The 278,476-nt window shown below is 47.6% G+C and overlaps 10 protein-coding genes and 1 long non-coding RNA gene across 15 annotated transcripts; 4 read left to right on the forward strand and 7 right to left on the reverse strand.

Moving 5' to 3' along the window:
• Nucleotides 1–735: 735 nt before the first annotated feature.
• LOC142388236 (uncharacterized) lies at nucleotides 736–18,246 on the reverse strand. 2 transcript variants are annotated; one of them, XM_075473286.1, is made up of 3 exons: nucleotides 18,053–18,246; nucleotides 6,365–6,998; nucleotides 736–3,430 (listed from the first exon to the last, which is right to left on the reverse strand). In XM_075473286.1, the coding sequence occupies exons 2-3, from the start codon at nucleotides 6,937–6,939 to the stop codon at nucleotides 2,575–2,577; spliced, it is 1,431 nt and encodes a 476-aa protein (XP_075329401.1). In that variant the 5' UTR covers nucleotides 6,940–6,998; nucleotides 18,053–18,246; the 3' UTR covers nucleotides 736–2,574. The 2 variants fall into 2 exon arrangements, with proteins under 2 accessions (XP_075329401.1, XP_075329393.1); XM_075473278.1 differs by lacking the exon at nucleotides 18,053–18,246 and adding an exon at nucleotides 14,023–14,129.
• A 3,100-nt stretch (nucleotides 18,247–21,346) lies between these two features.
• On the reverse strand, nucleotides 21,347–31,324 carry ncoa4 (nuclear receptor coactivator 4). 2 transcript variants are annotated; one of them, XM_075473298.1, is made up of 11 exons: nucleotides 31,172–31,324; nucleotides 29,215–29,341; nucleotides 26,728–26,868; nucleotides 25,032–25,123; nucleotides 24,760–24,868; nucleotides 24,499–24,576; nucleotides 24,290–24,412; nucleotides 23,545–24,210; nucleotides 23,217–23,474; nucleotides 22,195–22,287; nucleotides 21,347–22,094 (listed from the first exon to the last, which is right to left on the reverse strand). In XM_075473298.1, exons 1-11 carry the CDS (start codon nucleotides 31,207–31,209, stop codon nucleotides 22,089–22,091), a joined length of 1,731 nt encoding a protein of 576 aa, XP_075329413.1. In that variant the 5' UTR covers nucleotides 31,210–31,324; the 3' UTR covers nucleotides 21,347–22,088. The 2 variants fall into 2 exon arrangements, with proteins under 2 accessions (XP_075329413.1, XP_075329423.1); XM_075473308.1 differs by lacking the exon at nucleotides 31,172–31,324 and adding an exon at nucleotides 29,436–29,844.
• A 2,113-nt stretch (nucleotides 31,325–33,437) lies between these two features.
• On the forward strand, nucleotides 33,438–43,104 carry yipf3 (Yip1 domain family, member 3). 2 transcript variants are annotated; one of them, XM_075473322.1, is made up of 9 exons: nucleotides 33,438–33,652; nucleotides 36,786–36,989; nucleotides 37,708–37,814; nucleotides 37,888–37,933; nucleotides 39,425–39,517; nucleotides 39,606–39,737; nucleotides 39,813–39,926; nucleotides 40,000–40,123; nucleotides 42,749–43,104. In XM_075473322.1, the coding sequence occupies exons 1-9, from the start codon at nucleotides 33,587–33,589 to the stop codon at nucleotides 42,880–42,882; spliced, it is 1,020 nt and encodes a 339-aa protein (XP_075329437.1). In that variant the 5' UTR covers nucleotides 33,438–33,586; the 3' UTR covers nucleotides 42,883–43,104. The 2 variants fall into 2 exon arrangements, with proteins under 2 accessions (XP_075329437.1, XP_075329446.1); XM_075473331.1 differs by having other exon boundaries at nucleotides 39,428–39,517.
• Nucleotides 43,105–46,835: 3,731 nt separating this feature from the next.
• On the forward strand, nucleotides 46,836–56,630 carry dnph1 (2'-deoxynucleoside 5'-phosphate N-hydrolase 1). Its single transcript, XM_075483337.1, has 4 exons — nucleotides 46,836–47,067; nucleotides 51,364–51,438; nucleotides 51,522–51,632; nucleotides 56,451–56,630. The coding sequence occupies exons 1-4, from the start codon at nucleotides 46,851–46,853 to the stop codon at nucleotides 56,594–56,596; spliced, it is 549 nt and encodes a 182-aa protein (XP_075339452.1). The 5' UTR covers nucleotides 46,836–46,850; the 3' UTR covers nucleotides 56,597–56,630.
• Nucleotides 56,631–61,854: 5,224 nt separating this feature from the next.
• LOC142399016 (uncharacterized) lies at nucleotides 61,855–62,797 on the reverse strand. The gene is made up of 2 exons (XR_012772837.1): nucleotides 62,193–62,797; nucleotides 61,855–62,094 (listed from the first exon to the last, which is right to left on the reverse strand). It is a non-coding gene; the product is annotated as an uncharacterized LOC142399016 (long non-coding RNA).
• Nucleotides 62,798–69,265: 6,468 nt separating this feature from the next.
• Nucleotides 69,266–119,227, reverse strand: tjap1 (tight junction associated protein 1 (peripheral)). Of its 2 annotated transcripts, XM_075473343.1 has the most exons (12): nucleotides 118,888–119,227; nucleotides 111,924–112,016; nucleotides 111,732–111,780; nucleotides 105,885–106,051; nucleotides 79,082–79,110; nucleotides 78,747–78,908; nucleotides 77,286–77,352; nucleotides 76,205–76,234; nucleotides 74,248–74,355; nucleotides 73,954–74,037; nucleotides 71,682–72,353; nucleotides 69,266–71,437 (listed from the first exon to the last, which is right to left on the reverse strand). In XM_075473343.1, exons 3-12 carry the CDS (start codon nucleotides 111,760–111,762, stop codon nucleotides 70,793–70,795), a joined length of 1,995 nt encoding a protein of 664 aa, XP_075329458.1. In that variant the 5' UTR covers nucleotides 111,763–111,780; nucleotides 111,924–112,016; nucleotides 118,888–119,227; the 3' UTR covers nucleotides 69,266–70,792. The 2 variants fall into 2 exon arrangements, with proteins under 2 accessions (XP_075329458.1, XP_075329467.1); XM_075473352.1 differs by lacking the exon at nucleotides 76,205–76,234.
• A 59,507-nt stretch (nucleotides 119,228–178,734) lies between these two features.
• On the forward strand, nucleotides 178,735–189,031 carry dlk2 (delta-like 2 homolog (Drosophila)). Its single transcript, XM_075483358.1, has 5 exons — nucleotides 178,735–178,969; nucleotides 179,936–179,993; nucleotides 180,205–180,335; nucleotides 185,022–185,163; nucleotides 186,366–189,031. Exons 1-5 carry the CDS (start codon nucleotides 178,888–178,890, stop codon nucleotides 187,138–187,140), a joined length of 1,188 nt encoding a protein of 395 aa, XP_075339473.1. The 5' UTR covers nucleotides 178,735–178,887; the 3' UTR covers nucleotides 187,141–189,031.
• Nucleotides 189,032–191,834: 2,803 nt separating this feature from the next.
• On the reverse strand, nucleotides 191,835–210,732 carry lrrc73 (leucine rich repeat containing 73). Its single transcript, XM_075473866.1, has 7 exons — nucleotides 210,428–210,732; nucleotides 196,024–196,333; nucleotides 195,788–195,948; nucleotides 194,921–195,043; nucleotides 194,714–194,814; nucleotides 194,004–194,229; nucleotides 191,835–192,155 (listed from the first exon to the last, which is right to left on the reverse strand). The coding sequence occupies exons 2-7, from the start codon at nucleotides 196,293–196,295 to the stop codon at nucleotides 192,085–192,087; spliced, it is 954 nt and encodes a 317-aa protein (XP_075329981.1). The 5' UTR covers nucleotides 196,296–196,333; nucleotides 210,428–210,732; the 3' UTR covers nucleotides 191,835–192,084.
• Nucleotides 210,733–212,162: 1,430 nt separating this feature from the next.
• On the forward strand, nucleotides 212,163–214,560 carry mea1 (male-enhanced antigen 1). The gene is made up of 4 exons (XM_075473889.1): nucleotides 212,163–212,287; nucleotides 212,941–213,287; nucleotides 213,357–213,465; nucleotides 214,040–214,560. The coding sequence occupies exons 2-4, from the start codon at nucleotides 212,958–212,960 to the stop codon at nucleotides 214,201–214,203; spliced, it is 603 nt and encodes a 200-aa protein (XP_075330004.1). The 5' UTR covers nucleotides 212,163–212,287; nucleotides 212,941–212,957; the 3' UTR covers nucleotides 214,204–214,560.
• A 5,070-nt stretch (nucleotides 214,561–219,630) lies between these two features.
• On the reverse strand, nucleotides 219,631–240,174 carry ppp2r5d (protein phosphatase 2, regulatory subunit B', delta). Its single transcript, XM_075473684.1, has 17 exons — nucleotides 240,065–240,174; nucleotides 236,733–236,819; nucleotides 236,428–236,605; nucleotides 233,729–233,928; nucleotides 232,846–232,956; nucleotides 232,600–232,692; nucleotides 232,388–232,518; nucleotides 231,949–232,008; nucleotides 223,862–223,970; nucleotides 223,723–223,776; nucleotides 222,881–223,051; nucleotides 222,678–222,805; nucleotides 222,472–222,573; nucleotides 220,900–220,972; nucleotides 220,599–220,646; nucleotides 220,360–220,470; nucleotides 219,631–220,134 (listed from the first exon to the last, which is right to left on the reverse strand). The coding sequence occupies exons 1-17, from the start codon at nucleotides 240,089–240,091 to the stop codon at nucleotides 219,997–219,999; spliced, it is 1,821 nt and encodes a 606-aa protein (XP_075329799.1). The 5' UTR covers nucleotides 240,092–240,174; the 3' UTR covers nucleotides 219,631–219,996.
• Nucleotides 240,175–260,299: 20,125 nt separating this feature from the next.
• On the reverse strand, nucleotides 260,300–277,227 carry znf318 (zinc finger protein 318). Its single transcript, XM_075473479.1, has 11 exons — nucleotides 276,741–277,227; nucleotides 275,786–275,883; nucleotides 274,207–274,684; nucleotides 272,907–274,125; nucleotides 270,869–270,963; nucleotides 270,642–270,741; nucleotides 269,005–269,315; nucleotides 266,431–266,607; nucleotides 266,241–266,334; nucleotides 264,799–264,917; nucleotides 260,300–263,792 (listed from the first exon to the last, which is right to left on the reverse strand). The coding sequence occupies exons 1-11, from the start codon at nucleotides 276,996–276,998 to the stop codon at nucleotides 260,712–260,714; spliced, it is 6,030 nt and encodes a 2,009-aa protein (XP_075329594.1). The 5' UTR covers nucleotides 276,999–277,227; the 3' UTR covers nucleotides 260,300–260,711.
• Nucleotides 277,228–278,476: the final 1,249 nt, after the last annotated feature.

Raw genomic sequence — 278,476 nt, forward strand, 5'->3', positions numbered from 1 at the left:
TTCTTGTGATCTGAAGGTCTTTTGCCTCCCGATGTGGAACACACTGATTGTAAGTCGCTTTGGATAAAAGCTTCTGCAGAATGACTGTAATGTGATGTAATGTAATGTGTTGATTATTGGGTTATTAATAAACTGAGCAGGGTCAGTATATGTGTGCTGTACATCTCATACAGAGACAGTTCAGCATGCTTTATGTAAACACATTATAACACAAAGTAAGCCTCGCACATAGCCAGGCTATGGAAGCCTTCGTGGAACGACTTGAGGCTTAATTGGGAGATGGCGTTAGTTTAAGCGAGGCTTTCCTGATACAGCCGGGCTTTCTTTAGCTACTTTCGTGGAACACCCCTCTGGACTTTGAACACAAACGACTTTTTTTTCTACCTGTGTGATGAGTCAGAATAGAGGAATTAGCTGCTTTAAGGAGTAGTTCCATAGATTTTTGTTCCATTTTTAACTTTTAGTTTTAGTTCCAACATGAGACTGAAATGCTGGATTCAGAGAATACGTTGCTGTCATCAGCATAGAAACGTACCGGCGGGACGTAGACCCGTTCAGAAAATAAAATGTGGGCTGAAGTTGGATCTTTGAGGAACACCTGTGATCATGGTGAGTAGTTTTCTACAGAAACACAGCCATGTGTTACGGCTGCTGTTTGCTGCCCTCTGGTGGACACATGCGCTACCATCACGTGCACTGACATCACGTGCACTGACAAACAGACAGAGACTCAAACTTCTTTTAGTCTTTATTACAAAACGCAAGACAAACATGTCAACGGGTTCATTTCTATTGGAAACACAACACAATGACGAACGACCTTCTACCTGCGGTGTGAAGCTGGGCCGGCGCCACCGACACGGCGTGGACCTAAACCGTGGACAGAACCAGAACAGCAGCGGTGAGGAACAACAGGAACCTGAACATGAGGGGGCTTCTTATCTTCTACGGGATTGGCCGCCGCTCAGACGTCATCACACACCACAAACGGGTCACCGCTAACACGAACTCAAAGAGGGGGCGGGGCTTTGATGATCCTTGGTTTGATCCTGGTCCACGCTTTACCTGCGTCCACGTGGCGTCCTCTCCACCCGGACGTCCCTGAACCCTCCGGGACAAAGCGGCGGCGGAGTTCGTCGTCTTCGGATGACGACGCGCCTTCAGGCCACGCCTCTCTGACCTCTGAGCCAATCACAGCAGCTCTGACTTTAAAAGGCTGGTGAATGTATGCGGCGGTGTTGCTATGGTAACAAGGCAGCCGGCGGGGCTCTGTTTTTTTTTTTTTTTAAATATTTTCTTCTTTGTGACATTTAAATAGCGTTTATATTCATATATTACAACATCGCTCCAAATTCATAAATAAGTGCAGTTTCCCCGGCAACCGGTCAACCTATCAGAACCCGGTGCTTAAAAGAACTTCAACCAATCAAATCACTCCAAGGAACTGAAACAGGAAGAAGGGAGAAACAAAGGAGGCGGCGCCACGCCAAGATCAGTTCACCACGACAAAAACTGCGATCAATCAGCAAAATGATAATCAATAATCAATCGATAGTGTTTGGGTCGAAGTCTGCTTAATCAATAATGGAGGGTGATTATCAGTTATTGGTTCCAGCTGAACATCTGCAGGAAGATGTCAATACAGGAGACAGTTATTGATCTGCCCCCAGTTTATTCTGATCAATCAATAATTACTTTGGTTGATAAAAACATTTTTATTGTTTCAGATCGAAATAAACGATCACAACAAAGTATTGATTATCAATCAGCTGCTGATCGACTCAGCAGTCAGTCGAACGTCTGGGTCGTTTACATTTAGTCAACCTAAAAAGGAACAAGGTGGACTCCGTTTCCCATGATGCTCTGCTGTCCTGGCGCGGCCGCTGGGGGTGATCATGTGACACCTCACAGACAGGGGGTGGGGCAGGTGGTTACAATTTAAATCTAATCCCGTTCACAAGAGCAAGTAGCTAACTGTCAGTTCTGACCATATATGGATATGACTATATATGGAGATCCGAAAACATACGGCCATATTTGGAGTTCCTGCTGCTATCTACACCAGAGAATAACCAATCAGTTCCTGAAACCTGGACAACCAGAATCCAAAACTGGTCCAGAACATTTCTGAATTTGAACTTTTCACAGAACCGGTCCCAAACCACTCCAGAACCAGCTCAGAACAGGTCCAGAACCGGTCCCAAACCACTCCAGAACCAGCTCAGAACAGGTCCCAAACCACTCCAGAACCAGTCGGTGCCGATTCAGAACCAGTTCAGAACAGGTCCAGAACCGGTCCCAAACCACTCCAGAACCAGTCGGTGCCGATTAAGAACCAGCTCAGAACAGGTCCAGAACCGGTCCAGAACAGGTCCCAAACCACTCCAGAACCAGTCGGTGCCGATTCAGAACCAGCTCAGAACAGGTCCAGAACAGGTTCCAAACAGGTCCCAAACCACTCCAGAACCAGCTCAGAACAGGTCCGGAACAGGTCCAGAACCAGTCGGTGCCGATTCAGAACCAACTCAGAACAGGTCCAGAACCGGTCCGACCCCAGTCCAGAGATGGGCAGCGTCACTCGGAGTCGGACTCCAGCGGAGCGGTCTCGTCCAGCGTGGGCCTCTTCCGGCGCTTGGCGGCGGCGCGGACCCGCTGCTCCTCCTCCATGTGGGCCTTCTTGTGCCGCGAGAAGCTGGAGGAGTGCATGAAGGTCTTGTTGCACGCCGCGCACGTGTAGGTCTTGGTCTTGCCGTGGAGTCCGGCCTTGTGGTGTTGCAGCTTCCCCCGCCCACCGCCGTCCTCCGCCCTGTGGGTCTGCTGGTGCCGGGCCAGGCTGGAGGCGTGGCTGAAGTGCTTCCCGCATTGGCTGCATCCATGGCGCCCGACCCCGACGCCCTCCTCGTCATCCTCGGAGGCGACGGGGCCCCGCTTGCTGGCCCGGCCCCCGCGGCGGCGGCGGTTCTTCTTGCACAGGGTGTAGAAGTTGGGCTTGTCGCGGGAGCAGAGCTTCAGGCGGATCTTGAGGTCGGACGAAGTTTCGCCCAGGTTCTCCTTGCCCGGCGTGTAGCTGTCCAGCAGCTCCTTGACGTGGGTCACCTGATGCTTGGACAGCTGCGTGGACGTCCTGAAGCTCATGTCGCATTGCGGGCAGGCGTAGAACTTGTCGGCGCCTTGACTCTGGATGATGGCGGTCGCCATGTGCTGCTGCTGCTGCTGCCTCTTGGCCTTCTTGTTTTTGCTGCCGACCTTCAGCGAGTGGCGCAGGGCGGCCATGTTGGAGCCCAGGGCGGCGTCCTTGGGGATCCCTTTTCCCTTCTTGTGGATGAGACGGTGGCGCGACAGGCTGGAGCTGTGGTTGAACTCCTTCCCGCAGATGTTGCAGGGGTGGATCCGCCGCTTGCCGTGCAGCCGCAGGTGACTGCCCAGCATCCTGCAGGGCAAACAAACACAGAGTTACCCCTTCAGCCACCAGGTGCATCTCACCTGAAACCGTTCACACAATCTGACATCACAGACTCTCACAGGTAAATGTTTTAAGTCCCTGTCCCCGGCCATTTCCTCCAGCTCCTCTGGGGGGACCCCGAGGCGTTCCCAGGCCAGCCCAGAGACATAGTCTCTCCAACGTGTCCTGGGTCTTCCCCGGGGCCTCCTCCCAGTGGGACGGGCCTGGAACACCTCACCAGGGTTCATTTGGGGTTAGGCTCATTTCGGCCGCTTGTATTCGCGATCTCGTTCTTTCGGTCCCTACCCACAGCTCGTGACCATAGGTGAAGGTAGGATCTCGTTCTTTCGGTCACTACCCACAGCTCGTGACCATAGGTGAGGGTAGGAACTCTTTCTTTCGGTCCCTACCCACAGCTCGTGACCATAGGTGAGGGTAGGATCTCGTTCTTTCGGTCACTACCCACAGCTCGTGACCATAGGTGAGGGTAGGATCTCGTTCTTTCGGTCACTACCCACAGCTCGTGACCACAGGTGAGGGTAGGATCTCTTTCTTTCGGTCCCTACCCACAGCTCGTGACCACAGGTGAGGGTAGGATCTCGTTCTTTCGGTCACTACCCACAGCTCGTGACCATAGGTGAGGGTAGGATCTCGTTCTTTCGGTCACTACCCACAGCTCGTGGCCATAGGTGAGGGTAGGATCTCGTTCTTTCGGTCACTACCCACAGCTCGTGACCACAGGTGAGGGTAGGATCTCTTTCTTTCGGTCCCTACCCACAGCTCGTGACCACAGGTGAGGGTAGGATCTCGTTCTTTCGGTCACTACCCACAGCTCGTGACCATAGGTGAGGGTAGGAACTCGTTCTTTCGGTCCCTACCCACAGCTCGTGACCACAGGTGAGGGTAGGATCTCGTTCTTTCGGTCACTACCCACAGCTCGTGCCCACAGGTGAGGGTAGGATCTCGTTCTTTCGGTTCCTACCCACAGCTCGTGACCATAGGTGAGGGTAGGATCTCGTTCTTTCGGTCCCTACCCACAGCTCGTGACCACAGGTGAGGGTAGGATCTCGTTCTTTCGGTCACTACCCACAGCTCGTGACCATAGGTGAGGGTAGGAACGTAGACTAACCGGTAAATCGAGAGCTTGGCCTTTTGGCTCAGCTCCTTCTTCACCACGACGGGTCGGTGCAGAGCCCGCATCACTGCAGACGCCGCACCGATCCGCCTGTCAATCTCCTGCCCCATTCGTCCCTCACTCGTGAACAAGACCCCGAGATACTTGAACTCCTCCACTTGGGGAAGGACCTCATACCCGGAGAGGGCATTTCACCCTTTTCCGGCCGAGGACCATGGTCTCAGATTTGGAGGTAGGCAGTGTTTCCCACACATAGACTAATTTGTGGCGGTACGCCACAGATTCAACACCGGCCGCCACATATTGCGTTTCGTTATCAGTATTTATTTTAACGCTATTTAAAAAATACTCGTATTCGTTCAGCTGCATTTCCTTTCCCTGCTCTCCCTCCGTCTCTCTGTCAGTCACGCGTCTCTCTCGCATAGACTACTCACACACACAGCCCTTCCCCTCCGTGCACACCGCGTGTCTCCATCAGCGAGATCATCCCTGGAAGCGTGGAAGCTTGCTAGCTTCAGCGTCGCGTTAGATTAGCTCAACCGAAAGAGGACGGCTGGCGAAATTCACGAAAGGTTGGTATCACGTGCACCTTTATAAAATCACACATTAAAAAGTCCTATAAAAATATTTTATATTTTGAATACAATGTTGTCCCGTCCCGTCCCGTCCCGACCCATAGCAAACAAGTGATTACGCCTTCTTTATAAGGCGTAATCACTAGTCGCAAGTTTGCCGTAAAAAAATGTAGTTGGGTTGTCGAGGTCAAAACACTAGCAGCTGTGAATCAAATAAAGTAGTTTTTTTTTAAACTCTTACATTGAATGTTTACTGCTTCAATCCAGATGAGTATTGAAAAATATTTTCCGCAATTGAAAAAGAGACGTGCGTGTTGAGGATGATTATGAACAGAATCGGTGACAAAGGGCAGCCCTGACGGAGTCCAACCCTCACAGGAAACATGTCCGACTTACTGCCGGCAATGCGGACCAAACTCTGACACCGGTCATACAGAGACCGAACAGCCCATATCAAGGGGTCCGGCACTCCATACTCCCGGAGCACCCCCCACAAGAGTCCCCGAGGGACACGGTGGAACGCCTTCTCCAAGTCCACAAAACACATGTAGACCGGTTGGGCGAACTCCCATGCTCCCTCCAGGATCCTGCTGAGGGTATAGAGCTGGTCCGCTGGTCCACGGCCAGGACGAGAACCACACTGCACCTCCTGAATCCCCCTGTAGGTGGAACACACCCGCCGGTCCCCCTTTTTAAAGAGGGGGACCACCACCCCGATCTGCCAGTCCAGAGGCACTGCCCCCGATGTCCACGCGATGCTGCAGAGGCGTGTCAACCAAGACAGCATCCAGAGCCTTGAGGAACTCAGGACGGACCTCATCCACCCCCGGGGCCACCGAGGAGTTTTTTGACCACCTCGGCAACCTCAGCCCCAGAAATGGGAGGCCCCACGTCCGAGCTCCCCAACTCTGCTTCCTCATCTGAAGGCGTGTCGGTAGGATTGAGGAGGCCCTCGAAGTATTCCCCTCACCGACTCACGACATCCCTAGACGAGGTCAGCAGAGCCCTGCCCTCACTATACACGGTGTTGACGGTGCCCCGCTCCCCCCCGAATGGGTCGGTCCGACCAGTCGAACCGGACCAGATTAAACTGGGTCTGGGTGTGCGCCTTCACCGCAGCAACACGTGACCAAACACACGCTCTGCTGGCGCCGTGTTGCTGATCAGCTGATCCACCGGTACCTGAACACACAGGTACCCGAACACACACACCTGCTGCCTTTGAAGCTCATGCCGCAGTGGGGGCAGGTGTAGCGTGCGTCCTGGTGCGTGGGCTCCAGCGCCCTCTTGGCGGGCGGCGGCGCCCCGGTCTTGCCCGTGTGCGTCTGCTGGTGGCGGTACAGGCTGGAGGCGTGGCTGTAGCTCTTTCCGCAGTAGCTGCAGCGGAACTGGCGCTCGTCGGGCTCGTAGTCGGCCTGATCCGAGTCTGCCTCGTCCAGCTGGCTGCTCCCCGCCTCCACCAGTACTTCCTGCTCCTCCTCGGCGTCCTCGTCCTCCGAGTCGGAGTCCGTCTTGATCTCCACGCTCTGCTCCGTCACCTCACAGGGGTACACCTCCTCGTAGGGGGCGAAGAATGCCTCGTCCGTCTCGATCTTCAGCTGGTCGGCCGTCAGGTCCGACGGGTCGTCCGAGTCCTTCTTCACGCAGGAGATGGTGAACTTGGACCCGACCTCGGCCCACTTCACCACGTACTCGATGGGCTGCGTGTCCAGCTCCACCGTGATGAAGTCGGCGCCCAGCGCGTCCGACTCTGAGACCGCCAGCTCCGTCTCCGAGTCCTCCATCATGGGCTGCAGGAGAAGCCAGACAGAGGAGGCGAGGAGGGGTCAGAGGAAGAATGGCAGACCTGAGGGGCAGACGGATCAATACAGATCAATAACAGATCAATACGGATCAATAAAAGATGAATATGGATGAAAACGGAGCAATACGGATCAATAAAAGATGAATACGGATCAATATCAGATGAATACGGATCAATAACAGATGAATACGGATCAATAACAGATGAATATGGATCAATATGGAGCAATACGGATCAATAACAGATGAATACGGATCAATAAAAGATGAATACGGATCAAAACGGATCAATAAAAGATCAATAACAGATGAATACGGATCAATAACAGATGAATATGGATCAATATGGAGCAATACGGATCAATAACAGATGAATACGGATCAATAAAAGATGAATACGGATCAAAACGGATCAATAAAAGATGAATACCAAGACAGATCAATAACAGATGAATACAGATCAATAACAGATAAATAACCGATCAATACGGATCAATAAAAGATGAATACGGATCAAAACGGAGGAATACGGATCAATAACAGATCAACAACAGATCAATAACAGATGAATACGGATCACAACGGATCAATAACAGATGAATACGGATCAATAACAGATCAATAACAAATGAATACGGATCAATAACAGATGAATACGGATCAATCAATAAAAGATGAATACGGATCAAAACGGATCAATAACAGATCAATACGGATCAATTAAAGATGAATACAAATACAGATCAATAACAGATGAATACAGATCAATAACATAAATAACCGATCAATACGGATCAATTACAGATCAATAACATATAAATAACCGATCAATACGGATCAATAAAAGATGACTACAGATCAATAACAGATCAATACAGATGCTGTGCTGCATGTTGTTCCCCCTCTCTCTGTCCCCTGCTTCCTGTCTCTACCCTGTCCTGTCTAATAAAGGCACTGTGCTGCATGTTGTTCCCCCTCTCTCTGCCCCCTGCTTCCTGTCTCTACCCTGTCCTGTCTAATAAAGGCACTGTGCTGCATGTTGTTCCCCCTCTCTCTGCCCCCTGCTTCCTGTCTCTCTACCCTGTCCTGTCTAATAAAGGCCCTGTGCTGCATGTTGTTCCCCCTCTCTCTGCCCCTGCTTCCTGTCTCTCTACCCTGTCCTGTTTAATAAAGGCACTGTGCTGCATGTTGTTCCCCCTCTCTCTGCCCCCTGCTTCCTGTCTCTCTACCCTGTCCTGTCTAATAAAGGCACTGTGCTGCATGTTGTTCCCCCTCTCTCTGTCCCCTGCTTCCTGTCTCTACCCTGTCCTGTCTAATAAAGGCCCTGTGCTGCATGTTGTTCCCCCTCTCTCTGCCCCCTGCCTCTCTACCCTGTCCTGTCTAATAAAGGCCCTGTGCTGCATGTTGTTCCCCCTCTCTCTGCCCCCTGCTTCCTGTCTCTCTCTACCCTGTCCTGTCTAATAAAGGCACTGTGCTGCATGTTGTTCCCCCTCTCTCTGCCCCCTGCTTCCTGTCTCTCTACCCTGTCCTGTCTAATAAAGGCCATGTGCTGCATGTTGTTCCCCCTCTCTCTGCCCCCTGCTTCCTGTCTCTCTACCCTGTCCTGTCTAATAAAGGCCCTGTGCTGCATGTTGTTCCCCCTCTCTCTGCCCCCTGCTTCCTGTCTCTCTACCCTGTCCTGTTTAATAAAGGCACTGTGCTGCATGTTGTTCCCCCTCTCTCTGCCCCCTGCTTCCTGTCTCTCTACCCTGTCCAATAAAGGCACTGTGCTGCATGTTGTTCCCCCTCTCTCTGCCCCCTGCTTCCTGTCTCTCTACCCTGTCCAATAAAGGCACTGTGCTGCATGTTGTTCCCCCTCTCTCTGCCCCCTGCTTCCTGTCTCTCTACCCTGTCCTGTCTAATAAAGGCCCTGTGCTGCATGTTGTTCCCCCTCTCTCTGCCCCCTGCTTCCTGTCTCTCTACCCTGTCCTGTTTAATAAAGGCACTGTGCTGCATGTTGTTCCCCCTCTCTCTGCCCCCTGCTTCCTGTCTCTCTACCCTGTCCTGTCTAATAACGGCACTGTGCTGCATGTTGTTCCCCCTCTCTCTGCCCCCTGCTTCCTGTCTCTCTCTACCCTGTCCTGTCTAATAAAGGCACTGTGCTGCATGTTGTTCCCCCTCTCTCTGCCCCCTGCTTCCTGTCTCTACCCTGTCCTGTCTAATAAAGGCCATGTGCTGCATGTTGTTCCCCCTCTCTCTGCCCCCTGCTTCCTGTCTCTCTACCCTGTCCTGTCTAATAAAGGCCCTGTGCTGCATGTTGTTCCCCCTCTCTCTGCCCCCTGCTTCCTGTCTCTCTACCCTGTCCTGTCTAATAAAGGCCCTGTGCTGCATGTTGTTCCCCCTCTCTCTGCCCCCTGCTTCCTGTCTCTCTACCCTGTCCTGTTTAATAAAGGCACTGTGCTGCATGTTGTCCCCCCTCTCTCTGCCCCCTGCTTCCTGTCTCTCTACCCTGTCCAATAAAGGCACTGTGCTGCATGTTGTTCCCCCTCTCTCTGCCCCCTGCTTCCTGTCTCTACCCTGTCCTGTCTAATAAAGGCCCTGTGCTGCATGTTGTTCCCCCTCTCTGTCCCCTGCTTCCTGTCTCTACCCTGTCCTGTCTAATAAAGGCCCTGTGCTGCATGTTGTTCCCCCTCTCTCTGCCCCCTGCTTCCTGTCTCTCTACCCTGTCCTGTCTAATAAAGGCCCTGTGCTGCATGTTGTTCCCCCTCTCTCTGCCCCCTGCTTCCTGTCTCTCTACCCTGTCCTGTCTAATAAAGGCCCTGTGCTGCATGTTGTTCCCCCTCTCTCTGCCCCCTGCTTCCTGTCTCTCTACCCTGTCCTGTCTAATAAAGGCACTGTGCTGCATGTTGTTCCCCCTCTCTCTGCCCCCTGCTTCCTGTCTCTCTACCCTGTCCTGTCTAATAAAGGCACTGTGCTGCATGTTGTTCCCCCTCTCTCTGCCCCCTGCTTCCTGTCTCTCTACCCTGTCCTGTCTAATAAAGGCCCTGTGCTGCATGTTGTTCCCCCTCTCTCTGCCCCCTGCTTCCTGTCTCTCTACCCTGTCCTGTCTAATAAAGGCCCTGTGCTGCATGTTGTTCCCCCTCTCTCTGCCCCCTGCTTCCTGTCTCTCTACCCTGTCCTGTCTAATAAAGGCCCTGTGCTGCATGTTGTTCCCCTCTCTCTGCCCCCTGCTTCCTGTCTCTCTCTACCCTGTCCTGTCTAATAAAGGCCATGTGCTGCATGTTGTTCCCCCTCTCTCTGCCCCCTGCTTCCTGTCTCTCTACCCTGTCCTGTCTAATAAAGGCCCTGTGCTGCATGTTGTTCCCCTCTCTCTGCCCCCTGCTTCCTGTCTCTCTCTACCCTGTCCTGTCTAATAAAGGCCCTGTGCTGCATGTTGTTCCCCCTCTCTCTGCCCCCTGCTTCCTGTCTCTCTCTACCCTGTCCTGTCTAATAAAGGCCATGTGCTGCATGTTGTTCCCCCTCTCTCTGCCCCCTACTTCCTGTCTCTCTACACTGTCCTGTCTAATAAAGGCCATGTGCTGCATGTTGTTCCCCCTCTCTCTGCCCCCTGCTTCCTGTCTCTACCCTGTCCTGTCTAATAAAGGCTCTGTGCTGCATGTTGTTCCCCCTCTCTCTGTCCCCTGCTTCCTGTCTCTCTACCCTGTCCTGTCTAATAAAGGCCCTGTGCTGCATGTTGTTCCCCCTCTCTCTGCCCCCTGCTTCCTGTCTCTCTACCCTGTCCTGTCTAATAAAGGCTCTGTGCTGCATCTTGTTCCCCCTCTCTCTGCCCCCTGCTTCCTGTCTCTCTCTACCCTGTCCTGTCTAATAAAGGCCATGTGCTGCATGTTGTTCCCCCTCTCTCTGCCCCCTGCTTCCTGTCTCTCTCTACCCTGTCCTGTCTAATAAAGGCCCTGTGCTGCATGTTGTTCCCCCTCTCTCTGCCCCCTGCTTCCTGTCTCTCTACCCTGTCCTGTCTAATAAAGGCTCTGTGCTGCATCTTGTTCCCCCTCTCTCTGCCCCCTGCTTCCTGTCTCTCTCTACCCTGTCCTGTCTAATAAAGGCCATGTGCTGCATGTTGTTCCCCCTCTCTCTGCCCCCTGCTTCCTGTCTCTCTCTACCCTGTCCTGTCTAATAAAGGCCCTGTGCTGCATGTTGTTCCCCCTCTCTCTGCCCCCTGCTTCCTGTCTCTACCCTGTCCTGTCTAATAAAGGCCCTGTGCTGCATGTTGTTCCCCCTCTCTCTGCCCCCTGCTTCCTGTCTCTACACTCTCCTGTCTAATAAAGGCCCTGTGCTGCATGTTGTTCCCCCTCTCTCTGCCCCCTGCTTCCTGTCTCTCTACCCTGTCCTGTCTAATAAAGGCCCTGTGCTGCATGTTGTTCCCCCTCTCTCTGCCCCCTGCTTCCTGTCTCTCTCTACCCTGTCCTGTCTAATAAAGGCACTGTGCTGCATGTTGTTCCCCCTCTCTCTGCCCCCTGCTTCCTGTCTCTCTCTACCCTGTCCTGTCTAATAAAGGCACTGTGCTGCATGTTGTTCCCCTCTCTCTGCCCCCTGCTTCCTGTGTCTACCCTGTCCTGTCTAATAAAGGCACTGTGCTGCATGTTGTTCCCCCTCTCTCTGCCCCCTGCTTCCTGTCTCTCTCTACCCTGTCCTGTCTAATAAAGGCCATGTGCTGCATGTTGTTCCCCCTCTCTCTGCCCCCTGCTTCCTGTCTCTCTCTACCCTGTCCTGTCTAATAAAGGCCCTGTGCTGCATGTTGTCCCCCTCTCTCTGCCCCCTGCTTCCTGTGTCTACCCTGTCCTGTCTAATAAAGGCCCTGTGCTGCATGTTGTTCCCCCTCTCTCTGCCCCCTGCTTCCTGTGTCTACCCTGTCCTGTCTAATAAAGGCCCTGTGCTGCATGTTGTTCCCCCTCTCTCTGCCCCCTGCTTCCTGTCTAATAAAGGCACAAAAAACCCAAAATATTATAAAAAAAGAAAAAAGGTCACATCCTGGGAGGAGGAGCCTGCAGCTCGCTCTGTGATGTCATACATCAGAAAGGTAGCAGCTGATTGGACCTTTAAAGGTTCTGATCAGCAGGTTCTGGAACCCTCCCGGGCCCCAAGGGCGACCTACGCTGCCTGGTAGCGGAGGTAGCTGGAGAAGCTTCGCTTGAGAATTCGCTTTGGTAGCTTTGTTTGCTCGTGACGTCACATTTAGAACGTTCCATTTTTAAAGGCCCCGCGGCTGTGCAGCGGCCCCGCGGCTGTGCAGCGGCCCCGCGGCTGTGCAGCGGCCCCGCGGCTGTGCAGCACCCCCGCGAAAAAGAACAAATGAGGAAAGAGAGGGCAGGGACACGAATAAACGTGTTGTTATTTACAATTTGTTATACAAGATATACATCACATTACAAATTATGTAAAACTACATTAGGTACACCTGAGAAGAGCACCGAATAGCAGAGGCAGCTCTGAAAATAAAATAAATTCTAAATAAAATCCGAAATAAAATTTAAAGGTAGGGTAGGAGATCCTGGATTTTGAATCCAGCGAAGCTGCATTTTGAAAATACACAGGTCAAAAGTCCCAACCTCTTTCTTCAGACTTCCCCCCAAAGCCACACCTCTAGAGTACATGAACGCGCAATGCTTGTTCATGAGCACGAAAGTGCACGAGCGCTGTTCTGACAGCAAGCATCGATTGGTTTCGCTAACTTTTTCTCATGGCGGATTCACAGGTAAGAAAATACCTTTCAACATCATAATGAACCGTTTAATAATGCTAGGTGCTAGCCAAGCTGGCTCTAGTTTAGCTTCCTGCCAAGCTTCTGGGCGCGTAATTCGTTCACGAAGGGTACGCGCACGGGGGGGGAGGAGCAGATTGCAGTTTGAAAGACGCATCAGAATCCAATCATCGTTAGCAGTCCATCAGTATGATTGGATAGTGTTTTTCCTGGATTGTTCGTTCTAGAGGCCACTAAAACTTTTCATTTTTGTGTCAAAACTTTTAATTAATTGGTTGCAATGGGGGTGTGAAGAGTATTTCAAGCAATATGTAAAAAAAAATGCTCCAGAAAAAGAACCCCTACCCCGCCTTTAATTGCAGTGAGAAAGGTATGCGTGGGGTTACTACACTATTGTATTGAAGCACTCGACACGGCAATTGCAACAGTCTCAGGATTAAACTAGGAACCAAAGTTTACACGTCTGTTTCCGCGGACCCCTACAATCTGTGGATTGTCATTGGTTTTCGCCGAACATAGCTCATTACCATAATATTAGCTTGAGTTTAATCACTGGAATTCGCTCACCCTCCATAGAGAAATAATGCTGTCCGGCGCTCAGTTAGCGTAGCTCGCTCTCGGTGTACACGCAGCATAACTCTTCTCTCTTATTTATGACCCAACAGGCCTGCACTCAACCTGACGACACACGCCCTAATATAGGCAGCGCTGAGTGACGTCACTGCAGATGACAGATCCAGCTCACCTCTGACCTCTCGTCGCCTCGCGGCGTCACGTGACCGTCAGTGTGCTGATAACGCAGAATCAGCCGGGCTGCAGAACTCTCCGTTCCCGCCCGGAACCGACCAGGCGCGGCAAAATGATTCTTATTTTTACACCAATCACAGCATCGATTCGGCTTAAAATAACCCGAATAAGCCTTTATTTCACACCTAACGCCAACAGAACCCCAACAGAACCCCAACAGAACCCCGGTTCCCCTCCCGTGTTGGCGGTTACTTCTCACTGAGGAGCCCGCGGAGGAGGGCGGCTGCCACCGGGCTTCCGTAGTTAGACACTAAATTCGCTCTTATTTCGGTCCAAACCTCCGGAACCTGAAAGCCGAAAGAGTCAGAAGCTCAACATTTCCCCAGAAACGTGTGAAACCTGCGGGGGAAACGGCTTTCTCTTTGTCCCGCAGCGTGTTGGGGGAGAAACGGTGTTTTTCCGAGCGGGGTTCCGCGGCTCGGCCGGCCGGCTGTCAGTGATGAGGAAGCGGGCGGCCCCCCCACCCCGACCCAGAGCCAACGGCCAACCGGGGCGGCGCCAGCGGAACCGGGACGCTGTTACTCACCGAAAAACTGCGGCGGCGGAGCGGCTTTAACCGTCAAATTCACCGGTGGACACGGTCACAATAAACAGGAAGCAGCGGACGTGGACACAAAGCATTGTGGGAAAGGATTAAATGGTTGCGAACACCGGAAGTACCGCGGATTGTCCTTCAGAATAAGAGCGCGAAAAGGGGAAAAATATTAACGTTAACTAGGACGTCATTGTGATCGAAGTAAAACAATTCAATGAAAAAAAAATGAGAATAAAACTATCATTTACAATGTGAAAACAGAATAAAGACGAAGAAATAAATGAAATATATTCACTATTTAAACAAATGTTTCAATAAAAATGTAAATAAACATTTCAATAAATATACATAAATGTTAATAAATTTAAAAGAAATCAACAGAATCAAATTAACAGAAGCTGGAACTGGAATAATATCCAATAAAATAACAAAATAAATAATTATATTGAATTAAATCAGCAGCTTCCTGTTTATTATAAACCTCCAAGCAGAGGTAAACAACAACAACAACAACAACAACAGAGACTTCATCCAATAACACTGAGCGTTCCTGTCAGAACCAGAACCAGGCTGCACTCCTCCCATCTTTACCTGCTCTGTGACACCCAATCAGATCCCCAGGATGTGTCCCACATCTGGAACACCTGAACATTCACAACATCTGGACCCTCAAAAAGGTACATCTGTGTACCTTTGGACCAGTGACGTGCACAGGTAATGGCCCAAGTTGCCAGGGCAACCGCCCTTTTGCCGTCCTTGGCTGATGCTGCCCTTCTGAAGGAGGGGAAAAAATAATATAGGCAAATATGATTTCATATTTCAACATGATTTTCTGTATAATTCGTAATTTTGATTGAAGTTTCCTAAAATAAAGTCTTCAGAGTCAATCATTCAGATTCACCAGACACCTGGAGATTTAGGCAAAAGGGAGGGGAGCAGAGCGACTGCCCTGACGGCCTGAAAAGGTGAGCTTGAAATGTGTACACAGTGCCTAGGCTACAAGACATGATCACAATCAACTTCTCTAAAATCCAATGTCGAGTTTAGGACGTTTAGTGACCATAAATAATCTGACAGCCAGCTACTGTGCCACGTTTAGGTAGCAAAAAAAACCACCGACAGCCAGCTAGCTTGCAGTCAACGTTTTACAAACAATGCAGAAGTAGTTTTCCCCACCCTCTTCAAGCTCACCAAAATGTATGCCACTCTGCCAGTCTCCACAGCAACAGTGGAGAGGTCCTTCTCAAAGCTCAAGATTGTGAAAACCAGGCTTAGAAACCAGTGTGAGCAAGAACGGCTGTCCGACCTCCTTCTCCTTGCCATAGAGAAGGACATTGAAATTAACAAGCACGAGGTGCTGAAGATTTTTGTTGACATGGCTCCCAATAGGTGCCTCCTTTTTTTTACTTTTACACTGTTAGTGTTAAAGTACACTGCTACACTGCTAATACCTTACACTGTGTACCGCTACACGGTTACTGTTACACTGCTTAAAGGACAAGAGCGTTTTTTGACATTGGGCCCTTGATTTCACATTATAACATGATGTTCTACTCACCCCTGCTTGTTGTTGGTAATTTGGAGCTGTTCCGAAGATATTCGAGAGGCGTCTGGCTGTCTGAATGTTTGTCGTAAAGTGGGTGTTACTGACGTCATCATCATGCTACTACCACAGACAGCCCACAGACAAACACACAGGGACTTTACGACAAAAATTCAAAATTACAGTAACCCGGATTTTTTTAAGTAAGCGACGCACCTCCACGTTATCAGTGCTAGTGTAGAGTAATTAATAAATTATAAACAGCATAGTTTGTGCCTGTATAAGCTTGCCCATAGGAAACCGTTTCATGGCCGAATATCTCAAGAGAGCAGCCAGACGCCTCTCGAATATCTTCGGAACAGCTCCAAATTACCAACAACAAGCAGGGGTGAGTAGAACATCATGTTATAATGTGAAATCAAGGGCCCAATGTCAAAAAACCGATCTTATCCTTTAATATTTCAATAAAGACAGTGTGCTTATAGTGAAAAACCTGTGAGGTTGTTTTGTTGTTGCTGTTTTTTTTTTGGGGGGGGGGGGGGGGTTGCCCTTTCTTCAGGTTAGAGCAACTACCCTTCAAGATTCCTGTGCATGTCCCTGCTTTGGACCCTCAAAAAGGTACATCTGGGTACCTTTGGGTCCAATAATTAACCCGAGGGGGTACATTAGTATAGATTGTACCTCCTATATAGATAGGACTCATACTATACCCCTATTTCTGAGAGTGTAGGGAGGAGGAAGAGGAGGAGGAAGAGGAAGATGAGGAGGAAGAAGGTGAGGAAGAGGAGGAAGAAAAGAGGAAGAGGAAGATGAGGAAGAAGAAGATCAGGAAGATGAGGAGGAGGAGGATGAGGAAGATGAGGAGGAGGAAGAAGATCAGGAAGATGAGGAGGAGGAGGATGAGGAAGATGAGGAGGAGGAAGAAGATCAGGAAGATGAGGAGGAGGAGGATGAGGAAGATGAGGAGGAGGAAGAAGATCAGGAAGAGGAAGAACAAGAGGAGGAGGATGAGGAAGATGAGGAGGAAGAAGAAGATGAGGAGGATGAGGAGGAGGAGGAGGAGGAGGAAGATGAGGATGAGGACGAAGATGAGGAGGAAGATGAGGAGGATGATGATGAGGAAGAGGAGGATGAGGAGGATGAGGAAGATGAGGATGAGGAGGAAAATGATGAGGAGGAGGAGGAAGAAGAAGAGGAAGAAGAAGATGATGAGGAGGAGGAAGATGAGGAGGAGGAGGAGGATGAGGAGGAAGATGAGGAGGAGGAGGATGAGGAAGATGAGGAAGATGAGGAGGAGGAGGAGGATGAGGAGGAGGAAGATGAGGAGGAAAATGAGGAGGAGGAGGAGGAGGAAGAAGATGATGAGGAGGAGGAAGATGAGGAGGAAGATGAGGAGGATGAGGAGGAAGATGAGGAGGAGGAGGAGGATGAGGAAGATGAGGATGAGGAAGATGAGGAGGAAGATGAGGAGGAAGATGATGAGGAGGAGGAGGATGAGGAGGATGATGATGATGATGAGGAAGATGAGGATGAGGAGGAAAATGAGGAGGAGGAAGATGAGGAGGAGGAGGAGGAGGAAGATGAGGAAGAAGAGGAGGAGGAGGAGGAGGAGGAGGAGGAAGATGAGGAAGAAGAGGAGGAGGAGGAGGAAGATGAGGAAGAAGAGGAGGAGGAGGAGGAAGATGAGGAAGAGGAGGAGGAGGAGGAGGAAGATGAGGAAGAAGAGGAGGAGGAAGATGAGGAGGAGGAGGAGGAGGAGGAGGAGGAAGATGAGGAGGAGGAGGAGGAGGAGGAAGATGAGGAGGAGGAAGAAGAGGAGGAGGAAGATGAGGAGGAGGAGGAAGAAGAGGAGGAGGAAGATGAGGAGGAGGAGGAGGAAGATGAGGAAGAAGAGGAGGAGGAAGATGAGGAGGAGGAGGAGGAAGATGAGGAAGAAGAGGAGGAGGAGGAGGAAGATGAGGAAGAAGAGGAGGAGGAGGAGGAAGATGAGGAAGAGGAGGAGGAGGAGGAGGAAGATGAGGAAGAAGAGGAGGAGGAAGATGAGGAGGAGGAGGAGGAGGAAGATGAGGAGGAGGAGGAGGAGGAGGAAGATGAGGAGGAGGAGGAGGAGGAGGAGGAGGAGGAAGATGAGGAGGAGGAGGAGGAGGAAGATGAGGATGAGGAGGAGGAGGAGCGGTAAATATTCAGGCCTGCCGCATGTGTTCCGCCGTCGCTGCAGCGTTGCCGCTCCTCCCGGTACCGGAACCCTCCGCCCGGTACCGGAACCCTCGGCTTCTATCAGCCCATTTTGATTAATTTCCGGCCGGATGAAGCTGCTGAGGCTCCCGCTGAGGCTCCAGCCGCAGGTCGGTGCTCAGCGCGTTTCATCCGGACATCAACACTCATCATGCAACGCAACCGCACGCCCCGCCGCTAACGCGCTTCTCCCTCCGTTAGTTACCGTCAGATCACGGAGCTCATCAACACGCACACACTTACGGTTCAGTCCGGGGCGGGCCCGCTTCTCCGGGTTCGGGCCTGAACGCGGTTCTGAGGCGGCGGTCCGCCTCTCTGTCACATCCAAGCCGGAGAGCGGCAGCAGCCTGGCGGCTAACGACGCGGCAGCGGTGCGGAGCGGTGGGACGCGGCGCGTCTCCAGGCAGAGTGAATGAGCAGCTGCGGCACAGAGGCGGCTGGCGGCAGAAAGCCTGATCCGTACCCCCCCTGTGATTGGTTGAGGTCCTGCGCAGCCTCTCATTGATTGGCCCGAGGCCTGGACGCTGAAACACTGCTTCCAACTGTCGTGAAGTGTCGTAAAGCTGAAGTAAGAGTGACAATGGGCTTCTTAATGCGCGCCAAACAACAATGCTGTGAAACTTTTTAGTTTGTTTGAAAAATACGATTCATGACAAAAGCCCGAGCAAACTTTATTTTATTTTATTTATTTTACGGATGTTTTTCTCATGTTTTCTGTTCTAAATTCCTCCTTTAAATGTATAAGCCTATAGGATGATGTAAGCCGTGTATTTTGTACAGGATTGTGTTTAATGAAAATAAATTATAAATGAAAAAATAAATAAATAAAGTCGGAACAGAGAGAAAAAAAAGTGGCGCCAAACTTTATGTTTGAACGGTTTTAACTCTATTTGTACATTATAAAAAGAAGAATAAAAGCAGCCTTATGGTCGGCCTGTTAGACTCCCCGAGGAAAAAGTCACTCTTAGTTTGTTCTGCACCAAAGTAAAGTCACATGTTCATAACCTCCAAACGCTGGATCATACGGCAGGTAAAGTGCTGACTGGTTTCTGCTCTGACGGCTTCTTCTGAGACCGGGTCGGACTGACGGGTCCTGGTCTGGATCTGTTGGGTTCTCTAGGCTGTTCTGGTTTGGTTTGTGATATTTTGTTACCGTGTAAAGTGTAAATAAGAAGTAAAAAGAACATCTGAGGGGCAGAATAACAGCTTTATAACTGTTATTATTATTATTATTATTTAATAATTATAATTAATTAATTATTATTTATAACAGAAGCTGTATGACCGGGTTCTGATGGAAAAGGCCCGACCAGCTGACCTCGTTCACCTGGTTCCCATAGCAACGACCACAGACTGATGCGGATCCACCAGGAAGCTGCTGCCTGAGCCAATCACAGCTGACCTCGTTCCCATAGCAACGACCACAGACTGTGATGTGGACCCACCAGGAAGCTGCTGCCTGAGCCTAACACCACAGCCCTTTTACAGACAGCCGTTCCACTTCCTATTCGCCCCATTATAAAAAATTTGGCTGCAGTTCAGTTGATTTTCTCTGGGGGCGCTGGCGAGCGAGTGCAGAATGACCATTTTCCATAGGGCTGGCGCTAATAACTCAAAAAATGTCCCCGCTAGCGACTGAAACCTGAAAATATTACTGTGACTGTTAATATTTCTGACAGCGGGATGTAGATTTATATCAAAAGTACAATAACCTGGGAGTTATATCTTTCTGTTTTCTTACAGGTCTGGCATTTGCGAGTCAATCTCCGCTAGCATTTTGCTAACGGAATCTGATGAACGCACGGCAGATTACGACCGGCTGCTTTACGGCACTCGTCCACTGTGCCAGAGTGCTAACCTGGTGCTGCTAACAACAACCAAAGCTAAACCAGAGGCTAGTCAGAGAGTATGTAAAAGGGATGTGCTGAAATCTGTAACTATTTGAGCTAACACCTCTCTGCTAGCTCAGCGCTAGGACTGACCATGCCGTAAAGTGATGCCACATGCCTGACGTCACTCGTGAGGCAATACTGACAATAAATGTGTATTTTAAAAAGATCTAGCGAGTCTAAAAAAATCAAACCAAGTGCCGTTTGAAAGGATAATTTATCCTTCCTTTAGGAAAATGAAAATAAAAAAATATAAAAAATTCTATCCAAAGCAATGGCTGGATCTAATGTGGATTTCATAGTACCACCATAGAGTTCGGCGTGCTCTGCACTGCTTCGTTGGCGCCCCTAGAGTGCAGTACCACCCGGAAATAGCCGCCAGCTTTCCCTCTCCTCATAATAGAGACTCTCTGCTAACACACAGCTGGCAGAGGTCAAGGGTCACCCGGAACATCTGCCTGCTCCAACAGGCCCAGACCACCCCCCCCCCCGCTCTGAGTTCCTCTGGTTTCCACAGCAACAGCTGATGCTGCTCTGGGTCAGCTGACTTCAGGACCCTGCTGCAGTGCCTGGGAGACCCCGTCTGTGACAAACACCCTGTATCAGAGGGCTGCTGCCCTGCAGTGATGTCACAGTGATGTCACAGTTATCAGCAGCGTCCTGATGGTGTGTGGCCTCAGCAGCTGGTTCAGCAGGAAGTTTATCAGGCAAACTTTCAGAGAATCCAGAGTGTTTTCTGCTCAGACCGGTTACTTTGAACTGGTTCTGTGGTCCTGCAGTTTCACAGAAACCCCCCCTAGTTCATTTCCTTCCCATTTTAAAAGATATTCACTTTAAAGCTGCTCAGAACTGAACTAACTCTGGTTCTGCCTCAGATTCTGGGTTTATGTTCATGTTGGAACATGTTTCAGTGAATCTCTGCAGCTGTTACCATGGAAACATCTGCAGATATTCACTTTAAAGCTGCTCAGAACTGAACTAACTCTGGTTCTGCCTCAGATTCTGGGTTTATGTTCATGTTGGAACATGTTTCAGTGAATCTCTGCAGCTGTTACCATGGAAACATCTGCAGATATTCACTTTAAAGCTGCTCAGAACTGAACTAACTCTGGTTCTGCCTCAGATTCTGGGTTTATGTTCATGTTGAAACATGTTTCAGTGAATCTCTGCAGCTGTTACCATGGAAACATCTGCAGATATTCACTTTAAAGCTGCTCAGAACTGAACTAACTCTGGTTCTGACTCAGATTCTGGGTTTATGTTCATGTTGGAACATGTTTCAGTGAATCTCTGCAGCTGTTACCATGGAAACATCTGCAAATATTCACTTTAAAGCTGCTCAGAACTGAACTAACTCTGGTTCTGACTCAGATTCTGGGTTTATGTTCATGTTGGAACATGTTTCAGTGAATCTCTGCAGCTGTTACCATGGAAACATCTGCAGATATTCACTTTAAAGCTGCTCAGAACTGAACTAACTCTGGTTCTGCCTCAGATTCTGGGTTTATGTTCATGTTGGAACATAAATATAGAATATGAACTTTAGTTCTATATTAAACTGTTGCTTTTTCTCAGAGTGCTCTCGATGGCATTGAATTTTATTTTGTTCTGATGAGAAACTTCAGACACAGTGATGTCACAGATGCAGTGATGATGTCAGCATGTTTTATTACTGCAGAGAACAGCTGGAGGTAACTGATGACATCACAGCTCTAAACAGAAATCAGAACACAGCGTAAATAAAAAGCACCAATCACTGCTGAGCACCCAGTCACGTGACCAGACGACTCCTGCTCCGGAGGCAATCTGGGAAAGAGAGTTTCCTCTCAGACCGGCGGTGGGTTTCCCACCCTGAGCGGCGGCTGCCAGGACAGCTGACGGCCCAGAGCTGAAACCATGTGACCGTCTGACAGGAAGTGATGTCAGCAGAGGAAAAGATAAAACGTTAACTCAGATTAGATCAATTAAAATAAAAGCACACCATCTAAAACTAACCCCGCCCACTCAGACATAGCCCCGCCCCTTTCACCCCAACACATCCTGGCCACGCCCCCTCCACCCCCACATCATCAACATCTGAAGCACTTCCTGTGAGGCAGAGCCTGCTACTGGCTGAAGCCTTCTGCATCCATTATCCATCAGGTTATTGATCAGGCTATCGATCTGGTTCTGGTTGATGCTAATCAGTTCCATGGTTGCCACGTCTGTTTCCACGCAGTCCATTGACCGTCTGTTCTGGATCCTGATTGGATGAGAGAGGTGGGCGGCACCTCCGGGTGGTGATGTCACAGGAAGAAGAAGAAGAAGGCGAAGTTGGATTTATGCGATTATGTGCGATCATCAGCGATAAAGTGACCAGAAGAAGAAGAAGAAGAAGGTCTTCATCACCGTCACATCTGGAGGAAAGGGGGGCAGAGGTCAGACAGGAACTCACAGGTGTGTGCAGGTGTGTGTGTTTGTGTGCAGGTGTGTGTGTGTGGGTAACAGGTAACTCACCTGTACGGCAGCCCTGTGCAGCCACTTGTCTTTGTCTCCGCCCACCTTCATACAGGAGAACAGGTCGCACACTGTGGGCAGAACCAAGCGCTCCTGGACAGGAAGTTCACAGTTAGAACAGGAAGTGAGCTCCCAGCCGGACCGGTCAGTAGGGATGGGAATTGATAAGATTTTTACGATTCCAATTCCATTTTCTATTCTGCTTAACGATTCGGTTCTTTGTCGGTTCCCTTATCGATTCTCATTTGGAGAAAAAGGACAACAAACCGGTCGATTGGCATCAACTTTGTTTAGTTTAGAAGTAACACGAGTCATGACCTCACAAACCCAACAACGGTGAGGTCCACATTGGTCTATCCTGGCCTGGGTAATTTAACTCTTCCTGCTCTGGTGAAAGGAGAAGCTGGAGGTAGAGGTGAACTGGGGGTAGTACCACCAGCCTCTGGCTCTGAGCCAGTCAGGCTCTGTCTCTCATGATTTCATCTAAATGTAATGCCTGAGAAGGCATTCATTTAACCTTAACCGTTACTGACAGCAGCTTTTACAATCAGGCAAATGCTGCTAACATGATAGGCAGTGTTTGTTAGTTAGTGACCTGCAGTGTTAGTCGAGGACATGCTAACGTTGCTAACGTTGCTAAGTTCAGATTCACCAACGTTAGTCCGGAGCGGATCGAAAACGCGACATTCATTCATAGTTATTGCATGTTGGTAGTATTTCCTCCCTTTGGTGAAATATTCACTTTGCAAGTTGCCCTGTTGTCGTCTTTTTTAGGGATGTGTAACCAAACTTTCGAGCGTTTGTACCGCTTGGGCGCCATGTTTACTGTTGGCTGCGCCGGACTCGCCACCCAACGCTGCGTGGTGACGTCATTCCCGCCCACTGGGATCGATAAGGAATTGAAACACTGGGAACCGGTTCTCAACAAGAACCGGTTTTCGATTCCCATCCCTACCAGTCAGGATTAACTGGTCTGAACCGGACCGGTCTGGGTTACCTGGTCTGAACCGGACCGGTCTTACCTGGGCCTGGCTCCTCTTCTTCAGCAGCCACTTGTCCTCCTCCTCCTCGGCCGGGCGGGCCGGACCTCCTGAAGTCTTCTCAGGAAGCACCCAGAGGTCCAGATCCAGAGGACGCTGGAATGGAGACGAGAAGGAAGGCTGGAGCTGGGGGCTTTGGGCCGTCCTGCTGACGCTCTCCTCAGGAGCCGCCCAGCCGGACAGGGGGGCGGGGCTACAGGAGGAAGTGGGGTGGAGCCACGCCTCCAGGATGGCCTGCACCTGCACAGAAACCCCATGGTTACCCATCCATTCATGGATCATTGGAACAGAGCCCGACTCGGGTTCTTACCTTCTGCTCCTGCTCTCTGTGGAACGTGGTGGGCGGGGCCTTGGCCACGGGGACGCCGTTCTTGTCCCGCCCCTCCTGCTGCATCAGCCAGCGGCTCAGCGCCTCCTTCCCACAGTTGTCCTCGCACACGCAGTCAGCGTAGGCGGCGCAGGACTCGTTGGCTCGGCAGTTCTGCTGCACCGGCACCACCTTCTGAAGCCATGCCTCCAGAGCGGCGGGGGTGGCGGCGGCGGGGGAGGCGGGGCCGGATGTGGGCGGAGTCTTCAGGCACTTCAGCCGCCCCAGGTTCTCGATCTCCACGGCGCTGCTGGTCTGGCAGCAGGAGGAGCAGTCGGTGGCCGGAGGCCCCGCCCCCACCAGCCACTCGCTGGCCAACCAGCCGCCCTCGAACGGCTTCAGCACGCGGTGCCAGCGCTCCGCGTCCGACATCGTCTCCATGGCAACGGTGGGCGGAGTGACGAGCCAGTCGCTCAGCTCGACGTCTTCCTCGCACTCGGACGGAACGGCGAACTCCGACTCGTCGATCTTCTCGATGGAGAAGGAGGAGCTGCAGGTGCTGGCGGTCCGCTCCCTGCTGATTGGCTCCTGGAGAAGCCACGCCTCCAGATCTCTGAGCTGACCCCAGGCCCGCAGGAAGTCCATCGAGGCCAGGACCGGACAGGCAGTCTGGCACAGAGACAGAAAGTTACAGCTTCAGAGACGGTTCTGGTCCATCAGACCCGGTTCTGGTGAACTGAGGACTCACCTTGCTCTCCTTATGGGACATCAGCCAATCCTGGGGGTTCTTGCTGAACTCGTAACCAATAGGAGTGCTGCTAGCTGGACGGGTTTCCAGCAGCCAGTCACCCAGAACCGCCACCTCCATGTTCTGCAGAAACACACAGAACCAGTGAATCGGACCGGGACGATAACCCAGAACCAGACCACAGCAGCAGAGCTCAGCCTCCAACTCACCTGACTGCTGTCTGAGGCCGGAGAGGACACCTGGGCCCTCTGAGGGGCGGAGCTCTGACAGGACACGCCCTCCTCAAGCTGCAAACAGGAGAACACCTGGTCAGACACCTGGCGCCTGAACACCTGGCGCCTGAACACCTGGCGCCTGAACACCTGGCGCCTGAACACCTGGCGCCTGGTCAGGTGAGGGATGGATGAACACCTGGCCTGAACACCTGGCCAGGTGAGGGATGGATGAACACAGGGAAACAAGTGTGCTACCTGAGCGGTGACGCTGCCGAATGACGTGATGGCCTGCCTCAGGGAGCGCGTGTCGGCATGGAAACTCATCTCAGGTGTTTCTTCAGGTGTCAGGCTCAGAGAGGACAACCTGCCAACACAGGTGACAAAAACAAAAACAAAAACAAACACAAGTAGAGGTTAGAGCGCCACCTTCTCTCAGGTGTTCAGTACATCTGCAGGCGGTGAAGAGTTAGACTGTTCACCTACAGGTGTGTTCAGGTGAGTCTCTGAACAGGTGTTGGTGGACTTACTTCTCCATGCAGCTGGTCAGCTGGTTGCTCAGGTCGTTGCTGCTGTAGGAGTTCTGCATCTGATGGGCAATGATGTCAAACTGACCTCTGAGCTGCAACAGCAGGTAAAGAACAGGTTAAGAACAGGTAAAAAAAAAAAAGCAGGTAAACACCAGGCACACACCTGGGATACACCAGGCACACACCTGGGATACACCTGGGATACACCAGGCACACACCTGGGACACACCAGGCATACACAAGGGATACACCAGGCACACACCTGGGATACACCAGGCACACACCTGGGACACACCTGGGATACACCAGGCACACACCTGGGACACACCTGGGATACACCAGGCACACACCAGGCACACACCTGGGATACACCTGGGACACACCAGGCACACACCAGGCACACACCAGGCACACACCTGGGACACACCTGGGACACACCTGGGACACACCTGGGACACACCTGGGACACACCTGGCACACACCTGGCACACACCAGGCACACACCTGGGACACACCTGGCACACACCAGGCACACACCAGGCACACACCTGGGACACACCTGGGACACACCAGGGACACACCAGGCACACACCAGGCACACACCTGGGATACACCTGGGATACACCAGGCACACACCTGGGATACACCTGGGACACACCTGGGACACACCAGGCACACACCAGGCACACACCAGGGACACACCAGGGACACACACCAGGCACACACCAGGCACACACCAGGCACACACCAGGCACACACCAGGCACACACCAGGCACACACCAGGCACACACCAGGCACACACCAGGGATACACCAGGCACACACCAGGGACACACCAGGGACACACCAGGGACACACCAGGGATACACACCAGGCACACACCAGGCACACACCAGGCACACACCAGGCACACACCAGGCACACACCAGGCACACACCTGGGACACACCAGGCACACACCAGGCACACACCAGGCACACACCTGGGACACACCTGGGACACACCAGGCACACACCAGGCACACACCAGGCACACACCTGGGACACACCTGGGACACACCAGGCACACACCAGGCACACACCAGGCACACACCTGGGACACACCAGGCACACACCAGGCACACACCAGGCACACACCAGGCACACACCAGGCACACACCTGGGATACACCTGGGACACACCAGGCACACACCTGGGATACACCTGGGACACACCAGGCACACACCTGGGATACACCAGGGACACACCAGGCATACACCAGGGACACACCAGGCACACACCAGGCACACACCAGGCACACACCTGGGATACACCAGGCACACACCAGGCACACACCAGGCACACACCAGGCACACACCTGGGACACACCAGGCACACACCTGGGACACACCAGGCACACACCTGGGACACACCTGGGATACACCAGGCACACACCAGGCACACACCTGGCACACACCTGGCACACACCTGGCACACACCAGGCACACACCAGGCACACACCAGGCACACACCTGGGATACACCTGGGATACACCAGGCACACACCAGGGATACACCAGGGATACACCAGGCACACACCAGGGACACACCTGGGACACACCTGGGACACACCTGGGACACACCTGGGATACACCTGGGATACACCAGGCACACACCAGGCAAACAGCACTCATGTTGACCAGGACCAGGACTCAGTTACCCGGTGCAGCTGGTGCAGCTGCTGCTGCAGAGTCTCCGTCTTCACTTGTTCCAGCAGGTCGATCTGCCCCAGAAGCCACACCTCCCTGCAGCGCAGCGCCTCCTGTTGGCGGCTCACGCAGCTCTGAAGTTCCGAGCGCACCTGAGGGCGGAGACAGACAGATAAGAACCGTTGGGTTCCCTACGTTAGGAAACAAACCCTGCTCCTGTGTTTATAGCTATAAACACCTATAAACAGCTGGTAAACACCTTTAAACAGCTGGTAAACACCTTTAAACAGCTGGTAAACACCTTAAACAGCTGGTAAACACTTTTAAACAGCTGGTAAACACCTATAAACAGCTGGTAAACACCTATAAACAGCTGGTAAACACCTATAAACAGCTGTAGACACCTATAAACATTACGGTCATTTTGCAGACGCTTTTAACCAAAGCGACTTACAAAGAGTGCGTTCAACATCGGTAGGCAAAAGAACTTCAGGTCACAAGAAATCATAAGTGCATTTCCTTCCAAAACCAAACAGCTGAGAGCAAAACTAGTGCTAGAGTAAGTGCGATAAGTCAGGTACCTAGACAGATGGGAAGACAATTTAGGATTCAATATAAAAACAAGAAACTTGTGCTAAAGAATATAAAAAATTAAAATAAAATAAAGGACCAGACTCAGTGAATAATTCCCTACACTCCCTATTATATAGATCAGTGCTGACCAACATATCATTGGGGTCATCAGGTGGGCAGCTCCTTTCATCAGTGTTTCGTCTAGTTGGGCCCACGACACCTCCAGGAGACTAGACAATGACCACAGGCGTCCCAGAGTCACCCCCCTAATGCCAGCCAACACTGCCCCTCACACCACAACCACCATAAGCTACCTCAGCCTCTCACCAACTGCACACCAGTCACAGCGGGGTGGGGATGCAAACCCTGGTTCGGGTAGGGGAAGAAATAAAAGAGGTAAGAAAAGCAGGAATGGGATTCAAACCCTGGTTCGGGTAGGGGGTAATGAAAATATAGAGGGTGCCAGTGGTGGAGGAACAGCTGGTAAACACCTGCAGACAACTATAAACAGCTGGTAAACACCTTTAAACAGGTGGTAAACACCTATAAACAGCTGGTTTACACCTGTATACAGCTGGTAAACACCTGTAGACAACTATAAACAGCTGGTAAACACCTTTAAACAGGTGGTAAACACCTATAAACAGCTGTAGACACCTATAAACAACTGGTAAACACCTATAAACAGCTGGTTTACACCTGTATACAGCTGGTAAACACCTGCAGACACCTATAAACAGCTGGTAAACACCTATAAACAGCTGGTTTACACCTGTATACAGTTGGTAAACACCTGTAGACAACTATAAACAGCTGGTAAACACCTTTAAACAGGTGGTAAACACCTATAAACAGCTGTAGACACCTATAAACAACTGGTAAACAGGTGGTAAACACCTATAAACAGCTGGTTTACACCTGTAGACAGCTGGTAAACACCTGTAGACACCTATAAACAGCTGGTTAACACCTGTAGACAACTATAAACAGCTGGTAAACACCTATAAACACCTGTAGACACCCATCAACAGCTGGTAAACACCTGTAGACACCTATAAACAGCTGGTAGACACCTATAAACAGCTGGTAAACACCTATAAACACCCATCAACAGATGGTAAACACCTGTAGACAACTATAAACAGCTGTAGACACCGGTAAACAGCTGTAGACACCTATAAACAGCTGGTAGACACCTATAAACTGCTGGTAGACACCTATAAACAGCTGGTAAACACCTGTAGACAACTATAAACAGCTGGTAGACACCTGTAAACAGCTGGTAAACAGCTATAAACAGCTGGTTAACACCTATAAACAGCTGGTTAACACCTGTTGATAATGACGAGGCAAATAAACTCTCTGCTGTTTGAAGACAAACCGATCTTTACCTGCAGCTTATCTGAAAAACAGCAGAATCACCAACAGCGCAGAGTCCAGGTGAGAGCAGCTACTGAAACAGTCCCGTCTCCTCCACCCATATATACTGACACCTAACCCCACCCTGTTCTCTCCACCCAGTGTTTTCTGTGCCGACTCGCCCGGCCTCTGGTCAGGTTTCTCTGACTCAGCAGTGATCAGGACCTGTGGTGATGATGAGGATGATTTGGTCTCAGACTGGATGAAGCTCTGTCAGACAGAACAATGCGCAGCTGATCTGGGATCAGCCAATCAGAGGGCTGCGGTTCTTCATCTGTGGTGTCAGAAGTATTTCAGGTCGATGACCCAGCCGACACAAACAACTTGCACGTTGGTGCACGTTTCTGCTGAGCCCCTCAGTTTCTTATCAGCAGGCCCACCCCCATCAGACAGAACTTTGGACCAGTGATGTCACCGCCTGTGCACGTGACACCAGCGTGGACACGTGCACTGCGTTTGCCCTGTGTGCGTGTGTGTGTGTGTCTCTGCAGGATGAAGGCGCTGACCTCCCGGACGTTCTCCCTCAGCTGTTGCTCCGCCTTCAGCACGCCGCTGACGGCGTCCTCCAGCTGATCCTGGGCCTGCTGGCACTGCCTCAGCCCGCCCGCCGCTGTCGCCCCCGGAGACGCCATCCTGGGCCGGAAAGAGGAAGCAGAGAGAGCAGAGCGTCAAAACAAGACGTGATGAAAAAGAAAAAAAAAGAGTTCCACCTGTCAGAACCACATACTGGAGCAGACGCATCCTGTTAGCTTCAGTGATCAGGACAGGTGCAGAGAGAGAGGGGGAGCAACATGCAGCACAGGGCTGTCTGATCCGGGGCCAGCTGCAGCGAGGACCGGAGCCTCTGGGCGCTGGCTGTGACCACCACGCCACCGACCACACCGTCCTTTAGTTTAAAGCCCGCCTGAGCCTGTTTTGTTCAGGCCGGCTGACTCAGCAAACGTGCACGCCGTCTCTGGGAGCTGGTGGCTCACCATGACCACTGGGATTAAACCAGTCACGCCAGCAAACAAAACCCTCCTGAGCCCAAAGAGCTCAAAGAGTCCTCTGAGGACGGCGGTGAGTGGGCGTGGCCTCAGGGCGCGGCGGCTGCTGCTATCAGCTGTAAACAGCCGGTCAGCTGACGCTCAAAGAGCAGCTGATAACCCGACATGCTTCGGCCAAAAGTAACGCTCTGATGAAAATAAAACAGAAGCAGACAAACAGGAAGAGATAAAGTCAACAAAAACAAATGCATGCAGCTGGGATGGACATTTAGGAGCTAAAAGCCTTCAGACAAACTGTTCCAGCAGTCACATTTAGGAGCTAAAAGCCTTCAGATAAACTGTTCCTGCAGTCACATTTAGGAGCTAAAAGCCTTCAGACAAACTGTTCCTGCAGTCACATTTAGGAGCTAAAAGCCTTCAGATAAACTGTTCCAGCTCTGAGGTTCCTTTTAATGTGGCTCCCCATCAGCTGAGGGAGCTTCAGGGGGATAAACTTTATTGGTGTGGGCCTCCTCCTCTGGGTGAATCATTTAAAAAATGTGTCTGATAACAAAGCTTCTCTGACAGAAACCTGCAGATCAACATGGAAACCAGCTGTAGCTGAACACCTTTCTGCTGCCGCGGAATGAGGAAGCTCTGCGCAGGGTGTCCGCCATTACCGCCGGCCGGCACGCACGTACCACCGGGGGGGAGGGAGAGAGAGGCCAGGCCGGGGGAGGGTGCTGCGGCCAGGCCGGGGGACAACAACAAGGTCCTTCCTCCGATCAGTCCGCATATAACAACAATAACTGCTTCCTTATCAGTCACACAGCTGATTCATGTCAGTCATTAACGTGGAAGAACGTGACGTGCGTGTTTAGATGAGAGCAGTTTGTCCGACAGGCTGCACAATCTGAACTAAAACTGAACAGAAACCGAACAAAAACTGAACTAAAACTGAACACATTACCCGGATGTGTCCTCCAACACTCGGACAGGAGGAACAAAACAAAAAGATCTTTTTCCCTAAATGTGACTCTGCTCTGCGTGTTCAAAGTATGCCGATTAATAGGGTGGAATGTGGAAAAGTGGAATATGATGAAAAATGTGTTTGACAAAGTAAAACCGGATCGATGTGATGAAGAGGATTAAAAAAAACCGAGTTTTTTAAGGGAAATTTTGCTTTAGACGCCAACGCCGTTAAAATGGACACGTTGGGTTAACAAACACGATAAAAGACAAACGACAGAACGTGAAAAAGAGTTAAAATGATCGATTAAGTAATTTATTTATTTTTTACATTGTTTTATTCGATATAAACATGTAGAATCACCTATTTAAACAGATTAATGTCCTGAAACCCAGAGACCGCTGCCTTTAGCTGGTAGCTGTTAGCTGCTAACCGTTAGCCCCACTGACCTGCCGACTGAGCTAACAATGCTAACCGCGTTAGCTCAGGGGATCGATGAAGAAAAGAACCAGTTAGAACTCAACTCACCGCGTGCCTTTGATGTGGACTTTTGCTTTGGATGTCATAAATGAGTTGGGATGATTCGGTGATGCGTCAGGCTGACTACTGTCCGCTGAACGCCGGTCTCTCCCACCGGCAGCTAACCCAATGTCACGATTGCGTCACGGAAGGAAACTATATGTAAAACATAGAGAAGTGTCGCGAGAGTTGGACGCAACATCTCGCTGTAGTGAGAAGGAGCAATGGCTTCCCCCTGCTGGCGTAAAGAGGTAGTGCATTTACCAAATCAAATCAAATTTATTTATAGAGCACATTTCATGTACAAACAATTCAAAGTGCTTCACATAAAATAAAAGCATTGCAAACAGGGAGTGGAAGAAGCATTAAAATACATAAAAGAATATAAAGAGAAACAAATAAAATCATTTAAATGAATTTAAAAACAAAACCACAACACCACAAAGCATCTGAGAGACAAAGAAACAACAGAAGCATCAAACAGCACATGAGCGATTAAAAAAAGGAAATAAATGTGTCGTCAAAGAAATAGAGATCATTTATACGAGGATTCCAAAAACATTTGTAAATCACAGAGTTCTGTTTTGTTCCCACAGCCATAAGGCTTTTTAACAGTGACTGCTGAGTTCTCCTCAAATTTATATTTTATGTGAAGCACTTTGAATTGTTTGTACATGAAATGTGCTCTATAAATAAATTTGATTTGATTTGATTGATTGATTTTTATTTTTATTTTATTTTTTATTTATTTAGTAATTTATTATTATTATTAGTTAGTAGTAGTATTTTTTACTAGAAATGGTATTATTATTGTTGTTGTTAATACAATCATTGTAAATATTTAAAAAAAAATGTTGAGCTACTTGACTAATTTGAATTTCCCCCATTGGGGGATGAATAAAGTAATTTTCTATTCTATTTCTATTCTATTCTGTGACAATGGATATGTGACTGGAAAGTGTGGTGGTAAGATGCCACCTTTCATGTGGTCGACCCAAGTTTAAATTCCCTGCATGAAAGGTGCTACCTGTGTTAGGGGTCCTGAGGTAAGACCCCTAACCCTACCAGTGTAAGCTGCTTTGGATGAAAGCGTCGGCCAAATGCATGAACATAAACAATCCTGCAGCTTGAAACACTGAAACCAAAGTTCAAATGATCCAGAATTAAACAGGTAATAATAAACGTTGCAGTGTGTGAAAAAAGAAAATAAACGAATCTGATTTAAAGTAGTTTTTGTCACTGGTAACCACTCAGAACCACCAAAGACGCCACGGCCTGGTGGACCTTTGGACCACATCAGGTTCTTCTGAAACGAGTCAGAAGGTGTGGACGTGGTGGATCTCAGGGTTCAATACTGGGTCCACTTCTGTTTTCTTTGGGTATAATTGGAAAACACAAACTATCATCAGCTGACCCAGAGGTTTTAATGATGTCTTCCTCTCAGAGTCAAGCAGAACGGCTCCTCCCCTGATGAACCCTGATGATGGGTTCCCATGTGCAGAGCCTCGGTTCTGCAGGTTCTTCTGAGACATGTAGACAGAAACAACTTTTCATCAGCTCTCAGTGAAGATTAAACTCCAGATTGGATCAGTGCTGTTTATCTGTCAGAACTGACCCGGTGCCAGGTTTTGGACCAGCAGATTCGGGGCTGTTTTATGGGCTCCAGGATATCAGGTTCCCCTCCCAGTTCAGGTCTCAACAGGAAACATTTCTATCCCGGAGTTATTTTATACTTTGTCTGCCTCACTTTTCACTGTTAACGTGCTGCTGCACGTTGTTTGTGCCACAACAAATGTCAACTTGAGGAAATGCAAAGATGAAATGTAAAGAAGAACAGATGATAAAAAGGCTAAATCTTCTCACATGACATCAGGCATAAAAACACAGAAAACTCTGATTTCTCAGGTTCTGTTGGTGCTCAGATATTATATATATATAATATCTATATATATAGATATTATATTATATATGTTCTGGAAGGATCTGCCCAGAACAGTGTTCAGGAAAAGGCTTTCTGGTGTCAAACTGTTCAGATTCTGAAGGGAAAAACTAAACCTTAAACCTTATTTCTGTGTTTTTTAAAAAATAACTCCGATTTGTTTCTGACTTCTGAGAATAGAAAAAGATTTCTGGGCTTTGACAGGAACTCAGTTCTGATGGGTCTCTCTTTTCACTTTGTTTATATTTACAGCCTTTCGTTTAAATGGCTCCCCTGAACTCTCGCGATATGTTCAACCTCCACGTTGGCTCAGTGTATGACGTCAGTTAAGGAGGCGGAGTCAGCCGTCTGTAATGTCGTCTGCGGAAACGAAAACATCGGAGCGGAGCGGATCGTGTTTAAGGTTAAGGTCCATCCGTCAGTGAGCGGAACCAAACCTTCAGAACCTTCAGAACCTCCAGAACCTCCAGAACCAGAAGGGGAAAATGTCCGCGGGCCCCGGGAGCAGGAACGCGGAACCATGGGGAAGCTTCGACGATAACCTGATCCAGGTGAGCTAACCTGCTGCTAACTAACCCTGTTATCATCTTACTAACTAACCCTGTTACCATGTTGCTAACTAACCCTGTTATCATCTTACTAACTAACCCTGTTACCATCCTGCTAACTGACCAGTTAACTGACACTGTTACCATCCTGCCAACTGACCAGTTAACTAACACTGTTACCATCCTGCTAACTGACACTGATACCATCCTGCTAACTGACCAGTTAACTAACCCTGTTACCATCCTGCCAACTGACCAGTTAACTAACCCTGTTACCATCCTGCCAACTGACCAGTTAACTAACACTGTTACCATCCTGCCAACTGACCAGTTAACTAACACTGTTACCATCCTGCTAACTGACACTGATACCATCCTGCTAACTGACCAGTTAACTAACCCTGTTACCATCCTGTTAACTGACCAGTTAACTAACACTGTTACCATCCTGCCAACTGACCAGTTAACTAACACTGTTACCATCCTGCTAACTAACACTGTTACCATCCTGCTAACTAACCCTGTTACCATCCTGCTAACTGACCAGTTAACTAACACTGTTACCATCCTGCTAACTGACACTGATACCATCCTGCTAACTAACCCTGTTACCATCCTGCTAACTGACCAGTTAACTAACACTGTTACCATCCTGCTAACTAACACTGTTACCATCCTGCTAACTGACCAGTTAACTAACACTGTTACCATCCTGCTAACTAACACTGTTACCATCCTGCTAACTAACCCTGTTACCATCCTGCTAACTGACCAGTTAACTAACACTGTTACCATCCTGCTAACTGACACTGATACCATCCTGCTAACTGACCAGTTAACTAACACTGTTACCATCCTGCCAACTGACCAGTTAACTAACACTGTTACCAGCCTGCTAACTAACCCTGTTACCATCCTGCTAACTGACACTGTTACCATCCTGCTAACTGACACTGTTACCATCCTGCTAACTGACACTGTTATCATCCTGCTAACTGACACTGTTACCATCCTGCTAACTGACCGGTTAACTAACACTGTTACCATCCTGCTAACTGACCAGTTAACTAACCCTGTTACCATCCTGCTAACTGACCGGTTAAGTAACACTGTTACCATCCTTCTAACTGACTGGTTAACTAACACTGTTACCATCCTGCTAACTGACACTGTTACCATCCTGCTAACTGACCAGTTAACGAACACTGTTACCATCCTGCTAACTAACCCTGTTACCATCCTGCTAACTGACCGGTTAAGTAACACTGTTACCATCCTTCTAACTGACTGGTTAACTAACACTGTTACCATCCTGCTAACTGACACTGTTATCATCCTGCTAACTGACCGGTTAAGTAACACTGTTACCATCCTTCTAACTGACTGGTTAACTAACACTGTTACCATCCTGCTAACTGACACTGTTATCATCCTGCTAACTGACCAGTTAACTAACACTGTTACCATCCTGCTGACCTGCTAACTGACCGGTTAACTAACACTGTTACCATCCTGCTGACCTGCTAACTGACCGGTTAACTAACACTGTTACCATCCTGCTAACTGACACTGTTATCATCCTGCTAACTGACCAGTTAACTAACACTGTTACCATCCTGCTGACCTGCTAACTGACCGGTTAACTAACACTGTTACCATCCTGCTGACCTGCTGACTGACCGGTTAACTAACACTGTTACCATCCTGCTAACTGACACTGTTATCATCCTGCTAACTGACCAGTTAACTAACACTGTTACCATCCTGCTGACCCGCTAACTGACCGGTTAACTAACACTGTTACCATCCTGCTAACTGACACTGTTACCATCCTGCTAACTGACCGGTTAAGTAACACTGTTACCATCCTTCTAACTGACTGGTTAACTAACACTGTTACCATCCTGCTAACTGACACTGTTACCATCCTGCTAACTGACCGGTTAAGTAACACTGTTACCATCCTGCTAACTGACACTGTTATCATCCTGCTAACTGACCAGTTAACGAACGCTGTTACCATCCTGCTAACTAACCCTGTTACCATCCTGCTAACTGACCGGTTAAGTAACACTGTTACCATCCTTCTAACTGACCGGTTAACTAACACTGTTACCATCCTGCTAACTAACCCTGTTACCATCCTGCTAACTGACCGGTTAAGTAACACTGTTACCATCCTTCTAACTGACCGGTTAACTAACACTGTTACCATCCTGCTAACTAACCCTGTTACCATCCTGCTAACTGACCGGTTAAGTAACACTGTTACCATCCTTCTAACTGACCGGTTAACTAACACTGTTACCATCCTGCTAACTAACCCTGTTACCATCCTGCTAACTGACCGGTTAAGTAACACTGTTACCATCCTTCTAACTGACCGGTTAACTAACACTGTTACCATCCTGCTAACTAACCCTGTTACCATCCTGCTAACTGACCGGTTAACTAACACTGTTACCATCCTGCTAACTAACCCTGTTACCATCCTGCTAACTGACCGGTTAAGTAACACTGTTACCATCCTTCTAACTGACCGGTTAACGAACGCTGTTACCATCCTGCTAACTGACACTGTTATCATCCTGCTAACTGACCAGTTAACTAACACTGTTACCATCCTGCTGACCTGCTAACTGACCGGTTAACTAACACTGTTACCATCCTGCTGACCTGCTAACTGACCGGTTAACTAACACTGTTACCATCCTGCTGACCTGCTAACTGACCGGTTAACTAACACTGTTACCATCCTGCTGACCTGCTGACTGACCGGTTAACTGACCGGTTAACTAACACTGGTTAGCTGGTTCCAGTTCTGGTTCTGGTCCGTTTGTCATTAATCAGTCATGAGGCCATCAGCTGATTGACAGCTGGAACATCCCGTCTGTGTGTCCTGTGATTGGCTGATGGGCGTGGTCTGTGTGTCCTGTGATTGGCTGATGGGCGTGGTCTGTGTGTCCTGTGATTGGCTGATGGGCGTGGTCTGTGTGTCCTGTGATTGGCTGATGGGCGTGGTCTGTGTGTCCTGTGATTGGCTGATGGGCGTGGTCTGTGTGTCCTGTGATTGGCTGATGGGCGTGGTCTGTGTGTCCTGTGATTGGCTGATGGGCGTGGTCTGTGTGGTGCTCAGGGCGGGTCGGCCGTCATCGACATGGAGAACATGGACGACACGTCGGGCTCCAGCTTTGAGGACGTGGGCGAGATGCACCAGAGGCTGAAGGAGGAGGAGGAGGTGACCGCCGAGGCCGCCGCCGCCGCCGAGGACACCGAGGACGGCGAGTTCCTGGGGATGAAGGGACTGAAGGGCCAGCTGGGCCGCCAGGTGGCCGACGAGGTCAGTGGACCAATCAGAGGCCGCGTAGTTCTGCCTCACTCAGTCTGTCAGTCAGTCTGAACGGGTTTTAGCGGGACTGAGCACAAAAAAACTGACAACTTTAACATTTACGACGCTAATTTTCGGTAAATATTGACCCATAATGTGCATAGATCACTTCACCGACGATGTATTTTATCAACGTTATTATTACTATAGGCCTATATAGTATTTGCGTAATGTTTTAAAACCTAACAATCAAAACAACTTTACATAATGTTACCTGACAATAAAAAGTTAACAGACTTTAGTGAAATGATCACGTTAATTACCTCACGTTAGCCTCCGTTACCAAGCTTTCAGTTAGGTCCCTAAATCCATTCCATTTTTAACATCAACATCAATATTTCATGCTAACCAAATGTAAAAATAACGATGTCTAAGAGTATACTTCTGATAGTTAATGCTTAAAAGTGTAAAACACGTTTAAAATGCTGTTATTTTATTAACTTACCGGTAATTGTTCTTGACGAGCAATTGAGGTTAACGGAGCTGCGTCCCTCGTTTGGAACTATTGGCGTCTCGGTGACCCATGTGACTTCCGCATTCCTTTGTTCCTATAGACATCTGTGGGAGTGTCGCCACTCTCTTTTTACACCACTCTGCCATTACCACGCCGAGGAGGCGGAGTCTGCTCTGAGAGTGGTGTTCTGAAGCGTTTCCCCGCTTTCTTCTTCAGGTGTGGCAGGCCGGGAAGCGGCAGGCGTCCAGAGCCTTCAACCTGTACGCCAACATCGACATCCTGCGGCCGTACTTCGACGTGGAGCCGGTTCAGGTGCGCAGCAGGTAGGACACCCACTTCCTGTTCTTGTCAGCTGCTTCCTGCCGAGCCGGCGCTGACCTCTCTGTCTGCCCACAGGCTGATGGAGTCCCTCATACCCGTCCGCATGATCAACTTCCCCCAGGTACGCACCGCTCACCTGCACACCGACACGCTGAGACCAGCTCATCTGGGGGTCATGTGACCCGGGATTTCTGAGGTGAAAGTTAAAAGAACCGACGGGTCGTACCAAACAGAACTGGCGTCATCATGAACTCTGAGGGTTAAACATCATGTGATCCTTGGTTTGCAGGGTTCCCGCGGGGTCTTAAACAGTCTTAAAAGCATTGAATTTATGAATTTGGAAATAATACCTTAAAAAGACTTGAAAAAGTCTTGAGTTTTGATATCTGGGTCTTAAAATTTGTGCAGTAACTTCTCCGGGTCCGATCACATTGCTACAGCACTGACACAGACCACAGCAACAAGCCAAGCAGAAGCGTGAAAAATCAAGGCAAATCTCAGCAGAAAACAAGAAAGTTTAACTTACGCCGTTATGTTGTTTTTTAACATCTGCTTCCCATTTCCTGCTGGGATTATGGGGAAATGTAAATGTAATGAAGCGTGGCGCGAGAAAGAATCATTTTGTCACTGGTTAAAACCAGTGGACAATAATGTATACGAGGCTTTTTGCACAGTGTGCAAAAAGAGGATTCAGCTTGGTACCATGGGCTTGAAGGCTTTAGAGTCTCACGCCAAGTCCTCCAAGCAAATGAATAATATTGAAGCGAAGGATCAAACTCCTTCCATCGCCGGGGTGTTTCAACCGGCCAACGCTAGCCAGTTAGCTATTAATGTATCTGAGCTAGCAGATAACGTTAACCAGCCAACTGCTAGTACAGCCCCTCCAGTTACGACCGTCACCGCAACTAGAGTAGATCTGCGAACAGCTTTTGGGTCCACACCAACCATGAAAGCAGAGGTGTTGTGGACTCCTAACACAATCGCCAAACACCATTCATATAATGGAAACGGGGGTATTTCAGAGTTGTTTAAATGCATGTTCCCCGATTCCGACATCGCAGCCACAATTACTCGTGGTCCCGACAAAACGGCGTACATAGCCAAGTTTGGTTTAGCTGTGTATATTAGAGAGGAACTGGTGTTCAAGGTAAACAAATCACCGTTCGTTCTTATGTTCGATGAGAGCCTCAACGAAACGACAAATTTTTTAGTTGATTTTCATTATTTATAGTTCTCTCTGTTTGAGAAATAAATGAACAAATTAAAAAAAAAAAAAAAAAAAAAGTTTTTCTTTGCCGGTAGGTCTGTGAAATAGGCCGTGAAATGGGTATTATTTTTTTTTATAAATGGTCTTAAAAAGGTCTTAAAAAGACTTAAATTTGACTTGAAGAAACCTGTAGGAACCCTGGGTTTGGGTCCGACTGCTGGTTCTGGTTTTATCTGAACTCAGCAGCTTCCTGTGGGGTCGGGTTCTGTTCGGTTCAGTCCCAATCCGGTGTTCGGTTACCTCTGAGTCTTCTGACGTTATTCCAGAACCAGAATTCAGATCTCACTCTTGTACCCGTCAGAGCTGCAGATGATTGGATTTTAACCTCAACCTCCTGTTTGGCAGAAGATCGCCGGAGAGCTGTACGGCCCCCTGATGCTGGTCTTCACCCTGGTGGCCATCCTGCTGCACGGCATGAAGACATCCGGGACCGTCATCGTAAGAACACACACACTACCCGATAAATCCCAGTTGCAGTGAACTGTTCTGACCATGTGACCATGTGACCTCTGTGTCTGTGCCGCAGAGGGAGGGCACCCTGATGGGCACCGCCATCGGCACCTGCTTCGGTTACTGGCTCGGCGTCTCCTCCTTCATCTACTTCCTGGCGTACCTGGTCAACGCTCAGATCACCATGCTGCAGATGCTCTCCCTGCTGGTGAGTGCCGGTACTGCGCCCTGTGCTCGTGTCGCAGCGTAATGTTTGACATAATTTCCTGTTTCTTGTTGCCAGGGCTACGGACTGTTTGGGCACTGCGTGGTCCTCCTGGTCACCTACAACATCCACTTCCACTTCCTGTTCTACGGGCTGTGGTTGCTGCTTGGAGGACTGTCCACGCTGCGCATGGTAGGACCACATTTCCCATCAGGCCCTGCGCCGTGTCACTTCCTGTATGACTGAGCCGGTTTCTGCCCCTCAGGTGGCGGCCCTGCTGTCCCGGACCGTGGGTCAGACCCCCCGCCTGCTGCTCTGCGGGACCCTGTCGCTATTGCACATGAGCTTCCTGCTGTACCTGCACTTCAGCTACCACCGGATCCTGGAAGGTCAGAACCAGAACCAGAACTGAGCCAGAGCCAGAGCCAGAATCCAGAAAGAATCTCAGAGCCTTTGAACTGAGCCAGAACCTCAGAACCAGAACCTGAGTACAGACGCCTCGTAACCAATGTTCCCTCTAATTTTTCATGTGTCTGGGCATACACACAAGCTCCCTAAATCGTCCTTTGGCCATTGGAAGAGTCTTCCTTTGGCCATGGGAAGAGTCGTGCTTTGGCCATGGGAAGAGTCGTGCTTTGGCCATGGGAAGAGTCGTGCTTTGGCCATGGGAAGAGTCGTGCTTTGGCCATGGGAAGAGTCGTGCTTTGGCCATGGGAAGAGTCGTGCTTTGGCCATGGGAAGAGTCGTCCTTTGGCCATGGGAAGAGTCGTCCTTTGGCCATGGGAAGAGTCGTCCTTTGGCCATGGGAAGAGTCGTGCTTTGGCCATGGGAAGAGTCGTGCTTTGGCCATGGGAAGAGTCTTCCTTTGGCCATGGGAAGAGTCGTGCTTTGGCCATGGGAAGAGTCTTCCTTTGGCCATGGGAAGAGTCGTGCTTTGGCCATGGGAAGAGTCGTGCTTTGGCCATGGGAAGAGTCGTGCTTTGGCCATGGGAAGAGTCGTGCTTTGGCCATGGGAAGAGTCGTGCTTTGGCCATGGGAAGAGTCGTGCTTTGGCCATGGGAAGAGTCGTGCTTTGACCATGGGAAGAGTCTTCCTTTGGCCATGGGAAGAGTCGTGCTTTGGCCATGGGAAGAGTCGTCCTTTGGCCATGGGAAGAGTCGTCCTTTGGCCATGGGAAGAGTCGTCCTTTGGCCATGGGAAGAGTCGTCCTTTGGCCATGGGAAGAGTCGTCCTTTGGCCATGGGAAGAGTCGTGCTTTGGCCATGGGAAGAGTCGTCCTTTGGCCATGGGAAGAGTCGTCCTTTGGCCATGGGAAGAGTCGTCCTTTGGCCATGGGAAGAGTCGTCCTTTGGCCATGGGAAGAGTCGTCCTTTGGCCATGGGAAGAGTCGTCCTTTGGCCATTGGAAGAGTCGTCCTTTGGCCATGGGAAGAGTCGTCCTTTGGCCATGGGAAGAGTCGTGCTTTGGCCATGGGAAGAGTCGTGCTTTGGCCATGGGAAGAGTCGTGCTTTGGCCATGGGAAGAGTCGTGCTTTGGCCATGGGAAGAGTCTTCCTTTGGCCATGGGAAGAGTCGTGCTTTGGCCATGGGAAGAGTCTTCCTTTGGCCATGGGAAGAGTCGTGCTTTGGCCATGGGAAGAGTCGTGCTTTGGCCATGGGAAGAGTCGTGCTTTGACCATGGGAAGAGTCTTCCTTTGGCCATGGGAAGAGTCGTGCTTTGGCCATGGGAAGAGTCTTCCTTTGGCCATGGGAAGAGTCGTGCTTTGGCCATGGGAAGAGTCTTCCTTTGGCCATGGGAAGAGTCGTGCTTTGGCCATGGGAAGAGTCGTCCTTTGGCCATGGGAAGAGTCGTGCTTTGGCCATGGGAAGAGTCGTGCTTTGGCCATGGGAAGAGTCTTCCTTTGGCCATGGGAAGAGTCGTGCTTTGGCCATGGGAAGAGTCGTGCTTTGGCCATGGGAAGAGTCGTGCTTTGGCCATGGGAAGAGTCGTGCTTTGGCCATGGGAAGAGTCGTTTTGCATGTTTTGCAGAGTAGGCCTTTCTCACTCGAAAAAGAAGAAATCTCGCCCAGTTTCACCGCTTGTTCTTCTGTTTGCACATACCCAGACAGCCGTTCCATCCTAAAAGAACCGTATTTCTTTTTTACTTTGGCTTGGTGAGTGGATTTGTCGCTGGCGCTGCCCGTTCGTTTCGCCATGATAAGGGGTCTCTTAACTCCTAACTCCGCCGCACTGTTATTAGCTAGCTAACCTGCACTGTTGTTAGCTAGCTAACCTGCACGGCGCGTATGGGCAGGGCACATATGAAAGCACTATCAATGCTATGATTGGCTGCATAGCGTAAGTAAACCGTATCGTATCATTGGCTGAACACCTGTCACTCACTGCGTTACATTGAAAAATGGTACAGAAAAACACATTATTGTTCTAATTAATTATATTAGATTAGATTAGGTCTTGTATTAGATATTAATTAATACATTTATAGGGAATTTTATTTTATGTGCTGCATAGATTTTCTTGTGCGCTGAGAATGTGTGAGCAGCTCAGAGGGAACATCGCTCATAAAAGTCTGAACTGCAGAACACAAACACGGGGTCCTGTTCAGGTGGAATCAGTTTAATTCAGCATGACATCCTCACTCAGGTTAAGCGTTCTGATTGATCGGACTATCCTTCAGGCTGAAGACCTCTTCCAGAACCCTGTACCCTAACACAGAACCAGACAGCAAATGAACCAAAGGTAGCAGGTACAACCACAGACCAGAATCTAAACTAAATGAAACACAGGTGGAACCACATCAGAACCTGATACGCGACAGAACCAGAACCAGAAATTAGGACAACAAATCAGAACTGACCAGAACCTCAGAGACCATCCTGCCAGAACAAAGTACAGAGAACAACCTTCAGGAACTTGTTCTGAGATTTACTCTCCTGATACTGTGGACTCTCACTATACCAGAACCAGAACCAGAACCAGACCCAGAACCTGACAGCAGATCTTTTGTTTTTCAGGGCTGCTGGACTCTCTTGACGGACCCAACGTTGCCCCCATGCAGCGGGTGGCCCGAGACGTTCCAGAACTGATGCTGAATGGCACCGTGAGGAGCCTGGGGGTTCTGCTGGGGGGCCCAGTGAGGGCCCAGTGAGGAGCCTGGGGGTTCTGCTGGGGGGCCCAGTGAGGGCCCAGTGAGGAGCCTGGGGGTTCTGCTGGGGGGCCCAGTGAGGGCCCAGTGAGCAGCTGGACCAAACAAACATGGACTCCCAGCTCTGCGTAACGGTCTTCGTCACCTGTTTGTACATTTTTATTGGTCCTGATGTATTGATTGATTGATTGTATATATAAACAATAAATAAAAATCTTCATCGTCTTCCTCCCTGCAGAGCCTGGCAGACCTCGCTCAGGGCTCAGTTAGCCCCAGCAGAACATCAGTTCAACAGCTGAAGAACGTAAACGTATATCGTGTGCATAGTGGAAAAGTACAGAGACTAATATGCCTATAATGTCTAAGAACAAAGCCAATTTTAACAATTCCCCCCTTTTGGCATGATTTTATCAGAACAGAAACTCTTTCCTAGTCTGGTTAAGACCTTCCTCACTCAACTGATCAGAACTCTGCAAATTAGCACATTTCTTACAAGGAATTATATTATAAACAAATTATATGTAGAAAATAATTTCAATGCTTTAGCTAAACTTTCTATATCAGGAGTATTGATCATGATGCTAGGAACAGAAACCTCTCAATTTAGAAGACAGCCCCTGACGGGATATTCACTTATAAGATGAATTTATTTTGTGTTTTATTTCTTCGAATTAAATGATCTGGACACTTTCCCTATGTGAGACTATGGCTGTGTTCGAAACCGCCTACTTTTCCTACTAGTCATACTTTTTTAAGTTCCCGGATGTACACTAGATGCATACTAGATTCGCCGAAATGTTGAGTATTCATCATGAGGTTACTTGTCACACTCAAACTACCCAAGATGCAACGTAACGTGACGTCGCCCATCGCCATTTGAACGGTCAAATTCCGTTAACGGGACGAGAGCAGTCAAAACGGCATAACCGGAAGTGCGTTGCTCACAGCGGCTAGCTTTAGTAGCGCCGAATTTGTGGGAACAAAATTGTAAATAGCCGGTATTTTGTCAGATTTTCAACACGTTGGGGGTCTAAATGACTACTTTCTCGTCTGAAAATGTTTCAAATGTTGCTAAAGTTATATATTTACAGAGTTTATATCTTAAGCGAAATCAGCTTTTCAGGCTGGCTGATTTCGGCTCGGGCAGGAGTGAAGTGCACTGTGTGTAAACGCTCTGCATGCTGTCTGATCGATGAGTATGCCGTTTGCAAGTATGTAGTATGTAGTAGGCGGTTTCGAACCCAGCCTCTGTGTTTATACTTTACGTGTGACCATTCAATAAAACAAACAGACAGTAAATTTATACTTTGATTTTTTTTGTAAATAATTTTTTGGGGCTTTTTATGCCTTTATTATATAGGACAAGGAACAGAGACAGGAAGCAGAGAGAGGGGGAACAACATGCAGCAAAGAGCCGTCCGATGCGGGATTCGAACCGGGACCAGCTGCAGGAGAACTATAGCCTCTGTACATGGGGCGTCTGCTGTACCCACTACGCCACGGACTGCCCCTTATACTTTGATTTTTAATGATCAGAGAAAACTTAATTTAGCATGACCAATGTGCAGGAATTTCACATATATTCATACGAGAGGTTTTCTGCTCACTTCATGTTCGGGCGCCTCGAATTGTCTGAAAAAAGGGTTTCCCTTCGATCATCTCCGGCAGTCCTCCCTCAGACAGTCTCAGAGTCAGCCAATCCGGGTCACGGCACCAAACTGTTAGCTCGATTCTTTCATTGGAAGCTCAAGAACAAGCCGGAGGAATCTCAAGTTAAATAAAGTGTTTATTGGTGGTCACACGTGAAGTATAACAGCGCTGGGCTCTCGCAGGAAATCCGTCAGCCCGAGCCCCGATTTCCGGGTACATTTCGTATTTATGACTCATTTCACATAGGTTGGACTTACACTCGACCGAGTATGATTGGACATGAGCAGGTTCAACATGCTCCGCCATGTTCTCTGTCTCACTATGCCTGGATCATTTAAGGTCATATATCGTCTGCATAGTGGAAAAGTATCCAATCCAATCCAATTTTTATTTATAAAGCACTTTACAACAACCTCAGTTGACCAAAGGGCTGTACAAAAAATAAAAATAAAGAAATTAAAAGAATAAAATACAAGAATAAATTAAAAGGCATAAAACAGCCATATAATTTAAAACAATAATAACACTAAAAATAGTAATTTCACATTCAACATCTCACATCGTGTCAAAAGCCAAGGATAAGAGATGTGTTTTAAGATGGGATTTAAAAACAGACAGAGAGCTAAGTACAGAGACTATTTAATATGCACTTATAATGTCTAAGAACAAATCAAATGGTCATTAAATTGATGTAAAGTGCTTTATAGATAAAATATATTATTATTATTAACAAAGCCAATTTGAACACCTCCCTGAACAGTCTGGTTGGGTCTGCAGGCGAGTTTCAGATCGATACGAGTTCTTCACTTTCATCCTTAAATGATCGTAATGATGACATCATCATCGCAGGTGTTGATCTGAGAGGTCAAATTAAAAACTGGAACGATAGACGGAAACACCCGAGGCTCAGGTGGTGCAGTTTAGATGCTTTTATTTTGAAGGGGAACAGGAAGTTAATCACAGGAAGAACCGTCTGCCAGGTGAGCTCAAGGTCCAAATCAGAACCGACCCTCTCCTCTAAAACGGTCAAAACCGGGTCGAATGCAGTAGTAACTGAATGAGTGAAGAAGTCCAGACTCTTTGGACCGACCCGAACCACAGAACCACATCAGAACCCGCTGGGCTGCCCAATCACACCAGCAGAACTTCAGGACAAAAACACCCAACATGTTGGTGGTGGAAATGATTTCTGAGTATTCTGGATTAATTTGGAGACCTTTATTTTGTAAGCAACAGGAAGTGGTTCTGTGGTTCTTTGGTTTTCTTAAGTTCTAGAAGTTCTAGAAGAGGCTTGGTTACGCTGGTTCTCCAGCTCTCAGAACCCAAATCCAGCCGATCCTACAGAACTCTTCGGTTCTGGGTCCCGTATTCAGAGCAGATTTTGTTTCTAAATTAATTAATTGAACAAAGTTCTTGGACCAAGAACCCAGAACTTCTCCTAAAAGTGGAAACACATCCAGCCCGAGAACATCTAGCCATTCTATACATATCTATGTCTCGTCCGCGTTGCTGGTCAACGGAGTGGAACGTCCGCAGATGGCGGCCATCTTACCACAGGCAGCTCTCTCGCCGACCACATTGTGTTGATGGTGAAACATTCAAACATTCAAGACATGACTTGCTTAATTCTCAAACGTTTAGGTTATTATAAACATCAAAGTAGTAAGCTAATTATCACACTACAGACGAAGTCCATATTTATTTTTTAAATATAAACGTGAATATTTCACATTTATTTGCCCCATGACTCAACTTTATTTACCCCTTGGGATGACTCCCTCAGGGAAATTCAAGTCCCCAGTAGCTCCAAACACACACATAGGATCTCTATAAATCTAAAATGCAGTATAATGTAGAATAATTAATATAATATATAATTAAAATAGAATAATCTAAAACAAAGTGTAAAAAAGAATATAGGCTATACAAGATATACAAAGTAAAGAGAGTTAAATTAAGTAAGTTATAGCACTATGGTTGAGTTATTGCCCATAATGCACTACACTTGTGTTAATTACACATTGTATGCACATAGTCTGACCATAAATAGAAAAGATATTGCACAGCAGTGACGTGAATTATTGCACAGATGACGGAATAAATAAGATATCGCACAGTATTAGTATGTAAAGTACTGAATGTGGGTTTTTGAGTATCCCTCTGTCCGTGACCCCCCCGCCCCCATAGATCTGTATAGAATGCCATTCTACATATCTATGCCCGAGAACAGTAACTTCAGTTCGACACCGGAAGAGTTCCGGTCCAATGATTCCCCACAGCTCTACGTCACCGCCACGTCTCTGCTCAGGGCGACCCCGGATATGACGCAGACACCACGTGACCGCAGCCAGCGCGCGAAGCCTCGGCACAGCTCGGCACAGCTCGGCTCGGACAGAAGGAGGATGAAGGTTTATTTCTGCGGCAGCATCCGCGGCGGCAGAGACGACGTGCACGTGTACCAGAGGATCGTGCACAAGCTGCAGAGCTACGGGAGCGTGCTGACCGAGCACGTGAGCAGCGCGGAGCTGAGCGACGCAGGTCTGCACACCAGCACGCGCACCAGCACGCGCTCTGCTCGTGTCTTTTTTCCCTGTTTCTATCGTCAAATGTTTCGGTAGAAAATCCAAAAAGAAAACTGCACATTCAGCACATTTTCCTTTACTTTGAAAATAACCAAAGCGGAAAAGGATTTATTTATTTATCTTTAGGAACATTTTATCTCCACTAAAGGAAACGGACTGACAGGAAACCACATTTTACACTTTTTTAAAGAACTAAATCAATACAGCACCGACTTTAAAGGCTTTAAAAACCAACTTTATTTTGGAAAAAGTTTGATTTAAATATGTTTTTCTCTACAGTTTTATATGCACGATGTTTCTGTACTCTTTGTACATTTATACTTTTATATATATTTATATATTTTTTTTCTCCCCCTGGCTAAACAGTTTTGTTATGTATATAATTGTTAATAAAGTAAAAAAAAATAAAGTTCTGCTCGTGTCACATGGTCACAGCTGTTGAACCGGAAGTTAGAAGCAGGTTCCTGTTTTCTTTTTCTCAGAGCAGGGATTGGTCAGCAGAGCTCCACCTGCTCAGGTGAGGCTCAAATCTGAGCTGTGCAGGAAAAAAGCTTTACTTTGAAAAGACAACGATAACAACACAGGAAACCAGGATAAGGGATTAAAGCGATACTCCGGAGTAGATTCACCCTGGGGTCATTTGAACCGTGACATCCAGCCAAGTAGCCCACCCACAGTTTTTTCGATATTGGCTGAACATCAGCTGAGTTACCGAGTTATCCCGAATAGCTTCGTACAAGCGCTAACGGACCCTGGCAGTATCTCCAAAATTACCACACTAAACTCACATGCCATGACACCAAACTTCTACAGTAGTACAAATATGCATGGGCGGCTGTGGCTCAGGGGTTAGAGTCGGTCGTCCAATAACCGGAAGGTTGGCGGTTTGATTCCCACTCTCGCCACTCGGAAAAAAGATTGGTGGAACTGACAGCTGAGGGGTGTCAGTCCACCTCCTTGTCACGGCTGAGGTGCCCTTGAGCAAGGCACCGTACCCCCATGCTCCCCGGGTGCCTTCTGGCTGCTTCATGGCTGCCCACCGCTCCAGGTTGGCATCTGTCTCCAATTGTGTGACCCTGTGCATGTGTGTCAAACAGGTGCCAACCTGGATGGGTTAAAAGCAGAGGACAAATTTCGTGTGTACTTATGTATGCATGACAATAAATCAAGAAAAAAAAAATAAAAAAATAAAAAATATGGTCTGTACTCACCAAACGATGCATTTGGAAGTTTGAAAATAGTCCAGGAGTTTATTATTATCAACACAAGCCTGATAGCCATATAACAAAGTATATGCTATATTCTACATGATTTTTTATGAATTTTTATGTTGTAGAGTTGTGAAGTTATTTTATCAATGGAGAAACTGAGCAGCCTTGCTTTGTTGTCTACAGTAGTAGATCAACCCTCATCTTACTTTGAAGCTCCCGGATCAAGGAAGTGACGTCGACGCAGCTTTAGCAGCAGAGAAGCTATCAGGCTTGTGTTGATAATAATAAACTCCTGGACTATTTTCAAACTTCCAAATGCATCGTTTGGTGAGTACAGACCATATTTGTACTACTGTAGAAGTTTGGTGTCATGGCATGTGAGTTTAGTGTGGTAATTTTGGAGATACTGCCAGGATCCATTAACCCTTGTACGAAGCTATTCGGGATAACTCAGTAACTCAGCTGATGTTCAGCCAATATCAGAAAAACTGCGGGTGGGCTACTTGGCTGGATGTCACGGTTCAAATGACCCCAGGGTGAATCTACTCCGGAGTATCGCTTTAAGCCGGGACATGTTGGCTATCCTGGATCAACTTATCTGTGATCTGGTTGCACAAAAGTAGGATGAGGGAAGTGGGATATGTTCAGACCTAAGTTACCATGGAGATTTATTCTGTGAAGCTAGCCTGCTCCAGACCAGGCTAAGTTCCAGGATCTATTTAATCTCATTCCTTATCTCAGTCAGCGGTCGCCACAAAGGGAAACCAATATTTATTCCACTGCCTAGAACATATTGTTAAAACATTTAACTTTACCCACTATCATTATTGAAACATTTGTGATCATTAATTACAATCATTTTAGATAACTGATGATTTTAGATGAACCACTAGATAATTTAGTTTCCCACAGACTACACATAAAGTACATCACCATATAAATATAAATACACATTAGATAGTACCATGATGTTCCTTTATTGAACAAGGATGAATCAAAGCAAGTAAACCATCAGCTCCTTTAAAAACTGAAGTCACACAGTGCTCTACAAGACAAAAAGCACAGAATCAAAGCATGCAGTTTGAGACAAACTGTTTGGAAAAATGGGCTATACAAATAAAATTGCCTTGCCTATAAAGCACAAAAACCTAACAAAAATCCCTCTGCCATTGCAGGCCCAACTTAAATCAACATGAGTATTAATTAAAATAATTTAACACATATTGGTCTCTGACCAGCCGACCACAGTCGTCATCCGGGAAGATGGCAGGAATGTCCCAGTCTATGAGAGCTGGCACTCTGGGGGCCCTCTCCTTTCTCAGGCAGGCCACATTGTGGAGGACAGCACAGGCCACAATGATATCACATTGATATCACATGCCCTGTCTGGGCTGACTCTCAGGTGGGTCAGACACTGAAAGCGTGCCTTCAGTAGGCCAAATGTCATTTCGATCCGGGCCCTTGTTCTGGCATGGGCATGGTTGTATGCCAGTTGTGCCTCCAGAGGGTCTGCAAATGGAGTGAGCAGAAAAGGCTGGCAGGCATACCCTCTGTCACCCAGCAATACACCCAGGAATTCACCTGTGAATACAAAATGTTACCATCACAACCTCATAAGTAGTGACAGTCTTAACACAGCCATGATGTTAAAAGTGGTTATCAATAGAGGTTCTGTGGCTCACCTTGTGATGGGCGCCGATAGATCTCTGAGTTCCCAAACACTCGGGAGTCGTGGACCGAGCCGGGCCACTTTGCCACAACATTACTGATCACATAGTCAGCATTGCAGACCATCTGAAATGATAAGATGTTAAACCAATTAATGCACATTACAGGCAATGTGTGGGCAGGCACATTCTTAATAAAAAGTACACTTGTTCAGTATTTGTCAGGGGACTTACCATTCTGCAGGATGTTCTTATATTTCACTTTGACTTGCTGCCATGTCCGTTTCGGCCCTCATGTTAAATCTACACACGCACACACACACACACACACACACACACACACACACACACACAGTGAAACAGTGGAGGAGCATGGAGTTACATTTACATAGTTTCACTCACATGCAGTCAATTTCAACTTATTCATAATCAAAGTAGGCTACAAATATCTTTTCAAATATCGTCACCTTCCTAAAATAATCTCATAAGTCATTTTTTGAGGTTTTTCAGGAAACACAAAAAACTCCCCCCAAAAGTGAAATTATAGCATAAAATAATCATTTCAGTCAGTAAGTATGTATCAAAGGATGCGTGACATAAGAACACTTATTGTTTTTCATAAAAACTAAGATTAAATAAATGACTTTGGCATTTTTTGGACCACACCTTTGATGCCAAAATGTGACATGGGCGATTATTTTAGGAAGGTGACGATATGTTAATTAACATTTTATTTGGATTGTAGCCTAATTGTGATAGTTTCAGTGGAGTGGTGAGTGTGTATTTGTGCACTACTTACGCATTCAGGCGGTCAGCAATGGTTTCCCACGCTTGCTCCCTTTGTTTTTTAACTGTGGCAGTATTTCCTTTTCTTTTTATTTTCTCCGTCACCTCTTCATATGCTTCCATTAATAGTTCTTGCTCCGCTGGGGAGAAATACGCCGCCCTTGTTGCCATGGTGAATCAGTGAATCTATGATCGATCGTGGGGTCTATTTAAGCAAGCCGTGTGCAGCACTTATCCAGGATCGCTTTCACCTGGCTTAATGAATCCGTGTCTGCTCATCCTGGCTTGGCCTTTGTGCAACCAACTAAGCCCGGGCGCCATGTTTTGGATTCCCTGAACCTGGCTAAGTAACTCATCCTGGATGTCTAAATCCTACTTTTGTGCAACGGCCCCAGGTGTTCAGGTGTCCAAGCTCCGCCTCCTTACCTGTGGGTGGAGGTCACCTGTTCAGGTGGTCCTCAGGTCCAGGCCTGGTTCTGATGGTCCAGAACACAACCCGTTTCTGTAAATTAAATAATTGATTTTTTACTATTCAGGGGGTGGGGCCACTGTGTGATGTCACTGACCTGCTGCACTGTCATTGGACAGGAGAGGTGGGCGTGGTGGCGGGGGGAGACCAGGTGATCCATGACCGGGACGTGGACTGGCTGCGACAGTCAGATGGTGAGAGCTGTGTGCGATGATGTCTGTGTCTGCAGGCTCTGACCTCTGACTGACCTCTGACCTCTGACCCCTGGGTTTCTCAGTGGTCGTTGCCGAGGTGACGCAGCCGTCTCTGGGCGTCGGCTACGAGCTGGGCCGAGCAGTGGACATGAAGAAGAGGATCCTGTGTCTGTTCAGGCCGGCGTCCGGACGCAGTGAGCTCACTTCCTGTTTACTTCCTGTTTCCTCCCTGTTTACTTCCTGTTTACTTCCTGTTTCCTCCCTGTTTACTTCCTGTTTACTTCTGGTTTCCTCCCCGTTTCCTCCCGTTTCCTTCCCGTTTCCTTCCCGTTTCCTCCCGTTTCCTTCCCGTTTCCTCCCGTTTCCTTCCCGTTTCCTTCCCGTTTCCTCCCCATTTCCTCCCGTTTCCTTCCCGTTTCCTTCCCGTTTCCTCCCCGTTTCCTCCCGTTTCCTCCCCGTTTCCTCCCGTTTCCTCCCCGTTTCCTTCCCGTTTCCTTCCCGTTTCCTCCCCGTTTCCTTCCCGTTTCCTCCCCGTTTCCTCCCCGTTTCCTCCCCGTTTCCTTCCCGTTTCCTCCCGTTTCCTTCCCGTTTCCTCCCGTTTCCTTCCCGTTTCCTCCCCGTTTCCTTCCCGTTTCCTTCCCGTTTCCTTCCCGTTTCCTTCCCGTTTCCTCCCCGTTTCCTCCCGTTTCCTCCCCGTTTCCTTCCCGTTTCCTTCCCGTTTCCTTCCCGTTTCCTTCCCGTTTCCTTCCCGTTTCCTCCCGTTTCTTTCCCGTTTCCTTCCCGTTTCCTTCCCGTTTCCTCCCCGTTTCCTCCCGTTTCCTTCCCGTTTCCTCCCGTTTCCTTCCCGTTTCCTTCCCGTTTCCTTCCCGTTTCCTTCCCGTTTCCTCCCCGTTTCCTTCCCGTTTCCTTCCCGTTTCTTTCCCGTTTCCTTCCCGTTTCCTCCCCGTTTCCTTCCCGTTTCCTTCCCGTTTCCTCCCCGTTTCCTTCCCGTTTCCTTCCCGTTTCCTTCCCGTTTCCTCCCGTTTCCTCCCCGTTTCCTCCCGTTTCCTTCCCGTTTCCTCCCCGTTTCCTCCCGTTTCCTCCCGTTTCCTTCCCGTTTCCTCCCCGTTTCCTCCCGTTTCCTTCCCGTTTCTTCCCCGTTTCCTTCCCGTTTCCTTCCCGTTTCCTCCCGTTTCCTCCCGTTTCCTTCCCGTTTCCTTCCCGTTTCTTCCCCGTTTCCTTCCCGTTTCCTTCCCGTTTCTTCCCCGTTTCCTTCCCGTTTCCTTCCCGTTTCCTCCCGTTTCCTCCCGTTTCCTTCCCGTTTCCTTCCCGTTTCCTCCCGTTTCTTTCCCGTTTCCTTCCCGTTTCCTTCCCGTTTCCTCCCGTTTCCTTCCCGTTTCCTTCCCGTTTCCTTCCCGTTTCCTTCCCGTTTCCTCCCCGTTTCCTTCCCGTTTCCTTCCCGTTTCTTTCCCGTTTCCTTCCCGTTTCCTCCCCGTTTCCTCCCCGTTTCCTTCCCGTTTCCTCCCTGTTTCCTTCCCGTTTCCTTCCCGTTTCCTTCCCGTTTCCTCCCGTTTCCTCCCCGTTTCCTCCCGTTTCCTTCCCGTTTCCTCCCCGTTTCCTCCCGTTTCCTCCCGTTTCCTTCCCGTTTCCTCCCCGTTTCCTCCCGTTTCCTTCCCGTTTCTTCCCCGTTTCCTTCCCGTTTCCTTCCCGTTTCCTCCCGTTTCCTTCCCGTTTCCTTCCCGTTTCCTCCCCGTTTCCTTCCCGTTTCCTCCCCGTTTCCTCCCCGTTTCCTCCCGTTTCCTTCCCGTTTCCTCCCCGTTTCCTTCCCGTTTCCTCCCCGTTTCCTTCCCGTTTCCTCCCGTTTCCTTCCCGTTTCCTCCCCGTTTCCTCCCGTTTCCTTCCCGTTTCCTCCCCGTTTCCTCCCGTTTCCTTCCCGTTTCCTTCCCGTTTCCTTCCCGTTTCCTCCCGTTTCCTTCCCGTTTCCTTCCCGTTTCCTCCCCGTTTCCTTCCCGTTTCCTCCCCGTTTCCTTCCCGTTTCCTTCCCGTTTCCTCCCCGTTTCCTTCCCGTTTCCTTCCCGTTTCCTCCCCGTTTCCTCCCCGTTTCCTTCCCGTTTCCTTCCCGTTTCCTTCCCGTTTCCTTCCCGTTTCCTCCCGTTTCCTTCCCGTTTCCTTCCCGTTTCCTCCCCGTTTCCTCCCGTTTCCTCCCCGTTTCCTCCCGTTTCCTTCCCGTTTCCTCCCGTTTCTTTCCCGTTTCCTTCCCGTTTCCTTCCCGTTTCCTCCCCGTTTCCTTCCCGTTTCCTTCCCGTTTCCTTCCCGTTTCCTCCCCGTTTCCTTCCCGTTTCCTTCCCGTTTCCTCCCGTTTCTTTCCCGTTTCCTTCCCGTTTCCTCCCCGTTTCCTTCCCGTTTCCTTCCCGTTTCCTCCCTGTTTCCTTCCCGTTTCCTTCCCGTTTCCTTCCCGTTTCCTCCCGTTTCCTCCCCGTTTCCTCCCGTTTCCTTCCCGTTTCCTCCCCGTTTCCTCCCGTTTCCTTCCCGTTTCCTCCCCGTTTCCTCCCGTTTCCTCCCCGTTTCCTCCCCGTTTCCTTCCCGTTTCCTCCCCGTTTCCTTCCCGTTTCCTCCCCGTTTCCTTCCCGTTTCCTTCCCGTTTCCTCCCCGTTTCCTCCCGTTTCCTCCCCGTTTCCTCCCCGTTTCCTTCCCGTTTCCTTCCCGTTTCCTTCCCGTTTCCTCCCCGTTTCCTTCCCGTTTCCTCCCGTTTCCTTCCCGTTTCCTTCCCGTTTCCTCCCCGTTTCCTCCCGTTTCCTCCCCGTTTCCTCCCGTTTCCTTCCCGTTTCCTCCCGTTTCTTTCCCGTTTCCTTCCCGTTTCCTTCCCGTTTCCTTCCCGTTTCCTCCCCGTTTCCTCCCCGTTTCCTTCCCGTTTCCTTCCCGTTTCCTCCCCGTTTCCTTCCCGTTTCCTTCCCGTTTCCTCCCGTTTCTTTCCCGTTTCCTTCCCGTTTCCTCCCCGTTTCCTTCCCGTTTCCTTCCCGTTTCCTCCCCGTTTCCTTCCCGTTTCCTTCCCGTTTCCTTCCCGTTTCCTCCCGTTTCCTCCCCGTTTCCTCCCGTTTCCTCCCGTTTCCTTCCCGTTTCCTTCCCGTTTCCTCCCCGTTTCCTTCCCGTTTCCTCCCCGTTTCCTTCCCGTTTCCTCCCGTTTCCTTCCCGTTTCCTCCCCGTTTCCTCCCGTTTCCTCCCGTTTCCTTCCCGTTTCCTCCCGTTTCCTCCCCGTTTCCTCCCGTTTCCTTCCCGTTTCCTTCCCGTTTCCTTCCCGTTTCCTCCCCGTTTCCTCCCGTTTCCTTCCCGTTTCCTCCCCGTTTCCTCCCGTTTCCTTCCCGTTTCCTTCCCGTTTCCTCCCGTTTCCTTCCCGTTTCCTCCCGTTTCCTCCCGTTTCCCTCCCGTTTCCTTCCCGTTTCCTCCCGTTTCCTTCCCGTTTCCTCCCCGTTTCCTCCCCGTTTCCTTCCCGTTTCCTCCCCGTTTCCTTCCCGTTTCCTCCCCGTTTCCTTCCCGTTTCCTTCCCGTTTCCTCCCGTTTCCTTCCCGTTTCCTTCCCGTTTCCTCCCCGTTTCCTCCCGTTTCTCCCCGTTTTCTTCCCGTTTCCTTCCCGTTTCCTTCCCGTTTTCTTCCCGTTTCCTTCCCGTTTCCTCCCCGTTTCCTCCCCGTTTCCTTCCCGTTTCCTCCCCGTTTCCTTCCCGTTTCCTCCCCGTTTCCTCCCGTTTCTCCCCGTTTTCTTCCCGTTTCCTTCCCGTTTCCTCTCGTTTCCTTCCCGTTTTCTTCCCGTTTCCTTCCCGTTTCCTCTCGTTTCCTTCCCGTTTTCTTCCCGTTTCCTTCCCGTTTCCTTCCCGTTTCCTCCCGTTTCCTTCCCGTTTCCTTCCCGTTTACTTCCCGTTTCCTCCCCGTTTCCTTCCCGTTTCCTCCCGTTTCTCCCCGTTTCTTCCCGTTTCCTTCCCGTTTCCTCCCCGTTTCCTCCCGTTTCCTTCCCGTTTCCTCCCCGTTTCCTCCCGTTTCCTTCCCGTTTCCTTCCCGTTTCCTCCCCGTTTCCTCCCGTTTCCTTCCCGTTTCCTCCCCGTTTCCTCCCGTTTCCTTCCCGTTTCCTTCCCGTTTCCTCCCGTTTCCTTCCCGTTTCCTCCCGTTTCCTCCCGTTTCCCTCCCGTTTCCTTCCCGTTTCCTCCCGTTTCCTTCCCGTTTCCTCCCCGTTTCCTCCCCGTTTCCTTCCCGTTTCCTTCCCGTTTCCTCCCCGTTTCCTTCCCGTTTCCTCCCCGTTTCCTTCCCGTTTCCTTCCCGTTTCCTCCCGTTTCCTTCCCGTTTCCTTCCCGTTTCCTCCCCGTTTCCTCCCGTTTCTCCCCGTTTTCTTCCCGTTTCCTTCCCGTTTCCTTCCCGTTTTCTTCCCGTTTCCTTCCCGTTTCCTTCCCGTTTCCTCCCCGTTTCCTCCCCGTTTCCTTCCCGTTTCCTCCCCGTTTCCTTCCCGTTTCCTCCCCGTTTCCTCCCGTTTCTCCCCGTTTTCTTCCCGTTTCCTTCCCGTTTCCTCTCGTTTCCTTCCCGTTTTCTTCCCGTTTCCTTCCCGTTTCCTCTCGTTTCCTTCCCGTTTTCTTCCCGTTTCCTTCCCGTTTCCTTCCCGTTTCCTCCCGTTTCCTTCCCGTTTCCTTCCCGTTTACTTCCCGTTTCCTCCCCGTTTCCTTCCCGTTTCCTCCCGTTTCTCCCCGTTTCTTCCCGTTTCCTTCCCGTTTCCTTCCCGTTTCCTCCCCGTTTCCTCCCGTTTCCTTCCCGTTTCCTCCCCGTTTCCTCCCGTTTCCTTCCCGTTTCCTTCCCGTTTCCTCCCCGTTTACTTCTGGTTTCCTCCCGTTTACTTCCTGTTTACTTCCTGTTTACTTCCCTTTTCCTCCCCGTTTCCTTCCTGTTTCCTTCCTGTTTCCTTCCTGTTTCCTTCCCTTTTCCTTCCTGGTCTAACAGTGTGATGTCATGTTATTGATCTGATCGGTTGATTGATCGGCTTCCTGTCTCCGCCCGCAGCGCTGTCGGCCATGATCCGAGGAGCGGCGAACGGCGACCGGTTCGTGGTGACGGATTACCGGGAGGACGAGGTGGAGAAGGTTCTGGAAGAGTTCTTCAGCCCGAAGGAGGGTCCGACCAATCAGAACGCTTCACCTGTGTGGTGATGTCATGCTGAATTAAACTGATTCCACCTGACAAGGACCATGTGTTTCCATGACAACCAACAGTCACCTGCTCAGGACAGGCTTTTAATTTGAAGGGGAGCGTTTCCTGTTCCTGTGGAGGCCTGAACTCACAAACCAGCTGGTTAGGTTAAGGGTTAACCCTAACAGCTGGTTAGATTAAAGGTTAACCCCTGACTCTAAGGTTAAGGGTTAACCCTAACAGCTGGTTAGGTTAAAGGTTAACCCCTGACTCTAAGGTTAAGGGTTAACCCTAACAGCTGGTTAGGTTAAAGGTTAACCCCTGACCCCTAACAGCTGGTTAGGTTAAGGGTTAACCCCTGACCCCTAACCAGCTGGTTAGGTTAAGGGTTAACCCCTGACCCTAACAGCTGGTTAGGTTAAGGGTTAACCCCTGACCCCTAACAGCTGGTTAGGTTAAGGGTTAACCCCTGACCCAAACAGTTGGTTAGGTTAAGGGTTAACCCCTGACCCCTAACCAGCTGGTTAGGTTAAGGGTTAACCCCTGACCCAAACAGTTGGTTAGGTTAAGGGTTAACCCCTGACCCTAACAGCTGGTTAGGTTAAGGGTTAACCCCTGACCCTAACAGTTGGTTAGGTTAAGGGTTACCCCCTGACCCCTAACCAGCTGGTTAGGTTAAGGGTTAACCCCTGACCCAAACAGTTGGTTAGGTTAATGGTTAACCCCTGACCCTAACAGCTGGTTAGGTTAAGGGTTAACCCCTGACCCAAACAGTTGGTTAGGTTAAGGGTTAACCCCTGACCCCTAACAGCTGGTTAGGTTAAAGGTTAACCCCTGACCCCTAACAGCTGGTTAGGTTAAGGGTTAACCCCTGACTCTAACAGTTGGTTAGGTTAAGGGTTAACCCCTGACCCCTAACCAGCTGGTTAGGTTAAAGGTTAACCCCTGACCCCTAACAGCTGGTTAGGTTAAAGGTTAACCCCTGACCCTAACAGCTGGTTAGGTTAAGGGTTAACCCCTGACTCTAACAGTTGGTTAGGTTAAGGGTTAACTCTAACAGTTGGTTAGGTTAAGGGTTAACCCCTGACCCCTAACCAGCTGGTTAGGTTAAAGGTTAACCCCTGACCCCTAACAGCTGGTTAGGTTAAAGGTTAACCCCTGACCAGCTGGTTAGGTTAAGGGTTAACTCTAACAGTTGGTTAGGTTAAGGGTTAACTCTAACAGCTGGTTAGGTTAAAGGTTAACCCCTGACCCAAACAGCTGGTTAGGTTAAGGGTTAACCCCTGACTCTAACAGTTGGTTAGGTTAAGGGTTAACTCTAACAGTTGGTTAGGTTAAGGGTTAACCCCTGACCCCTAACCAGCTGGTTAGGTTAAAGGTTAACCCCTGACCAGCTGGTTAGGTTAAGGGTTAACCCCTGACCCTAACAGCTGGTTAGGTTAAGGGTTAACCCCTGACCCCTAACAGCTGGTTAGGTTAAGGGTTAACCCCTGACCCTAACAGCTGGTTTGTAAGTTACTAATTACTAATCAGGGCTAATCAAACAGCTGTTTGTGGTGATTTCATCACTTTGGTTTTCAGGATTATTAAGTTTTATAAAAATGGAAAATATAAGTTTTTTTCACTTTCACCACATCAGATCTGTTCAACATCTTCAGACTAACCATCGATATGAAGTTTTTCTGTAACGCTCGGGTTAAATTCCTGTGATGCACATCATGCTCGCTGCTCAGCGAGGATCATTGTTCCACCAGAGCGTGTAACACGCAGACAGAATATACGCAGACGCCTCATAGGCTGCTGCTGCCTGTTGGAGCTGACGGATCAGCGCGGCCGCCATCTTGGATAGGTCTCCAATGCCTCCACATTGTATATCCCCAACTATAATAATCATAACTCCCAGAGTTTGGTTGTTCATTTGAATTTATTTCTCTCTCTCACACCCCCATCAGGCTTGAAGAGCTCCCAGCAGAGCTTTGACGGCTCAGTTCCAACAAAACCCTCCCGTCTTATACCAACTTCCCTTTGCCTCCTCAGGCCTGTATCACTGGGAAACCTTCAACATATGAAGAGGAAACAAAAAGCAGCAAGAGACAGTAAGAGAGAGTATCAGTCCCCGCTGTAATAACGTTAGTTAGGATGAGATAATATTGGTAAAATAACCAAAGTTATTGTTCAGTCTTACCTGTGAAAGGTAATTCCAGCCATCTGGTATCGATACCGCGCCTGTTATTAAACCGTAAACTGCACATAGTTGCTCACTTTCCGTCGACTCCAGTTGATTGTGCTGCCCAGAGTGAGGAGACCCAGCCAATATGGCGGCGACGCTTTTACGTTCCAGCAAGCCGTGAGGCGTCTGCGTATACAGTGGAAACCGCTTATAGTGGTCACGGATATAGTAATCAACCACTTATATAGATCAAAAGGCTTGGGACGTAATCATTTCTATACAAATGCTGTTTAAATAATTTGTTTATAGTGATCAAGAAATCCGCTTATAATGTTCATTTTTGGCCATTTTATGAATGTAAACGTGCAAAAATAATTTTAAAACTACGTGCAGCTATTTTATTTTTTACTCCCTTGATTCCTTTCTGGACGTCTGCTTCTGCCTCGCTAGCTAACGTAACGAGTTGACACCGGGCAGCAAGCGTGCGAATCATGGCTGGAAAAAGGAAGTCATGGAGGAGCATGTGTCCGAGGATGGGTGCTGGAGAGCGGATTGAATGCGCGTGTGACCGCTGGAAGCTCCAGGCTGGTTCTTGTAAGATGGGAGGCCGGTGCTCATTCGATTTCTCCTACTTGTTGAGAATTGCTACTTTGTGGTTTTGCATGCGCCGAGCCGATTTTCTAAGTTTCGTTTTCACGCCAAGTAGCACAAATCGACAGAACACCGGCACGGAGGAGCATAGACCCGAGCAGGGGTGCTGAAAGGCAGATTGAATTCAAACTTTTTTTTCTGACTTGTAAGAAAAAAAATGCACCGGCGGGCGGCACAGCAGAGAATAAGTAACGTACTGTATTTGAGTTAGCCTACAGTATGTCTGCGCACTGCGCAGTACTGTAATTAAACTTGCATGATAATAAAATTCAGTAAATGCTGAAGCTATCCGTTTCATTTAATTTTTCTCATTGAAAAACAATACAAATGGCATTTAGATGATATTCTGCATAAAAAAATAAGTGAAATACCTGTACTGTAATACAACTTCGGTTTTAGTAATCAACCGCTTATAGTGTTCAAATTGGCAACGTGATCACTATAAGCGGTTTCCACTGTATTATGTCTATGGACGCCATCATCTACCTTCTGCACAGAGCACACTCATATGGACAAGGGGAAGGGTGCTGTGAGAATCATGTTCTGTGATTTTTCCAGTGCCTTTAACACCATCCAGCCCCTCAGACTGAGAGACAAGCTGGAGCAGATGGGTGTGAATGCCCACCTGGTGTCCTGGATTACGGACTACTTGACAGAGAGACCACAGTTTGTCAGGTTAAAAGCCTCTCTGACACTGTGGTCTGCAGCACTGGCGCTCCACAGGGGACTGTGCTCTCACCAGTCCTGTTCACCCCGTACACATCAGACTTCTCCTACAATACAGAGTCACGCCACATCCAGAAGTTTTCTGATGACTCTGCTATAGTGCGGTGTATCAGGGAGGGGCAGGAGGACGAGTACAGGAGCCTGGTGGATGACTTTGTGAAGTGGTGCAGACACAACCACCTCCAACTGAACACCACTAAAACCAAAGAGATGGTGGTGGATTTCAGGAGGTCTCAGCCTCCTCTGTCACCAGTCCTCATTGAGGGGGTCAGTGGAGGTGGTCAGCACCTACAAATACTTAGGAGTCCACATAGACAACAAACTGGACTGGTCCACCAACACAGCCATTTATAAGAAGGGTCAGAGCCGGCTCTACTTCCTGAGGAGACAGGTCCTTCAATGTCTGCAACAAACTGCTGTGCATGTTCTACCAGTCTGTTGTTGCCAGTGTCCTCTTTTATGCTGTGGTGTGCTGGGGAGGCAGCATAAAGAAGAGGGACGCGGGGCGGCTGGACAGGCTGGTGAGAGGCAGGAGCTGTCGCACTGAGCTGGACAGGCTGGTGAGAGGCAGGAGCTGTCGCACTGAGCTGGACAGGCTGGTGAGAGGCAGGAGCTGTCGCAGGCACTGAGCTGGACAGGCTGGTGAGAGGCAGGAGCTGTCGCACTGAGCTGGACAGGCTGGTGAGAGGCAGGAGCTGTCGCACTGAGCTGGACAGCCTCATCACACTGAGCAGGCTGCTGACCATCCTGGACAATGTTCACCACCCACTGCACAGAACTTTGGACAGTCAGAGGAGTGTTTTCAGTGACAGACTCCGGTCACTGGCGTGCTCATCGGACAGGCTGAGGGAGTCCTTTGTCCCCAGGGCCATTCAGCTGTTCAACGCCACACGCAAGGACAGGAGAAGCGAGATGGACCTCACTGTGTGAACCATCCAACACACCCTCCTCTATTTGCTATATTAGCCATTTGCACAGACTATCTTAATGCACTCTCCCATTTGCACTGCTCACACTTTATCATGGAAACACTTTGTTTTTGCACTATCTGCACATTCAGCACAAGCATCCCACTCCTCTTCTGGTACATTTTTTGTTCATTCCTTGTTTTGTGTATGTGAACTGTGATCTGTGATGTTAGTATGCTGTGTTGTCTGTGGTTGTGTGTTGTGTTGCACTTGTGTTGTTTTTTTGTATTCTGATTCGTAATCAGTGTATTGTGTATTCTGTATAAGCTACTGGATCCTTAAATTTCCCTCTGGATTAATAAAGTATCCATCTATCTATCTATCTATCCATCTATCTATCTATCTATCATTCGGAATTCAGTTGGCGCGATGGCGGAGGGGGCACCAGCACTAACCCTAACCCTAATCCTAGGGCTAACCACAGGGCTAAAGCCCTAACCCTAATCCTAGGGCTAACCAGAGGGCTAAAGCCCTAACCCTAATCCTAGGGCTAACCACAGGGCTAAAGCCCTAACCCTAATCCTAGGGCTAACCAGAGGGCTAAAGCCCTAACCCTAATCCTAGGGCTAACCACAGGGCTAAAGCCCTAACCCTAACAGCACTAAATGGGTTAGGGTGAATGGGCTTAGGGTATGGGCACCATGAACCCATTAGAACTGTGCAGCAGGGAAACCCTGCTGGTTTCCCTGGTTTTCTTACCTGTTCGGCGTATCCCATCATGCACCGGGGCACTCCTGCGGGGAATGAAACCCGGAGGCGGAGCTACGTTTAAAATATTTTTATTTGTTTAAAATATACATCGTTTACAAATTGAGAAAATAAAGTCATTAGTAGAGGTCTAACAGTCAGAGATTTCTCCCCAACAGGAAGTGAAACTAAGGACGAGGAAAGAGCGGTCCGACCGGGCCCGGGAACACCTGGGCCCAGGTGAGAGGTCGGCGCCCTCAGAGACAGCACCTTCAGGTGCAGCGAGGAGGCGGGGCTACAATCACCCCGGGAACACCTGGGAACACCTGGGCCCAGCTGAGAGGTCGGCGCCCTCAGAGACAGCACCTTCAGGTGGAGCGCGAGGAGGCGGGACCACAATCACCCCGGGAACACCTGGGCCCAGGTGAGAGGTCGGCGCCCTCAGAGACAGCACCTTCAGGTGGAGAGCGAGGAGGCGGGGCTACAATCACCCCGGGAACACCTGGGCCCAGGTGAGAGGTCGGCGCCCTCAGAGACAGCACCTTCAGGTGGAGAGCGAGGAGGCGGGGCTACAATCACCCCAACGTCCCGCTGAACAAAACAAACCGAACGCGTCCTCAGGTGAGGCCGCAGGGCGCCTTCAGCACCAACGAAGAAGAAGAGGAAGAAACCTCAACACTGCCACGGCTGAGCGTTTCCATGACGATGATGATCACATGACAACGTGAAAAATGTCTGAAGGTTTCTGAAGCTTCATCAGCCGACTGAGACGGTGACATCATCAGGACGCTCACCTGCAAACTGAACCAGAACCAGTCCAGAACCAGTCCAGAGCAAACGGAACCAGAACCGGTCCAGACAGACTAGTGATGCATGCTGGGAAGCGGAGCAGTCACTGGTTACTTCCTGCTCTAAGCTTAATAACTGCTGACCAATACTGATGAAAGTTTCCATTTAAACAGGAAGTGATCCAGTTATTGATGATCAATGAAGTCACAGGAAGAGGAAGAGGAAGAGGAAGAGGAAGAGGAGGAGGATGAAGGTGACCTTCCTCCAATTATACTGAAGAAGAAGAAGAGTCGTTAAAAATGCAGAAACCAGCTCTATTTATACCAGGAGCTGATGAAATATTAAACACAGACTCTGGTCTTTGTGGAGGACCCTCAGTTCCCCAGAGACCTGGTTCTGACCCGGTTCTGACCCGGTTCTGGGTTCTGCTTGGGACTTTCAACCGTTCAGGAAATGTTTCTGAGCTGTTAAAGGAGCATTTCACCGGTTTTATTCTCTGATAAAACAATCCTAAAGTTAGACTGTGATCTCAGTGGATCCATTTCACAGAACCAGCTGTGAATCCCTCAGGACCCTCCAGCCCACCAGGGGGCAGTAATCACCCTCTAAGCCGTTAGATAAATGTTGGTGTAGAAGTACAGAGTTAAAGCTGGTGCTGACCTGCATATTTTTTACACAAGTTTAACCTCAGAGACAGAAAATAACTTGTTTCTTTGAGTCTTTACGTGGTGTCTCTGAACTCTGGTTAATAAAGTTTAACTGGATGTGTTTCATGCTGCGGTCGTTATTCATTCCTCTTCCTGTTAAAGTCCGAATGGAGACAGATCAGTGCAGAACATCATGAGGATACTGTTTGACATGTAGCCTAACATGTAGCGCTAACCGCTAACCTGAGACCGTCTGAGCAGCGCTAACCTGAGACCGTCTGAGCAGCGCTAACCTGAGACCGTCTGAGCAGGGCTAACCTGAGACCGTCTGAGCAGCGCTAACCTGAGACCGTCTGAGCAGGGCTAACCTGAGACCGTCTGAGCAGGGCTAAGCTGAGACCGTCTGAGCAGCGCTAACCTGAGACCGTCTGAGCAGCGCTAACCTGAGACAGTCTGAGCAGCGCTAACCTGAGACAGTCTGAGCAGGGCTAACCTGAGACCGTCTGAGCAGGGCTAACCTGAGACCGTCTGAGCAGCGCTAACCTGAGACAGTCTGAGCAGGGCTAACCTGAGACAGTCTGAGCAGCGCTAACCTGAGACAGTCTGAGCAGCGCTAACCTGAGACCGTCTGAGCAGCGCTAACCTGAGACCGTCTGAGCAGGGCTAACCTGAGACCGTCTGAGCAGCGCTAACCTGAGACCGTCTGAGCAGGGCTAACCTGAGACCGTCTGAGCAGGGCTAAGCTGAGACCGTCTGAGCAGCGCTAACCTGAGACCGTCTGAGCAGCGCTAACCTGAGACAGTCTGAGCAGCGCTAACCTGAGACAGTCTGAGCAGGGCTAACCTGAGACCGTCTGAGCAGGGCTAACCTGAGACCGTCTGAGCAGCGCTAACCTGAGACAGTCTGAGCAGGGCTAACCTGAGACAGTCTGAGCAGCGCTAACCTGAGACAGTCTGAGCAGCGCTAACCTGAGACCGTCTGAGCAGGACTAACCTGAGACAGTCTGAGCAGCGCTAACCTGAGACCGTCTGAGCAGGGCTAACCTGAGACCGTCTGAGCAGCGCTAACCTGAGACCGTCTGAGCAGGGCTAACCTGAGACCGTCTGAGCAGGGCTAACCTGAGACCGTCTGAGCAGGACTAACCTGAGACCGTCTGAGCAGCGCTAACCTGAGACCGTCTGAGCAGGACTAACCTGAGACCGTCTGAGCAGGGCTAACCTGAGACCGTCTGAGCAGGGCTAACCTGAGACCGTCTGAGCAGGGCTAACCTGAGACCGTCTGAGCAGGACTAACCTGAGACCGTCTGAGCAGGGCTAACCTGAGACCGTCTGAGCAGGGCTAACCTGAGACCGTCTGAGCAGGGCTAACCTGAGACCGTCTGAGCAGCGCTAACCTGAGACCGTCTGAGCAGGGCTAACCTGAGACAGTCTGAGCAGGGCTAACCTGAGACCGTCTGAGCAGGACTAACCTGAGACCGTCTGAGCAGGGCTAAGCTGAGACCGTCTGAGCAGGGCTAACCTGAGACTGTTACTCCGTGTCCCATCATGCATCAGTGGTGCTCGCCAATTAAAAACTCAAAAAGAAACTCAAATGAAACAGATTCTCAGGCAGTGTGAACAAGTTCATGACAGAAACTACAAAAATGATTGATTACTTTTGATGAAGCTTCAGCAATCTGAGATACGACTAAAATATGTTCAAAAACAAAAACATAATAATCTTGGCCGCTCTGGGCTTCCATACGGTCACTAATTTAAGTGTTTCTGTGATCAGACTGAAGAGGAGCTCATCAATCAGTTAGTCAATCAATTTAACAGAAAGGAAAAGTGTGAAACGTCTCATTGATTCGGACAAAAACAAAACAAGTGATCAGTGATCGATTAGTTCAGAAACAATCAATAAGGAGAGCATACGTTTAAGCTTCCATCTATACAATTAACATTCAGTGATCAATAATCAAGACTTTCAAGGCTGATCAATACTCGGCCAGTGATCAGTAAGCACAAAGTGGAGTGAAGCTCGAACAGATGTCGGATTAATCAATCGATCGGTGGATCAATCACGGTGATCGGTGAGTCACAATCGGAGCTGTGAGGAGGCAGCAAGTCGACATTCAAACTCTCACATCAGAGAAGAAGAACAACAACATTTATATGGAGGCCCAGAGGTGTCAGAACTACTCTTCCGCTCCACCAGGAGGCGCTGCAGACAGCCAGCTCCTCCTGTCAGATTTATTGATCTGCTTTTTTTTTTTAATTGATCCTGGTGCATACCTGGTGTTTGCCCGGTGTATCCCTGGTGTAAACCCGGTATTTGCCCGGTATATGCCTGGTGGTTGCCCGGTGTATCCCTGGTGTATCTCTGGTGTATTCCCGGTGTTTGCCTGGTGTATCCCTGGTGTATCCCTGGTGTTTGCCCGGTATATGCCCGGTGTATCCCTGGTCTAAACCCGGTATTTGCCCGGTATATGCCTGGTGTTTGCCTGGTGTATCCCTGGTGTATCTCTGGTGTATCCCTGGTGTTTGCCCGGTATATGCCCGGTGTATCCCTGGTGTTTGCCTGGTATATACCTGGTGTGTCCCTGGTGTATCCCTGGTGTTTGCCTGGTTTTTGCCCGGTGTATACCTGGTGTTTGCCTGGTGTATCCCTGGTGTGTCCCTGGTGTATCCCTGGTGTTTGCCTGGTATATGCCCGGTGTATCCCTGGTGTTTGCCCGGTATATGCCCGGTGTATCCCTGGTGTTTGCCTGGTATATACCTGGTGTGTCCCTGGTGTATACCTGGTGTTTGCCTGGTGTATCCCTGGTCTAAACCCGGTATTTGCCCGGTATATGCCTGGTGTTTGCCTGGTGTATCTCTGGTGTATCCCTGGTGTTTGCCCGGTATATGCCCGGTGTATCCCTGGTGTTTGCCCGGTATATGCCCGGTGTATCCCTGGTGTTTGCCTGGTTTTTGCCCGGTGTATACCTGGTGTTTGCCTGGTGTATCCCTGGTCTAAACCCGGTATTTGCCCGGTATATGCCTGGTGTTTGCCTGGTGTATCCCTGGTGTAAACCCTGTATTTGCCCGGTATATGCCCGGTGTATGCCTGGTGTGTGCCTGGTGTATCCCTGGTGTTTGCCTGATATTTGCCTGATATTTGCCTGGTGTATCCTTGGTGTTTGCCCGGTATATGCCCGGTGTATCCCTGGTGTTTGCCCGGTATATGCCCGGTGTATCCCTGGTGTTTGCCTGGTATATACCTGGTGTGTCCCTGGTGTATCCCTGGTGTTTGCCTGGTTTTTGCCCGGTGTATCCCTGGTATTTGCCTGGTGTTTGCCCGGTGTATCCCTGGTCTAAACCCGGTATTTGCCCGGTATATGCCTGGTGTTTGCCTGGTGTATCCCTGGTGTAAACCCTGTATTTGCCCGGTATATGCCCGGTGTATGCCTGGTGTATCCCTGGTGTTTGCCTGGTGTATCCTTGGTGTTTACCCGGTGTATCCCTGGTATTTGCCTGGTGTTTGCCCGGTGTATCCCTGGTCTAAACCCGGTATTTGCCCGGTATATGCCCGGTGTATGCCTGGTGTATCCCTGGTGTTTGCCTGGTGTATCCTTGGTGTTTACCCGGTGTATGCCTGGTGTTTGCCTGGTGTTTACCCGGTGTTTGCCTGGTGTATGCCTGGTGTTTGCCTGGTGTATCCCTGATGTTTGCCTGGTATTTGCCTGGTATATCCCTAGTGTTTGCCCGGTGTATCCCTGGTGTATCCCTGGTGTTTGCCCGGTGTATCCCTGGTATTTGCCTGGTGTATACATGGTGTTTGCCTGGTATATCCCTGGTGTATGCGCAGTGCTTGCCTGGTGTATGCCTGGTGTGTGCCTGGTGTATGCGCGGTGTGTGCCTGGTGTTTGCCTGGTGTGTGCCTGGTGTATGCCTGGTGTATGCGCGGTGCTTGCCTGGTGTATGCCTGGTGTGTGCCTGGTGTATGCCTGGTGTATGCGCGGTGTATCCCTGGTGTGTGCCTGGTGTATCCCTGGTGTATGCGCAGTGCTTGCCTGGTGTATGCCTGGTGTGTGCCTGGTGTATGCCTGGTGTATGCGCGGTGTATCCCTGGTGTTTGCCTGGTGTATCCCTGGTGTATGCGCGGTGTATGCCTGGTGTTTGCCCGGTGTATCCCTGGTGTATGCGCAGTGCTTGCCTGGTGTATGCCTGGTGTATGCGCGGTGTATCCCTGGTGTTTGCCTGGTGTATGCGCGGTGCATCCCTGGTGTTTGCCCAGTGTTTGCCTGGTGTATGCGCAATGCTTGCCCAGTGTTTGCCTGGTGTATGCGCGGTGCATCCCTGGTGTTTGCCCGGTGTATACCTGGTGTTTGCCCGGTGTATCCCTGGTGTATCCCTGGTGTTTGCCTGGTGTATGCGCAATGCTTGCCCAGTGTTTGCCTGGTGTATGCGCGGTGCATCCCTGGTGTTTGCCCGGTGTATACCTGGTGTTTGCCCGGTGTATCCCTGGTGTTTGCCCGGTGTATACCTGGTGTTTGCCTGGTGTATGCGCGGTGCATCCCTGGTGTATCCCTGGTGTTTGCCTGGTGTATGCGCGGTGCATCCCTGGTGTATCCCTGGTGTTTGCCCGGTGTATACCTGGTGTTTGCCTGGTGTTTGCCCGGTGTTTTCCTGGTGTATCCCTGGTGTTTGCCTGGTGTATGCGCGGTGCATCCCTGGTGTATCCCTGGTGTTTGCCCGGTGTATCCTTGGTGTTTGCCCGGTGTTTGCCTGGTGTATCCTTGGTGTTTGCCTGGTGTTTGCCTGGTGTTTGCCCGGTGTTTTCCTGGTGTATCCCTGGTGTTTGCCCGGTGTATCCCTGGTGTTCGCCCGGTGTTTTCCTGGTGCATCCCTGGTGTTTGCCCGGTGTATCCCTGGTGTTTGCCTGGTGTTTGCCTGGTATATCCCTGGTATTTGCCTGGTGTATACATGGTGTTTGCCTGGTATATCCCTGGTGTATGCGCAGTGCTTGCCTGGTGTATGCCTGGTGTGTGCCTGGTGTATGCGCGGTGTGTGCCTGGTGTTTGCCTGGTGTGTGCCTGGTGTATGCCTGGTGTATGCCTGGTGTTTGCCCGGTGTATGCCTGGTGTTTGCCCGGTGTATCCCTGGTGTTTGCCCGGTGTATCCCTGGTGTATGCGCAGTGCTTGTCTGGTGTATGCCTGGTGTGTGCCTGGTGTTTGCCCGGTGTATGCCTGGTGTTTGCCCGGTGTATGCCTGGTGTTTGCCCGGTGTATCCCTGGTGTATGCGCAGTGCTTGCCTGGTGTATGCCTGGTGTATGCGCGGTGTATCCCTGGTGTTTGCCTGGTGTATGCGCGGTGCATCCCTGGTGTATGCGCAGTGCTTGCCTGGTGTATGCCTGGTGTATGCGCGGTGTATCCCTGGTGTATGCGCAGTGCTTGCCTGGTGTATGCCTGGTGTATGCGCGGTGCATCCCTGGTGTATGCGCAGTGCTTGCCTGGTGTATGCCTGGTGTATGCGCGGTGTATCCCTGGTGTTTGCCTGGTGTATGCGCGGTGCATCCCTGGTGTATGCGCAGTGCTTGCCTGGTGTATGCCTGGTGTATGCGCGGTGTATCCCTGGTGTTTGCCTGGTGTATGCGCGGTGCATCCCTGGTGTATCCCTGGTGTTTGCCCGGTGTATCCTTGGTGTTTGCCTGGTGTTTGCCCGGTGTATCCTTGGTGTTTGCCTGGTGTTTGCCTGGTGTTTGCCCGGTGTTTTCCTGGTGTATCCCTGGTGTTTGCCTGGTGTATGCGCGGTGCATCCCTGGTGTATCCCTGGTGTTTGCCCGGTGTATACCTGGTGTTTGCCCGGTGTATCCTTGGTGTTTGCCCGGTGTTTGCCTGGTGTTTGCCCGGTGTATCCTTGGTGTTTGCCCGGTGTTTGCCTGGTGTTTGCCCGGTGTATCCTTGGTGTTTGCCCGGTGTTTGCCTGGTGTTTGCCCGGTGTATCCTTGGTGTTTGCCCGGTGTATCCCTGGTGTTTGCCCGGTGTATACCTGGTGTTTGCCCGGTGTATCCTTGGTGTTTGCCCGGTGTTTGCCCGGTGTTTGCCTGGTGTATCCCTGGTGTTTGCCTGGTGTATCCTTGGTGTTTGCCTGGTGTATGCGCGGTGCATCCCTGGTGTATCCCTGGTGTTTGCCCGGTGTATCCCTGGTGTTTGCCCGGTGTATACCTGGTGCATCCCTGGTGTTTCCCCGGTGTATCCCTGGTGTTTGCCTGGTGTATCCTTGGTGTTTGCCTGGTGTATGCGCGGTGCATCCCTGGTGTATCCCTGGTGTTTGCCCGGTGTATCCCTGGTGTTTGCCCGGTGTATGCGCGGTGCATCCCTGGTGTATCCCTGGTGTTTGCCCGGTGTATACCTGGTGTTTGCCCGGTGTATCCTTGGTGTTTGCCTGGTGTATGCGCGGTGCATCCCTGGTGTATCCCTGGTGTTTTCCTGGTGTATCCCTGGTGTTTGCCTGGTGTATGCGCGGTGTGTGCCTGGTGTCAGATTTATTGATCTGTAGGAGTCAGAACTTCAGAACCGTCTGTTTCTGGCACCAATGGGCTTCCGTACTCAAACAAAAAAAAAATGCAAAACAAATCAATAAAATCCAAACACAGCTGTCTCATGACAACGGATCAATACTTCTGATTTCACAACAAAGGAAAAGAAACAAATCAACAAAGGTACATTCCAGATGAGGCCCCGCCCCCTGCAGTCGGTGGAGGGGGGGCGGAGGTGAGTCTGAATCCACAGCCAACCAATCAGCTGACTGGATGTCACATGACAGGAAGCAATGAGCAGAGACCTGAAAATAAAAGCCTTCAGCAGCCCGGGGTCACACTCACGAGCTCAGAGACAGGAAGTGACCGAGGCACGAGAGTCAGTGTGTGTGCACACGTGTGTGTGTGTGTGCGCACGTGTGTGCGCACGTGTGTGCGCACGTGTGTGCCCAGGTGTCTCCTTCAAAATGAAAGCCTCTGGGGTGGTCGGTGGGCTGAGCAGGCGCCCCACGTACAGAGGCTACAGTCGAGTTCGAGTCCTGCATCGGACGGCCCTTTGCTGCATGTTGTTCCCCCTCTCTCTGCCCCCTGCTTCCTGTCCATTAAAGATAAACAGCCCCAAAAAATAATAAAAAAATAAAATAAAAGCCTCCGTTCAGTAAATGAGAATAAAAAGGTTTTTGAGTTTGATTTTCTAATAAAACTCACACACTCTTTGATCTTTGTCCAGATTTTAGTTTCTAATCAAAACATTTTGGAAACCACAGAAGAAGAAGCAGGAACCCGAAGCCTTCACCACCTGAGTCCAGCTCCAGCTCACCTGTTAGCATCTTAGTTAGCATCACAGAGCCAGCGGTGCCGCTGCTCAGTAAGAACAGCTGAAGAAGAACGTGTTGGAATTCAAAGTAAAAGTAAACAAACATCAGCTGATCAACGTTTGAAAGACACGGGTCCCGGCGGCGTGCGGCAGAGTACGGTAAAGTATGGCTATATCCTGGATGGGCGTGGCCTGTTCCCAGTGACAGACGGCCCGGTCGCCGTGGGGACGGCCCGGTTGCCGTGAGGGACAGCCGGCTCAGTCCAGCAGCGTGCCTTGCTCCTGGGCCCGGGTCAGGCTGTCTTTGCGGTGCAGGTGGTGCACGCCCATCCTCTTCGGGCTCTTCTGAGGTCGCTGCGGCGCGGCGGCGGCGAGGGCGGGGTCAAAGTCCAGGAGGCGGGACGAGATGACGGGCAGATCGCAGGGGAGCATGTCTCGCTCTTCGGCCGAGCTCTCCTCTTCCTCCTCCTCCTCGTTCCTGCAGGCATCTGCGGCGCCGGGCGCCACGCAGCCCGCTGTGGCGCCGGCGGCGTCCTCCAGGTTCATGAGCAGACGCTCGCCCTCCTCCGCGTCCCCGCCGCCGCGGCGTCCCTTCCTGCCGGGCCGCGGCTCCGTGTCCGTGTCCGTGTCCAGGCTGGACCCGCGGCTCGGTGTCCAGCTGCGTGCGGATGAGCCCTCCTCGCCGTCCGAGTAGGCCGCCCGGTGGCGGTCTGAGGAGGAGGAGGCCCCGCCCCCTGCGGCCTGTCTCCGCCTCTGCAGCTCCTGAGCCATCTGGCTGCCGAACGCCGTTCGCTGCGTCAGAGCGCCCTCGCAGGATGGCGCCATCTTCTCCACGAACATCCGCTGCCAGTTAGCGAGCAGGTCTTCCTCCGAGCTGCCGGAGCTCGCCAGGACGCTGGGCGCCTGCGGGAGAGGGGGCGGGGCCACAAGGGTTAGTGACATCACAACACGCCTCGGATCAGTAAGTTCGGAAACATTTAAAGACAGAAAAACTGGCGTCCACCAGAGAGAGAGTCCTCCTGGAACTCCAGGACTCGTCCTCCTGGAACTCCAGGACTCGTCCTCCTGGAACTCCAGGACTCGTCCTCCTGGACCTCCAGGACTCGTCCTCCTGGAACTCCAGGACCTCCTGGACCCTGCATCTCACCTGCGGGGGGCTGCTGAAGGGGCTGGACTGGCTGGACAGCGGCTCACTGGCGGCGTCCCGCTGGGACGGCGGCGTGCGCTGGTGGGCGCCGCCGGAGCCGGAGGAGGGGGCGGGGCTTCCGGGCCCCGGCCGCTCGTCCTCGCTCTGCACCAGGCTCAGCGAGATGGCCTGCCGGGTGGCGTAGGTACAGTTGGGCAGCGGCGAGTTTTTGGGGATCTTGACTTTGTCGTCGGAGGAGAACTCGATGACCTTCCGGCCGGGGTAGAGCGGGTGGGGCGGTGGCGGCGCCGGGTACGGGTTCAGCTTCTCAAAGGACGGCGCCGCGCCCACCTCCTCGTCCAGGCTGCTCTGACTGCGGCAGGACCCGTTCTGCTGCGCCTCCGGGCCGCCCGCCGGCTCCCGGGCCTCCCGCGCCTCGGCACCGGCCGGGCCCGTCATGTCCACGTGCACGAAGACGTCCTCGGCCACCGGCCGGCCGCAGCTGCTGGACTGGGCGGAGTTCAGGACCAGCGGCTCGGGTTTCTCCAGCACGCGGGCAATGACGGAGGTGGGCACCACGTCGGCCGGCGTCAGGCTGAGCGTGTCCGGGTCCTGGGGCCCGTGGGCGGGGCCTCGCTCCGGGAGGCTGCTCTTCATGTGCTTGTTCAGCATGTCCTGAAGCTCGGAGGGCAGCTGAAACACACGTGCACATCAGAGGGGTGAGGACGCAGCACTTCCTGCTTCCTGTCAGGCTCCTTAAAGGGCCGGCGCACTTTATTTCAGCATCACACACACACACAGATGACATCACACACCCACACACACAGATGTAGTGGTGCAACGGATCATAATTGATCCGTGATCCGAATGGATTTCTCTCTACGGTTCGGTATGTACGTGGTCCGCGGATTGGTTGACGAAATAAATAAATAATAAATAAGGAGGCGTGTTTATGTGGAGGCCGCGCGCCTATTCAACCTAAAGGAGAAAAGCACAGTGGTAGCCATGGCTAGCGGAGGAGGAGAGGAACTTGGAAACCCCCCTGCATCATTTAAGTCGCATGTATGGGCACATTTTGGCTTCCCTGTCACATACAATGACGATGGACGAAGGGTGGTGGATAAAACAATTACGGTATGTCGGCATTGTGGCACGAGAAAGCCATATGAGAGTGGAACTACGTCCAGCATGGCAGCGCATTTGAAGCGCCATCATCCTGGCATGTTAGCTCCTGCGTCAGGCTCCAAGACGAGTGCTGCGCATCAACCACTAATCACAGCGACATTTAAACACCCTTTAGCAGCAGAATCTGACAGGGCCAAAGCTATAACAAATGTTATCGGAGTGTTTATAGCTGCAGACATGAGGCCATACTCTGTTGCGCAAAACAAGGGATTTAAACATCTGCTCAATGTGCTTGAGCCACATTATGAAATTCCCTTGCGCACCCACTTCAGTGAAAAGATCGTGCCAAGTCTGTATGAGCAGGAAAAGTTCAAAATTGTTACGGAATTGTCCCAGGCTACTTCTGTTGCGCTAACCACAGACGGGTGGACCTCCAGAGCAACAGAAAGCTATGCAACTGTGACCGCTCACTATATCACAGCGAACTGGGAGATGTGAAGCCCTGTGCTGCAGACACGTCGCCTCTATGAGTCACACAAGCTCCAATCTAGCGCAGGTAGAAGCCGTGGCAGAGTGGAAGATAAGAGACCCAATACAAATATCCCGGTCACAACAGATAATGCTGAAAATCAGATTAAGTTTAGGTCTGCTTTAGTTCTGCTCATTTCATTCTATTTGATGTGTGCATACATAGGTCAGTTTTTATTTAAACTCCATGTTTAGAAGGCTTCATGCCTTAAATTGCCCTTTGAGTTTTTTGTACACTGACCATTTAAAGGATGAAAGTGTCATGTCTTATATTGTACTTTAATTTGTGTTTATATTTTTCATTTTATTTAAGCATTGAATTGACATCTTGGGTTACATGTTTTATTTAGTGAACAAAAAAGGTTGCAATCAGTGTTCTACTAAATAAATGTAAAGCAAAGTTAAATTTTTGTCTAGTTTTTCTGCTGATCCGAAAAATGATCCGATCCGCGACTCAAAACCGTGATACGATCCGAACCGTCAGCTTTTTGATCCGTTGCACCACTACTCAGATGACATCACACACACAGATGACATCACACCAGCTGATGGTCACTCCCTGCAGTTACTATGATATAAACTCTGATAGTTTTATGAGGACCGAGTCCCCACAACATGGGTAAAACACGCAGGTACTCACGTCGGCGAACTTGTGGTTCCTGAAGTGCGATTTGTTGCATTTGAGCAGCTGAACGGCCAAGTTGCAGTCCTGCCTGTAGCGCTCCTACACACACACACACACACACACCGACCTGCATTTGTGCACGTGAGTCAGAGGGCAGGTTTGTGCCTGGCACAGTCTGAGCGTGCTCAGTGTGAACCAGCATGAATGAACATCTGCTCTGTGGCCTTTAAGCTCTAAAGCTGTTAAAATGGTTCAGTAACAATCAGCCTGAGTAAACAAAATGTTTGTTTGTTGGTTGGTTTTTCTCACGTTGAGCTCCTCCAGGTGGTCGATGGTGTTTTTGGCGTCCAGCAGTTTGTTGGTGAGCTCCACGATCTCCTGGTCCATCGTCTTTTTGTCCCTCTCCACCTTCCGCAGCTGTGGGCGGAGCAAAGACAACGTGTCAGACTGTCCGTCACAGCTGAGGAGCCAATCAGCAGCTGACAGGAGGCGGGGCTTCATTTCCAAATACATTCAGATCATGTGGGAACGAACCTGACTCTGATCACTCAGAAACATTTACAGACGACTTCTTACTACATCGATAAGTTCTCCGTACTTCACACTTCCTGATCCATCACAGTTCTCCCAGATCATTTGAATGCTGTAACAGTCAGCAGCGCCGCACAGATGCATTATGGGATGCAGTGGAGTGGCTGCAACTATAAAGAGATCGATCAGATCTGAGAGGATCTCGATCAAAGCGCTGAAGCTGAAATCTGATCAATAAAAAGCGGCTACAGCTGAAGCTTGCATGGCAGTAACATTAGCATGTCTGCTTCTCATCAGATCAGGGCGCTCTGCGGCAGTTAGCAACGCGCAAGTTAGCAACGCGCAAGTTAGCAACGCGCCACGCTACTACACATGTGCAGCTGCGAGTGCATCAGCGGCTCAGTTAAACTCCCCATGAAATGTCACATCTTTGCTCATGTGTCACATGTGTCTGCGACCTATCTGCCAGGTGCCAGCAACTCATTTGCCACATGCCAGCAACTCATCTGCCACACATCTGTACGTCTGCCACATGCCGGCAACTCATCTGCCACACATCTGTACGTCTGCCACATGCCAGCAACTCATCTGCCACACATCTGTACGTATGCCACATGCCGGCAACTCATCTGCCACACATCTGTACGTCTGCCACATGCCGGCAACTCATCTGCCACACATCTGTACGTCTGCCACATGCCGGCAACTCATCTGCCACATGCCAGCAACTCATCTGCCACACATCTGTACGTCTGCCACATGCCAGCAACTCATCTGCCACACATCTGTACGTATGCCACATGCCAGCAACTCATCTGCCACAGATCTGTACTTCTGCTACATGCCGGCAAATCATCTGCCATACATCTGTACGTCTGCCACACGCCGGCAACTCATCTGCCACAGATCTGTACTTCTGCTACATGCCGGCAAATCATCTGCACGTCTGCCACACGCCGGCAACTCATCTGCCACACATCTGTACGTCTGCCACACGCCGGCAACTCATCTGCCACACATCTGTACGTCTGCCACACGCCGGCAATTCATCTGCCACACGCCGGCAACTCATCTGCCACACATCTGTACGTCTGCCACACGCCGGCAACTCATCTGCCACACATCTGTACGTCTGCCACACGCCGGCAACTCATCTGCCACACATCTGTACGTCTGCCACACATCTGTACATCTGTCACACGCCTTTGATTTATCTGCCACATGGCAGCTACACATCTGCCACACGCCTTTGACTTATCTGCCACACGTCTTTGACTTATCTGCCACACGTCTTTGATTTATCTGCCACATGGCAGCGACACATCTGCCACACGTCTTTGATTTATCTGCCACATGGCAGCGACACATCTGCCACACGTCTTTGATTTATCTGCCACATGGCAGCGACACATGTCAAGCAGCACGCCATGAGGTCTGAGCAGCACGCCATGAGGTCTGAGCAGCACGCCATGAGGTCTGAGCAGCACGCCATGAGGTCTGAGCAGCACGCCATGTTTCAGCTTGTTTTTAATCTACAAAAGGTTTGTGTTGACACATGGAGCTGAGCCACAAACATATTTTACAGATGGAGGAGGAGCTGAAATGCAGCTGATGGCGTTTCAAACCCTGACTGCAACGACCTGGTGTTCAAACATTCAGACAGAAAACAGAAGAAGAAGAAGAAGAAAACTGAAGATGGAGGGATGAAGGTGGAGGAAGATGATTGAAACGCAACTGCATGAACCCATGTCTGACTGACGGCGGCCTGATGAAGGTGATGATGATGAAGATGAGTCCATCAGAGAGCAGCGTGAGGAAGGAAAGAAGAGATGAAGAAGGACAGTCAGACAAACAGGAAGTTGGAAAACAAGTCATTAGAACGAGTCATTCTGTTGTCACACTCGTCAGAACACCTGAGGTCCAGCTTCCTCTCACCTTTTCTGATTCAAGTCTTAACCAGAACCAAAAACCGGACAGAGAGACGCTTTGTGATCAGATGGACCGAACTGAAAACAGATGCCATCTCCAGTTTAACCACCAGGTGGCAGCACCTGTTTCCATCTGTGTGGACTACATCACAGTTGGATCAGCTGGCTCTCCTCAGGTGTTCTGAACGCACTGATCGAACAGTTCTGCTGGTAACAGTCTGATCTTAGATCCGCTTCAGTTTGATCTCATAAAGCTGTTAAACATGATGACTTTCACACGTTAAAGAAGAACCTGAAGGGTTCTGATGTCATAGACGCACAACCAATCACTGTTACCTGTTGATTCATTTATCAAGTTATTTATATTTGATGTTTCCTCAGATTAAGAGAAATAAAGTCTGTAACCAGGGTTCGGGCTGCAGCTCTATGAGCCGAACGGTTCTGTCTGCTTCTCTTTTCAACAGGTTAAATGTTGATGTTTGAGCTCAGAGTGATGTCATCGACCACAACAGCTTCCTGCAGCCACTCTGACCTCTGCGCCCATGGCAACCGTCCTGCTGTCAATCAGGACTTTTCCACAGTTTATCAATAAACAGCCTCAGAGTGCATGTTCATTAAGACATTGATCAGCTGTGGGCTGAGTGAAATCAATAAGCTCAACACACAGGACCCATTTATTATCAGTGAGGTCACTAACTCCACTAACCAATCAGGAGCTTCTTTACAGAGCTGTCAGGATGAGAGGCACGAGGCGATTGATCATGTGATCGATCAGCTCTGCCGGATGTATGTGTGTGTGACTGTACAGCAAAACTTAAACACAGTTTGTGATTGATCCCACACACTGCACGTAATCAATAGTTCAACGAGCCAATCAGTGAACTTTACCAGGGCGTGGAGCTTCTCCTCTAGGTCCTGATTGGCTCTCTGAGACGCCGTGTAGCTGTTCTGGAGTCTGGACAGAGACGGGTACACCACGAGTCACAGCATTAGCAAACGAGTCAAAGTCGAGTCACAGCATTAGCAAACGAGTCAAAGTCGAGTCACAGCATTAAAAAACGAGCCAACGTCGAGTCACAGCATTAGCAAACGAGTCAACGTCGAGTCACAGCTCATTAACGAGTCAAAGTCTAGTATCAGCTCATTAACAAACGAGTCAAAGTCGAGTCACAGCTCATTAAAGCGGCGCTATGCAACTTTCAGTAATACGGGGTTTGTTTACCATGCAATACACACCCCAAAGCTGTAGGGGGAGCTCCGTAGAAAATAAGGCGACAGTCTAGCCAGACTGTCGTAAACCCACCAGAGGCAATTTACGGTTTATTTTTCAGGACACTGGCAGAGAGTTGGGGTGTGTCTTATCAGGCTACCTGGCTCGGCCAGAGAGTCTCTAAAAGGGCTGTGGCTCGGCTCAGAGCCCTTTACGACCTGCTGTGAAGCAGTAGTTCTCGGCTCTCGTGTGTCGCGAGACTTCCAGAGGTAAACAAAGCACGCGGCGCCACAGGCAAAGTTGCAAGCGCTGTTTCGGTCTAGGGCCACCAGATGGAGATGGAAATGTCACCGTTTTCATCAGAACGGGTCAGCCAAGCAATCTGATGATTGCCAAGCAATTTTATGACCATGAAAAAGTTGCATTGTGCCGCTTTAGTCGAGTCACAGCATTACCAAACGGGTCAAAGTCGAGTCACAGCTCATTAACAAACGAGTCAGTCAGGTCACAGCATTAACAAACGAGTCAAAGTCGAGTCACAGCATTAGCAAACAAGTCAACGTCGAGTCACAGCATTTGCAAACAAGTCAACGTCGAGTCAGCTCATTAACAAACGAGTCAAAGTCGAGTCACAGCTCATTAACGAGTCAAAGTCTAGTATCAGCTCATTAACAAACGAGTCAAAGTCGAGTCACAGCTCATTAACAAACGAGTCAAAGTCGAGTCACAGCATTAGCAAACGAGTCAACGTCGAGTCACAGCTCATTAACGAGTCAAAGTCTAGTATCAGCTCATTAACAAACGAGTCAAAGTCGAGTCACAGCTTTAGCAAACGAGTCAACGTCGAGTCACAGCTCATTAACAAATGAGTCAAAGTCAAGTCACAGCATTAGCAAACGAGTCAACGTCGAGTCACAGCATTAGCAAACGAGTCAACGTCGAGTCACAGCATTAGCAAACAAGTCAAAGTTGAGTCACAGCTCATAAACAAACGAGTCAAAGTTGAGTCACAGCTCATTAACAAACGAGTCAAAGTTGAGTCACAGCTCATTAACAAACGAGTCAAAGTCGAGTCCTGGGAAACAAACGCTCTCTCTGCTTCTTCATCATCCTAATCCTCGCAGCTGAACACTCCTCACCTGCGGAACTTGTCCCTCATCTTGTCAAGGTCGTCACGGGTTCGGCTGAGCTCCGCCTCCATGTAATGGCGGCTGCCATCAAACTCCACCTCCATGGCCTCCATCTTGTGTGTAGAGAGGGAAAGGCGGCGCTGCAGGTCCTCATTCTGCTGCTGGAGGATTCTGGGTAACAGGAAGTGTTTTCGTTTAGTGGCTGAAGATGAAGGCCAGTCACCTAACGACACCCAGGTGTGATGACACCTGTTAAACCTTTAATCAGTTATTTTATTTAATCATTAAATACAATAACTTTTATTTAATGAGATTTGTCTGGATTCTACCAGCAGCAGACTCACCTGATCCTGTCAGGGTCTGATAACGCCTCCTGAAACAGAGCCAGAGCAGAGACAGAACAGAGTCAGAACAGAGTCAGAGCAGAGTCAGAGGAGTGTCAGAACAGAGTCAGAACAGAGTCAGAGCAGAGACAGAGCAGAGTCAGAACAGAGTCAGAGCAGAGTCAGAGGAGTGTCAGAACAGAGTCAGAACAGAGTCAGAGCAGAGACAGAGCAGAGTCAGAACAGAGTCAGAGCAGAGTCAGAGCAGAGTCAGAGCAGAGTCAGAACAGAGTCAGAACAGAGTCAGAGCAGAGTTAGAGCAGAGTCAGAACAGAGTCAGAGCAGAGTCAGAACAGAGTCAGAACAGAGTCAGAACAGAGTCAGAGCAGAGTCAGAACAGAGTCAGAACAGAGTCAGAACAGAGTCAGAACAGAGTCAGAGGAGTGTCAGAACAGAGTCAGAACAGAGTCAGAACAGAGTCAGAGCAGAGTCAGAACAGAGTCAGAACAGAGTCAGAACAGAGTCAGAGGAGTGTCAGAACAGAGTCAGAACAGAGTCAGAACAGAGTCAGAGCAGAGTCAGAACAGAGTCAGAACAGAGTCAGAGCAGAGTCAGAGCAGAGTCAGAGCAGAGTCAGAGCAGAGTCAGAACAGAGTCAGAGCAGAGTCAGAACAGAGTCAGAACAGAGTCAGAGCAGAGTCAGAACAGAGTCAGAGCAGAGTCAGAGCAGAGTCAGAGGAGTGTCAGAACAGAGTCAGAACAGAGTCAGAGCAGAGTTAGAGCAGAGTCAGAGCAGAGTCAGAGCAGAGTCAGAGGAGTGTCAGAACAGTGTCAGAACAGAGTCAGAACAGAGTCAGAACAGAGTTAGAGCAGAGTCAGAACAGAGTCAGAGGAGTGTCAGAACAGAGTCAGAACAGAGTCAGAACAGAGTTAGAGCAGAGTCAGAACAGAGTCAGAGCAGAGTCAGAACAGAGTCAGAACAGAGTCAGAACAGAGTCAGAACAGAGTCAGAGCAGAGTCAGAGCAGAGTCAGAACAGAGTCAGAACAGAGTCAGAGCAGAGTCAGAACAGAGTCAGAGCAGAGTCAGAGCAGAGTTAGAGCAGAGTCAGAACAGAGTCAGAACAGAGTCAGAACAGAGTCAGAGCAGAGTTAGAGCAGAGTTAGAGCAGAGTCAGAGCAGAGTTAGAGCAGAGTCAGAACAGAGTCAGAGCAGAGTTAGAGCAGAGTTAGAGCAGAGTCAGAGCAGAGTTAGAGCAGAGTTAGAGCAGAGTCAGAGCAGAGTCAGAGCAGAGTCAGAGGAGTGTCAGAACAGAGTCAGAACAGAGTCAGAGCAGAGTTAGAGCAGAGTCAGAGCAGAGTCAGAGGAGTGTCAGAACAGAGTCAGAACAGAGTCAGAGCAGAGTCAGAGGAGTGTCAGAACAGAGTCAGAACAGAGTCAGAACAGAGTCAGAGCAGAGTTAGAGCAGAGTCAGAACAGAGTCAGAGCAGAGTCAGAAGAGTGTCAGAACAGAGTCAGAGCAGAGTTAGAGCAGAGTCAGAGCAGAGTCAGAGGAGTGTCAGAACAGAGTCAGAGCAGAGTCAGAGGAGTGTCAGAACAGAGTCAGAGCAGAGTTAGAGCAGAGTCAGAGCAGAGTCAGAGCAGAGTCAGAGGAGTGTCAGAACAGAGTCAGAGACGAGTCAGAGCAGAGTCAGAGCAGAGTCAGAGCAGAGTTAGAGCAGAGTTAGAGCAGAGTCAGAGGAGTGTCAGAACAGAGTCAGAGCAGAGTTAGAGCAGAGTCAGAGCAGAGTCAGAGGAGTGTCAGAACAGAGTCAGAGCAGAGTTAGAGCAGAGTCAGAGCAGAGTCAGAGCAGAGTCAGAGGAGTGTCAGAACAGAGTCAGAGCAGAGTCAGAGGAGTGTCAGAGCAGAGTCAGAGCAGAGTCAGAGCAGAGTTAGAGCAGAGTCAGAGCAGAGTCAGAGGAGTGTCAGAACAGAGTCAGAGCAGAGTTAGAGCAGAGTCAGAGCAGAGTCAGAGCAGAGTCAGAGGAGTGTCAGAACAGAGTCAGAGCAGAGTCAGAGGAGTGTCAGAACAGAGTCAGAACAGAGTCAGAGCAGAGTTAGAGCAGAGTCAGAGCAGAGTCAGAGCAGAGTCAGAGGAGTGTCAGAACAGAGTCAGAACAGAGTCAGAGCAGAGTTAGAGCAGAGTCAAAACAGAGTCAGAACAGTCAGAGCAGAGTCAGAGATGAGTCAGAGATGAGTCAGAGACGAGTCAGAGACGAGTCAGAGCAGAGTCAGAGCAGAGTCAGAGCAGAGTTAGAGCAGAGTCAAAACAGAGTCAGAACAGTCAGAGCAGAGTCAGAGATGAGTCAGAGACGAGTCAGAGCAGAGTCAGAGCAGAGTCAGAGCAGAGTCAGAGCAGAGTCAAAGCAGAGTCAGAACAGAGTCAGAGCAGAGACAGAGCAGAGTCAGAGCAGAGTCAAAGCAGAGTCAGAACAGAGTCAGAGCAGAGACAGAGCAGAGTCAGAGCAGAGTCAGAAAAAAGTCAGAGCAGAGTCAGAGCAGAGTCAGAGCAGACTCAGAGCAGAGTCAGAGCAGAGTCAAAGCAGAGTCAAAGCAGAGTCAAAACAGAGACAGAGCAGAGTCAGAACAGAGTCAGAGCAGAGTCAGAGCAGAGTCAGAGCAGAGTCAGAACCTGCAGCTTCAGAGTGATCCATCCTGTTGATGAATAATCTGCAGCGTTTAACCTGGTCAGGAACACTTTAATTAAACTGGAGATGGTGAACCACTCGAGTAACAAACACTGAAGTCACATGACTTCACTAACTTCTGGCTTATGTCAACTCAACGAAGAACTCTGGAACAAAAACAAAAGAACAGTCGATAGCTCCAACAAGTTAAAAAAAAAATATATATATATATATACAAATTAATAAACATTCAGACCAAACCCAGCCTGAAACCAGTTCCAAACCCATTCTCAAACCAGTTCCTAACCCAGCCTGAAACCAGTTCCTAACCCAGCTCAAACCAGTTCCTAACCCAGCCTCAAACCAGTTCCTAACCCAGCCTCAAACCAGTTCCTAACCCAGCCTCAAACCAGTTCCTAACCAGCCTCAAACCAGTTCCTAACCCAGCCTCAAACCAGTTCCTAACCCAGCCTGAAACCAGTTACTAACCCAGCCTGAAACCAGTTACTAACCCAGCCTGAAACCAGTTCCTAACCCAGCCTGAAACCAGTTCCTAACCCAGCCTGAAACCAGTTCCTAACCCAGCCTGAAACCAGTTCCAAACCCAGCCTGAAACTTGATCTAAACCCAGCCTGAAACCAGTTCCAAACCCATTCTCAAACCAATTCCAAACCCAGCCTGAAACCGATTCCTAAACCAGCCTGAAACCAGTTCCTAACCCAGCCTGAAACCAGTTCATAACCCAGCTCAAACCAGTTCCTAATCCAGCCTCAAACCAGTTCCTAACCCAGCCTGAAACCAGTTCCTAACCCAGCCTGAAACCAATTCCTAACCCAGCCTACAACCAGTTCCTAACCCAGCCTGAAACCAGTTCCTAACCCAGCCTACAACCAGTTCCTAACCCAGCCTGAAACCAGTTCCAAACCCAGCCTGAAACCAGTTCCAAACCAATTCTCAAACCCAGTCTGAAACCAGTTCCTAACCCAGCCTGAAACCAGTTCCAAACCCAGCCTGAAACCAGTTCCAAACCCAGCCTGACACCAGTTCCTAACCCAGCCTGAAACCAGTTCGTAACCCAGCCTGAAACTTGATCTTAACCCGGCCTGAAACCAGTTCCAAACCCAGACTGAAACCAGTTCCAAACCCAGCCTGAGACCAGTTCGTAACCCAGCCTGTAACTTGATCTAAACCTAGCCTGAAACCAATTCCAAACCCAACCTGACACCGATTCCTAACCCAGTCTGAAACAAGTTCCTAACCCAGTCTGAAACCAGTTCCTAACCCAGCCTGAAACCAGTTCCTAACCCAGCCTGAAACCAGTTCCTAACCCAGCCTGAAACCAGTTCCAAACCCAGCCTGAAACCAGTTCCTAACCGAGCCTGAAACCAGTTCCAAACCCAGCCTGACACCAGTTCCTAACCCAGCCTGAAACTTGATCTAAACCCGGCCTGAAACCAGTTCCTAACCCAGCCTGAAACCAGTTCGTAACCCGCCTGAAACTTGATCTAAACCCGGCCTGAAACCAGTTCCAAACCCAGCCTGAAACCAGTTCCAAACCCAGCCTGAGACCAGTTCGTAACCCAGCCTGTAACCAGTTCCAAACCCAGCCTGAAACCAGTTCCAAACCCAGCCTGAAACTTGATCTAAACCCAGCCTGAAACCAGTTCCAAACCCAGCCTGAAAGCAGTTCCTAACCCAGCCTAAAACCAGTTCCTAACCCAGCCTAAAACCAGTTCCAAACCCAGCCTGAAACCAGTTCCAAACCCAGCCTGAAACCAGTTCGTAACCCAGCCTGAAACTTGATCAAAACCCAGCCTCAAACCAATTCCAAACCCAGCCTGAAACCGATTCCTAACCCAGCCTGAAATCGATTCCTAACCCAAACTGAAACCAGTTCCTAACCCAGTCTGAAACCAGTTCCTAAACCCGGCCTGAAACCAGTTCCAAACCCAGTCTGAAACCAGTTCCTAACCCAAACTGAAACCAGTTCCTAACCCAGTCTGAAACCAGTTCCTAACCCAGTCTGAAACCAGTTCCTAAACCCAGCCTGAAACCAGTTCCAAACCCAGCCTGAAAGCAGTTCCTAACCCAGCCTAAAACCAGTTCCTAACCCAGCCTAAAACCAGTTCCAAACCCAGCCTGAAACCAGTTCCAAACCCAGCCTGAAACCAGTTCCAAACCCAGCCTGAAACCAGTTCGTAACCCAGCCTGAAACTTGATCAAAACCCAGCCTCAAACCAATTCCAAACCCAGCCTGAAACCGATTCCTAACCCAGCCTCAAACCAATTCCTAACCCAGCCTGAAATCGATTCCTAACCCAAACTGAAACCAGTTCCTAACCCAGTCTGAAACCAGTTCCTAAACCCGGCCTGAAACCAGTTCCAAACCCAGTCTGAAACCAGTTCCTAACCCAAACTGAAACCAGTTCCTAACCCAGTCTGAAACCAGTTCCTAACCCAGTCTGAAACCAGTTCCTAAACCCAGCCTGAAACCAGTTCCAAACCCAGTCTGAAACCAGTTCCTAACCCAGCCTGAAACTTGATCTAAATCCAGCCTGAAACCATTTCCTAACCCAGCCTGAAACCAGATCCTAACCCAGCCTGAAACCAGTTCCAAACCCATTCTCAAACCCAGCCTGAAACCAGTTCCTAACCCAGCCTGAAACCAGTTCCAAACCCAGCCTGACACCAGTTCCTAACCCAGCCTGAAACTTGATCTAAACCCGGCCTGAAACCAGTTCGTAACCCAGCCTGAAACCAGTTCGTAACCCAGCCTGAAACTTGATCTAAACCCAGCCTGAAACCAGTTCCAAACCCAACCTGAAACCAGTTCCTAACCCAGCCTGAAACCAGTTCCTAACCCAGCCTGAAACCAGTTCCTAACCCAGCCTGAAACCATTTCCAAACCCAGTCTGAAACCAGTTCCTAACCCAGCCTGAAACCAGTTCCTAACCCAGCCTCAAACCAGTTCCTAACCCAGCCTGAAACCAGTTCCTAACCCAGCCTGAAACTTGATCTAAACCCAGCCTGAAACCAGTTCCTAAGCCAGCCTGAAACTTGATCTAAACCCAGCCTGAATCCAGTTCCTAAGCCAGCCTGAAACTTGATCTAAACCCAGCCTGAATCCAGTTCCTAACCCAGCCTGAAACCAGTTCCTAACCCAGCCTGAAACCAGTTCCTAACCCAGCCTGAAACCAGTTCCTAACCCAGCCTGAAACCAGTTCCTAACCCAGTCTGAAACCAGTTCCTAACCCAGCCTGAAACCAGTTCCAAACACAGTCTGAAACCAGTTCCTAACCCAGTCTCAAACCAGTTCCTAACCCAGTCTCAAACCAGTTCCTAACCCTGTCTGAAACCAGTTCCTAACCCAGCCTGAAACCAGTTGCAAACCCAGCCTGAAACCAGTTCCTAACCCAGCCTGAAACCAGTTCCTAACCCAGCCTGAAACCAGTTCCAAACCCAGCCTGAAACCAGTTCCTAACCCAGCCTGAAACCAGTTCCAAACCCAGCCTGAAACCAGTTCCTAACCCAGCCTGAAACATGATCTAAACCCAGTCTGAAACCAGTTCCTAACCCAGTCTGAAACCAGTTCTTAACCCAGCCTGAAACCAGTTCCTAACCCAGCCTGAAACTTGATCCAAACCCAGCCTGAAACCAGTTCCTAAGCCAGCCTGAAACTTGATCTAAACCCAGCCTGAATCCAGTTCCAAACCCAGCCTGAAACCAGTTCCTAACCCAGCCTGAATCCAGTTCCAAACCCAGCCTGAAACTTGATCTAAACCCAGCCTGAAACCAGTTCCTAACCCAGCCTGAAACTTGATCTAAACCCAGCCTGAAACCAATTCCAAACCCAGCCTGAAACCAGTTCCTAACCCAGCCTGAAACCAGTTCCTAACCCAGCCTGAAACTTGATCTAAACCCAGCCTGAAACCAGTTCCAAACCCAGCCTGAAACCAGTTCCTAACCCAGCCTGAAACCAGTTCCTAACCCAGCCTGAAACTTGATCTAAACCCGGCCTGAACCAGTTCCAAACCCGGCCTGAAACCAGTTTGTAACCCAGCCTGAAACTTGATCTAAACCCGGCCTGAAACCAGTTTGTAACCCAGCCTGAAACTTGATCTAAACCCAGCCTGAAACCAGTTCCTAACCCAGTCTGAAACCAGTTCCTAACCCAGCCTGAAACCAGTTCCTAACCCAGCCTGAAACTTGATCTAAACCCGGCCTGAAACCAGTTCCAAACCCAGCCTGAAACCAGTTCCTAACCCCGCCTGAAACCAGTTCCTAACCCAGTCTGAAACTTGATCTAAACCCGCCCTGAAACCAGTTCCAAACCCAGCCTGAAACTTGATCTAAACCCAGCCTGAAACCAGTTCCAAACCCAGCCTGAAACCAGTTCCAAACCCAGCCTGAAACTTGATCTAAATCCAGCCTGAAACCAGTTCCAAACCCAGCCTGAAAGCAGTTCCTAACCCAGCCTAAAACCAGTTCCTAACCCAGCCTAAAACCAGTTCCAAACCCAGCCTGAAACCAGTTCCAAACCCAGCCTGAAACCAGTTCGTAACCCAGCCTGAAACCAGTTCCTAACCCAGTCTGAAACCAGTTCCTAAACCCAGCCTGAAACCAGTTCCAAACCCAGCCTGACACCAGTTCCTAACCCAGCCTGAAACCAGTTCGTAACCCAGCCTGAAACTTGATCTTAACCCGGCCTGAAACCAGTTCCAAACCCAGACTGAAACCAGTTCCAAACCCAGCCTGAGACCAGTTCGTAACCCAGCCTGTAACTTGATCTAAACCTAGCCTGAAACCAATTCCAAACCCAACCTGACACCGATTCCTAACCCAGTCTGAAACAAGTTCCTAACCCAGTCTGAAACCAGTTCCTAACCCAGCCTGAAACCAGTTCCTAACCCAGCCTGAAACCAGTTCCTAACCCAGCCTGAAACCAGTTCCAAACCCAGCCTGAAACCAGTTCCTAACCGAGCCTGAAACCAGTTCCAAACCCAGCCTGACACCAGTTCCTAACCCAGCCTGAAACTTGATCTAAACCCGGCCTGAAACCAGTTCCTAACCCAGCCTGAAACCAGTTCGTAACCCGCCTGAAACTTGATCTAAACCCGGCCTGAAACCAGTTCCAAACCCAGCCTGAAACCAGTTCCAAACCTAGCCTGAGACCAGTTCGAAACCCAGCCTGAAGCCAGTTCCAAACCCAGCCTGAAGCCAGTTCCAAACCCAGCCTGAAAGCAGTTCCTAACCCAGCCTAAAACCAGTTCCAAACCCAGCCTGAAACCAGTTCCAAACCCAGCCTGAAACCAGTTCGTAACCCAGCCTGAAACTTGATTTAAACCCAGCCTCAAACCAATTCCAAACCCAGCCTGAAACCGATTCCTAACCCAGCCTCAAACCAATTCCTAACCCAGCCTGAAATCGATTCCTAATCCAAACTGAAACCAGTTCCTAACCCAAACTGAAACCAGTTCCTAACCCAGTCTGAAACCAGTTCCTAAACCCAGCCTGAAACCAGTTCCAAAACCAGTCTGAAACCAGTTCCTAACCCAAACTGAAACCAGTTCCTAACCCAGCCTGAAACTTGATCTAAATCCAGCCTGAAACCAGTTCCTAACCCAGCCTGAAACCAGATCCTAACCCAGCCTGAAACCAGTTCGTAACCCAGCCTGAAACTTGATCTAAACCCGGCCTGAAACCAGTTCCTAACCCAGCCTGAAACCAGTTCCTAACCCAGCCTGGAACTTGATCTAAATCCAGCCTGAAACCAGTTCCTAACCCAGCCTGAAACCAGTTCCTAACCCAGCCTGAAACCAGTTCCTAACCCAGCCTGAAACCAGTTCCTAACCCAGCCTGAAATCGATTCCTAACCCAAACTGAAACCAGTTCCTAACCCAGTCTGAAACCAGATCCTAAACCCAGCCTGAAACCAGTTCCAAACCCAGTCTGAAACCAGTTCCTAACCCAAACTGAAACCAGTTCCTAACCCAGTCTGAAACCAGTTCCTAAACCCAGCCTGAAACCAGTTCCAAACCCAGTCTGAAACCAGTTCCTAACCCAGCCTGAAACTTGATCTAAATCCAGCCTGAAACCAGTTCCTAACCCAGCCTGAAACCAGTTCCTAACCCAGTCTGAAACCAGTTCCTAACCCAGCCTGAAACTTGATCTAAACCCAGCCTGAAACCAATTCCTAACCCAGCCTGAAACCAGTTCCTAACCCAGCCTGAAACCAGTTCCTAACCCAGCCTGAAACCAGTTCCTAACCCAGCCTGAAACCAGTTCCAAACCCAGCCTGAAACCAGTTCCTAACCCAGCCTGAAACCAGTTCCTAACCCAACCCGAAACCAGTTCCTAACCCAGCCTGAAACTTGATCTAAACCCATTCTCAAACCAATCCCAAACCCAGCCTGAAATCGATTCCTCATCCAGTCTGAAACCAGTTCCTAACCCAGCCTGAAACCAGTTCCAAACCTAACCTGAAACCAGTTCCAAACCCAGCCTGAAACCAGTTCCTAACCCAGCCTCCAATCAGTTCCTAACCCAGCCTGAAACTTGATCTAAACCCGGCCTGAACCAGTTCCAAACCCGGCCTGAAACCAGTTTGTAACCCAGCCTGAAACTTGATCTAAACCCAGCCTGAAACCAGTTCCTAACCCAGCCTGAAACCAGTTTCAAACCCAGCCTGAAACCAGTTCCTAACCCAGCCTGAAACTTGATCTAAACCTGGCCTGAAACCAGTTCCAAACCCAGCCTGAAACCAGTTCCTAACTCCGCCTGAAACGAGTTCCTAACCCAGTCTGAAACTTGATCTAAACCCGCCCTGAAACCAGTTCCAAACCCAGCCTGAAACTTGATCTAAACCCAGCCTGAAGCCAGTTCCAAACCCAGCCTGAAGCCAGTTCCAAACCCAGCCTGAAAGCAGTTCCTAACCCAGCCTGAAAGCAGTTCCTAACCCAGCCTAAAACCAGTTCCAAACCCAGCCTGAAACTTGATCTAAACCCAGCCTGAAGCCAGTTCCAAACCCAGCCTGAAGCCAGTTCCAAACCCAGCCTGAAAGCAGTTCCTAACCCAGCCTAAAACCAGTTCCAAACCCAGCCTGAAACCAGTTCCTAACTCCGCCTGAAACGAGTTCCTAACCCAGTCTGAAACTTGATCTAAACCCGCCCTGAAACCAGTTCCAAACCCAGCCTGAAACTTGATCTAAACCCAGCCTGAAGCCAGTTCCAAACCCAGCCTGAAGCCAGTTCCAAACCCAGCCTGAAAGCAGTTCCTAACCCAGCCTAAAACCAGTTCCAAACCCAGCCTCAAACCAATTCCAAACCCAGCCTGAAACCGATTCCTAACCCAGCCTCAAACCAATTCCTAACCCAGCCTGAAATCGATTCCTAATCCAAACTGAAACCAGTTCCTAACCCAAACTGAAACCAGTTCCTAACCCAGTCTGAAACCAGTTCCTAAACCCAGCCTGAAACCAGTTCCAAACCCAGCCTGACACCAGTTCCTAACCCAGCCTGAAACCAGTTCGTAACCCAGCCTGAAACTTGATCTTAACCCGGCCTGAAACCAGTTCCAAACCCAGACTGAAACCAGTTCCAAACCCAGCCTGAGACCAGTTCGTAACCCAGCCTGTAACTTGATCTAAACCTAGCCTGAAACCAATTCCAAACCCAACCTGACACCGATTCCTAACCCAGTCTGAAACAAGTTCCTAACCCAGTCTGAAACCAGTTCCTAACCCAGCCTGAAACCAGTTCCTAACCCAGCCTGAAACCAGTTCCTAACCCAGCCTGAAACCAGTTCCAAACCCAGCCTGAAACCAGTTCCTAACCGAGCCTGAAACCAGTTCCAAACCCAGCCTGACACCAGTTCCTAACCCAGCCTGAAACTTGATCTAAACCCGGCCTGAAACCAGTTCCTAACCCAGCCTGAAACCAGTTCGTAACCCGCCTGAAACTTGATCTAAACCCGGCCTGAAACCAGTTCCAAACCCAGCCTGAAACCAGTTCCAAACCTAGCCTGAGACCAGTTCGAAACCCAGCCTGAAGCCAGTTCCAAACCCAGCCTGAAGCCAGTTCCAAACCCAGCCTGAAAGCAGTTCCTAACCCAGCCTAAAACCAGTTCCAAACCCAGCCTGAAACCAGTTCCAAACCCAGCCTGAAACCAGTTCGTAACCCAGCCTGAAACTTGATTTAAACCCAGCCTCAAACCAATTCCAAACCCAGCCTGAAACCGATTCCTAACCCAGCCTCAAACCAATTCCTAACCCAGCCTGAAATCGATTCCTAATCCAAACTGAAACCAGTTCCTAACCCAAACTGAAACCAGTTCCTAACCCAGTCTGAAACCAGTTCCTAAACCCAGCCTGAAACCAGTTCCAAAACCAGTCTGAAACCAGTTCCTAACCCAAACTGAAACCAGTTCCTAACCCAGCCTGAAACTTGATCTAAATCCAGCCTGAAACCAGTTCCTAACCCAGCCTGAAACCAGATCCTAACCCAGCCTGAAACCAGATCCTAACCCAGCCTGAAACCAGTTCGTAACCCAGCCTGAAACTTGATCTAAACCCGGCCTGAAACCAGTTCCTAACCCAGCCTGAAACCAGTTCCTAACCCAGCCTGGAACTTGATCTAAATCCAGCCTGAAACCAGTTCCTAACCCAGCCTGAAACCAGTTCCTAACCCAGCCTGAAACCAGTTCCTAACCCAGCCTGAAACCAGTTCCTAACCCAGCCTGAAATCGATTCCTAACCCAAACTGAAACCAGTTCCTAACCCAGTCTGAAACCAGATCCTAAACCCAGCCTGAAACCAGTTCCAAACCCAGTCTGAAACCAGTTCCTAACCCAAACTGAAACCAGTTCCTAACCCAGTCTGAAACCAGTTCCTAAACCCAGCCTGAAACCAGTTCCAAACCCAGTCTGAAACCAGTTCCTAACCCAGCCTGAAACTTGATCTAAATCCAGCCTGAAACCAGTTCCTAACCCAGCCTGAAACCAGTTCCTAACCCAGTCTGAAACCAGTTCCTAACCCAGCCTGAAACTTGATCTAAACCCAGCCTGAAACCAATTCCTAACCCAGCCTGAAACCAGTTCCTAACCCAGCCTGAAACCAGTTCCTAACCCAGCCTGAAACCAGTTCCTAACCCAGCCTGAAACCAGTTCCTAACCCAGCCTGAAACCAGTTCCAAACCCAGCCTGAAACCAGTTCCTAACCCAGCCTGAAACCAGTTCCTAACCCAACCCGAAACCAGTTCCTAACCCAGCCTGAAACTTGATCTAAACCCATTCTCAAACCAATCCCAAACCCAGCCTGAAATCGATTCCTCATCCAGTCTGAAACCAGTTCCTAACCCAGCCTGAAACCAGTTCCAAACCTAACCTGAAACCAGTTCCAAACCCAGCCTGAAACCAGTTCCTAACCCAGCCTCCAATCAGTTCCTAACCCAGCCTGAAACTTGATCTAAACCCGGCCTGAACCAGTTCCAAACCCGGCCTGAAACCAGTTTGTAACCCAGCCTGAAACTTGATCTAAACCCAGCCTGAAACCAGTTCCTAACCCAGCCTGAAACCAGTTCCAAACCTAACCTGAAACCAGTTCCAAACCCAGCCTGAAACCAGTTCCTAACCCAGCCTCCAATCAGTTCCTAACCCAGCCTGAAACTTGATCTAAACCCGGCCTGAACCAGTTCCAAACCCGGCCTGAAACCAGTTTGTAACCCAGCCTGAAACTTGATCTAAACCCAGCCTGAAACCAGTTCCTAACCCAGCCTGAAACCAGTTTCAAACCCAGCCTGAAACCAGTTCCTAACCCAGCCTGAAACTTGATCTAAACCTGGCCTGAAACCAGTTCCAAACCCAGCCTGAAACCAGTTCCTAACTCCGCCTGAAACGAGTTCCTAACCCAGTCTGAAACTTGATCTAAACCCGCCCTGAAACCAGTTCCAAACCCAGCCTGAAACTTGATCTAAACCCAGCCTGAAGCCAGTTCCAAACCCAGCCTGAAGCCAGTTCCAAACCCAGCCTGAAAGCAGTTCCTAACCCAGCCTGAAAGCAGTTCCTAACCCAGCCTAAAACCAGTTCCAAACCCAGCCTCAAACCAGTTCCAAACCCAGCCTGAAACTTGATCTAAACCCAGCCTGAAGCCAGTTCCAAACCCAGCCTGAAGCCAGTTCCAAACCCAGCCTGAAAGCAGTTCCTAACCCAGCCTAAAACCAGTTCCAAACCCAGCCTGAAACCAGTTCCTAACTCCGCCTGAAACGAGTTCCTAACCCAGTCTGAAACTTGATCTAAACCCGCCCTGAAACCAGTTCCAAACCCAGCCTGAAACTTGATCTAAACCCAGCCTGAAGCCAGTTCCAAACCCAGCCTGAAGCCAGTTCCAAACCCAGCCTGAAAGCAGTTCCTAACCCAGCCTAAAACCAGTTCCAAACCCAGCCTCAAACCAATTCCAAACCCAGCCTGAAACCGATTCCTAACCCAGCCTCAAACCAATTCCTAACCCAGCCTGAAATCGATTCCTAATCCAAACTGAAACCAGTTCCTAACCCAAACTGAAACCAGTTCCTAACCCAGTCTGAAACCAGTTCCTAAACCCAGCCTGAAACCAGTTCCAAACCCAGCCTGACACCAGTTCCTAACCCAGCCTGAAACCAGTTCGTAACCCAGCCTGAAACTTGATCTTAACCCGGCCTGAAACCAGTTCCAAACCCAGACTGAAACCAGTTCCAAACCCAGCCTGAGACCAGTTCGTAACCCAGCCTGTAACTTGATCTAAACCTAGCCTGAAACCAATTCCAAACCCAACCTGACACCGATTCCTAACCCAGTCTGAAACAAGTTCCTAACCCAGTCTGAAACCAGTTCCTAACCCAGCCTGAAACCAGTTCCTAACCCAGCCTGAAACCAGTTCCTAACCCAGCCTGAAACCAGTTCCAAACCCAGCCTGAAACCAGTTCCTAACCGAGCCTGAAACCAGTTCCAAACCCAGCCTGACACCAGTTCCTAACCCAGCCTGAAACTTGATCTAAACCCGGCCTGAAACCAGTTCCTAACCCAGCCTGAAACCAGTTCGTAACCCGCCTGAAACTTGATCTAAACCCGGCCTGAAACCAGTTCCAAACCCAGCCTGAAACCAGTTCCAAACCTAGCCTGAGACCAGTTCGAAACCCAGCCTGAAGCCAGTTCCAAACCCAGCCTGAAGCCAGTTCCAAACCCAGCCTGAAAGCAGTTCCTAACCCAGCCTAAAACCAGTTCCAAACCCAGCCTGAAACCAGTTCCAAACCCAGCCTGAAACCAGTTCGTAACCCAGCCTGAAACTTGATTTAAACCCAGCCTCAAACCAATTCCAAACCCAGCCTGAAACCGATTCCTAACCCAGCCTCAAACCAATTCCTAACCCAGCCTGAAATCGATTCCTAATCCAAACTGAAACCAGTTCCTAACCCAAACTGAAACCAGTTCCTAACCCAGTCTGAAACCAGTTCCTAAACCCAGCCTGAAACCAGTTCCAAAACCAGTCTGAAACCAGTTCCTAACCCAAACTGAAACCAGTTCCTAACCCAGCCTGAAACTTGATCTAAATCCAGCCTGAAACCAGTTCCTAACCCAGCCTGAAACCAGATCCTAACCCAGCCTGAAACCAGTTCGTAACCCAGCCTGAAACTTGATCTAAACCCGGCCTGAAACCAGTTCCTAACCCAGCCTGAAACCAGTTCCTAACCCAGCCTGGAACTTGATCTAAATCCAGCCTGAAACCAGTTCCTAACCCAGCCTGAAACCAGTTCCTAACCCAGCCTGAAACCAGTTCCTAACCCAGCCTGAAACCAGTTCCTAACCCAGCCTGAAATCGATTCCTAACCCAAACTGAAACCAGTTCCTAACCCAGTCTGAAACCAGATCCTAAACCCAGCCTGAAACCAGTTCCAAACCCAGTCTGAAACCAGTTCCTAACCCAAACTGAAACCAGTTCCTAACCCAGTCTGAAACCAGTTCCTAAACCCAGCCTGAAACCAGTTCCAAACCCAGTCTGAAACCAGTTCCTAACCCAGCCTGAAACTTGATCTAAATCCAGCCTGAAACCAGTTCCTAACCCAGCCTGAAACCAGTTCCTAACCCAGTCTGAAACCAGTTCCTAACCCAGCCTGAAACTTGATCTAAACCCAGCCTGAAACCAATTCCTAACCCAGCCTGAAACCAGTTCCTAACCCAGCCTGAAACCAGTTCCTAACCCAGCCTGAAACCAGTTCCTAACCCAGCCTGAAACCAGTTCCTAACCCAGCCTGAAACCAGTTCCAAACCCAGCCTGAAACCAGTTCCTAACCCAGCCTGAAACCAGTTCCTAACCCAACCCGAAACCAGTTCCTAACCCAGCCTGAAACTTGATCTAAACCCATTCTCAAACCAATCCCAAACCCAGCCTGAAATCGATTCCTCATCCAGTCTGAAACCAGTTCCTAACCCAGCCTGAAACCAGTTCCAAACCTAACCTGAAACCAGTTCCAAACCCAGCCTGAAACCAGTTCCTAACCCAGCCTGAAACCAGTTCCTAACCCAGCCTCCAATCAGTTCCTAACCCAGCCTGAAACTTGATCTAAACCCGGCCTGAACCAGTTCCAAACCCGGCCTGAAACCAGTTTGTAACCCAGCCTGAAACTTGATCTAAACCCAGCCTGAAACCAGTTCCTAACCCAGCCTGAAACCAGTTTCAAACCCAGCCTGAAACCAGTTCCTAACCCAGCCTGAAACTTGATCTAAACCTGGCCTGAAACCAGTTCCAAACCCAGCCTGAAACCAGTTCCTAACTCCGCCTGAAACGAGTTCCTAACCCAGTCTGAAACTTGATCTAAACCCGCCCTGAAACCAGTTCCAAACCCAGCCTGAAACTTGATCTAAACCCAGCCTGAAGCCAGTTCCAAACCCAGCCTGAAGCCAGTTCCAAACCCAGCCTGAAAGCAGTTCCTAACCCAGCCTGAAAGCAGTTCCTAACCCAGCCTAAAACCAGTTCCAAACCCAGCCTCAAACCAGTTCCAAACCCAGCCTGAAACTTGATCTAAACCCAGCCTGAAGCCAGTTCCAAACCCAGCCTGAAAGCAGTTCCTAACCCAGCCTAAAACCAGTTCCAAACCCAGCCTGAAACCAGTTCCTAACTCCGCCTGAAACGAGTTCCTAACCCAGTCTGAAACTTGATCTAAACCCGCCCTGAAACCAGTTCCAAACCCAGCCTGAAACTTGATCTAAACCCAGCCTGAAGCCAGTTCCAAACCCAGCCTGAAGCCAGTTCCAAACCCAGCCTGAAAGCAGTTCCTAACCCAGCCTAAAACCAGTTCCAAACCCAGCCTCAAACCAATTCCAAACCCAGCCTGAAACCGATTCCTAACCCAGCCTCAAACCAATTCCTAACCCAGCCTGAAATCGATTCCTAATCCAAACTGAAACCAGTTCCTAACCCAAACTGAAACCAGTTCCTAACCCAGTCTGAAACCAGTTCCTAAACCCAGCCTGAAACCAGTTCCAAAACCAGTCTGAAACCAGTTCCTAACCCAAACTGAAACCAGTTCCTAACCCAGCCTGAAACTTGATCTAAATCCAGCCTGAAACCAGTTCCTAACCCAGCCTGAAACCAGATCCTAACCCAGCCTGAAACCAGTTCGTAACCCAGCCTGAAACTTGATCTAAACCCGGCCTGAAACCAGTTCCTAACCCAGCCTGAAACCAGTTCCTAACCCAGTCTGAAACTTGATCTAAATCCAGCCTGAAACCAGTTCCTAACCCAGCCTGAAACCAGTTCCTAACCCAGCCTGAAACCAGTTCCTAACCCAGCCTGAAATCGATTCCTAACCCAAACTGAAACCAGTTCCTAACCCAGTCTGAAACCAGATCCTAAACCCAGCCTGAAACCAGTTCCAAACCCAGTCTGAAACCAGTTCCTAACCCAAACTGAAACCAGTTCCTAACCCAGTCTGAAACCAGTTCCTAAACCCAGCCTGAAACCAGTTCCAAACCCAGTCTGAAACCAGTTCCTAACCCAGCCTGAAACTTGATCTAAATCCAGCCTGAAACCAGTTCCTAACCCAGCCTGAAACCAGATCCTAACCCAGCCTGAAACCAGTTCGTAACCCAGCCTGAAACTTGATCTAAACCCGGCCTGAAACCAGTTCCTAACCCAGCCTGAAACCAGTTCCTAACCCAGCCTGAAACTTGATCTAAATCCAGCCTGAAACCAGTTCCTAACCCAGCCTGAAACCAGTTCCTAACCCAGCCTGAAACTAGTTCCTAACCCAGCCTGAAACCAGTTCCTAACCCAGTCTGAAACCAGTTCCTAACCCAGTCTGAAACCAGTTCCAAACCCAGCCTGAAACCAGTTCCAAACCCAGCCTGAAACTTGATCTAAAACCAATCCCAAACCCAGCCTGAAATCGATTCCTCATCCAGTCTGAAACCAGTTCCTAACCCAGCCTGAAACCAGTTCCAAACCCAACCTGAAACCAGTTCCAAACCCAGCCTGAAACCAGTTCCTAACCCAGCCTCCAATCAGTTCCTAACCCAGCCTGAAACCAGTTCCAAACCCAGCCTGAAACCAGTTCCTAACCCAGCCTGAAACCAGTTCCTAACCCAGCCTGAAACCAGTTCCTAACCCAGCCTGAAACTTGATCTAAACCCAGCCTGAAACCAATTCCTAACCCAGCCTGAAACCAGTTCCTAACCCAGCCTGAAACCAGTTCCTAACCCAGTCTGAAACCAGTTCCTAACCCAGTCTGAAACCAGTTCCTAACCCAGTCTGAAACCAGTTCCTAACCCAGCCTGAAACCAGTTCCTAACCCAACCCGAAACCAGTTCCTAACCCAACCTGAAACCAGTTCCTAACCCAGCCTGAAACCAGTTCGTAACCCAGCCTGTAACTTGATCTAAACCTAGCCTGAAACCAATTCCAAACCCAACCTGACACCGATTCCTAACCCAGTCTGAAACAAGTTCCTAACCCAGTCTGAAACCAGTTCCTAACCCAGCCTGAAACCAGTTCCTAACCCAGCCTGAAACCAGTTCCTAACCCAGCCTGAAACCAGTTCCAAACCCAGCCTGAAACCAGTTCCTAACCGAGCCTGAAACCAGTTCCAAACCCAGCCTGACACCAGTTCCTAACCCAGCCTGAAACTTGATCTAAACCCGGCCTGAAACCAGTTCCTAACCCAGCCTGAAACCAGTTCGTAACCCGCCTGAAACTTGATCTAAACCCGGCCTGAAACCAGTTCCAAACCCAGCCTGAAACCAGTTCCAAACCTAGCCTGAGACCAGTTCGAAACCCAGCCTGAAGCCAGTTCCAAACCCAGCCTGAAGCCAGTTCCAAACCCAGCCTGAAAGCAGTTCCTAACCCAGCCTAAAACCAGTTCCAAACCCAGCCTGAAACCAGTTCCAAACCCAGCCTGAAACCAGTTCGTAACCCAGCCTGAAACTTGATTTAAACCCAGCCTCAAACCAATTCCAAACCCAGCCTGAAACCGATTCCTAACCCAGCCTCAAACCAATTCCTAACCCAGCCTGAAATCGATTCCTAATCCAAACTGAAACCAGTTCCTAACCCAAACTGAAACCAGTTCCTAACCCAGTCTGAAACCAGTTCCTAAACCCAGCCTGAAACCAGTTCCAAAACCAGTCTGAAACCAGTTCCTAACCCAAACTGAAACCAGTTCCTAACCCAGCCTGAAACTTGATCTAAATCCAGCCTGAAACCAGTTCCTAACCCAGCCTGAAACCAGATCCTAACCCAGCCTGAAACCAGATCCTAACCCAGCCTGAAACCAGTTCGTAACCCAGCCTGAAACTTGATCTAAACCCGGCCTGAAACCAGTTCCTAACCCAGCCTGAAACCAGTTCCTAACCCAGCCTGGAACTTGATCTAAATCCAGCCTGAAACCAGTTCCTAACCCAGCCTGAAACCAGTTCCTAACCCAGCCTGAAACCAGTTCCTAACCCAGCCTGAAACCAGTTCCTAACCCAGCCTGAAATCGATTCCTAACCCAAACTGAAACCAGTTCCTAACCCAGTCTGAAACCAGATCCTAAACCCAGCCTGAAACCAGTTCCAAACCCAGTCTGAAACCAGTTCCTAACCCAAACTGAAACCAGTTCCTAACCCAGTCTGAAACCAGTTCCTAAACCCAGCCTGAAACCAGTTCCAAACCCAGTCTGAAACCAGTTCCTAACCCAGCCTGAAACTTGATCTAAATCCAGCCTGAAACCAGTTCCTAACCCAGCCTGAAACCAGTTCCTAACCCAGTCTGAAACCAGTTCCTAACCCAGCCTGAAACTTGATCTAAACCCAGCCTGAAACCAATTCCTAACCCAGCCTGAAACCAGTTCCTAACCCAGCCTGAAACCAGTTCCTAACCCAGCCTGAAACCAGTTCCTAACCCAGCCTGAAACCAGTTCCTAACCCAGCCTGAAACCAGTTCCAAACCCAGCCTGAAACCAGTTCCTAACCCAGCCTGAAACCAGTTCCTAACCCAACCCGAAACCAGTTCCTAACCCAGCCTGAAACTTGATCTAAACCCATTCTCAAACCAATCCCAAACCCAGCCTGAAATCGATTCCTCATCCAGTCTGAAACCAGTTCCTAACCCAGCCTGAAACCAGTTCCAAACCTAACCTGAAACCAGTTCCAAACCCAGCCTGAAACCAGTTCCTAACCCAGCCTCCAATCAGTTCCTAACCCAGCCTGAAACTTGATCTAAACCCGGCCTGAACCAGTTCCAAACCCGGCCTGAAACCAGTTTGTAACCCAGCCTGAAACTTGATCTAAACCCAGCCTGAAACCAGTTCCTAACCCAGCCTGAAACCAGTTCCAAACCTAACCTGAAACCAGTTCCAAACCCAGCCTGAAACCAGTTCCTAACCCAGCCTCCAATCAGTTCCTAACCCAGCCTGAAACTTGATCTAAACCCGGCCTGAACCAGTTCCAAACCCGGCCTGAAACCAGTTTGTAACCCAGCCTGAAACTTGATCTAAACCCAGCCTGAAACCAGTTCCTAACCCAGCCTGAAACCAGTTTCAAACCCAGCCTGAAACCAGTTCCTAACCCAGCCTGAAACTTGATCTAAACCTGGCCTGAAACCAGTTCCAAACCCAGCCTGAAACCAGTTCCTAACTCCGCCTGAAACGAGTTCCTAACCCAGTCTGAAACTTGATCTAAACCCGCCCTGAAACCAGTTCCAAACCCAGCCTGAAACTTGATCTAAACCCAGCCTGAAGCCAGTTCCAAACCCAGCCTGAAGCCAGTTCCAAACCCAGCCTGAAAGCAGTTCCTAACCCAGCCTGAAAGCAGTTCCTAACCCAGCCTAAAACCAGTTCCAAACCCAGCCTCAAACCAGTTCCAAACCCAGCCTGAAACTTGATCTAAACCCAGCCTGAAGCCAGTTCCAAACCCAGCCTGAAGCCAGTTCCAAACCCAGCCTGAAAGCAGTTCCTAACCCAGCCTAAAACCAGTTCCAAACCCAGCCTGAAACCAGTTCCTAACTCCGCCTGAAACGAGTTCCTAACCCAGTCTGAAACTTGATCTAAACCCGCCCTGAAACCAGTTCCAAACCCAGCCTGAAACTTGATCTAAACCCAGCCTGAAGCCAGTTCCAAACCCAGCCTGAAGCCAGTTCCAAACCCAGCCTGAAAGCAGTTCCTAACCCAGCCTAAAACCAGTTCCAAACCCAGCCTCAAACCAATTCCAAACCCAGCCTGAAACCGATTCCTAACCCAGCCTCAAACCAATTCCTAACCCAGCCTGAAATCGATTCCTAATCCAAACTGAAACCAGTTCCTAACCCAAACTGAAACCAGTTCCTAACCCAGTCTGAAACCAGTTCCTAAACCCAGCCTGAAACCAGTTCCAAACCCAGCCTGACACCAGTTCCTAACCCAGCCTGAAACCAGTTCGTAACCCAGCCTGAAACTTGATCTTAACCCGGCCTGAAACCAGTTCCAAACCCAGACTGAAACCAGTTCCAAACCCAGCCTGAGACCAGTTCGTAACCCAGCCTGTAACTTGATCTAAACCTAGCCTGAAACCAATTCCAAACCCAACCTGACACCGATTCCTAACCCAGTCTGAAACAAGTTCCTAACCCAGTCTGAAACCAGTTCCTAACCCAGCCTGAAACCAGTTCCTAACCCAGCCTGAAACCAGTTCCTAACCCAGCCTGAAACCAGTTCCAAACCCAGCCTGAAACCAGTTCCTAACCGAGCCTGAAACCAGTTCCAAACCCAGCCTGACACCAGTTCCTAACCCAGCCTGAAACTTGATCTAAACCCGGCCTGAAACCAGTTCCTAACCCAGCCTGAAACCAGTTCGTAACCCGCCTGAAACTTGATCTAAACCCGGCCTGAAACCAGTTCCAAACCCAGCCTGAAACCAGTTCCAAACCTAGCCTGAGACCAGTTCGAAACCCAGCCTGAAGCCAGTTCCAAACCCAGCCTGAAGCCAGTTCCAAACCCAGCCTGAAAGCAGTTCCTAACCCAGCCTAAAACCAGTTCCAAACCCAGCCTGAAACCAGTTCCAAACCCAGCCTGAAACCAGTTCGTAACCCAGCCTGAAACTTGATTTAAACCCAGCCTCAAACCAATTCCAAACCCAGCCTGAAACCGATTCCTAACCCAGCCTCAAACCAATTCCTAACCCAGCCTGAAATCGATTCCTAATCCAAACTGAAACCAGTTCCTAACCCAAACTGAAACCAGTTCCTAACCCAGTCTGAAACCAGTTCCTAAACCCAGCCTGAAACCAGTTCCAAAACCAGTCTGAAACCAGTTCCTAACCCAAACTGAAACCAGTTCCTAACCCAGCCTGAAACTTGATCTAAATCCAGCCTGAAACCAGTTCCTAACCCAGCCTGAAACCAGATCCTAACCCAGCCTGAAACCAGTTCGTAACCCAGCCTGAAACTTGATCTAAACCCGGCCTGAAACCAGTTCCTAACCCAGCCTGAAACCAGTTCCTAACCCAGCCTGGAACTTGATCTAAATCCAGCCTGAAACCAGTTCCTAACCCAGCCTGAAACCAGTTCCTAACCCAGCCTGAAACCAGTTCCTAACCCAGCCTGAAACCAGTTCCTAACCCAGCCTGAAATCGATTCCTAACCCAAACTGAAACCAGTTCCTAACCCAGTCTGAAACCAGATCCTAAACCCAGCCTGAAACCAGTTCCAAACCCAGTCTGAAACCAGTTCCTAACCCAAACTGAAACCAGTTCCTAACCCAGTCTGAAACCAGTTCCTAAACCCAGCCTGAAACCAGTTCCAAACCCAGTCTGAAACCAGTTCCTAACCCAGCCTGAAACTTGATCTAAATCCAGCCTGAAACCAGTTCCTAACCCAGCCTGAAACCAGTTCCTAACCCAGTCTGAAACCAGTTCCTAACCCAGCCTGAAACTTGATCTAAACCCAGCCTGAAACCAATTCCTAACCCAGCCTGAAACCAGTTCCTAACCCAGCCTGAAACCAGTTCCTAACCCAGCCTGAAACCAGTTCCTAACCCAGCCTGAAACCAGTTCCTAACCCAGCCTGAAACCAGTTCCAAACCCAGCCTGAAACCAGTTCCTAACCCAGCCTGAAACCAGTTCCTAACCCAACCCGAAACCAGTTCCTAACCCAGCCTGAAACTTGATCTAAACCCATTCTCAAACCAATCCCAAACCCAGCCTGAAATCGATTCCTCATCCAGTCTGAAACCAGTTCCTAACCCAGCCTGAAACCAGTTCCAAACCTAACCTGAAACCAGTTCCAAACCCAGCCTGAAACCAGTTCCTAACCCAGCCTGAAACCAGTTCCTAACCCAGCCTCCAATCAGTTCCTAACCCAGCCTGAAACTTGATCTAAACCCGGCCTGAACCAGTTCCAAACCCGGCCTGAAACCAGTTTGTAACCCAGCCTGAAACTTGATCTAAACCCAGCCTGAAACCAGTTCCTAACCCAGCCTGAAACCAGTTTCAAACCCAGCCTGAAACCAGTTCCTAACCCAGCCTGAAACTTGATCTAAACCTGGCCTGAAACCAGTTCCAAACCCAGCCTGAAACCAGTTCCTAACTCCGCCTGAAACGAGTTCCTAACCCAGTCTGAAACTTGATCTAAACCCGCCCTGAAACCAGTTCCAAACCCAGCCTGAAACTTGATCTAAACCCAGCCTGAAGCCAGTTCCAAACCCAGCCTGAAGCCAGTTCCAAACCCAGCCTGAAAGCAGTTCCTAACCCAGCCTGAAAGCAGTTCCTAACCCAGCCTAAAACCAGTTCCAAACCCAGCCTCAAACCAGTTCCAAACCCAGCCTGAAACTTGATCTAAACCCAGCCTGAAGCCAGTTCCAAACCCAGCCTGAAGCCAGTTCCAAACCCAGCCTGAAAGCAGTTCCTAACCCAGCCTAAAACCAGTTCCAAACCCAGCCTGAAACCAGTTCCTAACTCCGCCTGAAACGAGTTCCTAACCCAGTCTGAAACTTGATCTAAACCCGCCCTGAAACCAGTTCCAAACCCAGCCTGAAACTTGATCTAAACCCAGCCTGAAGCCAGTTCCAAACCCAGCCTGAAGCCAGTTCCAAACCCAGCCTGAAAGCAGTTCCTAACCCAGCCTAAAACCAGTTCCAAACCCAGCCTCAAACCAATTCCAAACCCAGCCTGAAACCGATTCCTAACCCAGCCTCAAACCAATTCCTAACCCAGCCTGAAATCGATTCCTAATCCAAACTGAAACCAGTTCCTAACCCAAACTGAAACCAGTTCCTAACCCAGTCTGAAACCAGTTCCTAAACCCAGCCTGAAACCAGTTCCAAAACCAGTCTGAAACCAGTTCCTAACCCAAACTGAAACCAGTTCCTAACCCAGCCTGAAACTTGATCTAAATCCAGCCTGAAACCAGTTCCTAACCCAGCCTGAAACCAGATCCTAACCCAGCCTGAAACCAGTTCGTAACCCAGCCTGAAACTTGATCTAAACCCGGCCTGAAACCAGTTCCTAACCCAGCCTGAAACCAGTTCCTAACCCAGTCTGAAACTTGATCTAAATCCAGCCTGAAACCAGTTCCTAACCCAGCCTGAAACCAGTTCCTAACCCAGCCTGAAACCAGTTCCTAACCCAGCCTGAAATCGATTCCTAACCCAAACTGAAACCAGTTCCTAACCCAGTCTGAAACCAGATCCTAAACCCAGCCTGAAACCAGTTCCAAACCCAGTCTGAAACCAGTTCCTAACCCAAACTGAAACCAGTTCCTAACCCAGTCTGAAACCAGTTCCTAAACCCAGCCTGAAACCAGTTCCAAACCCAGTCTGAAACCAGTTCCTAACCCAGCCTGAAACTTGATCTAAATCCAGCCTGAAACCAGTTCCTAACCCAGCCTGAAACCAGATCCTAACCCAGCCTGAAACCAGTTCGTAACCCAGCCTGAAACTTGATCTAAACCCGGCCTGAAACCAGTTCCTAACCCAGCCTGAAACCAGTTCCTAACCCAGCCTGAAACTTGATCTAAATCCAGCCTGAAACCAGTTCCTAACCCAGCCTGAAACCAGTTCCTAACCCAGCCTGAAACTAGTTCCTAACCCAGCCTGAAACCAGTTCCTAACCCAGTCTGAAACCAGTTCCTAACCCAGTCTGAAACCAGTTCCAAACCCAGCCTGAAACCAGTTCCAAACCCAGCCTGAAACTTGATCTAAAACCAATCCCAAACCCAGCCTGAAATCGATTCCTCATCCAGTCTGAAACCAGTTCCTAACCCAGCCTGAAACCAGTTCCAAACCCAACCTGAAACCAGTTCCAAACCCAACCTGAAACCAGTTCCTAACCCAGCCTCCAATCAGTTCCTAACCCAGCCTGAAACCAGTTCCAAACCCAGCCTGAAACCAGTTCCTAACCCAGCCTGAAACCAGTTCCTAACCCAGCCTGAAACCAGTTCCTAACCCAGCCTGAAACTTGATCTAAACCCAGCCTGAAACCAATTCCTAACCCAGCCTGAAACCAGTTCCTAACCCAGCCTGAAACCAGTTCCTAACCCAGTCTGAAACCAGTTCCTAACCCAGTCTGAAACCAGTTCCTAACCCAGTCTGAAACCAGTTCCTAACCCAGCCTGAAACCAGTTCCTAACCCAACCCGAAACCAGTTCCTAACCCAACCTGAAACCAGTTCCTAACCCAGCCTGAAACCAGTTCCTAACCCAGCCTGAAACCAGTTCCTAACCCAGTCTGAAACCAGTTCCTAACCCAGTCTGAAACCAGTTCCTAACCCAGCCTGTAACCAGTTCCTAACCCAGCCTGAAACTTGATCTAAACCCAGCCTGAAACCAGTTCCTAACCCAGCCTGAAACCGGTTCCTAAGCCAGCCTGAAACCAGTTCCTAACCCAGTCTGAAACCAGTTCCTAATCCCAGCCTGAAACCAGTTCCTAACCCAGCCTGAAACTTGATCTAAATCCAGCCTGAAACCAGTTCCTAACCCAGCCTGAAACCAGATCCTAACCCAGCCTGAAACCAGTTAGTAACCCAGCCTGAAACTTGATCTAAACCCGGCCTGAAATCAGTTCCTAACCCAGCCTGAAACCAGTTCCTAACCCAGCCTGAAACTTGATCTAAATCCAGCCTGAAACCAGTTCCTAACCCAGCCTGAAACCAGATCCTAACCCAGCCTGACACCAGATCCTAACCCAGCCTGAAACCAGTTCCTAACCCAGCCTGAAACCAGTTCCTAACCCAGCCTGAAACTTGATCTAAACCCAGCCTGAAACCAGTTCCTAACCCAGCCTGAAACTTGATCTAAACCCAGCCTGAAACCAGTTCCTAACCCAGCCTGAAACTTGATCTAAACCCAGCCTGAAACCAGTTCCTAACCCAGCCTGAAACTTGATCTAAACCCAGCCTGAAACCAGTTCCTAACCCAGCCTGAAACTTGATCTAAACCCGGCCTGAAACCAGTTCCTAACCCAGCCTGAAACTTGATCTAAACCCAGCCTGAAACCAGTTCCGTCCCATAGAACACAGATGAAAGCTTGTGTCTTCAGGTGGTTCACCATCTTTTTCTCGGTTAACACAAAAATGGCTGAAAAAGAACAATTCCTCCCCTGACCTACCTTGATTTGGGAGAACAGAGAAAGATTAGAAAGCGGGGGTTTGTATCTTGGACACTCTTTTGTGTCCTGAGCCTCCATCTTTACTCCTTTAGCCGCCTCCTCTTTAGGCCCCGCCTTCTGCGTGACATCATCAGGCCCCACCCCCTCCAGGGGCTGGCACCAGCTGTCCGGCCGCAGCAACGACGCCACCCAGTCGTTCCAGCGTCGAGTCCTGTCCGTGGACTCCGCCTGCTGGTTCCCCTGGGAGTGGCGGCGGTTCTCCAGGGGGGGGGTGGGGCTTCCCTGCTCGCTACCACGTGACCCGCTGAGCAGCATAAGGCGGGCGGGGCTAAGGACCCGGCTGGTGATCTCGTCCAGAAAGTTGGAGAAACGAACCTTATCCTCCAGAACCTGCATCTTCCAGTTCCAGTTGGTCCTGCACGGGGAGGGCGGCGCCGAGGACCGCAGCGAGGACCGCAGCGAGGACCGCAGCGAGGATGGCGCCCGCAGTTCTGCCCGGTCCAAGGAATGAGCCGGTAAGTGGCGTGCGCCATCCTCCAGCAGTTCAACAGACTTTGACTTTCTGATGATGTCATAGGTGTGGTCGAAGGCCGACGGCGCCGGCTGCTTCAGGATGCCCTTAGGGGGGGCGGGAGCCGGGAGCCGGCTGGCGCTGGCCTGCGTCTGGCTGTGGCGCTCTCCTCTGGGCGGACGGGCTGGGGAGCGTTTCCTCGTGGAGGCGGAGCTTCTGTGCGGTCCTCTGCTGCTGGAGCCCTTAGCAGCTTGGTGGGGTCTCGTCCCTTGGCGAGGATTTGACACGTAGCGGTCAGACGCAGTGACGCCCACCGGCATAGTCCTGGTCTGGTTGGTCCGGGTCGGGCGGTGGGCCGGGCTACTGAAGAGCAGCGGCGGCGGGATGCATAGCTCCAGGCTGGACAGGCTGGAGACGTCCAGCTCGCTGTCCGAGTGCGGCGGGGTCCGGGCGTCATGCCGCATTCGCTCATTATGCGGGCGCGGACAGCCGACGTACCCGGGGAGGCGGGTGTAGTGGGCGAGGAGCTGTGGGGGGTGTGGAGGTTTGTTTAGGGGACGTTTGTTTACCTGATTGATGTCGAGCTGCGGTGCAGGCGGCGGCGGCGCAGTGGGCAGGGCGTGGCGAGTCTCGCGGTGTTGAGGCGGAGCCTTTCGGTATGGCTTCCTGGCGGGGGCAGCGCTCGTCATCCTGGGCCCGCGTCCTACCTGTCCTGGTTCCGGTCGGTCGGTCGGTCCTGCCAGGAGAACACACGTTAGAGGAGTCAACAACGCCTGCCGCTCGCCCGACTGCTCGCCACAACGCCTCCACCACGACTGGCGCTGGCGAACGCGGTCACAGTGCCCTCCCATCCCACACTTTCCCTCTCTGTGTGCGCAGATCGATGTTCGGTCGCCCCGGATCAACATCAAACACGCCGTGTGTGCGTGGTGTCCTCAGGGAGTTATTGATCGCTCTGTTTCCAGAACAGGAAGTGCCATGCTATCGATTTGAGCGGTGCTAATGTTAGCCTGTCGGCCTGTTTATGTGAATGAAACAGGAGCTAACATGCTAACATGCTAACGGTCGGTCGGGAGGTTTTTGTTTACAGTCGATCAGCTGGCTGTGATGTCACTGAAGGAGCAGCTGTTAGCCGCCGTTAGCTTAGCATTAAGTCTCAGCACTTGGTCCAAACGGAACCACCTCACAGGTCAGTATGATGGGAGCAGCCTCTACTATGAAAATCTAACTTTTAGCGGTCATAGATCCAGGAGTCAGAACTCAGAGTTTGGTCCAAACGGCACCGAAAAAATGACGGTGGAACAAACTGCCAGTGGAGATTAAACTTTCACCAAATGGAGACATTTTTAAATCCAGGTTAAAAACATTTCTGTTCTCATGTGTCTATGCATGAAATCTGCACGATATCTTTGAACGTATCTGGACTGTTGCTTGTTTTTAAATTCATTTAAATTATTTTATTTGTTTCTCTTTATATCCTTTTATGTATTTTTAATGCTTCTTCCACTCCCTGCTGCAATGCTTTTATTTTATGTAAAGCACTTTGAATTGTTTGTACATGAAATGTGCTATATAAATAAATTTGATTTTGATTTGATGATGGTGTTCCAGGATCCAAACAGGACAGTTTCCTGATTCCTCTCATTTCAATTACTCCCCTCCATGTTAGATAATATTCTGTTTCATTTGGACTCAGTATCTGGGAACCTGGGGTCTGACGACAGTTTTAATCCAAAACTTTGGCTCAATCCTGACCTCATCTGAACACATTTACATCTCAAGTCTTTGATTTTTCCATCATGTGGATTTCTCAGTCATCCGAGGTTTGAATGCCATAAGATTTCTAGGTTTCTTTGCCAAGTGGACGACCAAATCTATAATTATTCCATAATGGAACACTTAAAACTTCAGTTAGAAATCTTAAAATTCATCTGATTGTTAAATAGTTTTGTAATGAAGCACAACATCTGAATCAGGGGGTTAAACAGCTTCCTGCTTCCCACTTTATCCCCATTGTTCCATATGAATGGAAAAGAGATTCTGAGTGCCGTCTTTGACATTATTTATGACATTTTTAACTCCAAAAAAGGGTCCAAATCTGACATGGGAATTACAACCATCAGGTGAACATCAGAATGAAACTGAGTGAGAACAGATTTGTGGTAAAGAACATTTGAAGATAATCCCGGTTGATTTTATGACCCAGAATGGTTTTGAATTCTTTTCAATCACAAGAAGGCACTTATGTGATGATGGAAGGTCCGATAATGTTTGAGTGGCACCTGGTGGCCATCAGAGATATTACACCTCCACCCAAACGGGCTCCGATGCAGCCATCTGACACCATCTGGGGCAGTTGGTTACCTCGGTGGAAACCTCTCACGGTTCTGTGGTTCTGATTACAAACCACCCAAAGGAAATAAAAAAGTCGACCATGAGTCGGTGTTTAATTTAAACAAAATGAACGGGAACATATAAGGCGGTGCACGAGAGGCCACACCCACCGTATGTTTATAGCATGGTTTTAAACTACAGTCCCCCCTTCTGCAGTTCTTCAGCTGATCACTTCCTGTTTTATCATGACCCGTCTGGTCCAAATGAACTGAAGGATTTACCAGAACGTCCCTGAAGTGAGGCCTACTGGGGCCTGTAACTGACCCGGTGTTAGGTGCGTTACAGTTGACGCGTCGCTCACAGCGGTGGCGGACCGTGACGTCAAAATGATGTTTCAGGCCTGGCGCTTGCCTTGAAAACGCGGCGCAGCGTGGTGTCGTCCGCCAGTCGATTTCTGTAACTTGGCGGCGCCAACAACGACAGACCGGATGGACCGATGTGAGACCGGCTCAGTCAGGAGGTGCGTTTGTACAGGCAGCTGTACGAAACTGCAGAGAAACAGCACAGGGAGCACGTAAACTCCCAAAACTGGTGCACAGAGATGGGCAGAACTTTGGGGAAAGAGTGAGAGTTGTGGAAGAATGTGTGGAAGAAGCTACGGGACAGATGCCTGAAGGCAAAGAAGAGGGCAGAGACTCTGTTGATGCCGGGGGCTTCAGACCTTCACCTCTTTTAACTGAATAAAAAAAATAATTAATTATCCAGATACTGCAGCAGCATCATTAATGACAGTGTTCCTGCTCTTCATCGTTTTCTTCTCCACTTTCTTCGTTGTAGAGTAGTTAGCTGTAACCTTAACGTAGCAGCGCCACCTCTGTGACGGAGAAAATTGCAACTACAGGCGCATTGACTTACGCCACCGTATATATTACCGGCACGAAATCGTGACGTCATCAACACCGCTCGCGCTAGCAGACGTGGCAACCATGCTAGAGCCTTAAGGTGCGTTCCACCCGGTGTTAGGTGCGTTCCATCCGGTGTTAGGTGCGTTAGGTGCGTTCCACCCGGTGTTAGGTGCGTTCCACCCGGTGTTAGGTGCGTTAGGTGCGTTCCACCCGGTGTTAGGTGCGTTAGGTGCGTTCCACCCGGTGTTAGGTGCGTTAGGTGCGTTCCACCCGGTGTTAGGTGCGTTAGGTGCGTTCCACCCGGTGTTAGGTGCGTTAGGTGCGTTCCACCCGGTGTTAGGTGCGTTAGGTGCGTTCCACCCGGTGTTAGGTGCGTTAGGTGCGTTCCACCCGGTGTTAGGTGCGTTAGGTGCGTTCCACCCGGTGTTAGGTGCGTTAGGTGCGTTCCACCCGGTGTTAGGTGCGTTCGGTGCGTTCCACCCGGTGTTAGGTGCGTTCGGTGTGTTAAGTGCGTTCCACCCGGTGTTAGGTGCGTTAGGTGCGTTCCACCCGGTGTTAGGTGTGTTGTGTTAGGTGCGTTCCACCCGGTGTTAGGTGTGTTGTGTTAGGTGCGTTCCACCCGGTGTTAGGTGTGTTGTGTTAGGTGCGTTAGGTGCGTTCCACCCGGTGTTAGGTGCGTTAGGTGCGTTCCACCCGGTGTTAGGTGCGTTGTGTTAGGTGCGTTCCACCCGTTGTTAGGTGTGTTGTGTTAGGTGCGTTAGGTGCGTTCCACCCGGTGTTAGGTGCGTTAGGTGCGTTCCACCCGGTGTTAGGTGCGTTAGGTGCGTTCCACCCGTTGTTAGGTGTGTTGTGTTAGGTGCGTTCCACCCGTTGTTAGGTGTGTTGTGTTAGGTGCGTTCCACCCGGTGTTAGGTGTGTTGTGTTAGGTGCGTTCCACCCGTTGTTAGGTGTGTTGTGTTAGGTGCGTTCCACCCGGTGTTAGGTGCGTTAGGTGCGTTCCACCCGGTGTTAGGTGCGTTAGGTGCGTTCCACCCGGTGTTAGGTGCGTTAGGTGCGTTCCACCCGTTGTTAGGTGTGTTGTGTTAGGTGCGTTCCACCCGTTGTTAGGTGTGTTGTGTTAGGTGCGTTCCACCCGGTGTTAGGTGTGTTGTGTTAGGTGCGTTCCACCCGTTGTTAGGTGTGTTGTGTTAGGTGCGTTCCACCCGGTGTTAGGTGCGTTAGGTGCGTTCCACCCGGTGTTAGGTGCGTTAGGTGCGTTCCACCCGGTGTTAGGTGCGTTAGGTGCGTTCCACCCGGTGTTAGGTGCGTTAGGTGCGTTCCACCCGGTGTTAGGTGCGTTAGGTGCGTTCCACCCGGTGTTAGGTGCGTTAGGTGCGTTCCACCCGGTGTTAGGTGCGTTGTGTTAGGTGCGTTCCACCCGGTGTTAGGTGCGTTGTGTTAGGTGCGTTCCACCCGGTGTTAGGTGCGTTGTGTTAGGTGCGTTCCACCCGGTGTTAGGTGCGTTGTGTTAGGTGCGTTCCACCCGGTGTTAGGTGCGTTGTGTTAGGTGCGTTCCACCCGGTGTTAGGTGCGTTCCACCCGTTGTTAGGTGTGTTGTGTTAGGTGCGTTAGGTGCGTTCCACCCGGTGTTAGGTGCGTTAGGTGCGTTCCACCCGGTGTTAGGTGCGTTGTGTTAGGTGCGTTCCACCCGTTGTTAGGTGCGTTCCACCCGGTGTTAGGTGTGTTAGGTGCGTTCCACCCGGTGTTAGGTGTGTTAGGTGCGTTCCACCCGGTGTTAGGTGTGTTAGGTGCGTTCCACCCGTTGTTAGGTGCGTTCCACCCGGTGTTAGGTGTGTTAGGTGCGTTCCACCCGGTGTTAGGTGTGTTAGGTGCGTTCCACCCGGTGTTAGGTGTGTTAGGTGCGTTCCACCCGGTGTTAGGTGTGTTAGGTGCGTTCCACCCGGTGTTAGGTGTGTTGTGTTAGGTGCGTTCCACCCGTTGTTAGGTGTGTTGTGTTAGGTGCGTTCCACCCGTTGTTAGGTGCGTTCCACCCGGTGTTAGGTGTGTTGTGTTAGGTGCGTTCCACCCGGTGTTAGGTGCGTTCCACCCGGTGTTAGGTGTGTTGTGTTAGGTGCGTTCCACCCGGTGTTAGGTGTGTTGTGTTAGGTGCGTTCCACCCGGTGTTAGGTGTGTTGTGTTAGGTGCGTTCCACCCGGTGTTAGGTGTGTTAGGTGCGTTCCACCCGGTGTTAGGTGCGTTAGGTGCGTTCCACCCGGTGTTAGGTGCGTTAGGTGCGTTCCACCCGGTGTTAGGTGCGTTAGGTGCGTTCCACCCGGTGTTAGGTGCGTTAGGTGCGTTCCACCCGGTGTTAGGTGTGTTAGGTGCGTTCCACCCGGTGTTAGGTGCGTTGTGTTAGGTGCGTTCCACCCGGTGTTAGGTGCGTTGTGTTAGGTGCGTTCCACCCGGTGTTAGGTGCGTTGTGTTAGGTGCGTTCCACCCGGTGTTAGGTGTGTTGTGTTAGGTGCGTTCCACCCGGTGTTAGGTGCGTTCCACCCGTTGTTAGGTGTGTTGTGTTAGGTGCGTTAGGTGCGTTCCACCCGGTGTTAGGTGCGTTAGGTGCGTTCCACCCGGTGTTAGGTGCGTTAGGTGCGTTCCACCCGGTGTTAGGTGCGTTAGGTGCGTTCCACCCGGTGTTAGGTGTGTTAGGTGCGTTCCACCCGGTGTTAGGTGCGTTGTGTTAGGTGCGTTCCACCCGGTGTTAGGTGTGTTGTGTTAGGTGCGTTCCACCCGTTGTTAGGTGTGTTGTGTTAGGTGCGTTCCACCCGTTGTTAGGTGTGTTGTGTTAGGTGCGTTCCACCCGGTGTTAGGTGCGTTCCACCCGGTGTTAGGTGTGTTCCACCCGGTGTTAGGTGTGTTCCACCCGGTGTTAGGTGTGTTAGGTGCGTTCCACCCGGTGTTAGGTGCGTTCCACCCGGTGTTAGGTGTGTTAGGTGTGTTCCACCCGGTGTTAGGTGCGTTCCACCCGGTGTTAGGTGCGTTAGGTGCGTTCCACCCGGTGTTAGGTGCGTTAGGTGCGTTCCACCCGGTGTTAGGTGCGTTAGGTGCGTTCCACCCGGTGTTAGGTGCGTTCCACCCGGTGTTAGGTGCGTTCCACCCGGTGTTAGGTGCGTTCCACCTGGTGTGGGTCAGGGTTTGTACCTGAATTGTGAGCGGCTCCTTCACACTTCATCCACTGATGTGATCAAATCTGAAAAACAGAAAAACCAACAGCGTTACATGAAGTAACAGCTGATCTATGAGGTCAGCATGTGACACACTGATCAAATGAATCCTGGATTCATCATCCTGCCATAAAAAGAAGACTTCTTTGACACAGCAGATCCTCCTCACCTCAAGGCTCTTCATCCTCTCTGCTGCCTCTGTCCGCTCTCAGTCAGCCCCGCCTCCCTCAGAAAGGTCATGTGACCTCACGCCTCCGATGACCTGAAACACGAGACGGACACACAAAGGTTGAGTCCATGAGGCTGTCACACATAGCCAACACAGAGGTGAAGGTTACAGGTGAAGCCCCGCCCCTAAATGTGACCATGGTCATAAAGGCGAAGAACCATTTATAAAGGTGAAGAACCATTTATGAAGGCGAAGAGTCATTTATAATGGCTAACAGTCAGAAATAAAGGTGAACTCGCCATTTATGAAGGCGAAGAACCATTTATAAAGGCAAACTCGCTATTTATTGTCATCAAAACATAGTCGTCATAAGCCAAGAACCTTTAAAATGTTTTCATCCCCTGGTTTCGTGCATGGAGCTGCTCACAGGTACGTCATGGGAAATAACTGACATGATCTGAACATGAAACCAGACGCACGTCACACCTGAGCACATGTTCACCTGAACTCATGTTCACCTGAGCCCACACACACACCTGAGCTCATGTTCACCTGAGCTCAGGTGGCGTCTGCAGACGGTTCTTTTGTTCTTCCAGGTTCTGGTTTCAGTGTAATCTGTTGGTTTCCTTAGCTAGAAAATTGTTTTTGAATTGGCTCTATATGAACGAATTGGATTATTTTATGAATAATTATGATTACAATTAATTGAATTCCAATTGGCTTGAATTGGACTTTATTATCCAATTGCCTTGAGATGACATTTGTTGTATTTGGCGCTATATAAATAAATTAATTGAATTTGTTTCAGCCATCAGAACAGATCAGATCAGACCGGAACAGGCCCAGACCTATTCCAGAAATCAATTCTGATACGAGGTCAATCCCAGATGTATCAGAAGGTTATTGATCATAGTGATCAGCTTTTTGTCTGATCAGACATGAATCATAGATGGAACAACGTGAACGAAAGTGGAAGTCTTGATAACTTTCAATCAGGCTTCAGACATCATCACAGCACTGAAACAGCTCTGGTCAAAGTGTTAAACGACATCAGGTTGAATACTGATTCTGGTAATGTTTCAGTCCTGGTTCTGTTGGACCTCAGCGCTGCGTTTGATACTGTAGATCACAGAATCCTGTTGCACAGGCTGGAAAACTGGGTTGGACTTTCTGGAGCGGTCCTTAACCGGTTCAGGTCCTACTTAGAAGGCCGGAGTTATTTTGTTACAATTGACAGCTATGAATCTGAGCGAGTGACCATGACTTGTGGAGTCCCCCAGGGGTCAATTCTTGGACCTCTTCTGTTTAACTTGTATATGCTCCCTTTGGGTCAGATATTGCAGAACTTTAACATCAATTATCACAGTTATGCAGACGATACAACTTTATGTGTCTCTGTCACCATGGCGACTGCAGCCCAGCAGACGTACTGTGTCACACTGGAAAAAATGCCCCTCCTTGTGACAGATTTGTTCTGTAAAGTTCTCCTGTCGGTTCTGGGTTCTTAGTTGTGACAGTTTTATTCTGGAAGGTTCTGCTGTTGGTTCTGGGTTCTTGGTTGTGACAGTTTTATTCTGGAAGGCTCTGCTGTCGGTTCTGGGTTCTTCGTTGTGACAGTTTTGTTCTGTAAAGTTCTGCTGTCGGTTACCAAAAAAACAACAAATAAAAGATGTTTTTGCTTGAAATAAGCAAAAAAAAAAAAATCTGCCAATGGAACTAGTGAAAATCGGCTTGTCAAGATTTCTTGAAATAAAATGTGATATTTAGGACTTTTGAGTTAAAAGTGATCTTGAAATTAGCTTAAAAACCTCTTCAAATGAAAAAAAAAGCTTTTTTAATGTGAAATATGACTCAAAACAATATGTTTTCAAGACTTTTTCACTTAAGAAGATATTCAAAATGTATAACAAGTCCCTATATCTGGCTGAAATGGTACTTGTTAGGCAGTTGTGTCTTATATTAGACCCTCCAGAAAAACGCGGGCTAAAATCCTTGATCTTGCGGGCTAAAATCCTGGATTTTGCGATTGAATATGCGGGGTTTTTTAATGATTTTATGCCGTGAAATTGCGAGAAGTTGCGGAAACTTGCGAATTATGCAAAAAGTTGTGAATTATGCAAAGTTGCAAAATATGCTGCTACTGAATGAAAAAGAGTCATTTTAAAGACCTCCTATGATAAACAAGCATACTGGAACCAAGTTACTTCACAGAAGGTTTTTTTATTTTAACAACTTGAGCAGTTTCACAATACATACACACGCACACGCGCGCGCACACACACACACACACACACACACACTTCTCGGTCTCATTCTGTTTCATTTATTCTTTAATTGGCCAATTTCAAGCTTGTACGCTACTCTCCTGGTTTCTGGTAGCCCTCACAAGGGTTTTGGAGGCTGATGCCTCGGTGAACGTCAGCTGTCCGGCTTTGGCTTTCCTTTCCGCAGCTGCAGAAAGCATTTTCAAATGTTTCGCGCTGGTAAAGTGGCACGTCACCGATGATTTTCTTTTATGCTCCAACACACAGTTGCACGGGGTGCAGAATAGTTTCCCCCCGCTTTCGTGCAAGGCATCGGGGTACTGGTTTGCCCGGCCTTTGGCAGTAATATGCGTCGGTAGGTGAGATCGATTAGCTTTTTTCATTTTGTCTCTCGTTAATTTTCGACATTTTCTCTTCCCAACTTTATGCAGAAAAGTGCGGAGATTGTGAAATCAAGCGAGTCCTGCATATTTCGCATATTTTGCGCGGAAAATGTGATTATTGCGGTGAATATGTGGCTTTTTTGAAAAATATTGACCCCCGCATAACCAGCGGTATTTTGCTGATTTTGCAATAAAATCAGCGATAGCAAAATCGCGTTTTTCTGGAGGGTCTATTATATTAAGTGTAATGAGATACTCAATGAGACAAATATACTTGGTAAGATTTAGATTTTTTCCAGTGTATATGCTCCCTTTGGGTCAGATATTGCAGAACTTTAACATCAATTATCACAGTTATGCAGATGATACACAACTTTATGTGTCTCTGTCACCATGGCGACTGCAGCCCAGCAGACGTACTGTGTCAGTGTCTGGAGGAAGTAAACACCTGGGCCCTCATTTATCAAGCGTTCTTAGGAACAGATCTGTGCGTAAAGCATGCGTGCGATCGTTCCTGAGCAAAGTGTGGGATTTATGAACATGTACTTGAACTTAGAAATGTGCCTAAATCTACGCACAGCTTTGACCATGCTTACGCACATTGCCTAGTGGTAGAATTACGAAACTGCAAATGGTGTTGATCGCTGCACAGGGGAATATTACAATGTTCATTCAATTGTTGCATTACAGTATGTCTGACGGCATTTGGGTCCGCGTAGCCTCTGCAATTCCAAAGCACGGTGCATTAGACCTACCTGGCGTTCATTGCATTTCATTCAGAGTGTAACAATAATTGTTTCACCAGAAGACCTGACAATAATCAGCCTAGTTTAATTGATATGGGTATAAAAGGCACACGTAGGACATGCCATTCAGAACGCAACATGGCCCATCTTGCATTGCTTGAGGATCTGGAAAACCGTGCGCTACAGAGGGAGCACGTGTTTAGGGAGCGTGCAGATTTATTGGCAGAAAGTAGTGAGTGGCTTCTAAGCAGGTGCTGTCCACTCTGGGCTTTTTTGGCTACAGGTACGTTTCAGCGCGAGGTAGGAGATCGATGCGGCATTTCTCAGCCGTCCATGAGCCGAATTCTGCCCACAGTGTTGGATGCGATTATTTCTTTGGCCCCGACTTACATTCGCTTCCCTTATGGGGGTCCACGCCAGGCAGACATTAAGCGAGGGTTTTATGGTATCGCGCAGTTCCCCAACGTCATAGGAGCAATAGACTGCACTCACGTCGCACTAAAAGCACCATCACAGCACGAATACAACCTCGTGAATTGGAAGGGGAAGCACTCCATTAATGTACAGCTTATATGCGACAGTGATATGCTGCTTCTCAATGTCGTTGCCCGATGGCCAGGGGGGACGCACGATTCCTTTATTTTGCAGAACAGCTCCGTGGGCCTTCGTTTACAAGAAGGAGCTGTTGAAGATGGATGGCTTATTGGTGAGTGTTGCGCAGCATGTTTGCAACATTGGTTATATGTATGGTCAGTGTTCGAACTACGGGGGGACTCGGGGGATCCGAGACCCCCTGAAACTGACATGAGACCCCCCGAAAACATGATTTGGGAAATGTTGGGGGGGGTCTCTAAAATATTGGCAAAATGTGATTTCCCCTGATGAGTTATGATTGCAGACGCGATGCGTGTGGGGGTGTGGAGCCTGTGTGCGTAATTGGCATAAAGCTGTGCTGTCCGCCGCGTATGATTCTGTATTGCTTCTCATGTGTTTTCTAGATCCGCGCTCTGAGTCAAGCGCAAGCAAGCAAGCAAGTTCCGGTGGCTTTTAAAGGGAATGTTGGTGCCATATATGGTTCCTTGGGGGCGTTCCATGATGCAAATTAGTCTGATCGTGCCCGTGCAAGGTGAACTGGCAGGTGTGGTATTTATCATTGCAGATTACCTACCGGTGTGCGTACGACCTGTCTAAGAACGTTTGATGAATGCTGATTTTTTTGTACTTGGGCACATTCTAAATTTCACTCATACGACAGGATTTAGAAGGGATTCTACGCACTAATGATGAATGAGGGCCCTGGATGAGAGAGAATTTTCTACAATTAAATGAAGACCAAAGATCATTCTGTTTGGCAGCAAAGAGAAGAGGGTCAGCGTTGGTAAATATCTTGAGACTCGGGACCTTACAATCACTGAGCGAGTTGGTAACCTTGGAGTGTTGATAGACTCAGATCTGACTTTCAGCAGCCACATCAAAGCTGTCACCAAGGCAGCTTTTTACCATCTCAGAAACATCAACAGAATTAAAGGTTTCCAGGAGAAACTCATCCATGCATTCATCTCCAGCAGACTCCATCACTGTAACGCTCTTTTAACTGGACTTCCCACAAAGAGCATTAAACATCTGCAGCTCATCCAGAACGCTGCTGCTGGAGTTTTAACCCGGACTAAGAGATCTGAACACATCACAGCAGCTTTAAAATCTTTACTCTGGCTTCCAGTCAGTCACAGAATAGATTTTAAAAGCCTGACGGTTTACAATCTGTGATCTGTTCAGAGAATATAAAGCCAGCAGAGCTCTTAGATCCAAGGACTCAGGTCAGCTGGTCCAGTCCAGAGTCCAGACTAAACATGGAGAAGCAGCATTTAGCTGTTATGCTGCAAACAAGTGGAACAAACTGCCAGTGGAGATTAAACTTTCACCAAATGGAGACATTTTAAATCCAGGTTAAAAACATTTCTGTTCTCATGCATCTATGCATGAAATATCTTTGAACTCATCTTGACTGTTTTTAAATTCATTTAAATGATTTTATTTGTATGGGCGAATTATAAAGGCGTCATTTATAAAAGGCGAACTCGCCATTTATAAAGGCGAAGAGTCATTTATAAAGGCAAACTCGCCATTTATAAAGGCAAACTCGCCATTTATAAAGGCGAACTCGCCATTTATAAAGGTAAACTCGCCATTTATAAAGGCGAAGAGTCATTTATAAAGGCGAACTCGCCATTTATAAAGGTAAACTCGCCATTTATAAAGGCGAAGAGTCATTTATAAAGGCAAACTCGCCATTTATAAAGGCGAAGAGTAATTTTTAAAGACGAACTCGCCATTTATAAAGGCGAAGAGTCATTTATATAGCCTTTATATATTTTAATGCTTCTTCCACTCCCTGCTGCAAAGCTTTTATTTAATGTAAAGCACTTTGAACTTTGTACATGAAATGTGCTACAAATAAACTTGATTTGATCAATCAGAGGAAGCTGGGACGTCCCACGGTGACTTGGACGCATTGTGCAGGCGACCTCCGGCCATCAGCTGGACGACAGGACTGAGTTCTGCAGAACCGGGTCAGTTTTATTAAATACGTTTGCATTCAGTCTGGTTCTGACCCAGTTTAACACGCCCCGAAACCTTCAGTTTAAACCAACAACTGGGCCAGCTGAGAGAATCACTCTGTGGTTCTGGTTCTGCCCAGGCAGCCCTATGAGGAGCCTCGGCTCTTTTCAGTTCAGTCACTGTGTTCTGATTAGTCAGGACTTTTAGCAGGAACCAGCTGGTTCTGTGGACACTGACCTCCTTCACTCTTAATGACCGAGCTCCATCATATCTTAAAGATCTCATTGTAAGATATTTTCCTAACAGAACCTTCGTTCCCAAACTGCAGGTTTATTTGAGGTTCCCAGAGTTTCTAAAAGTAGAGTTCCCCCCCCCCCCGGTTCTGCCAGAGGTTTCTTCCTGTTCAAAGGGAGTCGTTTCTCTCCACAGTCGCCTCAGGCACGCTCAGGCCGGGAGATTGGACCGAAAAAGAAAAAAAACTTTCAGTGCAATCTGTTGGTTTCCTTAGCTAGGAAACTGTTTTTGAATTGGCTCTATATGAACGAATTGGATTATTTTGTGAATAATTATGATTACAATTAATTGAATTCCAATTGGCTTGAATTGGACTTTATTATCTAAGTGCTTTTAGATGACATTTGTTGTATTTGGCGCTATTTAAATAAAAATGAATATAATTGAACTTGGTCCTGCAGGTCTGTCGGCCTCTGATTGGCTGAGGGGTGCAGGTGTGTTCCCGGGCTCCCCTGCTGCCCTCAGTGCTGACTGACAGGCTGTTGGGGCACAAACACAGTCCGGTTCCGTCCAGCACACCGGACCGAACCGGACCGAACCGGACCGGACCAGGCCGTCCCTAAACACCGTTCAAACACCGCCATCCCACCTGCTCGGACCGGCCCAGTTCAACAACAAGTTGCCCCCCTGCCATCCCAAACCCAGAACCAACCACACCGAACCACCCTCCCCGCCGGCCCCTCACCGGTCCGGAACCAGCCCCCCCGCTACAGCTCACCTGAAGGCCGGTCAGCGCGGCGCGGTGCGGGGAGACTCCTCAGCCAGCTCCCGGAGAGCGGAGAGGACAGAAACTTTATCCGGAGCTCCGGTCTGCTCCTCCGGCGGGGAGGGAGGGAGAGAGGGAGGGGGGTGAGGCGGCTCCGAGGTGATCCGAGGCCCGGGAGGAGCAATGAGGTCCGGCTGTGCGGGCCGGCGGGCCGGGCGGAAAAGCGGCGGCAGCGGGAGGAGAGGAGTCCGACCGAGAAGCTCCGTTAGACGGCAGAGAATCCGCTCAGAGCCGCTCAGAGAAAGTTGATCCGCTAACCTGCTCAGCTGTCGCCATCTTTACCCGCGGGGCACGATGGGTAATCCTCAGGAATCCCGGTCCCGCCTTTAAGCCCCCACTTTACGTCCTGCGTGCTGACGTCACACACTGGATATACCCTTCGGAGCTGCGCAGGAAATGTGGAGAGATGGACTTCAACAGTTCAAAGAGATCCAGCTGTTATGAGCTGGGCTGGACAGAACCTTACAGAACAAAACTGTCACAACCAAGAACCCAGAACCGACAGCAGAACTTTACAGAACAAAAATGTCACAACCAAGGAACCAGAACCAACAGCAGAACTTTACAGAACAAAACTGTCACAACGAAGAACCCAGAACCAACAGCAGAACTTTACAGAACAAAACTGTCACAACGAAGAAACCAGAACCGACAGCAGAACCTTACAGAACAAAACTGTCACTACCAAGGAACCAGAACCAACAGCAGAACCTTCCAGAACAAAACTGTCACAACCAAGAAACCAGAACCGACAGCAGAACTTTACAGAACAAAACTGTCACAACCAAGAAACCAGAACCGACAGCAGAACTTTACAGAACAAAACTGTGACAACAAAGAACCCAGAACCGACAGCAGAACTTTACAGAACAAAGCTGTCACAACCAAGAACCCAGAACCGACAGCAGAACTTTACAGAACAAAACTGTCACAACCAAGAACCCAGAACCGACAGCAGAACTTTACAGAACAAAACTGTCACAACCAAGAAACCAGAACCGACAGCAGAACTTTACAGAACAAAACTGTCACAACCAAGAAACCAGAACCGACAGCAGAACCTTACAGAACAAAACTGTCACAACCAAGAACCCAGAACCAACAGCAGAACTTTACAGAACAAAACTGTCACAACCAAGAAACCAGAACCGACAGCAGAACCTTACAGAACAAAACTGTGACAACAAAGAACCCAGAACCGACAGCAGAACCTTACAGAACAAAACTGTCACAACCAAGAACCCAGAACCGACTGCAGAACTTTACAGAACAAAACTGTGACAACAAAGAACCCAGAACCGACAGCAGAACTTTACAGAACAAAACTGTCACAACCAAGAACCCGGAACCGACAGCAGAACTTTACAGAACAAAACTGTCACAACCAAGAACCCAGAACCGACAGCAGAACTTTACAGAACAAAACTGTCACAACCAAGAACCCAGAACCGACAGCAGAACCTTACAGAACAAAACTGTAACAACCAAGAACCCAGAACCGACAGCAGAACCTTACAGAACAAAACTGTCACAACGAAGAACCCAGAACCGACAGCAGAACTTTACAGAACAAAACTGTCACAACCAAGAACCCAGAACCGACAGCAGAACCTTACAGAACAAAACTGTCACAACGAAGAACCCAGAACTGACAGCAGAACCTTACAGAACAAAACTGTAACAACCAAGAACCCAGAACCGACAGCAGAACTTTACAGAACAAAACTGTCACAACGAAGAACCCAGAACCGACAGCAGAACTTTACAGAACAAAACTGTCACAACGAAGAACCCAGAACCGACAGCAGAACTTTACAGAACAAAACTGTCACAACGAAGAACCCACAACCGACAGCAGAACTTTACAGAACAAAACTGTCACAACCAAGAACCCAGAACCGACAGCAGAACCTTCCAGAACAAAACTGTAACAACGAAGAACCCAGAACCGACAGCAGAACTTTACAGAACAAAACTGTCACAACGAAGAACCCAGAACCGACAGCAGAACTTTACAGAACAAAACTGTCACAACGAAGAACCCACAACCGACAGCAGAACTTTACAGAACAAAACTGTCACAACCAAGAACCCAGAACCGACAGCAGAACCTTCCAGAACAAAACTGTAACAACGAAGAACCCAGCAGCGACAGCAGAACTTTACAGAACAAAACTGTCACAACCAAGAACCCAGAACCGACAGCAGAACCTTACAGAACAAAACTGTCACAACCAAGAACCCAGAACCGACAGCAGAACCTTACAGAACAAAACTGTCACATCGAAGAACCCAGAACCGACAGCAGAGCCTTCCAGAACAAAACTGTCACAACGAAGAACCCAGAACCGACAGCAGAACCTTACAGAACAAAACTGTCACAACCAAGAACCCGGAACCGACAGCAGAACCTTCCAGAATAAAACTGTCACAACCAAGAACCCAGAACAGACAGGAGAACTTTACAGAACAAATCTGTCACAACGAAGAACCCAGAACCGACAGCAGAACTTCACAGAACAAGACTGTCACAACCAAGAACCCAGAACCGATAACAGAACCTTCCAGAACCAAACTGTCACAACGAAGAACCCAGAACCGATAGCAGAACCTTCCAGAACCAAACTGTCACAACGAAGAACCCAGAACCGACAGCAGAACTTTCCAGAACCAAACTGTCACAACGAAGAACCCAGAACCAAAAGCAGAACTTTACAGAACAAAACTGTTACAACCAATAACCCAGAACCGACAGGAGAACTTTACAGAACAAAACTGTCACAACCAAGAACCCAGAACCGATAACAGAACCTTCCAGAACCAAACTGTCACAACGAAGAACCCAGAACCGATAGCAGAACCTTCCAGAACCAAACTGTCACAACGAAGAACCCAGAACCGACAGCAGAACTTTCCAGAACCAAACTGTCACAACGAAGAACCCAGAACCGACAGCAGAACTTTCCAGAACCAAACTGTCACAACGAAGAACCCAGAACCGACAGCAGAACTTTACAGAACAACACTGTCACAACAAAGAACCCAGAACCAACAGCAGAACCTTCCAGAATAAAACTGTCACAACCAAGAAACCAGAACGACAGCAGAACTTTACAGAACAAAACTGTCACAACCAAGAAACCAGAACCGACAGCAGAACCTTACAGAACAAAACTGTCACAACCAAGAACCCAGAACCGACAGCAGAACTTTACAGAACAAAACTGTGACAACAAAGAACCCAGAACCGACAGCAGAACTTTACAGAACAAAACTGTCACAACCAAGAACCCAGAACCGACAGCAGAACTTTACAGAACAAAGCTGTCACAACCAAGAACCCAGAACCGACAGCAGAACTTTACAGAACAAAACTGTCACAACCAAGAACCCAGAACCGACAGCAGAACCTTACAGAACAAAACTGTCACAACGAAGAACCCAGAACCGACAGCAGAACCTTACAGAACAAAACTGTAACAACCAAGAACCCAGAACCGACAGCAGAACTTTACAGAACAAAACTGTCACAACCAAGAACCCATAACCGACAGCAGAACTTTACAGAACAAAACTGTCACAACCAAGAACCCAGAACCGACAGCAGAACTTTACAGAACAAAACTGTAACAACGAAGAACCCAGAACCGACAGCAGAACTTTACAGAACAAAACTGTCACAACCAAGAACCCAGAACCGACAGCAGAACCTTACAGAACAAAACCGTCACAACGAAGAACCCAGAACCGACAGCAGAACCTTCCAGAACAAAACTGTAACAACGAAGAACCCAGCAGCGACAGCAGAACTTTACAGAACAAAACTGTCACAACGAAGAACCCAGAACCGAAAGCAGAACCTTACAGAACAAAACTGTCACAACCAAGAACCCAGAACCGACAGCAGAACCTTACAGAACAAAACTGTCACAACCAATAACCCAGAACCGACAGCAGAACCTTACAGAACAAAACTGTCACAACAAAGAACCCATAACCGACAGCAGAACCTTACAGAACAAAACTGTCACAACGAAGAACCCAGAACCGACAGCAGAGCCTTCCAGAACAAAACTGTCACAACCAAGAACCCAGAACCGACAGCAGAACCTTACAGAACAAAACTGTCACAACGAAGAACCCAGAACCGACAGCAGAGCCTTCCAGAACAAAACTGTCACAACCAAGAACCCAGAACCAACAGCAGAACTTTACAGAACAAAACTGTCACAACCAAGAACCCGGAACCGACAGCAGAACCTTCCAGAATAAAACTGTCACAACCAAGAACCCAGAACAGACAGGAGAACTTTACAGAACAAATCTGTCACAACGAAGAACCCAGAACCGACAGCAGAACTTCACAGAACAAAACTGTGACAACAAAGAACCCAGAACCGACAGCAGAACTTTACAGAACAAAACTGTCACAACCAAGAACCCAGAACCGACAGCAGAACTTTACAGAACAAAGCTGTCACAACCAAGAACCCAGAACCAAAAGCAGAACTTTACAGAACAAAACTGTTACAACCAATAACCCAGAACCGACAGGAGAACTTTACAGAACAAAACTGTCACAACCAAGAACCCAAAACCGACAACAGAACCTTCCAGAACCAAACTGTCACAACGAAGAACCCAGAACCGACAGCAGAACTTTACAGAACCAAACTGTCACAACGAAGAACCCAGAACCGACAGCAGAACTTTACAGAACAACACTGTCACAACAAAGAACCCAGAACCGACAGCAGAGCCTTCCAGAACAAAACTGTCACAACGAAGAACCCAGAACCGACAGCAGAACCTTACAGAACAAAACTGTCACAACCAAGAACCCGGAACCGACAGCAGAACCTTCCAGAATAAAACTGTCACAACCAAGAACCCAGAACAGACAGGAGAACTTTACAGAACAAATCTGTCACAACGAAGAACCCAGAACCGACAGCAGAACTTCACAGAACAAGACTGTCACAACCAAGAACCCAGAACCAAAAGCAGAGCTTTACAGAACAAAACTGTTACAACCAATAACCCAGAACCGACAGGAGAACTTTACAGAACAAAACTGTCACAACCAAGAACCCAGAACCGACAACAGAACTTTCCAGAACCAAACTGTCACAACGAAGAACCCAGAACCGATAGCAGAACCTTCCAGAACCAAACTGTCACAACGAAGAACCCAGAACCGACAGCAGAACTTTCCAGAACCAAACTGTCACAACGAAGAACCCAGAACCGACAGCAGAACTTTACAGAACAACACTGTCACAACAAAGAACCCAGAACCAACAGCAGAACCTTCCAGAATAAAACTGTCACAACCAAGAAACCAGAACCGACAGCAGAACTTTACAGAACAAAACTGTCACAACCAAGAAACCAGAACCGACAGCAGAACCTTACAGAACAAAACTGTCACAACCAAGAACCCAAAACCGACAGCAGAACTTTACAGAACAAAACTGTGACAACAAAGAACCCAGAACCGACAGCAGAACTTTACAGAACAAAACTGTCACAACCAAGAACCCAGAACCGACAGCAGAACCTTACAGAACAAAACCGTCACAACGAAGAACCCAGAACCGACAGCAGAGCCTTCCAGAACAAAACTGTAACAACGAAGAACCCAGCAGCGACAGCAGAACTTTACAGAACAAAACTGTCACAACGAAGAACCCAGAACCGACAGCAGAACTTTACAGAACAAAACTGTCACAACCAAGAACCCAGAACCGACAGCAGAACTTTACAGAACAAAACTGTCACAACGAAGAACCCAGAACCGACAGCAGAACTTTACAGAACAAAACTGTCACAACGAAGAACCCAGAACCGACAGCAGAACTTTACAGAACAAAACTGTCACAACCAAGAACCCAGAACCGACAGCAGAACCTTACAGAACAAAACCGTCACAACGAAGAACCCAGAACCGACAGCAGAACCTTCCAGAACAAAACTGTAACAACGAAGAACCCAGCAGCGACAGCAGAACTTTACAGAACAAAACTGTCACAACGAAGAACCCAGAACCGACAGCAGAACCTTACAGAACAAAACTGTCACAACCAAGAATCCAGAACCGACAGCAGAACCTTACAGAACAAAACTGTCACAACCAAGAACCCAGAACCGACAGCAGAGCCTTCCAGAACAAAACTGTCACAACCAAGAACCCAGAACCGACAGCAGAACCTTCCAGAACAAAACTGTCACAACGAAGAACCCAGAACCGACAGCAGAGCCTTCCAGAACAAAACTGTCACAACCAAGAACCCAGAACCAACAGAAGAACTTTACAGAACAAAACTGTCACAACCAAGAACCCGGAACCGACAGCAGAACCTTCCAGAGTAAAACTGTCACAACCAAGAACCCAGAACAGACAGGAGAACTTTACAGAACAAATCTGTCACAACGAAGAACCCAGAACCGACAGCAGAACTTCACAGAACAAAACTGCTACAACCAATAACCCAGAACCGACAGGAGAACCTTCCAGAACCAAACTGTCACAACGAAGAACCCAGAACCGACAGCAGAACTTTCCAGAACCAAACTGTCACAACGAAGAACCCAGAACCAAAAGCAGAACTTTACAGAACAAAACTGTTACAACCAATAACCCAGAACCGACAGGAGAACTTTACAGAACAAAACTGTCACAACCAAGAACCCAGAACCGATAACAGAACCTTCCAGAACCAAACTGTCACAACGAAGAACCCAGAACCGATAGCAGAACCTTCCAGAACCAAACTGTCACAACGAAGAACCCAGAACCGACAGCAGAACTTTCCAGAACCAAACTGTCACAACGAAGAACCCAGAACCGACAGCAGAACTTTCCAGAACCAAACTGTCACAACGAAGAACCCAGAACCGACAGCAGAACTTTACAGAACAACACTGTCACAACAAAGAACCCAGAACCAACAGCAGAACCTTCCAGAATAAAACTGTCACAACCAAGAAACCAGAACGACAGCAGAACTTTACAGAACAAAACTGTCACAACCAAGAAACCAGAACCGACAGCAGAACCTTACAGAACAAAACTGTCACAACCAAGAACCCAGAACCGACAGCAGAACTTTACAGAACAAAACTGTGACAACAAAGAACCCAGAACCGACAGCAGAACTTTACAGAACAAAACTGTCACAACCAAGAACCCAGAACCGACAGCAGAACTTTACAGAACAAAGCTGTCACAACCAAGAACCCAGAACCGACAGCAGAACTTTACAGAACAAAACTGTCACAACCAAGAACCCAGAACCGACAGCAGAACCTTACAGAACAAAACTGTCACAACGAAGAACCCAGAACCGACAGCAGAACCTTACAGAACAAAACTGTAACAACCAAGAACCCAGAACCGACAGCAGAACTTTACAGAACAAAACTGTCACAACCAAGAACCCATAACCGACAGCAGAACTTTACAGAACAAAACTGTCACAACCAAGAACCCAGAACCGACAGCAGAACTTTACAGAACAAAACTGTAACAACGAAGAACCCAGAACCGACAGCAGAACTTTACAGAACAAAACTGTCACAACCAAGAACCCAGAACCGACAGCAGAACCTTACAGAACAAAACCGTCACAACGAAGAACCCAGAACCGACAGCAGAACCTTCCAGAACAAAACTGTAACAACGAAGAACCCAGCAGCGACAGCAGAACTTTACAGAACAAAACTGTCACAACGAAGAACCCAGAACCGAAAGCAGAACCTTACAGAACAAAACTGTCACAACCAAGAACCCAGAACCGACAGCAGAACCTTACAGAACAAAACTGTCACAACCAATAACCCAGAACCGACAGCAGAACCTTACAGAACAAAACTGTCACAACAAAGAACCCATAACCGACAGCAGAACCTTACAGAACAAAACTGTCACAACGAAGAACCCAGAACCGACAGCAGAGCCTTCCAGAACAAAACTGTCACAACCAAGAACCCAGAACCGACAGCAGAACCTTACAGAACAAAACTGTCACAACGAAGAACCCAGAACCGACAGCAGAGCCTTCCAGAACAAAACTGTCACAACCAAGAACCCAGAACCAACAGCAGAACTTTACAGAACAAAACTGTCACAACCAAGAACCCGGAACCGACAGCAGAACCTTCCAGAATAAAACTGTCACAACCAAGAACCCAGAACAGACAGGAGAACTTTACAGAACAAATCTGTCACAACGAAGAACCCAGAACCGACAGCAGAACTTCACAGAACAAAACTGTGACAACAAAGAACCCAGAACCGACAGCAGAACTTTACAGAACAAAACTGTCACAACCAAGAACCCAGAACCGACAGCAGAACTTTACAGAACAAAGCTGTCACAACCAAGAACCCAGAACCAAAAGCAGAACTTTACAGAACAAAACTGTTACAACCAATAACCCAGAACCGACAGGAGAACTTTACAGAACAAAACTGTCACAACCAAGAACCCAAAACCGACAACAGAACCTTCCAGAACCAAACTGTCACAACGAAGAACCCAGAACCGACAGCAGAACTTTACAGAACCAAACTGTCACAACGAAGAACCCAGAACCGACAGCAGAACTTTACAGAACAACACTGTCACAACAAAGAACCCAGAACCGACAGCAGAGCCTTCCAGAACAAAACTGTCACAACGAAGAACCCAGAACCGACAGCAGAACCTTACAGAACAAAACTGTCACAACCAAGAACCCGGAACCGACAGCAGAACCTTCCAGAATAAAACTGTCACAACCAAGAACCCAGAACAGACAGGAGAACTTTACAGAACAAATCTGTCACAACGAAGAACCCAGAACCGACAGCAGAACTTCACAGAACAAGACTGTCACAACCAAGAACCCAGAACCAAAAGCAGAGCTTTACAGAACAAAACTGTTACAACCAATAACCCAGAACCGACAGGAGAACTTTACAGAACAAAACTGTCACAACCAAGAACCCAGAACCGACAACAGAACTTTCCAGAACCAAACTGTCACAACGAAGAACCCAGAACCGATAGCAGAACCTTCCAGAACCAAACTGTCACAACGAAGAACCCAGAACCGACAGCAGAACTTTCCAGAACCAAACTGTCACAACGAAGAACCCAGAACCGACAGCAGAACTTTACAGAACAACACTGTCACAACAAAGAACCCAGAACCAACAGCAGAACCTTCCAGAATAAAACTGTCACAACCAAGAAACCAGAACCGACAGCAGAACTTTACAGAACAAAACTGTCACAACCAAGAAACCAGAACCGACAGCAGAACCTTACAGAACAAAACTGTCACAACCAAGAACCCAAAACCGACAGCAGAACTTTACAGAACAAAACTGTGACAACAAAGAACCCAGAACCGACAGCAGAACTTTACAGAACAAAACTGTCACAACCAAGAACCCAGAACCGACAGCAGAACCTTACAGAACAAAACCGTCACAACGAAGAACCCAGAACCGACAGCAGAGCCTTCCAGAACAAAACTGTAACAACGAAGAACCCAGCAGCGACAGCAGAACTTTACAGAACAAAACTGTCACAACGAAGAACCCAGAACCGACAGCAGAACTTTACAGAACAAAACTGTCACAACCAAGAACCCAGAACCGACAGCAGAACTTTACAGAACAACACTGTCACAACAAAGAACCCAGAACCAACAGCAGAACCTTCCAGAATAAAACTGTCACAACCAAGAAACCAGAACGACAGCAGAACTTTACAGAACAAAACTGTCACAACCAAGAAACCAGAACCGACAGCAGAACCTTACAGAACAAAACTGTCACAACCAAGAACCCAGAACCGACAGCAGAACTTTACAGAACAAAACTGTGACAACAAAGAACCCAGAACCGACAGCAGAACTTTACAGAACAAAACTGTCACAACCAAGAACCCAGAACCGACAGCAGAACTTTACAGAACAAAGCTGTCACAACCAAGAACCCAGAACCGACAGCAGAACTTTACAGAACAAAACTGTCACAACCAAGAACCCAGAACCGACAGCAGAACCTTACAGAACAAAACTGTCACAACGAAGAACCCAGAACCGACAGCAGAACCTTACAGAACAAAACTGTAACAACCAAGAACCCAGAACCGACAGCAGAACTTTACAGAACAAAACTGTCACAACCAAGAACCCATAACCGACAGCAGAACTTTACAGAACAAAACTGTCACAACCAAGAACCCAGAACCGACAGCAGAACTTTACAGAACAAAACTGTAACAACGAAGAACCCAGAACCGACAGCAGAACTTTACAGAACAAAACTGTCACAACCAAGAACCCAGAACCGACAGCAGAACCTTACAGAACAAAACCGTCACAACGAAGAACCCAGAACCGACAGCAGAACCTTCCAGAACAAAACTGTAACAACGAAGAACCCAGCAGCGACAGCAGAACTTTACAGAACAAAACTGTCACAACGAAGAACCCAGAACCGAAAGCAGAACCTTACAGAACAAAACTGTCACAACCAAGAACCCAGAACCGACAGCAGAACCTTACAGAACAAAACTGTCACAACCAATAACCCAGAACCGACAGCAGAACCTTACAGAACAAAACTGTCACAACAAAGAACCCATAACCGACAGCAGAACCTTACAGAACAAAACTGTCACAACGAAGAACCCAGAACCGACAGCAGAGCCTTCCAGAACAAAACTGTCACAACCAAGAACCCAGAACCGACAGCAGAACCTTACAGAACAAAACTGTCACAACGAAGAACCCAGAACCGACAGCAGAGCCTTCCAGAACAAAACTGTCACAACCAAGAACCCAGAACCAACAGCAGAACTTTACAGAACAAAACTGTCACAACCAAGAACCCGGAACCGACAGCAGAACCTTCCAGAATAAAACTGTCACAACCAAGAACCCAGAACAGACAGGAGAACTTTACAGAACAAATCTGTCACAACGAAGAACCCAGAACCGACAGCAGAACTTCACAGAACAAAACTGTGACAACAAAGAACCCAGAACCGACAGCAGAACTTTACAGAACAAAACTGTCACAACCAAGAACCCAGAACCGACAGCAGAACTTTACAGAACAAAGCTGTCACAACCAAGAACCCAGAACCAAAAGCAGAACTTTACAGAACAAAACTGTTACAACCAATAACCCAGAACCGACAGGAGAACTTTACAGAACAAAACTGTCACAACCAAGAACCCAAAACCGACAACAGAACCTTCCAGAACCAAACTGTCACAACGAAGAACCCAGAACCGACAGCAGAACTTTACAGAACCAAACTGTCACAACGAAGAACCCAGAACCGACAGCAGAACTTTACAGAACAACACTGTCACAACAAAGAACCCAGAACCGACAGCAGAGCCTTCCAGAACAAAACTGTCACAACGAAGAACCCAGAACCGACAGCAGAACCTTACAGAACAAAACTGTCACAACCAAGAACCCGGAACCGACAGCAGAACCTTCCAGAATAAAACTGTCACAACCAAGAACCCAGAACAGACAGGAGAACTTTACAGAACAAATCTGTCACAACGAAGAACCCAGAACCGACAGCAGAACTTCACAGAACAAGACTGTCACAACCAAGAACCCAGAACCAAAAGCAGAGCTTTACAGAACAAAACTGTTACAACCAATAACCCAGAACCGACAGGAGAACTTTACAGAACAAAACTGTCACAACCAAGAACCCAGAACCGACAACAGAACTTTCCAGAACCAAACTGTCACAACGAAGAACCCAGAACCGATAGCAGAACCTTCCAGAACCAAACTGTCACAACGAAGAACCCAGAACCGACAGCAGAACTTTCCAGAACCAAACTGTCACAACGAAGAACCCAGAACCGACAGCAGAACTTTACAGAACAACACTGTCACAACAAAGAACCCAGAACCAACAGCAGAACCTTCCAGAATAAAACTGTCACAACCAAGAAACCAGAACCGACAGCAGAACTTTACAGAACAAAACTGTCACAACCAAGAAACCAGAACCGACAGCAGAACCTTACAGAACAAAACTGTCACAACCAAGAACCCAAAACCGACAGCAGAACTTTACAGAACAAAACTGTGACAACAAAGAACCCAGAACCGACAGCAGAACTTTACAGAACAAAACTGTCACAACCAAGAACCCAGAACCGACAGCAGAACCTTACAGAACAAAACCGTCACAACGAAGAACCCAGAACCGACAGCAGAGCCTTCCAGAACAAAACTGTAACAACGAAGAACCCAGCAGCGACAGCAGAACTTTACAGAACAAAACTGTCACAACGAAGAACCCAGAACCGACAGCAGAACTTTACAGAACAAAACTGTCACAACCAAGAACCCAGAACCGACAGCAGAACTTTACAGAACAAAACTGTCACAACGAAGAACCCAGAACCGACAGCAGAACTTTACAGAACAAAACTGTCACAACGAAGAACCCAGAACCGACAGCAGAACTTTACAGAACAAAACTGTCACAACCAAGAACCCAGAACCGACAGCAGAACCTTACAGAACAAAACCGTCACAACGAAGAACCCAGAACCGACAGCAGAACCTTCCAGAACAAAACTGTAACAACGAAGAACCCAGCAGCGACAGCAGAACTTTACAGAACAAAACTGTCACAACGAAGAACCCAGAACCGACAGCAGAACCTTACAGAACAAAACTGTCACAACCAAGAATCCAGAACCGACAGCAGAACCTTACAGAACAAAACTGTCACAACCAAGAACCCAGAACCGACAGCAGAGCCTTCCAGAACAAAACTGTCACAACCAAGAACCCAGAACCGACAGCAGAACCTTCCAGAACAAAACTGTCACAACGAAGAACCCAGAACCGACAGCAGAGCCTTCCAGAACAAAACTGTCACAACCAAGAACCCAGAACCAATAGAAGAACTTTACAGAACAAAACTGTCACAACCAAGAACCCGGAACCGACAGCAGAACCTTCCAGAGTAAAACTGTCACAACCAAGAACCCAGAACAGACAGGAGAACTTTACAGAACAAATCTGTCACAACGAAGAACCCAGAACCGACAGCAGAACTTCACAGAACAAAACTGCTACAACCAATAACCCAGAACCGACAGGAGAACTTTACAGAACAAAACTGTCACAACCAAGAACCCAGAACCGACAACAGAACCTTCCAGAACCAAACTGTCACAACGAAGAACCCAGAACCGACAGCAGAACTTTCCAGAACAAAACTGTCACAACGAAGAACCCAGAACCGACAGCAGAACTTTACAGAACAACACTGTCACAACAAAGAACCCAGAACCAACAGCAGAACCTTCCAGAATAAAACTGTCACAACCAAGAACCCAGAACCAACAGCAGAACTTTACAGAACAAAACTGTCACAACCAAAAACCCAGAACCAACAGCAGAACCTTCCAGAACAAAACTGTCACAACCAAGAACACAGAACCAACAGCAGAACTTTACAGAACAAAACTGTCACAATCAAAAACCCAGAACCAACAGCAGAACCTTCCAGAACAAAACTGTCACAACCAAGAACACAGAACCAACAGCAGAACTTTACAGAACAAAACTGTCACAACGAAGAACCCAGAACCGACAGCAGAACCTTACAGAACAAAACTGTCACAACGAAGAACCCAGAACCGACAGCAGAACCTTCCAGAACAAAACTGTAACAACCAAGAACCCAGAACCGACAGCAGAACTTTACAGAACAAAACTGTCACAACCAAGAACCCAGAACCGACAGCAGAACTTTACAGAACAAAACTGTCACAACCAAGAACCCAGAACCGACAGCAGAACTTTACAGAACAAAACTGTCACAACCAAGAACCCAGAACCGACAGCAGAACCTTACAGAACAAAACTGTAACAACCAAGAACCCAGAACCGACAGCAGAACTTTACAGAACAAAACTGTCACAACCAAGAACCCAGAACCGACAGCAGAACTTTACAGAACAAAACTGTCACAACCAAGAACCCAGAACCGACAACAGAACCTTCCAGAACCAAACTGTCACAACGAAGAACCCAGAACCGACAGCAGAACTTTCCAGAACAAAACTGTCACAACGAAGAACCCAGAACCGACAGCAGAACTTTACAGAACAACACTGTCACAACAAAGAACCCAGAACCAACAGCAGAACCTTCCAGAATAAAACTGTCACAACCAAGAACCCAGAACCAACAGCAGAACTTTACAGAACAAAACTGTCACAACCAAAAACCCAGAACCAACAGCAGAACCTTCCAGAACAAAACTGTCACAACCAAGAACACAGAACCAACAGCAGAACTTTACAGAACAAAACTGTCACAATCAAAAACCCAGAACCAACAGCAGAACCTTCCAGAACAAAACTGTCACAACCAAGAACACAGAACCGACAGCAGAACTTTACAGAACAAAACTGTCACAACCAAGAACCCAGAACCGACAGCAGAACTTTACAGAACAAAACTGTCACAACGAAGAACCCAGAACCGACAGCAGAACTTTACAGAACAAAACTGTCACAACGAAGAACCCAGAACCGACAGCAGAACTTTACAGAACAAAACTGTCACAACCAAGAACCCAGAACCGACAGCAGAACCTTACAGAACAAAACCGTCACAACGAAGAACCCAGAACCGACAGCAGAACCTTCCAGAACAAAACTGTAACAACGAAGAACCCAGCAGCGACAGCAGAACTTTACAGAACAAAACTGTCACAACGAAGAACCCAGAACCGACAGCAGAACCTTACAGAACAAAACTGTCACAACCAAGAATCCAGAACCGACAGCAGAACCTTACAGAACAAAACTGTCACAACCAAGAACCCAGAACCGACAGCAGAGCCTTCCAGAACAAAACTGTCACAACCAAGAACCCAGAACCGACAGCAGAACCTTCCAGAACAAAACTGTCACAACCAAGAACCCAGAACCGACAGCAGAGCCTTCCAGAACAAAACTGTCACAACCAAGAACCCAGAACCAACAGAAGAACTTTACAGAACAAAACTGTCACAACCAAGAACCCGGAACCGACAGCAGAACCTTCCAGAGTAAAACTGTCACAACCAAGAACCCAGAACAGACAGGAGAACTTTACAGAACAAATCTGTCACAACGAAGAACCCAGAACCGACAGCAGAACTTCACAGAACAAAACTGCTACAACCAATAACCCAGAACCGACAGGAGAACTTTACAGAACAAAACTGTCACAACCAAGAACCCAGAACCGACAACAGAACCTTCCAGAACCAAACTGTCACAACGAAGAACCCAGAACCGACAGCAGAACTTTCCAGAACAAAACTGTCACAACGAAGAACCCAGAACCGACAGCAGAACTTTACAGAACAACACTGTCACAACAAAGAACCCAGAACCAACAGCAGAACCTTCCAGAATAAAACTGTCACAACCAAGAACCCAGAACCAACAGCAGAACTTTACAGAACAAAACTGTCACAACCAAAAACCCAGAACCAACAGCAGAACCTTCCAGAACAAAACTGTCACAACCAAGAACACAGAACCAACAGCAGAACTTTACAGAACAAAACTGTCACAATCAAAAACCCAGAACCAACAGCAGAACCTTCCAGAACAAAACTGTCACAACCAAGAACACAGAACCAACAGCAGAACTTTACAGAACAAAACTGTCACAACGAAGAACCCAGAACCGACAGCAGAACCTTACAGAACAAAACTGTCACAACGAAGAACCCAGAACCGACAGCAGAACCTTCCAGAACAAAACTGTAACAACCAAGAACCCAGAACCGACAGCAGAACTTTACAGAACAAAACTGTCACAACCAAGAACCCAGAACCGACAGCAGAACTTTACAGAACAAAACTGTCACAACCAAGAACCCAGAACCGACAGCAGAACTTTACAGAACAAAACTGTCACAACCAAGAACCCAGAACCGACAGCAGAACCTTACAGAACAAAACTGTAACAACCAAGAACCCAGAACCGACAGCAGAACTTTACAGAACAAAACTGTCACAACCAAGAACCCAGAACCGACAGCAGAACTTTACAGAACAAAACTGTCACAACCAAGAACCCAGAACCGACAACAGAACCTTCCAGAACCAAACTGTCACAACGAAGAACCCAGAACCGACAGCAGAACTTTCCAGAACAAAACTGTCACAACGAAGAACCCAGAACCGACAGCAGAACTTTACAGAACAACACTGTCACAACAAAGAACCCAGAACCAACAGCAGAACCTTCCAGAATAAAACTGTCACAACCAAGAACCCAGAACCAACAGCAGAACTTTACAGAACAAAACTGTCACAACCAAAAACCCAGAACCAACAGCAGAACCTTCCAGAACAAAACTGTCACAACCAAGAACACAGAACCAACAGCAGAACTTTACAGAACAAAACTGTCACAATCAAAAACCCAGAACCAACAGCAGAACCTTCCAGAACAAAACTGTCACAACCAAGAACACAGAACCAACAGCAGAACCTTCCAGAACAAAACTGTAACAACGAAGAACCCAGCAGCGACAGCAGAACTTTACAGAACAAAACTGTCACAACGAAGAACCCAGAACCGACAGCAGAACCTTACAGAACAAAACTGTCACAACCAAGAATCCAGAACCGACAGCAGAACCTTACAGAACAAAACTGTCACAACCAAGAACCCAGAACCGACAGCAGAGCCTTCCAGAACAAAACTGTCACAACCAAGAACCCAGAACCGACAGCAGAACCTTCCAGAACAAAACTGTCACAACGAAGAACCCAGAACCGACAGCAGAGCCTTCCAGAACAAAACTGTCACAACCAAGAACCCAGAACCAACAGAAGAACTTTACAGAACAAAACTGTCACAACCAAGAACCCGGAACCGACAGCAGAACCTTCCAGAGTAAAACTGTCACAACCAAGAACCCAGAACAGACAGGAGAACTTTACAGAACAAATCTGTCACAACGAAGAACCCAGAACCGACAGCAGAACTTCACAGAACAAAACTGCTACAACCAATAACCCAGAACCGACAGGAGAACTTTACAGAACAAAACTGTCACAACCAAGAACCCAGAACCGACAACAGAACCTTCCAGAACCAAACTGTCACAACGAAGAACCCAGAACCGACAGCAGAACTTTCCAGAACAAAACTGTCACAACGAAGAACCCAGAACCGACAGCAGAACTTTACAGAACAACACTGTCACAACAAAGAACCCAGAACCAACAGCAGAACCTTCCAGAATAAAACTGTCACAACCAAGAACCCAGAACCAACAGCAGAACTTTACAGAACAAAACTGTCACAACCAAAAACCCAGAACCAACAGCAGAACCTTCCAGAACAAAACTGTCACAACCAAGAACACAGAACCAACAGCAGAACTTTACAGAACAAAACTGTCACAATCAAAAACCCAGAACCAACAGCAGAACCTTCCAGAACAAAACTGTCACAACCAAGAACACAGAACCAACAGCAGAACTTTACAGAACAAAACTGTCACAACGAAGAACCCAGAACCGACAGCAGAACCTTACAGAACAAAACTGTCACAACGAAGAACCCAGAACCGACAGCAGAACCTTCCAGAACAAAACTGTAACAACCAAGAACCCAGAACCGACAGCAGAACTTTACAGAACAAAACTGTCACAACCAAGAACCCAGAACCGACAGCAGAACTTTACAGAACAAAACTGTCACAACCAAGAACCCAGAACCGACAGCAGAACTTTACAGAACAAAACTGTCACAACCAAGAACCCAGAACCGACAGCAGAACCTTACAGAACAAAACTGTAACAACCAAGAACCCAGAACCGACAGCAGAACTTTACAGAACAAAACTGTCACAACCAAGAACCCAGAACCGACAGCAGAACTTTACAGAACAAAACTGTCACAACCAAGAACCCAGAACCGACAACAGAACCTTCCAGAACCAAACTGTCACAACGAAGAACCCAGAACCGACAGCAGAACTTTCCAGAACAAAACTGTCACAACGAAGAACCCAGAACCGACAGCAGAACTTTACAGAACAACACTGTCACAACAAAGAACCCAGAACCAACAGCAGAACCTTCCAGAATAAAACTGTCACAACCAAGAACCCAGAACCAACAGCAGAACTTTACAGAACAAAACTGTCACAACCAAAAACCCAGAACCAACAGCAGAACCTTCCAGAACAAAACTGTCACAACCAAGAACACAGAACCAACAGCAGAACTTTACAGAACAAAACTGTCACAATCAAAAACCCAGAACCAACAGCAGAACCTTCCAGAACAAAACTGTCACAACCAAGAACACAGAACCAACAGCAGAACTTTACAGAACAAAACTGTCACAACGAAGAACCCAGAACCGACAGCAGAACCTTACAGAACAAAACTGTCACAACGAAGAACCCAGAACCGACAGCAGAACCTTCCAGAACAAAACTGTAACAACCAAGAACCCAGAACCGACAGCAGAACTTTACAGAACAAAACTGTCACAACCAAGAACCCAGAACCGACAGCAGAACTTTACAGAACAAAACTGTCACAACCAAGAACCCAGAACCGACAGCAGAACTTTACAGAACAAAACTGTCACAACCAAGAACCCAGAACCGACAGCAGAACCTTACAGAACAAAACTGTAACAACCAAGAACCCAGAACCGACAGCAGAACTTTACAGAACAAAACTGTCACAACCAAGAACCCAGAACCGACAGCAGAACTTTACAGAACAAAACTGTCACAACCAAGAACCCAGAACCGACAGCAGAACTTTACAGAACAAAACTGTCACAACCAAGAACCCAGAACCGACAGCAGAACCTTACAGAACAAAACTGTCACAACCAAGAACCCAGCAGCGGCAGTAGAACTTTACAGAACAAAACTGTCACAACCAAGAACCCAGAACCGACAACAGAACCTTCCAGAACAAAACTGTAACAACCAAGAACCCAGCAGCGACAGCAGAACTTTACAGAACAAAACTGTCACAACGAAGAACCCAGAACCGACAGCAGAACCTTACAGAACAAAACTGTCACAACCAAGAACCCAGAACCGACAGCAGAACCTTACAGAACAAAACTGTCACAACGAAGAACCCAGAACCGACAGCAGAGCATTCCAGAACAAAACTGTCACAACCAAGAACCCAGAACCGACAGCAGAACCTTACAGAACAAAACTGTCACAACGAAGAACCCAGAACCGACAGCAGAGCCTTCCAGAACAAAACTGTCACAACCAAGAACCCAGAACCAACAGCAGAACTTTACAGAACAAAACTGTCACAACCAAGAACCCAGAACCGACAGCAGAACTTTACAGAACAACACTGTCACAACAAAGAACCCAGCACCAACAGCAGAACCTTCCAGAATAAAACTGTCACAACCAAGAACCCAGAACCAACAGCAGAACTTTACAGAACAAAACTGTCACAACCAAAAACCCAGAACCAACAGCAGAACCTTCCAGAACAAAACTGTCACAACCAAGAACACAGAACCAACAGCAGAACTTTACAGAACAAAACTGTCACAACCAAAAACCCAGAACCAACAGCAGAACCTTCCAGAACAAAACTGTCACAACCAAGAACACAGAACCAACAGCAGAACTTTACAGAACAAAACTGTCACAACGAAGAACCCAGAACCGACAGCAGAACTTTACAGAACAAAACTGTCACAACCAAGAACCCAGAACCGACAGCAGAACTTTACAGAACAAAACTGTGACAACGAAGAACCCATAACCGACAGCAGAACTTTACAGAACAAAACTGTAACAACGAAGAACCCATAACCGACAGCAGAACTTTACAGAACAAAACTGTAACAACCAAGAACCCAGAACCGACAGCAGAACTTTACAGAACAAAACTGTAACAACGAAGAACCCAGAACCGACAGCAGAACCTTCCAGAACCAAACTGTCACAACGAAGAACCCAGAAACGACAGCAGAACCTTCCAGAACAAAACTGTAACAACGAAGAACCCAGAACCGACAGCAGAACCTTCCAGAACCAAACTGTCACAACGAAGAACCCAGAACCGACAGCAGAACCTTCCAGAACAAAACCGTCACAACGAAGAACCCAGAACCGACAGCAGAACCTTCCAGAACAAAACTGTCACAACAAAGAACCCAGAACCGACAGCAGAACCTTACAGAACAAAACTGTAACAACGAAGAACCCATAACCGACAGCAGAACCTTACAGAACAAAACTGTCACAACAAAGAACCCATAACCGACAGCAGAACTTTACAGAACAAAACTGTCACAACCAAGAACCCAGAACCGACAGCAGAACTTTATAGAACAAAACTGTAACAACGAAGAACCCAGAACCGACAGCAGAACCTTCCAGAACCAAACTGTCACAACGAAGAACCCAGAACCGACAGCAGAACCTTCCAGAACAAAACCGTCACAGCGAAGAACCCAGAACCGACAGCAGAACCTTCCAGAACAAAACTGTCACAACAAAGAACCCAGAATCGACAGCAGAACCTTCCAGAACAAAACTGTCACAACGAAGAACCCATAACCGACAGCAGAACCTTCCAGAACCAAACCGTCACAACGAAGAACCCAGAACCGACAGCAGAACCTTCCAGAACAAAACCGTCACAACGAAGAACCCAGAACCGACAGCAGAACCTTCCAGAACAAAACCGTTACAACGAAGAACCCAGAACCGACAGCAGAACCTTCCAGAACAAAACTGTAACAACGAAGAACCCAGAACCGACAGCAGAACTTTACAGAACAAAACTGTCACAACCAAGAACCCAGAACCAACAGCAAAACTTTACAGAACAAAACTGTAACAACGAAGAACCCAGAACCGACAGCAGAACCTTCCAGAACAAAACTGTCACAACAAAGAACCCAGAACCGACAGCAGAACCTTCCAGAACAAAACTGTAACAACGAAGAACCCAGAACCAACAGCAGAACTTTACAGAACAAAACTGTAACAACGAAGAACCCATAACCGACAGCAGAACTTTACAGAACAAAACTGTCACAACCAAGAACCCAGAACCAACAGCAAAACTTTACAAAACAAAACTGTAACAACAAAGAACCCAGAACCGACAGCAGAACCTTCCAGAACAAAACTGTCACAACCAAGAACCCAGAACCAACAGCAGAACTTTACAGAACAAAACTGTCACAACCAAGAACCCGGAACCGACAGCAGAACCTTCCAGAATAAAACTGTCACAACCAAGAACCCAGAACAGACAGGAGAACTTTACAGAACAAATCTGTCACAACGAAGAACCCAGAACCGACAACAGAACTTCACAGAACAAAACTGTCACAACCAAGAACCCAGAACCGACAGCAGAACTTTACAGAACAAAACTGTTACAACCAAGAACCCAGAACCGACAGCAGAACCTTCCAGAATAAAACTGTCACAACCAAGAACCCAGAACCGACAGCAGAACTTTACAGAACAAATCTGTCACAACGAAGAACCCAGAACCGACAGCAGAACTTTACAGAACAAAACTGTCACAACGAAGAACCCAGAACCGACAGCAGAACTTTAGAGAACAAAACTGTCACAACAAAGAACCCAGAACCGACAGCAGAACTTTACAGAATAAATCTGTCACAACCAAGAACCCAGAACCAACAGCAGAACTTTACAGAACAAAACTGTCACAACCAAGAACCCAGAACCAACAGCAAAACTTTACAAAACAAAACTGTAACAACAAAGAACCCAGAACCGACAGCAGAACCTTCCAGAACAAAACTGTCACAACCAAGAACCCAGAACCGACAGCAGAACCTTCCAGAACAAAACTGTCACAACAAAGAACCCAGAATCGACAGCAGAACCTTCCAGAACAAAACTGTCACAACGAAGAACCCATAACCGACAGCAGAACCTTCCAGAACCAAACCGTCACAACGAAGAACCCAGAACCGACAGCAGAACCTTCCAGAACAAAACCGTCACAACGAAGAACCCAGAACCGACAGCAGAACCTTCCAGAACAAAACTGTAACAACGAAGAACCCATAACCGACAGCAGAACTTTACAGAACAAAACTGTCACAACCAAGAACCCAGAACCGACAGCAGAACCTTCCAGAACAAAACTGTCACAACAAAGAACCCAGAACCGACAGCAGAACCTTCCAGAACAAAACTGTAACAACGAAGAACCCAGAACCAACAGCAGAACTTTACAGAACAAAACTGTCACAACCAAGAACCCAGAACCGACAGCAGAACCTTCCAGAACAAAACTGTCACAACCAAGAACCCAGAACCAACAGCAGAACTTTACAGAACAAAACTGTCACAACCAAGAACCCGGAACCGACAGCAGAACCTTCCAGAATAAAACTGTCACAACCAAGAACCCAGAACAGACAGGAGAACTTTACAGAACAAATCTGTCACAACGAAGAACCCAGAACCGACAACAGAACTTCACAGAACAAAACTGTCACAACCAAGAACCCAGAACCGACAGCAGAACTTTACAGAACAAAACTGTCACAACCAAGAACCCAGAACCGACAGCAGAACTTTACAGAACAAAACTGTCACAACCAAGAAACCAGAACCGACAGCAGAGCCTTCCAGAATAAAACTGTCACAACCAAGAACCCAGAACCGACAGCAGAACTTTACAGAACAAATCTGTCACAACGAAGAACCCAGAACCGACAGCAGAACTTTACAGAACAAAACTGTCACAACCAAGAACCCAGAACCAACAGCAGAACTTTACAGAACCAAACTGTCACAACGAAGAACCCAGAACCAACAGCAGAACTTTATAGAACAAAACTGTCACAACAAAGAACCCAGAACCGACAGCAGAACTTTACAGAACAAATCTGTCACAACCAAGAACCCAGAACCAACAGCAGAACTTTACAGAACCAAACTGTCACAACCAAGAACCCAGAACCAACAGCAGAACTTTACAGAACAAAACTGTCACAACCAATAACCCAGAACCGACAGCAGAACCTTCCAGAACCAAACTGTCACAACGAAGAACCCAGAACCGACAGCAGAGCCTTCCAGAACCAAACTGTCACAACGAAGAACCCAGAACCAACAGCAGAACTTTACAGAACAAACTATCACAACCAAGAACCCAGAACCGACAGCAGAACTTTAGAGAACAAAACTGTCACAACCCAGAACCCAGAACCGACAGCAGAACTTTACAGAACAAAACTGTCACAACCAAGAACCCAGAACCAACAGCAGAACTTTACAGAACCAAACTGTCACAACCAAGAACCCAGAACCAACAGCAGAACTTTACAGAACAAAACTGTCACAACCAAGAACCCAGAACCGACAGCAGAACTTTACAGAACAAAACTGTCACAACCAAGAAACCAGAACCGACAGCAGAGCCTTCCAGAATAAAACTGTCACAACCAAGAACCCAGAACCGACAGCAGAACTTTACAGAACAAATCTGTCACAACGAAGAACCCAGAACCGACAGCAGAACTTTACAGAACAAAACTGTCACAACCAAGAACCCAGAACCAACAGCAGAACTTTACAGAACCAAACTGTCACAACGAAGAACCCAGAACCAACAGCAGAACTTTAGAGAACAAAACTGTCACAACAAAGAACCCAGAACCGACAGCAGAACTTTACAGAACAAATCTGTCACAACCAAGAACCCAGAACCAACAGCAGAACTTTACAGAACCAAACTGTCACAACCAAGAACCCAGAACCAACAGCAGAACTTTACAGAACAAAACTGTCACAACCAATAACCCAGAACCGACAGCAGAACCTTCCAGAACCAAACTGTCACAACGAAGAACCCAGAACCGACAGCAGAGCCTTCCAGAACCAAACTGTCACAACGAAGAACCCAGAACCAACAGCAGAACTTTACAGAACAAACTATCACAACCAAGAACCCAGAACCGACAGCAGAACTTTAGAGAACAAAACTGTCACAACCCAGAACCCAGAACCGACAGCAGAACTTTACAGAACAAAACTGTCACAACCAAGAACCCAGAACCAACAGCAGAACTTTACAGAACCAAACTGTCACAACCAAGAACCCAGAACCAACAGCAGAACTTTAGAGAACAAAACTGTCACAACAAAGAACCCAGAACCGACAGCAGAACTTTACAGAACAAAACTGTCACAACCAAGAACCCAGAACCGACAGCAGAACTTTACAGAACAAAACTGTCACAACCAATAACCCAGAACCGACAGCAGAACTTTACAGAACAAAACTGTCACAACCAAGAACCCAGAACCGACAGCAGAACTTTACAGAACAAAACTGTCACAACAAAGAACCCAGAACCAACAGCAGAACCTTCCAGAACCAAACTGTCACAACGAAGAACCCAGAACCAACAGCAGAACTTTCCAGATCCAAACTGTCACAACGAAGAACCCAGAACCGACAGCAGAACTTTACAGAACAAAACTGTCACAACATAGAACCCAGAACCAACAGCAGAACTTTACAGAACAAAACTGTAACAACGAAGAACCCATAACCGACAGCAGAACCTTACAGAACAAAACTGTAACAACGAAGAACCCATAACCGACAGCAGAACTTTACAGAACAAAACTGTCACAACATAGAACCCAGAACCAACAGCAGAACTTTACAGAACAAAACTGTCACAACCAAGAACCCAGAACCGACAGCAGAACTTTACAGAACAAAACTGTCACAACAAAGAACCCAGAACCAACAGCAGAACCTTCCAGAACCAAACTGTCACAACGAAGAACCCAGAACCAACAGCAGAACTTTCCAGATCCAAACTGTCACAACGAAGAACCCAGAACCGACAGCAGAACTTTATAGAACAAAACTGTAACAACGAAGAACCCAGAACCGACAGCAGAACTTTACAGAACAAAACTGTAACAACGAAGAACCCAGAACCGACAGCAGAACTTTACAGAACAAAACTGTCACAACAAAGAACCCAGAACCAACAGCAGAACCTTCCAGAACCAAACTGTCACAACGAAGAACCCAGAACCAACAGCAGAACTTTCCAGATCCAAACTGTCACAACGAAGAACCCAGAACCGACAGCAGAACTTTATAGAACAAAACTGTAACAACGAAGAACCCAGAACCGACAGCAGAACTTTACAGAACAAAACTGTCACAACATAGAACCCAGAACCGACAGCAGAACCTTCCAGAACAAAACCTTCACAACGAAGAACCCAGAACCGACAGCAGAACCTTCCAGAACAAAACTGTCACAACAAAGAACCCAGAACCGACATCAGAACCTTCCAGAACAAAACTGTCACAACAAAGAACCCAGAACCGACAGCAGAACCTTCCAGAACAAAACTGTCACAACCAAGAACCCAGAACCCACAGCAGAACTTTACAGAACCAAACTGTCACAACCAAGAACCATGAACCAACAGCAGAACTTTACAGAACAAAACTGTCACAACCCAGAACCCAGAACCCAGAACCGACAGCAGGACCGGGAGGTCAGAAATGTTCTGGTCCAACAGATGGCCACCTTTCCCATTTCCCAAAATAGACTTCTGATCAGAACTGAAGGACTGATGAGGAACCAGAACCATGAGAACCAGAACCAGAGAAACCAGAACCACAATAACCAGATACCCAAGAACCAGAACCACAAGAACCAGAACCAAAAGAACCAGAACCACAAGAACCAGAACCACAGGAACCAGAACCACAAGAACCAGAACCAAAGGAACCACGGGCCCCAGGAAACCACGGACCAAAGGAACCAGATCAACAAGAACCAGAACCACAAGAACCAGAACCAAAGGAACCAGAACCACAAGAACCAGAACCAAAGGAACCACGGACCAAAGGAACCAGAACCACAAGAACCATAACCAAAGGAACCACGGACCAAAGGAACCAGAACCACGGGAACTAGAACCACAAGAACCAGAACCAGAGTAGAAATGTCCCCACAGTGTAGAAATGTCCCCACAGTGTAGAAATGTTCCCACAGAGTAGAAATGTCCCCACAGAGTAGAAATGTCCCCATAGACTAGAAATGTCCCCACAGAGTAGAATTGTCCCCACAGAGTAGAATTGTCCCCACAGAGTAAAAATGTCCTCAGAGTAGAAATGTTCCCACAGAGTAGAAATGTCCCCACAGAGTAGAAATGTCCCCATAGACTAGAAATGTCCCCACAGAGTAGAATTGTCCCCACAGAGTAGAAATGTCCCCACAGAGTAAAAATGTCCTCAGAGTAGAATTCTCCCCACAGAGTGGAAATGTCCCCACAGAGTAGAAATGTCTCCACAGAGTAGAGATGTCCCCACAGAGTAGAATTGTCCCCACAGAGTAGAATTGTCCCCACAGAGTAAAAATGTCCCCACAGAGTAAAAATGTCCTCAGAGTAGAATTGTCCCCACAGAGTAGAAATGTTCCCACAGAGTAGAAATGTCCCCACAGAGTAGAAATGTCCCCATAGACTAGAAATGTCCCCACAGAGTAGAATTGTCCCCACAGAGTAGAAATGTCCCCACAGAGTAAAAATGTCCTCAGAGTAGAATTGTCCCCACAGAGTGGAAATGTCCCCACAGAGTAGAAATGTCTCCACAGAGTAGAGATGTCCCCACAGAGTAGAATTGTCCCCACAGAGTAGAATTGTCCCCACAGAGTAGAAATGTTCCCACAGAGTAAAAATGTCCTCAGAGTAGAATTGTCCCCACAGAGTGGAAATGTCCCCACAGAGTAGAAATGTCTCCACAGAGTAGAGATGTCCCCACAGTGTATAATTGTCCCCACAGAGTAGAAATGTCCCCACAGTGTATAATTGTTCCCACAGAGTAGAATTGTCCCCACAGAGTAGAGATGTCCCCACAGTGTATAATTGTCCCCACAGAGTAGAAATGTCCCCACAGTGTATAATTGTTCCCACAGAGTAGAATTGTCCCCACAGAGTAGAAATGTCCCCATAGAGTAGAAATGTCCCCACAGAGTAGAATTGTCCCCACAGTGTAGAATTGTCCCCACTGTTTAGAAATGTCCCCCACAGAGTAGAATTGTCCCCACAGAGTAGAGATGTCCCCACAGTGTATAAATCTATTTTATTTTATTTTATTTTATTTTATTTTATTTTATTTTATTTTATTTTATCCTATTATTTTTACTTTAATTGTTTACATATCTTTTACTGCACGCTGCTGCAACACAACAATTTCCCAAATTGGGATGAATAAAGTACTTATCTATCTATCTATCTATCTATCTATCTATCTATCTATCTATCTATCTATCTATCTATCTATCTATCTATCTATCTATCTATCTATCTATCTATCTATCTAATTGTCCCCACAGTGTTCTCATTGTTTGTTGGGAACTGGTCGTTCCCAGGTACTTTAAACCTTATTGCCCTAATCTCTCTTTGAACATTCTCGGTCTGTAAACATCATGAAACTCTCTTGCTGCCATGTCCCCATAGACTAGAAATGTCCCCACAGAGTAAAAATGTCCCCACAGAGTAAAAATGTCCTCAGAGTAGAAATGTTCCCACAGAGTAGAAATGTCCCCACAGAGTAGAAATGTCCCCATAGACTAGAAATGTCCCCACAGAGTAGAATTGTCCCCACAGAGTAGAAATGTCCCCACAGAGTAAAAATGTCCTCAGAGTAGAATTGTCCCCACAGAGTGGAAATGTCCCCACAGAGTAGAAATGTCTCCACAGAGTAGAAATGTTCCCACAGAGTAGAAATGTCCCCACAGAGTAGAATTGTCCCCACAGAGTAGAAATGTCCCCATAGAGTAGAAATGTCCCCACAGAGTAGAATTGTCCCCACAGTGTAGAATTGTCCCCACTGTTTAGAAATGTCCCCCACAGAGTAGAATTGTCCCCACAGAGTAGAGATGTCCCCACAGTGTATAAATCTATTTTATTTTATTTTATTTTATTTTATTTTATTTTATTTTATTTTATCCTATTATTTTTACTTTAATTGTTTACATATCTTTTACTGCACGCTGCTGCAACACAACAATTTCCCAAATTGGGATGAATAAAGTACTTATCTATCTATCTATCTATCTATCTATCTATCTATCTATCTATCTATCTATCTATCTATCTATCTATCTATCTATCTATCTATCTATCTATCTATCTATCTATCTATCTATCTATCTATCTATCCATCTAATTGTCCCCACAGTGTTCTCATTGTTTGTTGGGAACTGGTCGTTCCCAGGTACTTTAAACCTTATTGCCCTAATCTCTCTTTGAACATTCTCGGTCTGTAAACATCATGAAACTCTCTTGCTGCCATCAGCTGACTCCAAGTTCTGATCTTCAGAGTAAACAACAAACCTGATGAGATCACATGACAACGCACACAGCAGCTGCCGTGCAGATTATCGTGTCCCTGAAAGACGAAGACAATGTCCAGCTGCTCCGTAACAATGCAGACCCCCTCCACATCTTCTGAAACTATGAGAGCAATGGGAGCAATGGGAGGAATGGGGGACACTCGGCGGGCTGAGTCCTGCAGCTGCTGGTGTCTCTCTGGCCTGGTTCAGAAGGGGGATAGGTGTGGTGACCTTTGACCTGAGCACCTCCTGCATCATGCAGGCAGCTAACAGCTAATATCTTCTCTGAGTTTGGTTCAACTTTGGCTCATCAAACAGCTTCTATCAGCTGCAGGATGGAGGCGAGCGGTCCCAGCTGGCTGAGTTAAGGTGCAAAAAGAAGGTCTGATAGAGGAAACAGATCATAGAGTCCTGGATTCAGTCTGATAAGGAGATCACACTGAGACTGTGTCCAAAACCAGGTGAAAAATCACTTCAGAACAGGTCCAAAACCCAGTGAAAACCAGGAGAAAAATCACTTAACAACAGGTCCAAAACCCAGTGAAAACCAGGAGAAAAATCACTTAACAACAGGTCCAAAACCCAGTGAAAACCAGGAGAAAAATCACTTAACAACAGGTCCAAAACCCAGTGAAAACCAGGAGAAAAATCACTTAACAACAGGTCCAAAACCCAGTGAAAACCAGGCGAAAAATCACTTAACAACAGGTCCAAAACCCAGTGAAAACCAGGCGAAAAATCACTTAACAACAGGTCCAAAACCCAGTGAAAACCAGGAGAAAAATCACTTAACAACAGGTCCAAAACCCAGTGAAAACCGGGTCTAAAACTCAGTGAAAGACCAGCCATAAACTAGAAAAGAAACAGATGTGAAACCCGAATGTAAAACCAGACACCATTCCAAAAAAGATGCGATGTCAGTCCAAACCAGCTCAAACTTTAATCTAAAACAAGCTCAAACTTTGATCTAAAACCAGCTCAAACTTTAATCTAAAACCAGCTTAAACTTTGATCTAAAACCAGCTCAAACTTTGATCTAAAACCAGCTCAAACTTTGATCTAAAACCAGCTCAAACTTTAATCTAAAAGCAGCTTAAAATTTGATCTAAAACCAGCTTAAACTTTGATCTAAAACCAGCTCAAACTTTGATCTAAAACCAACTTTGATCTAAAACCAGCTCAAACTTTGATCTAAAACCAACTTTGATCTAAAACCAGCTCAAACTTTAATCTAAAACCAGCTCAAACTTTAATCTAAAACCAGCTCAAACTTTAATCTAAAAGCAGCTTAAAATTTGATCTAAAACCAGCTTAAACTTTGATCTAAAACCAGCTCAAACTTTGATCTAAAACCAACTTTGATCTAAAACCAGCTCAAACTTTGATCTAAAACCAACTTTGATCTAAAACCAGCTCAAACTTTAATCTAAAACCAGCTCAAACTTTAATCTAAAACCAGCTCAAACTTTGATCTAAAACCAGCTCAAACTTGTGTGTCCTGGGTCGTCTCTGAGTGTTTCTCTGATTTCACAGGACAAAAAAAAACATGTTCGGCAGAACATCTTCATCAGAAACATCCTTCAGAAATTAAAGCGATCCCACTGATGAAGGCTGGAATAAAGTAGATGAAAAGCAGAGGAAGAGAGATGAAACTGGTGGGAAAACCTGAGAAAAGATGGAAGAAACACAACTAGGAAAGGAGGCAAAGCAGAGAAGGAAGGATTCAGGAAACTAGGAGGCAGAGAAGGAAGGAGGACAAAGGAAGTAATAAAGGAAAAATGTGACTTCTTAATCTCCTGTTTAAACTTGGCAGTGCCAGCTCTGAGTGTTAGAACAGGGGTGGAGGCGGGGGGGCCCTCAGCTGCTGTGGTTGGGGAGGGTCAAGGCTGCCCCCCCCAGAGCCAGCCATTCTTCCACCCTGGATAAACAGAGCAGCATTGTAAGCCAGGTGGTCTGACACAGTTCAGAGCCCGGAGGAATCTCCCAGCTGCTCCCGCTGCATTTCATTCAGCAGGTTAGACCCTCATCAACCCCTCAGCACCCACCACCACCCTAACCCGGCCCAACGCTGGCCACCCGTCGCATTTAGCCTCCAAACGCTGTCAGACAGATCAGGTTACAGCTGAGTCCAGGAGACCAACCCAGACTGGAGGAGCTGTTACAAACCGCCGGCAGAAACAGTCGTCTGTCACCATGATCACTGACTGACTGATTAACTGATTGATCCACCCAATAAACCATCCATCCATCCATCCAATTAATGATCCATCCATCCATCCATCCATCCATCCATCCATCCATCCATCCATCCATCCATCCATCCATCCATCCATCCACCCATCCAATTAATGATCCATCCATCCATCTAACAAACTATCAACCCATCCAATAAATGATCCACCCATCCATCCATCCACCCAACAAACAATCCATCCATCCATCCATCTAACAAACTATTGTGGGAGAAGGATGTCATGACATGTTCATGACTTCTGGCCTAGTTACATCCTGTGCCTTGTTGACTGGTTCAGAATATTGTTGATAGTTAGAATGAGCGTGTTTATGATAAACTGCGAAAGCTAGGCGCCTCCAGAGAGGGCCACGTACACTTGTTATGATAAAACGGTATAAAAGGGGTGTCACAAAATGAAGACGGTGGACATTTTGTACATTCTGTATGCACATTTGCTGTGACGGTTTGTTCAATAAACTCCCCAATGGACGGCTGACCAACGCGGGATTCGACTCTAATTTCTCCACAACACTATCTACCCATCCAATAAATGATCCACCCATCCATCCAATTAATGATCCATCCATCCATCCAACAAACTATCCATCCATCCATCCATCCATCCATCCATCCATCCATCCATCCATCCATCCATCCATCCACCCAACAAACAATCCATCCATCCATCCATCTAACAAACTATCTACCCATCCAATAAATGATCCATCCATCCATCCAACAAACAATCCATCCATCCATCCATCCAATTAATGATCCATCCATCCACCCAACAATCCATCCATCCATCAGACAAACCATCCATCCATCCACACTGTAAACCCCGATTTTGTTTTCAATTGAACGTTTTAGTGTTCATTACTTATTCTATTAAGTTTTGTAAAAATCTATGTAATTACTAAATCAAATTAGTTCTTTGGATTCGAATTTTGAAAATATACACTGCAATGATCATGTTAAGCACAGATTACATATAAAGTGATGTTCTGTGAGGGAGGGGCGGAGCCTATTTGAAGTTAAACTGAGAGTCAAGACCTGTCCTGTGTGAGAGCGTGACCTACTCGATTTTTGGAGAAAACTGAATTGTGTATTTAAAAATAAACTGTGGATGTTTTAAAGTAGTTTTAATTACACTAAGTATACGGAAGAGCGTGTAAAGCAATTATTAAGATCGGTCTGGTTGCTAAACGTTTGCTAAAGGTTAGCTTAAGAATGCACCAGTCTTAATTCATTATTAAATTCATTATTGGGTGTGTTGCCGCATTGCATTATGGGTGCTCTCTGTTCCCCGTTTATCTGCTGTATTTAGTGCTGTGGTAGAGTTTGTATGTGTTTATGTTTATGTTCTGTACGCAGTGACGGTGTAGTACAAGGTTTTTGTTGCATTTGAACTAAATCTGCACCATAACTGAAAGTGGTGAGACAGAAAGTTACCACCACTTGTTCTATTTTATATGAGGTGATTGTAATTCACTATTGTACCTGTGAATTGCCTGTCAAGATGAAAGTGTTTGCTGCACAAGGAAGTCTGGACTGAGACTTTTCCTGTCTCCACCTCTACCATTTCTACAATATTTTATACAATCTCTAAATCAAAACGGTATCATTCATAAATTAAATTAGAAGACAATACATTACTTATATTAACAAATGATGTCAAGTAGTGCCTTTATATGTGTTTATGTGCATTTGACCTAAAGTGGTTGGCTAGACCTCAGAAAAGAGATAAGTTGTGTGAACTAATGGTTTTGAGTAAAGATTACTAATGTAAACTTGAATATGTCTAAGTTATCTATGCCAATACAACTTAAAGGCAGGGTAGGGGATCTTTTTCTGGAACATTTTTTTACATATTGCTTCCAAGTAATTAAAAGTTTTGACACAAAAATGAAAAGTTTTAGTAGCCTCTAGAACGTACAATCTAGGAAAAACAGTATCCAATCATTGTGAACGGACCGTTAACAATGATTGGATTCTGATGCCGTCTATCAAACTGCAATCCGCTCCTCCCTCCCCCTCCCCCTCCCCCTGTGCGCGTACCCTGCTCCGTGTCCAGAAGCTTGGCAGGAAGCTAAACTAGAGCCAGCTTGGCTAGCACCTAACATTATTAAACGTATAGTTAGCATAAACTAAATACTAAATACTAAATACGAAATACTAAATACGGCAACGATCGATGCTTGCTGTCAGAACAGCGCTCGTGCACCTTTGTGCTCGTGCGCGTTCATGTACTCTAGAGGCGTGCCTTCGGGGGGAAAGTGAAGAAAAGGGTTGGGACTTTTTACCTGTGTATTTTCAAAATGCAGCTTCGCTGGACTCAAAATCCAGGATCTCCTACCCTACCTTTAAAAGGTTTAGTTTCATGTTTTGTAAAAACTTAAACGGGATAAGGCAACAGGTTTCCACGCGATTTTCTAGTAAACTCAACTAGTTCGGGTTAAGAGTGCACCCATCCAATTAATGATCCATCCACCCAACAAACCATCCATCCATCCATCCAATTAATGATCCATTCATCCACCCAACAAACCATCCATCCATCCAATTAATGATCCATCCATCCATCCATCCATCCATCCATCCAATTAATGATCCATCCATCCATCCATCCATCCATCCAATTAATGATCCATTCATCCACCCAACAAACCATCCATCCATCAGACAAACCATCCATCCATCCACCCATCCAATTAATGATCCATCCATCCATCTAACAAACTATCCATCCATTCCAATAAATGATCCATCCATCCATCCATCCATCCATCCATCCAATTAATGATCCATCCATCCATCCATCCATCCATCCAATTAATGATCCATTCATCCACCCAACAAACCATCCATCCATCAGACAAACCATCCATCCATCCACCCATCCAATTAATGATCCATCCATCCATCTAACAAACTATCCATCCATTCCAATAAATGATCCATCCATCCATCCATTCATCCATCCATCCATCCATCCATCCATCCATCCATCCATCCATCCATCCATCCATCCAATTAATGATCCACCCATCCAATTAATGATCCATCCATCCAACAAACTATCCATCCATCCATCCACCCATCCAATTAATGATCCATCCATCCATCTAACAAACTATCCATCCATTCCAATAAATGATCCATCCATCCATCCATCCAACAAACCATCCATCCATCCATCCAATTAATGATCCATCCATCCACCCATCCAATTAATGATCCATCCATCTAACAAACCATCCATCCATCCAATTAATGATCCATCCATCCATCCACCCAACAAACCATCCATCCACCCATCCAATTAATGATCCATCCATCCATCTAACGAACTATCCACCAATCCAATAAATGATCCATCCATCCATCCATCCACCCAACAAACCATACATTCCTTCCATCCATCCATCCATCCATCCATCCATCCATCCATCCATCCATCCATCCATCCATCCATCCATCCATCCATCCATCCATCCAATTAATGATCCATCCATCCATCCAACAAACCATCCATCCATCCGTCCAATTAATGATCCATCCATCCAACAAATGATCCATCCACCCATCGAATAAATGATCCATCCATCCATCCATCCATCCATCCATCCATCCATCCATCCATCCATCCATCCATCCATCTAACAAACTATCCACCCATCCAATAAATAATCCATCCATCCATCCATCCATCCATCCATCCAATTAATGATCCATCCATCCATCCATCCATCCAACAAACCATCCATCCATCCAATTAATGATCCATCCATCCAACAAACCCACCATCCACCCATCCAATTAATGATCCATCCATCCAACAAACCCACCATCCACCCATCCAATTAATGATCCATCCATCCATCTAACAAACTATCCACCCATCCATTCAATAACTCATCCATCCAACAAACTATCCACCCATCTATCCAATTAATGATCCATCCATCTAACAAACTACCCACCCATCCAACAAACTATCCATCCATCCATCAGACAAACCATCCATCCATCCACCCATCCAATTAATGATCCATCCATCCATCTAACAAACTATCCATCCATTCCAATAAATGATCCATCCATCCATCCAAGTAATGATCCATCCATCCATCCAATTAATGATCCATCCATCCACCCATCCAATTAATGATCCATCCATCTAACAAACCATCCATCCATCCAATTAATGATCCATCCATCCATCTAACGAACTATCCACCAATCCAATAAATGATCCATCCATCCATCCATCCATCCACCCAACAAACCATCCATCCATCCATCCATCCATCCATCCATCCATCCATCCATCCATCCATCCATCCATCCATCCATCCATCCATCCATCCATCCAACAAACCATCCACCCATCCATCCAATTAATGATCCATCCATCCATCCAACAAACCATCCACCCATCCATCCAATTAATGATCCATCCATCCAACAAACTCTCCATCCATCCAACAAACCCACCATCCATCCATCCATCCATCCATCCATCTATTAATCCATCCATCCAACAAACCCACCATCCACCCATCCAATTAATGATCCATCCATCCAACAAACCCACCATCCATCCATCAAATTAATGATCCATCCATCCATCTAACAAACTATCCACCCATCCATTCAATAACTCATCCATCCAACAAACTATCCACCCATCTATCCAATTAATGATCCATCCATCTAACAAACTATCCACCCATCCAACAAACCATCCATCCATCCAAGAAAAAATTCCATCCATCCAACAAGTCATCCACCCAACAAACTATCCTTCTATCCATCCATTCAACAACTCATCCATCCAACAAACTATCCTTCTATCCATCCATTCAACAACTCATCCATCTAACGAACTATCCATCCATCCATCCATCCATCCATCCATCCATCCATCCATCCATCCATCCATCCATCCATCCATCCATCCATCCATCCATCCATCCATCCATCCATCCAAAAAACCATCCATCCATCCATCCATCCATTCAATAACTCATCCATCCAACAAACCATCCTTCTATCCATCCATTCAACAACTCATCCATCTAATGAACTATCCATCCATCCATCCATCCATCCATCCATCCATCCATCCATCCATCCATCCATCCATCCATCCATCCATCCAAAAAACCATCCATCCATCCATCCATCCATCCATCCATCCATCCATCCATCCATCCATCCATCCATCCATTCAATAACTCATCCATCCAACAAACCATCCATCCATTCATTCAATAACTCATCCATCTAACGAACTATCCATCCATCCATCCATCCATCCATCCATCCATCCATCCATCCATCCATCCATCCATCCATCCATCCATCCATCCATCCATCCATCCAAAAAACCATCCATCCATCCATCCATCCATCCATCCATCCATCCATCCATCCATCCATCCATCCATTCAATAACTCATCCATCCAACAAACCATCCATCCATTCATTCAATAACTCATCCATCTAACAAACTATCCATCCATCCATCTAACAAACCATCCATCCATTCAATAACTCATCCACCCAACAAACCATCCATCCATCCATCTAACAAACTATCCATCCATCCATCTAACAAATCATCCATCCATTCAATAACTCATCCATCTAACAAACCATCCATCCATTCAATAACTCATCCACCCAACAAACCATCCATCCATCCATCTAACAAACTATCCATCCATCCATCCATCTAACAAACCATCCACCCACCCAACAAACCATCCATCCATCCAGTCAATAACTCATTCATCTAACAAACCATCCATCCATCCATTCAATAACTCATCCACCCAACAAACCATCCATCCATTCATCCATCCATTCAATAACTCATCCATCTAACAAACCATCCATCCATCCATTCATTCAATAACTCATCCACCCAACAAACCATCCATCCATCCATCTAACAAACTATCCATCCATCCATCTAACAAATCATCCATCCATCCATCTAACAAATCATCCATCCATTCAAGAACTCATCCATCTAACAAACCATCCATTCATTCAATAACTCATCCACCCAACAAACCATCCATCCATCCATCCATCTAACAAACTATCCATCCATCCATCCATCCATCCATCCATCCATCCATCCATCCATCCATCCATCCATCCATCTAACAAACCATCCACCCACCCAACAAACCATCCATCCATCCAGTCAATAACTCATTCATCTAACAAACCATCCATCCATCCATTCAATAACTCATCCACCCAACAAACCATCCATCCATCCATCCATCCATCCATCCATCCATCCATTCATCCATCCATTCAATAACTCATCCACCCAACAAACCATCCAGCCATCCATTCAATAACTCATCCACCCAACAAACCATCCATCCATCCATCCATCCATCCATCCATCCATCCATTCATCCATCCATTCAATAACTCATCCATCTAACAAACCATCCACACATTCAATAACTCATCCATCTAACAAACCATCCATCCATCCATCCATCCAACAACTCATCCATCCAACAAACCATCCATCCATCCATCCATCTAACAAACCATCCATCCATCCATTCAATAACTCATCCACCCAACAAACCATCCATCCATCCATCTAACAAACTATCCATCCATTCATCCATCTAACAAACCATCCATCCATCCATCCATCTAACAAACCATCCATCCATCCATTCAATAACTCATCCACCCAACAAACCATCCATCCATCCATCTAACAAACTATCCATCCATCCAACAAACCATCCATCCATTCAATAACTCATCCACCCAACAAACCATCCATCCATCCATCTAACAAACTATCCATCCATTCATCCATCTAACAAACCATCCATCCATCCATCCATCCATCTAACAAACCATCCATCCATCCATTCAATAACTCATCCACCCAACAAACCATCCATCCATCCATCTAACAAACTATCCATCCATCCAACAAACCATCCATCCATCCATCTAACAAACCATCCACCCACCCATCTAACAAACTATCCATCCATCCACCCACCCAACAAACCATCCACCCATCCAACAAACCATTCATCCATCCAGTCAATAACTCATTCATCTAACAAACCATCCATCCATCCATTCAATAACTCATCCACCCAACAAACCATTCATCCATCCAGTCAATAACTCATTCATCTAACAAACCATCTATCCATCCATTCAATAACTCATCCATCTAACAAACCATCCATCCACCCATCTAACAAACCATCCATCCATCCATCCATCCATCCATCCATCCATCCATCCATCCATCCATCCATTCAATAACTCATCCACCCAACAAACCATCCATCCACCCATCTAACAAACCATCCATCCATCCATCCATCCATCCATCCATCCATCCATCCATCCATCCATCCATCCATTCAATAACTCATCCACCCAACAAACCATCCACCCATCCATCTAACAAACTATCCATCCATCTAACAAACCATCCACCCATCCATCTAACAAACCATCCATCCATTCAATAACTCATCCACCCAACAAACCATCCATCCATCCATCTAACAAACCATCCATCCATTCAATATCTCATCCACCCAACAAACCATCCATCCATCCATCCATCCATTCAATAACTCATCCACCCAACAAACCATCCATCCATCCATCTAACAAACCATCCGTCCATTCAATAACTCATCCACCCAACAAACCATCCATCCATCCATCTAACAAACCATCCATCCATTCAATAACTCATCCACCCAACAAACCATCCATCCATCCATCTAACAAACCATCCATCCATTCAATAACTCATCCACCCATTCAATAACTCATCCATCTAACAAACTATCCATCCATCCATTCAATAACTCATCCACCCAACAAACCATCCATCCATCCATCCATCCATCCATCCATCCATCCATCCATCCATCCATCCATCCATCCATCCATTCAATAACTCATCCATCTAACAAACTATCCATCCATCCATTCAATAACTCATCCACCCAACAAACCATCCATCCATCCATCTAACAAACCATCCATCCATTCAATAACTCATCCACCCATTCAATAACTCATCCATCTAACAAACTATCCATCCATCCATTCAATAACTCATCCACCCAACAAACCATCCATCCATCCATCCATCCATCCATCCATCCATCCATCCATCCATCCATCCATTCAATAACTCATCCATCTAACAAACTATCCATCCATCCATTCAATAACTCATCCACCCAACAAACCATCCATCCATCCATCTAACAAACCATCCATCCATTCAATAACTCATCCACCCATTCAATAACTCATCCATCTAACAAACTATCCATCCATCCATTCAATAACTCATCCACCCAACAAACCATCCATCCATCCATCCATCCATCCATCCATCCATCCATCCATTCAATAACTCATCCATCTAACAAACTATCCATCCATCCATTCAATAACTCATCCACCCAACAAACCATCCATCCATCCATCCATCCATCCATCCATCCATCCATCCATCCATCCAATAACTCATCCATCTAACAAACTAGCCATCCATCCATTCAATAACTCATCCATCTAACAAACTATCCATCCATCCATTCAATAACTCATCCATCTAACAAACTATCCATCCATCCATTCAATAACTCATCCATCTAACAAACCATCCATCCATCCATTCAATAACTCATCCACCCAACAAACTATCCATCCATCCATTCAATATCTCATCCACCCAACAAACCATCCATCCATCCATCCATCCATTCAATATCTCATCCATCTAACAAACTATCCATCCATCCATTCAATAACTCATCAATCTAACAAACCATCCATCCATCCATTCAACAACTCATCCACCCAACAAACCATCCATTCAATAATTCATCCACCCAACAAACCATCCATCCATCCATCCATTCAATAACTCATCCATCTAACAAACTATCCAACTATCCATCCATCCATGTTCTTGAGGTACTTTACAGTTTTTCTCGATTGCTTTGACACATTTTGCACATCATGGGTCAACTTTATCTAATGCTCACACCTTCTTTGCACAGCAAGAGTCCTCTCTGGTGAATCAGTTAACTATTTCTCATTGCTTTCACACAATTTTCTTTGACTTTTAATACACTTTTCAAAACAGTTAACACACTTCTCACAAAGAGACACGAAACATAACTGATTTACCATGGCAACACATTGCAGACACTTAGTAGCAGCCAATTGGAACTGCTCTCTCAATTCTAAAAATTATCAGCACCTGTGTGAACTCTCTTTGCAAAACAAAGCAAGTAGTTCTCAACCTATCAAAGAGGTCAATAGCTTGAAGTTGACACCAAGCATGGATTGAGGAGGACGTGGACGAGGACAAGGAAGAGGAAGAGGTCGTGGGAGAGCTAGACAGGCCCCTGCCAGGGGAGGTGGCCCTGGTGTTAGGAGTTCCAATGAAATTAGGGCAACAATCATTGACCATGTTGTAAATCATGGTCTCTCCATGAGAGAGGCCGGACTAAGGGTGCAGCCAAACCTGAGCAGGCATACGGTGGCATCAATAGTTCGTACTTTCCGCAATGAAAATAGGTAAGTCACTTTGCTGGTCAATTTACGTACTGTACTGTGTTTCACTGTATTTGCACTCTTGGCAACAGCCATTTCTGTACTATTGTAAAGTGTTGCCATACAGTAATACAATGCATTACTGTAGTTTTACTAGAGTCATTTCCAATAGAGTACTGTAACTGACTTTCAAAATATACAGTAGAATTCTGATTACTGTACATTTACAGTATTTGCAGTCATTGGCACTATTTTCACAGAATCAACACACTGGCCCACACTGGTGGCAGGGGAAGAATTTTCTCTGCTGAACAGGAGGCTGCCATTGTGAACATGGTAGTTGCTAACAATGCCATCAGATTGCGTGAGATAAAGGCAGCGGTCTTAGCTGACCAGGTGACTTTTATGAACATAAACAGTGTCAGTCTGGCAACAATAGACCGCATCCTGAAACGCAATCTGGTGGCAACCAAGCAGCTATATAAGGTGCCATTTCAAAGAAACAGCGACCGCGTCAAGGCAGCACGTGCACAGTATGTACAGGTATGGATCTGTCACTGCATTTGGATTTGTCTTGCTGCATACTGTAAAATTCAATTACAGTAGAAAACAGAATCTTCTGTAGATGTTACTGTATGATTTACTCTGAATTTCTTTTTGAATGTAGAGAGTAATGGATCTGGAAGCAGACGAAAGGCAGTATGTCTTCATCTACGTCGATGAGGCTGGATTCAACCTCTCCAAAGTTAGGAGACATGGCCGAAACATCATTGGTCAGAGGGCCACAGTAACCGTGCCTGGACAGAGGGGAGCAAACATCACCATGTGCGCTGCTATTTCCACAAATGGAGTCCTTTGCCATATCCCATCTATAGGCCCATACAACAGTGATCGCCTAATCACATTCCTCAATGCATTGCATGAGCGGCTGGTACTGCCACAGGAGAGAGGCCTGTTCAGGGCAAACATGTCCCATTTTGTCATAATTTGGGACAATGTGGCCTTCCATCATTCAAGGTTAGTGAATGACTGGTTCACGGCTCACCCACGCCTGATGATATTGTTTCTCCCTGCATACTCTCCCATGCTAAATCCAATCGAGGAGTTTTTCTCCTGCTGGCGTTGGAAAGTATATGACCATAGGCCTCATGACCAGATGTCATTGCTCGATGCAATGAATGCTGCATGCTTGACAATCCGCGCAGAAGACTGCCAGGGGTGGATTCGCCATTCAAGACGTTTTTTCCCTCAATGTATTTTAATGGATGACATACTCTGTGACGTGGATGAGAACATGTGGCCTGATCGTCAGGCCCGTGACGACAATGCGTAATTTTCCTGTATTTTTATTTTTTTCATATTTACAGGGTTTCATTTCATTGTGTTTCATTTACAGTACTTTCTTTTTTGAGAATTGACCTTTGTTGTACTGCATATTGAACCCTGTCATTTTGATTGCTTACAGCATGTGCATATGACAAGTACTGCAAAAAATATTTTTCTGTCAGAATCTTGTCAGAATCTTGCCATTTTGTACACAGTAGAACAAATGTAAATCAATGGTGTTGACAGGTACTTCAGCAATACAAAAACAGATCTACAACAATATTTTACTGTATACACATTTTCTGATTTTACTGTAAATACTCTGTGACAGTATATTTCTAAGTTATATAACTAAGTTAGAGTGCTCAATAGAAAACCCAAATTGTAGTATGTTGTCAGTTGTAAAATAGTCAATACTATGAGGGTGTTGAACAAAAGTTGATATTGATAGCTGTAGTTTCAATTTTGTTATCCATTATTAAATAAATGAGAAAACATACATGTTCAATTGAGCACAAATTGTAGGTTTTGATGGAAAAGTTTGGTTTTGATGGATGTGTGACAAGTTTTGAGAAAGTGGTGTCATTCTGCAAACATCATAAAGTGTTTTGGTTATTTCAGCTTCTGTTAAGGGCTTTGTGTGAGCTGTTTTGAAAAAGTAAACTGTGAATGGAAAAATGGGCCAAAACGATCGGGAAAAACTGTAAGAGGTTTAGTGATCACAGGTTGCAGTGGCACTGAGCTCCAAGTTCCTCATCCAGGAGTTTATATATTTGCAGACAAGCAGCAGCTCACTGCTGTTCTGGCACCCCGATGGTGGAACGATCTGCTGACCGATATCAGGACAGCTGAGGCGCTGCCCATCTTTCGCCGCAGGCTGACACCCAACAAACCATCCATCCATCCATCCATCTAACAAACCATCCATCCATCCATCCATTCAATAATTCATCCACCCAACAAACCATCCATCCATCCATCCATCCATCCATCCATTCAATAACTCATCCATCTAACAAACTATCCAACTATCCATCCATCCATGTTCTTGAGGTACTTTAAGAGGTTTAGTGATCACAGGTTGCAGTGGCACTGAGCTCCAAGTTCCTCATCCAGGAGTTTATAGATTTGCAGACGAGCAGCAGCTCACTGCTGTTCTGGCACCCCGATGGTGGAACGATCTCCCGACCGATATCAGGACAGCTGAGTCGCTGCCCATCTTTCGCCGCAGGCTGAAAACCCATTTCTGCAGGAAACACTACCCTGATCCGCCCTCTTAGGACATCACCTGCTTCGTCCTAGTTCCTTACTCACTTATTTGTTTCCTAAATTGTCTTTGTTTTCTAAATTATCTTCCCATCTGTCTAGGTACCTGATTTATCGCACTTACTCCAGCATTAGTTTTGCTCTTAGCTGTTTGGTTTTGGAAGGAAATGCACTTATGATTTCTTGTGATCTGAAGTTCTTTTGCCTATCGATGTTGAACGCACTTATTGTAAGTCGCTTTGGATAAAAGCGTCTGCAAAATGACCCTAATGTAATGTAATGTAATGCAGTGTGTACAAAGGAAGCTGTGGAGGTTCTGGTGTTAGATGTTTGGACCATCATCATCAAGATTCTGGAGTCACTGAGGAGGTTTCATGTGTCCCGTTAGGTTCGGTTGTCGTGGGAACAGTCCAGATTCTGGAGCTCCAAAAGTAGGTTCTAATGGGAAGGAAGTTCAGGATGTTCTCACTTTATTCATATATCACAGTGGGTATGTACGTTTGAAAGGTCCAGCAGGGACATTTGGAAGGAAACACAGAGGTTCTGTGAGTTTTATAAGAACTGTTTGTTTTAACGTGTTCTGGAGCTCAGTTTAGATATAAAATGTCCATTTAAACAGATGTGTTGGTGGTTCTGTGAGTTTTATAAGAAGGCCTGTGGATGTAGAAGCTGTAGAAGTCATTTAGAAGGTTGTTCTGGTTTGTTTTAACATGTTCTGGAGCTCAGTTTAGATGTAAAGTCCCCATTTAAACAGATGTGTTGGTGGTTCTGTGAGTTTTATAAGAAGGCCTGTGGATGTAGAAGCTGTAGAAGTCATTTAGAAGGTTGTTCTGGTTTGTTTTAACATGTTCTGGAGCTGAGTTTAGATGTAAAGTCCCCATTTAAACAGATGTGTTGGTGGTTCTGTGAGTTTTATAAGAAGGCCTGTGGATGTAGAAGCTGTAGAAAACCTTTAGAAGGTTGTTTTGGTTTGTTTTAACATGTTCTGGAGCTGAGTTTAGATGTAAAGTCCCCATTTAAACAGATGTGTTGGTGGTTCTGTGGATGTTAGACCTGTTGTGCTGGTGGCAGCTGACAGATCCAACACATCTCTCAGAGTGGATCCCTGTGTATCAGGGTGAGACTGCAGGGAGCTGGTCTTGTTTTTCTCTGAGGGTAACTGAAAACATTTTAAAGCCCCGCCTCGCTCCAGTTGGGGCGAGTCTGGGCCTGCTGGGTCAGAAGGCAGCTCCTGGTAAGGCTTCCTGCAGGCTAAATATTTCAGACAGACTCAGGCAGCACCGGGTCACAGGAACCCAACAGGTTCTGTCTGCACCCCCACAGGTAGCACCGAGTTGTTCTGACCCATCTGGACCCAGGTCTGCTCCCCCTGGGTTCACATATCCCACTTGTTGGTTTCATGTCATTTGGACTTGTTCTGGTCCTGTTATTTGTAGAGCCAGGACTCATCTCTGGGTTATTTGGATCTGATCAGAACCGACCATCTCTCTTTCAGTCCAGCTGCTTTTTATTTGTGGATGAAAACAGTAAACAACATTGTTTACTGTTGGTTCTGCTCTCAGCTGCAGCTGCAACAAAGAAAGTGTTTTAATGAGTCCAATCAACACGTATTATCAGCAGGGAGTGGGCTGAACCTCCAGTTTAACACCAGCTGAACCTCCAGTTTAACACCAGCTCCTCCCCCTGTCAGGGGAGGGTTTCTGAGGAGGGAGGAGGCAGGTCGTGTGGAGGAGCGTCTCCGTGTTGTCGGCTGCAGCTTCAAACACAAACACACTCTCTAAAATAAGCAGCAGAGTGTAGATGAGTGTGGATGAGTGTGTGCTGAAGGCTGAGGACTGAGGACTGAAGGCTGAAGACTGAGGACTGAGGACTGAAGGCTGTAGGCTGAAGGCTGAAGACTGAAGGCTGAAGACTGAAGGCTGAAGGCTGAAAGCTGAAGACTGAGGACTGAGGACTGAAGGCTGAAGGCTGAAGACTGAGGACTGAAGGCTGAAGGCTGAAGGCTGAAAGCTGAAGACTGAGGACTGAGGACTGAAGGCTGAAGGCTGAAGACTGAGGACTGAGGACTGAGGACTGAAGGCTGAAAGCTGAAGACTGAGGACTGAGGACTGAGGACTGAAGGCTGAAGACTGAAGACTGAGGACTGAGGACTGAGGACTGAAGGCTGAAGACTGAAGACTGAGGACTGAGGACTGAGGACTGAAGGCTGAAAGCTGAAGACTGAGGACTGAGGACTGAAGGCTGAAAGCTGAAGACTGAGGACTGAGGACTGAAGGCTGAAAGCTGAAGACTGAGGACTGAGGACTGAGGACTGAAGGCTGAAAGCTGAGGACTGAGGACTGAAGGCTGAAAGCTGAGGACTGAGGACTGAAAGCTGAAGACTGAGGACTGAGGACTGAAGGCTGAAAGCTGAGGACTGAGGACTGAAAGCTGAAGACTGAGGACTGAGGACTGAAGGCTGAAAGCTGAAAGCTGAAGACTGAGGACTGAGGACTGAAGGCTGAAAGCTGAAGACTGAAGGCTGAAGACTGAGGACTGAGGACTGAGGACTGAAGGCTGAAATCTGAAAGCTGAAGACTGAGGACTGAAGACTGAGGACTGAGGACTGAGGACTGAGGACTGAAGGCTGAAATCTGAAAGCTGAAGACTGAGGACTGAAGACTGAGGACTGAAGGCTGAAATCTGAAAGCTGAAGGCTGAAGACTGAAGGCTGAGGACTGAGGACTGAAAGCTGAAGGCTGAAAGCTGAAAGCTGAAGACTGAAGGCTGAAGACTGAGGACTGAGGACTGAAGGCTGAAATCTGAAAGCTGAAGGCTGAAGACTGAGGACTGAGGACTGAGGACTGAGGACTGAGGACTGAGGACTGAAGGCTGAAAGCTGAAGACTGAAGGCTGAAGACTGAGGACTGAGGACTGAGGACTGAAGGCTGAAGGCTGAAAGCTGAAAGCTGAAGACTGAGGACTGAGGACTGAGGACTGAAGGCTGAAGGCTGAAAGCTGAAAGCTGAAGACTGAGGACTGAAAGCTGAAGACTGAAGACTGAGGACTGAGGACTGAGGACTGAAAGCTGAAAGCTGAAAGCTGAAGACTGAAGACTGAAAACTGAGGACTGAAGGCTGAAAACTGAGGACTGAGGACTGAAAACTGAGGACTGAAGGCTGAAGACTGAAGACTGAAAACTGAGGACTGAAAACTGAGGACTGAGGACTGAAAACTGAGGACTGAAGACTGAGGACTGAAGACTGAGGACTGAAGGAGGACTGAAAACTGAGGACTGAAGACTGAGGACTGAAGGAGGACTGAACCACATCAGGAGACCATCAGCTGAAGGTAGGAACATTTCTGCTCTCAGTTCTGTGTTTGCATACCAGCTCGTTATTTTGTTATTTTTCTTTCTTCACCTTAATGTTTGTGAGATGAAACCATCAGACTCACAGATGTGACATGTGGCAGCTGATCAGAACCCCAGCTGGAGGTACTGCACCCACAGGGGGCGCTGTGGGAAGATTCATTTTTAACCTCCAGTTTGTTCTTTTAGCCACATTTAGCATCTTTGGTTTTGTTCTTTTAGCCACATTTAGCATCTTTAGGTTTTTTGTTCTTTTAGCAACATTTAGCATCTTTAGGTTTTGTTCTTTTAGCCACATTTAGCATCTTTAGGTTTTGTTCTTTTAGCCACATTTAGCATCTTTAGGTTTTTTGTACTTTTAGCCACATTTAGCATCTTTAGGTTTTTTGTTCTTTTAGCCACATTTAGCATCTTTAGGTTTTGTTCTTTTAGCCACATTTAGCATCTTTAGGTTTTGTTCTTTTAGCCACATTTAGCATCTTTAGGTTTTTTGTTCTTTTAGCAACATTTAGCATCTTTAGGTTTTTTGTTGACTTTTGTTGAATTTGGAGGTGCTGATGGGATGACCATCAGCACCTCCAAATCTGAGACCATGGTCTTCGGCCGGAAAAGGGTGGAATGCTCTCTCCGGGTCGGGAACGAGATCCTTCCCCAAGTGGAGGAGTTCAAGTATCTCGGGGTCTTGTTCACGAGTGACAGGAGATTGACAGGCGGATGGGTGCGGCGTCTGCAGTGATGCGGCTCTGCACCGGCCCGTCGTGGTGAAGAAGGAGCTGAGCCAGAAGGCGAAGCTCTCGATTTACTGCTCAATCTATGTTCCTACCCTCACCTATGGTCACGAGCTGTGGGTAGGGACCGAAAGAACGAGATCCTACCCTCACCTATGGCCACGAGCTGTGGGTAGGGACCGAAAGAACGAGATCCTACCCTCACCTATGGCCACGAGCTGTGGGTAGGGACCGAAAGAACGAGATCCTACCCTCACCTATGGTCACGAGCTGTGGGTAGTGACCGAAAGAACGAGATTGCGAATACAAGCGGCCGAAATGAGTTTCCTCCGCAGGGTGTCTGGGCTCTCCCTTAGAGATAGGGTGAGAAGCTCGGTCATCTGGGAGGGGCTCGGAGTAGAATTGCTGCTCCTCCGCATCCAGAGGAGTCAGATGAGGTGGCTCGGGCATCTGGTGAGAATGCCTCCTGGACGCCTCCCTGGTGAGGTGTTCCGGGCCCGTCCCACTGGGAGGAGGCCCCGGGGAAGACCCAGGACACGTTGGAGAGACTATGTTTCTCGGCTGGCCTGGGAACGCCTCGGGGTCCCCCCAGAAGAGCTGGAGGAAGTAGCCGGGGACAGGGACGTCTGGGTCTCTTTGCTCAAGCTGCTGCCCCCGCGACCCGATTCCCGGACCAGCGGAAGATAATGGATGGATGGATGGATGGATGGATGGAGGTTTTTTGTTCTTTTAGCAACATTTAGCATCTTTGGGTTCAGATGAAGCATGGTAGAGACGTTTGTGCTGTTTCCATCAGTCAGCTGCTCCTGCTGCTTCTGTTCGGTCCAACTGAACCGGGTGTTTTTCTGCCTCGTCGCCATGGTTACTCTGTCACGTCACCATGGCTACCCTGTCACAGCTTCCTGCTTCCTGTTTGGAAGTGACGGCAGCGCACGTGTTGGTTGAAAACACAACAAAATGAGCATGAAACAAAACTAAAGACTTGCATGTGAGAAAGGCCGCCTTAAACAGCCTGGATGGAGTTTTAGGACCACCTTAAACCAAACGATGACATCACGGGAGCGTCATCACCCTGGAAACCGATCTGGAGAAACGTTGAGGTGTCAACCTGAAAGTGGATCCAGGTGAACTCTGGGGTGTTTGACCTCAGGTCGGGACTCGGTTGATCCATAAAGGTTTGATCTGTGATGTAACAGATTAACTGGAAACTGCACGGATACCGACCAGCTGAAGGGTCATGTGACCTGTTGTCCAGGAGACAACGGTCGTTACTCACGTGGCGTTTTTCTAGTCTTGAACTTTACAAACAACATTCATCAGTACGTTCAGATGAGCTTTTTCTGTGTCCATCTTCTTAGTTATTAGTAGTAGTATTTTTATTAGTATTCCTATTATCGTTGCTGCTAATATACAATCAGTGTAAATATTTAGAATTTTCTGAGTGACTTGACTAATTTGAATTACTAATTTGAAATACTTTATTCATCCCCCATTGGGGCATGTTAGCTTCGCTCTGTGCCGTCGTCGGTCCGTTAGCTTCCCTCTGTGCCGTCGCCGGTCCGTTAACTTCGCTCTGTGCCGTCGTCGGTCCGTTAGCTTCCCTCTGTGCCGTCGCCGGTCCGTTAGCTTGGCTCTGTGCCGTCGTCGGTCCGTTAGCTTCCCTCTGTGCCGTCGCCGGTCCGTTAGCTTGGCTCTGTGCCGTCGTCGGTCCGTTAGCTTGGCTCTGTGCCGTCGTCGGTCCGTTAGCTTGGCTCTGTGCCGTCGCCGGTCCGTTAGCTTGGCTCTGTGCCGTCGTCGGTCCGTTAGCTTGGCTCTGTGCCGTCGCCGGTCCGTTAGCTTGGCTCTGTGCCGTCGTCGGTCCGTTAGCTTGGCTCTGTGCCGTCGCCGGTCCGTTAGCTTGGCTCTGTGCCGTCGTCGGTCCGTTAGCTTGGCTCTGTGCCGTCGTCGGTCCGTTAGCTTGGCTCTGTGCCGTCGTCGGTCCGTTAGCTTTGCTCTGTACCTGAGAGGCACCTGACAGGTGTCACCCTGAGGACCAGAACCAGAACCTGATCTATGGACTGAAGATGGGTCCAGAACCTTCAGATCTTGGTTAAAAAGTTCTGACCTGAGAACCAGAACCGAGCCACTGAGCACTGCAGCCCTCAGACTTTACATCTGAGCTGCAGCTAAAGGCAGCCGGCTGCAGACAAATATTCAGCTCTGATTTACTTCAGTGGCGGCAGACGTGGTGCCGGTTTATTCTGAGATGGATTCTCTCTGGGCTCCTGTTTCACAACAACACGCTGACCCGGAGCTGGTTTAGCCTCAGTCTATGAAAACCTCCCCATAAATACCAGCCGGCCTCGGAGAGACAGCAGCTGCTTCACCAGGAACCGTCCAGATGACCCAAAATGTCTCTTTTCGTTGTTCCTGGCGGCGATCCAACTGAACCTGGTCGTCTTTCTTCCACCTTGTTTTCATCTGGTTATAGACTGTCATAGAGAATTCAGAGTTTGGTTAGGGTTAGGGTAGGGTTAGGGTTAGGGTTAGAGGGTTAGGGTTAGGGTAGGGGTAGGGGTAGGGTAGGGTAGGGTTAGAGGGTTAGGGTTAGGGTAGGGGTAGGGTTAGGGTAGGGCAGGGGTTTTAGGGTTAGGGTAGGGTAGGGTTAGAGGGTTAGAGGGTTAGGGTTAGGGTAGGGGTAGGGGTAGGGTTAGGGTAGGGGTAGGGGTAGGGGTAGGGGTAGGGTTAGGGTTAGGGTTAGAGGGTTAGGGTTAGGGTAGGGTAGGGTTAGAGGGTTAGAGGGTTAGGGTTAGGGTTAGAGGGTTAGAGGGTTAGGGTTAGGGTAGGGGTAGGGGTAGGGTTAGGGTAGGGTAGGGGTAGGGGTAGGGTTAGGGTAGGGTAGGGGTTAGAGGGTTAGAGGGTTAGGGTTAGGGTTAGGGTTAGGGTAGGGGTAGGGGTAGGGTTAGGGTAGGGTAGGGGTTAGAGGGTTAGGGTTAGGGTTAGAGGGTTAGAGGGTTAGGGTTAGGGTTAGAGGGTTAGGGTTAGGGTTGGGGTTAGGGTAGGGGTAGGGTTAGGGTTGGGGTTAGGGTTAGAGGGTTAGAGGGTTAGGGTTAGAGGGTTAGAGGGTTAGGGTTAGGGTTGGGGTTAGGGTAGGGTAGGGTAGGGTTAGAGGGTTAGGGTTAGGGTTAGAGGGTTAGGGTTAGGGTTAGAGTTTTAGGGTTAGGGTTAGAGGGTTAGAGGGTTAGAGGGTTAGGGTTAGAGGATTAGGGTTAGGGTTAGAGGGTTAGGGTTAGGGTTAGAGGGTTAGGGTTAGAGGGTTAGGGTTAGGGTTAGAGGGTTAGGGTTAGAGGGTTAGAGGGTTAGAGGGTTAGGGTTAGAGGGTTAGGGTTAGGGTTAGAGGGTTAGGGTTAGAGGGTTAGAGGGTTAGAGGGTTAGGGTTAGAGGGTTAGGGTTAGGGTTAGAGGGTTAGGGTTAGAGGGTTAGAGGGTTAGAGGGTTAGGGTTAGGGTTAGAGGGTTAGAGGGTTAGAGGGTTAGGGTAAGGGTTAGGGTAGGGTTAGAGGGTTAGGGTTAGGGTAGGGTAGGGTTACAGGGTTAGGGTTAGATCTTCATCCTGTGGCAGAGTCTAGTCCTGCTGCACTGGGTTAGAGTTAGGATTAGGTATTAGGAGTTTATAACTCAGTGGCTCCTTTCCTACGTGACTGTTCAGTCACCATGGAGTTTGGTGTTGGTGCCAGGGGGGTGCACTTTCCTCAGGACCCGGCTGATGGTTGCTGCTTGTACTGGAATGGTCTTGGAGTAACTCAGGAGGCCGTGGGAAACTCCATGCGATTTTGAGTTATGTTTCAAGTGGGTGCGATAGACACAGGGTCCATATCGGTGTGTGTCATGTGCTGCAAAAGAAGGGAGAGCAGAAGCGAAATTATTCAATTTTATTAAAAATATTAAAAATTAATGTTAATTTTTCAAAATGTGGAATGTGAGTTCCCAGTCATGGTTAGGCGTGCAGTCCTGTGGCACAGCCTGGTCCTGTTACTTTAGGGTTAGTGAAAGGGAAAGGTTATATACATGATAATCAATGGGATTATGAATTTATTAAAAAATATATTAATTCAAAATTAATTTTTCAAAATGTGGCTTGTACCCCCGACTTAAGGTTAGGCGTGCAGACCTGATACCAAACATCATGAAAACCAGCCTCATCCTCCATCAGTGTTACCATGGCAGCAGCTGCCCCCCCTAACCCCCAGCTGGGGGAGTTCTTCCAGCACCTCCTCTGGTCTGCTGCCTGTTTTCCACCTGAGGAACAAGCAGCAGGTAACACCCGACTAAATCCTCCTGCCTCCATCTTTCCCTCTATCTTTGCCTCCTCTCTCCATCTTTCCCTCCATCTTTCCCTCTATCTTTCCCTCCTCCTCTCTCCATCTTTCCCTCCATATTTATCTCTATCTTTCCCTCCATCTTTCCCTCCATCTTTCCCTCTATCTTTCCCTCCTCCTCTCTCCATCTTTCCCTCCATATTTATCTCTATCTTTCCCTATATCTTTCTCTCTATCTTTCCCTCCATCTTTCCCTCTATCTTTCCATCCTCCTCTCTCCATCTTTCCCTCCATATTTCCCTCTATCTTTCCCTCCATCTTTCCCTCCATCTTTCTCTCCATCTTTCTCTCCATCTTTCCCTCCATCTTTCCCTCTATCTTTCCCTCCTCCTCTCTCCATATTTCCCTCCATCTTTCCCTCCATTATCCCTCCATCTTTCCCTCCATCTTTCCCTCTATCTTTCCATCCTCCTCTCTCCATCTTTCCCTCCATATTTCCCTCTACCTTTCCCTCCTCCTCTCTCCATCTTTCCCTCCATATTTCCCTCTACCTTTCCCTCCATCTTTCCCTCCATATTTCTCTCTATCCTTCCCTCCATCTTTCCCTCCATATTTCCCTCCATCTTTCCCTCCATCTTTCCCTCCATCTTTCTCTCCATCTTTCCCTCTATATTTCTCTGTATCTTTCCCTCCATCTTTCCCTCCATCTTTCCCTCCTCCTCTCTCCATCTTTCCCTCCATCTTTCTCTCTATCTTTCCCTCCATCTTTCCCTCCATCTTTCTCTCCATCTTTCCCTCTATCTTTCCCTCCTCCTCTCTCCATATTTCCCTCCATCTTTCCCTCCATTTTCCCTCCATCTTTCCCTCCATCTTTCCCTCTATCTTTCCATCCTCCTCTCTCCATCTTTCCCTCCATATTTCCCTCTACCTTTCCCTCCATCTTTCCCTCCATCTTTCTCTCCATCTTTCCCTCCATCTTTCCCTCAATCTTTCTTTCCATCTTTCCCTCCATCTTTCCCTCCATCTTTCCCTCCATCTTTCCCTCTATCTTTCCCTCCTCCTCTCTCCATCTTTCCCTCCATATTTCTCTCCATCTTTCCCTCCATCTTTCCCTCCATCTTTCCCTCCATATTTCCCTCCATCTTTCCCTCCATCTTTCCCTCTATCTTTCCCTCCTCCTCTCTCCATCTTTCCCTCCATATTTCTCTCTATCCTTCCCTCCATCTTTCCCTCCATATTTCCCTCCATCTTTCCCTCCATCTTTCCCTCCATCTTTCCCTCCATCTTTCTCTCTATCTTTCCCTCCATCTTTCCCTCCTCTTCTCTCCATCTTTCCCTCCATCTTTCCCTCCTCCTCTCTCCATCTTTCCCTCCATATTTCTCTCTATCTTTCCCTCCATCTTTCCCTCCATCTTTCCCTCCATCTTTCCCTCCTCTTCTCTCCATCTTTCCCTCCATCTTTCCCTCCTCCTCTCTCTATCTTTCCCTCCATCTTTCCCTCCATCTTTCCCTCAATCTTTCTCTCCATCTTTCCCTCCATCTTTCCCTCTATCTTTCCCTCCTCCTCTCTCCATCTTTCCCTCCATATTTCTCTCTATCTTTCCCTCCATCTTTCCCTCCATATTTCCCTCCATCTTTCCCTCCATCTTTCCCTCAATCTTTCTCTCCATCTTTCCCTCTATATTTCTCTGTATCTTTCCCTCCATCTTTCCCTCTATCTTTCCCTCCTCCTCTCTCCATCTTTCCCTCCATCTTTCTCTCTATCTTTCCCTCCATCTTTCCCTCCTCTTCTCTCCATCTTTCCCTCCATCTTTCTCTCCCTCCAGTTCTGCTTTGAGGAGGATAAAATGAAGTTTTAAAATCTAATCTATGAGTTTTGTTGGATTTTCTTTTTAATCAACCTGAGTTTTCAAAATAAAATTCCCCATGTGTGCATATTATAAATATTTGCTTTGCATCTTCTAAACAATAACAACAAAATAGGAAAGAGGATGAATAATTGATAATAAATAAATAATCAGATTTGGATATATATCGGCATGAATATTCTTAATCTAATACATAGATATTTAATAGATAAACAATTAAATAACAAGAAAATAAAAATGGATAAATACATAAAAAAAGACATAAATAAATGAATGAACATGAAGATCCGATCAAAGACACAAACGAGTTCCACAAACAAAAAAACTTTTAGATATTCAGGATAGCTGATCAGCTACTTTGGTCTAAAATAATCTTGAGCAAAGACTTGGACTCGTTGTGATGAGACTCAGGAACTGAGTCCCGTCCTTTAGTAAAGACTCGGACTCGTTGTGATGAGACTCGGAGGAACTGAGTCCCATCCTTTAGTAAAGACTTGGACTCGTTATGATGAGACTCGACAGGTTGTAGAGTCCCGTCCTTTAGTAAAGACTCGGACTCGTTGTGGTGAGACTTGGAGAAACTGAGTCCCGTCCTTCAGTAAAGACTTGGACTCGTTATGATGAGACTCGACAGGTTGTAGAGTCCCGTCCTTTAGTAAAGACTTGGACTCGTTGTGATGAGACTTGGAGAAACTGAGTCCCGTCCTTCAGTAAAGACTTGGACTCGTTATGATGAGACTCGACAGGTTGTAGAGTCCCGTCCTTTAGTAAAGACTTGGACTCGTTGTGGTGAGACTCAGCAGGTTGTAGAGTCCCGTCCTTTAGTAAAGACTTGGACTCGTTGTGATGAGACTCGGAGGAACTGAGCCCCGTCCTTTAGTAAAGACTTGGACTCGTTGTGATGAGACTCGGCAGGTTCCTGAGTGCCGTCCTTTAGTAAAGACTTGGACTCGTTGTGATGAGACTCGGCAGGTTCCTGAGTGCCGTCCTTTAGTAAAGACTTGGACTCGTTGTGATGAGACTCGGAGGAACTGAGTCCCATCTTTTAGTAAAGACTTGGACTCGTTGTGATGAGACTCGGAGGAACTGAGCCCCGTCCTTTAGTAAAGACTTGGACTCGTTGTGATGAGACTCGGCAGGTTCCTGAGTGCCGTCCTTTAGTAAAGACTTGGACTCGTTGTGATGAGACTCGGAGGAACTGAGTCCCATCTTTTAGTAAAGACTTGGACTCGTTGTGATGCGACTTGGAGGAACTGAGCCCCGTCCTTTAGTAAAGACTTGGACTCGTTGTGATGAGACTCTGCAGGTTCCTGAGTCCCGTCCTTTAGTAAAGACTCGGACTCGTTTTCATAAAACTCGGCAGGTTGTAGAATCCCGTCCTTTGGAAAAGACTTGGACTCGTTGTGGTGAGACTCAACAGGTTGTAGAGTCCCGTCCTTTACAGTAAAGACTTGGACTCGTTGTGGTGAGACTCAGCAGGTTGTAGAGTCCCGTCCTTTAGTAAAGACTCGGACTCGTTGTGATGAGACTCAGGAACTGAGTGCCGTCCTTTAGTAAAGACTTGGACTCGTTGTGGTGAGACTCGGAGGAACTGAGTCCCGTCCTTTAGTAAAGACTTGGACTCGTTGTGGTGAGACTCGGCAGGTTGTAGAGTCCCGTCCTTTAGTAAAGACTCGGACTCGTTGTGATGAGACTCAGGAACTGAGTGCCGTCCTTTAGTAAAGACTTGGACTCGTTGTGGTGAGACTCGGAGGAACTGAGTCCCGTCCTTTAGTAAAGACTTGGACTCGTTGTGATGAGACTCAGGAACTGAGTGCCGTCCTTTAGTAAAGACTCGGACTCGTTGTGATGAGACTCAGGAACTGAGTGCCGTCCTTTAGTAAAGACTTGGACTCGTTGTGGTGAGACTCGGAGGAACTGAGTCCCGTCCTTTAGTAAAGACTCGGACTCGTTTTCATGAAACTCGGCAGGTTGTAGAATCCCGTCCTTTGGTAAAGACTCGGACTCGTTGTGGTGAGACTCGACAGGTTGTAGAGTCCCGTCCTTTATAGTAAAGACTTGGACTCGTTGTGGTGAGACTCAGCAGGTTGTAGAGTCCCGTCCTTTAGTAAAGACTTGGACTCGTTGTGATGAGACTCGGAGGAACTGAGTCCCATCCTTTAGTAAAGACTTGGACTCGTTGTGATGAGACTTGGAGGAACTGAGTCCCGTCCTTTGGTAAAGACTCGGACTCGTTGTGGTGAGACTCGACAGGTTGTAGAGTCCCGTCCTTTAGTAAAGACTTGGACTCGTTGTGATGAGACCCAGGAACTGAGTCCCGTCCTTTAGTAAAGACTTGGACTCGTTGTGATGAGACTCGGCAGGTTGTAGAGTCCCGTCCTTTAGTAAAGACTTGGACTCGTTGGGATGAGACCCAGGAACTGAGTGCCGTCCTTTAGTAAAGACTTGGACTCGTTGTGGTGAGACTCGGAGGAACTGAGTCCCGTCCTTTAGTAAAGACTTGGACTCGTTGTGATGAGACTCAGGAACTGAGTGCCGTCCTTTAGTAAAGACTCGGACTCGTTGTGATGAGACTCGGAGGAACTGAGTCCCGTCCTTTAGTAAAGACTTGGACTCGTTGTGATGAGACTCAGGAACTGAGTGCCGTCCTTTAGTAAAGACTCGGACTCGTTGTGATGAGACTCGGAGGAACTGAGTCCCGTCCTTTATAGTAAAGACTTGGACTCGTTGTGGTGAGACTCAGCAGGTTGTAGAGTCCCGTCATTTAGTAAAGACTTGGACTCGTTGTGGTGAGACTCAGGAACTGAGTGCCGTCCTTTATAGTAAAGACTTGGACTCGTTGTGGTGAGACTCAGAGGAACTGAGTGCCGTCCTTTAGTAAAGACTTGGACTCGTTGTGATGAGACTCAGCAACTGAGTGCCGTCCTTTAGTAAAGACTCGGACTCGTTGTGATGAGACTCGGAGGAACTGAGTCCCATCCTTTAGTAAAGACTTGGACTCGTTGTGATGAGACTTGGAGGAACTGAGTCCCGTCCTTTGGTAAAGACTCGGACTCGTTGTGGTGAGACTCGACAGGTTGTAGAGTCCCGTCCTTTAGTAAAGACTTGGACTCGTTGGGATGAGACCCAGGAACTGAGTCCCGTCCTTTAGTAAAGACTTGGACTCGTTGTGATGAGACTCGGCAGGTTGTAGAGTCCCGTCCTTTAGTAAAGACTTGGACTCGTTGGGATGAGACCCAGGAACTGAGTGCCGTCCTTTAGTAAAGACTTGGACTCGTTGTGGTGAGACTCGGAGGAACTGAGTCCCGTCCTTTAGTAAAGACTTGGACTCGTTGTGATGAGACTCAGGAACTGAGTGCCGTCCTTTAGTAAAGACTCGGACTCGTTGTGATGAGACTCAGGAACTGAGTGCCGTCCTTTAGTAAAGACTAGGACTCGTTGTGATGAGACTCGGAGGAACTGAGTCCCGTCCTTTAGTAAAGACTCGGACTCGTTTTCATGAAACTCGGCAGGTTGTAGAATCCCGTCCTTTGGTAAAGACTCGGACTCGTTGTGGTGAGACTCGACAGGTTGTAGAGTCCCGTCCTTTATAGTAAAGACTTGGACTCGTTGTGGTGAGACTCAGCAGGTTGTAGAGTCCTGTCCTTTAGTAAAGACTTGGACTCGTTGTTGTGAGACTCGGCAGGTTGTAGAGTCCCGTCCTTTAGTAAAGACTCGGACTCGTTGTGATGAGACTCAGGAACTGAGTGCCGTCCTTTAGTAAAGACTTGGACTCGTTGTGGTGAGACTCAGAGGAACTGAGTGCCGTCCTTTAGTAAAGACTTGGACTCGTTGTGATGAGACTCAGCAACTGAGTGCCGTCCTTTAGTAAAGACTCGGACTCGTTGTGATGAGACTCGGAGGAACTGAGTCTCATCCTTTAGTAAAGACTTGGACTCGTTGTGATGAGACTTGGAGGAACTGAGTCCCGTCCTTTGGTAAAGACTCGGACTCGTTTTCATGAAACTCGGCAGGTTGTAGAGTCCCGTCCTTTAGTAAAGACTTGGACTCGTTGGGATGAGACCCAGGAACTGAGTCCCGTCCTTTAGTAAAGACTTGGACTCGTTGTGATGAGACTCGGCAGGTTGTAGAGTCCCGTCCTTTAGTAAAGACTTGGACTCGTTGGGATGAGACCCAGGAACTGAGTGCCGTTCTTTAGTAAAGACTTGGACTCGTTGTGATGAGACTCGGCAGGTTTTAGAGTCCCGTCCTTTAGTAAAGACTCGGACTCGTTGTGATGAGACTCGGAGGAACTGAGTCCCGTCCTATAGTAAAGACTTGGACTCGTTGTGATGAGACTCGGAGGAACTGAGTCCCGTCCTTTAGTAAAGACTTGGACTCGTTGTGGTGAGACTCGGCAGGTTGTAGAGTCCCGTCCTTTAGTAAAGACTTGGACTCGTTGTCATGAGACTCAGAGGAACTGAGTCCCGTCCTTTAGTAAAGACTTGGACTCGTTGTGATGAGACTCAGGAACCGAGTGCCGTCCTTTTGTAAAGACTCGGACTCGTTGTGATGAGACTCGGAGGAACTGAGTGCCGTCCTTTAGTAAAGACTTGGACTCGTTGTGATGAGACTCGGAGGAACTGAGTACCATCCTTTAGTTAAGACTTGGAATCGTTGTGATGAGACTCGGAGGAACTGAGTGCCCTCCTTTAGTAAAGACTTGGACTCGTTGTGATGAGACTCGGAGGAACTGAGTCCCGTCCTTTAGTAAAGACTTGGACTCGTTGTGATGAGACTCAGGAACTGAGTGCCGTCCTTTAGTAAAGACTTGGACTCGTTGTGATGAGACTCGGCAGGTTCCTGAGTCCCGTCCTTTGGTAAAGACTCAGACTCGTTGTGGTGAGACTCGGCAGGTTCCTGACTCTCGTCCTTTGGTAAAGACTTGGACTCATTGTGATGAGACTCAGAGGAACTGAGTCCCGTCCTTTAGTAAAGACTTGGACTCGTTGTGATGAGACTCGGCAGGTTCCTGACTCTCGTCCTTTGGTAAAGACTTGGACTCATTGTGATGAGACTCAGAGGAACTGAGTCCCGTCCTTTAGTAAAGACTCGGACGCGTTGTGATGAGACTCAGCAGATCGTAGAGTCCCGTCCTTTATTAAAGACTTGGACTCGTTGTGATGAGACTCGGAGGAACTGAGTCCCGTCCTTTAGTAAAGACTCGGACTTGTTGTGATGAGACTCAGTTCCTGAGTCCCGTCCTTTAGTTCTTCTTCAGCCAGCCTCACCAGAGGAATGCAGTGACTCATGCTCCCAGCCGCCTGCACACTCTCAGGCATTAAACGGCCACCTGTTGCCTTCCTTTCTCACACACACTCCCCTCATTCTTCTCTTTCTGGAGCTGAAATAAAAGCGTGAGCGCTCTGGTATGCCGGCCGGCTGTAATCCTGGCGTGTCGGGTCTTGTCTGAGCCCAGCTTCCTCGCTGTAATCTCTGGAAAATGATCCCGCTCCGAGTTTCCCGCCTGACTGTCGATGCGTGGGCGGAGCCGGAGGTCCGTCTCCACGGCAACGGGCCGAACCAAGCACCAGCTGGAAGGGGAGGAGCTGAGGAAGAGCTGGGGGGGTTCTGGTCTGCTGGTGGTTCTGGTCTGCTGGTGGTTCTGGTCTGCTGGTGGTTCTGGTCTGTTGGTGGTTCTGGTCTGCTGGTGGTTCTGGTCTGATGGGGGTTCTGGTCTGCTGGTGGTTCTGGTCTGCTGGTGGTTCTGGTCTGTTGGTGGTTCTGGTCTGTTGGTGGTTCTGGTCTGCTGGTGGTTCTGGTCTGATGGGGGTTCTGGTCTGCTGGTGGTTCTGGTCTGCTGGTGGTTCTGGTCTGATGGGGGTTCTGGTCTGCTGGTGGTTCTGGTCTGCTGGTGGTTCTGGTCTGTTGGTGGTTCTGGTCTGTTGGTGGTTCTGGTCTGCTGGGGTTTCTGGTCTGCTGGTGGTTCTGGTCTGCTGGTGGTTCTGGTCTGTTGGTGGTTCTGGTCTGCTGGTGGTTCTGGTCTGTTGGTGGTTCTGGTCTGATGGGGGTTCTGGTCTGCTGGTGGTTCTGGTCTGTTGGTGGTTCTGGTCTGATGGGGGTTCTGGTCTGTTGGTGGTTCTGGTCTGTTGGTGGTTCTGGTCTGATGAGGGTTCTGGTCCCCTCATCATAGGAACACCTCTGATCCCACCTGGTCCAGACGAGCCTGAGACGCGGTGCTGAAGGGAGCCTGCGTCCCGATCTCAGCTTTCATTCAGCGCCGTATGTTTCTGTAAACCGGGTCAGCGCCTCACCTCCTGCGTCTTCTGTTTCAGGCCGCCATCCAGGCCGCCGTGCAGGCCGCCGTCCAGGCGCCCTCCAGGCCGCCCTCCAGGACGCCGTGCAGGCCGCCGTCCAGGCGCCCTCCAGGCCGCCCTCCAGGCCGCCCTCCAGGACGCCGTCCAGGCCGCCGTCCAGGCGCCCTCCAGGCCGCCCTCCAGGCCGCCCTCCAGGACGCTGTCCAGGCCGCCGTCCAGGCCGCCCTCCAGGACGCCGTCCAGGCCGCCGTCCAGGCCGCCGTTCAGGCCGCTGTCCAGGCCGCCCTCCAGGCCGCCCTCCAGGACGCCGTCCAGGCGCCCTCCAGGCCGCCCTCCAGGACGCCGTCCAGGCCGCTGTCCAGGCCGCCCTCCAGGACGCCGTCCAGGCCGCCGTCCAGGCCGCCGTCCAGGCCGCTGTCCAGGCCGCCATCCAGGACGCCATCTAGGACGCCATCCAGGCAGTCATCCAGGCCGCCATCCAGGCCGCCATCCAGGCAGTCATCCAGGCCGCCGTCCACATGCCGGCGCGCAGAGCTGCGGCCGCCCTGCTGCTGCTGACCTGCGGCCTCGGCCTCGTGGCCCCGCCCTGCACCGCTGAAGGTAGGTCACATGATCACCGACCCGAACACATTCAACCTGCTCTCAGGGAAACGCTGCTGGGAACGGATCAACCATCTTTATCTGGTCACATGACCCAAGTCCAACCAGGTCGGTGGTGACAGACGGAACCAGAACTTTCTGTCAAATATTCACAGACGCACTGACTGGTTAAAATGTGAAGAAGGTTCAGCAGGTACTGACGGTTCTGATGACCCAGAACCTAGGGTCATCAGAACCCAGGGTCACAATTTCTCTGGACCTTCAGTCCGGCTCCTGAAAGCTGTGGCCTAATGTTACTCTTTGGGGCGTTCGGGTGTCAGCAGTCAGGACGCGCCTCAGGTCAGCGGTGGGTCATCGGGCCCCGGGCCAGGCGGCGTTCGGCACGCGACCTCGGCGTGGCGTTTGGCGTGTGGCGTCGCTGTTTGTTGTTCCAGCAGCGATGGCTGCTGAAATCCAGAGGAGGATTCTTCAGTTTCAGTTTCCTTTGAAAACATTCCAGCCGACACTCGATCCCCCGCAGCCTCAGATCACTCCGAGGTCAGAGGTCAGAGGTCAGGGTCTGTGTTCCCAAACACGTGCCAGATATTCCTGCTAAAACACTTCCTGTCTGTCTGAAGAGAAAGAGGAAATCTGTCCTGTAAACTGCAGGAGAAACTGAGCTTTTCCACAGAACTGAGCTTCAGTTTGAACAAAGAGAGTCACCGAAATCTCTTTAAAGATATTTAAAGTCCACTCCTTTAAATAAGCAGACTGGACTCTGAGTTGTTGGGCGTACAGGGTTCTGGACAGCTGGGCCCAAAACAAGTCAAACCTTAAATTTCACAGCAGTTCAGGAGCAACTTCTGCTCCGGTCTCATTTCTGTTACTCTGATGTCACAAACAGAACAAACTGGTTCCTGGATGGATGATGATAAACCTCCTGTCAGCCTCAGTCTCTGATGCGTTGTCTCCTTCTTTTTCCTGCAGAAAGCGACTGCAGCTGCAGCCTCACCAACAGCCGCTGTGACGAGTATGGAGTCTGCAGGTGTGACATCATCAATCAGTCATTCAGTGATCAATACATTCCTCTGCTCAGTGTCTCTGTTGGAGTACGGAAAGCAGGATGGGTCAAATTCAACTGCTCGATTAAGAAAATATTCTGAGATTCTGTTTGATCCCAAAGTTTCATTCATCTTTCCTTGTTTCCTGCTTTTAGCTTCCAGCTCATTTCCTCTGCGTCTCCTCCTTGTTTCCAGGTGTGACCCCGGCTGGGATGGCGAACGCTGCGACCGCTGCGTGCCGATGCCCGGCTGCGTGCACGGTTCCTGCCTGCAGCCGTGGCAGTGCAGCTGTGAGCCGGGCTGGGGAGGCCGGTTCTGTGACAAAGGTGAGACGTCACCTGTCCCACGAGGTCTTCATTCCTGAGGACGCATTAAACCCAATGAGGTCACTTCCTGAAAGCCAATGAGGTCACTTCCTGAGGACGCATTAAACCCAATGAGGTCACTTCCTGAAGATGCATTAAACCCAATGAGGTCACTTCCTGAGGACGCATTAAACCCAATGAGGTCACTTCCTGAAGATGCATTAAACCAAATGAGATCACTTCCTGAAACCCAATGAGGTCACTTCCTGAAACCCAATGAGGTCACTTCCTGAGGACGCATTAAACCCAATGAGGTCACTTCCTGAAACCCTATGAGGTCACTTCCTGAGGACGCATTAAACCCAATGAGGTCACTTCCTGAAACCCAATGAGGTCACTTCCTGAGGATGCATTAAACCCAATGAGGTCACTTCCTGAAACCCAATGAGGTCACTTCCTGAGGACGCATTAAACCCAATGAGGTCACTTCCTGAAACCCAATGAGGTCACTTCCTGAGGACGCATTAAACCCAATGAGGTCACTTCCTGAAGATGCATTAAACCAAATGAGATCACTTCCTGAAACCCAATGAGGTCACTTCCTGAAACCCAATGAGGTCACTTCCTGAGGACGCATTAAACCCAATGAGGTCACTTCCTGAAACCCTATGAGGTCACTTCCTGAGGACGCATTAAACCCAATGAGGTCACTTCCTGAAACCCAATGAGGTCACTTCCTGAGGATGCATTAAACCCAATGAGGTCACTTCCTGAAACCCAATGAGGTCACTTCCTGAGGATGCATTAAACCCAATGAGGTCACTTCCTGAAACCCTATGAGGTCACTTCCTGAGGACGCATTAAACCCAATGAGGTCACTTCCTGAAACCCTATGAGGTCACTTCCTGAGGACGCATTAAACCCAATGAGGTCACTTCCTGAAACCCAATGAGGTCACTTCCTGAGGATGCATTAAACCCAATGAGGTCACTTCCTGAAACCCAATGAGGTCACTTCCTGAAGATGCATTAAACCCAATGAGGTCACTTCCTGAGGACGCATTAAACCCAATGAGGTCACTTCCTGAAGATGCATTAAACCAAATGAGATCACTTCCTGAAACCCAATGAGGTCACTTCCTGAAACCCAATGAGGTCACTTCCTGAGGACGCATTAAACCCAATGAGGTCACTTCCTGAAACCCAATGAGGTCACTTCCTGAGGACGCATTAAACCCAATAAGGTCACTTCCTGAGGATGCATTAAACCCAATGAGGTCACTTCCTGAAGATGCATTAAACCCAATGAGGTCACTTCCTGAGGACGCATTAAACCCAATGAGGTCACTTCCTGAAGATGCATTAAACCAAATGAGATCACTTCCTGAAACCCAATGAGGTCACTTCCTGAAACCCAATGAGGTCACTTCCTGAGGACGCATTAAACCCAATGAGGTCACTTCCTGAAACCCAATGAGGTCACTTCCTGAGGACACATTAAACCCAATAAGGTCACTTCCTGAGGATGCATTAAACCCAATGAGGTCACTTCCTGAAGATGCATTAAACCAAATGAGATCACTTCCTGAAACCCAATGAGGTCACTTCCTGAGGACGCATTAAACCCAATAAGGTCACTTCCTGAAACCCAATGAAGTCACTTCCTGAAACCCAATGAGGTCACTTCCTGAAACCCAATGAGGTCACTTCCTGAAACCCAATGAGGTCACTTCCTGAGGACGCATTAAACCCAATAAGGTCACTTCCTGAAGATGCATTAAACCAAATGAGATCACTTCCTGAAACCCAATGAGGTCACTTCCTGAGGACGCATTAAACCCAATAAGGTCACTTCCTGAAACCCAATGAAGTCACTTCCTGAAACCCAATGAGGTCACTTCCTGAAACCCAATGAGGTCACTTCCTGAAACCCAATGAGGTCACTTCCTGAGGACGCATTAAACCCAATGAGGTCACTTCCTGAAACCCAATGAGGTCACTTCCTGAGGATGCATTAAACCCAATGAGGTCACTTCCTGAGGATGCATTAAACCCAATGAGGTCACTTCCTGAGGATGCATTAAACCCAATGAGGTCACTTCCTGAAACCCAATGAGGTCACTTCTTGAGGATGCATTAAACCCAATGAGGTCACTTCCTGAAACCCAATGAGGTCACTTCCTGAAACCCAATGAGGTCACTTCCTGAGGACGCATTAAATCCAATGAGGTCACTTCCTGAGGATGCATTAAACCCAATGAGGTCACTTCCTGAGGATGCATTAAACCCAATGAGGTCACTTCCTGAAACCCAATGAGGTCACTTCCTGAAACCCAGTGAGGTCACTTCCTGAGGACGCATTAAACCCAGCGAGGTCACTTCCTGAGGACGCATTAAACCCAATGAGGTCACTTCCTGAGGACGCATTAAACCCAATGAGGTCACTTCCTGAAACCCAGCGAGGTCACTTCCTGAGGACGCATTAAACCCAGCGAGGTCACTTCCTGAGGACGCATTAAACCCAATGTGGTCACTTCCTGAGGATGCATTAAACCCATTGAGGTCACTTCCTGAGGATGCATTAAACCCAATGAGGTCACTTCCTGAAACCCAATGAGGTCACTTCCTGAAACCCAGTGAGGTCACTTCCTGAGGACGCATTAAACCCAGCGAGGTCACTTCCTGAGGACGCATTAAACCCAATGAGGTCACTTCCTGAGGATGTATTAAACCCAATGTGGTCACTTCCTGAGGATGCATTAAACCCATTGAGGTCACTTCCTGAGGATGCATTAATCCCAATGAGGTCACTTCCTGAAACCCAGTGAGGTCACTTCCTGAGGATGCATTAAACCCAATGAGGTCACTTCCTGAGGATGCATTAATCCCAATGAGGTCACTTCCTGAAACCCAATGAGGTCACTTCCTGAGGATGCATTAAACCCTATGAGGTCACTTTCTGAGGATGCATTAAACCCAATGAGGTCACTTCCTGAGGACCCATTAAACCCAATGAGGTCACTTCCTGAAACCCAATGAGGTCACTTCCTGAGGATGCATTAAACCCAATGAGGTCACTTCCTGAAACCCAATGAGGTCACTTCCTGAGGACGCATTAAACCCAATGAGGTCACTTCCTGAAACTCAATAAAGTCACTTCCTGAGGACGCATTAAACTCAATGAGGTCACTTCCTGAAACCCAATGAGGTCACTTCCTGAGGATACATTAAACCCAATGAGGTCACTTCCTGAAACCCAATGAGGTCACTTCCTGAGGACGCATTAAACCCAATGAGGTCACTTCCGAGGATGCATTAAACCCAATGAGGTCACTTCCTGAAACCCAATGAGGTCACTTCCTGAAATAGAATGAGGTCACTTCCCGAAACCCAATGAGGTCACTTCCTGAGGATCCATTAAACCCAATGAGGTCACTTCCTGAAACCCAATGAGGTCATATCCTGAAACCCAATGAGGTCACTTCCTGAAACCCAATGAGATCACTTCCTGAAACCCAATGAGGTCACTTCCTGAAACCCAACGAGGTCCCTTCCTGAGGACGTATTAAACCCAATGAGGTCACTTCCTGAGGACGCATTAAACCCAATGAGGTCACTTCCTGAAATAGAATGAGGTCACTTCCTGACTACGTATTAAACCCAATGAGGTCACTTCCTGAGAACGTATTAAACCCAATGAGGTCACTTCCTGAAACCCAATGAGGTCCCTTCCTGAGGACGCATTAAACTCAATGAGGTCACTTCCTGAAACCCAATAAGGTCACTTCCTGAGGACGCATTAAACCCAATGAGGTCACTTCCTGAAACCCAATGAGGTCACTTCCTGAGGACGCATTAAACTCAATGAGGTCACTTCCTGAGGACGCATTAAACTCAATGAGATCACTTCCTGAAACCCAATGAGGTCACTTCCTGAGGACGTATTAAACCCAATGAGGTATCGAATCGAATCAAATCGAATCAAATCAAATCAAATCGAATCGTTTCGAATCATATCGAATCGTTTCGAATCGAATCAAATCGAATCAAATCGAATCATTTCGCATCGAATTGAATCAAATCGAATCGTATCGTATCATATCGTTTCGAATCGCATCGTTTCGTATTGAATCGTATTGTACCGTATTGTATCGAATAGTATCGTTTTGAATCGTATCGTATCGCATCGCATCGTATCACATCGTATTGCATCGTATCGTATCGTATCGTATCAAATGTTATCTTATTGTATCGAATAGTATCGTTTCGAATCGCATTGCATTGTATCGAATCGAATCGTATCGTATCATATCGTATCGTTTCGTATCGTATCGTATCAAATCGCATCGCATCGCATCATATCGAATCGTATCGCATCGTATCGCATCGTATCTAACGTATCGTTTCGAATCTTATCGTATTGTATCGTATCGAATCGTATCGTCTCGTATTGAATCGCAACGCATCGCATCGAATCGTATCGTATCTAATAGTATCGTTTCGAATCGTATCGTATTGTATCGAATCGAATCGTATCGAATCGAATCATATCGAATAGTTTCGTATAGATTCGAATCGTATTGAATATTTCAGGTTCCTTCAGGTTTCGCTCTCTCATTGGACCTTTCTTTTTTGCTCTTTGTTTCCGTTGGCGATCTTCTCTTTGAGAAGGCCCTTCTCCGTGCTGATGTGTGGCTTCTGGTTACAGATCTGAGCGTTTGCTCGCGGCAGCCGTGTCAGAACGGCGCCACCTGCGTGATGGAGGACAGCGGAGACTTCGCCTGTCTGTGTCCTGAAGGCTTCCACGGCCCGAGCTGCCAGCGGAGGACCGGACCGTGTCACCAGAGGAGGTGCGTGTTCCCGTCGCTGCCGACTCCAACTCGGAGATGTTTCCAAGCTCCGAGGGAGTTTAAAGACCATCTGAGGGAGTTTAAGGACTGTCTGAGGGGTTTAAAGACTATCTGAGGGAGTTTAAGGAGTATCTGAGGGGTTTAAAGACTATCTGAGGGAGTTTAAAGACTATCTTAGGGGTTTAAAGACTGTCTGAGGGGTTTTAAAGACCATCTGAGGGAGTTTAAGGAGTATCTGAGGGGTTTAAAGACTATCTGAGGGGTCTAAAGACTATCTGAGGGAGTTTAAGGACTATCTGAGGGGTTTAAAGACCGTCTGAGGGGGTATAAAGACCATTGGCGGGGTATAAAGACCGTCTGAGGGGGTTAAAGATCGTCTAACGTGGTATAAAGACCATTGAGGGGGTTTAAAGACAGTCTGAGGGGGTTAAAGATTGTCTAACAGGCTATAAAGACCATTGAAGGGGTTTAAAGACCGTCTGAGGGGGTATAAAGATCGTCTAATGGGCTATAAAGACCATTGGCGGGGTATAAAGACCGTCTAACGGGGTATAAAGATCGTCTAATGGGCTACAAAGACCATTGAGGGGGTTTAAAGACCGTCTGAGGGGGTTAAAGATCATCTAACGTGGTATAAAGAACATTGAGGGGGTTTAAAGACCGTCTGAGGGGGTTAAAGACCGTCTGAGGGGGTTAAAGACCGTCTGAGGGGGTTAAAGATCGTCTAACGGGGTATAAAGACCGTCTGAGGTGGTTAAAGACCGTCTGAGGGGGTTAAAGACCGTCTGAGGGGGTTAAAGACAGTCTGAGGTGGTTATAAGACCATCTGAGGGGGTATAAAGACCATTGGCGGGGTATAAAGACCATTGAGGAGGTTTAAATGTCATCTAACGGGGTATAAAAACCATTGAGGGGGTTTAAAGACCGTCTGAGGGGGTTAAAGATCATCTAACGGGGTATAAAGACCGTCTGAGGTGGTTAAAGACCGTCTGAGGGGGTTAAAGACCGTCTGAGGGAGTTAAAGACAGTCTGAGGTGGTTATAAGACCGTCTGAGGGGGTTAAAGACCATTGGCGGGGGTTTAGATTGTCTAACGGGGTATAAAGATTGCCCACAGACCACTTCAGCTGACAGTTGCTGCTTAAACACATGACGAAGCGCATTTGAGGGGTTTCAACCCTTCTTCTCGTCTCTCGGCTGCAGGTCTCCGTGTAGAAACGGCGGTCTGTGTGACGACGCTGATGGTTTCGCAGCAGAGCTGACGTGTAGCTGCCTCGCCGGCTTCACGGGCCCACGTTGCGAGCACGATGTGGACGACTGTCTGATGATGCCGTGCGCCAGCGGCGCCACCTGCCTGGACGGCATCAACCGCTTCTCGTGCCTGTGCCCCGCCGGCTTCACCGGGCGCTTCTGCTCCATCAACCTGGACGACTGCGAGGGCCGGCCCTGCCTGCACGGCGGCCGCTGCCTGGACCGCGCCGGAGGCTTCCGCTGCGTGTGCCGGCCCAGCTTCACCGGAGCCACCTGTGAGACGCCGCTGAGGCGCCACAACGCCAGCTGGACCACGCTCGGGTGGGAAGGGGGGGGCCCGAGAAGCAGCGGTGGGAACAGCAGTCGTCATGGCGACAGGTCGGTGAAGGTGACGGTGAGTGAGCGCAGCGGCGCCGGCCTCTCCGGCGTGCAGTTCATCGTCGTGCTGGTGCTGGCCGGGACGACGCTGGGCGTGGTGGCGCTGACCGCCGCCCTCCTCCTGCAGAGTCACTGCCAGGACTGTGGCCACGCCCCTTGCTGGTCGTCCCCGCCATCATCACAGGGAGGAGAGCCCAGCGGCCGGGGAGAGCCCAGCGGCCGGGGAGAGCCCAGCGGCCGGGGAGAGCCCAGCGGCCGGGGAGCGCCGCGTGGCGAGCAGGAGTGCCGCATCAGCTTCCTGAACGCAGCAGAACCACAGAAGAAGAAGCTCAACACGGAGGTCATTTAGACTGATGGGCGTGCGAGAAGAACACAGAGAAGGAGAGAAAGAGCCGGTCAGAGGTCGTGGTACCAGCTGGTGCAGCTCTGAACTGGGATCTCCCAGCATGCACCTGAACTGTGACGTCATCACAGCGCCGTCAGCTCATGGATGTATTATATTAACTAGATACCGGACCGCAAAATGGCCGCCGCCGATTTCAATGGAGTTGCTCCAAGGGCGTAATAATGGTGTTGACATTGGTGGGCACAGAATTTGCCACTCCACCACCACCTAAGGTTGGGGGCACCTCATTTGTGTGGGGGTCCCGGGGGTCCTCCCCCAGAAACTTTTGTATTTCTTAGATGCAATTTCCTGCATTTTAACCCCTTAACGCCTATTGTCGCACATATGCTACAAACCGTTTGACTCAATCAACCAGCTGAGCATCTTTATTCCTCCAATGCCGGTTAGTCCATATTCACTACGACCGCAAAGTGACGGACTTATTTCCTGTTGCAGATTTATATAAATAAATATGTAAAAAAAAAAAAGGGTGAATAAAAAAACATTGTGTTTTCACTGTTATATTACTGTGTTGTTGTTATCTTATTATTGACCATTATGCCTGTTGTCGCAAATTTGCAACATACCAAAATTTCTATTTATTTTTTGTGCAAAAGTGAAATTAATAATCTCAGCATTATTTGCCAAACACACACAAAACATTTTTTTATATACAGCTATATAAATTCAGGCGTTAAGGGGTTAACCAATTCTGGGGTGAATAATGTCGAATCCCATCTGATTCACAGCCCTCTGATTTTTTTTAACCCTTTGTGCGATCTTAACATTGTGTTTACTCCCTTTGTCCTACGGGTCAGAAATGCCCCGCCCTACCAAAGCCCCAAAATAAAGCAACTCAATTTAATTTAAAATACAAAATCTATTTTGTATGATGAAACCACCTGTTATTGATCTATTCAACTCAATTCAATTGTATTTTTTGTTACACAGTACAAAAAGACAATCACCAGTTTTCAGGATTACACTTTTTTTTTTAATTTTTTTTTTTTTTACCACAGACCAACTGTCAGTTGGACCAACAGTTTTCTTGTTTTCTCAGTTTTCTTTTACATAATAAAGGTTTATTATTGCTATTATATATATAAATGCGAAGTAATTACTTCTGAATTAATTATATTGAAAGGGAAATAAAAACTTCTTTCTGGTGTTTAAATGTTTTTATAATTTACGGGTCAAAAATGAGCCATAAGACAATCTTTGTACCCTAGTGGTGTACAGCCCACATGGAAACATAAACAAAAATAAAGTGTGACTTTTTCTAATGATGGGGTCCCTTTAGGAAAAGGCATAACATTTCAAGTTGGAAAAAGATAGTTTAAGGTGTTTTTTCTACAGCTAAACATGGTCGTGGGTCACTTTTGAGACAACAGGAGGGTTAAATTAAACCATAATGGCAAGATTGAGAATTGATTTTTTTATGCAAGTTTCTGGTGACTTCAACATTATCACAGGCCCAGGCAGACATTGCCACAGTGAGATGTTTTATTATTACATGTGTTTCTGAAAGTTCAGGATCTGTAAGTTGATGAGTTTGGGTGCATTTTGTATAAAATATTAACTGATGAAGTTTTGAAAGTGCACACTGCAAAGATAAAGTGTGAAAAGTGTGAACAATAAAAGTGGAAATGTAAAATTTTGGAAAAATGTAGACGGATGACTACTTACCAACGAGCATTTATTAGCTCTGCACAGTTCCCACAAAAATAAAACACCAGCAGTCAAAAGATTAAGGTCCAGCAAACATTTATTAAAAATAAAGACATAAACTGTCACATGAAAAACACTTTTCCACGGCTCACTTTTTCCTGAAAAACTATTAAGTTTGTAGCTTTGAGCCTATTAACTAGCCAAATCTTGTATGAATGAGCCAAATGCAAGGCGCCGCCGGTCATTTACGCAGACAAACTGCTGGCATATTTGTTTTATGTTAATGCTATCCAACCTGTCCTGGTGGTTTTCTTTTCCTGCCCGAGTCAGACATGATGACTCCGAAGCCAGCGAACAAAAGACCGGTCACCTCGTCAGCTGTTTTCCCGCTATCACCGCTTAGCAACCAACCTAGCAACAACAAGCCAGGCATAGCGCTACAGAAGGTGAGCCAATCACAGATAGCAAGGCTGTCCCCACCAATGACACGCCGTCTTTGAGAGAAGGAACTGCGGAAGGGGAAAATTAACCCTTTGTTTCCCGATTGCTGTGCAATTTCCCATTCAAAATTGGTATGGACATTTTAAACGTATCCATATATTGGTATGGACACGTCCACAGCGTCCATACACAATTTTATGCCCGTGAGTTGCTCGCCTGGCGCATACGCAGAAAAAGTTCGAGACTTCCGGGTTTACTTCCTGGAGACACGCCTCCTGAAGACACGCCTCTTTAAGACACGCCTCCTGAAGACACGCCTATTTAGAGGGACATTATGTAATTTCTTCCCCCATCTAGTGGTGCAATTTTATTTTGCAAAGTTGAATGAATTTGCTCTCTAGCGCCTCACGTTTTCAAATGTGCGCTGCAACTTCTTGAACTACGGCAAGCGGAATGTGTCAAGATTCAAGAAGCTATAGCTTCAGACTCAAGGTCCATACAAACAAAAAGAAATCAAGACACACAGTACAAAGGATTACATAACACACATACAACAACACTATGAATACAGATGACAGATAACATGTCAGATAACATAACATCTCCTTTGGTGTGCAAGCAATGCAATTAGTCATATTCCGGGAGTTACCGGAAGTGACGTCGACGCAGCATTAGCATTAGCCTGCGTTAGCAATAGGAGCATTAGCAGCGGTAAATAAACTCCCGGTAAACTTACAAACTTTCTAATGCCTCGTTTTGTGAGTTAAGAGCCTATGTGTACTACGGCAGAAGTTTGGTAACAATCAATGCATTATTAGTGGGATAATTTACGAGATAAAATCTATTTAGCATTTATTTTTTTTTTTAAACTTTATTAGTAAATCAACAAAATAACAGTTTACAAATGTGAGCATAACGCCAAAAAGAAGATAGCCAGGGGGTGCATAGGAATAATAATAAAAAGAAGAAGATGATGCACTTACAAAAAGAAAGCTAATGAACACAAAGACATATGTGCCAAGGAATAAAATCTATTTAGCATTAGCGGCTGTAATAAGCCATTTGGCGGAAATGACATCACAATGACGTCATTTCCGCTTGTAGGCCTTGTGGGGAAATCGCGATTCGAAGTGCTTTATGTCCCTCTCGGCACTTCGTCGTTTTTCATAGACCGGAAGGACATGGCAGCCTCCATAGAGCTTACCTGCTCTGTAGATACAGACAAGTTATTCTTCACTCAGGAGGATAAGTGAGATTTTTGACAGAGATCATTTTACACCAATGAGGACTAATTTATGAATGAACATGTTGATTTGAGCTAATAAATGACTTAATTTATTACATAGTGTCTCTTTAAGACACGCCTCCTGAAGACACGCCTCCTGCAGACACACTTTCTGGAGACACGCCTCCCGAAGACACGTCTCCTGAAGACACGCCTCCTGAAGACACGCCTCCTGAAGACACGCCTCCTGGAGACACGCCTCTTTAAGACGCGTCTCCTGAAGACACGCCTCCTGGAGACACGCCTCCTTAAGACACGCCTCCTGGAGACACGCCCTCTGAAGTAACGCCTCCTGAAGACACGCCTCTTTAAGACACGCCTCTTTAAGACACGCCTCCTGGAGACACGCCCTCTGAAGTAACGCCTCCTGAAAACATGCCTCTTTAAGACACGCCTCCTGAAGACATGCCTCTTTAAGACACGCCTCCTTAAGACACGCCTCCTAGAGACACACCTCCTGGAGACACGCTCTCTGAAGTAACGCCTCCTGGAGACACGCCTCCTGAAGACACGCCTCCTGAAGACACGCCTCCTGGAGACACGCCTCTTTAAGACGCGTCTCCTGAAGACACGCCTCCTGGAGACACGCCTCCTTAAGACACGCCTCCTGAAGACACGCCTCTTTAAGACACGCCTCTTTAAGACACGCCTCCTGGAGACACGCCCTCTGAAGTAACGCCTCCTGAAAACATGCCTCTTTAAGACACGCCTCCTGAAGACATGCCTCTTTAAGACACGCCTCCTTAAGACACGCCTCCTAGAGACACACCTCCTGGAGACACGCTCTCTGAAGTAACGCCTCCTGGAGACACGCCTCCTTAAGACACGCCTCCTAGAGACACACCTCCTGGAGACACGCCCTCTGAAGTAACGCCTCCTGAAGACACGCCTCCTGAAGACACGCCTCTTTAAGACACGCCTCCTGGAGACAAGCCCTCTGAAGTAACGCCTCCTGAAGACACGCCTCTTTAAGACACGCCTCTTTAAGACACGCCTCCTGGAGACAAGCCCTCTGAAGTAACGCCTCCTGAAGACACGCCTCTTTAAGACACGCCTCCTGGAGACACGCCCTCTGAAGTAACGCCTCTTTAAGACACGCCTCCTGGAGACACGCCTCCTTTATGTGAGCTCGGAGAACAAACAGGCATTTAGAGGTCGGCGTGGGGGACACAGTCGGCTGAACCCCGCGGCAAGCGCAGAGCGGGTCGTTTGGGTTTGTTTGTGTTGTTATGAAAGGACCAATCAGAGCCTTCGGTTCGTACGAAGCTGTAAACAGTTTTATTGTTGTGACATCATAGCAGCAGAACAAATCAACAGAGCCGAAGGTATATTCATCAGAAAAAAAGACACACCTGTCTGCAAGCCCCTCCCCTTTCTGAGTACAGGTGTGACATCATCATACCATGCAGAGCTTGTGATTGGCTACAAGCAATCGAGTGAAGAGCAGAGAAACAAACATTCAAACCAGGAAGTCACGACAGTCTGACAAGAAGTGAGTGTGCTGGTGGGAGGAGTCACAGCTCAGTCTCAGCCAATAAGCTCTCACCTAGCCCTGACGTCAGCAGGACCATCTGGGGCCCGGAGTCTGTGGGGTCAAAGAAGGACACATTTAGGCCACATTCTGGGTCCGGACCACCTTCAGACCCCCTTTACTCTGCAACTCGTTCGTTTTGGATCAGACAGAAAGCAGAAAGGAACAGTTCGCTGTGCTTTTTACCCAGAAACAGCATCGCTACGCTAGGCTAGGCTAGCTGTTTCCCTCCATTTCCAGTCTTTATGCTAAGCTAAGCTAAGCTAACCGTGTGTCAGGGCTGCAGACCTGGAGCTGTTGCTTTCAGCTGTGCCTCCTCCTCCACCCTGAAGCCTTGATCAAACTGAATAAATACTACAAAGATGGAGTTCTCAGATCATCGGAGGCCTTTCAGACCACAGGAACCTTTGTTCTTATAAAGGGAAGAAGTTCCCTCTTTCTTTGTGTCGACAGCAGAAGGGCTGCAGGTGGCTTCAGGGTCTTTTTTCCACAGGATTTCCTTTCCATGACGGAGGGATTTCAGAGTAAAACAGTCAGTGTTCCTGTCTCAGGACATCTGACGTCCTTCAGGGAACCGGGAGGTTCTCTTAAAAGGAGTTTTTATCTTTTCTTCATCAGCTGATAACCTGAAAAATGATTTTAATGGATGAATTCGACTTTGTGCTTTAGGCCAGTTTCTTTTTGTAACTCACTCTGGGTTAGGTTCAGCAGACGCTAACTGCTCGGTTCAGCAGACGCTAACCGAGCGGTTAGCTTCAGCATACTATAACTGCTCGGTTAGCTTCAGCAGACGCTAAATTATTCAACACTTTCTCTTTCTTAAATTAAAAAAAGGTTTCACAGATTTAACATATTAATACTGGTAACATTGAAGTTAACAATACTTATTTGATGTAAATAATCCACCAACCACAGAGGAACCTCAGAGGAAAGGATATTAATTGATATTGATCAAATTTGAGATATTATTAACAGCTTTGCTCTTTGTTAACTGGGGCTAGTTAACTATGGGACTAGTTAACTATGGGACTAGTTAACCGTGGGGCTAGTTAACTATGGAACTAGTTAACTATGGGCCTAGTTAACTGTGGGGATAGTTAACTATTGAACTAGTTAACTATGGAACTAGTTAACTGTGGGGCTACTTAACTGTGGGATGAGTTAACTATGGGACTAGTTAACCGTGGAACCAGTTAACTATGGGACTAGTTAACTATGGAACTAGTTAACTGTGGGGCTAGTTAACTGTGGGATGAGTTAACTATGAGACTCGGTAACTATGGGACTCGGTAACTGTGGGGCTAGTTAACTATGGAACTAGTTAACTATGGGACTAGTTAACTGTGGGGCTAGTTAACTGTGGGATTAGTTAACTATGGGGCTAGGTAAATGTGGGACTAGTTAATTATGGGACTAGTTAACTGTGGGGCTAGTTAACTGTGGGATGAGTTAACTATGGGGCTAGGTAAATGTGGGACTAGTTAACTATGGGACAAGTTAACTATGGGACTAGTTAACTATGGGACTAGTTAACTGTGGTGCTAGTTAACCATGGAACTAGTTAACTATGGGAATAGTTAACTGTGGGGCTAGTTAACTATGGGGCTAGTTAACTATGGGACTAGTTAACTACCAGCTTCACCAGTTTCACACACTTATTCAGAACACAAACCTCCTACAGTTACTGTGGACACCTAAACACCAAACAGGACAGGACCGGCTCTGAACCGGGTCCAGAGAAACCAGATGGTTAAACACGGGCAACAGAACCAGAACTGGAGGACTAAACGTCCGTTCTACCAGTCGTGTGTTGGACAGGTATCAGGGTACACCTGGGCGGGGGGGGGGGCACAGTTTGGAGGGGGAGAGTCTTCGGGGGAGACGGGACAGTTCAACCCTTACTGCTGTGGGGGAGCCAGGTGGGGGGCTGGTGCTTGTCTCTGATTGGCTGAAGGGCGCTGCTGGGGGCGGGGCCTCGCAGCAGGGGCGGGGCCTCTCTGTCGTCGTCGTCCTCGCCCTCGGACAGGAGGTCGCCGATCTGCTGCTGCAGCTCCGGGCTGATGTCGTTCTCCGCCAGAACCAGAACCCGCAGGCTGGTCGGGAAGTTCTCCACCATGTCCAGGAACACCTGCACAAAGATGGCCGCCAGTACTCCTAAAACTTTATTTATTCTCACAGCAAAGACAGATACGATGGTTAGAGCCGATGTCTCCCCCTGCTGGACAACCTGCTGAACTACAGTCCAGAGTTCAGAACCACAGATTGTGTCTGGTTTACCTTTCCTTTAGTTTTTCCTTCATTTAACCAGGCGGGTTAAAACGTCCCGCTGTGATGTAATCAATGACATCATGACTCACTCTGGTTGGTCGGCTGGGATAAATATCCAGTCGAACCGTGCATTTCACACCTCAAACATACATCTAGATCCCAAAGTTATGTTTACTAACTAACCAACAGCACTGGGCTGGTTACCTGCAGGTTACCTGCTTTAACTAACCAACAGCACCAGGCTGGTTACCTGCTTTAACTAACCAACAACACCAGGCTGGTTATCTCTTTAAACAAACTTTACACAACCCGGTGATGACGAAGAGGAAGAACTGAGTGCTGACCTGTGCTGACTGGTTGGTGAGTCCAGTTCCTTCCAGATCCAGAACCTCCAGAGTTCTACTGGACGCCACGGCAACCGCCAGCATCCCCGCGATCCGATCACCTTGGAGACAGAACCAGAATCAGACCCGACCGTCAGAGCCGGACCCGTACACAGACCCTGGTCCACAGACCCTGGTCCACAGACCCTGGTCCACCTGAGCTCTTACCCAGCGGGTTGTAGTCCAGGTTCAGAACCCGGAGCTGCGAGCTGTGAGCGGCGGCGATGGCGAGCCGAGCCCAGCCTTTGGAGCTGATTCCTGGGTTAGCGCTCAGTGTCAGCTCCCTCAGACCTGCTCACACACACAGACATCTGTTACGTTTTTTTTTTTAATAAACTTTATTTATCTTCACAATATCACAGTAACAGCAGTCATGAAAGAAATAGTGTACAGTAATGAACAAAGGACATAAATTGAAATAAGAACATAGTTAAAAAAATACAACGATAGAAAACTGTTAGAACAGAAGAGAGAAAAAAAAAGGAAAAATAAATAAATAAATTAAAAATAAAATTACACAAGTAAATGCGATTTACAAAAATAAGTTATAGTCTTTCCAAATACTTATTGTTTTTATAGCCTTTTTGTTAATTGAATTCGAGATTGAGTCAAGATACAATTTTACATCTATTACGAAGAGGTCAAAAAGTGGTTTCCTGTGCATTATTTTACTTTTATGAATATGCAATTTAGAACCGGTGGGGTTCCATCGGTCGCCCTGGTGATGTCAACGAGGGGTTAGACCTCCCAGAATGCTTTGCAGGTGATGACCTTACTCTGCCTGAGGCTGAAGTAACAGAGCCTCTGCTGAGCCTCTTTATTAATTAATTCACTTAATCAGATCCTGAACAACAGGTGCAGGTCTCAGGTGACACCTGAGACCTGCACCTGTTGTTCAGCCGTTTGTTCTGATGAGAAACACCTGAGAACTACAGACCTGTGGAGGTCACACAGACCCAGAACCTGCTCCCACAGACCCAGAACAGACCCAGAACCTTCTCCCACAGACCCAGAACAGAACCAGAACCCCCTCACCTGACTTGGCCCCGTCCGGCGGCAGCAGGCCACAGATCAGGGCCAGCGCCTCGTCCCCCAGCATGCAGTCCCCCAGGTCCAGGCAGACCAGGGCCGGGTGGGTGGCCAGGGCCGGGTTCAGGGCCACCAGGCCGGCGTCCAGCAGCGGGCTGCCATGGAGACTGGAGGGGGCGGGGACAAAGAGTCACATGATGCTGTCACCGGGCGGATCGGCCAATCGGGGGCCGGCTACTCACAACAGGGTCTGCAGGGAGCGGTTGGTCCTCAGGGCGTCGGCCAGGTGGCGCGTGCGTCCGATGCCGGAGACCACGCCCAGGTTCAGGTTCAGCTGGGCCAGCGAGCGCGACTCGGCCACGCCGCCGCAGACGCGCCCGAAGTCGCGGTCGGACAGCTGGCAGCCGCGGACCGACAGCAGCCGCACGCCGTCCTCCTTCAGACTCTCACAGATGTCCTGGACCTCCGCCGCCGACAGCAGCTCCCCCGTGATCTGGATGGAGGCCGGCAGCATCTGGACCGGACCGGGGGGACCGGGGGGACCGGGAGAACCTGCAAGAACAAGGTCAGCATGAGAACCAGGAGGACCGGGGGGACCTGGAGAACCGGGAGAACCGGGAGGACTGGGAGAACCGGGGGGACCGGGGGGACCGGGGGGACCGGGGGGACCGGGGGGACCGGGGGGTGCGGGAGGACCGGGAGAACCTGCAAGAACAAGGTCAGCATGAGAACCAGGAGGACCGGGGGGACCTGGAGAACCGGGAGAACCGGGAGGACTGGGAGAACCGGGGGAACCTGGAGGACCGGGAGGACTGGGAGAACCGGGGGAACCGGGAGGACCGGGGGTACCTGGAGGACCGGGAGAAGCGGGAGGACTGGGAGAACCGGGGGAACTGGGAGAACCGGGAGGACCGGGAGGACTGGGAGAACCGGGGGAACCGGGGGGACCGAGAGGGTCTGTGTCGAAGCCACGTAGGCTCACCACTGGGGTTCCCCAAGGTTCGGTCCTGGGTCCTCTTCTTTTCTCCCTCTACACATCATCTCTTGGTTCCATCATCCACTCCCATAACTTTTCCTACCACTGCTATGCAGATGACACCCAGCTGATTCTGTCTTTTCCCCCTTCTGACACCCCAGTGGAGGCATTGCTGCGTGCCTGGCAGACATCTCGGGGTGGATGTGGATGCACCATCTTAAGCTCAACCTGAGACTGAGCTGGTGTTTCTCCCGGGGGAAGGGCTGCCCGTTCAGAGATCTGGTGCTGGCCTACAGGGCAGTGGAAGGAGCAGCTCCTTCATACCTCCAGGCTGTGGTCCAGTTTCAGACTCTGGTGCTGGCCTACAGGGCAGTGGAAGGAGCAGCTCCTTCATACCTCCAGGCTGAGGTCCAGTTTCAGACCCTGGTGCTGGTCTACAGGGCAGTGGAAGGAACAGCTCCTTCATAACTCCAGGCTGAGGTCCAGTTTCAGACTCTGGTGCTGGCCTACAGTGGAAGGAGCAGCTCCTTCATACCTCCAGGCTGAGGTCCAGTTTCAGGCTCTGGTGCTGGCCTACAGTGGAAGGAGCAGCTCCTTCATACCTCCAGGCTGAGGTCCAGTTTCAGGCTCTGGTGCTGGCCTACAGGGCAGTGGAAGGAGCAGCTCCTTCATGCCTCCAGGCTGAGGTCCAGTTTCAGACTCTGGTGCTGGCCTACAGGGCAGTGGAAGGAGCAGCTCCTTCATGCCTCCAGGCTGAGGTCCAGTTTCAGACTCTGGTGCTGGCCTACAGGGCAGTGGAAGGAGAAGCTCCTTCATACCTCCAGGCTGAGGTCCAGTTTCAGACTCTGATGCTGGCCTACAGGGCAGTGGAAGGAGCAGCTCCTTCATACCTCCAGGCTGTGGTCCAGTTTCAGACTCTGGTGCTGGCCTACCGTGGAAGGAGCAGCTCCTTCATACCTCCAGGCTGTGGTCCAGTTTCAGACTCTGGTGCTGGCCTACAGGGCAGTGGAAGGAGCAGCTCCTTCATACCTCCAGGCTGAGGTCCAGTTTCAGACTCTGGTGCTGGCCTACAGGGCAGTGGAAGGAGCAGCTCCTTCATACCTCCAGGCTGGGGTCCAGTTTCAGACTCTGGTGCTGGCCTACAGGGCAGTGGAAGGAGCAGCTCCTTCACACCTCCAGGCTGTGGTCCAGTTTCAGACTCTGGTGCTGGCCTACAGGGCAGTGGAAGGAGCAGCTCCTTCATGCCTCCAGGCTGTGGTCCAGTTTCAGACTCTGGTGCTGGCCTACAGGGCAGTGGAAGGAGCAGCTCCTTCATACCTCCAGGCTGTGGTCCAGTTTCAGACTCTGGTGCTGGCCTACAGGGCAGTGGAAGGAGCAGCTCCTTCATATCTCCAGGCTGTGGTCCAGTTTCAGACTCTGGTGCTGGCCTACAGGGCAGTGGAAGGAGCAGCTCCTTCATACCTCCAGGCTGTGGTCCAGTTTCAGACTCTGGTGCTGGCCTACAGGGCAGTGGAAGGAGCAGCTCCTTCATACCTCCAGGCTGAGGTCCAGTTTCAGACTCTGGTGCTGGCCTACAGGGCAGTGGAAGGAGCAGCTCCTTCATACCTCCAGGCTGAGGTCCAGTTTCAGACTCTGGTGCTGGCCTACAGGGCAGTGGAAGGAGCAGCTCCTTCATACCTCCAGGCTGTGGTCCAGTTTCAGACTCTGGTGCTGGCCTACAGGGCAGTGGAAGGAGCAGCTCCCTCATTACTCCAGGCTGAGGTCCAGTTTCAGACTCTGGTGCTGGCCTACAGTGGAAGGAGCAGCTCCTTCATAACTCCAGGCTGTGGTCCAGTTTCAGACTCTGGTGCTGGCCTACAGGGCAGTGGAAGGAGCAGCTCCTTCATACCTCCAGGCTGAGGTCCAGTTTCAGACCCTGGTGCTGGTCTACAGGGCAGTGGAAGGAACAGCTCCTTCATAACTCCAGGCTGAGGTCCAGTTTCAGGCTCTGGTGCTGGCCTACAGGGCAGTGGAAGGAGCAGCTCCTTCATGCCTCCAGGCTGAGGTCCAGTTTCAGACTCTGGTGCTGGCCTACAGGGCAGTGGAAGGAGAAGCTCCTTCATACCTCCAGGCTGAGGTCCAGTTTCAGACTCTGATGCTGGCCTACAGGGCAGTGGAAGGAGCAGCTCCTTCATACCTCCAGGCTGTGGTCCAGTTTCAGACTCTGGTGCTGGCCTACCGTGGAAGGAGCAGCTCCTTCATACCTCCAGGCTGTGGTCCAGTTTCAGACTCTGGTGCTGGCCTACAGGGCAGTGGAAGGAGCAGCTCCTTCATACCTCCAGGCTGAGGTCCAGTTTCAGACTCTGGTGCTGGCCTACAGGGCAGTGGAAGGAGCAGCTCCTTCATGCCTCCAGGCTGTGGTCCAGTTTCAGACTCTGGTGCTGGCCTACAGGGCAGTGGAAGGAGCAGCTCCTTCATACCTCCAGGCTGAGGTCCAGTTTCAGACTCTGGTGCTGGCCTACAGGGCAGTGGAAGGAGCAGCTCCTTCATACCTCCAGGCTGTGGTCCAGTTTCAGACTCTGGTGCTGGCCTACAGGGCAGTGGAAGGAGCAGCTCCTTCATATCTCCAGGCTGTGGTCCAGTTTCAGACTCTGGTGCTGGCCTACAGGGCAGTGGAAGGAGCAGCTCCTTCATACCTCCAGGCTGTGGTCCAGTTTCAGACTCTGGTGCTGGCCTACAGGGCAGTGGAAGGAGCAGCTCCTTCATACCTCCAGGCTGAGGTCCAGTTTCAGACTCTGGTGCTGGCCTACAGGGCAGTGGAAGGAACAGCTCCTTCATACCTCCAGGCTGTGGTCCAGTTTCAGACTCTGGTGCTGGCCTACAGGGCAGTGGAAGGAGCAGCTCCTTCATAACTCCAGGCTGTGGTCCAGTTTCAGACTCTGGTGCTGGCCTACAGGGCAGTGGAAGGAGCAGCTCCTTCATACCTCCAGGCTGAGGTCCAGTTTCAGACTCTGGTGCTGGCCTACAGGGCAGTGGAAGGAGCAGCTCCTTCATACCTCCAGGCTGTGGTCCAGTTTCAGACTCTGGTGCTGGCCTACAGTGGAAGGAGCAGCTCCTTCATACCTCCAGGCTGTGGTCCAGTTTCAGACTCTGGTGCTGGCCTACAGTGGAAGGAGCAGCTCCTTCATGCCTCCAGGCTGAGGTCCAGTTTCAGACTCTGGTGCTGGCCTACAGTGGAAGGAGCAGCTCCTTCATACCTCCAGGCTGTGGTCCAGTTTCAGACTCTGGTGCTGGCCTACAGGGCAGTGGAAGGAGCAGCTCCCTCATACCTCCAGGCTGTGGTCCAGTTTCAGACTCTGGTGCTGGCCTACAGGGCAGTGGAAGGAGCAGCTCCTTCATACCTCCAGGCTGTGGTCCAGTTTCAGACTCTGGTGCTGGCCTACAGGGCAGTGGAAGGAGCAGCTCCCTCATACCTCCAGGCTGTGGTCCAGTTTCAGACTCTGGTGCTGGCCTACAGGGCAGTGGAAGGAGCAGCTCCTTCATACCTCCAGGCTGTGGTCCAGTTTCAGACTCTGGTGCTGGCCTACAGGGCAGTGGAAGGAGCAGCTCCTTCATACCTCCAGGCTGAGGTCCAGTTTCAGACTCTGGTGCTGGCCTACAGGGCAGTGGAAGGAGCAGCTCCTTCATAACTCCAGGCTGTGGTCCAGTTTAAGACTCTGGTGCTGGCCTACAGGGCAGAAGGAGCAGCTCCTTCATACCTCCAGGCTGTGGTCCAGTTTCAACTGCCCGACCCCTTGGCTCTTCGGCCTCCAGGCGGCCGGCTGCCCCCTCACTCAGCGGTCCCTGCGCACCATCCACACGGTCACGGCTTTTCTCTGTTCTGGCCCCCCGATGGTAATGTAATGAAATGCAAAGTAATGTAATGTAATGTAATGTAATGTAATGTAATGCAATGTAATGTAACGCTCAGGCCTACAGCTCATCCAGGGCTGACCTGAAGAGGGGCATCAAGGAGGCCAAGCACAGCCACAAGCTTAGGATTGAGGAGCACTTCAAGAACAACTCCGACCCCCGACGCATGTGGCAGAGCATCCAGGCCATAACTGACTACAAAGCCACCAACACCATCCCAACATCCGATGACGCCTCCTTCCCAGACGAGCTTAACAGCTTTTATGCTCGCTTTGAGAGGGACAACCAGGAGCCAGCCATCAAGGCTGTACTCATGACAGGACACCAACCCGTCACCCTCTCCTCCACCGACGTGTGCACCGCACTGAGCAGGACCAACGCACGTAAGGCTGCTGGCCCTGATGGCATCCCTGGACGCGTACTTAGGGCCTGTGCTGGGCAGCTGGCTGAGGTCCTGACTGACATTTTCAACCTGTCTCTGGACCAAGCAGTTGTCCCCACATGCTTCAAAACCACCTCCATCGTGCCGGTGCCAAAACATTCCAAAGCTGAGAGCCTCAACGACTTCCGCCCTGTCGCACTCACGCCCACCATTTTGAAGTGCTTCGAGAGGCTGGTCCTGGCTCACCTCAAAACCTGCCTACCTCCCACACTGGACCCCCTCCAATTCGCCTACCGCCAGAATAGGAGCACGGAGGATGCCATCACCACGGCACTACACTCCGCCCTTTCTCACCTGGACAATAGCAACACCTACGTGAGAATGCTGTTCATAGATTTCAGTTCAGCATTCAACACCATCATCCCCTCAAAACTGATAACCAAACTCAACGACCTAGGTATCAACGCTTCCCTCTGCAACTGGGTTCTGGACTTCCTAACCAACAGACCCCAGTCTGTTAGGCTAGAAAAGCACACCTCCTCTACCCTCACCCTGAACACCGGCGTCCCACAGGGCCCAGAGTCCTCTCCTCTACTCCCTCTTCACCTACGACTGCACACCTGTACATGGTTCCAACACCATTATCAAGTTTGCTGACGACACAACGGTGGTGGGCCTCATCAGCAACAATGATGAGGTGGCGTACAGAGAAGAAGTTCAGCATCTGGCAGAGTGGTGCGCTGACAACAACCTGGCCCTCAACACCAAGAAGACCAAAGAGCTCATTGTGGACTTCAGGAAGAAGAGTGGCACACACACCCCCATCCTCATCAACGGGACGGAGGTTGAGCGTGTCACCAGCTTCAAGTTCCTGGGTGTCCACATCTCTGAGGAGCTCTCTTGGTCTCTCAACACCTCAACTCTGGTTAAGAAGGCACACCAGCGTCTCTTCTTCCTGAGGAGACTCAAGAAGGCCCCATCTGTCTCCTCAGATCCTGGTGAACTTTTACCGCTGCACCATCGAGAGCATCCTCACCAACTGCATCTCGGTGTGGTATGGTAGCTGCTCTGTCGCGGACCGGAGATCACTTCAGAGGGTGGTGAAAACCGCCCAACACATCACAGGTTCTCCACTCCCATCCATCGAGGCTGTCCAGAGCAAGAGGTGTCTGCGGAAGGCGCGCAGCATCGTGCGGGACAGCTCTCACCCCAGCCACAGACTGTTTACCCTCCTCCCCTCCGGGAAGCGCTACAGGGTTCTCCGCTCCAGGACCAGCAGGTTCAGGAAAAGCTTCCTCCCTGCAGCGGTCACCCTGCTGAACTCTCAACCTCGGTGCCCCCCCCCCCCCCCCCCCCCACACACACACACACACCCAGAGACTGTGGATTGCAACACAAACCCCCTCAGCCACTGAACCTTGCACTGAACTGAACTGTTAGTACTGCATTTTCCCACTATAGTGTATTCACTCGTATTGTATTTATCTTTTTCCATTTATTTTATTTAATCCATTTATTCCATAATACCTCACTGTGTAACTCATTGTAATTATTCCAATCTACCTTTTCATCTACATTTGTATTTATTCACCACCTCACTTTACATGCACATTCTCTGCACTTTAACTGCTTGCATTTATTTACTACTACACTTTACTTTACATATGCACATTCTCTGCACTTTAACTGCTTGCATTTATTCACTACTACACTTTACTTTACATGCACATTCTCTGCACTTTAACTGCTTTTTTGCACTTCTGGTTAGATGCTAAACTGCATTTCGTTGTCTCAGAACCTGTACTCTGTGCAATGACAATAAAGTTGAATCTAATCTAATCAATGTAATGTAATGTAATGTAAAGCAATGTAATGTAAAGCAATGTAATGTAATGTAATGTAAAGCAATGTAATGTAAAGCAATGTAATGTAATGTAATGTAAAGTAATGTAATGTAAAGCAATGTAATGTAAAGCAATGTAATGTAATGTAAAGCAATGTAATGCAATGTAATGTAATGTAAAGCAATGTAATGTAATGTAATGTAAAGCAATGTAATGTAATGTAATGTAAAGTAATGTAATGTAAAGCAATGTAATGTAAAGCAATGTAATGTAATGTAAAGCAATGTAATGCAATGTAATGTAATGTAAAGTAATGTAATGTAAAGCAATGTAATGTAAAGCAATGTAATGTAATGTAATGTAAAGTAATGTAATGTAAAGCAATGTAATGTAAAGCAATGCAATGTAATGTAAAGCAATGTAATGTAAAGCAATGTAATGTAATGTAATGTAAAGCAATGTAATGTAATGTAATGTAATGTAAAGCAATGTAATGTAAAGCAATGTAATGTAATGTAAAGCAATGTAATGTAAAGCAATGCAATGTAATGTAAAGCAATGTAATGTAAAGCAATGTAATGTAATGTAATGTAATGTAAAGCAATGTAATGTAAAGCAATGTAATGTAATGTAAAGCAATGTAATGCAATGTAATGTAATGTAAAGCAATGTAATGTAAAGCAATGTAATGTAATGTAATGTAAAGCAATGTAATGTAATGTAATGTAATGTAAAGCAATGTAATGTAAAGCAATGTAATGTAATGTAATGTAAAGCAATGTAATGTAATGTAATGTAATGTAATGCAATGTAATGTAAAGCAATGTAATGTAATGTAATGTAATGTAAAGCAATGTAATGTAAAGCAATGTAATGTAATGTAATGTAAAGGAATGTAATGTAATGTAATGTAAAGTAATGTAATGTAAAGCAATGTAATGTAAAGCAATGTAATGTAATGTAAAGCAATGTAATGTAAAGCAATTTAATGTAAAGCAATGTAATGTAATGTAATGTAATGTAAAGCAATGTAATGTAATGTAATGTAATGTAATGTAAAGCAATGTAATGTAAAGCAATGTAATGTAATGTAATGTAAAGCAATGTAATGTAAAGCAATGTAATGTAATGTAATGTAATGCAATGTAATGTAAAGCAATGTAATGTAATGTAATGTAATGTAAAGCAATGTAATGTAAAGCAATGTAATGTAATGTAATGTAATGTAAAGCAATGTAATGTAAAGCAATGTAATGTAATGTAAAGCAATGTAATGTAAAGCAATGTAATGTAATGTAATGTAAAGCAATGTAATGTAAAGCAATGTAATGTAATGTAATGTAAAGCAATGTAATGTAAAGCAATGTAATGTAATGTAAAGCAATGTAATGTAAAGCAATGTAATGTAATGTAAAGCAATGTAATGTAAAGCAATGTAATGTAATGCAATGTAATGTAAAGCAATGTAATGTAAAGCAATGTAATGTAATGTAATGTAATGTAATGTAAAGCAATGTAATGTAAAGCAATGTAATGTAATGTAATGTAAAGCAATGTAATGTAATGTAAAGCAATGCAATGTAATGTAAAGCAATGTAATGTAAAGCAATGTAATGTAATGTAATGTAATGTAAAGCAATGTAATGTAAAGCAATGTAATGTAATGTAATGTAAAGCAATGTAATGTAAAGCAATGTAATGTAAAGCAATGTAATGTAATGTAATGTAATGTAAAGCAATGTAATGTAATGCAATGTAATGTAAAGCAATGTAATGTAAAGCAATGTAATGTAATGCAATGTAATGTAAAGCAATGTAATGTAAAGCAATGTAATGTAATGTAATGTAAAGCAATGTAATGTAATGCAATGTAATGTAAAGCAATGTAATGTAAAGCAATGTAATGTAATGCAATGTAATGTAAAGCAATGTAATGCAATGTAATGTAAAGCAATGTAATGTAATGTAATGTAATGTAATGTAATGTAAAGCAATGTAATGTAATGTAATGTAAAGCAATGTAATGTAATGTAAAGCAATGTAATGTAATGTAAAGCAATGTAATGTAAAGCAATGTAATGTAATGTAATGTAAAGCAATGTAATGTAAAGCAATGTAATGTAAAGCAATGTAAAGCAATGTAATGTAATGTAATGTAATGTAATGTAAAGCAATGTAATGTAATGTAATGTAAAGCAATGTAATGTAATGTAATGTAAAGCAATGTAATGTAAAGCAATGTAATGTAAAGCAATGTAATGTAATGTAATGTAATGTAAAGCAATGTAATGTAATGTAATGTAATGTAAAGCAATGTAATGTAAAGCAATGTAATGTAATGCAATGTAATGTAAAGCAATGTAATGTAAAGCAATGTAATGTAATGCAATGTAATGTAATGTAATGTAAAGCAATGTAATGTAAAGCAATGTAATGTAATGTAATGTAATGTAATGTAATGTAATGTAATGTAATGTAAAGCAATGTAATGTAAAGCAATGTAATGTAATGCAATGTAATGTAAAGCAATGTAATGTAAAGCAATGTAATGTAATGTAATGTAAAGCAATGTAATGTAATGTAATGTAATGTAATGTAATGCAATGTAATGTAATGTAATGTAAAGCAATGTAATGTAATGTAATGTAATGTAATGTAATGTAATGCAATGTAATGTAATGTAAAGCAATGCAATGTAATGTAATGTAATGTAATGTAAAGCAATGTAATGTAATGTAATGTAATGTAATGTAATGTAATGCAATGTAATGTAATGTAAAGCAATGTACCGTAAATCCTCTAATATAGGCCGGGGCCTTTATTCACTCACGTGCATCTTGGTCCCGGCCATTATTGGAAGGAGGCCAGAATTAGAGACAGGCCTCTATTTCTATTTGAGCAAAACGGACTACCAGTGGAATGAATAAAAACGAGATTTTGTGTCTATTTGAACTTATAAAATAAACAAATACCGGCAATTCGGGCTAAATTCCAGTGTAGTACCGGTAATATGGTAACAGAAACGTAGCAAACATACCGGTACCAGTAGACTGCGGTCAAGTGAGCCGCCACTCGTTCATGCGCGGCTCACTTGACCGCAGTTACCAGTAGTGCATTGTCACTTAACCATGGTGATAATTAGGCTACCGGTATTTCATCTCCTCTTCATCTCTCCCCGTAATGTCCTCATCACTCGCGCCAGTCTCTACAACAAGTTCATTATAGTACAGTTCTTCTTCGTCCTCCTCATGTTCTGCTGCCTGTCTGTTCTCTTCCTCGCGCAGACGGGCAGCAGCGCAGGGCTGTAAAAAACCATATCGGTAGTTTGGCCGTTATTGCAAGTCACAGTGGACAGGCTCACTCACGATCGTGATCGCATTCGAATGCGATAGTGATAGAAGTGAATGCTAATTTCAACATACCATAAATCCTACTTATTTATTTTTTATTTTACTTAGTTTTGCTTTAACTTTGTTGTTACCGGTAATCTGACTGTAAAGCGCATTGAGCTGCAAGTCTTGTATGTTACGATCACAAGTACCGGTATAATGTTGAGGCTGCCCAGAGAAATCGTTGGTTCTATAGACCCGGCCTGTATAAGAGTCCGGCCAGTATTTACCTCCTCCGACAGCGAGACCGGCCAATATTAGAATCCCGGCCAGTAATGGAATACAGGCCAATATTAGAGGATTTACGGTAATGTAAAGCAATGTAATGTAAAGCAATGTAATGTAATGTAATGTAAAGCAATGTAATGTAATGTAATGTAAAGCAATGTAATGTAATGTAAAGCAATGTAATGTAATGTAATGTAAAGCAATGTAATGTAATGTAATGTAAAGCAATGTAATGTAATGTAATGTAAAGCAATGTAATGTAAAGCAATGTAATGTAAAGCAATGTAATGTAATGTAATGTAATGTAAAGAAATGTAATGTAAAGCAATGTAATGTAATGTAATGTAATGTAATGTAAAGCAATGTAATGTAATGTAATGTAATGTAATGTAATGTAATGTAAAGCAATGTAATGTAATGTAATGTAATGTAATGTAATGTAATTTAAAGCAATGTAATGTAAAGCAGTGTAATGTAATGTAATGTAATGTAATGTAAAGCAATGTAATGTAAAGCAATGTAATGTAAAGCAATGTAATGTAATGTAATGTAATGTAAAGCAATGTAATGTAAAGCAATGTAATGTAATGTAATGTAATGTAATGTAAAGCAATGTAATGTAATGTAATGTAATGTAATGTAAAGAAATGTGATGTAATGTAATGTAATGTAATGTAAAGAAATGTGATGTAATGTAATGTAATGTAATGTAAAGAAATGTGATGTAATGTAATGTAATGTAATGTAAAGAAATGTGATGTAATGTAATGTAATGTAAAGAAATGTAATGTAATGTAATGTAATGTAATGTAATGTAAAGCAATGTAATGTAATGTAATGTAATGTAATGTAATGTAAAGAAATGTGATGTAATGTAATGTAATGTAAAGAAATGTGATGTAATGTAATGTAATGTAAAGCAATGTAATGTAATGTAATGTAATGTAATGTAAAGCAATGTAATGTAATGTAAAGAAATGTAATGTAATGTAATGTAATGTAATGTAAAGAAATGTGATGTAATGTAATGTAATGTAAAGAAATGTAATGTAATGTAATGTAATGTAAAGAAATGTGATGTAATGTAATGTAATGTAAAGCAATGTAATGTAATGTAATGTAATGTAAAGAAATGTGATGTAATGTAATGTAATGTAATGTAATGTAAAGAAATGTGATGTAATGTAATGTAATGTAAAGCAATGTAAAGAAATGTGATGTAATGGGACCGGGGGGACCGGGAGGAACAGTCAGACACTCAGTGCCTCCTATTGGCTGGTCTTCAGTCACCTGACATCAATTAATCAGAACTTATTGATCAGTCTGCAGGTTTAATCAGAACTTATTGATCAGTCTGCAGCTTTAATCAGAACTTATTGATCAGTCTGCATGTTTAATCAGAACTTATTGATCAGTCTGCATGTTTAATCAGAACTTATTGATCAGTCTGCAGGTTTAATCAGAACTTATTGATCAGTCTGCAGGTTTACTCAGAACTTATTGATTAATCTGCAGGTTTAATCAGAACTTATTGATCAGTCTGCAGGTTTACTCAGAACTTATTGATCAGTCTGCATGTTTAATCAGAACTTATTGATCAGTCTGCAGGTTTACTCAGAACTTATTGATCAGTCTGCAGCTTTAATCAGAACTTATTGATCAGTCTGCAGGTTTAATCAGAACTTATTGATCAGTCTGCAGGTTTACTCAGAACTTATTGATTAATCTGCAGGTTTAATCAGAACTTATTGATCAGTCTGCAGGTTTAATCAGAACTTATTGATCAGTCTGCATGTTTAATCAGAACTTATTGATCAGTCTGCAGCTTTAATCAGAACTTATTGATCAGTCTGCAGGTTTAATCAGAACTTATTGATCAGTCTGCAGGTTGCAGGTTTAATCAGAACTTATTGATCAGTCTGCAGGTTTAATCAGAACTTATTGATCAGTCTGCAGCTTTAATCAGAACTTATTGATCAGTCTGCAGGTTGCAGGTTTAATCAGAACTTATTGATCAGTCTGCATGTTTAATCAGAACTTATTGATCAGTCTGCAGGTTTAATCAGAACTTATTGATCAGTCTGCAGGTTTAATCAGAACTTATTGATCAGTCTGCAGCTTTAATCAGAACTTATTGATCAGTCTGCATGTTTAATCAGAACTTATTGATCAGTCTGCAGCTTTAATCAGAACTTATTGATCAGTCTGCATGTTTAATCAGAACTTATTGATCAGTCTGCAGGTTTAATCAGAACTTATTGATCAGTCTGCAGGTTTAATCAGAACTTATTGATCAGTCTGCAGCTTTAATCAGAACTTATTGATCAGTCTGCATGTTTAATCAGAACTTATTGATCAGTCTGCAGGTTTAATCAGAACTTATTGATCAGTCTGCATGTTTAATCAGAACTTATTGATCAGTCTGCATGTTTAATCAGAACTTATTGATCAGTCTGCAGGTTTAATCAGAACTTATTGATCAGTCTGCAGCTTTAATCAGAACTTATTGATCAGTCTGCAGCTTTAATCAGAACTTACTGATCAGTCTGCAGGTTTAATCAGAACTTATTGATCAGTCTGCAGGTTTAATCAGAACTGATCAATCTGCAGGTTTAATCAGAACTTATTGATCAGTCTGCAGGTTTAATCAGAACTTATTGATCAGTCTGCAGGTTGCAGGTTTAATCAGAACTTATTGATCAGTCTGCAGCTTTAATCAGAACTTATTGATCAGTCTGCATGTTTAATCAGAACTTATTGATCAGTCTGCATGTTTAATCAGAACTTATTGATCAGTCTGCAGCTTTAATCAGAACTTATTGATCAGTCTGCAGGTTGCAGGTTTAATCAGAACTTATTGATCAGTCTGCATGTTTAATCAGAACTTATTGATCAGTCTGCAGCTTTAATCAGAACTTATTGATCAGTCTGCAGGTTTAATCAGAACTTATTGATCAGTCTGCAGCTTTAATCAGAACTTATTGATCAGTCTGCAGGTTTAATCAGAACTTATTGATCAGTCTGCAGGTTTAATCAGAACTTATTGATCAGTCTGCAGGTTTAATCAGAACTTATTGATCAGTCTGCATGTTTAATCAGAACTTATTGATCAGTCTGCAGGTTTAATCAGAACTTATTGATCAGTCTGCAGGTTTAATCAGAACTTATTGATCAATCTGCAGGTTTAATCAGAACTTATTGATCAGTCTGCAGGTTTAATCAGAATTTATTGATCAATCTGCAGGTTTAATCAGAACGTATTGATCAGTCTGCATGTTTAATCAGAACGTATTGATCAGTCTGCAGGTTTAATCAGAACTTATTGATCAGTCTGCAGGTTTAATCAGAACTTATTGATCAGTCTGCAGGTTTAATCAGAACTTATTGATCAATCTGCAGGTTTAATCAGAACTTATTGATCAGTCTGCAGGTTTAATCAGAATTTATTGATCAATCTGCAGGTTTAATCAGAACGTATTGATCAGTCTGCAGGTTTAATCAGAACTTATTGATCAGTCTGCAGGTTTAATCAGAACTTATTGATCAGTCTGCAGGTTTAATCAGAACTTATTGATCAATCTGCAGGTTTAATCAGAACTTATTGATCATTCTGCAGGTTTAATCAGAACTTATTGATCAGTCTGCAGGTTTGATCAGAACTTATTGATGAAGCTGCAGGTTTGATCAGAACTTATTGATCAGAACTTATTGATCAGTCTGCAGGTTTGATCAGAACTTATTGATCAGAACTTATTGATGAAGCTGCAGGTTTGATCAGAACTTATTGATCAGTCTGCAGGTTTGATCAGAACTTATTGATAGAATAGTTTCAGTTAAACTGATCATGTTGGTCAGCTGATCAAACATGTTTCAGAGTTAATCAATAATCAGTGAATATCAAGTATTGATCTCCTAATCATGAGGTAACTAATTCACCTGATGAGTGATCGATCAGCTCACGCGGGGATAGTCGAGACTGTCACGCGCTGATGTCATCATTGGCTGATCCCGCCGCAGGCCACGCGCCGGTTCTGATCCACAGCGGAGAACATCGGTGCCGATCGACCGGAGTATCGATTGATCGGGTTTGTCTGTTGGAAGAGAGGCGGCTGGAGTGTCGCTGCCGCGCGGCCGAGCAGAGGGTCTGTCGGGCGGTGCGAGCTCGTGAGTCCCGGTGTGTTTCTGCAGGTGACCGTTACTATGAGACCCGGAGAGAGGAGCGGGAGGAGGGCTCACTCTGAGCCGAATCCAGGGACCCAGAGCCGCGGCACACTGCGGCTGCGCACCAACAGGAGCGATGACAGCAGACTGCGGCTGCGCACCAACAGGAGCGATAACAGCAGACTGCGGCTGCGCACCAACAGGAGCGAGAACAGCAGACTGCGGCTGCGCACCAACAGGAGCGAGAACAGAGATATCTGTCTGATCCGACTTGTAGAAAACTGTTATAATTGCAAAACAAATTTGGAAACAACAGAACACCTATTTTATGAATGTGAGACTGTCCAAAATTTGTGGAAATCTCTACATCACTTATTATCATCCAGTTCCATAAACACGGATTTTTGGTCTTTTCAAAACGTCCAAGTAGGCGTAATCCTCAAAGATAAAAAAAACAGAGTTCTTGATAAATAACCTCATCATCATCACTAAATTTTATATTCACAAGTGTCCATATGCCAAATCCCACCTTCATGGCTCGCATTAAAATATAATATATCCTCGTTACAAAATTGTCTGAAACATAAATAATCCCCATGCAAATAAATTATACACACTCATAGAAAATCTTAACCTGTCCTAACCTCTTGTAACTGTTTAGAAGTTTTTTTTTTAAATTTTTATTTATTATTATTTTTTTTTTAATTAATTAATTTATTTTTGTTATTATTATTTATCATCCCCTTTTTTATCTTGTGTATTTAAGATCCTTCAAATTTTGTTTCTATATGTGGAGGTGTTAATATGTAAAGTTAAAAAACATTTTTTTTACTTCTGAGTATGTCATTGTTTTGTCTATGTGACATGTTTGAAAAAAAAAATCTGTCTGATCCTACCTCCATCAGAATCAGAATCAGAAATTATTAATACTTATAATAATTACTAATTAATTACTTTATTAATCCCTTGCGGGAAATTCCTTGTTTGCAGTGCCCTCGTTACAGAAAAAAAAAGAAAGATGAATAAGAATAAGATAAGGAAAATCTCAATATGTACAAAAATACAATAAACAGTCTTTACAATGCTACTCAGTACCTAATTATTATTATTATTATTGCACATGATCGGGTTATTACACATGGGGAAGTAATGAAATAAATTGGAATATTTGCTTAAAAGGTGAAAATAAAAACCTGAAATTGTCAGAGTGAAACATCTTCCGCGTGATGACCTCTTCGCTTCTGACGTCACTTCCGGCTTGAGTTTCTAAATCCTCTCTGATTTTCGTCATCATGGTAAAAGAAAAGATCCAATTTTGTTTTAATGATTAAAGGCTCTGATGATCATTCAAAATAATGATCGATCATCTATAACCGATCGATCAGGTCCAGTTGGTCCTCACGAGACCGACATGTTCACAGAATTCATATAAACAGGTTTATATGGAGTTTATTCTGAAATTCAGGACCGGAAGTACCAAAAATACATTTTGTAAACAGGACCAACCGGACCGTCTCAGTCGTACGTAAATTGTGACGTCGTGACGTACTCGGATGTGCCTGAGCAGCAGCTGCAGCTAGCAGCGGGAGCTAACAGCTAACGACATCAGCAACGGACAGAAAGACGAACAGACAGGTAAGACTCACCTGTGGAGGCGCGTTGCTCTCACACACGCGCACACACACATGCGCGCGCACACACAGAGAGAAAAACATCAAACAACCTGTCAGGGTGGAACAAACACAGCTGTTAGCCGCTCCAGCTGTTAGCCGCCACCATCACCACATCTGTGGGTCAGTCCGGCTCCCAGAACCGCAGCAGCGGGCAGAGCCGGAGCGGAACCAGCAGCCTGTTGGCGGAGCAACGAGCTGAGCTACAAGCGGAGCTAACGGCTAACAGCTAGCATCCAACGAGTATCTCCCCCCTCAGTGCATCTCACCCCTTTCTCCCCTGTCTCCCCCCTCAGTGCATCTCACCCCTTTCTCCCCCCTCAGTGCATCTCACCCCTTTCTCCCCCCTCAGTGTATCTCACCCCTTTCTCCCCTGTCTCCCCCCTCAGTGCATCTCACCCCTTTCTCCCCCCTCAGTATATCTCCCCTTTCTCCCCCCTCAGTGTATCTCACCCCTTTCTCCCCCCTCAGTATATCTCACCCCTTTCTCCCCCCTCAGTGCATCTCCCCCCTCAGTATCTCTCCCCCTCAGTATATCTCTCCCCCTCTCCCCCTCAGTGCATCTCACCCCCTCTCCCCCCTCAGTATATCTAACCCCCTCTCCCCCCTCTCCCCCAGGGCCTCCCTCTCTGTGGATGTCTCTCTGGACCTCAGCGATGGGACCGGAGCGAGTCTTGCCGAGCTCTGAGGACGAGTTGGGGGAGGAGCAGCGTCCGGTGGAGGGGGGGCTGCTGCCGGGGGGGGCGGTGTGGAGCGGGGGTGAGGAGGGGGGGGAGATGGAGGAGGAGGAGGAGGAGGGGAGCGGCGGCGGCGGGTACTACTACCAGCCTCTGAACCAGGAGCCGGACGGCCTGAACGGGGGGGAGCAGCCGGAGGAGGAGGAGGAGGACGGGGGGGAGGCGGAGGACGGGGGGGAGGCGGCCTCCCACACCGAGCAGGTGCAGCAGGTTCAGCAGAGGATAGAGGTGAGATCTGCCCGGCAACAGGTGAGCCACACTCCCTCCGTCACCCGTCTCACCTGTTCCTCCCTGCAGGTGTTGGGCCTCCACCTGCCAGAAGCTCCGCCTCCAGACAGCGACGAGGAGGAGGACCCCGAGGGGGCGGCGGCCATCAGGAGCCGGGCCTCCATCCCCATGGACGCAGGTGAGACGCCCACCTGTCCCGTGTTCAGCACCACTTCCTGTCTGCTTATATCACTTCCTGTCTGCCTACATCACTTCCTGTCTGCTTACACCACTTCCTGTCTGCTTACATCACTTCCTGTCTGCCGACACCACTTCCTGTCTGCTTACACCACTTCCTGTCTGCCTACATCACTTCCTGTCTGCCTACATCACTTCCTGTCTGCCGACATCACTTCCTGTCTCCCTACACCACTTCCTGTCTGGCTGACCACTTCCTGCCTGCTTACATCACTTCCTGTCTCCCTACATCTCTTCCTGCCTGTGTGCTGACACCACTTCTTGTCTCCCTACACCTCTTCCTGCTTGCTTACATCACTTCCTGTCTCCCTACATCACTTCCTGCCGACATCACTTCCTGTCTCCCTACACCTCTTCCTGCTTGCTTACATCACTTCCTGTCTCTCTACAGCTCTTCCTGCCTGTGTGCTGACACCACTTCCTGTCTCCCTACACCTCTTCCTGCTTGCTTACATCACTTCCTGTCTCCCTACACCTCTTCCTGCTTGCTTACATCACTTCCTGTCTCCATGCAGACCACGTGGAGCTGGTGAAGAGGACGATGGCGGCCGTGGCGCTGCCGTCTCTCGGCGTGCCGCCATGGGCCCAGGAGATCTCTGATGACCAGTGGAAGGACATGGTCCAGCACACGCTGCAGAGCCGGGAGAGCGCCGCCGCCGCCCTGAGCCTGCCGCCATAAACACCATAAACATAGACCCTGAATAAAACTACCACCTGGACTCTGAACACAACGACCAAATTCCCAACCTGACCCACACCAGCAGTCCCTGCAGCAGGGACGCAGCAGGAAGGCGGACCCACAGCTGCTCCTGGTTCTGGACTCGGTGTAAATGTAATATTTCAGCTGAGTCGGCAGGTGGACCAGAACACTGAAAAGGATTCCAGCTCATTAATAATCAATACATTTATGAATGTTATTAATAATTGTTTCAGTTTTTCTGTCCTGATCAATCGATCGATTATGTTTGGCTGCTGTAACAGGAAGTGATCAGTCTCCTGATCGATCAATGTTCTTTATAAAATGTCAGAAAAGACAGTTTCGTCTTCAGTTATTGTCACCAGTGTTTATTTGAAACATGAGAAACTAAATCAAGTTAAAATGTGATCATAAGCCTGCTCTGCTCTGATTGGTCGGCTCCTGCAGCCTGATCGCCAACATGTTGTCTGCTCCTCACTCAGTGGGGTCACATGGCTCTGAAAGGATCGGATTATTGGCTAAATTCCAATCAGACAGTTATTAAGTGCATGTAGACACCTTAATCTGACTAAGAATGGTTGTCGTCACACATAAACCTGCCCTCAGGTTTCTGGAGAACTCTGCAGCTGTTTCCATGGAAACAGAAAGGAACGAGGCTGATCAGGACAGTAAATCTGCTCCCAGCTGCTTCTGTTTGGACCGAACCGGAACCACAAATTCACTCTGAAAACAAGAAAAACAAAGAGGTGAAACGGGTCGACTGGATTCTTTTATTTGTTCTGTACAAAGTCAGACATGATGACAGGAAGCTGCGCTCAGGTTGTGGTGTCAGGTGACCACAGAACGCCAGCAGGTGTCCAACGTGTCCCAGACGGGTCAGCGAACCTGCGTCACACCTCAGGCGGCCATTTTGTCCAGCTGAGTGTGTGTGTGTCAGCAGGAAGAGCGTTGATGAACAAGAAGCCGACATGATGACAGAGCAGGTGTGGGTGGGTGTGGCCGACATGATGACAGAGCAGGTGGGCGTGGCCGACATGGTCACATGTCAGTTCATATCAACCACTTGATGATGTCATGACCTACCGGCTGTTTTCAGTCTGACTCGTAAACGGTGCTCCGCCGTTTCAGGAAGTTTGAGATGTTTCACAGGTCATGTGACCTGGGGGTTAGGGCTATGGGGGCGGGGTTATGGGAGTTAGGGTTATGGAGGTGGGGCTAAGGGAGTTAGGGTTATGGAGGTGGGGCTAAGGGAGTTAGGGTTATGGAGGTGGGGCTATGGGAGTTAGGGTTATGGAGGTGGGGCTAAGGGAGTTAGGGTTATGGAGGTGGGGCTAAGGGAGTTAGGGTTATGGAGGTGGGGCTATGGGAGTTAGGGTTATGGAGGTGGGGCTAAGGGAGTTAGGATTATGAGGCGGGGTTATGGGAGTTAGGGTTGTGAGGCGGGGCTAAGGGAGTTAGGATTATGGAGGTGGGGCTAAGGGAGTTAGGATTATGAGGCGGGGTTATGGGAGTTAGGGTTATGGAGGCGGGGTTAAGGGAGTTAGGATTATGAGGCGGGGTTATGGGAGTTAGGGTTATGAGGCGGGGTTATGGGGGTTAGGGTTATGAGGCGGGGTTATGGGGGTTAGGGTTATGAGGCGGGGCTAAGGGAGTTAGGATTATGGAGGTGGGGCTAAGGGAGTTAGGATTATGGAGGTGGGGCTAAGGGAGTTAGGATTATGAGGCGGGGTTATGGAGGCAGGGTTATGGGAGTTAGGGTTATGAGGCGGGGCTATGGGAGTTAGGGTTATGAGGCGGGGCTAAGGGAGTTAGGATTATGAGGCGGGGTTATGGGAGTTAGGGTTATGAGGCGGGGCTATGGGAGTTAGGATTATGAGGCGGGGTTATGGGAGTTAGGGTTATGGGAGTTAGGGTTATGAGGCGGGGCTATGGGAGTTAGGGTTATGAGGCGGGGTTATGGGAGTTAGGGTTATGGGAGTTAGGGTTATGAGGCGGGGCTATGGGAGTTAGGGTTATGGAGGCGGGGTTATGGGAGTGAGGGTTATGGAGGCGGGGTTAAGGAGGCGGGGTTATGGGGGTTAGGGTTATGGAGGCAGGGTTATGGGAGTTAGGGTTATGGAGGCAGGGTTATGGGAGTTAGGGTTATGAGAGTTAGGGTTATGGAGGCGGGGTTATGGGAGTTAGGGTTATGGAGGCGGGGTTAAGGAGGCAGGGTTATGGGAGTTAGGGTTATGAGGCGGGGCTATGGGAGTTAGGGTTATGGGAGTTAGGGTTATGGAGGCAGGGTTATGGGAGTTAGGGTTATGGAGGCGGGGTTAAGGAGGCAGGGTTATGGGAGTTAGGGTTATGAGGCGGGGTTAAGGAGGCAGGGTTATGGGAGTTAGGGTTATGGAGGCAGGGTTATGGGAGTTAGGGTTATGGGAGTTAGGGTTATGGAGGCAGGGTTATGGGAGTTAGGGTTATGGAGGCGGGGTTAAGGAGGCAGGGTTATGGGAGTTAGGGTTATGAGGCGGGGCTATGGGGGTTAGGGTTATGAGGCGGGGCTATGGGGGTTAGGGTTATGAGGCGGGGCTATGGGGGTTAGGGTTATGGAGGCGGGGTTATGGGGTTAGGGTTATGGGAGTTAGGGTTATGGAGGCGGGGTTATGGGGGTTAGGGTTATGGAGGCGGGGTTAAGGAGGCAGGGTTATGGGAGTTAGGGTTATGGAGGCGGGGTTATGGAGGCAGGGTTATGAGGCGGGGTTATGGGAGTTAGGGTTATGAGGCGGGGCTATGGGAGTTAGGGTTATGGGAGTTAGGGTTATGGAGGCGGGGTTATGGAGGCGGGGTTATGGGAGTTAGGGTTATGAGGCGGGGTTATGGGAGTTAGGGTTATGGAGGCGGGGTTATGGAGGCGGGGTTATGGGAGTTAGGGTTATGAGGCGGGGTTATGGAGGCAGGGTTATGGGAGTTAGGATTATGAGGCGGGGCTAAGGGAGTTAGGGTTATGAGGCGGGGTTATGGGAGTTAGGATTATGAGGCGGGGCTATGGGAGTTAGGGTTATGGAGGCGGAGTTAAGGAGGCAGGGCTATGGGAGTTAGGGTTATGAGGCGGGGTTATGGGAGTTGGGGTTATGGAGGCGGAGTTAAGGAGGCAGGGCTATGGGAGTTAGGGTTATGGAGGCGTGGCTATGGGAGTCAGGGTTATGGGGGCGGGGCTATGGGAGTTAGGGTTATGGAGGCGTGGCTATGGGAGTCAGGGTTATGGGGGCGGGGCTATGGGAGTTAGGGTTATGGAGGCGGGGCTATGGGGGTTAGTGTTATGGGGTTAGGGTTATGGAGGCGGGGCTATGGGGGTTAGTGTTATGGGGTTAGGGTTATGAGGCGGGGTTATGGAGGCGTGGCTATGGGAGTCAGGGTTATGGGGCGGGGTTATGGGGGTTAGGGTTATGGAGGCGGGGTTATGGGGGTTAGGGTTATGGGGGTTAGGGTTATGGAGGCGGGGCTATGGGAGTTAGGGTTATGGAGGTGGGGCTATGGGGGTTAGTGTTATGGGGTTAGGGTTATGAGGCGGGGCTATGGGAGTTAGGGTTATGGAGGCGTGGCTATGGGAGTCAGGGTTATGGGGGCGGGGCTATGGGAGTTAGGGTTATGGAGGCGTGGCTATGGGAGTCAGGGTTATGGGGGCGGGGCTATGGGAGTTAGGGTTATGGAGGCGTGGCTATGGGAGTCAGGGTTATGGGGGCGGGGCTATGGGAGTTAGGGTTATGGAGGCGGGGCTATGGGGGTTAGGGTTATGGGGTTAGGGTTATGGAGGCGGGGTTATGGAGGCGGGGCTATGGGAGTCAGGGTTATGGAGGCGGTGTTATGGAGGCGTGGCTATGGGAGTTAGGGCTATGGGGGTTAGGGTTATGGAGGCGGGGTTATGGGAGTTAGGGTTATGGCTATAGGGTTAGGGTTATGGAGGCGGGGCTATGGAGGCGGGGCTATGGGAGTTAGGGTTATGGAGGCGGGGCTATGGGAGTTAGGGTTATGGAGGCGGGGCTATGGGAGTTAGGGTTATGGAGGCGGGGCTATGGGAGTTAGGGTTATGGGGGTTAGGGTTATGGAGGCGGGGTTATGGGAGTTAGGGTTATGGCTATAGGGTTAGGGTTATGGAGGCGGGGCTATGGAGGCGTGGCTATGGGGGTTAGGGTTATGGAGGCGGGGTTATGGGAGTTAGGGTTATGGGGGTTAGGGTTATGGAGGCGGGGTTATGGGAGTTAGGGTTATGGCTATAGGGTTAGGGTTATGGAGGCGGGGCTATGGGAGTTAGGGTTATGGAGGCGGGGCTATGGGAGTTAGGGTTATGGGGGTTAGGGTTATGGAGGCGGGGTTATGGGAGTTAGGGTTATGGCTATAGGGTTAGGGTTATGGAGGCGGGGCTATGGAGGCGTGGCTATGGGGGTTAGGGTTATGGAGGCGGGGTTATGGGAGTTAGGGTTATGGGGGTTAGGGTTATGGAGGCGGGGTTATGGGAGTTAGGGTTATGGCTATAGGGTTAGGGTTATGGAGGCGGGGCTATGGGGGTTAGGGTTATGGAGGCGGGGCTATGGGAGTTAGGGTTATGGAGGCGGGGCTATGGGAGTTAGGGTTATGGAGGCGGGGCTATGGGTTAGGGTTAGCCTGTGATCAATAAAGACATTGATCAGGTCATCAGAATGTGTGACATCACAGTATGAGTCACCCGCCGTTGCTCTGAGCTGCACCTGATTGAAGTCGGACGCTATCAGAAGACGGCACTTCCTGTTTGACAAAAACAAGGCGCTCACTCAGTGTCACACACCTGTGACAGGTAAACGAGAGAAATTACGTCATCAGGACAACCCGACGCATCAGAAGCATGCAGGTGGTCACGGATCGCAGCGAGTCGATGGGGTCCTCCAGTGGAACGCCAGCCAGCCGGCGGAACGCCAGCCTGTGGAACGGCAGCAGCCAGCCGGCGGAACGCCAGCCTGTGGAACGGCAGCAGCCAGTCGGTGGAACGGCAGCAGCCAGCCGGTGGAACGGCAGCAGCCAGCCGGCGGAACGGCAGTCGGCGGAACGGCAGCAGCCAGCCGGTGGAACGGCAGCAGCCAGCCGGCGGAACGGCAGCCGGTGGAACGGCAGTCGGCGGAACGGCAGCAGCCAGCCGGTGGAACGGCAACAGCCAGCCGGGGGAACGGCAGCAGTCGGCGGAACGGCAGCCGGTGGAACGGCAACAGCCAGCCGGTGGAACGGCAGCAGCCAGCCGGTGGAACGGCAGCAGTCGGCGGAACGGCAGCAGCTGGTGGAACCTGCCGGTGGAACCTGCCGGTGGAACCTGCCGGTGGAACCTGCCGTTGGAACCTGCCGTTGGAACCTGCTGGAGGAACCTGCCAGTGGAAACTGCCGGAGGAACCTGCTGGAGGAACCTGCCAGTGGAAACTGCCGGAGGAACCTGCTGGAGGAACCTGCCAGTGGAAACTGCCGGAGGAACCTGCTGGACGGACCTGAATGAGCGTGATGGCGGCAGGCAGAGGCGTGTTGATGCAACATGAAACTGATGTCCAATCACAGTGGAGCGCTGACACACTAACGGCACGTGGACGGACGGCGCTTCTACAGAGTCCTACTTGTTGTCGGCCACCAGGGGGCAGAGCTGAGTTTCTCTTGTAATTTTTTTGTGGAACGCATCATCAGCTCTGTCCCCGCCCGATTCTCCACGACAGCGATAACTTCGCCGCTGGAAAGGGCGGCGGGGGGGCGGAGCAGAGAGCCGGTCAGAGAGGGTCCCGGTCAGAGAGCCTCCTGATTGGCTGTCAGGTACTCCTCGGCTCTCTTGTGAGCCTCCAGAGCTTTGATGGTGTAGACGTCCTGCGGCAGCTCCGATTTCCTTCTCATCAGGACTTTGTCTTTCTTCAGATCCTTCATGCCCTGAGGACAGAAAAGACAAGAACCTCAGACGGATTCATGTGGTCATCAACAAATAACAAACCAAGTGTAGAAGAAGAGGAGAGGTCTCTGATGGTTCCGCCATGATGTAATGCTGGAGAAACCAATCAGCTGTCGGGTGCTCCACAGGTTCAGAGGTCATGATCAAGTATTAAACTGAGAGCTCAATCCCCGTGCATGTGCACGTGTGTGTGCATGTGCACGTACCTGTGAGGCCTCGCTCTCCACCGTCTTCTTCAGCAGCTGGATGTCTTCGGCTGTCGGAGTCTCCGTCTCCATCGAGTACAGCGCCAGGTTACCGTCACCGTACAGCATGTACTACGCACACACACGCACACACACACACACACACACACACACACGCACACACACACACACACACACGTTAGGGAACCCCACAAACACACGGTGCACCGATCCGTGTGAAAAAACAAACGTGGCCTCACCTCTTCCTGTGGGCGGAGTCCAGGGCGGAGGGGGTGGAGCTTGTGACTCTGAAAGTAAACATGAAGGAGGAGCTGCTGTCACTAACAGCCAATCACTGGTTCAGTATTGATCAATCTGCAGATCAGTTTATCTGTAAACTAACAGCTGGAGGTTCTTGGTTCCATTGATCTAAATCCGAAACTGAAAAACATTCAGTCAGAGAGACTTTAAACGTTTTTAAATGATCGATCAGTTGATCAGAGATCATTTTGGACTTGAAATAAACAAACAAACTCTTGGCTTGAGTCTGAATGTTCCCACCTGTGGGTTCAGCCGGGCCAGCTCCTCGATCTTCAGCCAGATCTCCTCACGCTCCTTCAGCTTAAACTTCTCCCTGCAGACACACACATGCACGGTGTTGGTCTCCATGGAAAGGTGCTGCAGACGTGCTGCAGATGTGCTGCAGACGTCCTGCAGATGTGTGCAGATGCAGACGTCCTGCAGATGTGCTGCAGACGTCCTGCAGATGTGTGCAGATGCAGACGTCCTGCAGATGTGCTGCAGACGTCCTGCAGATGTGCTGCAGACGTCCTGCAGATGTGCTGCAGACGTCCTGCAGATGTGTGCAGATGCAGACGTCCTGCAGATGTGCTGCAGACGTCCTGCAGATGTGCTGCAGACGTCCTGCAGATGTGTGCAGATGCAGACGTCCTGCAGATGTGCTGCAGACGTCCTGCAGATGTGCTGCAGACGTGTGCAGATGAAGACGTCCTGCAGATGTGCTGCAGATGTGTGCAGATGCAGACGTCCTGCAGATGTGCTGCAGACGTCCTGCAGATGTGCTGCAGACGTCCTGCAGATGTGTGCAGATGCAGACGTCCTGCAGATGTGCTGCAGACGTCCTGCAGATGTGCTGCAGACGTCCTGCAGATGTGCTGCAGACGTCCTGCAGATGTGCTGCAGACGTCCTGCAGATGTGCTGCAGACGTCCTGCAGATGTGTGCAGATGCAGACGTCCTGCAGATGTGCTGCAGACGTCCTGCAGATGTGCTGCAGACGTCCTGCAGATGTGTGCAGATGCAGACGTCCTGCAGATGTGCTGCAGACGTCCTGCAGATGTGCTGCAGACGTCCTGCAGATGTGCTGCAGACGTCCTGCAGATGTGTGCAGATGCAGACGTCCTGCAGATGTGCTGCAGACGTCCTGCAGATGTGCTGCAGACGTCCTGCAGATGTGCTGCAGACGTCCTGCAGATGTGATGCAGACGTCCTGCAGATGTGTGCAGATGCAGACGTCCTGCAGATGTGCTGCAGACGTCCTGCAGATGTGCTGCAGACGTCCTGCAGATGTGTGCAGATGCAGACGTCCTGCAGATGTGCTGCAGACGTCCTGCAGATGTGCTGCAGACGTGTGCAGATGAAGACGTCCTGCAGATGTGCTGCAGATGTGTGCAGATGTGCTGCAGACGTGTGCAGATGCAGACGTGCTGCAGATGTGCTGCAGACGTGTGCAGATGTGTGCAGATGTGCTGCAGATGTGTGCAGATGCAGACGTCCTGCAGATGTGCTGCAGATGTGTGCAGATGTGCTGCAGATGTGCTGCAGACGTGTTGCAGATGCAGACGTCCTGCAGATGTGCTGCAGATGTGCTGCAGATGTGCTGCAGACGTGTTGCAGATGCAGATGTGCTGCAGATGTGTGCAGATGCAGACGTGCTGCAGATGTGTGCAGATGCAGATGTGCTGCAGATGTGTGCAGATGTGCTGCAGATGCAGACGTGCTGCAGATGTGTGCAGATGTGCTGCAGACGTGTTGCAGATGCAGACGTGCTGCAGATGTGCGCAGATGTGCTTACTTCTGTTTCTCGGCTGCAGATGTGTGCAGATGTGCTTACTTCTGTTTCTCGGCCTTGTACTGTTGCGTGCAGTCATCGAACAGCTTCTGGTTCATCTCCATGAAGAGCTTCAGAGCGTTGTAGATCAGGCCGTGGATGGTCCTGAGGGAGAGGAGCATCAACACTGAGAACAGGAAACTACAGAAGGTCTCTGTTTGGTCCTCACACAGATGGAAACACAGGCCTGTCAGGTGTGTGTGTGTTACTTGTTCCAGTGGCTTTTGGAGTTCTTGTAGAGGGCGGGGAACATGATGGGGAGGATCTTAGCGGCGTTGTCGCTGATCAGACTCATGATGTACTCGTTATTCCAGTAATACAGAGCTCGCTCTGCCACCTGAGCACACAGCAGGGTTAGAGTTAGCACCAGCAGCCCCGTGGGATTCTGGGTAACCGGTTCTGACCCGCTTACCTGGAAGTGTGGGCTGGACACACATTTGGCGAGCTGTCTGAAGAGCGGCTCCTGGACTTTAACAAACTCGGACGGCTCGATGACGTCCAGGATCTCCTCCAGCTCGTTCAGGAACATCACCTCCTTCGGACTGTGAGTCTTGGGCCAGAACTTCAGCAGACCCACGATCACCTACAGGGGTCAAAGGTCAATAAGTGAGCTCAGAAAACCCCCCAGACCTCCTGCTCCCTGTGAGTCCAGCTGAGTTCTCTGCTCAGACGCTGTCTTTCAGCTGCTTTAACGGTGTGTAGGAGCTATTTCTTTATTTCTAGTTAAGCCATAGAATTTAGATTTATTTTATATTATTTGCTTAGTTTTTGGTTGATAATTAGCATTTTTGTTTAATTTGAGCTGTTTAGGATAAATTGGTTTGTAATTAATTTAATTAGTTTTTTGTTTGGGAAATGGGCTTTTCACATAAATACTTGGGTTTTAGGGAGCTCTGGGCGCACTTGGGTGGTCACATGTTTTTTTTTTTACCAGTTAGCAGTTTCAGTTGTCAGTTTGTCAAGGTGGGTGAGCAGGAGAGGCAAGAAGGGATCTCATGAAGCTTGTCATGTTCTGTTTTGCCTGCAAAGTCGGAATAAAACCCACGATGAACTGCATTTTGACGTTTTTTGGACCTTATTGCGTACACCAGAAACCCACAGTGCGTCAAGGAACTATTTCAGTTCTGTTTAATTTTAGTTTGATAACCTTTAAGACAAAAGTTTTTTCAAAACAGCGACTCGAGTCGACTTGAGTCCCCATCTCTGCCATCCTTCCACAGAGTTTTCATGAGACAGTAGGTTCAGGATACTCACAGGCTCAGTGAGACCGCTGTCCTTCTCCAGAAACTGAACCACACAGTAGGCAAGCTGAGGAGTTTCACAACAAAAAGTCACCAAGAAACCAGCGAGAAAAACACAAATATAACACAGCAGAGACGGAGCGACCTCTGACCTGGGGGTGGTAAACACTCAGAGACTTGACTTTATGCAGCGGCAGCAGAACTCTGATCAGAAACATCTTGTGTTCTTCTTTCAGAGGCAGAGCAAAGCCGTTGATTATACTGAGAGAGAAGAAACAATGTGTGTTACACAGGTCAGAGAGAGTTACACAGGTCAGAGAGTGTTACACAGGTCAGAGAGAGTGTTACACAGGTCAGAGAGAGTTACACAGGTCAGAGTGTGTGTTACACAGGTCAGAGAGAGTTACACAGGTCAGAGAGTGTTACACAGGTCAGAGTGTGTGTTACTCAGGTCAGAGAGAGTGTTACACAGGTCTGAGAGTGTTACACAGGTCAGAGTGTGTGTTACACAGGTCAGAGTGAGTGTTACACAGGTCAGAGAGAGTTACACAGGTCAGAGAGTGTTACACAGGTCAGAGTGTGTGTTACTCAGGTCAGAGAGAGTGTTACACAGGTCTGAGAGTGTTACACAGGTCAGAGTGTGTGTTACACAGGTCAGAGTGAGTGTTACACAGGTCAGAGTGTGTGTTACACAGGTCAGAGTGAGTGTTACACAGGTCAGAGAGAGTTACACAGGTCAGAGTGTGTGTTACACAGGTCAGAGAGAGTTACACAGGTCAGAGTGTGTGTTACACAGGTCAGAGAGAGTTACACAGGTCAGAGAGTGTTACACAGGTCAGAGTGTGTGTTACTCAGGTCAGAGAGAGTGTTACACAGGTCTGAGAGTGTTACACAGGTCAGAGTGTGTGTTACACAGGTCAGAGTGAGTGTTACACAGGTCAGAGTGTGTGTTACACAGGTCAGAGTGAGTGTTACACAGGTCAGAGTGAGTGTTACACAGGTCAGAGAGTGTTACACAGGTCAGAGAGTGTTACACAGGTCAGAGAGTGTTACACAGGTCAGAGTGAGTGTTACACAGGTCAGAGAGTGTTACACAGGTCAGAGTGTGTTACACAGGTCAGAGAGTGTTACACAGGTCAGAGAGTGTTACACAGGTCAGAGAGTGTTACACAGGTTAGAGTGTGTGTTACACAGGTCAGAGTGAGTGTTACACAGGTCAGAGTGTGTGTTACACAGGTCAGAGAGTGTTACACAGGTCAGAGTGTGTGTTACACAGGTCTGAGAGTGTGTTACACAGGTCAGAGAGTGTGTTACACAGGTCAGAGAGTGTGTTACACAGGTCAGAGAGTGTTACACAGGTCAGAGAGTGTGTTACACAGGTCAGAGAGTGTTACACAGGTCTGAGAGTGTGTTACACAGGTCAGAGAGTGTTACACAGGTCAGAGAGTGTTACACACGTCAGAGAGTGTTACACAGGTCAGAGAGTGTTACACAGGTCTGAGAGTGTGTTACACAGGTCAGAGAGTGTTACACAGGTCAGAGAGTGTTACACAGGTCAGAGAGTGTGTTACACAGGTCAGAGAGTGTTACACAGGTCTGAGAGTGTGTTACACAGGTCAGAGAGTGTTACACACGTCAGAGAGTGTTACACACGTCAGAGAGTGTTACACACGTCAGAGAGTGTTACACAGGTCAGAGAGTGTTACACAGGTCAGAGAGTGTTACACAGGTCAGAGAGTGTTACACAGGTCAGAGTGTGTGTTACACAGGTCAGAGAGTGTTACACAGGTCAGAGAGTGTTACTCAGGTCAGAGAGAGTGTTACACAGGTCTGAGAGTGTTACACAGGTCAGAGTGTGTGTTACACAGGTCAGAGTGAGTGTTACACAGGTCAGAGAGTGTTACACAGGTCAGAGAGTGTTACACAGGTCAGAGTGAGTGTTACACAGGTCAGAGAGTGTTACACAGGTCAGAGAGTGTTACACAGGTCAGAGTGAGTGTTACACAGGTCAGAGTGTGTTACACAGGTCAGAGTGAGTGTTACACAGGTCAGAGTGAGTGTTACACAGGTCAGAGTGAGTGTTACACAGGTCAGAGTGTGTTACACAGGTCAGAGAGTGTTACACAGGTCAGAGTGAGTGTTACACAGGTCAGAGAGTGTTACACAGGTCAGAGTGAGTGTTACACAGGTCAGAGAGTGTTACACAGGTCAGAGTGAGTGTTACACAGGTCAGAGTGTGTTACACAGGTCAGAGAGTGTTACACAGGTCAGAGTGAGTGTTACACAGGTCAGAGAGTGTTACACAGGTCAGAGAGTGTTACACAGGTCAGAGTGAGTGTTACACAGGTCAGAGAGTGTTACACAGGTCAGAGAGTGTTACACAGGTCAGAGAGTGTTACACAGGTCAGAGAGTGTTACACAGGTTAGAGTGTGTGTTACACAGGTCTGAGAGTGTGTTACACAGGTCAGAGAGTGTGTTACACAGGTCAGAGAGTGTTACACAGGTCAGAGAGTGTGTTACACAGGTCAGAGAGTGTTACACAGGTCTGAGAGTGTGTTACACAGGTCAGAGAGTGTTACACAGGTCAGAGAGTGTTACACAGGTTAGAGTGTGTGTTACACAGGTCAGAGAGTGTTACACAGGTCAGAGAGTGTTACACAGGTCAGAGTGTGTGTTACACAGGTCAGAGTGTGTGTTACACAGGTCAGAGAGAGTGTTACACAGGTCAGAGAGAGTGTTACACAGGTCAGAGAGAGTGTTACACAGGTCAGAGTGTGTGTTACACAGGTCAGAGAGAGTGTTACACAGGTCAGAGAGAGTGTTACACAGGTCAGAGAGAGTGTTACTCACGTCAGAGAGTGTGTTACACAGGTCAGAGAGAGTTACACAGGTCAGAGAGTGTTACACAGGTCAGAGAGTGTTACACAGGTCAGAGTGTGTGTTACACAGGTCAGAGAGTGTGTTACACAGGTCAGAGTGTGTTACACAGGTCAGAGAGTGTTACACAGGTCAGAGAGAGTGTTACACAGGTCAGAGAGTGTTACACAGGTCAGAGAGTGTTACACAGGTCAGAGTGTGTGTTACACAGGTCAGAGAGAGTGTTACACAGGTCAGAGAGTGTGTTACACAGGTCAGAGAGTGTGTTACACAGGTCAGAGAGTGTGTTACACAGGTCAGAGTGTGTTACACAGGTCAGAGAGTGTTACACAGGTCAAAGAGTGTTACACAGGTCAGAGTGTGTGTTACACAGGTCAGAGAGTGTGTTACACAGGTCAGAGTGTGTGTTACACAGGTCAGAGAGTGTGTTACACAGGTCAGAGTGTGTGTTACACAGGTCAGAGAGTGTGTTACACAGGTCAGAGTGTGTTACACAGGTCAGAGTGTGTGTTACACAGGTCAGAGAGAGTGTTACACAGGTCAGAGAGTGTTACACAGGTCAGAGTGTGTGTTACACAGGTCAGAGTGTGTGTTACTCAGGTCAGAGTGAGTGTTACACAGGTCAGAGAGTGTTACACAGGTCAGAGAGAGTGTTACACAGGTCAGAGAGTGTGTTACACAGGTCAGAGAGTGTGTTACACAGGTCAGAGAGTGTGTTACACAGGTCAGAGTGTGTTACACAGGTCAGAGAGTGTTACACAGGTCAGAGTGTGTTACACAGGTCAGAGAGTGTGTTACACAGGTCAGAGAGTGTGTTACACAGGTCAGAGAGTGTTACACAGGTCAGAGAGTGTGTTACACAGGTCAGAGTGTGTTACACAGGTCAGAGTGTGTTACACAGGTCAGAGTGTGTTACACAGGTCAGAGTGTGTGTTACACAGGTCAGAGAGAGTGTTACACAGGTCAGAGAGTGTTACACAGGTCAGAGAGTGTTACACAGGTCAGAGAGAGTGTTACACAGGTCAGAGTGTGTTACACAGGTCAGAGAGTGTGTTACACAGGTCAGAGAGTGTGTTACACAGGTCAGAGTGTGTTACACAGGTCAGAGTGTGTTACACAGGTCAGAGTGTGTTACACAGGTCAGAGTGTGTTACACAGGTCAGAGTGTGTGTTACACAGGTCAGAGAGAGTGTTACACAGGTCAGAGAGAGTGTTACACAGGTCAGAGAGTGTTACACAGGTCAGAGAGAGTGTTACACAGGTCAGAGAGAGTGTTACACAGGTCAGAGAGTGTTACACAGGTCAGAGAGTGTTACACAGGTCAGAGTGTGTGTTACACAGGTCAGAGAGTGTTACACAGGTCAGAGTGTGTGTTACACAGGTCAGAGAGTGTTACACAGGTCAGAGAGTGTGTTACACAGGTCAGAGAGAGTGTTACACAGGTCAGAGAGTGTTACACAGGTCAGAGTGTGTGTTACACAGGTCAGAGAGTGTTACACAGGTCAGAGTGTGTGTTACACAGGTCAGAGAGAGTGTTACACAGGTCAGAGTGTGTGTTACACAGGTCAGAGAGTGTGTTACACAGGTCAGAGAGAGTTACACAGGTCAGAGAGTGTGTTACACAGGTCAGAGAGTGTTACACAGGTCAGAGAGTGTGTTACACAGGTCAGAGAGTGTTACACAGGTCAGAGAGTGTGTTACACAGGTCAGAGAGAGTGTTACACAGGTCAGAGTGTGTGTTACACAGGTCAGAGAGTGTTACACAGGTCAGAGTGTGTGTTACACAGGTCAGAGAGAGTGTTACACAGGTCAGAGTGTGTGTTACACAGGTCAGAGAGTGTTACACAGGTCAGAGAGAGTGTTACACAGGTCAGAGAGAGTGTTACACAGGTCAGAGAGTGTTACTCAGGTCAGAGAGTGTGTTACACAGGTCAGAGAGTGTTACACAGGTCAGAGAGTGTTACTCAGGTCAGAGAGTGTGTTACACAGGTCAGAGAGTGTTACACAGGTCAGAGTGTGTGTTACACAGGTCAGAGAGTGTGTTACACAGGTCAGAGTGTGTGTTACACAGGTCAGATTGTGTTACACAGGTCAGAGTGTGTTACTCAGGTCAGAGAGTGTGTTACACAGGTCAGAGTGTGTTACACAGGTCAGAGTGTGTGTTACACAGGTCAGATTGTGTTACACAGGTCAGAGAGTGTTACACAGGTCAGAGTGTGTGTTACACAGGTCAGAGAGTGTGTTACACAGGTCAGAGTGTGTGTTACACAGGTCAGAGTGTGTGTTACTCAGGTCAGAGTGTGTGTTACACAGGTCAGAGAGTGTTACACACGTCAGAGAGTGTTACTCAGGTCAGAGAAAGTGTTACACAGGTCAGATTGTGTTACACAGGTCAGAGAGTGTTACACAGGTCAGAGAGTGTTACACAGGTCAGAGAGAGTGTTACACAGGTCAGAGTGTGTGTTGCACAGGTCAGAGTGTGTGTTACACAGGTCAGAGAGTGTTACACAGGTCAGAGTGTGTGTTACACAGGTCAGAGTGTGTGTTACACAGGTCAGAGAGTGTTACACAGGTCAGAGTGTGTGTTACACAGGTCAGAGTGTGTGTTACTCAGGTCAGAGTGTGTGTTACACAGGTCAGAGAGTGTTACACACGTCAGAGAGTGTTACTCAGGTCAGAGAAAGTGTTACACAGGTCAGAGTGTGTGTTACACAGGTCAGATTGTGTTACACAGGTCAGAGAGTGTTACACAGGTCAGAGAGTGTTACACAGGTCAGAGTGTGTGTTGCACAGGTCAGATTGTGTTACACAGGTCAGAGTGTGTTACACAGGTCAGAGAGAGTGTTACACAGGTCAGAGAGTGTTACACAGGTCAGAGTGTGTTACACAGGTCAGAGTGTGTTACACAGGTCAGAGAGTGTGTTACTCAGGTCAGATTGTGTTACACAGGTCAGAGTGTGTTACTCAGGTCAGAGTGTGTTACTCAGGTCAGAGAGAGTGTTACACAGGTCAGAGTGTGTGTTACTCAGGTCAGAGAGTGTGTTACTCAGGTCAGATTGTGTTACACAGGTCAGAGTGTGTTACTCAGGTCAGAGTGTGTTACTCAGGTCAGAGAGAGTGTTACACAGGTCAGAGTGTGTGTTACTCAGGTCAGAGTGTGTTACTCAGGTCAGAGAGAGTGTTACACAGGTCAGAGTGTGTGTTACTCAGGTCAGATTGTGTTACACAGGTCAGAGTGTGTTACTCAGGTCAGAGTGTGTTACACAGGTCAGAGAGAGTGTTACACAGGTCAGAGTGTGTGTTACTCAGGTCAGATTGTGTTACACAGGTCAGAGTGTGTTACTCAGGTCAGAGAGAGTGTTACACAGGTCAGAGTGTGTGTTACACAGGTCAGAGTGTGTGTTACACAGGTCAGAGAGTGTGTTACACAGGTCAGAGTGTGTGTTACACAGGTCAGAGTGTGTGTTACTCAGGTCAGAGTGTGTGTTACTCAGGTCAGAGTGTGTGTTACACAGGTCAGAGAGAGTGTTACACAGGTCAGAGAAAGTGTTACACAGGTCAGAGTGTGTGTTACACAGGTCAGAGAGTGTGTTACTCAGGTCAGAGAAAGTGTTACACAGGTCAGAGTGTGTGTTACACAGGTCAGAGAGTGTTACACACGTCAGAGAGTGTTACTCAGGTCAGAGAAAGTGTTACACAGGTCAGAGTGTGTGTTACACAGGTCAGAGAGTGTGTTACACAGGTCAGAGTGTGTGTTACACAGGTCAGAGAGAGTTACACAGGTCAGAGAGTGTTACTCAGGTCAGAGAAAGTGTTACACAGGTCAGAGTGTGTGTTACACAGGTCAGAGAGTGTTACACACGTCAGAGAGTGTTACTCAGGTCAGAGAAAGTGTTACACAGGTCAGAGTGTGTGTTACACAGGTCAGAGAGAGTGTTACACAGGTCAGAGAGTATTACACAGGTCAGAGTGTGTGTTACACAGGTCAGAGAGTGTGTTACACAGGTCAGAGAGAGTGTTACACAGGTCAGAGTGTGTGTTACACAGGTCAGAGAGAGTGTTACACAGGTCAGAGTGTGTGTTACACAGGTCAGAGAGAGTGTTACACAGGTCAGAGTGTGTGTTACACAGGTCAGAGTGTGTGTTACACAGGTCAGAGTGTGTGTTACACACGTCAGAGAGTGTTACACAGGTCAGAGTGTGTGTTACACAGGTCAGAGAGAGTGTTACTCAGGTCAGAGTGAGTGTTACACAGGTCAGAGAGTGTGTTACACAGGTCAGAGTGTGTGTTACACACGTCAGAGAGAGTGTTACACAGGTCAGAGAGTGTTACACAGGTCAGAGAGTGTGTTACACAGGTCAGAGAGAGTGTTACACAGGTCAGAGAGTGTTACACAGGTCAGAGTGTGTTACACACGTCAGAGAGTGTGTTACACAGGTCAGAGAGAGTGTTACACAGGTCAGAGTGTGTTACACACGTCAGAGTGTGTGTTACACACGTCAGAGAGAGTGTTACACAGGTCAGAGAGTGTTACACAGGTCAGAGAGTGTGTTACACAGGTCAGAGAGAGTGTTACACAGGTCAGAGAGTGTTACACACGTCAGAGAGTGTTACACACGTCAGAGTGTGTTACACAGGTCAGAGTGAGTGTTACACAGGTCAGAGTGTGTGTTACACAGGTCAGAGAGTGTTACACAGGTCAGAGTGTGTGTTACACAGGTCAGAGAGTGTGTTACACAGGTCAGAGTGTGTGTTACACACGTCAGAGAGAGTGTTACACAGGTCAGAGAGTGTTACACACGTCAGAGAGTGTTACACAGGTCAGAGAGTGTGTTACACAGGTCAGAGAGAGTGTTACACACGTCAGAGAGTGTTACACACGTCAGAGTGTGTTACACAGGTCAGAGAGTGTTACACAGGTCAGAGTGTGTTACACAGGTCAGAGAGTGTTACACAGGTCAGAGAGTGTTACACACGTCAGAGAGTGTTACTCAGGTCAGAGAAAGTGTTACACAGGTCAGAGTGTGTTACACAGGTCAGAGAGTGTTACACACGTCAGAGAGTGTTACTCAGGTCAGAGAGTGTTACACAGGTCAGAGAGTGTTACTCAGGTCAGAGAAAGTGTTACACAGGTCAGAAAGTGTTACACAGGTCAGAGAGTGTTACACAGGTCAGAGAGTGTTACACAGGTCAGAGAGTGTTACACACGTCAGAAAGTGTTACTCAGGTCAGAGAGTGTTACACAGGTCAGAGAGTGTTACACAGGTCAGAGAAAGTGTTACACAGGTCAGAGAGTGTTACACAGGTCAGAGAGTGTTACACACGTCAGAAAGTGTTACACAGGTCAGAGAGTGTGTTACCTGCCCAGAATCTCCAGCAGCTCAGCGATGCCGTTGTGATGTTCTGTCTCGTAGATAAATCTGCAGGGCCAATAAAACACAGACACTGAGAAAGCTGTGTTCACCTGTGTTCTGCTGGCTTCACAGCAGGAACGTGGCGTTAGCTTTGCTGAGCTGCTGTGCTCTGGCTCCATATCTGTATGTTGTGTGTGTGAAATCCATGAAGGTTTCACAGCTATAATCTGACAGCGGTCACATTCAGTTAATCATCCTAACCTGTAAGTTGCACGTTTTTAAGTCCGTGACGCTTTAGTTAAAGATGTACTGTTGCTATGACAACCAACACGTGTTTTTACTGTGAAAATAACGCCATTCGCACGTGCCCTTCCCCGTGTGAAGGCAGCCTTTTTGTGCATGTGTCCTGTGGTTTCTCCTCTGTGTTTTCAGGTGGTTTTCTCACCTGTAGAAGATGTTGTTGATCTGGCGGCGGATGTATGCACGGAGGCCGAGGAATTTGCCGTATATCCGGTGCAATATTGTCTTGAGGAAGTCTCTTTCTCTGGGATCCTCGCTGTCAAACAGCTCCAGCAGCTGTAACAGATTAAATTGTCAGTGTTTCACCTGTCTCACCTGCAGCTACTCAGCAGGAAACTCACACAGGTCACATCTTACCGACATTACAAACTTTTGGTCGATGTATTTTTTGGCGACGTTTGGTTGGAAGTCTGGAGACTCCAGGAAGCGAAGAAAGAACTCGTACACCAGCTGTGGACACAAACAAATGTTCAACAGTTCAGGTTGGGTTCTAACAGCTCAGGTTGGGTTCTGACAGCTCAGGCTCTGACCTATTTCATACTCAAAGTGACCTCCATTCACAAGATAATGCATTAAATCAGAGATGGCTTCCAGGTAACATACCTGCAGGTGGGGCCAGGCCGCCTCCAGCGTGGGCTCGTCCTCTTCGGGGTCGAACTCTGCTCCGGTGGGGTTAGAGGATGGAGGAAGAGTCCGGAACAGGTTCACTGAAAACTGAGGGGAAAGAGAACGCCGTTACGGAAACAACACCAGGCACGATGGGCCGCCATTTCCTGATCAGCCACCAGGGGGGACTGTGAGGTACAGTTTAGGAGAACAGCATTTGCACAGAAGGTCCTATCAGTCTTTGGTTGCTCTACATGGAACACAATTCCGTTGGCCGTAAGGGAAAAACTCAACATATGTAGCTTTTAAGAAACAACTAAAAACATGGCTTACCGATAACCAGGACTGTAAACATGAAGGGTAGTTTTATTTAACATGCAATACTAAAAATAAATTGGTAGTAATTCTGTAATTCTTAAAATTAGTTGGCACTTTATTCCGTGCACTTTAAAAATAGCACTTTAGGATAAATGCACTTTAATAAATGTATACTTGTATAGGAGGTAAAACATTATTTGCCAATCAGATGCATTTTAATGTCTGAAACTACTGTGCAACAAAATTGTGTTTATGGTTTTTCGGTATGGTATTCCTACCATAACAGGTAATTTGTTGTATATCTTGTGATGTGGCTAAGTGATATGGAATGTTGTACGATTTGTTTCCTGTTTTTGTCTTTGTCTTGATTTTAGTGTGAACAGCAGGACTGCAGATGGAAATTAGCCTTGGAGCTAAATTTGGCATATTTACATTATATGTTTATTAATAAACACAAATAAACAAATAACTAACTAACTAAAAAAAACAAAAAACTAACTAACATCGAACATCCGGCACCGCATTGAACGAGAATAACTCCAGCCTGAGTGTGTTGTCTCACCATGAAGACGGCCTCGGGGTAGATGCACTCCGTCACCACGTCGCTGTTGTGCGTTATGTACTCCACCATCTCGTTAAGCCCCGCCCTCTTCACCTCCTTGTACTTGAGGTCGCTGAGCGGGTCGCTGATGAAGTCGAACAGCACGCAGCACTGGCGCAGTTTCTGCACGAACAGCTCCTCTTGCTCAATGGGCGGGGCATCTGAGGGAGGAGGCGGGGCAAGAGGCGTCAGTCAGAACCACAGAAGAAGAAGAAGCCTCAGCTCATGACATCAGACTGTGGCAGTGACACAGTTACTGACAGCAAGCATGGAAACACAAGGTTTAGACTGGGTCAGATTAATGTCTGGTTCATGCCCAGATTAGGTCAGGTTTATAGGTGGTTTAGCTCAGGTTAATGACAGGTTTATAGGTGGTTTAGCTCAGGTTAATGACAGGTTTATAGGTGGTTTAGCTCAGGTTAATGTCAGGTTTATAGGCGGTTTAGCTCAGGTTAATGTCAGGTTTATAGGTGGTTTAGCTCAGGTTAATGACAGGTTTATAGGTGGTTTAGCTCAGGTTAATGACAGGTTTATAGGTGGTTTAGCTCAGGTTAATGACAGGTTTATAGGTGGTTTAGCTCAGGTTAATGACAGGTTTATAGGCGGTTTAGCTCAGGTTAATGTCAGGTTTATAGGTGGTTTAGCTCAGGTTAATGTCAGGTTTATAGGCGGTTTAGGTCAGGTTAATGACAGGTTTATAGGCGGTTTAGCTCAGGTTAATGACAGGTTTATAGGTGGTTTAGCTCAGGTTAATGACAGGTTTATAGGCGGTTTAGCTCAGGTTAATGACAGGTTTATAGGTGGTTTAGCTCAGGTTAATGACAGGTTTATAGGTGGTTTAGCTCAGGTTAAAGTCAGGTTTATAGGCGGTTTAGCTCAGGTTAATGACAGGTTTATAGGCGGTTTAGCTCAGGTTAATGACAGGTTTATAGGTGGTTTAGCTCAGGTTAATGACAGGTTTATAGGTGGTTTAGCTCAGGTTAATGTCAGGTTTATAGGTGGTTTAGCTCAGGTTAATGACAGGTTTATAGGTGGTTTAGCTCAGGTTAATGTCAGGTTTATAGGTGGTTTAGCTCAGGTTAATGACAGGTTTATAGGTGGTTTAGCTCAGGTTAAAGTCAGGTTTATAGGCGGTTTAGCTCAGGTTAATGTCAGGTTTATAGGCGGTTTAGCTCAGGTTAATGACAGGTTTATAGGTGGTTTAGCTCAGGTTAAAGTCAGGTTTATAGGTGGTTTAGCTCAGGTTAATGTCAGGTTTATAGGTGGTTTAGCTCAGGTTAATGACAGGTTTATAGGTGGTTTAGCTCAGGTTAATGACAGGTTTATAGGTGGTTTAGCTCAGGTTAATGTCAGGTTTATAGGCGGTTTAGCTCAGGTTAATGACAGGTTTATAGGTGGTTTAGCTCAGGTTAATGACAGGTTTATAGGTGGTTTAGCTCAGGTTAATGACAGGTTTATAGGCGGTTTAGCTCAGGTTAATGACAGGTTTATAGGTGGTTTAGGTCAGGTTAATGACAGGTTTATAGGTGGTTTAGGTCAGGTTAATGACAGGTTTATAGGCGGTTTAGCTCAGGTTAATGACAGGTTTATAGGTGGTTTAGGTCAGGTTAATGACAGGTTTATAGGTGGTTTAGGTCAGGTTAATGACAGGTTTATAGGTGGTTTAGCTCAGGTTAATGACAGGTTTATAGGCGGTTTAGCTCAGGTTAATGACAGGTTTATAGGTGGTTTAGCTCAGGTTAATGACAGGTTTATAGGCGGTTTAGCTCAGGTTAATGACAGGTTTATAGGTGGTTTAGCTCAGGTTAATGACAGGTTTATAGGTGGTTTAGCTCAGGTTAATGTCAGGTTTATAGGTGGTTTAGCTCAGGTTAATGACAGGTTTATAGGTGGTTTAGGTCAGGTTAATGTCAGGTTTATAGGTGGTTTAGCTCAGGTTAATGACAGGTTTATAGGTGGTTTAGCTCAGGTTAATGTCAGGTTTATAGGTGGTTTAGCTCAGGTTAATGACAGGTTTATAGGTGGTTTAGGTCAGGTTAATGACAGGTTTATAGGCGGTTTAGGTCAGGTTAATGACAGGTTTATAGGTGGTTTAGCTCAGGTTAATGACAGGTTTATAGGCGGTTTAGGTCAGGTTAATGACAGGTTTATAGGTGGTTTAGCTCAGGTTAATGACAGGTTTATAGGTGGTTTAGCTCAGGTTAATGACAGGTTTATAGGTGGTTTAGCTCAGGTTAATGACAGGTTTATAGGCGGTTTAGGTCAGGTTAATGACAGGTTTATAGGCGGTTTAGGTCAGGTTAATGTCAGGTTTATAGGTGGTTTAGCTCAGGTTAATGACAGGTTTATAGGCGGTTTAGGTCAGGTTAATGACAGGTTTATAGGCGGTTTAGGTCAGGTTAATGTCAGGTTTATAGGTGGTTTAGCTCAGGTTAATGACAGGTTTATAGGTGGTTTAGCTCAGGTTAATGACAGGTTTATAGGTGGTTTAGCTCAGGTTAATGTCAGGTTTATAGGTGGTTAAGCTCAGGTTAATGTCAGGTTTATAGGTGGTTTAGCTCAGGTTAATGACAGGTTTATAGGTGGTTTAGGTCAGGTTAATGACAGGTTTATAGGCGGTTTAGCTCAGGTTAAAGTCAGGTTTATAGGCTTTGTTTTACCTTTTAAAGCAGGCAGCTTCTGCAGCTCCCTGTTTTTGGTCAGGCTGAAGCGGGACGAGCTCTGGCGGCGCTCCTTCTTCACCAGCTGAGGACCCCCGGAGTATTTGATCTTGTTGAGCTGGGTGGGAGGAGGCGTGGTGCTGTTGCTGGGTCGCTTGCTGCCGCTCTGCTGCTGCGACTGGAAACAAACTCACAGTTACCGACCAGGTTTACAGCTCAGTCACACACAGGTGTGTCTGAGCATGAGCCTGTTGGTGTGAAAGGGGGCGGGGCCAGTGGCCCTGCAGACTTCATGTGACCCTCACCTCGTCAGAGTTCTCTGAGGCTGCATCCTTCCCGCCGCCGTTGTTGTTGTTGTTCCTGGTGCTGCTTTTGGCGGGTTTGTTGGTTTCCTGTTCAAACGCAGAAACAAGGTTTAGCTCAGCTGAAACCTGAAACCAATCAGCTGGTCATGTGACACCGAGAGAAGCTGAACAGATGCTTCCTGTGGGAAACAAACGACCAATCGCAGCAGACCTGAGCTGCCACGCACCTGAGCTGCCACGCACCTGAGCTGCCACGCACCTAAACTGCCACGCAATTGAGCTGTCACGCACCTGCGCTGCCACGCAACCGAGCTTCCACGCACCTGAGCTGCCACGCACCTGAGCTGCCACGCACCTGAGCTGCCACGCACCTGCGCTGCCACGCACCTGAGCTGCAACGCACCTGAGCTGCAACGCACCTGAGCTGTCACGCACCTGCGCTGCCACGCAACCGAGCTTCCACGCACCTGAGCTGCCACGCACCTGAGCTGCCACGCACCTGCGCTGCCACGCACCTGAGCTGCCACGCACCTGAGCTGCCACGCACCTGAGCTGCCACGCACCTGAGCTGCCACGCACCTAAACTGCCACGCAACTGAGCTGCCACGCACCTGCGCTGCCACACACCTGCGCTGCCACGCACCTGAGCTGCCACGCAACTGAGCTGCCACGCACCTGCGCTGCCACGCACCTGCGCTGCCACGTACCTAAACTGCCACGCAACTGAGCTGCCACGCACCTGCGCTGCCACGCAACTGAGCTGCCACGCACCTGCGCTGCCACGCACCTGCGCTGCCACGCACCTGAGCTGCCACGCACCTAAACTGCCACGCAATTGAGCTGTCACGCACCTGCGCTGCCACGCAACCGAGCTTCCACGCACCTGAGCTGCCACGCACCTGAGCTGCCACGCACCTGAGCTGCCACGCACCTAAACTGCCACGCAACTGAGCTGCCACGCACCTGCGCTGCCACACACCTGCGCTGCCACGCACCTGAGCTGCCACGCAACTGAGCTGCCACGCACCTGCGCTGCCACGCACCTGCGCTGCCACGCACCTGCGCTGCCACGTACCTAAACTGCCACGCAACTGAGCTGCCACGCACCTGCGCTGCCACGCAACTGAGCTGCCACGCACCTGCGCTGCCACGCACCTGCGCTGCCACGCAACTGAGCTGCCACGCACCTGCGCTGCCAGGCAACTGAGCTGCCACGCACCTGCGCTGCCACGCACCTGAGGTGCCACGCACCTGAGCTGCCACGCACCTGAGCTGCCACGCACCTAAACTGCCACGCAACTGAGCTGCCACGCACCTGCGCTGCCACGCAACTGAGCTGCCACACACCTGCGCTGCCACGCACCTGCGCTGCCACGCACCTGCGCTGCCACGTACCTAAACTGCCACGCAATTGAGCTGCCACGCACCTGCGCTGCCACGCACCTGCGCTGCCACGCAACTGAGCTGCCACGCACCTGCGCTGCCAGGCAACTGAGCTGCCACGCACCTGCGCTGCCACGCACCTGAGGTGCCACGCACCTGAGGTGCCACGCACCTGCGCTGCCACGCACCTAAACTGCCACGCAACTGAGCTGCCACACATCTGCGCTGCCACGCAACTGAGCTGCCACGCACCTGAGCTGCCACGCAACTGAGCTGCCACGCACCTGCGCTGCCACGCACCTGCGCTGCCACGCACCTGAGCTGCCACGCACCTGCGCTGCCACGCACCTGCGCTGCCACGCAACTGAGCTGCCACGCACCTGCGCTGCCACGCACCTGAGCTGCCACACACTTGCTGTTAATGAGAACCAGCTGTTCCAAACCAAAGATTTGCTCTTGTGCTGAAACCAAGCTGAGCCGAAGCTTCTGAACATCTTCTTAAACACTTCATGTTTTAAGAACCGCACAGATGAGTCACAGCTCGGGGACACCAACAGCCGAGCCCTGCTGCTCTCAGGCGGATCGATGACTCGGCGCCCCGGCAGCGGCTTCTCCCGGAGCCCCGGCAGCCGTTAACTGTCAGCACGGAAGCCTCCTGCCCGCTAACACCACAGCTAACCGTAACTGTCCCCGTGTTCCACGGATAAAGCAGAGGAGACACTGATTTTTACTGATGTTAGCAACTCTGGAGCTAGCGTTAGCCTAGCCAGCATGCTGGCTAGCTTAGCATGTTAGCTAACAGGTTATTTTTTTTTGCCGTTGTTTTTTTTTTAACTTTACATATTCACAGCTCCACATATAGAAAAAAAATTGAAGGATCTTAAATGCACAAGATAAAAAAAAAGGGGATAATAAATAATAATAAAAATAAATACCTTTAAAAAAAAAAAATAATAATAATTTTAAAAAACAATTTTTAAACAGTTACAAGAGGTTAGGACAGGTTAAGATTTTCTATGAGTGTGTATAATTTATTTGCATGGGGATTATTTATATTTCAGTTTAGTTTCAGACATATTTGTAACGAGGATATATTATATTTTAATGCGAGCCATGAAGGTGGGATTTGGCATATGGACACTTGTGAATATAAAATTTAGTGATGATGATGATGAAGTTATTTATCAAGAACTCTGTTTTTTTATCTTTGAGGATTACGCCTACTTGGACGTTTTGAAAAGACCAAAAATCCGTGTTTATGGAACTGGATGATAATAAGTGATGTAGAGATTTCCACAAATTTTGGACAGTCTCACATTCATAAAATAGGTGTTCTGTTGTTTCCAAATTTGTTTTGCAATTATAACAGTTTTCTACAACAAATTTAAATCTTCTTTTTAAAAATTAATTTGAGGGATAGATGTTGTTTATATTTTTTAAATTAACTTCTTTACATTTTGGGGGAACTGGGAATTTTAAGTATTTTGTCCGAATATTTGATTTTTCACATTTGTTATAATTTCTAAGAATGAATGAGCTTCTTGCTATACCTGGGTCTAAGGTGTTTACTGAATACGGTCTTAAAAATGTATTGTTACATTTTTCACTTACTAGGTCCAAATCATCTAACTTTATTTGATGTAAATTTGGAGATTTACATATGTGTTTAAGATATTGTTCTTTATTGATTGGATAGGTTAGCTAACAGGTTAGCTTCCAGGTTAGCAAGCAGGTTAGCTAACAAGTTAGCTTCCAGGTTAGCTAGCAGGTTAGCTAACAAGTTAGCTTCCAGGTTAGCTAGCAGGTTAGCTAACAGGTTAGCTTCCCGCCGCTCATAAGATGTAACGTCTCAAGTCTCAACGGCCAAATTAAGAGCCACCTCACAGCTTTTTCTTGATATATTCAGGTCAGAAATGACTTGCGGTTCGGCACCACAGCCGTCGACTCACCTTCTCCTTCTTGGTTTTGTTCGGCATCTTGTCCGCGTCGCAGGGTTTCTCCACGGAGGATCCGTGATGTTCCTCCCCGGGACTCAGACGCTGTCACTCGGTCTGTTTTAACTCCCTGCACCCGCTGCTCACACAGCGAATCCCATTGGCTGCCGGCGTGCAGACTGCCTAGTGACGCACAAAGGTATTTTTCTGATTGGCTGAGAGTGAGTTTAACAACGAGGGTGAGGCTGCGGAGAGGTGAGGCAGGAGTCTGGAGTCTTCCCCAGCAACAAAACACCTCCAACCCGGTGATGAGGAGCAGAACCGGAGAACATCCCAAACACCTTATACTTATATATAAGTGTATAACTTATTATATATAAGTTATAATGGAGATTTTAAACTCATACAGAATGAATTTGTTCTGTAACTGTTTGATTAATTCTGCTTTATTAAATGTCTGAAAACAAATAAGCCTGATGATAACTGAATCTCTCACAATCTTTACCTGAAGCAACTTTAAGTTGAGAGTCGAACAGACTCAGAACAGTCAGAAGAATCACATAAAAACTTGGTTCAAAGTTCTCAGCTTCGGCCAACAAGTTCAGATGTTTGTTTGTTTTGTTTTGTTTATTTTATTAAACGGTGTCATACACCAAAAAGGTGCCCGGCCCCCATGGGCTTACAAGACACACCACAAGCAACAAAAAGCAATAGTCAAAAGAACATCTTCATAATTGATAAACCAGCGTACACAGTCCTCAGTAAACAACAACCCCACTCAAACATAAAGCGCTCTCCTGCGCTGTTGCTAAGCTTCCAACACATATTGGGCTAAATAAAACACTCATCAGACATAGAAAATAAATCATGACATTCCAAGGTCAATTTAAAGAAGAGCTTAAGTCTAACTTCATGGTAAAATATATATATTTTATATATATTATATAGATATATATATATCTGAATATATATTCAGCTATATATATTTTTTTTAACAATTTTTATTTATTTGCTTTAGTTAACAATATTTACAATACAATGCAAGACAATCAACTCTGAATTGCGGAGTAGGAAAGAGAGAATAAACGCAAACAAACAAAAAAAAGAGAATCTAACTAACAAACAAACAAACAAAAAGGCAGTAATAGCCTCAACAGAGCCTGTATATAATTATATAAAATCAAGTTTTTCCTTATATGACAACCATTTTCACTTTCAACATGTTCAGATATTTTTAATTTAATTAGTTAATTTAACTGAACTAAAAGGTTGGAGTTCAGTTCACCGAACAGCAGAAAAAGCTGCTGAATTTAAAAATGTTCCCGTGTTTTCATAAAAGCAAAAAGAACAGGCGACAGGTAGATTTTTATTCTTTTTAACTTTCAGAGAATCATCTCTGCAACACCAACCTGATGACGTGGGCTGTGGATCCTTTTTCCCTCAGTTCAGTTCATTAAGTTCAGTTCAGCTCAGTTCATTAAGATCAATTCATTCAGTCCAGCTCATTCAGTTCATTCAGCTCATTCAGTTCATTCAGTTCATTCAGCTCATTCAGTTCATTCAGTTCATTCAGCTCATTCAGTTCATTCAGTTCATTCAGTCCAGCTCATTCAGTTCATTCAGCTCATTCAGTTCATTCAGTCCAGCTCATTCAGTTCATTCAGCTCATTCAGTTCAGTTCATTCAGTCCAGCTCAGTTCAGTTCATTCAGCTCATTCAGTTCATTCAGCTCATTCAGTTCATTCAGCTCATTCAGTTCATTCAGTTCAGTTCATTCAGTTCATTCAGCTCATTCAGTTCATTCAGTTCATTCAGCTCATTCAGTTCATTCAGTCCAGCTCAGTTCAGTTCATTCCAGCTCAGTTCAGTTCAGCTCAGTTCAGTTCAGTTCAGTTCATTCAGCTCATTCATTTCATTCAGCTCATTCAGTTCATTCAGTCCAGCTCATTCAGTTCATTCAGCTCATTCAGTTCATTCAGCTCATTCAGTTCAGTTCATTCAGTCCAGCTCAGTTCAGTTCATTCCAGCTCAGTTCAGCTCAGTCCAGCTCAGTTCAGCTCAGTCCAGCTCAGTTCATTCAGCTCATTCAGATCAGTTCAGTTCATTCAGTTCAGTTCAGCTCATTCAGTTCAGTTCAGCTCATTCAGTTCATTCAATTCAGCTCGTTCAGTTCAGTTCAGCTCAGTTCATTCAGTTCATCATAAAACCGATTCATTATTATTATTATTATTATTATTTTTTATTATATCCTGAAAGTAATGAGATAATTCCAAAGTGTCTCCACTGAAGCACCGTTTCATAACTAATGGAAAGTTCTTTATTTTTCAGTTTTTTTAAATACAGACATTCAAAATACACATTTCAGACTGTCGTACTAACACCGTGAAACCGGGATATTTATTTCTCATACCGTCAGAACCGGCCCTGCACCCAGCATCGTCTCCATGGTGATTCATCTCTGAGCCTCACCTCCATCCAACCAACCAGAGTCCACGATGCTTCTGAGAGCTGCTTCCCTTCAGATGTTTCTGAGGCTTTAAATCCCTTTTCTTCTGTTTCTGAGGCTTTAAACCCCTTTTCTTCTGTTTGAGGCTTTAAATCCCTTTTCTTCTGTTTCTGAGGCTTTAAATCCCTTTTCTTCTGTTTGAGGCTTTAAATCCCTTTTCTTCTGTTTCTGAGGCTTTAAATCTGTTTCTGAGGCTTTAAACCCCTTTTCTTCTGTTTCTGAGCCTTTAAACCCCTTTTCTTCTGTTTCTGAGGCTTTAAATCCCTTTTCTTCTGTTTCTGAGCCTTTAAACCCCTTTTCTTCTGTTTCTGAGGCTTTAAATCCCTTTTCTTCTGTTTCTGAGGCTTTAAACCCCTTTTCTTCTGTTTCTGAGGCTTTAAACCCCTTTTCTTCTGTTTCTGAGGCTTTAAATCCCTTTTCTTCTGTTTCTGAGGCTTTAAACCCCTTTTCTTCTGTTTCTGAGGCTTTAAATCCCTTTTCTTCTGTTTCTGAGGCTTTAAACCCCTTTTCTTCTGTTTCTGAGGCTTTAAATCCCTTTTCTTCTGTTTGAGGCTTTAAATCCCTTTTCTTCTGTTTCTGAGGCTTTAAATCCCTTTTCTTCAGGTGTTTCTGAGGCTTTAAATCCCTTTTCTTCAGGTGTTTCTGAGGCTTTAAATCCCTTTTCTTCTGTTTCTGAGGCTTTAAACCCCTTTTCTTCAGGTGTTTCTGAGGCTTTAAATCCCTTTTCTTCAGGTGTTTCTGAGGCTTTAAATCCTTTTCTTCTGTTTCTGAGGCTTTAAACCCCTTTTCTTCTGTTTCTGAGGCTTTAAATCCCTTTTCTTCTGTTTCTGAGGCTTTAAATCCCTTTTCTTCTGTTTCTGAGGCTTTAAATCCTTTTCTTCTGTTTCTGAGGCTTTAAATCCTTTTCTTCTGTTTCTGAGGCTTTAAATCCCTTTTCTTCTGTTTCTGAGGCTTTAAATCCCTTTTCTTCTGTTTCTGAGGCTTTAAACCTGTTTCTTCTGTTTCTGAGGCTTTAAATCCCTTTTCTTCTGTTTCTGAGGCTTTAAATCCCTTTTCTTCTGTTTCTGAGGCTTTAAATCCCTTTTCTTCAGGTGTTTCTGAGGCTTTAAATCCCTTTTCTTCAGGTGTTTCTGAGGCTTTAAATCCCTTTTCTTCTGTTTCTGAGGCTTTAAATCCCTTTTCTTCTGTTTCTGAGGCTTTAAACCCCTTTTCTTCTGTTTCTGAGGCTTTAAATCCCTTTTCTTCTGTTTCTGAGGCTTTAAATCCCTTTTCTTCTGTTTCTGAGCCTTTAAACCCCTTTTCTTCTGTTTCTGAGGCTTTAAACCCCTTTTCTTCTGTTTCTGAGGCTTTAAATCCTTTTCTTCTGTTTCTGAGGCTTTAAATCCTTTTCTTCTGTTTCTGAGGCTTTAAATCCCTTTTCTTCTGTTTCTGAGGCTTTAAATCCTTTTCTTCTGTTTCTGAGGCTTTAAATCCCTTTTCTTCTGTTTCTGAGGCTTTAAATCCCTTTTCTTCTGTTTCTGAGGCTTTAAACCTGTTTCTTCTGTTTCTGAGGCTTTAAATCCCTTTTCTTCTGTTTCTGAGGCTTTAAATCCCTTTTCTTCTGTTTCTGAGGCTTTAAATCCCTTTTCTTCTGTTTCTGAGGCTTTAAATCCCTTTTCTTCTGTTTCTGAGGCTTTAAATCCCTTTTCTTCTGTTTCTGAGGCTTTAAATCCCTTTTCTTCAGGTGTTTCTGAGGCTTTAAATCCCTTTTCTTCAGGTGTTTCTGAGGCTTTAAATCCCTTTTCTTCTGTTTCTGAGGCTTTAAATCCCTTTTCTTCTGTTTCTGAGGCTTTAAATCCCTTTTCTTCAGGTGTTTCTGAGGCTTTAAATCCCTTTTCTTCTGTTTCTGAGGCTTTAAACCCCTTTTCTTCTGTTTCTGAGGCTTTAAATCCCTTTTCTTCTGTTTCTGAGGCTTTAAACCCCTTTTCTTCTGTTTCTGAGGCTTTAAATCCCTTTTCTTCTGTTTCTGAGGCTTTAAATCCCTTTTCTTCTGTTTCTGAGGCTTTAAATCCCTTTTCTTCTGTTTCTGAGGCTTTAAATCCCTTTTCTTCTGTTTCTGAGCCTTTAAATCCCTTTTCTTCTGTTTCTGAGGCTTTAAACCCCTTTTCTTCTGTTTCTGAGCCTTTAAATCCCTTTTCTTCTGTTTCTGAGGCTTTAAATCCCTTTTCTTCTGTTTCTGAGGCTTTAAATCCCTTTTCTTCTGTTTCTGAGGCTTTAAATCCCTTTTCTTCAGGTGTTTCTGAGGCTTTAAATCCCTTTTCTTCTGTTTCTGAGGCTTTAAATCCCTTTTCTTCAGGTGTTTCTGAGGCTTTAAACCCCTTTTCTTCTGTTTCTGAGGCTTTAAATCCCTTTTCTTCTGTTTCTGAGGCTTTAAACCCCTTTTCTTCTGTTTCTGAGGCTTTAAATCCCTTTTCTTCAGGTGTTTCTGAGGCTTTAAATCCCTTTTCTTCTGTTTCTGAGGCTTTAAACCCCTTTTCTTCTGTTTCTGAGGCTTTAAATCCCTTTTCTTCAGGTGTTTCTGAGGCTTTAAACCCCTTTTCTTCTGTTTCTGAGGCTTTAAATCCCTTTTCTTCAGGTGTTTCTGAGGCTTTAAATCCCTTTTCTTCAGGTGTTTCTGAGGCTTTAAATCCCTTTTCTTCTGTTTCTGAGCCTTTAAACCCCTTTTCTTCAGGTGTTTCTGAGGCTTTAAACCCCTTTTCTTCTGTTTCTGAGGCTTTAAATCCCTTTTCTTCTGTTTCTGAGGCTTTAAATCCCTTTTCTTCTGTTTCTGAGGCTTTAAATCCTTTTCTTCTGTTTCTGAGGCTTTAAACCCCTTTTCTTCTGTTTCTGAGGCTTTAAATCCCTTTTCTTCAGGTGTTTCTGAGGCTTTAAATCCCTTTTCTTCAGGTGTTTCTGAGGCTTTAAACCCCTTTTCTTCTGTTTCTGAGGCTTTAAACCCCTTTTCTTCTGTTTCTGAGGCTTTAAATCCCTTTTCTTCTGTTTCTGAGGCTTTAAATCCCTTTTCTTCTGTTTCTGAGGCTTTAAACCCCTTTTCTTCAGATGTTTCTGAGGCTTTAAATCCCTTTTCTTCTGTTTCTGAGGCTTTAAATCCCTTTTCTTCTGTTTCTGAGGCTTTAAACCCCTTTTCTTCAGGTGTTTCTGAGGCTTTAAATCCCTTTTCTTCTGTTTCTGAGGCTTTAAATCCCTTTTCTTCAGGTGTTTCTGAGGCTTTAAATCCCTTTTCTTCTGTTTCTGAGGCTTTAAATCCCTTTTCTTCAGGTGTTTCTGAGGCTTTAAACCCCTTTTCTTCTGTTTCTGAGGCTTTAAACCTGTTTCTTCTGTTTCTGAGGCTTTAAACCCCTTTTCTTCTGTTTCTGAGGCTTTAAACCCCTTTTCTTCTGTTTCTGAGGCTTTAAATCCCTTTTCTTCAGGTGTTTCTGAGGCTTTAAACCCCTTTTCTTCTGTTTCTGAGGCTTTAAATCCCTTTTCTTCTGTTTCTGAGGCTTTAAATCCCTTTTCTTCTGTTTCTGAGGCTTTAAATCCCTTTTCTTCAGGTGTTTCTGAGGCTTTAAACCCCTTTTCTTCTGTTTCTGAGGCTTTAAATCCCTTTTCTTCAGGTGTTTCTGAGGCTTTAAACCCCTTTTCTTCAGGTGTTTCTGAGGCTTTAAACCCCTTTTCTTCTGTTTCTGAGGCTTTAAATCCCTTTTCTTCTGTTTCTGAGGCTTTAAACCCCTTTTCTTCTGTTTCTGAGGCTTTAAATCCCTTTTCTTCTGTTTCTGAGGCTTTAAATCCCTTTTCTTCTGTTTCTGAGGCTTTAAATCCCTTTTCTTCTGTTTCTGAGGCTTTAAACCCCTTTTCTTCTGTTTCTGAGGCTTTAAATCCCTTTTCTTCTGTTTCTGAGGCTTTAAATCCCTTTTCTTCTGTTTCTGAGGCTTTAAATCCCTTTTCTTCTGTTTCTGAGGCTTTAAATCCCTTTTCTTCTGTTTCTGAGGCTTTAAATCCCTTTTCTTCTGTTTCTGAGGCTTTAAATCCCTTTTCTTCAGGTGTTTCTGAGGCTTTAAACCCCTTTTCTTCAGGTGTTTCTGAGGCTTTAAACCCCTTTTCTTCTGTTTCTGAGGCTTTAAATCCCTTTTCTTCTGTTTCTGAGGCTTTAAACCCCTTTTCTTCTGTTTCTGAGGCTTTAAACCCCTTTTCTTCTGTTTCTGAGGCTTTAAATCCCTTTTCTTCTGTTTCTGAGGCTTTAAACCCCTTTTCTTCTGTTTCTGAGGCTTTAAATCCCTTTTCTTCTGTTTCTGAGGCTTTAAACCCCTTTTCTTCTGTTTCTGAGGCTTTAAACCCCTTTTCTTCAGGTGTTTCTGAGGCTTTAAACCCCTTTTCTTCTGTTTCTGAGGCTTTAAATCCCTTTTCTTCTGTTTCTGAGGCTTTAAATCCCTTTTCTTCTGTTTCTGAGGCTTTAAATCCCTTTTCTTCTGTTTCTGAGGCTTTAAATCCCTTTTCTTCAGGTGTTTCTGAGGCTTTAAACCCCTTTTCTTCAGGTGTTTCTGAGGCTTTAAACCCCTTTTCTTCTGTTTCTGAGGCTTTAAATCCCTTTTCTTCTGTTTCTGAGGCTTTAAACCCCTTTTCTTCTGTTTCTGAGGCTTTAAATCCCTTTTCTTCTGTTTCTGAGGCTTTAAATCCCTTTTCTTCTGTTTCTGAGGCTTTAAATCCCTTTTCTTCTGTTTCTGAGGCTTTAAATCCCTTTTCTTCAGGTGTTTCTGAGGCTTTAAACCCCTTTTCTTCTGTTTCTGAGGCTTTAAACCCCTTTTCTTCTGTTTCTGAGGCTTTAAATCCCTTTTCTTCTGTTTCTGAGGCTTTAAACCCCTTTTCTTCTGTTTCTGAGGCTTTAAATCCCTTTTCTTCTGTTTCTGAGGCTTTAAACCCCTTTTCTTCTGTTTCTGAGGCTTTAAATCCCTTTTCTTCTGTTTCTGAGGCTTTAAATCCCTTTTCTTCTGTTTCTGAGGCTTTAAACCCCTTTTCTTCTGTTTCTGAGGCTTTAAACCCCTTTTCTTCTGTTTCTGAGGCTTTAAATCCCTTTTCTTCTGTTTCTGAGGCTTTAAATCCCTTTTCTTCTGTTTCTGAGGCTTTAAATCCTTTTCTTCTGTTTCTGAGCCTTTAAATCCCTTTTCTTCTGTTTCTGAGGCTTTAAACCCCTTTTCTTCTGTTTCTGAGGCTTTAAATCCTTTTCTTCTGTTTCTGAGCCTTTAAATCCCTTTTCTTCTGTTTCTGAGGCTTTAAATCCCTTTTCTTCTGTTTCTGAGCCTTTAAATCCCTTTTCTTCAGGTGTTTCTGAGGCTTTAAATCCCTTTTCTTCTGTTTCTGAGGCTTTAAACCCCTTTTCTTCTGTTTCTGAGGCTTTAAACCCCTTTTCTTCAGGTGTTTCTGAGGCTTTAAATCCCTTTTCTTCAGGTGTTTCTGAGGCTTTAAATCCCTTTTCTTCTGTTTCTGAGGCTTTAAACCCCTTTTCTTCTGTTTCTGAGGCTTTAAATCCCTTTTCTTCTGTTTCTGAGCCTTTAAATCCCTTTTCTTCTGTTTCTGAGGCTTTAAACCCCTTTTCTTCTGTTTCTGAGGCTTTAAATCCCTTTTCTTCTGTTTCTGAGGCTTTAAATCCCTTTTCTTCTGTTTCTGAGGCTTTAAATCCCTTTTCTTCTGTTTCTGAGGCTTTAAATCCCTTTTCTTCTGTTTCTGAGGCTTTAAATCCCTTTTCTTCTGTTTCTGAGGCTTTAAACCCCTTTTCTTCTGTTTCTGAGGCTTTAAATCCCTTTTCTTCTGTTTCTGAGGCTTTAAATCCCTTTTCTTCTGTTTCTGAGCCTTTAAATCCCTTTTCTTCTGTTTCTGAGGCTTTAAATCCCTTTTCTTCTGTTTCTGAGGCTTTAAATCCCTTTTCTTCTGTTTCTGAGGCTTTAAATCCCTTTTCTTCTGTTTCTGAGGCTTTAAATCCCTTTTCTTCTGTTTCTGAGGCTTTAAATCCCTTTTCTTCAGGTGTTTCTGAGGCTTTAAACCCCTTTTCTTCTGTTTCTGAGGCTTTAAATCCCTTTTCTTCAGGTGTTTCTGAGGCTTTAAATCCCTTTTCTTCTGTTTCTGAGGCTTTAAATCCCTTTTCTTCTGTTTCTGAGGCTTTAAATCCCTTTTCTTCAGGTGTTTCTGAGGCTTTAAATCCCTTTTCTTCTGTTTCTGAGGCTTTAAATCCCTTTTCTTCAGGTGTTTCTGAGGCTTTAAACCCCTTTTCTTCTGTTTCTGAGGCTTTAAATCCCTTTTCTTCTGTTTCTGAGGCTTTAAACCCCTTTTCTTCTGTTTCTGAGGCTTTAAATCCCTTTTCTTCTGTTTCTGAGGCTTTAAACCCCTTTTCTTCTGTTTCTGAGGCTTTAAATCCCTTTTCTTCTGTTTCTGAGGCTTTAAATCCCTTTTCTTCTGATGTTTCTGAGGCTTTAAATCCCTTTTCTTCTGATGTTTCTGAGGCTTTAAATCCCTTTTCTTCTGATGTTTCTGAGGCTTTAAATCCCTTTTCTTCTGATGTTTCTGAGGCTTTAAATCCCTTTTCTTCTGATGTTTCTGAGGCTTTAAATCCCTTTTCTTCTGATGTTTCTGAGGCTTTAAACCCCTTTTCTTCTGTTTCTGAGGCTTTAAATCCCTTTTCTTCTGTTTCTGAGGCTTTAAACCCCTTTTCTTCAGGTGTTTCTGAGGCTTTAAATCCCTTTTCTTCAGGTGTTTCTGAGGCTTTAAATCCCTTTTCTTCTGTTTCTGAGGCTTTAAACCCCTTTTCTTCTGTTTCTGAGGCTTTAAATCCCTTTTCTTCTGTTTCTGAGCCTTTAAATCCCTTTTCTTCTGTTTCTGAGGCTTTAAATCCCTTTTCTTCTGTTTCTGAGGCTTTAAATCCCTTTTCTTCTGTTTCTGAGGCTTTAAATCCCTTTTCTTCTGTTTCTGAGCCTTTAAATCCCTTTTCTTCTGTTTCTGAGGCTTTAAACCCCTTTTCTTCTGTTTCTGAGGCTTTAAATCCCTTTTCTTCTGTTTCTGAGGCTTTAAATCCCTTTTCTTCTGTTTCTGAGGCTTTAAATCCCTTTTCTTCTGTTTCTGAGGCTTTAAATCCCTTTTCTTCAGGTGTTTCTGAGGCTTTAAACCCCTTTTCTTCTGTTTCTGAGGCTTTAAATCCCTTTTCTTCTGTTTCTGAGGCTTTAAACCCCTTTTCTTCTGTTTCTGAGGCTTTAAATCCCTTTTCTTCAGGTGTTTCTGAGGCTTTAAATCCCTTTTCTTCTGTTTCTGAGGCTTTAAATCCCTTTTCTTCAGGTGTTTCTGAGGCTTTAAACCCCTTTTCTTCTGTTTCTGAGGCTTTAAATCCCTTTTCTTCTGTTTCTGAGGCTTTAAACCCCTTTTCTTCTGTTTCTGAGGCTTTAAATCCCTTTTCTTCAGGTGTTTCTGAGGCTTTAAATCCCTTTTCTTCTGTTTCTGAGGCTTTAAATCCCTTTTCTTCTGTTTCTGAGGCTTTAAACCCCTTTTCTTCTGTTTCTGAGGCTTTAAACCCCTTTTCTTCAGATGTTTCTGAGGCTTTAAATCCCTTTTCTTCTGTTTCTGAGGCTTTAAATCCCTTTTCTTCTGTTTCTGAGGCTTTAAATCCCTTTTCTTCTGTTTCTGAGGCTTTAAATCCCTTTTCTTCTGTTTCTGAGGCTTTAAACCCCTTTTCTTCTGTTTCTGAGGCTTTAAATCCCTTTTCTTCAGGTGTTTCTGAGGCTTTAAACCCCTTTTCTTCTGTTTCTGAGGCTTTAAACCCCTTTTCTTCTGTTTCTGAGGCTTTAAATCCCTTTTCTTCTGTTTCTGAGGCTTTAAATCCCTTTTCTTCAGGTGTTTCTGAGGCTTTAAACCCCTTTTCTTCTGTTTCTGAGGCTTTAAACCCCTTTTCTTCTGTTTCTGAGGCTTTAAATCCCTTTTCTTCTGTTTCTGAGGCTTTAAACCTGTTTCTTCTGTTTCTGAGGCTTTAAACCCCTTTTCTTCTGTTTCTGAGGCTTTAAATCCCTTTTCTTCTGTTTCTGAGGCTTTAAACCTGTTTCTTCTGTTTCTGAGGCTTTAAACCCCTTTTCTTCTGTTTCTGAGGCTTTAAACCCCTTTTCTTCTGTTTCTGAGGCTTTAAATCCCTTTTCTTCAGGTGTTTCTGAGGCTTTAAACCCCTTTTCTTCTGTTTCTGAGGCTTTAAACCTGTTTCTTCTGTTTCTGAGGCTTTAAACCCCTTTTCTTCAGGTGTTTCTGAGGCTTTAAACCCCTTTTCTTCTGTTTCTGAGGCTTTAAATCCCTTTTCTTCAGGTGTTTCTGAGGCTTTAAATCCCTTTTCTTCAGGTGTTTCTGAGGCTTTAAATCCCTTTTCTTCTGTTTCTGAGGCTTTAAACCTGTTTCTTCTGTTTCTGAGGCTTTAAATCCCTTTTCTTCAGGTGTTTCTGAGGCTTTAAACCCCTTTTCTTCTGTTTCTGAGGCTTTAAATCCCTTTTCTTCTGTTTCTGAGGCTTTAAACCTGTTTCTTCTGTTTCTGAGGCTTTAAACCCCTTTTCTTCTGTTTCTGAGGCTTTAAACCCCTTTTCTTCTGTTTCTGAGGCTTTAAATCCCTTTTCTTCTGTTTCTGAGGCTTTAAACCCCTTTTCTTCTGTTTCTGAGGCTTTAAATCCCTTTTCTTCTGTTTCTGAGGCTTTAAACCCCTTTTCTTCTGTTTCTGAGGCTTTAAATCCCTTTTCTTCAGGTGTTTCTGAGGCTTTAAACCCCTTTTCTTCAGGTGTTTCTGAGGCTTTAAACCCCTTTTCTTCTGTTTCTGAGGCTTTAAATCCCTTTTCTTCTGTTTCTGAGGCTTTAAACCCCTTTTCTTCTGTTTCTGAGGCTTTAAATCCCTTTTCTTCTGTTTCTGAGGCTTTAAATCCCTTTTCTTCAGGTGTTTCTGAGGCTTTAAACCCCTTTTCTTCAGGTGTTTCTGAGGCTTTAAACCCCTTTTCTTCTGTTTCTGAGGCTTTAAATCCCTTTTCTTCTGTTTCTGAGGCTTTAAACCCCTTTTCTTCTGTTTCTGAGGCTTTAAATCCCTTTTCTTCTGTTTCTGAGGCTTTAAATCCCTTTTCTTCAGGTGTTTCTGAGGCTTTAAATCCCTTTTCTTCTGTTTCTGAGGCTTTAAATCCCTTTTCTTCTGTTTCTGAGGCTTTAAACCCCTTTTCTTCTGTTTCTGAGGCTTTAAATCCCTTTTCTTCTGTTTCTGAGGCTTTAAATCCCTTTTCTTCTGTTTCTGAGGCTTTAAATCCCTTTTCTTCTGTTTCTGAGGCTTTAAATCCCTTTTCTTCAGGTGTTTCTGAGGCTTTAAACCCCTTTTCTTCTGTTTCTGAGGCTTTAAATCCCTTTTCTTCTGTTTCTGAGGCTTTAAATCCCTTTTCTTCAGGTGTTTCTGAGGCTTTAAACCCCTTTTCTTCAGGTGTTTCTGAGGCTTTAAACCCCTTTTCTTCTGTTTCTGAGGCTTTAAATCCCTTTTCTTCTGTTTCTGAGGCTTTAAATCCCTTTTCTTCAGGTGTTTCTGAGGCTTTAAACCCCTTTTCTTCTGTTTCTGAGGCTTTAAATCCCTTTTCTTCTGTTTCTGAGGCTTTAAATCCCTTTTCTTCTGTTTCTGAGGCTTTAAATCCCTTTTCTTCTGTTTCTGAGGCTTTAAATCCCTTTTCTTCTGTTTCTGAGGCTTTAAATCCCTTTTCTTCTGTTTCTGAGGCTTTAAACCCCTTTTCTTCTGTTTCTGAGGCTTTAAACCCCTTTTCTTCTGTTTCTGAGGCTTTAAACCCCTTTTCTTCTGTTTCTGAGGCTTTAAATCCCTTTTCTTCTGTTTCTGAGGCTTTAAATCCCTTTTCTTCTGTTTCTGAGGCTTTAAATCCCTTTTCTTCTGTTTCTGAGGCTTTAAATCCCTTTTCTTCTGTTTCTGAGGCTTTAAACCCCTTTTCTTCTGTTTCTGAGGCTTTAAATCCCTTTTCTTCTGTTTCTGAGGCTTTAAACCCCTTTTCTTCTGTTTCTGAGGCTTTAAACCCCTTTTCTTCTGTTTCTGAGGCTTTAAATCCCTTTTCTTCTGTTTCTGAGGCTTTAAATCCTTTTCTTCTGTTTCTGAGGCTTTAAACCCCTTTTCTTCTGTTTCTGAGGCTTTAAATCCCTTTTCTTCTGTTTCTGAGGCTTTAAATCCCTTTTCTTCTGTTTCTGAGGCTTTAAATCCCTTTTCTTCTGTTTCTGAGGCTTTAAATCCCTTTTCTTCTGTTTCTGAGCCTTTAAATCCCTTTTCTTCTGTTTCTGAGGCTTTAAACCCCTTTTCTTCTGTTTCTGAGGCTTTAAATCCCTTTTCTTCAGGTGTTTCTGAGGCTTTAAACCCCTTTTCTTCAGGTGTTTCTGAGGCTTTAAACCCCTTTTCTTCTGTTTCTGAGGCTTTAAATCCCTTTTCTTCTGTTTCTGAGGCTTTAAACCCCTTTTCTTCTGTTTCTGAGGCTTTAAATCCCTTTTCTTCTGTTTCTGAGGCTTTAAATCCCTTTTCTTCTGTTTCTGAGGCTTTAAACCCCTTTTCTTCTGTTTCTGAGGCTTTAAACCCCTTTTCTTCTGTTTCTGAGGCTTTAAATCCCTTTTCTTCTGTTTCTGAGGCTTTAAATCCCTTTTCTTCTGTTTCTGAGGCTTTAAATCCCTTTTCTTCTGTTTCTGAGGCTTTAAATCCCTTTTCTTCTGTTTCTGAGGCTTTAAATCCCTTTTCTTCAGGTGTTTCTGAGGCTTTAAATCCCTTTTCTTCTGTTTCTGAGGCTTTAAATCCCTTTTCTTCTGTTTCTGAGGCTTTAAATCCTTTTCTTCAGGTGTTTCTGAGGCTTTAAATCCCTTTTCTTCAGGTGTTTCTGAGGCTTTAAACCCCTTTTCTTCTGTTTCTGAGGCTTTAAATCCCTTTTCTTCTGTTTCTGAGGCTTTAAATCCCTTTTCTTCTGTTTCTGAGGCTTTAAATCCCTTTTCTTCTGTTTCTGAGGCTTTAAATCCCTTTTCTTCAGGTGTTTCTGAGGCTTTAAACCCCTTTTCTTCAGGTGTTTCTGAGGCTTTAAACCCCTTTTCTTCTGTTTCTGAGGCTTTAAATCCCTTTTCTTCTGTTTCTGAGGCTTTAAACCCCTTTTCTTCTGTTTCTGAGGCTTTAAACCCCTTTTCTTCTGTTTCTGAGGCTTTAAATCCCTTTTCTTCTGTTTCTGAGGCTTTAAATCCCTTTTCTTCTGTTTCTGAGGCTTTAAATCCTTTTCTTCAGGTGTTTCTGAGGCTTTAAATCCCTTTTCTTCTGTTTCTGAGGCTTTAAATCCCTTTTCTTCTGTTTCTGAGGCTTTAAATCCCTTTTCTTCTGTTTCTGAGGCTTTAAATCCCTTTTCTTCTGTTTCTGAGGCTTTAAACCCCTTTTCTTCAGGTGTTTCTGAGGCTTTAAATCCCTTTTCTTCTGTTTCTGAGGCTTTAAATCCTTTTCTTCAGGTGTTTCTGAGGCTTTAAATCCCTTTTCTTCTGTTTCTGAGGCTTTAAATCCCTTTTCTTCTGTTTCTGAGGCTTTAAACCCCTTTTCTTCTGTTTCTGAGGCTTTAAATCCCTTTTCTTCTGTTTCTGAGGCTTTAAACCCCTTTTCTTCTGTTTCTGAGGCTTTAAATCCCTTTTCTTCTGTTTCTGAGGCTTTAAACCCCTTTTCTTCTGTTTCTGAGGCTTTAAATCCCTTTTCTTCTGTTTCTGAGCCTTTAAATCCCTTTTCTTCTGTTTCTGAGGCTTTAAATCCCTTTTCTTCTGTTTCTGAGCCTTTAAATCCCTTTTCTTCTGTTTCTGAGCCTTTAAATCCCTTTTCTTCTGTTTCTGAGGCTTTAAATCCCTTTTCTTCTGTTTCTGAGCCTTTAAATCCCTTTTCTTCTGTTTCTGAGCCTTTAAATCCCTTTTCTTCTGTTTCTGAGGCTTTAAACCCCTTTTCTTCTGTTTCTGAGGCTTTAAATCCCTTTTCTTCTGTTTCTGAGGCTTTAAACCCCTTTTCTTCTGTTTCTGAGGCTTTAAACCCCTTTTCTTCTGTTTCTGAGGCTTTAAACCCCTTTTCTTCTGTTTCTGAGGCTTTAAATCCCTTTTCTTCAGGTGTTTCTGAGGCTTTAAACCCCTTTTCTTCTGTTTCTGAGGCTTTAAATCCCTTTTCTTCAGGTGTTTCTGAGGCTTTAAACCCCTTTTCTTCTGTTTCTGAGGCTTTAAATCCCTTTTCTTCTGTTTCTGAGGCTTTAAACCCCTTTTCTTCTGTTTCTGAGGCTTTAAACCCCTTTTCTTCTGTTTCTGAGGCTTTAAACCCCTTTTCTTCTGTTTCTGAGGCTTTAAACCCCTTTTCTTCTGTTTCTGAGGCTTTAAATCCCTTTTCTTCTGTTTCTGAGGCTTTAAATCCCTTTTCTTCTGTTTCTGAGGCTTTAAATCCCTTTTCTTCTGTTTCTGAGCCTTTAAATCCCTTTTCTTCTGTTTCTGAGGCTTTAAATCCCTTTTCTTCTGTTTCTGAGGCTTTAAATCCCTTTTCTTCAGGTGTTTCTGAGGCTTTAAATCCCTTTTCTTCAGGTGTTTCTGAGGCTTTAAATCCCTTTTCTTCAGGTGTTTCTGAGGCTTTAAATCCCTTTTCTTCAGGTGTTTCTGAGGCTTTAAATCCCTTTTCTTCAGGTGTTTCTGAGGCTTTAAACCCCTTTTCTTCTGTTTCTGAGGCTTTAAACCCCTTTTCTTCTGTTTCTGAGGCTTTAAACCCCTTTTCTTCTGTTTCTGAGGCTTTAAATCCCTTTTCTTCTGTTTCTGAGGCTTTAAATCCCTTTTCTTCTGTTTCTGAGGCTTTAAATCCCTTTTCTTCTGTTTCTGAGGCTTTAAATCCCTTTTCTTCAGGTGTTTCTGAGGCTTTAAATCCCTTTTCTTCAGGTGTTTCTGAGGCTTTAAATCCCTTTTCTTCTGTTTCTGAGGCTTTAAACCCCTTTTCTTCTGTTTCTGAGGCTTTAAATCCCTTTTCTTCAGGTGTTTCTGAGGCTTTAAATCCCTTTTCTTCAGGTGTTTCTGAGGCTTTAAACCCCTTTTCTTCTGTTTCTGAGGCTTTAAACCCCTTTTCTTCTGTTTCTGAGGGTTTAAACCCCTTTTCTTCTGTTTCTGAGGGTTTAAACCCCTTTTCTTCTGTTTCTGAGGCTTTAAATCCCTTTTCTTCTGTTTCTGAGGCTTTAAATCCCTTTTCTTCTGTTTCTGAGGCTTTAAATCCCTTTTCTTCTGTTTCTGAGGCTTTAAATCCCTTTTCTTCTGTTTCTGAGGCTTTAAATCCCTTTTCTTCAGGAGTTTCTGAGGCTTTAAACCCCTTTTCTTCTGTTTCTGAGGCTTTAAACCCCTTTTCTTCTGTTTCTGAGGCTTTAAACCCCTTTTCTTCTGTTTCTGAGGCTTTAAATCCCTTTTCTTCTGTTTCTGAGGCTTTAAATCCCTTTTCTTCTGTTTCTGAGGCTTTAAATCCCTTTTCTTCTGTTTCTGAGGCTTTAAACCCCTTTTCTTCTGTTTCTGAGGCTTTAAACCCCTTTTCTTCTGTTTCTGAGGCTTTAAATCCCTTTTCTTCTGTTTCTGAGGCTTTAAATCCCTTTTCTTCAGGTGTTTCTGAGGCTTTAAATCCCTTTTCTTCTGTTTCTGAGGCTTTAAATCCCTTTTCTTCTGTTTCTGAGGCTTTAAATCCCTTTTCTTCTGTTTCTGAGGCTTTAAACCCCTTTTCTTCTGTTTCTGAGGCTTTAAATCCCTTTTCTTCTGTTTCTGAGGCTTTAAATCCCTTTTCTTCAGGTGTTTCTGAGGCTTTAAATCCCTTTTCTTCTGTTTCTGAGGCTTTAAATCCCTTTTCTTCTGTTTCTGAGGCTTTAAACCCCTTTTCTTCTGTTTCTGAGGCTTTAAACCCCTTTTCTTCTGTTTCTGAGGCTTTAAATCCCTTTTCTTCTGTTTCTGAGGCTTTAAATCCCTTTTCTTCAGGTGTTTCTGAGCCTTTAAATCCCTTTTCTTCTGTTTCTGAGGCTTTAAACCCCTTTTCTTCTGTTTCTGAGGCTTTAAATCCCTTTTCTTCTGTTTCTGAGGCTTTAAATCCCTTTTCTTCTGTTTCTGAGGCTTTAAATCCCTTTTCTTCAGGTGTTTCTGAGCCTTTAAACCCCTTTTCTTCTGTTTCTGAGGCTTTAAATCCCTTTTCTTCTGTTTCTGAGGCTTTAAATCCCTTTTCTTCAGGTGTTTCTGAGGCTTTAAATCCCTTTTCTTCAGGAGTTTCTGAGGCTTTAAACCCCTTTTCTTCTGTTTCTGAGGCTTTAAATCCCTTTTCTTCTGTTTCTGAGGCTTTAAACCCCTTTTCTTCTGTTTCTGAGGCTTTAAATCCCTTTTCTTCTGTTTCTGAGGCTTTAAACCCCTTTTCTTCTGTTTCTGAGGCTTTAAACCCCTTTTCTTCTGTTTCTGAGGCTTTAAACCCCTTTTCTTCTGTTTCTGAGGCTTTAAATCCCTTTTCTTCTGTTTCTGAGGCTTTAAATCCCTTTTCTTCTGTTTCTGAGGCTTTAAACCCCTTTTCTTCTGTTTCTGAGGCTTTAAATCCCTTTTCTTCTGTTTCTGAGGCTTTAAACCCCTTTTCTTCAGGTGTTTCTGAGGCTTTAAACCTCGTCTCCTCTGGCTGCTTTCTGACACTTTGACTCCCGTTTCTTTAGTGGAACATTCTCTGTTTTCAGACAGTTTTCTGACTCCTGGAGGAGTTTATAATCCTCTCTGGGTTCCTGTCAGGCAGCAGCTGGAACAGCTGGTTAAAAAAAAGCTCTGCACATCTGTGCAGGTTTTGTGTTAAAATGAAAATTAAAGGCTGATTCCAACAGGTTTCCTTCTAACTGATCTGAGAAAAAGCAAAATATCACAACAATTTCACTGAAATATTTGGTCTGCTTTACAAAGTCAGAAGGTTCACCCGTTGAATAAAATAGTTTTGTGTTTTATTTATTTACCTTTTCTTAAATAATTGTAGTTCCTGTTTCTCTTTATTATTATTATTATTATTATTATTCCGCCAGTTTTCGGCACCTAGCTACTCCTGCATACTTTCAGATATTTCTACAATTTTGGTCTCAAAACGTTCAGCTCTTTCAGCAGATTCCTGCCATCATTTTTGGTGTTTTTAACTTTTACACTTTTTAAGATATTCAACTTTTATTCAAATTTTCTCGTCATTCAAATGAATGGAAACTGCTTCCAGCTCTTCTAAATCATCTTCCTCTTTCCAACCTAACTACTCCTGCATGCTTTCAGCTAGAGACACCATTCAAACTTTAAATGGGTCACAAGACATTCAGCTATCACCAATTGTTTCAGCTTTTTCAAATCTTCAGCCAATTTTGAAATATGACAGTTTCAAAAACATGAACATTTTGCTCCTTCTTGATTTTTATGAATGAGCACACAGTTGAGTGCGTGCTGATAAGTTTAAAATTTTTCAGTTTTTTTCAAACAAATTCCTCTAACTTTCATACAGTTTAACTTAGAGAAACAAATTATACCTTAAAATGTAGGAAACATTGTCCTCTTTCAGCCAATGTAACTACTAAAGAGCTCACATTTACAGAATTTCAGCTATGAGCCTTGAACCGAGATCAACCTCTCAAATTCTCTGACTAACTCCAATGTTAAGTTTGGTAGTTCACAAAAATCACAAAATTCCTGCAACCAACACCTCAGCAACAGTTTTTACTGCTAAAATTTAACTATTTTCAGCTTTTTTAGCCTGGTCAGCTCATAAGCATTCTCACTGCTGTTTCGCAGGAACAGCTTTCTAGTTCTGATTGAATTCCACGTGTTTTCGTTTTAGTCAGCGGACGTCTCTAACGAGGCTAAAGTCTGATCGGGTCTCTGAACCACGAGAACAAACCGCCACCAACTACCTCACAAAACCGCCACCAACTACCTCACAAAACCGCCACCAACTACCTCACAAAACCGCCGCCAACTACCTCACAAAACCGCCACCAACTACCTCACAAAACCGCCACCAACTACCTCACAGCAGGTCTGAGATGTAAAATGAGGTTTATTCACAAACTAAAAGAAGCTGACGAGACACGACATGAAATATGTCGACTTCAGAGTGTGTGAAATAAAAGAATCTTTTGACTTACCTGCGTTTTCCATATTGTTCCAGTTTCTTCTGAACTGAAGTTAAACCTCATGAACAGGGATGGGAACTGATAAGTTTTTTACGATTCCAATTCCATTTTGGATTCTGCTTAACGATTCGGTTCTTTGTCGGTTCCCTTATCGATTCTCATTTGGAGAAAAAGGACAACAAACCGGTCGATTAGCATCAACTTTGTTTAGTTTAGAAGTAACACGAGTCATGACCTCACAAACCCAACAACGGTGAGGCCCACATTGGTCTATCCTGGCCTGGGTAATTTAACTCTTCCTGCTCTGGTGAAAGGAGAAGCTGGAGGTAGAGGTGAACTGGGGGTAGTACCACCAGCCTCTGGCTCTGAGCCAGTCAGGCTCTGTCTCTCATGATTTCATCTAAATGTAATGCCTGAGAAGGCATTCATTTAACCTTAACCGTTACTAACAGCAGCTTTTACAATCAGGCAAATGGTGCTAACATGATGCATTGCAAACAGTGAAATCTAAGTAAAAAGAAATATCTCAGATCAAAGGGATATATGCTTATTTTTTGTCCGATAAGATAGTTCTTCTTAGTAAGCAGTTTTAATGTTAGACTGTTTCACTTGTCTGAAGTGTTTCTGTCCTTAATTATCTAAATAAGATTTTACAGCTTGTTCCTGAGATGTTAGGACCTGTTTTGAGTAAGTTCATGCTTGAAGCTGGAATATCAACAGTTTCTAAGCTGGTTTCAAGAAATATAAGGCCTTAGTGCATACCACTATGTCAAGATAATGGCTCTAGCATTTACTTAATTCAAGAATATTTTTCAATATATTGAGAAAATAGGCCACGTGTATTTAATTAGAATCAAGAAAAATGTACTTGTTATTAGTTAAAATACACTAATTCTAAGGTATTTGTGGGTTAATTGAGATTAGATATTTTTACTTGTTTTGAAAAATCTTGACGAGCCACATTTTCCTGTTTCATTAGCAGATAATTTTGCTATTTTTAAGCAAAATACACCTCATTTTTGTACTTTTTTTTTCTTGTTTTTGAAAGCTGGCTTTTTGCAGTGTAAGCAGTGTTAGTTAGTTAGTTAGTTACCTAGTTAGTTACCTGCAGTGTTAGCCGAGGACATGCTAATGCTGCTAACGTTGCTAACGTTGCTGGGTTCAGATTCACCAACGTTAGTCCGGAGCAGATCGAAAACGCGACATTCATTCATAGTTATTGCATGTTGGTAGTATTTCCTCCCTTTGGTGAAATATTCACTTTGCAAGTTGCCCTGTTGTCGTCTTTTTTAGGGATGTGTAACCAAACTTTCCAGCGTTTGTACCGCTTGGGCGCCATGTTTACTGTTGGCTGCTGGCTGCGCTGGACTCGCCACGCAGCGCTGCGCGGTGACGTCATTCCCGCCCACTGGAATCGATAAGGGAATCGTTTGCAAAATCGACAAACGATTCCAAGGAATTGAAACACTGGGAACCGGTTCTCAACAAGAACCGGTTTTCGGTTCCCATCCCTACTCATGAATCTGTTCTTCCGTCTTCACTTTATAATCAACACAGCAGATCTGCTAGATTTTCTACACCAACTTTTATTAAAACTCTACGGAAAGCAACAGTTCTTACATAAGGAGCACGCGGGAGGGGTGGGGGGGGGGTCACCTGATGGCCTGAGCCGCGAGTTTATTCAACAACATCAGAAACAGCCGGCCGTCGTTTCAAAGAGAGAACCGAGTCATGAAAAGAAAACTACAAACAGTGAGCAGGAGAAACTGAAGAGTTGGATCTGAGAGACGGACTCCTTTAAAGGAGCCGATCGGATGGACCAGTCCACGGTTTGGTGCCTCTGGGAGACACTGAGATCTCGCTTTAATGTCCTTCAACGTCAGGCTAAAATACAACAAAGTGGTCTAAAGACTGAAGCTCCAAACATCCAGAATGTTCAGAACATAAAACCCGATCCTGGACCCCCAACACGCAGCCCCTACTCAAAGTTAAAATCGTAGTCAAAGTCCAGGGAAGTCATGTCGGGGGGGAGGCCCAGAGTTTCCGGGGTGATCTCCATAATGGAAGGATCCACCTCGGTGGCTGCGGCGGCCTCTGGCTGCGAGCCCGACTCTGGATCTGGATCTGAGGGGCCCAAACCTTTAAGCTCTGAGGAGTCGGGGTCCCCTGAGGCTGGCTCAGGTTCTGGCTCAGGTTCTGGCTCAGGTTCTGGTTCAGGTTCTGGTTCAGACTGGCTCTGCTTCTGCTGCCGCCGGGTCAGGCATCTGGTCTGAGAGCGAGTTTGTCGGGTCGGACCGGAGGCAGCGGGAGTCCTCTTCGCTGGTGCCGTCTTGCCTCTGGTTCTGGGACCCGGTCGGGTTTTGGACTGCAGCTCCAGGACGATCTCAGGATGGTACGTGTCCTCCTGGTCCGACTGTGGTGGAGGGGCCGGTTGGGGCAGGAGTCCGTGAGTTGGTTCCTGCTTCGCGGAATCGGTTTCTGGATCAGATTTTGGAGGAGAGGGCGGGTTTTGGGACACACTCTGAACAGACTGAGGTGGTGTCAATTTTGGTTTTGGTTGGGTTGTTGGTGAAGATGTTTCTGGTGGAACCACCTCAGCCGGTGGACCCACCTCAGCCGTTGGACCCACCTCAGCCGTTGGACCCACCTCAGCCGTTGGACCCACCTCAGCTGGTGGACCCACCTCAGCCGTTGGACCCACCTCAGCCGTTGGACCCACCTCAGCCGTTGGACCCACCTCAGCCGTTGGACCCACCTCAGCCGTTGGACCTGTGGTGGACTGAAGGGACCAGACAGATGTGATCTGAATGTCTGATCCAATTCGGAGACTCGGAGGAGAGTCCTTTGAGAGCGGTTGGGGGGATGTTTGGACCTTCGTTGGAGGTTGGCACTGGGTCAGAGGCTGAGGCTGAGGTTGTGCCTGTTTGGGGGGTTGGCTCTGAGTTTGAGTTTGGGTTTGGGTTTTGGGTTGGGCTGGAAGTGAACTGTTAGGGTTAGTGGTGCTACTACTCCTGTCACCTCTGGGGTTCGTTTCTGGTTTGGAGAAGGACAAGGGGCCCGTCTGGCTGCTGTAGAAGATGTCGAATAACTCCCGGGCTCCGGCTGCAGCCAGGTTCCTCTTCAGCTTCTCAGACTTCTGCGGTAGCTTCAAGAAGGGTGGAGGTTTGACAAACACCGTGCAAGTCTGCTCATCCTCTGGGACTCCGGGAGCTGCAACGTCAGAGACTATCTTTATCATTGCTGGTTGTGCAGGTGTAGCCATGGAAGAAGGAGGTGGTGCTGGTCCAGGTGTAGCCATGGAAGGAGGTGGTGCTGGTCCAGGTGTAGCCATGGAAGAAGGAGGTGGTGCTGGGCCAGGTGTAGCCATGGAAGGAGGTGGTGCTGGGCCAGGTGTAGCCATGGAAGGAGGTGGTGCTGGGATTGGTGTAATCATGGATGATGGGGGTGGTGCTGGTCCAGGTGTAGCCATGGATGATGGGGGTGGTGCTGGTCCAGGTGTAGCCCTGGATGATGGGGGTGGTGCTGGTCCAGGTGTAGCCCTGGATGATGGGGGTGGTGCTGGTCCAGGTGTAGCCCTGGATGATGGGGGTGGTGCTGGTCCAGGTGTAGCCCTGGATGATGGGAGTGGTGCAGTGGCAGCCAGGGCGGATGCAGGTTTGGCCTCCATTGGAGCAGATTTAGCTCCTGGTGGTGCTGGCTTTGGCCCCACAGGTAAGGGGTCAGAAACTGGAGGAGCACAGTTAATCTGAAACGATCCAGGTTCTGCCGGATCCGGCTCGGTTTCAGGTGCCGGTGCCGGTAGTGGTTCTGCTGGACTGGGTGGAGAAAGGGCTGGAGATGAACTACCCTCACATGGTGCAGATCTAGACATTGATGGAGGGAGTTTGGGCCCAAATGGTTCCGGTTTCCCGGCCGGTCCGGGTTTGGCTTGCAGTGATGCCGTGTAAGCATTCTGGGGCCTAACAAGGGGGCCGGGGGAAGGGCCCAGTACAGCCGTGCTCTGGGGTCGAATGTTCAGGAAGGTGTTCAGAGGGGCGGGTTTTCCCGCCATGCTCGGTTTCCTGAGCTGGGCGGCGGGTGCGGGGAGGTTTGGCCGGATCCGTCCTCGATTGGCGGCCACCCAGGGAGGAGAAACGGTAGCGGGCTCACCGCCCAGCTTCTGAGCAATCTCCTTGGCGACCGCCATCGACTTGGCAAACGAGTCCTCCATGGAGGCGGACTGCTTCCTGGCAGCCATCTCGTCCTCCTTGATGAACTCTGCAGCGACCTTCTGCGCCTCCTTGGCCAGGACGTTCTCCTTCTTCTTCCACGTGAACTTCCCGAACGAGGCCGCCGTCGGCGCCGCAGCTGGTTTTCCGGCCTCCAGGCTCTGCTTGCGGAGCTTGGCCCTCATGGCCGGACTGGGTCCACAGAAGATTTTGGGCAGCTCGTAGGGTTTTGGTGGCGGTTCGGTCCTGCTGAGGTCCGGTTTCTCTCGACCTTCCTCGAGCGTTCTGAACGCCTCGGCCTTGGCTTTCCCTTCATCTCGCTCCCTGTCGTATCCAAATCGGACGTCGGAGTATCGGTCATGCTTGTATTTGTCCTCGTCTCTCTGGCTGTACTTCGGGCGGTCATCGCCTTCCTTGTGGCATCGGTACCGATACTCTTCCTCTTTGCTGCTGTTTCTGTACCGCCCGGCCCGATCCTCGTCCTCTCGGCTGTAGCGGTACTTGTCCTCCTTCTTGTTGTATTTAAACTTTTCACCCTCGTCCTTCTTGCTGTACGAAGGCCTCTCCTCCTCGAGGCTCTTTTTAAAGTCCTCTTCTTTCTTGCTCGGTTTCAGATTGTTCTCCTCCTCCTCCTTCTTGACTCTAAACTTCTCCTCCTGTGCAGCATCCCCTTCCTCCTTCTTGTCCTTGTCCCGTCTCTCCTTCTTGTGTTTGGCCTTCTCCTCCTTGTCTTTGCCGCCCTTCTCCTCGTCTTCGTGTTTGCGCTTCTTCCCGCTGGCCTCCAAAGCCAGGCCCGCCTGGCGGTCCAGGTTCCTCCTCTGCTCGTACAGCGGGTTCTCGTACATTTGTTTCTGGGGAGGAAGGCATCAAAGGGAGAAACAATGAAGAAGAAAAGTCAGCATCTACTTTGACCTGCTATGCTAACATTTCATTATAGCCTCGTTCCCACTATGTAGTTCGGTACGGATCGGTTCAGTCCGGTAAGGGTCGGTTCAGAACGCTACGGGTCGGTTCAGTCCGGTACGGATTGGTTCAGAACGGTACGGGTCGGTTCAGTCCGGTAAGGGTCGGTTCAGAACGCTACGGGTCGGTTCAGTCCGGTATGGGCCGGTTCAGAACAGTACGGGTCGGTTCAGTCCGGTATGGGTCGGTTCAGAACAGTACGGGTCGGTTCAGTCCGGTAAGGGTCGGTTCAGAACGCTACGGGTCGGTTCAGTCCGGTAAGGGTCGGTTCAGAACGCTACGGGTCGGTTCAGTCCGGTAAGGGTCGGTTCAGAACGCTACGGGTCGGTTCAGTCCGGTATGGGCCGGTTCAGAACGCTACGGGTCGGTTCAGAACGCTACGGGTCGGTTCAGAACGCTACGGGTCGGTTCAGAACGGTACGGGTCGGTTCAGTCCGGTAAGGGTCGGTTCATAACGGTACGCTTATTTCAGTGTTTCCACTACCACCAAAGCGTACCGGTCCCATAGAACCCGTTACGAATGTTCAGGAAGGTAAAACTTTTCCAGCTAATTGAGCAGAAATGTCAGAGAGTGGTTTCAACCGGACCGCGAGCCGGTGTGGCATTAAGCTGAAGAAGCTTCGGAGCGATTACCGGCGGATCGAAGACCACATCAGCAGGAGCGGCGCAGACCGAAAACACTGGAGGTGGTTCCAAGTTATGGATGTTATCTGTTATTTACTATTTACGCTTCGGGCTCCGCCCACCTCTGAGGGTCCCCTTTGTACAGTGGGAGCGCAAGCTGACCCCAAAGAGACCCGACCCGTACCTTTCCGACCCGTTCTGAACCGACCCGTACCGTACGTCTTCAGGTTCACCTGCTGGGGAACAGCTGAGTGTCCACCTGTTAAGTACCTTGTATTTCTCGTTGTGAGCGTGAGTGACGACGTGCTCTTCGGCGCAGATGGCGTCTCCGTAAAAGTCCTTACAGAGCAGGCAGAAAAACCCTCTGACGGGGACCAGGAACTCCGAACCTGCAGCCAAACACAGGTGGGAGGGTTTAAGCTTCAGGTGGGGACGAGATAAACTGCCAATCATGTTTACCTGAAGGTGGTCTCAGTTTCCAGAGCCTGTCAGGAACAGGAGAGAGTTAGAGAGAAAGGTCCGCTCAGGGCGTTTAGGAAAGATATGTGAGAGCAGAACCTGACGGAGCAGGGCTGTACCGGCCCAGCGGTGCCGGGTCATAATGAGACCGGCACACCTGGGAGGCTACAGTCCTGCTCCAGGTGTCAGACACATGAAACACCTATGAAATCACATCAGAGCGGTGGGCGGCAGCCTCCTCCTCCGACTCGCTTCGTTAGTTTTTCATTTCATTAAGCTCCACCTGGAAGCAGAAGGCTAGCAGAAGGCTAACAGAAGGCTGACAGAAGGCTAACAGAAGGCTAGCAGAAGGCTAACAGAAGGCCAACAGAAGGCCAACAGAAGGCCAACAGAAGGCTAACAGAAGGCTAGCAGAAGGCCAACAGAAGGCCAACAGAAGGCCAACAGAAGGCTGACAGAAGGCTGACAGAAGGCTAACAGAAGGCTAGCAGAAGGCTAACAGAAGGCTAACAGAAGGCTAACAGAAGGCCAACAGAAGGCTAACAGAAGGCTAACAGAAGGCTAACAGAAGGCTAACAGAAGGCTAACAGAAGGCCAACAGAAGGCTAACAGAAGGCTAGCAGAAGGCCAACAGAAGGCCAACAGAAGGCTAACAGAAGGCTAGCAGAAGGCCAACAGAAGGCCAACAGAAGGCTAACAGAAGGCCAACAGAAGGCTGACAGAAGGCTGACAGAAGGCTAACAGAAGGCTAGCAGAAGGCTAACAGAAGGCTAACAGAAGGCTAACAGAAGGCCAACAGAAGGCTAACAGAAGGCCAACAGAAGGCTAACAGAAGGCTAACAGAAGGCCAACAGAAGGCTAACAGAAGGCTAGCAGAAGGCCAACAGAAGGCCAACAGAAGGCTAACAGAAGGCCAACAGAAGGCCAACAGAAGGCCGACAGAAGGCTGACAGAAGGCCAACAGAAGGCTAACAGAAGGCCAACAGAAGGCTAACAGAAGGCTAACAGAAGGCCAACAGAAGGCTAACAGAAGGCTAACAGAAGGCTAGCAGAAGGCCAACAGAAGGCCAACAGAAGGCTAACAGAAGGCTAACAGAAGGCCAACAGAAGGCCAACAGAAGGCCAACAGAAGGCTAACAGAAGGCTAACAGAAGGCTGACAGAAGACTGACAGAAGGCTGACAGAATTCACTGGCTCAGGCCCCACATCTGAAGGTGATGACATCACAGCAAAGTGCGGCGGCGGCGCGGTACCTTTGGCGGGTTTGGTCAGCTTCTCCTCGGGGAGCTGGCTCTTGGAGCCTTTGGTGGGGGCGGAGGCCCATGGTCGGTCGTACGGGTCCAGCGTCTGTGACGAGTGACAGAACACAACTCAGACTTCTCCAGGTCGGAAAGTTTCGCTAAAAAACGGGAAATCTGACAGATGAGCAGAAGAAGAACCGACCTTCCGGTGACATTTGCTGTGCAAGTGCGTGAAGAAGTCGAACATGGAACCGGAGGTGACGTTGCAGTGTTTGCACCAGTGGTTTCCGGCGTCGTAGTATTCAAACGGGTCGGGCGGCAGCGCCGGAGTCGCGGTGGCAGCGGCCGGCGGCGTCAAGGAGGGCGCCGCCGAGGTGGGCTGAAGAAAACAAAGATGGAGGAGAGTAAACTCAGGGCGACAGCGGGCGCTCTCACACAGAAACACTTTCCCACAAACAGCTCCACAAAATATGGAAATGAAGAAGCGTCTTACCGTCGCTGAGCTCCAGCTGTGTGTCCCGCCGCGCTTTTCTTCAACGCGAACAGCGAACGCGTTCTAACGCTCGAACGCAAAACTTCACATAAACCGGCGGGAAACGTTCCTTCTGTTCAGAGGTGAATCTCCTCTGAGCTGCTTCTAAGTTTTACTTTAAAGACGAGGCGAGTTATCGGTAGGGATGGGAATCAAGAACCGGTTCCCATTGTTTCAATTCCTTGGAATCGTTTGGCGATTTTGCAAACGATTCCCTTATCGATTCCAGCGGGCGGGAATGACGTCACCACGCAGCGTTGCGTGGCGAGTCCAGCGCAGCCAGCAGCCAACAGTAAACATGGCGCCCAAGCGGTACAAACGCTGGAAAGTTTGGTTCCACATCCCTAAAAAAGACGACAACAGGGCAACTTGCAAAGTGAATATTTCACCAAAGGGAGGAAATACTACCAACATGCAATAACTATGAATGAATGTCGCGTTTTCGATCCGCTCCGGACTAACGTTGGTGAATCTGAACCCAGCAACGTTAGCAACGTTAGCATGTCCTCGGCTAACACTGCAGGTAACTAACTAACTAACAAACACTGCCTATCATGTTAGCACCATTTGCCTCATTGTAAAAGCTGCTGTTAGTAACGGTTAAGGTTAAATGAATGCCTTCTCAGGCATTACATTTAGATGAAATCATGAGAGACAGAGCCTGACTGGCTCAGAGCCAGAGGCTGGTGGTACTACCCCCAGTTCACCTCTACCTCCAGCTTCTCCTTTCACCAGAGCAGGAAGAGTTAAATTACCCAGGCCAGGATAGACCAATGTGGACCTCACCGTTGTTGGGTTTGTGAGGTCATGACTCGTGTTACTTCTAAACTAAACAAAGTTGATGCCAATCGACCGGTTTGTTGTCCTTTTTCTCCAAATGAGAATCGATAAGGGAACCGACAAAGAACCGAATCGTTAAGCAGAATCGAAAATGGAATTGGAATCGTAAAAATCTTATCAATTCCCATCCCTGGTTATCGGTGTTAGCATCATGAAACTGCGTCTGATTACAGCTGCAGCTCACGGTGCACGATGTGGCGCCCGTGGCCACGAAGCAGCGCCGTCTGTTCACGTGTCGGCCGATCAGAAATCTAAAGAAGCTGAATTACGTTCGAGTTGATGCTTCGAAGGAAAAATGCTCCGACTGGCGTTCAATGTGCTGAAAACCCAACAGAACCTCCAGCCCAGTTCCGGCCCAGCAGGGACCCCCTCTGTCCAACTAAACTCCCACTGATAACCTGACTCAGAGTTTCATTTAGTTTCCCGGTAAAAACACAGAAAAACACTTTTTACTGATTACTGTTAGAATACTTTCTTTCTAGCTGTTCGTTGGGGGGGGTCCTTGGCCCGGACCAGAACTGGGCTTTACAGACAGAACCAGGAGGCTGATTGAATGAGTGAACCTGATAATTACCCAAATGATCATAAGCTGCTGCTCAGTAAGCCTGAACCATGGTAAAGGTAATTAAAGGTAACTAAAGGCCCAATTAGAAGTAACTAAAGGTAATTCAAGTTAAGTAAAAGTAATTAACGGTAACAAAGCCCTAATTAAAGGTAACAAAGCCCTAGCTAAAGGTAACCAAGCCCAAACTAAAGGTAACAAAGCCCTAACTAAAGGTAACAAAGCCCTAATTAAACGTAATTAAAGGTAACAAAGCCCTAATTAAAGGTAACAAAGCCCTTACTAAAGGTAACAAAGCCCTAACTAAAGGTAACAAAGCCCTAACTAAAGGTAACAAAGCCCTAATTAAATGTAATTAACGGTAACAAAGCCATAATTAAAGGTAACAAAGCCCTAGCTAAAGGTAACAAAGCCCTAGCTAAAGGTAACCAAGCCCAAACTAAAGGTAACCAAGTCCTAATTAAAGGTAACAAAGCCCAAACTAAAGGTAACAAAGCCCTAACTAAAGGTAACAAAGCCCTAATTAAAGGTAACAAAGCCCTAACTAAAGGTAACAAAGCCCTAATTAAAGGTAACAAAGCCTTAGCTAAAGGTAACAAAGCCCTAATTAAAGGTAACAAAGCCCTAATTAAAGGTAACAAAGCCCTAACTAAAGGTAACAAAGCCCTAATTAACGTAACAAAGCCCTAATTAACGTAACAAAGCCCTAATTAAAGGTAATTAAAGGTAACAAAGCCCTAATTAAATGTAATTAAAGGTAACTAAAGGCTAAAGGCTGTGAAATCTTAATTAAAGGTAACAAAGCCCTAGCTACACCCTGTGACAGCAGCTCCCATTGTTACCTTTACTGAGGAGCAGCTGGCGGCCTCCTCGCCCTCGGGACGCCTCTCCGGCTGCAGTTTCTTCTTCTGTGCCGGCGGTTCTTCCTCCTGGACCTCGGGCTGCTTGCTGGTCTTGCGGGGCCGGTCCGACGGGTTCAGGCCGAGGATCAGAGCCACCTTCTCGATCTCGTTGCGTTTCTTCTCGGCAGCCTCGTGCTCCTTGCGGAGGCTGGAGATCTGAGTCATGACCACCTCCTGCAGCCGGCTGATCTCCTGCAGCAGGGGGTCTTTGTGGCCGTCCTTCTCCCGGCGCTTCTTCCTCAGGAGCTCACCTGGAAACATGGCGGACACATCCTCAGAGACAAACCAGTGTGGAATTAATATGCCTTAAACCTTTGGAAGATACAAGCATTCCTGTGGGGGATGTTTTTCTGGGAAAGGACCAGATGTGGAAGTCTACACAAAGGAAAGGGACTGAAATCATCTCATTTATAACCACCTTCGGCCTGCAGAAAGCTTCTGGGAGTGGATTTAGCAACAGACATTTGCCATAAACTTGAGGGATGCATTGACAACTTCAACTGAACAAACAAAGAACCCTTTTTGGAGAAATGGGAGACCAACCCATTCCCTACCTTATCTGGACCAATAAATCAAAGTTGACATTTTACCCTAAATATCACTGGAAATGACTTTACTTAGATTCACTTTCAGCCGAATCTTAAAACTGTGTTAAATGTGTTTGATATCTTTGTACAAGTTCTTTCAGGTTCTCAGCGAAGTCACGAGAGGCATTTAAAGACGATTTCCATGATGGGAGAATGGACCGAAACCAAAGTTTCAGTGCAATCTGTTGGTTTCCTTAGCTAGGAAATTGTTTTTGAATTGGCTCTATATGAATGAATTGGATTATTTTATGAATAATTATGATTACATCCATCCATCCATCCATTATCTATACCGCTGAATCCGTCGATCGGGTCGCGGGTGGGTTGGAGCCTATCCCAGCAGTCAATGGGCGAGAGGCGGGGTACACCCTGGACAGGCCGCCAGTCCATCGCAGGGCCACATAGAGACATACGAGACAAACAACCATGCACGCTCACACTCACTCCTAAGGACAATTTAGAGATGCCAATCAACCTAACATGCATGATTTTTTGGACAGTGGGAGGAAGCCGGAGTACCCGGAGAGAACCCACGCATACACAGGGAGAACATGCAAACTCCACACAGAAAGGCCCCAGCTGGGTGTTGAACCTGGAACCTTCTTGCTGTGAGGCAACGGTGCTAACCACCACACCACCGTGCAGCCCTAATTATGATTACAATTAATTGAATTCCAATTGGCTTGAATTGGACTTTATTATCTCAGTGCCTTGAGATGACATTTGTTGTATTTGGCGCATTCATAAAAATGAATTGAATGGTAACTAAAAAATGACGAAGATAATCTTGTTGAAAAGTGACTAACTCGCCTATGGAACCACACTGCCCCCTAGTGGTCTGTAGGGTTGAATAGTTAAATCCACACAGAGTCAGTAAACTGGACAGTTTATGCAGTAATGCAACTGTTAACCGATGTTCCCTTCTGAAAGAGAGTCTCAGACTGTGATAACTGAAGTTCTGTTGAGCCGGATCAGAACCCTGAAACTCACCCTGCTGCTTCCTGAGTCGCTCCAGCTCCTTAATGAGACACTCCTTCTTCGTCATCCTCGTCTCCCTCTCCTCCTTCAGCTTCTCTCGCTCCTCCAGAACCTGAACAGAACCACACAAAGACACAATCAGACGGCTACACCTCCAACCCGAGTGCGCAATGCATCGTGGGTAACGTAGTAGATAAAATGTGGGCCGGGACAACGACATGCTGAGCTCAGTTGCACACCTTTTGTTTCTGGCTCTCGTTGTTCTGCTCCTCAGAAACTCTTCTGTCTTGGCTGCTTCGCTTGTTTCCATCCTGTGCGCCGCTCCTCACAGGACCTGAAACACACATCGTTCATGTTAAAGGGTCAAAGGGCTAGGTTAGATCAGACAGGGTTAGGGTTAGATAACATAGGGTTAGGGTTAGATAAGATAGGGTTAGATAAGATAAGGTTAGTGTGAGGGTTAGATAAGATATGGTTAGGGTTAGATAAAAAGGGTTAGGGTTAGATAAGATAAGACAGGGTTAGGGTTAGATAACATAGTGTTAGAGTTAGATGAGATAGGGTTAGGGTTAGATAAGATAGTGTTAGGGTTAGATAAGATAGGGTTAGGGTTAGATAAGATAGTGTTAGAGTTAGATGAGATAGGGTTAGGGTTAGATAAGATAGGGTTAGGGTTAGATAAGATAGTGTTAGGGTTAGATAAGAAAGGGTTAGGGTTAGATGAGATAGGGTTAGGGTTAGATAAGATAGGGTTAGATAAGATAGGGTTAGGGTTAGATAACATAGTGTTAGAGTTAGATGAGATAGGGTTAGGGTTAGATGAGATAGGGTTAGGGTTAGATAAGATAGGGTTAGGGTTAGATAAGATAGGGTTAGATAAGACAGGGTTAGGGTTAGATAACATAGTGTTAGAGTTAGATGAGATAGGGTTAGGGTTAGATGAGATAGGGTTAGGGTTAGATGAGATAGTGTTAGAGTTAGATGAGACAGGGTTAGGGTTAGATAAGATAGTGTTAGGGTTAGATAATATAGGGTTAGGGTTAGATAAGATAGGGTTAGATAAGATAGGGTTAGGGTTAGATAAGATAGGGTTAGGGTTAGATAAAAAGACACAGGGGTCCCACAGGGGTCTCGAACCCCAAGTACTAGGAAACCCGAATACTCAAACCCTAAATTCTAAAACCCCCGAATACTCGAACCCGAAATTCTCGAATCCCCGAGTACTCGAACCCTAAAAACTTGAACCATTAATTCTCGAACCCCGAGTACTTGAACCCCAAGTACTCCAACCCCGAATACTCCAACCCTAAATTCTCGAACCCCAGAGTACTAAAAACCTAAATTCTTGAACCCAGGCGCATGATTTGCGCGTCCCCGGCACTTTGTCTGACGAGCAGATTTGTCCCCACCACTTTAAAAAAGTAGAGAAAGATGTAACAGACTACTCTGCTTTCCTAAAAACTATAATTTTATACCATGGCATTCTGCTAACCAAAGACTATTTGATCCGCTCTGCTTTCACTCTCCTTGTATGAATGCGCTTGCGATCAGCCCCCATTGCTGAATAGCAATCTGAATCCGCTCCGCTCCCACGCACTGCGCTCGCGGTCTGTTACAGTGTAACGAGCGATGAAAGACGTCGCTGGTGTTGCAGGTGAAGATTCGTCAGTGTTTATGATGCATATCAGGCGAGATAGACAATGAATGAAAACTTATTTCACAGAGGGGTTGCTGCTCGTTCACGCTTGCCCGTCGTTTGTAGGGGGCTGTTTGTAGCCAGGCTACGTCTCCTGATGCGCTCTTGCTTGGTCGAGGTTTGTCTGAGATTTGTTGGTGTGTCAAGGGCTGTGCAATAACCGAAATCGTGTCTTGTCCTAAAATGCGGATTTTGAAATACGAATAGGGCCTACTCTTAAGTTTGTCCCAACCCAGGATGTTTCCGACGGCCTAAGATGGCTTTTAACTTTTAATATGGAGACAATATCGCGTCAATACGCATCATCGAATACAATGCCTATTATTTATCATGAAACCTCAATTCGGAAGTAATGGGCCTAGCTTGTACCCTGCACTTTTCAAACCTTACTCAGGTTTATGGTAATTGTCCCGAGCACTTCTGAAATCAAACTGACGCCCATGCTTGAACCCCCGAATACTCGAACCCTTAATTCTCGCCTGCCGCAGCGCTGATGAGGCCCAAAACTTTAGAACTTTGGTTTCGCCTCCTTTTGTTTCGTCAGATAAAAAGGTGCACTGTCCCTTTAAGAGGCGGCTCACCTTTGACCCCGGCTGGGGCCGGCGTGTCGTAGGGCTGCTGGTAGGGCAGAGGGGGGGGCTGCTCGTTAACAGCGGCGTTGGGTGGTGGGGCCATGCCGGGAGGCGGGTACATGGGCGGCCACTGCTGGGTCATGTAGGGCAGGTAGTTCCCGTACTGGCTGTAGGGCGGGGGGGGGAAGCTGGGGGGCAGCATGCTGTGCACCTGCGGGGGGGGGAAGGTGGGGATGGGAAGGCCCGGGTGGGGCGAGATGGCGGTGGGCTCGAGTGGCCGAGGCGGCGGCTCGCTCCACTCGCTCTTCGCCTCCCGGTCCTTGTAGGCTTTGGGCGGCGCCGCGCTCTTCTGCTCGCTGTCGCTGCTCCAGCTGCCCCCCCGGTCCGGCCGTGGCTCCGGCCCTCGCCCCACCCCTGGCTCCGCCCCCCGGCCGCGGCTCCGACTCCTGCTGCTGCTCGAGCTGGAGTTGCTGTGGCTCCTCCCCCTGCGGCCGCGACTGCAGCGGCTGTCGTCTGAGCTGCCGGACGAGTACCGGCGGCGGCGCGTGGGCGTCTTCGGCGGCGGCCTGCTGCCCTGGAGTCTCTCTTTGGTCCTGGCGGCCATGTTGCTGATCTCGACCACGCCCAGGTCCAGCCCGATGGTCTTCAGCAGGTCCTGGATCTTCTCGTACTCCTCCAGCGCCTGGCGCTCGCTCTCCTCCAAAGGTTCCGTCCCTGGCGGGTAGGCGGGGTTCGACACCTTGATGGTGATGTTCTGGTCGGGGCTGATGGTGGCCCGGCTCGCGTACCGGCCGTCCGCCTTGCTGGCGGTGGGAGGGGCCTGCGGCTGGGTCGAGGGTCCCGGCGGGCAGCCGTACACCTGACTGACGACGGCCCTCTGCGGCGGGACGTCGCCGTACAGCGAGTCCTCCGTCACGTCTCCGTACAGGTTCAGGCTCTGCTGCCCCGGCTCCGGCGCCGGTTTGGGCTCCTCCGAGTCTCCGTACAGGAACTTCTCCTCGTCGTCGATGTCGTCCGCCATTTTCTTTGGAGCGGCGGTCGCGGAGCAGCCGAGCAGGTTGAGGATCTCTTTGATCTCGGCGTCCAGGCCGGCCCGCTGAGCCATCTGTGGGTCGGACCGCAGCTCCGCCAACATGGACGCCACGGCGTGCGGGTCGGTGCTTCTCACGGCCTGCAGAAGCTGGTCGGCCATCCGGGACATGTTGGACCGCGGCGGCGAGTCCGGGCCCTGCAGGTGGAAACAGAGAGAGGTCATAGGTCATAAACCGAGCTTGGGTTCATTAACGGTTCGGATCAGAAGGGTTCCTACCCTGAGTGACGGCGAGTCGTCGCTGTTCCTCTTCTTCAGGATGGACTTGGTCGGCAGCGCCAGCATCTCCTCCAGCTCCTTGCGGCGCCGGGCCATCTCCAGCTCCTTGAAGCCTTTGCGCACCTTCGGCTTGTTCTGGTCTTTGCCGGCGCTGCCGGAGCTCGAGCTGCTGCTGCTGCGGCGGCTGCGGCTGCGGCTGCGCTGCCGACTCTTACTGCGAGCGCGGCTCCGCCCACGACTCCTTCCTCGGCTCCTCCCCCTGGACCTGGACCTGGACTTAGATTTGGACCTGGACCTGACGGGGGGTCGGCTCTTGCTGCGCCCCCTGCTCTTGGCCCGGCTCCGGTCTGGGCTGGGGCTGTGGCCCCTGTTGCTCCGCCCCCGGCTCTTGCTCCGCCCCCGGCTTTTGGCCCGGCTCCGGTCTGGACTGCGGCTGCGAGGTCGGCTTCGCTCATATTCGGGCCGTGGGGGGTAGTCCCTGTTCAGAAACAGAAACGGAACAAGTTTAAAACTCTTTTGGGCTCAGAACCGGTTCGGTTCTTGTTCCAGCTTAAATCACCTGGTTCTGCACCATAAACACGGGCTCAGAGCGAGAACTGGATCCGAACAGGGAACATCTGGTCTGTAGGGATAGGAATTGATACGATTTTTACGATTCCAATTCCATTTTCGATTCTGCTTAACGATTCGGTTCTTTGTCGGTTCCCTTATCGATTCTCATTTGGAGAAAAAGGACAACAAACCGGTCGATCAGCATCAACTCTGTTTAGTTTAGAAGTAACACGAGTCATGACCTCACAAACCCAACAACGGTGAGGTCCACATTGGTCTATCCTGGCCTGGGTAATTTAACTCTTCCTGCTCTGGTGAAAGGAGAAGCTGGAGGTAGAGGTGAACTGGGGGTAGTACCACCAGCCTCTGGCTCTGAGCCAGTCAGGCTCTGTCTCTCATGATTTCATCTAAATGTAATGCCTGAGAAGGCATTCATTTAACCTTAACCGTTACTAACAGCAGCTTTTACAATGAGGCAAATGGTGCTAACATGATAGGCAGTGTTTGTTAGTTAGTTAACTGCAGTGTTAGCCGAGGACATGCTAACGTTGCTAACGTTGCTAACGTTGCTAACGTTGCTGGGTTCAGATTCACCAACGTTAGTCCGGAGCGGATCGAAAACGCGACATTCATTCATAGTTATTGCATGTTGGTAGTATTTCCTCCCTTTGGTGAAATATTCACTTTGCAAGTTGCCCTGTTGTCGTCTTTTTTAGGGATGTGTAACCAAACTTTCGAGCGTTTGTACCGCTTGGGCGCCATGTTTACTGTTGGCTGCTGGCTGCGCTGGACTCGCCACGCAACGTTGTGTGGTGACATCATTCGCGCCCACTGGAATCGATAAGGGAATCGTTTGCAAAATCGACAAACGAGTCCAAGGAATTGAAACACTGGGAACCGGTTCTCAACAAGAACCGGTTTTCGGTTCCCATCCCTAACGGTCGGTGGGCTCGTACCAAACCTGTGTTCACCTGTGGTTCTGATCCACTGAACTCCTCCTGTGGAGAAAAACATTGTCTCCGGTTACCTGTCGTGATGCCGCGGGGGGGCGGGTCCGGTCAGCTCGTTGCCCACGGTGATGACCAGGTTGTGGTCCAGAGGTGGAGCCCGCTGTGGCGGAGACCTCTGAAAGAAGGTTTAAAAACCTTTCAGCCCATTTATCGAGTAAAAAAAAACTGAAAGATTTCATTCAGCAGACTGTAAAACAGAACAAATGTTCAAATTAAATGTTTCTTTCTCAGATTAGTTAGAAGAAAACGTGTTGGAATCAGCCTTTAACTTGTAACCTCTGCCCAGATGTGACTTTAACAGTTTCACCAGCAGTTTTAATGTTTCCTTGTGGATTAAATGAGCAGATTCAATAACTCACATTAAACACGATGAGCGGGACTCATTCACAAACTGACGGTTTACTTCCTGAAAAGCAGAATATTTAATAAATCGGATTCTGCTGTTAACTGAGGTAAGATTCAAGTCAATTCAATTCATTTTTATTTATATAGCCCCAAATACAACAAATGTCATCTCAAGGCACTTAGATAATAAAGTCCAATTCAAGCCAATTGGAATTCAATTCATTGTAATCATAATTATTCATAAAATAATCCAATTCATTCATATTTGAGCCAATTCAAAAACAATTTCCTAGCTAAGGAAACCAACAGATGGCACTGAAACTTGCACTGAAAGTTTGTCTGCAGTGACACAGTTTAACAGTAAAACTGTCACAGAAGCTTTCTGTAACTTTGCTTCATTCATTCTCTCAGGAAACAGCGTTTAACGGTGGATGCTTCGTTAAATCGGTCGTTTTTTGAACGGAGTCTGGTGCGCAGGTGCTGCTAAACACACTGTAAACATGGAGAACTTGGAGACATTTATCAGAACTCCATCCCAAGGAAGATTAAATAAGAACAAACTCCGGTGCGTGTGGACAAATAACCGTTTTCATGCGTTTCGCCTCGTTCGGAGTCCGGTCCACTCACCTCTCTCGGCAGACCACCAGCCCAGTACTCCCCGCCGCGGTGGCTTCCTGCGCCGGGCGAAGTGTACCTCCTCCGCGGGGGGGAGTGGCGGTAAGAGTCCGGGTGCCCGTGTTCGCGGTAGTCGGGCTGGTAGGGAGGCCGGGGCCGGTTCCTCTCATCCCGGTAGGCCGGTGCCGGATGAGACCTCGGTGGCGGGGGACCTCGGCCTTCGAACGGCGGCGGGTAGTCTCCCCGCGGCGGAGGCCGACCACGGAACATCTCCTCCCGCAGGGACTGTCCAGCGTCCCGCGGCGGCGCTGCGGATGAGTCCGGTGGGTCCCAAAGCGAGAACAGAGAGCCGGAGCTGGTCGCTGTCTGTGTGGAGCCGCCGATTAATAATGTTCAGATAGAATAAAGTTCACTTCCAGCGGTGCTGCTGCATGCAATCAAACCTCTTTCTTCTTCTTTCTTCTTCTTTCTTCTTCTTCTTCGGCCACAAACAGTGCTGAGTGATATACAGCCCCCTGGAGTATACAGGCAGTACTGCAGCTCCGGACCCGCTCATACAGCAAACAGGAGCCACAGGAGCCACAGGGGTCCCACAGGGGGCCAACAGGAGCCATGAAGGGCCCCACAGGAGCCACAGGGGTCCCACAGGAGCCATGAAGGGCCCCACAGGAGCCATGGGGGGCCCACAGGGGTCCCACAGGGGGCCAACAGGAGCCATGAGGGTCCCACAGGGGTCCCACAGGGGGCCCACAGGAGCCACAGGGGGCCCACAGGAGCCATGAGGGTCCCACAGGGGTCCCACAGGGGGCCCACAGGAGCCACAGGGGGCCCACAGGAGCCATGAGGGTCCCACAGGGGGCCCACAGGAGCCATGGGGGCCCACAGGAGCCATGGGGGGCCCACAGGGGTCCCACAGGGGTCCCACAGGGGTCCCACAGGGGGCCAACAGGAGCCATGAGGGTCCCACAGGGGTCCGACAGGGGGCCCACAGGAGCCATGGGGGGACCACGGGGGTCCCACAGGGGCCCACAGGAGCCACAGGGGGCCCACAGGAGCCATGGGGGCCCACAGGAGTCCCACAGGGGGCCCACAGGAGCCATGGGGGGCCCACAGGGGTCCCACAGGGGGCCCACAGGAGCCATGGGGGGCCCACAGGGGCCATGGGGGTCCCACAGGGGTCCCACAGGGGCCCACAGGAGCCATGGGGGTCCGACAGGGGTCCCACAGGGGTCCCACAGGGGGCCCACAGGAGTCCCACAGGGGTCCCACAGGAGCCATGGGGGGCCCACAGGGGTCCCACAGGGGTCCCACAGGGGTCCCACAGGCGTCCCACAGGGGGCCAACAGGAGCCATGGGGGTGCTGCTGCTGCTGCCGCTCGGACAGGTTTTAACCTCATTTCTCCGCCACAGAGTTGCAGTCAGAGACAGTTAATGATGTTGTTCTGGTTGGAGGTCCAGACTCCACAGCTGCTTCAACAGTTTCTGATGAAACAGCTTTTATATTCGTCTCAAACCCCCGTGAGTCCTGCTCATCCTTTACATTCAGACTGAAACTGAAATAAAGACACATTTGATCAACAACAACCAGCTTTATTGTGTTTAAAAACAGCAGGATCTGAACATGATGAGCAGCATCGCACTATGGGGGGGGGGGGGGGTAACATTAGAGAAAATAAAAAAAGTAGTAATAAAAATACCCAGATGTTTTAAAGGTAAAAAAGTTAGTTTTCTTTTACAACAAACCACAA

Source organism: Odontesthes bonariensis, chromosome 2 (genome assembly GCF_027942865.1).
Source record: "Odontesthes bonariensis isolate fOdoBon6 chromosome 2, fOdoBon6.hap1, whole genome shotgun sequence".
In the NCBI taxonomy this organism is placed as follows: Eukaryota; Metazoa; Chordata; class Actinopteri; order Atheriniformes; family Atherinopsidae; genus Odontesthes; species Odontesthes bonariensis.

Excerpts from the sequence above, each read along its gene's own strand:
- LOC142388236 (XM_075473286.1), bottom strand. The coding sequence starts at position 6,939 with ATGATGGAGGACTCGGAGACGGAGCTGGCGGTCTCAGAGTCGGACGCG. Across the intron at positions 3,431-6,364 it reads ATGAGCTTCAAAGGCAGCAG|GATGCTGGGCAGTCACCTGC; the intron begins GTGTGTGTGTTC and ends TTTGCCCTGCAG.
- ncoa4 (XM_075473298.1), bottom strand. The coding sequence starts at position 31,209 with ATGACATCCAAAGCAAAAGTCCACATCAAAGGCACGCG. Across the intron at positions 24,577-24,759 it reads TCGGCAGCGTCACCGCTCAG|CTTGAGGAGGGCGTGTCCTG; the intron begins GTAGCACACTTG and ends TCCTGTTTGCAG. Across the intron at positions 24,413-24,498 it reads CGGCCTCAGACAGCAGTCAG|AACATGGAGGTGGCGGTTCT; the intron begins GTGAGTTGGAGG and ends GTGTTTCTGCAG.
- yipf3 (XM_075473322.1), top strand. The coding sequence starts at position 33,587 with ATGTCCGCGGGCCCCGGGAGCAGGAACGCGGAACCATGGGGAAGCTTC. Across the intron at positions 33,653-36,785 it reads TCGACGATAACCTGATCCAG|GGCGGGTCGGCCGTCATCGA; the intron begins GTGAGCTAACCT and ends TGTGGTGCTCAG. Across the intron at positions 39,927-39,999 it reads GACTGTCCACGCTGCGCATG|GTGGCGGCCCTGCTGTCCCG; the intron begins GTAGGACCACAT and ends TCTGCCCCTCAG.
- dnph1 (XM_075483337.1), top strand. The coding sequence starts at position 46,851 with ATGACGCAGACACCACGTGACCGCAGCCAGCGCGCGAAGCCTCGGCAC. Across the intron at positions 51,439-51,521 it reads CTGGCTGCGACAGTCAGATG|TGGTCGTTGCCGAGGTGACG; the intron begins GTGAGAGCTGTG and ends TGGGTTTCTCAG. Across the intron at positions 51,633-56,450 it reads CAGGCCGGCGTCCGGACGCA|CGCTGTCGGCCATGATCCGA; the intron begins GTGAGCTCACTT and ends CTCCGCCCGCAG.
- tjap1 (XM_075473343.1), bottom strand. The coding sequence starts at position 111,762 with ATGAAGTGTGAAGGAGCCGCTCACAATTCAG. Across the intron at positions 76,235-77,285 it reads AGGAGAAGCTCCACGCCCTG|GCCGCCGTCAGTCAGACATG; the intron begins GTAAAGTTCACT and ends CACCTTCATCAG. Across the intron at positions 71,438-71,681 it reads CCTTCAGCAGCCCCCCGCAG|GCGCCCAGCGTCCTGGCGAG; the intron begins GTGAGATGCAGG and ends CCTCTCCCGCAG.
- dlk2 (XM_075483358.1), top strand. The coding sequence starts at position 178,888 with ATGCCGGCGCGCAGAGCTGCGGCCGCCCTGCTGCTGCTGACCTGCGGC. Across the intron at positions 179,994-180,204 it reads GACGAGTATGGAGTCTGCAG|GTGTGACCCCGGCTGGGATG; the intron begins GTGTGACATCAT and ends CCTTGTTTCCAG. Across the intron at positions 185,164-186,365 it reads GGACCGTGTCACCAGAGGAG|GTCTCCGTGTAGAAACGGCG; the intron begins GTGCGTGTTCCC and ends TCTCGGCTGCAG.
- lrrc73 (XM_075473866.1), bottom strand. The coding sequence starts at position 196,295 with ATGCTGCCGGCCTCCATCCAGATCACGGGGGAGCTGCTGTCGGCGGCG. Across the intron at positions 194,815-194,920 it reads CCTGGACTACAACCCGCTGG|GTGATCGGATCGCGGGGATG; the intron begins GTAAGAGCTCAG and ends TCTGTCTCCAAG. Across the intron at positions 192,156-194,003 it reads CACCTGGCTCCCCCACAGCA|ACTCCGGGCCCCAGATGGTC; the intron begins GTAAGGGTTGAA and ends TTGACCCCACAG.
- mea1 (XM_075473889.1), top strand. The coding sequence starts at position 212,958 with ATGTCTCTCTGGACCTCAGCGATGGGACCGGAGCGAGTCTTGCCGAGC. Across the intron at positions 213,288-213,356 it reads AGGTTCAGCAGAGGATAGAG|GTGTTGGGCCTCCACCTGCC; the intron begins GTGAGATCTGCC and ends TCCTCCCTGCAG. Across the intron at positions 213,466-214,039 it reads CTCCATCCCCATGGACGCAG|ACCACGTGGAGCTGGTGAAG; the intron begins GTGAGACGCCCA and ends GTCTCCATGCAG.
- ppp2r5d (XM_075473684.1), bottom strand. The coding sequence starts at position 240,091 with ATGCCGAACAAAACCAAGAAGGAGAAG. Across the intron at positions 233,929-236,427 it reads GAAGCTGCCTGCTTTAAAAG|ATGCCCCGCCCATTGAGCAA; the intron begins GTAAAACAAAGC and ends CTCCTCCCTCAG. Across the intron at positions 223,777-223,861 it reads TGAGTGTTTACCACCCCCAG|CTTGCCTACTGTGTGGTTCA; the intron begins GTCAGAGGTCGC and ends GAAACTCCTCAG.
- znf318 (XM_075473479.1), bottom strand. The coding sequence starts at position 276,998 with ATGTTCCGTGGTCGGCCTCCGCCGCGGGGAGACTACCCGCCGCCGTTC. Across the intron at positions 270,964-272,906 it reads GGCCCCAGCCGGGGTCAAAG|GTCCTGTGAGGAGCGGCGCA; the intron begins GTGAGCCGCCTC and ends TGTGTGTTTCAG. Across the intron at positions 263,793-264,798 it reads CTCACAACGAGAAATACAAG|AAACAAATGTACGAGAACCC; the intron begins GTACTTAACAGG and ends CTTCCTCCCCAG.